The sequence below is a fragment of the Pecten maximus genome, chromosome 1 (genome assembly GCF_902652985.1).
Source record: "Pecten maximus chromosome 1, xPecMax1.1, whole genome shotgun sequence".
Lineage (NCBI taxonomy): Eukaryota > Metazoa > Mollusca > Bivalvia > Pectinida > Pectinidae > Pecten > Pecten maximus.
The window spans coordinates 33,937,633-34,159,439 of NC_047015.1; the positions used below are offsets into that span (position 1 = coordinate 33,937,633).

The 221,807-nt window shown below is 35.8% G+C and overlaps 10 protein-coding genes across 22 annotated transcripts; 5 read left to right on the forward strand and 5 right to left on the reverse strand.

Annotated features, from left to right (window-relative positions):
* Positions 1 to 6,374: 6,374 nt before the first annotated feature.
* LOC117331170 (L-threonine 3-dehydrogenase-like) lies at positions 6,375 to 33,016 on the forward strand. Of its 3 annotated transcripts, none has more exons than XM_033889771.1 (6): positions 6,375 to 6,453; positions 27,929 to 28,420; positions 28,741 to 28,891; positions 29,567 to 29,663; positions 30,381 to 30,549; positions 31,378 to 33,016. In XM_033889771.1, exons 2-6 carry the CDS (start codon positions 27,967 to 27,969, stop codon positions 31,578 to 31,580), a joined length of 1,074 nt encoding a protein of 357 aa, XP_033745662.1. In that variant the 5' UTR covers positions 6,375 to 6,453; positions 27,929 to 27,966; the 3' UTR covers positions 31,581 to 33,016. The 3 variants fall into 3 exon arrangements, with proteins under 3 accessions (XP_033745662.1, XP_033745675.1, XP_033745668.1); XM_033889784.1 differs by lacking the exon at positions 6,375 to 6,453 and adding an exon at positions 20,430 to 20,473; XM_033889777.1 differs by lacking the exon at positions 6,375 to 6,453 and adding an exon at positions 24,543 to 24,632.
* A 2,485-nt stretch (positions 33,017 to 35,501) lies between these two features.
* On the forward strand, positions 35,502 to 63,924 carry LOC117331210 (calpain-B-like). The gene is made up of 21 exons (XM_033889810.1): positions 35,502 to 35,519; positions 37,336 to 37,603; positions 43,496 to 43,565; positions 46,418 to 46,519; positions 46,798 to 46,951; positions 47,514 to 47,691; positions 48,035 to 48,121; positions 48,616 to 48,701; positions 49,085 to 49,162; positions 49,566 to 49,659; positions 49,924 to 50,011; positions 50,644 to 50,792; positions 54,061 to 54,278; positions 54,657 to 54,690; positions 55,001 to 55,118; positions 55,618 to 55,679; positions 56,087 to 56,155; positions 56,672 to 56,750; positions 57,343 to 57,459; positions 58,550 to 58,605; positions 61,527 to 63,924. Exons 2-21 carry the CDS (start codon positions 37,427 to 37,429, stop codon positions 61,551 to 61,553), a joined length of 2,043 nt encoding a protein of 680 aa, XP_033745701.1. The 5' UTR covers positions 35,502 to 35,519; positions 37,336 to 37,426; the 3' UTR covers positions 61,554 to 63,924.
* A 1,031-nt stretch (positions 63,925 to 64,955) lies between these two features.
* Positions 64,956 to 82,498, reverse strand: LOC117331221 (cytochrome P450 4V2-like). 5 transcript variants are annotated; one of them, XR_004533447.1, is made up of 15 exons: positions 81,879 to 82,497; positions 80,207 to 80,420; positions 78,071 to 78,183; positions 75,206 to 75,291; positions 74,823 to 75,013; positions 74,041 to 74,110; positions 73,700 to 73,826; positions 72,127 to 72,339; positions 71,499 to 71,601; positions 70,694 to 70,761; positions 69,764 to 69,830; positions 68,168 to 68,347; positions 67,201 to 67,383; positions 66,389 to 66,419; positions 64,956 to 65,872 (listed from the first exon to the last, which is right to left on the reverse strand). XR_004533447.1 is itself a non-coding variant. In XM_033889830.1 (15 exons), the coding sequence occupies exons 2-14, from the start codon at positions 80,385 to 80,387 to the stop codon at positions 67,223 to 67,225; spliced, it is 1,560 nt and encodes a 519-aa protein (XP_033745721.1). In that variant the 5' UTR covers positions 80,388 to 80,420; positions 81,879 to 82,497; the 3' UTR covers positions 64,956 to 66,419; positions 67,201 to 67,222. The 5 variants fall into 5 exon arrangements, 4 of the variants coding, with proteins under 4 accessions (XP_033745721.1, XP_033745728.1, XP_033745739.1 ...); XM_033889830.1 differs by adding an exon at positions 72,735 to 72,762 and having other exon boundaries at positions 64,956 to 66,419; positions 73,728 to 73,826; XM_033889837.1 differs by lacking the exon at positions 78,071 to 78,183 and adding an exon at positions 77,332 to 77,444 and having other exon boundaries at positions 64,956 to 66,419; positions 81,879 to 82,498.
* Positions 82,499 to 87,643: 5,145 nt separating this feature from the next.
* LOC117340146 (BRCA1-associated ATM activator 1-like) lies at positions 87,644 to 96,017 on the reverse strand. The gene is made up of 10 exons (XM_033901940.1): positions 95,841 to 96,017; positions 94,660 to 94,962; positions 93,737 to 94,115; positions 93,208 to 93,327; positions 92,588 to 92,768; positions 92,208 to 92,343; positions 91,453 to 91,532; positions 90,669 to 90,884; positions 89,986 to 90,159; positions 87,644 to 89,685 (listed from the first exon to the last, which is right to left on the reverse strand). The coding sequence occupies exons 1-10, from the start codon at positions 95,992 to 95,994 to the stop codon at positions 89,044 to 89,046; spliced, it is 2,385 nt and encodes a 794-aa protein (XP_033757831.1). The 5' UTR covers positions 95,995 to 96,017; the 3' UTR covers positions 87,644 to 89,043.
* A 212-nt stretch (positions 96,018 to 96,229) lies between these two features.
* Positions 96,230 to 110,290, forward strand: LOC117331266 (cytochrome b-c1 complex subunit 2, mitochondrial-like). 2 transcript variants are annotated; one of them, XM_033889870.1, is made up of 14 exons: positions 96,230 to 96,348; positions 99,280 to 99,369; positions 100,432 to 100,581; positions 101,369 to 101,433; positions 102,298 to 102,354; positions 102,876 to 102,994; positions 103,504 to 103,601; positions 104,017 to 104,173; positions 106,041 to 106,104; positions 106,874 to 107,015; positions 107,309 to 107,389; positions 107,639 to 107,718; positions 108,130 to 108,283; positions 109,982 to 110,290. In XM_033889870.1, exons 1-14 carry the CDS (start codon positions 96,304 to 96,306, stop codon positions 110,066 to 110,068), a joined length of 1,389 nt encoding a protein of 462 aa, XP_033745761.1. In that variant the 5' UTR covers positions 96,230 to 96,303; the 3' UTR covers positions 110,069 to 110,290. The 2 variants fall into 2 exon arrangements, with proteins under 2 accessions (XP_033745761.1, XP_033745768.1); XM_033889877.1 differs by having other exon boundaries at positions 106,877 to 107,015.
* Positions 110,291 to 111,484: 1,194 nt separating this feature from the next.
* LOC117331254 (N6-adenosine-methyltransferase non-catalytic subunit-like) lies at positions 111,485 to 125,658 on the reverse strand. Its single transcript, XM_033889857.1, has 10 exons — positions 125,444 to 125,658; positions 121,379 to 121,464; positions 120,604 to 120,691; positions 117,861 to 117,920; positions 117,297 to 117,384; positions 116,498 to 116,588; positions 115,702 to 115,840; positions 113,485 to 113,577; positions 113,070 to 113,186; positions 111,485 to 112,182 (listed from the first exon to the last, which is right to left on the reverse strand). Exons 1-10 carry the CDS (start codon positions 125,507 to 125,509, stop codon positions 111,619 to 111,621), a joined length of 1,392 nt encoding a protein of 463 aa, XP_033745748.1. The 5' UTR covers positions 125,510 to 125,658; the 3' UTR covers positions 111,485 to 111,618.
* A 109-nt stretch (positions 125,659 to 125,767) lies between these two features.
* LOC117331278 (ethanolamine-phosphate cytidylyltransferase-like) lies at positions 125,768 to 152,249 on the forward strand. Of its 4 annotated transcripts, XM_033889904.1 has the most exons (17): positions 125,768 to 125,903; positions 129,660 to 129,702; positions 130,618 to 130,663; positions 131,629 to 131,714; positions 137,641 to 137,716; positions 138,227 to 138,293; positions 139,013 to 139,060; positions 139,857 to 139,935; positions 141,624 to 141,635; positions 144,127 to 144,265; positions 144,588 to 144,664; positions 145,514 to 145,591; positions 145,753 to 145,818; positions 146,671 to 146,736; positions 146,956 to 147,044; positions 149,335 to 149,404; positions 150,740 to 152,249. In XM_033889904.1, exons 1-16 carry the CDS (start codon positions 125,812 to 125,814, stop codon positions 149,402 to 149,404), a joined length of 1,134 nt encoding a protein of 377 aa, XP_033745795.1. In that variant the 5' UTR covers positions 125,768 to 125,811; the 3' UTR covers positions 150,740 to 152,249. The 4 variants fall into 4 exon arrangements, with proteins under 4 accessions (XP_033745795.1, XP_033745779.1, XP_033745804.1 ...); XM_033889888.1 differs by lacking the exon at positions 149,335 to 149,404; XM_033889913.1 differs by lacking the exon at positions 141,624 to 141,635.
* Positions 152,250 to 152,881: 632 nt separating this feature from the next.
* LOC117331302 (5-demethoxyubiquinone hydroxylase, mitochondrial-like) lies at positions 152,882 to 159,833 on the reverse strand. 3 transcript variants are annotated; one of them, XM_033889936.1, is made up of 7 exons: positions 159,717 to 159,833; positions 157,495 to 157,706; positions 156,344 to 156,458; positions 154,633 to 154,717; positions 154,355 to 154,409; positions 153,514 to 153,582; positions 152,882 to 153,307 (listed from the first exon to the last, which is right to left on the reverse strand). In XM_033889936.1, exons 2-7 carry the CDS (start codon positions 157,678 to 157,680, stop codon positions 153,230 to 153,232), a joined length of 588 nt encoding a protein of 195 aa, XP_033745827.1. In that variant the 5' UTR covers positions 157,681 to 157,706; positions 159,717 to 159,833; the 3' UTR covers positions 152,882 to 153,229. The 3 variants fall into 3 exon arrangements, with proteins under 3 accessions (XP_033745827.1, XP_033745838.1, XP_033745816.1); XM_033889947.1 differs by having other exon boundaries at positions 157,495 to 157,703; positions 159,717 to 159,818; XM_033889925.1 differs by lacking the exon at positions 159,717 to 159,833 and adding an exon at positions 158,688 to 158,844.
* Positions 159,834 to 159,971: 138 nt separating this feature from the next.
* LOC117331304 lies at positions 159,972 to 199,315 on the forward strand. Its single transcript, XM_033889963.1, has 3 exons — positions 159,972 to 160,185; positions 185,047 to 185,234; positions 197,355 to 199,315. The coding sequence occupies exons 2-3, from the start codon at positions 185,087 to 185,089 to the stop codon at positions 198,449 to 198,451; spliced, it is 1,245 nt and encodes a 414-aa protein (XP_033745854.1). The 5' UTR covers positions 159,972 to 160,185; positions 185,047 to 185,086; the 3' UTR covers positions 198,452 to 199,315.
* A 14,650-nt stretch (positions 199,316 to 213,965) lies between these two features.
* On the reverse strand, positions 213,966 to 215,981 carry LOC117340240. Its single transcript, XM_033902032.1, has 2 exons — positions 215,913 to 215,981; positions 213,966 to 215,678 (listed from the first exon to the last, which is right to left on the reverse strand). Exons 1-2 carry the CDS (start codon positions 215,979 to 215,981, stop codon positions 213,966 to 213,968), a joined length of 1,782 nt encoding a protein of 593 aa, XP_033757923.1.
* Positions 215,982 to 221,807: the final 5,826 nt, after the last annotated feature.

Consider the following 221,807-nt stretch of genomic DNA (forward strand, 5'->3'; position numbering starts at 1 on the left):
TCTCAAAAACCAAGATACCTGATATTTGACCTGTAGCATGTTGGATGAATGGCCTCGACTTATTTTCAAGGTCATATGGGTCAAACGTCTTAAAATCTTCATACATCACTTCTCAATATTGAGCATGTAGTATGCTGGAATGAATAAACCTAGCCTACTCTTAAAGAATTAAGTGGTAATCAACTTAGCATCAGCATAAATGGGATGATTGATATGTTGTGAGCCTCATATTGAAGGAGGTACTCAAGAATGTTCTTTTTATGTCCTACTATTCTCTGACTATATAGGGCCGTGTACCCAAGGACTGGTCTCATTTTGTTTGTTTATATCGAGGAGGTAGCACTCTAAAGTAAACAAGAAAAGTGGCTTTTGCAAAATGGACAAAATCGGTGAAAGAGCAGTGATTCAATGTTTGCACCTAAAGATATCCATAATGATATGATAGCAACACTAGGGAATGTCCTGGAAGGCCTGTCAATGTTGCAACCCCAGAAATGGTCAATACAGTTCATGACATTGTTATGACTGACAGACGAGTCACAGAAAAATATATACATTTGCATAGCCAGTAGAGTTGGCATTTTACAGGAAATAGTACATTCTATTCTGACCGAGGATCTTGCAATGAGAAAGCTTTCGGCCCGATGGGTACCAAGACTTCTGATAGTTGATCAGATACACACCAGGCGCACATTATCGCGTGCTAATCTGAACCTTTTTGAGGAAGATTCTGAACTTTCTTCAGGGATTTGTCACAATGGATGAAACATGGGTCCATCATTTTACCCCAGAGGCCAAACAACAATCGAAACAATGTAAGCACCCTAGCTCTCTCCCACCAAAGAAGGCAAAGACTGTTCCTTCAGCTGGGAAGGTTATGGCTTCGGTTTTCTGGGATGCAGATGGAATTCTGCTGATAGATTATCTCCAAAAGGACAAACAATTAATGGCATATACTATGCTTCACTTCTGCTGCAGTTACGGGAAGATATTAAACTTAAGTGCCACGGAAAGCTCACTAAAGGTGCGTTATTCCATCAGGACAATGCTCCTGTTCACAAGTCTGTCATTGCCATGGCTGCCATTCACGATTGTGGCTTTAAATTGATTGAGGATCCGCCTTATTCACCTGATCTCGCTCAATTAAACTTCCATCTATTTCCAAAACTGAAAACAGCTATTTCAGGCACCTACTTTCAATCCGATGATGACGTCCTTTTTGCAGTGGATGAGTGTATAGATATTGAAGGGTATCATGTTGGAAAATAATACGATATGTCCGGCAAAATTAAAATCCTTCAATATGAGGCTCACAACTTATCAATCAGCTCTCGTGGATCAACTTAAAGTGGCATAATAGTAGGTCATCGACACAGACCAAATTATACCGAAAACCAAGGTGCTTAAAAACGGACATGGTTATTAAGTTCATCTTTCTCACCTTATCTTACGTATTGTAGCTGATCATGACAATGAAATCTAGAAATATCCACAGGAAAACCAATTCCCCGCAGGTACCGACTCTAAACTGGTTAGTCAGATAGAGTAGGGGCCAATATTTTTTCTATAAATACTAACCAGATGCAGACGCCTGAGGTGTAACACTCGAAAAGTCGGAAGTGGGGGTGAGCTTCGATCCATTTTCTCATCTTTAAATCATTGTCACGTGACAGAAGAATAACATGCATTGATACATAAGGATTCTAAACCAAGGTACAACAGTATGTTATTGAAATTTATGTGCATATGATATTCTAATCACATTAAACTTAACTTCAAAATGAATCGACAAGGCGGTTATTTAAGTCATATCCGTCAAATGACACGGAACGGCTTCCGTAGATGAACACCTCCTTGTGCTAAGTAAACTTCGGCTGTCCTATATCTGTATGTGTTGTTATATCTTACTTGAGTCACGTTTGAAGATAAGTCTGCATGTCCAGACTGGCCTCTCCAACTGGACAATGTAGATAGTGCAGGAGAACGATAAACCGCGGAAACGATATTTGTTTAAAAGGCACTTCTTCAATTTGTTTAGTTAATCAAGCGAGAGAAAAAACCCGCTATATACATGTATGTGCCGAAAATAACCGGAGTACTAGCAAATTAGCGAATGGCAATGCTCTGTTTTGCCCTATCACTGAAATAAGTGCCGTTTTTTTAGAAAATTACGTCGTTGTTCCTTGGTTTTTCTTGTAAAAAAAATTAAAAGCTACAATGGTCGTCTTTTTTCATTTATTTATTGATCTATTGTTTCATATAGAAATTAATTGAAAGAATATTTCTTCTTTTAAGCAAACAGATGACGTCACAATTACATTAGGTCTGGGGGCGATGGTAGGACGTCGCATATGCCGGTATTTATATTGTACAAGTTTCCTGTTAATATAGAAATAAACAATTTGTCGTGCAACGAAATAATAACATTCCAGAAATTACTAAAACATTAAAGTTTCTGAATGTTTCTTGCATTCATTTCGCGTTATAAGGGGTTAGGAGAGAAGAGTCAAACTAACGGCAATCCATTAGCATTCATACCCTTATGAAAGTAATATCTTCTGGTATTATTGATATGGACTTATATGCTACGGCAAGTGACCTTTCTTATGGCCATTCCGTTGTACATGTCTTTACCCGGTTCTTATTTTGAGAACGTGACATCACATATATTTACTTGCCGTCGTTAAAGTATAGAAGACGCGTGCACTTTGGAATACCTGGTCGTTTTTCATTTGTACATCCTTTTCTTTGTGAAAATCTTTATCCTGTTCATAGTTTGCTCTCGTTGTAACAGTTATTAGTCAGAGTTTCTTTACGCGTTCACCCGTATTACATTATTTTGACACGGCGTGGTGAAAGTGAGGTGTGAATCAGTAGTAGCTCTTCAGACATTAACAACGTTTAATTAGATAAAGGACCGATAGTGCCCAGAGTTCGACAATACCAGAGTGTGCTCTATATTCATTTATTATATATTTAAAATAATGACATGGATATGACCCAGAGCCCTACATATAACCATAACACCTCTATCTGATCATCTATTGACGAACACACTCATATGCTGACATGCAGGATTGGTCCCGAAGCCGACTTCAACAAAATATCCGAGCCATATCATGGATAGTATTGGGATCAGCACGATACTTAACGCTACATGTATAAATTACTGTGCATGAAGAGATGAGCACGCTCCTACTACAATATCCTCTAGTCTTGTTTCCTGAAAGTCACTATCGATAACGTGATATGGAATGGTCTTTTCAAGATGGCGGGTCAGGATTAGCGAAGAAGATAGGTTAACTTCAAGCTACCAGATCATGAGTTATTTGACCATGACAAGTACCATACTGAACTCAGAAAAATGCCAACTTTAAATTAGTCTATATTATTATTATTTTTTATTTCCTTTTTCTTTTGCGTTCATGTTCAAAATACTTGTCACTCCATCGTGAAGTTGGACGAATTGTTTAAATCGTAATCAAGCGGAATCTGTCGTGATACTATGATTTGCCGATATCGAATTATCAAAGGGTCTAATGTCTCTCTACCTTGTCAGAAATATTTCAAAATGAGATAAGATAACGTTATGTACTTGTTATGTCCACAGGCCTATACTTTTTCGAAAATCAAGAGATAAACAAATTGTTTATATCTAACGTTGTAAAATCCATGTTTTTTAAGAAATGCTATGGATTGGTCCCAAAACTAATAAAGACTGATACATATTTCTTTTCATTATTTCAGATTTAAAGTTATGGATACATCTTTCCATGAACTGGATATGCCGGTGTAACGTTGAAAATGGACCCCCGTGGAAAATGGAACCTTTTCAACGTTGAAATGGAACCGGGATGACTTGGAAAACAGAATCAAATATTAAATTTACATACATGTACCCGTTGAATAGTGAACCACATACAAGTATTGGATCTCAGTACCAGTTTACATGGTCTTAGACGTTGGGATAAGACATGCTTACATGATACAATGTATAAACGATATTGAAGGACATTGGTAAAATAAAATGGCCCGTGACCGTCTGCCAGGTGGGGAGGCCACAGTACCCGGCCCTGGCCCTTCTCTGTGACTATTGCGGTAATGACTTCAAGTCCAGATGTGGTACGAGACGCCATAGGCTAAAACAACATACAAATCAGCGAAACTTCCAGCTGCCTTGTATATTCCTTTGTCGGATTTGTGACTTCCCATATACCGTAGCCATTTTCCATGAAAAGCTTACAGCCTATCCTCCAAAACTGTTTACCGGTGTCTAAATATCGCAATGCTGAGGTGTTGTCCAGAGATAGAAACTTGCAAACATTTTCCAGTGGAAATTATTTTTCTGCTAGCATCTTATAAAGCATGTCCCCGCGTCACGTGTCGTGTTGCCCAATTGCTTTCATCATTTGCAAAACTGTTGGTACCGAATCTTTAAAAATTGCTCATCGCTAGAAAGTTCCGCGTCTTTCACGAAGGCTTTGTTTAGTGGTTCGGATGTTTTAAGTTTCTTACCACATGGACTCTGAAAATTGTCGATAGGCATATCATAGAATGATTCTTCCAAATTCCCCATTTCCTCACCTTCATCCGGTCCTTGGGTATAAAGGTAGGGTGCAGAATTATCAAGCAATAACTTGTCATTAATGCTCCAGATATTTCTTGGAATTACTTCAAAATCCATCGTTTGCTATCCTCGATTTCCAGACTTAATGTTACGCTCCAACGCGTTTAACCTTTTGATTGGAAGCAGCTATGGTCAATATCTATATGCAATTTTTCCTTCTCGAAAATGCAATGATGGCAACGAAGGGCCGCCATCACTAATCGTTAGATCAAATATCTGTAAAAGAAAGGGTTGAATACAATCATTTGGAACGATCATTTTAACCAATCAAAGTTATAGTGCATCAGATATAATTGTTTTGGGACCAATCCATAACCAGATTATTTGATTTTTTTGTAACCAATCCATATCATTTTTTTTTTCAAAACATGGATTTGATAACGTTGGACCAATCCCTAACATAAGCCTTTTTTTGTCTCTTGATTTTCGAAAAAGTATAGGCCTGTGGACATACAGTATATGTAATCTGATCTCACTAGGGAGTATTTCTGACTATGTAGAGAGACATTAGATCATTTAGATCATTCGATATCGGCAAATTATCACGGCAGATTCCGCTTCGATTACGATTTCAACAATTCGTCCAACTTCACGATGGATTGACAAGAATTTTGAACGGGAAAAAACCCAATGATATTATTTGAAATTGGCATTTTTGTGAGATCAGTACAGTACTTGTCATGGTCCCAATAGTAAACAAATAACCCATGATCTGGTAGCTTGAAGTTAAGACCTGTCTACTTCGCTCATCCTGGTCAGTCATCTTAAAAAAAAGAAATTCTGCACCACGCTATCGACAGTGAAAATAATCCTTTTTTCGGCATATCCGTATGATATTCTTTTGGTCCCGGATATGACGCGACAGGTGGCGTTACTGGTCAAGATGCAGTATGTGATTGGTCAATGTAGTGGTAAATACAAAATACAGGTATGCAGTTAAAAACGACACAAAGTCAAGATTGAATGCAAGCTGAATAAGTGGATGTATCTTTTCAAATGATACATTAATTAAATTATATTCCTGATTCAAATGCAGTCTTATCATCGCCAAAAATGATTCAAACTGATATAATTTTGTTATCCGGGCTGAAACGCATTAGTTCGGTAATTTATTTCACCAGCAGTTTTACATTATAACCACCAGAATTAAAATTATGCCGTTTATCTTTTTCGGCATAGCCGTATAATATTCTTTTGGACCCGGATATGACGCGACAGGTGGCGTTACTGGTCAAGATGTAGTATGTGATTGGTCAATGTAGCGGAATATGCAAAATGCAGATATGCTGTTAAAAACGAAACAAAGTTAAGATTGAATGCAAACTGAATAAGTGGGTGTATCTTTTCAAATGACACACTAATAAAATTATATTCCTGATTCAAATGCAGTCTTATTATCACAAAAATGATATACAAACTGATATAATTTTGTTATCAATTTATTGCACCAGCAGTTTTACATTAATTATAACCACCAGCATTTTAGCTATGCCGTTAATCTTTTTTTAAAGATATTTCTTGTTTGTCATACTAAAAACAGTACAGTACAGTAGAAAACGGAAACTCCGACCCGGGGAACAGTTTGTTGCGTCTTTAGTACATTTAAAGCATTTGCAGTCTATTAACATTGCATAGTAGATTTTTGCACAGTACAATTTTTAATTCAATAAGCAATTTGGCAAGGCTGAGATTCATAATAACATTATACGAAATAAATAAACGCGTCCCGACCGGGTGTTAGTAACCTAAGTTTACTTCCGGTATTTGACAAGGGGGTCGTTTACGGAAAGTGCCGACGCTTCCCGATTGGGGGTTCTTCTGATGCGGTATGTATTGTAACCACGTGATTATGGTAAACCAAATCAATTACATGCCGACAGTCATGTTAGATACATTCCTACTGCAGTGTAAGATTTATTTGTAACAGCTTGACACACGTCAAGTGCGATTGTGGCTCACTGTCTTTGACGCAAGTTTGACGGATTCAAGAGTTCACATTGAATTACATAGCAGACAGTTAAAACAATTGTAAAAGCAGATTTTTAGCTCACCTGGACCGAAGGTCCGGTGAGCTTATGTCATGGCGCAGCGTCCGTCGTCCGTCCGTCCGTCCGTCCGTCGTCCGTCAACATTTACTTCAAATCGCTACTAGTCAAGAAGTTCTTATTGGATTTTGACCAAATTTGACCAGAAACATCCTTGGCAAAAGGGGAACAGATTTTGCATAAATGGTGACTCTGACCTCCGAGGGGCCAAAGGGGCGGGGCCCAATAGGGGAAATAGAGGTAATTCTTTTAAATCGTTACTAGTCATAAAGTTATGAATGGATTTGAACCCAACTTTGTCAGAGACATCCTTGGGGGAAGGGGAACAGATTTTGCATAAATGGTGACTCTGACCCCTGAGGGGCCAAAGGGACGGGGCCCCAATAGGGGAAATAGAGGTAATTCCTTTAAATCGCTACTAGTCATAAAGTTATGAATGGATTTGAACCCAACTTGGTCAGAAACATCCTTTGGGGAAGGGAAACAGATTTTGCATAAATGGTGACTCTGACCCCCGAGGGGCCAAAGGGGCGGGGCCCAATAGGGGAAATAGATGTAATTCCTTTAAATCGCTACTTGTCATAAAGTTATGAATGGATTTTAATCCAATTTGGTCAGAAACATCCTTGGGGGAAGGGGAACAGATTTTGCATAAATGGTGGCTCTGACCCCAAAGGGGCCAAAGGGGCGGGGCCCAATAGGGGAAATAGAGGTAATTCCTTTAAATCGCTACTAGTCATAAAGTTATGAATGGATTTGAACCCAATTTGGTCAGAAACATCCTTGGCAGAAGGGGAACAGATTTTGCATAAATGGTGACTCTGACCCCCGAAGGGCCAAAGGGGCGGGGCCCAAAAGGGGAAATAGATGTAATTCTTTTAAATCTCTACTAGTCATTAAGTTATGAATGGATTTTAACCCAATTTGGTCAGAGACATCCTTGGGGGAAAGGGAACAGATTTTGCATAAATGGTGACTCTGACCCCAAAGGGGCCAAAAGGGCGGGGCACAATAGGGGAAATAGAGGTAATTCCTTTTAAATCACTACTTGTCATAAAGTTATGAATGGATTTGAACCCAATTTGGTCAAAAACATCCTTGGGGGAAGGGGAACAGATTTTGCATAAATGGTGGCTCTGACCTCAAAGGGACCAAAGGGGCGGGGCCCAATAGGGGAAATAGAGGTAATTCCTTTAAATCGCTACTAGTCATTAAGTTATGAATGGATTTGAACCCAATTTGGTCAGAAACATCCTTGGGGGAAAGGGGAACACATTTTGCATAAATGGTGACTCTGACCCCCCGAGGGGCCAAAAGGGTGGGGGCCAATAGGGGAAATAGATGTAATTCCTTTAAATCGCTACTAGTCATAAAGTTATGAATGGATTTGAACCCAATTTGGTCAGAAACATCCTTGGGGGGAAAGGGGAACACATTTTGCATAAATGGTGACTCTGACCCCCCGAGGGGCCAAAAGGGTGGGGCCCAATAGGGGAAAGAGATGTAATTCCTTTAAAGTGCTACTAGTTATAAAGTGATGAATGCATGCATGTTCTAAAAACAATTCTTGAGGTCTTTCAGACCTTTAGAGAGTCTGGACTTCATTAATCTTTTAAGCAGTTCGGATTCCCACACTATAACCATATATAGCATTGTTAGAGATTTACAAATAAAACAAATTCAATAGGAACATTATTTTGACATTTTTTTAATGTAAATGTGTGATATTTTTTGGATTCTTTTAAATCCATTATTAATCTTGAGAAAAATATGAGAAGAAATATAATTCCATCCATTGTTTGATAAGCTTAAAGGGACATCACGGTAAAAACGTTGTAATTTTCAATGAATGTACGTGTTTTGTTCCTTTCCAGTTATGTTTCTGTGCTGTCCCAATGTTCACAGTCGATCCTCATGTCCAGCTTGACCACTTGATTTAGTTGGGAATCCCCTTCTAAATTTAGCGCGGAAATTATTTTTAAATCATCACGTAACTGTTTTGAAATCGAGGCAACACAAACACACGATAGTTTACAAGGCGAATTGGATTAGTTGGACAACGATATTATACAGTGGTTTAAATGTTAAATAACACGTTCTGTATATATTCCGGCACATATATTTATGTGTAAATAAGTGTAAACACCGTACATATAGTATAGTGACAGTAGCGATGTACTGGTACAGACTATTTATATATTACCGAGTTTGTGTAAATATTACCGAGATTGTCATGACCTACTATCAAGCAGAATACGAGCAGCGTCCGTATTACTGCTGTTTTCATGTTTGAACTGTATTGTACTGCTTCCCCAGTTTAATTCTAGGATTGTGTTTGACCCATTTTCCAATTATTCTCTTCATTGCGGAAGCTGTTATCGTTTTCAACCGCAGTCGATTCACATTGGAAGCCATTTTTGTTTTCAGGTGTTTTAGTGTGTTGTGCGCATGCGTGTTATCGTATATGTTACAAAATTTGCATATTCAGACTATTGATCAACGAATTGTGATAACCTTTTTAGCTCACCTGGACCGAAGGTCCGGTGAGCTTATGCCATGGTGCAGCGTCCGTCGTCCGTCCGTCAACATTTGCTTCAAATCGCTACTAGTCAAAAAGTTCTTATTGGATTTTAACCAAATTTGGTCAGAAACATCCTTGGCAGAAGGGGATCAGATTTTGCATAAATGGTGACTCTGACCCCTAAGGGGCCTGAGGGACGGGGCCCAATAGGGGAAATTGTGGCAATTTCTTTAAATCGCTACTAGTCATAAAGTTATGAATGGATTTGAACCCAATTTGGTCAGAAACATCCTTTGGGGAAGGGGAACAGATTTTGCATAAATGGTGACACTGACCCCCAAGGGGCCAAAGGGGCGGGGCCTAATGGGGAAATAGAGATAATTCCTTCAAATCGCTACTAGTCATAAAGTTATGAATGGATTTGAACCCAATTTGGTCAGAAACATCCTTTGGGGAAGGGGAACAGATTTTGCATAAATGGTGACTCTGACCCCCAAGGGGCCAAAGGGGCGGGGCCTAATGGGGAAATAGAGGTAATTCCTTCAAATCGCTACTAGTCATTAAGTTATGAATGGATTTGAACCCAATTTGGTCAGAAACATCCTTGGCAGAAGGGGAACAGATTTTGCATAAATGGTGACTCTGACCCCCGAAGGGCCAAAGGGGCGGGGCCCAAAAGGGGAAATAGATGTAATTCTTTTAAATCTCTACTAGTCATTAAGTTATGAATGGATTTTAACCCAATTTGGTCAGAGACATCCTTGGGGGAAAGGGAACAGATTTTGCATAAATGGTGACTCTGACCCCAAAGGGGCCAAAAGGGCGGGGCACAATAGGGGAAATAGAGGTAATTCCTTTTAAATCACTACTTGTCATAAAGTTATGAATGGATTTGAACCCAATTTGGTCAAAAACATCCTTGGGGGAAGGGGAACAGATTTTGCATAAATGGTGGCTCTGACCTCAAAGGGACCAAAGGGGCGGGGCCCAATAGGGGAAATAGAGGTAATTCCTTTAAATCGCTACTAGTCATTAAGTTATGAATGGATTTGAACCCAATTTGGTCAGAAACATCCTTGGGGGAAAGGGGAACACATTTTGCATAAATGGTGACTCTGACCCCCCGAGGGGCCAAAAGGGTGGGGGCCAATAGGGGAAATAGATGTAATTCCTTTAAAGTGCTACTAGTTATAAAGTGATGAATGCATGCATGTTCTAAAAACAATTCTTGAGGTCTTTCAGACCTTTAGAGAGTCTGGACTTCATTAATCTTTTAAGCAGTTCGGATTCCCACACTATAACCATATATAGCATTGTTAGAGATTTACAAATAAAACAAATTCAATAGGAACATTATTTTGACATTTTTTTAATGTAAATGTGTGATATTTTTTGGATTCTTTTAAATCCATTATTAATCTTGAGAAAAATATGAGAAGAAATATAATTCCATCCATTGTTTGATAAGCTTAAAGGGACATCACGGTAAAAACGTTGTAATTTTCAATGAATGTACGTGTTTTGTTCCTTTCCAGTTATGTTTCTGTGCTGTCCCAATGTTCACAGTCGATCCTCATGTCCAGCTTGACCACTTGATTTAGTTGGGAATCCCCTTCTAAATTTAGCGCGGAAATTATTTTTAAATCATCACGTAACTGTTTTGAAATCGAGGCAACACAAACACACGATAGTTTACAAGGCGAATTGGATTAGTTGGACAACGATATTATACAGTGGTTTAAATGTTAAATAACACGTTCTGTATATATTCCGGCACATATATTTATGTGTAAATAAGTGTAAACACCGTACATATAGTATAGTGACAGTAGCGATGTACTGGTACAGACTATTTATATATTACCGAGTTTGTGTAAATATTACCGAGATTGTCATGACCTACTATCAAGCAGAATACGAGCAGCGTCCGTATTACTGCTGTTTTCATGTTTGAACTGTATTGTACTGCTTCCCCAGTTTAATTCTAGGATTGTGTTTGACCCATTTTCCAATTATTCTCTTCATTGCGGAAGCTGTTATCGTTTTCAACCGCAGTCGATTCACATTGGAAGCCATTTTTGTTTTCAGGTGTTTTAGTGTGTTGTGCGCATGCGTGTTATCGTATATGTTACAAAATTTGCATATTCAGACTATTGATCAACGAATTGTGATAACCTTTTTAGCTCACCTGGACCGAAGGTCCGGTGAGCTTATGCCATGGTGCAGCGTCCGTCGTCCGTCCGTCAACATTTGCTTCAAATCGCTACTAGTCAAAAAGTTCTTATTGGATTTTAACCAAATTTGGTCAGAAACATCCTTGGCAGAAGGGGATCAGATTTTGCATAAATGGTGACTCTGACCCCTAAGGGGCCTGAGGGACGGGGCCCAATAGGGGAAATTGTGGCAATTTCTTTAAATCGCTACTAGTCATAAAGTTATGAATGGATTTGAACCCAATTTGGTCAGAAACATCCTTTGGGGAAGGGGAACAGATTTTGCATAAATGGTGACACTGACCCCCAAGGGGCCAAAGGGGCGGGGCCTAATGGGGAAATAGAGATAATTCCTTCAAATCGCTACTAGTCATAAAGTTATGAATGGATTTGAACCCAATTTGGTCAGAAACATCCTTTGGGGAAGGGGAACAGATTTTGCATAAATGGTGACTCTGACCCCCAAGGGGCCAAAGGGGCGGGGCCTAATGGGGAAATAGAGGTAATTCCTTCAAATCGCTACTAGTCATTAAGTTATGAATGGATTTGAACCCAATTTGGTCAGAAACATCCTTGGCAGAAGGGGAACAGATTTTGCATAAATGGTGACTCTGACCCCCGAAGGGCCAAAGGGGCGGGGCCCAAAAGGGGAAATAGATGTAATTCTTTTAAATCTCTACTAGTCATTAAGTTATGAATGGATTTTAACCCAATTTGGTCAGAGACATCCTTGGGGGAAAGGGAACAGATTTTGCATAAATGGTGACTCTGACCCCAAAGGGGCCAAAAGGGCGGGGCACAATAGGGGAAATAGAGGTAATTCCTTTTAAATCACTACTTGTCATAAAGTTATGAATGGATTTGAACCCAATTTGGTCAAAAACATCCTTGGGGGAAGGGGAACAGATTTTGCATAAATGGTGGCTCTGACCTCAAAGGGACCAAAGGGGCGGGGCCCAATAGGGGAAATAGAGGTAATTCCTTTAAATCGCTACTAGTCATTAAGTTATGAATGGATTTGAACCCAATTTGGTCAGAAACATCCTTGGGGGAAAGGGGAACACATTTTGCATAAATGGTGACTCTGACCCCCCGAGGGGCCAAAAGGGTGGGGGCCAATAGGGGAAATAGATGTAATTCCTTTAAAGTGCTACTAGTTATAAAGTGATGAATGCATGCATGTTCTAAAAACAATTCTTGAGGTCTTTCAGACCTTTAGAGAGTCTGGACTTCATTAATCTTTTAAGCAGTTCGGATTCCCACACTATAACCATATATAGCATTGTTAGAGATTTACAAATAAAACAAATTCAATAGGAACATTATTTTGACATTTTTTTAATGTAAATGTGTGATATTTTTTGGATTCTTTTAAATCCATTATTAATCTTGAGAAAAATATGAGAAGAAATATAATTCCATCCATTGTTTGATAAGCTTAAAGGGACATCACGGTAAAAACGTTGTAATTTTCAATGAATGTAAGTGTTTTGTTCCTTTCCAGTTATGTTTCTGTGCTGTCCCAATGTTCACAGTCGATCCTCATGTCCAGCTTGACCACTTGATTTAGTTGGGAATCCCCTTCTAAATTTAGCGCGGAAATTATTTTTAAATCATCACGTAACTGTTTTGAAATCGAGGCAACACAAACACACGATAGTTTACAAGGCGAATTGGATTAGTTGGACAACGATATTATACAGTGGTTTAAATGTTAAATAACACGTTCTGTATATATTCCGGCACATATATTTATGTGTAAATAAGTGTAAACACCGTACATATAGTATAGTGACAGTAGCGATGTACTGGTACAGACTATTTATATATTACCGAGTTTGTGTAAATATTACCGAGATTGTCATGACCTACTATCAAGCAGAATACGAGCAGCGTCCGTATTACTGCTGTTTTCATGTTTGAACTGTATTGTACTGCTTCCCCAGTTTAATTCTAGGATTGTGTTTGACCCATTTTCCAATTATTCTCTTCATTGCGGAAGCTGTTATCGTTTTCAACCGCAGTCGATTCACATTGGAAGCCATTTTTGTTTTCAGGTGTTTTAGTGTGTTGTGCGCATGCGTGTTATCGTATATGTTACAAAATTTGCATATTCAGACTATTGATCAACGAATTGTGATAACCTTTTTAGCTCACCTGGACCGAAGGTCCGGTGAGCTTATGCCATGGTGCAGCGTCCGTCGTCCGTCCGTCAACATTTGCTTCAAATCGCTACTAGTCAAAAAGTTCTTATTGGATTTTAACCAAATTTGGTCAGAAACATCCTTGGCAGAAGGGGATCAGATTTTGCATAAATGGTGACTCTGACCCCTAAGGGGCCTGAGGGACGGGGCCCAATAGGGGAAATTGTGGCAATTTCTTTAAATCGCTACTAGTCATAAAGTTATGAATGGATTTGAACCCAATTTGGTCAGAAACATCCTTTGGGGAAGGGGAACAGATTTTGCATAAATGGTGACACTGACCCCCAAGGGGCCAAAGGGGCGGGGCCTAATGGGGAAATAGAGATAATTCCTTCAAATCGCTACTAGTCATAAAGTTATGAATGGATTTGAACCCAATTTGGTCAGAAACATCCTTTGGGGAAGGGGAACAGATTTTGCATAAATGGTGACTCTGACCCCCAAGGGGCCAAAGGGGCGGGGCCTAATGGGGAAATAGAGGTAATTCCTTCAAATCGCTACTAGTCATAAAGTTATGAATGGATTTGAACCGAATTTGGTCAGAAACATCGTTTGGGGAAGGGGAACAGATTTTGCATAAATGGTTACTCTGACCCCCAAGGGGCCAAAGGGGCGGGGCCCATTAGGGGAAATAGAGGTAATTCCTTAAAATCGCTACTAGTCATAAAGTTATGAATGGATTTGAATCCAATTTGGTCAGAAACATCCTTCAGGGAAGGGGAACAGATTTTGCATAAATGGTTACTATGACCCCCAAGGGGCCAAAGGGGCGGGGCCTAATGGGGAAATAGAGGTAATTCCTTTAAATCGCTACTAGTCATAAAGTTATGAATGGATTTGAACCGAATTTGGTCAGAAACATTCTTTGGGGAAAGGGAACAGATTTTGTATCAATGGTGACTCTGACCCCCAAGGGGCCTGAGGGGCAGGGCCCAAAAGGGGAAATTGAGGCAATTCCTTTAAATCGCTACTCGTCATAAAGTTATGAATGGATTTGAACCCAATTTGTTGAGAAACATCCTTTGGGGATGGGGAATAGATTTTGCATAAATGGTGACTCTGACCCCTAAGGGGCCAAAGGGGCCAAAGGGGCGGGGCCTAATGGGGAAATAGAGGTAATTCCTTAAAATCGCTACTAGTCATAAAGTTATGAATGGATTTGAACCCAATTTGGTCAGAAACATTCTTATGTGAAGGGGAACAGATTTTGCATAAATGGTTACTCTGACCCCCAAAGGACCAAAGGGGCGGGGCCTAATGGGGAAACAGAGGTAATATCTTTAAATCTCTACTAGTCATAAAGTTATGAAAGGATTTGAACCGAATTTGGTCAAAAACATCATTGGGGGAAGGGGAACAGATTTTGCATAAATGGTGACTCTGATCCCTGAGGGGCCAAAGGGGGGCATGGCCCCATATGGGAAATAGAGGTAATTCCTTTAAATCGCTACTAGTCATAAAGTTATGAATGAATTTATACCCAAATTGGTCAGAAACATTCTTATGTGAAGGGGAACAGATTTTGCATAAATGGTGACTCTGACCCCGAGGGGCCAAAGAGGCGGGGCCCCATATGGGAAATAGAGGTAATTCCTTTAAATCGCTACTAGTCATAAAGGTATGAATGGATTTGAACCCAATTTAATAAGAAACATCCTTTGGGGAAGGGGAAAAGATTTTGCATAAATGGTGACTCTGACCCCGAAGAGGCCAAAGGGGCGGGGCCTAATGGGGAAATAGAGGTAATTCCTTAAAATCGCTACTAGTCATAAAGTTATGAATGGATTTGAACCCAATTTGGTCAGAAACATTCTTGGGGGAAGGGGAACAGATTTGGCATAAATGGTGACTCTGACCCCCGAGGGGCAAAAGGGGCGGGGCCCCATATGGGAAATAGAGGTAATTCCTTTAAATCACTACTAGTCATAAAGTTATAAATGCATGTTGTAAACTCAGAGAGTCTGAACTTCATTATTTCTTTAAAGCAGTTGGGATCCCCACACTCTAACCATATATAGCATTGTTTGAGGTTAACAAACAAAAGGAATTTAACATGAACATTATTTTGACATTTGGTCAAATCCAACCAGGTGAGCGATACAGGCCCCATGGGCCTCTTGTTTTTTTTAAGAAAGATCTTTGCGAAAAGGTAAAAAAGAAACAACCTAAAGTATCGAATTTTGAGCAGCAGTTAAATTTTCGTTCTCATTTTTCTTCCAAAACAGAAAACTCACAAGGAAATAAGACATTAATTCTCCAAATGATTCAACATAAGTCAACTCATATACAGTAATCACAATCGAAATACGGCAAATCATACATTTATACCCGAAATACAGCAAATCATACAACCACAGTCGAAATACAGCAAATCATACAATCACAGTCGGAATACAGCAAATAATACAATCACAGTCGGAATACAGCAAATCATACAATTACAGTCGGAATACAGCAAATAATACAATCACAGTCGGAATACAGCAAATCATACAATTACTGCCGGAATACAACAAATCATACAATCATAGCCGGAATACAGCAAATCATACAATCATAGCCGGAATACAGTAAATCATACAATCAAAGTCGGAATACAGCAAATCATACAATCAAAATAGGAATACAGCAAATCATACAATCACAAACGGGATACAGCAAATCATACAATTACAGCCGGAAAACAGCAAATCATACAATCACAAACGGGATACAGCAAATCATACAATCACAGTCAGAATACAGCAAATCATACAATTACTGCCGGAATACAGCAAATCATACAATTACTGCCATAATACAGCAAATCACACAATTACAGCTGGAAAACAGCAAATCATACAATCACAGTCGGAATACAGCAAATCATACAATCACAGTCGGAATACAACAAATCACACAATTACAGCCGGAAAACAGCAAATCATTCAATCATAGCCAGAATACAACAAATCATACAATCACAGCGGAATACAGCAAATCACGCAATTACTGCCGGAATACAGCAAATCATTCAATCACAGTCGGAATACAGCAAATCACACAATTACAGCCGGAAAACAGCAAATCATACAATAACAGTCGGAATACAGCGAATCATACAATTACTGCCGGAATACAGTAAATCATTCAATCATAGCCGGAATACAACAAATCATACTATTACTGCCGGAATACAGGAAATCATACAATCATAGTCGGAATACAGCAAATCATACAATTACTGCGGGGATACAGCAAATCATACAATTACTGCGGGGATATAGCAAATTGTACAATCACAGTCGGAATACAGCAAATCACACAATCACAATCGGGATACAGCAAATCATACAATCACAGTCGGAATACAACAAATCACACAATTACAGCCGGAAAACAGCAAATCATTCAATCATAGCCAGAATACAACAAATTATACAATCACAGCGGAATACAGCAAATCACGCAATTACTGCCGGAATACAGCAAATCATTCAATCACAGTCGGAATACATCAAATCACACAATTACAGCCGGAAAACAGCAAATCATTCAATCATAGCCGGAATACAACAAATCATACTATTACTGCCGGAATACAACAAATCATACAATCACAGTCGGAATACAGCAAATCATACAATAACAGTCGGAATACAGCGAATCATACAATTACTGCCGGAATACAGTAAATCATTCAATCATAGCCGGAATACAACAAATCATACTATTACTGCCGGAAAACAGCAAATCATATATTCAAGCCGGAAAACAGGAAATCACTCAATCACAATCGGAATACAGCAAATCACACAATTACAGTCGGAATACAGCAAATCACACAATCACAGTCGGAATACAGCAAATCATACAATCAAAATAGGAATACAGCAAATCATACAATCACAAACGGGATACAGCAAATCATACAATTACTGCCGGAATACAGCAAATCATACAATTACTGCCGGAATACAGCAAATCATACAATTACTGCCGGAATACAGCAAATCATACAATCATAGCCGGAATACAGCAAATCATACAACAACAGCCCTAATACAGCAAATCATACAATCAAAGTCGGGATACAGCGAATCATACAATCACAGTAAGAATACAGCAAATCATACAATTACTGCCATAATACAGCAAATCATACAATTACTGCCGGAATACAGCAAATCATACAATAACAGTCAGAATACAGCAAATCATACAACAACAGCCCTAATACAGCAAATCATACAATTACTGCCGGAATACAGCAAATCATACAATCATAGCCGGAATACAGCAAATCATTCAATCATAGCCAGAATACAACAAATCATACAATCACAGCGGAATATAGCAAATCACGCAATTACTGCCGGAATACGGCAAATCACACAATCACAATCGGAATACAGCAAATCACACAATCACAGTCGGAAAACAGCAAATCATACAATAACAGTCGGAATACAGCAAATCATACAATCACAGTCGGAATACAACAAATCACACAATTACAGCCGGAAAACAGCAAATCATTCAATCATAGCCAGAATACAACAAATTATACAATCACAGCGGAATACAGCAAATCACGCAATTACTGCCGGAATACAGCAAATCATTCAATCACAGTCGGAATACAGCAAATCATACTATTACTGCCGGAATACAACAAATCATACAATCACAGTCGGAATACAGCAAATCATACAATCACAGTCGGAATACAGAAAATCATACAATTACTGCCGGAATACAACAAATCATACAATCATAGCCGGAATACAGTAAATCATACAATCAAAGTCGGAATACAGCAAATCATACAATCAAAATAGGAATACAGCAAATCATACAATCACAAACGGGATACAGCAAATCATACAATCACAGTCAGAATACAGCAAATCATACAATTACTGCCGGAATACAGCAAATCATACAATAACAGTCAGAATACAGCAAATCATACAATTACTGCCGGAATACAACAAATCATACAATCATAGCCGGAATACAGCAAATCATACAATCACAGTCGGAATACAGTAAATCACAAAATTACAGTCGGAATACAGCAAATCATACAATTACAGTCGGAAAACAGCAAATCATACAATCACAGTCGGAATACAGCAAATCATACAATCACAGTCGGAATACAACAAATCACACAATTACAGCCAGAAAACAGCAAATCATTCAATCATAGCCAGAATACAACAAATTATACAATCACAGCGGAATACAGCAAATCACGCAATTACTGCCGGAATACAGCAAATCATTCAATCACAGTCGGAATACAGCAAATCACACAATTACAGCCGGAAAACAGCAAATCATTCAATCATAGCCGGAATACAACAAATCATACTATTACTGCCGGAATACAACAAATCATACAATCACAGTCGGAATACAGCAAATCATACAATAACAGTCGGAATACAGCAAATCATACAATAACAGTCGGAATACAGCAAATCATACAATCACAGTCGGAATACAGCAAATCATACAATTACAGTAGGAATACAGCAAATCATACAATCACAAACGGGATACAGCAAATCATACAATCACAGTCGGAATACAGCAAATCATACAATCACAATCGGAATACAGCAAATCATACAATCACAGTCGGAATACAGCAAATCATACAATTACTGCGGGGATACAGCAAATTGTACAATCACAGTCGGAATACAGCAAATCACACAATCACAATCGGAATACAGCAAATCATACAATAACAGTCGGAATACAGCAAATCATACAATCACAGTCGGAATACAGCAAATCATACAATTACAGTTGGAATACAGCAAATCATACAATTACAGTCGGAAAACAGCAAATCATACAATAACAGTCGGAATACAGCAAATCATACAATCACAGTCGGAATACAACAAATCACACAATTACAGCCAGAAAACAGCAAATCATTCAATCATAGCCAGAATACAACAAATTATACAATCACAGTGGAATACAGCAAATCATACAATTACTGCGGGGATACAGCAAATTGTACAATCACAGTCGGAATACAGCAAATCACACAATCACAATCGGGATACAGCAAATCACACAATTACAACCGGAAAACAGCAAATCATACAATCACAGTCGGAATACAACAAATCACACAATTACAGCCGGAAAACAGCAAATCATTCAATCATAGCCGGAATACAACAAATCATAATATTACTGCCGGAATACAACAAATCATACAATCACAGCGGAATACAGCAAATCACGCAATTACTGCCGGAATACAGCAAATCATTCAATCACAGCCGGAATACAGCAAATCACACAATTACAGCCGGAAAACAGCAAATCATTCAATCATAGCCGGAATACAGCAAATCACACAATCACAATCGGGATACAGCAAATCACACAATTACAACCGGAAAACATTAAATCATAAAATCACAGTCGGAATACAGCAAATCATACAATTACTGTATTCGTACATACGTACGACACGGTGCCTACGATTTCTTGGTTGTACTGTATATTTTATAACGGGGCCATAGGATTTGAAATGGGACCTGGTGTATATTGGACAAATCCGTTAGATAGGACGTGCTCATTTCACACGCATGTATCCTAATTATATGTGTTTGACGACGAAGTTATTTCACGAAGTGCTGCTTGTTGTTGCCTTTTTTCATCTTCGCTACCCAAGGCTTCTGATCACGTTAGATCTACACTCCACGAACCCTTGGGAGATAGTCATCAGTTCTGGCCCTCTAGCGGAGATTCAAGCACGAAATTTTCGACCAATGAAAACGAGCGTTACCGATGTACTTCATCGGTGATGTTTACAAACACAGATGGAGACTTTGTCATTTTATGAGGTATGTGATCAGTAACTTCTATCAATTGATCGAACATTTCGAGTGTTTTCCCAGATATTGTACGTCCCTGTATTTAGGAAAAATGCTATGACATACTCAGTGGACGACAAGGTTTAGCTCTGTACTGGGTACCGCAATTTTGTTTACTGCCAAACCAAGCCTGAATGTAAAACGCCACATGATTGGATACCCTGGGATTCCAGGGCGCGACGGTTTAAACACTATATCTGCCAAGGGTTCGTTGAGTGTAACGCAATCAGAAGCCTTAGCTAGTGAAGATGGCCTTTTTCTGTGCTCTTCGAAATGGTTCAACCTGCTACAGGATTGAGTAGCCCGGTGCTATTCTCCTGATATCCCGATCCCCGGTGTATTACGCCATCCTCCGCACTACACATTACACTGGTCATTAGGAATAATTAATTGTGCCGCTAACCATAATTTGTTTTAAGTGTTTTAAGTCACCCGAGACGCTATTCTAATCGCTTTTGTCCTTCGTCGTGCGTCCGTAAACAATTTACATTTTCGTCCTCCCAGAAAACTCTCAACAAATATCAGTGAAATTTTGCAAATGTCAACCAAAAGTGTAAATTCATGTTTACATACGGTCCCAACATTCAGGGGCCTGAGGGGCGGGGCCAAAATTGGTCAAATTGACTGAAATTTTATAAATCTTCTTTTTAAGACCCAAAATAAGGTAGAATAAATAAAAAAAAATCATAGATAGGTTTTTAAGGTACTGTACCAATTTGTGGATTTCATGACCGTGGGGGTCTTACGCTTGCCCCTGGAGAGGGGGGTAAAATTTAATATAGTTTATATAGGGAAATGACATGTTTGACTATGATTTGTTGGGTTTCTATTGGAATTCATTCTAACTTGGTTAACACTATCACTATAATTCACGCTTGGTTAGAAGTATTGTATGGGACGACAAGTTGATGGTATGCACATTTGGACCTAGCTGACAGCAGGGCTGATGGGCGGGGTCAAATAGGTCAAATTGACTGAAATATATTAGAACTCGGGTGACCGTTAAGGCCCATTGGATTCTTGTTCTTAGATCTGTGGCAAAAGGCAGACAGAATCGGCGAGAACACGACAGAAGCAGTTCAACAGCGCTCAAAAGCGGAGACGCCGTTATTCTACAAATACTCGATGGTAATTTGATTACCAGAATTAAACAAAATGTTCGCATATAGACATCAAGTGGATGTCTCCAACATAAAGTAAAACAAGTGTAAGCTGACAGAGCTCTATCTAATTTTTTTTAATGACCAGGGTGTTGGTCTCGTAGTTTTTGTTGAACTTTGCTGACCTTTGTTGGGGTCATGTCCATTGTCTTGTGATACGTTTGATTGTAGCAGCCGGTGAAGCCTTTTTTGTCACGTATTATTTATCAATTCTTAAGGCTTGTCGGTCGTGAGGACACACTCGGCAACAACGGCCTTGCTTTCGTTTTGGGAAAAGGTGGACCTCCTTGGTTCTCAATCCCATATAGTGCTGATACGACAAGGCGTTCACAGAGGAACCGCTAGTAAGATATGTTTCAAAATATATGCCTTAATGAATGAAGCCCGATAGTGTTCGTCTAGTCACAGGTACATGTATACAGTGTGAAGTGGCTAACACAGTCTATTTGATACTTGTAGTCGGATGATTGGAGATCTTATATATATTCACTGTTAACCACTGCATAACCTACTACATGTGCGTAAGAGGCGATCGAGCCCTCTGCTTTAGGACACACCTGCGATCAAAATTATTTATTTGTTGAAACAGCAACTGTTTTCCAAGTACGTCATTTGGGAAAGCCTCTGTATTAGCCTTAGTGCCGAATACCCACACAAGCGAGAATGGTTCTGTCCACTGATCGAGACAAGGGAGTCTATAAAATTGGTACATGTACTTTTAAATGAGATAGGGGCGATGTCTGATTAGCCTGTTGTCTGTAGGTATATCCAGGTATGACTTTTCAGTGTAGTTACACTTGATTGGCATCCGTGCACAGCGACTTTATATAGCATGCGCTTTCTCGAAGACAACCATCCTTTTAATCGGGGGATTGTCTGTTGATGATGTGCTAAATGCGTCTTTGAAGATCCATGTCTGTTTCAATGAGGGTAGGTGTTTTCATCTGAACGTAGTTTGATCCGACAATTTAAGATTAGACGGAATATTGAGATGGAATAATGTCAAATGCTCGTCAATTTAAACACTATTTACTAGTACGTCAACATTTTTGGTTGAAAAATAGCAAATGTTATTAATGATATTTCTGTGTGGATTATTGCTTCAATTTTACGTGAGGGTCCTGACAAAAACACCGTCACATTTACGAGTATACGAGGATGGTCTTTTGATGTTTGAGACAACCACATAGTCTGTCAATAATTCGTTGCCAGTCAAAGAATCTTATATGCATCAAATGTACTTTCGACCATATCGATATCTGGGACGTCGCGGGATAAGAGTAAAACGTAAGACAGACTTACCGAGAAGTGAGAGATGCATCCGCCATCTTGTTGTTCTCTTGTTATACTACCAGTTCTACTACTAATAGCTTTATACTACCAATTCTGCTACGTATATTTGTATGCTACCAATTCTGCTACGTATATTTGTATGCTACCAATTCTGCTACGTATATTTGTATGCTACCAATTCTGCTACGTATATTTGTATGCTACCAATTCTAGCTGCTACGTATATTTGTATGCTACCAATTCTGCTACGTATATTTGTATGCTACCAATTCTGCTACGTACATTTGTATGCTACCAATTCTGCTACGTACATTTGTATGCTACCAATTCTGCTACGTACGTTTGTATACTACCAATTCTGCTACGTATATTTGTATGCTACCAATTCTGCTACGTACATTTGTATGCTACCAATTCTGCTACGTATATTTGTATGCTACCAATTCTGCTACGTATATTTGTATGCTACCAATTCTGCTACGTATATTTGTATGCTACCAATTCTGCTACGTATATTTGTATGCTACCAATTCTGCTATTAAAATTGTTGTGCTATCACTACTGCTATTATTGTTATACAACCACTATGGGCATTGTAAGAATCAAGAAAATGCCTTGTTAGGAGTGTCACGACCCCTATAAATATTTCTTTGAAATCATACAATAACAGTCGGAATACAGCAAATCATACTATCACAGTCGGAATACAGCAAATCATACAATCACAGTCGGACTACAGCAAATAATACAATAACAGTCGGAATACAGCGAATCATACAATTACTGCCGGAATACAGCAAATCATTCAATCATAGCCGGAATACAACAAATCATACTATTACTGCCGGAAAACAGCAAATCATATATTCAAGCCGGAATACAGCAAATCACACAATCACAACCGGAAAACAGCAAATCACACAATCACAGTCGGAATACAATAAATCACACAATCACAGTCGGAATACAGCAAATCATACAATCAGAGTCGGAATACAGCAAATCATACAATCACAGTCGGGATACAGCAAAGCACACACTTACAGCCGGAAAACAGCAAATCATACAATTACTGCGGGGATACAGCAAATTATCACACAATCACAGTCGGGATACAGCAAATCACACAATTACAGTCGGAATACAGCAAATCGTACAATCACAGTCGGAATACAGCAAATTATCACACAATCACAATCGGAATACAGAAAATCATACAATCACAGTCGGAATACAGCAAATCATACAATTACTGTATTCGTATACACCAATTATTAGTCTACTAGTCCATACGTACGACACGGTACCTACGATTTCTTGGTTGTACTGTATATTTTATAACGGGGCCATAGGAATTGAAATGGGACCTGGTATATATTGGACAAATCCGTTAGATAGGAAGTGCTCATTTCACACGCATGTATCCTAATTATATGTGTTTGACAACGAAGTTATTTCACGAAGTGCTGCTTGTTGTTGCCTTTTTTCATCTTCGCTACCCAAGGCTTCTGATCACGTTAGATCTACACTCCACGAACCCTTGGGAGATAGTCATCAGTTCTGGCCCTCTAGCGGAGATTCAAGCACGAAATTTTCGACCAATGAAAACGAGCGTTACCGATGTACTTCATCGGTGATGTTTACAAACACACATGGAGACTTTGTCATTTTATGAGGTATGTGATCAATAACTTTTATCAATTGATCGAACATTTCGAGTGTTTTCCCAGATATTGTACGTCCCTGTATTTAGGAAAAATGCTATGGCATACTCAGTAGACGCCAAAGTGTAGCTCTGTACTGGGTACCGCAAATTTGTTTACTGCGAAACCAAGCCTGAATGTAAAACGCGACATGATTGGATACCCTGGGATTCCAGGGCGCGACGGTTTAAACACTATATCTGCCAAGGGTTCGTTGAGTGTAACGCAATCAGAAGCCTTAGCTAGCGAAGATGGCCTTTTTCTGTGCTATTCGAAATGGTTCAACCTGCTACAGGATTGAGTAGCCCAGTGCTATTTTCCTGATATCCCGATCCCCGGTGTATTACGCCATTCAACGCACTACACATTACACTGGCCATTAGGAATAATTAATTGTGCCGCTAACCATAATTTGTTTTAAGTGTTTTAAGTCACCCGAGACGCTATTCTAATCGCCTTTGTCCTTCGTCGTGCGTCCGTAAACAATTACATTTTCGTCCTCTCAGAAAACTCTCAACAAATATCAGTGAAATTTGGCAAATGTCAACCAAAAGTGTAAATTACATGTATACGGCCCCAACACTCAGGGGCCTGAGGGGCGGGGCCAAAATTGGTCAAATTGACTGAAATTTTATAAATCATCTTTTTAAGACCCAAAATAAAGTAGAATACATATACAAATTAGTTAGGTTTTTGCCCCTGGAGAAGGGGGTAAAATTTACTATAGTTTATATAGGGAAATCACATTTTTGACTATAATTTGTTGGATTTCTATTGGAATTCATTCTAACTTTGTTAACATTATCAGCTTGGGATGGGGCAGTATAGGGAACTCACATTTTGAGCATCTTTATAATTCACGCTTGGTTAGAAGTATTGTATGGGAGGACAAGTTGATGGTATGCACATTTGGACCTTGCTAACAGCAGGGCTGATGGGCGGGGTCAAAATAGGTCAAATTGACTGAAATATATTAGAACTCGGGTGACCGTTAAGGCCCATTTGATTCTTGTTCTTAGATCTGTGGCAAAAGGCAGACAGAATCGGCGAGAACACGACAGAAGCAGTTCAACAGCGCTCAAAAGCGAAGACGCCGTTATTCTACAAATACTCGATGGTAATTTGATTACCAGAATTAAACAAAATGTTCGCATATAGACATCAAGTGGATGTCTCCAACATAAAGTAAAACAAGTGTAAGCTGACAGAGCTCTATATAAATTGTTTTAATGACCAGGGTGTTGGTCTCGTAGTTTTTGTTGAACTTTGCTGACCTTTGTTGGGGTCATGTCCATTGTCTTGTGATACGTCTGATTGTAGCAGCCGGTGAAGCCTTTTTTGTCACGTATTATTTATCAATTCTTAAGGCTTGTCGGTCGTGAGGACACACTCGGCAACAACGGCCTTGCTTTCGTTTTGGGAAAAGGTGGACCTCCTTGGTTCTCAATCCCATATAGTGCTGATACGACAAGGCGTTCACAGAGGAACCGCTAGTAAGATATGTTTCAAAATATATGCCTTAATGAATGAAGCCCGATAGTGTTCGTCTAGTCACAGGTACATGTATACAGTGTGAAGTGGCTAACACAGTCTATTTGATACTTGTAGTCGGATGATTGGAGATCTTATATATATTCACTGTTAACCACTGCATAACCTACTACATGTGCGTAAGAGGCGATCGAGCCCTCTGCTTTAGGACACACCTGCAATCAAAATTATTTATTTGTTGAAACAGCAACTGTTTTCCAAGTACGTCATTCGGGAAAGCCTCTGTGTTAGCCTTAGTGCCGAATATCCACACAAACGAGAATGGTTCTGTCCACTGATCGAGACAAGGGGGTCTATAAAATTGGTACATGTACTTTTAAATGAGATAGGGGCGATGTCTGATTAGCCTGTTGTCTGTAGGTATATCCAGGTATGACTTTTCAGTGTAGTTACACTTGATTGGCATCCGTGCACAGCGACTTTATATAGCATGCGCTTTCTCGAAGACAACCATCCTTTTAATCGGGGGATTGTCTGTCGATGATGTGCTAAATGCGTCTTTGAAGATCCATGTCTGTTTCAATGAGGATAGGTGTTTTCATCTGAACGTAGTTTGATCCGACAATTTAAGATTAGACGGAATGTTGAGATGGAATAATGTCAAAAGCTCGTCAATTTAAACACTATTTACTAGTACGTCAACATTTTTGGTTGAAAAATAGCAAATGTTATTAATGATATTTCTGTGTGGATTATTGCTTCAATTTTACGTGAGGGTCCTGACAAAAACACCGTCACATTTACGAGTATACGAGGATGGTCTTTTGATGTTTGAGACAATCACATAGTCTGTCAATAATTCGTTGCCAGTCAAAGAATCTTATATGCATCAAATGTACTTTCGACCATATCGATATCTGGGACGTCGCGGGATAAGAGTAAAACGTAAGACAGACTTACCGAGCAGTGAGAGATGCATCCGCCATCTTGTTCTCTTGTTATACTACCAGTTCTGCTACGTATATTTGTATACTACCAATTCTAGCTGCTACGTATATTTGTATGCTACCAATTCTGCTACGTATATTTGTATGCTACCAATTCTGCTACGTACATTTGTATGCTACCAATTCTGCTACGTACATTTGTATGCTACCAATTCTGCTACGTATATTTGTATGCTACCAATTCTGCTACGTATATTTGTATGCTACCAATTCTGTTACGTATATTTGTATGCTACCAGTTCTGCTACGTATATTTGTATGCTACCAATTCTGCTACGTATATTTGTATGCTACCAATTCTGCTATTAAAATTGTTGTGCTATCACTACTGCTATTATTGTTATACAACCACTATGGGCATTGTAAGAATCAAGAAAATGCCTTGTTAGGAGTGTCACGACCCCTATAAATATTTCTTTGAATTTTTTATTTTTTTTTTGTCTTCAAATGTTAAGTAAAACCGCCAAAAAATGTAATTATCAGAAAAAAGGGCAAGGGTCTACACATTAAAGCTTGTCAATTTCTCGACTTTTTATCTAGATCTACTGTACTCTAGTACAACTCTTTAGTATACATATGTTCGTTGTTGATCATTCATTTAATTTCGTTGTTGATCATTAATTAATTTAGAAATCTCATATGTAGTTTCCTATCCTTTTACAATGACCTACATTTAAAAAGTCAGTAATATTTATGGTTGATCCAGTACAGTAATGTAAACCCAACCACATCAAAAGTTTAACAGCTATGGCGTTCCATACTCTTCCGTAGATAACGCCCGCCATAGGATAACACAGTTAGCGGTCAAGATGGCTACCACCAGCACTGTTCCTGCGACAATGAGAGCTCTAGTGAAGACAAAGGAGGGGATGTCATTCGATTTACAGGAGGTATCGGTGCCCGTGCCGACGGGCGACGAGGTTCTGATCAAAGTGGATGCTGTGTCTGTATGCGGGTCGGATATTAACATGTATACATGGAACGATGTGGCCAAAGTCATAGCAACGATACCGTTTACGCCTGGTCACGAGTGCGCAGGTACGGTAGTCAAGTGTGGCCCAGACGCCAACATACAAGTCGGCAGCAAAGTCGGTGTCGAGAACCATTACTACTGCGGCACGTGCTACCAGTGTACGCATGACACCCGCGAAATATGCCTCAATATGGGACAGTTTGGACATGGAAAGCAGACCCCATATGGAGGATGTTCCGAGTACACAATAGTCCCAGCCAAATTTTTATACCAGCTCAAACGAACTCTGAGTAAGTTTATCTGGTTGTTTTACACATTTTTATTACAATATGGTAATTTCTTATATTTGTATCTTTTATCATATATCTGATATGATATTTGAAAAATGATAAAGTGCTCTCGCATGTAGGGGGGTTTCTCTCCAAACCTATATTTATAAAATGCAACATATATTGCTGTACTCGTCGTCTTGAAATGAATGAACTGTACGTAGTTTGTCACTGTTATAGTGATATGTTTAGCTGAAATAATTAAATATGTAGATTATTTTTAAATAAAGCAAATATTGATACAGAATGTCTGGAATTGATTTAACTATCCTTCCTTAAAGCACCTGACCAGATAGCAATGTTAGAGCCCCTTGGCGTGGCCCACAATGCCGTGGAGCGGTTGGACTGTAAGGGTGAGGATGTACTGATCATTGGTTGTGGTGCTGTGGGGATCCTTGTACAGAAAGTCGCCAGATCTATGGGAGCTACAAGGTACTAGCAAAGTACTCATGAACAAATCAGAACAGTAGCGCCATTCGAAGGTATTTCCTTACCCATATATGGTTTTAAATGATCAATGTGTACAGTTACTATCCTAGAATGGGATGTTTTCTGAATCTTATAATTTATGTCAGTCAGTTTTTGCAAGACTTAGTAAGGACCTGTCCTACCCTGCCCTTATATTACTTATTACCCACTGCAGGGGGATACCATCTCCATACAAAATCACCTTCACTGAATTGTCTCCCCTTTGATTTCCGATCATAGTACGATTTCTGCCGGATGGCAGCTTCACCTTACTTTCCATGAACAAACTCCTACTACATTTGGTACCTGTGACCAAACCTTGTTTCAAGTGAGGTGAATACTTGACAAGGGGATACCCGAACATGGGTTGTGAATTGTGAAGTCTTCGGGGTCGAAGACTTAAAAAAAAGAAGAGAAGAGTGTAGCGGAACTGGACCGGGTCGATCATCGACGACCAGGTAGCTCAATCGGTAGAGCATCCGGCTAGTGTTCGGAGGTCCCGGGTTCGAACTCCGGTCTGGCCGTGCATTTTCCCACTCCTACTACATTTGGCCACGATGAATTATTTTTTCTTTATAGATAAAGATGCAACTTAAGTCTGCCAAATATGAAAACGTCACTTTATTGTTTTTACCACAGAATAATTGCGGCAGATATTGACGAAGAGAAACTTCAATTTGCCAAAAAATTAGGCGCAGATGTTATTGTCAACACTAAAGAAAATGACTTAAAAGAGGTGAGTTTTGATACGGATAGTGGTAATATGACGTCAATATTCCGAGTGATTCGAAGTAAGTAGTACTGAAACATTCCCGTGTGACTCAAAATCAGTTTTACTGATAAACATGAGGGTTGGGGCTTGTCCAATGTGACCTGAATTCCAATGTTATCATGAAGATGTCAGATTATAAAGATAGTATGCCCAATATGTAAAACATATCTATTAGAAACAATTAACATCAGTACCAAAGTATAAGGACGTGAAATGAAAGCCGACATTGAAGAATGACGTCGAAGCATGAAAACAAATCAGCTTTTTTAAAAGGGAACAAAAACAGATCTGTTACAGGTGTTCCGAAAATGTACCTAATTCATGCATCTTATTTGATGATGTGGCACATATATGTATGTCTTCCTTGGAACCCGGCAAGATACAGAGAAGATGTCATTAATCGTAACAGACAATAACGAGATTGAATTTTCTTCTGTAGAATAACATTGTTACATAATTTATTGAGCGAGTCTTCATAATACTGAGGTAATGCTCAGAAGTGGCAAAAAGGGACTTGTCGACAGAAGTTGCATGTGGCACAGTAAATGCTTATCTATTTGGGCTGTGCTATATTTTGTTTTTGATTCCTAATCTAATATGAAGAATAAAAATGATCTACTTCGAATGGTATATATGTTATCATACCCACACTCAGCTACACAAGTTTCTGTTCATCTCCAGTTTATCAAATCGTTCACTGGTGGTGTTGGTATGGGACGTATCTGTGAATGCAGTGGTGCGGCCGTCATGGTTAATGCTACCTTCCCAATGCTGAGAAAAGGGGGGCAACTGGTGCTCGTTGGACTTCCGAAACAGCCTCTTCACGTGGAGAACGTCCTGCAGGACGTGGGTTAGTTGTCTTTCTTTGTCTGGGATGTAGGATTGTATACATGAATCAGCTTTATCATGATACAAGTAAATTAATTACATAAACCAAGGTTGTTATGAATTTGAGGAGTAATGTGTCCTGTCTACTTTACCACCATTGCTAACGGGTATATTGAGCAATTGGGCGTGACCTTGGTCATGGACGGGAATTAGCAGGTGTATAATTTGACAACAGCTTCATTTAAATTAAGATTTAAACACAATGTGATATTGTCAAGGTCAGGGTGTTCGTTATGAATAATGTGATTGTGAGTATTGCAATAATGAATTTTGTAACCATATTAAAAAAATTATGCGCAGAATGTTTTGAAGAAAATGCATTGTTATTTAGAAAATAAAAAAAACTGTATTTTTATTGTGTTAAAACATCCAGTCTCGTTGAAATGTTGAAAAGGGACGAATTTAGAAGAAAACAAGGATATTGAGTAAAGAGCAAACTCACCAAACGGGGGCGTGGAATAAAGCAACAAAAAAAATATTTATTTATAATATTTGTCTTTTTTTGAGAATAAAAGGATTTGGTTCACCTGTAGTTTGAACCATTGTTGGCAGAGGCAGTTCAAAAGTAGGAAAACATTTGAAATACCTGGTATAACTTAAGTTAGTTTATTTTGCCATAATTACAGAAATATCCAGGTGAGCGATTTAGACCCTCTGGACTTCTTGTTCTCTGCAGTTTTTAAGGCAATAAAGAGTAAACTCACCAGTCTAACAATTACTTTATTCTCTGCAGTTTTTAAGGAAATAAAGAATAAACTCACCAATGATACAATAACTTAATCCGTTGCAGTTTTTAAGGCAATGACAATGAGGACGGTGCACGGTCGTCGTATATTCCACACCTGGCGTGAGACCGAGGCTCTGGTGGCAGAGGGTAAAGTTGATGTGGACGAAGTCATAACACATCGGTTCCCTATGACACAGTTTGAGAATGCGTTCAAAGTTCTGATTGCTGGCCAAGCGTGTAAGATAGTGCTCTACCCTTCACAGTAGTCAACGGATGTCCTCAGCGTCACGTCCTGATGGTCCTTCGGGATCTCTGTCACAATCAGGGGAAATGATTACATCGAATTGAATGTGTTAATTTATCAAATGATATGACTATCTTAGTTAAGTAGTAAAATAATGATTATCAAATCATATTAAAAAATCTTTCAAAATAATTTTTCATATAGAAGCTTAATCGACCCTTGAAAAGAAATCTGATCAGGAACAGGATGTAAATCACTATCAACAGAATCTCGTGATTGCTATGGTAATTCTACCTCAAAATTTATGATTTAAGTCCTGATATGGTTATTATACCGGTATGGCCATGTCTCGTGATATTATAATACTGGTATATCAATGTCTCGTGATATTATAATACTGGTATATCCATGTCTCGTGATATTATAATAAAGATATATCAATGTCTCGTGATATTATAATACTGATATATCAATGTCTCGTGATATTATAATACTGGTATACCAATGTCTCGTGATATTATAATACCGGTATGGTCATGTCTCGTGATATTATAATACTGGTATACCAATGTCTCGTGATATTATAATACTGGTATATCAATGTCTCGTGATATTATAATACTGGTATACCAATGTCTCGTGATATTATAATACCGGTATGGCCATGTCTCGTGATATTATAATACTGGTATACCAATGTCTCGTGATATTATAATACTGGTATACCAATGTCTCGTGATATTATAATACCGGTATATCCATGTCTCGTGATATTATAATACTGATATATCAATGTCTCGTGATATTATAATACCGGTATATCAATGTCTCGTGATATCATAATACTGGTATATCAATGTCTCGTGATATTATAATACCGGTATATCAATGTCTCGTGATATTATAATACCGGTATATCAATGTCTCGTGATATCATAATACTGGTATATCAATGTCTCGTGATATTATAATACCGGTATATCAATGTCTTGTGATATTATAATACCGGTATATCAATGTCTCGTGATATGATAATAATGGTATATCAATGTCTCGTGATATTATAATACTGGTATATTAATATCTCGTAATATTATAATAAAGATATATCAATGTCATGACTCCTAGGTATATAATCGATATCGCGATATTACCATTTTAAAGTATTTAGTCAGAAACATTTAGAGCCAAGTCACATTTAATCAAGAGATGTTTGGAATATAATTATTCAACTTTATCTAAATGTAGCCGGCTACCGTTAATTCAACTGATCCAGACACACTTTTGTATGGTAGGTAATACACGGTTTATTTCAGGGTTTTACTCTTGGTGTAAGGATAGTCGATCGCCTTATTGACTGTCGGATATAACATTATCCTATTATATGATTATGTTATAATAAACATGTAGTAATAACTATTTGTAGGTCTTTGATTAAATAAACCCATGCTAATCGTCTGTTGATGTATGTTATTTTTCTGAGTTATTCCTAATACGATTTCGTTGTACCTTATAACAAGCGGAATACTACTTACCATATCTATTAAGGAAATCATTAACTTGTACCAAAGTTAGATGGTCGAAATGCTGGATACGTTATTATTTTTATTTAACTGATTCTTCGTCAAATAATTTCGATTTATTATCTTCGTTGTCATATTTGTATCATAATTGCAGATGTGGAGAATATTTGCATATTCCTGCTATTCAGTATAATATTAAATGTAACATAAACTGATATTTGATATTTAAACACTGTATCAAGACATAAAACTTGAATCAAGCTATTCATATTTCTCTCATCCCTACCGGTATCATACTGGTCTGTCCAGGTAAATACACCCATGCTTGCTGTGTGTGTATTACCTCGCTTCCGGTGTAGGATAGCCACGCGCGCGCAATGATACAAAAGTAGGTCGCCGAACCGAAAGTAGATCTATCTATTAAACATTTCAACAATACATTGAATTAAAATATGTAATCAGATAATAATTTTTTTATTTATGATATAAATTATGTAAAAAAAAACACGTTCTTTTATTGTTTTTTATTAATAAAACATGGAACTATATTTTCACGCGAAAGGACACACTAGCTTGGCCGACATCAAGTGATTTGGCTTCGCTTGCAATGACAGGGCTGCTGAAACAACGTTAGACTGTGGAAATGAATGGTTTCCTTCGTTTTTAGAACAGCAAACGTCGTTTGCATATATGGGGTATGGTAAATCGATTGGCGCTGTTCTTTTTTTATTATATGCAGTAGAAAAAAAAGTTTGGATTGAGAAAAATGGCGTCTATCTGAGAAAGCTATCGACAGATAGTGCCTATTTTTGCATATTTTAGGTTGGGGAATGAGAGAAAAATACTCAATCATATGTGGTTCATGTAGGATAGGGATATTTCACCCTCTGGGTCACAAAATGTGGTAAAACCCGAGGCTCCACGTGTGTTTTTTGTGACCCCGCGGGTGGAATATCCCTATCCTACATGACCACATATGATAGAGTCTTATAGTCAAAACAAGAAAGGATTAAAATATTTGATACTAAAAGATAAGTATGTCACGGCGAGAGAAATTAGTAACACTAGAAGATAAATCGTGTGCTCTGGAGGGGGGGGGGGGGGGGGGGGGGGGGGGGTGATCATCAGTTTTTATTAATGTCTGCCGTCAAATCTAGAATGAAAGTTAGTATTTTGCCAACTCCCTCAGGTCATGATGATTACCGTAAGAATCCTTCGGTTTTGTTTAAAGCCTTCTCGACAAGACAAAGAAACTTGATTGGCTGAATGATATATCACGGAAACAGGACGCGGATTATTCAGAACCTCCAGATAGAGGCTGTTATGGTAGTAGGGCATTTTAAACATCAGCAGGGAAGGTTGTATGTTGGGATCGAGTCAAGGGATATTGGTAGACTAGAATTTAGTGCTTAATAAAAACAGGTAATGGATACATTGTAAAGTACCTATATATTCACGGTGTATTATCTTTGAATAGCAAAACACTTTATTGACCATGTCGATATACAATAGCTGTGTGACTTGAAATCAAGGATACGTCAGATTCTTCAACATCGGCCACTTAAATCGATCTGGACTTACAACGGAACCCATAAGGACAGCTTACAACTGTATTAAAAAGGTGAGGATTTCAATTTCTAGATAGCAGCATTCCGACACCCACGGTGTTTACATGCCTCAGTCGGTTGGATATCCAACGGCTTGTTACCATAATCACGATTTCAGTGAGAGCTGTCGACTACTGACAGAGAAGTAAGCATCACAAGGTTTGGAGAGATGGAGATTGATAAAGACCAGGGCGAAGTTTTATGGTCAGCGTCATAACCTCACGTGGAAAACAGGCGATATGAAGTCAGACGTGCTTGATGTTTGTTGATATACCTAGTGGTTCTATTGTCACCACCCTAACTCTCATTTGAGATTGGGACTTAACATAGACATAGATTGACATGGCGGGTGTTCTCGATGTCGCAGAGGACGCTAACTCCTGCGGAGCATCTAGTCTTATTCTCCTTGTACTTTTGTTTATATTTTCTCCTCGTTTATTTGTTTTTGAGTTTGAATTATGGTTTCGTTATTGTGTCGGTATTCTTTATTGTTCTTGTCATGAATGTCACAGATTTGGAGAGCAAGCCAGCTAGTGTTATAGAGCTGAAGGTTGTTATACATTCGTCTGTAACATATCTAAAGATACAGATGTCAATATTATTTGTACGTCTTTACAACCTAGATTATGTCTTTGGAACATGTGTATTTACTGAAAGTCTTCCGGTGTTAGCGTTTGTAAGCCTGTCTGATAGAGCGTATACGTTTGATAATATAACAAGTCACTTTTTTAACTTGATAGGGAAGTGATTGGGATCCGTTTCCTGGTTTCATCAATACAATGTATTACTGATGGGTTGCCATTGGAGTAACATTGTGAGATATATCTGTAGGTAAGTCACCATTCATAATCATGTTAATATGTCAAAACATTGCAGCTATTGTTTTAAATAAAATCTTAATTTGTATGTTGTACGCGAGTCTAACGCTGATATAAGTGAATGAGCGTGGTAGAGAAGTGACAATACTTTAGTAGTAATTATGAATGTTTAAGAAACGATTAGACATCAAAACATTTTGTTAAGTTTACCTCTCTTCGCTGGTAAAATTACAGATAAAACATTTCATGAAATTATTTGTGATTAATTTAGTATCTTCGTTAAACGGATATAAAGAAGAACGAAATGGTGATAGTATTAGTATTTTAGACAGTGCGTTATGTGTCAGCACCACGAGAATGACTTCCGTGTCATACAGTTCCTATATTGTGAACAATTTTACTTCGGTATACGGACACTGAATGTCCTATAGTGTGAACACTTTACTTCGGTATACGGACACAGTGAATGTCCTATAGTGTGAACAATTTTACTTCGGTATACAGACATAGTTAATGTCCTATAGTGTGAACAATTTTACTTCGGTATACAGACATAGTGAATGTCCTATAGTGTGTACAATTTTACTTCGGTATACGGACACTGAATGTCCTATAGTGTGAACACTTTACTTCGGTATACGGACACAGTGAATGTCCTATAGTGTGAACAATTTTACTTCGGTATATAGACATAGTGAATGTCCTATAGTGTGAACACTTTCCTTCGGTATACAGACACAGTGAATGTCCTATAGTGTGAACAATTTACTTCGGTATACGGACACAGTTAATGTCCTATAGTGTGAACACTTTACTTCGGTATACGGACACAGTGAATGTCCTATAGTGTGATCAATTTTACTTCGGTATACGGACACAGTGAATGTCCTATAGTGTGAACACTTTACTTCGGTATACGGACATAGTGAATGTCCTATATTGTGATAAATTTTACTTCGGTATATAGTGAACGTCCTATATTGTGATAAATTTTACTTCGGTATACAGACATTGAATGTCCTATATTGTGATAAATTTTACTTCGGTATACGGACACAGTGAATGTCCTATAGTGTGAACAATTTTACTTCGGTATACGGACATTGTATGTCCTATATTATCAGATAATTCCATCCTCAAGTATAAGCTAAATACATGCAGGTGTCCAATGACTTTTGTTAAGTACTTCGCTTCCTTGTATAGACATTTTATGATAATCATACGTCATGGCTTAGTCATCAAGTTTTTGTAGTCAACAATTGACGCTCTGGTTTCGTCTGCAATACGTCCTGTCACATATAACGCATTGTGTAAATATAGAAACTGTGCCTACAGTACAACTCGCACATAGCCTTAACAACAAGCATGCCTGCTTCATTATATTTGTTTAAGGAGTGCCTCGTACGAGTATAAAATGATCATGTTGATGGATGTATTCGTCCAATTGACTTAAAGTTAGTTTTTTTATCGAATGTCGTGAGTAATCTATATCTTCACACGTTTTTCAATACATGCTGATAACACAGTATTATAAATATAGTTTCTCAAAACCATTTTAACACTTTTGCATTGACGTTTATGGAAAGGGACTCGTAATGACCGCTGAATTTATTTAAACACTTCTTTAATGATATTTAAAAGGAGACATGACCTTTAAATATATCGCTGTATTACCCCTGCCTGGCCTCAATGACAATAATAGTATATGCCCTAACGCTGTATTTACTTAGTTTAAATCTCGTCCTGGCCGACTGGTGAACGCTTTACAATTGATGTGCATTTCTATGGAAGGTTATTTTGTGCCTCGCTATTGGTTTTTCCTGATGTAGGGTGGATAGAACGACACACTGGATATAACGCCTGTGTTTTTGTCCGCCCGACTCAGAAGCCAAGAGATAGACTCCACTAGCGGATGGTGTTATGTCTGCCCGGGGTAGCACCTCTCGTCGGAACAGGGAGTACCACACACTAAAGACTGAGCTATTAAGGGCTAACTCCTTGTTTGTGGACCCAGAGTTCCCGCCTAATAACACATCCCTAACATTCAATGGCCAGACACCCCAAGCTTTCGCCAAAGTTGTGTGGAAACGGCCCACGGTAAGTTTTAATTAGTGTTCTTAATTGATATAGCCTTTCCTACTTTCGATATACTCCAATAAAGCCGCATGGTTCAGGCGAGGTCATGGAAACAATATGGATGCCATATATTGTAAGGAAGTAAAGATCAGACAAAACCTGACAGGATGACCTACAGACGGACGTGTACATCGTGTTGATGTTGTATAGAGCTGTCAGAATTTGTGTAGGCCAAGCACTGGCCTTGCACCGCAGCCTTTCTACATTGTATACCAATATATTGTTTACGATACCTGGGCTAAACCATGACCCACTACATGACCCTACTCTGAAATACACGACCACCTATATATAGCTAATAGGCCTTCTGACGTGACCAATCAATACTTTTACCTGGGAAACGTCGTACGTACGATACCATTCTCTAACATATATAGTATTCATGCATTGCCTAACTGTCTTTTATATCTGTCCCGAATTACTTTATAAATACATAACACGTGTTACAGGGATGACAGAGTAGACGATACGTATATCACAAATTACGCTTTAATGAGCCATCACACACGTCCTGCTAGTTATCGACATGTTGTACACTTGCTAGTCTATAGAGTGGAGGAACACATGGCCGCCGCCGGGGTCTCGTACATATAGACATGAATTCATTAAAACTGGATTTACCGGTTCACAAAAGAGAACTATTTCCTAAATCGCCTTACTTCTATGCATTTTAATATTTCACCTTAAAAGGTATCGCTTTCCTCGTAGTCGTTCCTAGCATAAAACATTCTTTAATATATGGATAGTGTATACGTAATTATGTTGATATTAATCTCACTCTACGGTTTCTATAGGTATATGTGCTCAAGATTACCTTATACTCGAACTTATGTGAACAAACTGACATCATTTCAGATTTAGCAAATAAATCGTTTGCAGTGAACTATGACTGCGGGAACACGAATGAAACATATGTGTCGGTATATATACATATAGAGTAGATGTTATACATAGTAAGACTTTTCGGTATATAGGGGAAGTTAAGACCTCCTTACGTCTAGATATCAAGATGAGTTTCTTCATTATGTATGATATTATACCGTTGGTACATCGGTACTTGTATGACTAAATATCCTATATTGACAGAACAACAGGATATATCTAACATGCTTGAAAACACGTTAATATTACTAACTTGTTTGTAGATAGCTAGCCCCTGCCTGCATTATATATCATACAATGGACTGTCAACTGTGGTACGACCTTTTTGTATAGGTACAATATTTAAATATATACAAGAATACATAGCAGTGTTGGTTCCATTATGATGGTTATCATGATACCTGGGTATAATCATGTCTTAAGTCCGCGAGAAATCTATGGAAGCGATGGGAGCGTTGAGTCGTGCTTTAATTGACATCCCACCCCGTTATCAAAAATGTTCATGTTCAAACACATAGCGAGAACTAGATTTCGATAAAACTATGCAAATATTGCACTTTGGTCAGGCGTATGGCAGAGTACTTCGGCCATATTTCTACGCACCATTAGAAATGTTCAATGTTAGTGACACACTGAGTGTGGAGCTGTACTAGGTGTTACACTGATACACTGAGTGTGGAGCTGTTTTAGGTGTTACACTGACACACTGGGTGTGGAGCTTCACTAGGTGTTACACTGACACACTGAGTGTGGAGCTGTTCTAGGTGTTACACTGACACTCTGAGTGCGGAGCTTCACTAGGTGTTACACTGACACACTGAGTGTGGAGCTTCACTAGGTGTTACACTGACACTGAGTGTGGAGCTTCACTAGGTGTTACACTGACACACTGAGTGTGGAGCTTCACTAGGTGTTATACTGACACTCTGAGTGTGGAGCCGTATTAGGTGTTACACTGACACACTGAGTGTGGAGCTGTACTAGGTGTTACACTGACACTGAGTGTGGAGCCGTATTAGGTGTTACACTGACACACTGAGTGCGGAGCTTCACTAGGTGTTACACTGACACTCTGAGTGCGGAGCTTCACTAGGTGTTACACTGACACACTGAGTGTGGAGCTTCAATAGGTGTTACACTGACACACTGAGTGTGGAGCTTCACTAGGTGTTACACTGACACACTGAATGTGGAGCCGTATTAGGTGTTACACTGACACACTGAGTGTGGAGCTTCACTAGGTGTTACACTGACATACTGAGTGTGGAGCCGTATTAAGTGTTACACTGACATACTGAGTGTGGAGCCGTATTAGGTGTTACACTGACACACTGAGTGTGGAGCTTCATTAGGTGTTACACTGACACACTGAGTGGAGCTTCACTACGTGTTACACTGACACACTGAGTGCGGAGCTTCACTAGGTGTTACACTGACATACTGAGTGTGGAGCTTCACTATGTGTTACACTGACACACTGAGTATGGAGCTTCACTAGGTGTTACACTGACACACTGAGTGTGGAGCCGTATTAGGTGTTACACTGACATACTGAGTGTGGAGCTTCACTACGTGTTACACTGACACACTGAGTGTGGAGCTTCACTAGGTGTTACACTGACACTGAGTGTGGAGCTTCACTAGGTGTTACACTGACACACTGAGTGTAGAGCTTCACTAGGTGTTACACTGACACACTGAGTATGGAGCTTCACACTACGTGTTACACTGACACACTGAGTGTGGAGCCGTATTAAGTGTTACACTGACACACTGAGTGTGGAGCTTCACTAGGTGTTACACTGACACTGAGTGTGGAGCTTCACTAGGTGTTACACTGACACACTGAGTATGGAGCTTCACTAGGTGTTACACTGACACACTGAGTGTGGAGACGTATTAGGTGTTACACTGACACTGAGTGTGGAGCTTCACTAGGTGTTACACTGACACACTGAGTGTAGAGCTTCACTAGGTGTTACACTGACACACTGAGTATGGAGCTTCACACTACGTGTTACACTGACACACTGAGTGTGGAGCTGTATTAGTTGTTACACTGACACACTGAGTGAGGAGCCGTATTAGGTGTTACACTGACACTGAGTGTAGAGCTTCACTACGTGTTACACTGACACACTGAGTGTGGAGCTTCACTAGGTGTTACACTGACACACTGAGTTTGGAGCTTCACTAGGTGTTACACTGACACACTGAGTGTGGAGCTTCACTACGTGTTACACTGACACACTGAGTGTGGAGACGTATTATGTGTTACACTGACACACTGAGTGTGGAGCCGTATTAGGTGTTACACTGACACACTGAGTGTGGAGCTTTACTGGGTGTTACAATGACACTGAGTGTGGAGCTTCACTAGGTGTTACACTGACACACTGAGTGTGGAGCTTCACTAGGTGTTACACTGACACACTGAGTGTGGAGCTTCACTAGGTGTTACACTGACACACTGAGTGTGGAGCTTCACTACGTGTTACACTGACACCATGAGTGTGGAGCTTCACTAGGTGTTACACTGACACACTGAGTATGGAGCTTCACTAGGTGTTACACTGACACACTGAGTGTGGAGCCGTATTAGGTGTTACACTGACACACTGAGTGTGGAGCCGTATTAGGTGTTACACTGACACTGAGTGCGGATCTTCACTATAGGTGTTACACTGACACACTGAGTGTGGAGCCGTATTAGGTGTTACACTGACACACTGGGTGTGGAGCTTCACTAGGTGTTACACTGACACACTGAGTGTGGAGCCGTATTAGATGTTACACTGACACACTGAGTGTGGAGCCGTATTAGGTGTTACACTGACACACTGAGTGTGGAGCTTCACTACGTATTACACTGACACACTGAGTGTGGAGCCGTACTAGGTGTTACACTACCGTTATGTTATGGGCGGAAACTGACACACTGAGTATTGACGCACCAGTGACTGCTTGTATACAACTGCACTTGGTGGTACTTTGTCTTAATATTTTTGACGGAAACTGACACACTGTGTCAGCTGAACACTCTAATTTTATCAATGTCAAATCTCATACACCGAAGGGTTGATTGTATTGATCACATACTTACAATCGGTCTTACATCTAGTGTAATATTTTACTTATATAATGTAATAGTGTAATGAACCCTGGGACGTTTATCATCTGCTGCGCCAGATCGAAATCGATTGTGACGTCATAATACGAACAATGACGTTGCGTCATGAAATGTGAATCGCGCAACAAAATGATTGTCTCCGTATGATCAAGTCCGCCATATATTTTACTTTAGAACCTGTCAAAATTTAAGTTTTCTGAGTTCTGTCATAAACGTACTTTAAATTTGTTTCTATTTCATATATGTTATCGCCAAGTCTCACAAAAATAAAACCTTCTAAGACTCAAAAGTTTCATAAAATTTAATATGAAATGAAACATATTGAAGATGATATATAATTTTATACACACAATATGACATAGTAGAACAAAGGACGAAGGAAGTCAATTTTTTATGACTCCTGACCTAACTCACGATCTACGGCACCTAATGGCCTAGCCAAAATACCCTCAGCGTATACCACTGCGCCAAATCAACAATCTATATATAACTACACACATAAATACACTACAACGGTTATTACTTTTCGTGGATAGAATAAAAACGATACACTTAAACTAATTATACTCGTCGCGAAAAATACAAATTTTAAATTACTCGTCGCGAAAAATACAATTATTCTTGCTTAAAACACTTGAAAAGTGTTTGTTTTTACACTTGTAAACACCTTAACACAAATATTTAGATGGCTGATATCATGGTATTAAAATGTATCCATATGCAGAAAAGTAATGTCTTTATATTCATGATAATATGCGATAACCGTCTTTAATGACCATAGGATCTTAAAAAATACCAAACTGAACAAAACCATACCCTTACACATGGAACCTAGTGGTCTTTTTATACTGTATACAAGTGATGGTTGATGTCGAGATGGGGATACTTTAAAAGGTTTAAATGTACCCTGGTATATTCTGTATCTTGTGTATCGTTTGGTTACCCCATGTAGGTCGGGGTTACCCACCGATTGTCGTATGAGACGACTATTGTCACCCTCTTTCATGGTTTGGAATTTACTTAGGAACACGAACCTGGTTAGAATAACTTGTGTTTCCCGAACATAACACCGCCAAACATATGAAGATTCTATCCTTACCGAGATAAGGGAATGGTAATGTTACTTATCGGTATATTTCTGACTTTCAGCTTTAGAGGATGCAGTGTTAAGGACATGTTAGCCCGTTGTCAGTAAAGGATATCATGCTGCCGTGCCGAAGAATGGCATTTCAGTGTGAACGCACTAAAAAGGCGCCTTTGACTGGGTCCCCTCCAAAAAGAAAATCTGGAAAATAAACTAATCATATTATTACTTATATTTAAGTCCTACATATGATGGCATACACATTGATTACAGCTTCAGTGGATGAGTGAGTTGTTTTACACTAAAACAGAAAATATGTACTGGGGGGATAACGAGGACAGTGTTATCGGCATCGAGTGTGATAGTTCTTCTAGCTAGATGTTATTGGTGATTTTACTTAATGTTGTTGATGAGAACGATTTTCATCCCGACATACTATTTGTCACACAAAAGAAAGGGAGAACGAACGCTGAAACAGCCAGGAGGCATGTCAGTAACATGTCGTAACAATACAGGGCAGTGTCTCCGACTTCTCACCCACTCTACAACATTAAATGTTGATGGGTGTTTTATGGTTTGTCCCGAGAAAGGTTAGTAACCATCACCCCCGTAGGGTTAGTGTCACACATTTATATTACAGTTAACAAGTGAACTGTTGCCAAGACATTTAACTAACACCTGCGAAACATCCCACAGGTGAGATATTTTATTACCTTAGCTACTATAACACTAATTATACTGGTTTTATTGTTTATAGGACATTGTGCGAAATCCAAAACTATTTGTGAGGGGAGTTAGCAGATTTGACCTTGACCAAGGATCATTGGGTAAGCTTACTAGTACATTTGTTCATCTTAGGGATTTCCCCTTTGATAGATCCTTCTCTGTAGTAGTTAGGGGCCGCGGTGGCCGAGTGGTTAAGGTGTCCCGACACTTTAACACTAGCCCTCCACCTCTGGGTTGCGAGTTCGAAACCTACGTGGGGCAGTTGCCAGGTACTGACCGTAGGCCGGTGGTTTTTCTCCGGGTACTCCGGCTTTCCTCCACCTCCAAAACCTGGCACGTCCTTAAATGACCCTGGCTGTTAATAGGACGTTAAACAAAAACAAACTAAATTCTCTATAGTTAGTTCATGGACGTGCCCTTCTGAACTAAAATTTGACTTTACATAGCTAATTGATTGATAATATTTTTGTACGTAGGGTCACGTAAATAAGAGAAATATAACTTTGCCATTTAAGTATTATAATAACTGATTCAGCATATACATAAATATATGTCTTCGTCAGGCTATGTTAAACTTTTGTCAAGTGTATTCATGACGCTTACCATCTGTGGTACAGATAATGCTTACAAACAAATGTACAAATCACACACAAGTAAAGAGCTTTATGTAAGTAGAAGTTTAACAACAGATGCAGTGTATACCGAGTCATCCTTCTCGTCTTGACAGTAATTCTATCGACATCACACAGCTGTTTTAACCTTCTCGTCTTGTCAGTAATACTAGGGACATCACACAACTGTTTCATCCGTTATACTAGGGACATATCACAGCTGTTTCATCCTTAATACTAGGGACATCACACAGTTGTTTCATCCTTAATACTAGGGACATCACACAGCTGTTTCATCCTTAATACTAGGGACATCACACAGCTGTTTCATCCGTAATACTAGGGATATCACACAGTTGTTTCATCCGTAATACTAGGGATATCACACAGCTGTTTCATCCTTAATACTAGGGATATCACACAGTTGTTTCATCCGTAATACTAGGGATATCACACAGTTGTTTCATCCGTAATACTAGGGATATCACACAGTTGTTTCATCCGTAATACTAGGGATATCACACAGTTGTTTCATACTTAATACTAGGGACATCACACAACTGTTTCAACCTTCTCGTCTTGTCAGTATTACTAGGGACATCACACAACTGTTGCATCCTTAATACTAGGGACATCACACAGCTGTTTCATCCTTAATACTAGGGACATCACACAACTGTTTCATCCTTAATACTACGGACATCACATAACTTTTTCATCCTTAATACTAGGGACATCACACAGCTGTTTCATCCTTAATACTATGGACATCACACAACTGTTTCATCCTTAATACTAGGGAAATCACGCAGCTGTTTCATCCTTAATACTAGGGGCATCACACAGCTGTTTCATCCTTAATACTATGGACATCACACAGCTGTTTCATCCTTTATACTAGGGAAATCACGCAGCTGTTTCATCCTTAATACTAGGGGCATCACACAGCTGTTTCATACTTAATACTAGGGACATCGCACAACTGTTTCATCCTTAATACTTGGGGCATCACACAACTGTTGCATCCTTAATACTAGGGCCATCACACAGCTGTTTCATCCTTAATACTAGGGACATCACACAGCTGTTTCACCCTTAATACTAGGGACATCACACAGCTGTTTCATCCTTAATACTAGGGACATCACACAGTTGTTTCATACTTAATACTAGGGACATCACACAGCTGTTTCATCCTTAATACTATGGACATCACACAGCTGTTTCATCCTTAATACTAGGGAAATCACGCAGCTGTTTCATCCTTAATACTAGGGGCATCACACAGCTGTTTCATACTTAATACTAGGGACATCGCACAACTGTTTCATCCTTAATACTTGGGGCATCACACAACTGTTGCATCCTTAATACTAGGGACATCACGCAGCTGTTTCATCCACAATACTAGGGACATCACGCAGCTGTTTCATCCATAATACTAGGGACATCACACAACTGTTTCATCCTTAATACTAGGGACATCACATAAGCTGTTTCATCCTTAATACTAGGGACATCACACAGCTGTTTCATCCTTAATACTAGAGACATCACACAGCTGTTTCATCCTTTTCGTCTTGACAATAATACTAGAGACATCACACAGCTGTTTCATCCTTCTCGTCTTGACAGTAATACTAGGATTATCACACAACTGTTTCCTTCTTCTCGTCTTGTTTATAAATCAATTAGAAATAGGTAAAATCACGATGCCGGGAATCACAAGTTCATTTGTATTGTGAATGATATATTAGTGTTCAAAGTTACAGTTTTAATTACATACTAGTATGCATTTCATTAAAAAATACAATTGATAGAAGTTTAAAGCGTCCTTCAACTCAGTGGTAGAATCTCCTATTGGGTTTCAATATTACCTAGGGTTACATGCCCCGGAGTGTGTGGATTGGGAGACTCTTATTGAGTATGTGGATGGGGAAACTCTTTATGGAGTGTGTGGATGGGGAAACTCTTATGGAGTGTGTGGATGGGGAAACTATTATGGAGTATGTGGATTGGGAGACTCTTATGGAGTATGTGGATGGGGAAACTCTTATGGAGTATGTGGATTGGGAGACTCTTTTTGAGTGTGTGGATGGGGAAACTCTTATGGAGTATGTGGATGGGAAACTATTATGGAGTGTGTGGATGGGGAAACTCTTATTAAGTATGTAGATAAGGAAACTCTAATGGAGTGTGTGTTGGATGAGGAAACTCTAATCCTTCCAGACATCACCTGTGTCCATTGGTAGGGGTACTCTATTTCCGTATTGTAACTTCGTCAATGGTATCATTTATTTGATTGAGACTCTGAATCGTTGTAATATTTGTGTTTTACATAGGAGACTGCTGGTTCATTGCTGGTGCAGCTGTAGTAGCAACCCACGGTAAACTGATAGAACGGGTCGTTCCTAGCGATCAAGATTTCGACGTCGATTATGCAGGTGCGGGACAACTTTCCTTCATATCGGCTTCATACTTTAGCAGATAGGATCATTACAGAGCCGTGTTTTGGTTTCTTTTATTTTTCAATTCTTATTTGACTGGTTTTATTATGTCTTAGTCGTTTTATTCTTCTTTTGTTGCTGTCTTGTTGTTGCAGTAATCATTTTTTGTTTTATCTATCTATTCAATGATAACTTGTCAGATTTCCCTTTAATTTTTACTATTTAATCAAAAACTTTCTCTCCTTCACATTGCGCCTTTACATTTCTATACCTAGGCATATTCCACTTCAACTTTTGGTGGTATGGTAAATGGACGGAGGTGGTTATCGACGATTACCTACCCACAGATGGATTCCGACTTATATACGGGAGGAATAGGGAGCAGCCAGATGAGTTCTGGCCATCACTCCTCGAAAAGGCATACGCCAAGTAAGGAAGTGGTGAAAAGGCATACGCCAAGTAAGAAAGTGGTGAAAAGGCATACGCCAAGTAAGAAAGTGGTGAAAAGGCATACGCCAAGTAAGAAAGTGGTGAAAAGGCATACGCCAAGTAAGAAAGTGGTGAAAAGGCATACGCTAAGTAAGAAAGTTGTGAAAAGGCATACGCCAAGTAAGAAAGTGGTGAAAAGGCATACGCCAAGTAAGAAAGTGGTGAAAAGGCATACGCCAAGTAAGAAAGTGGTGAAAAGGCATACGCCAAGTAAGAAAGTGGTAAATATTGTTACAGGATGTATAACACTTTCGAGAGTAAAAAACTATACTTCGAGATGACGTTCTACAATAACATATAATGAAAGTCGTCCAGAGTTGATATTTCAAGAACTGTGTTTTTAATTGTTTTCCATGACAATATTGTTAAACTCTGTTATGGTACACTATAGCACCATATATACCCGAAAGGAACCATAAAGATGCAATGTTTATATAATATAACACGCTATAATAAATAGATGTGCATTAGAAATGTATAATATTTATCTTGTTGTATTTAGGCTGCGTGGCTGCTACCAAGGGCTTAGTGGCGGGAAACTGGATGATGCCATTATCGATTTGACTGGGGGTATATCGGAGAGAATAGATATGAAAAATAAATCGGATATACCCAATAACCTCTATAACCTCATGTGGAAATGTTATAAAATGAATTCCATGTTAGGAGCAAGCATCAATGTGAGTATATGTCATGCTTAAAGTCAATGTTGTTTTGGAAGCTTAAATTTAGAGATTCCCCGAGACAAAAAATCCATTTTCGCGGATATTGCGAAATGGACATGCTTTTTACAATTCCATTTTCACAGTTTTATTATATTCCTGGAAATCAACTACGCTGTGGTGTATGAAAAGTACATGTATATTGAATGTTCCCTTACAATACCAGTTTACATAATCTAATAATAATATCAACAATGCTGTACCATTCTTTCAAATAATTATTCAGTAACACATATTAAAATATTTAACACCAATGATATGAATACACATATCTTGGATTTGTCTTTAAATCCCACGATAGTTGAAAGGCTCAGACAGTAGACGAGAAGTTGAACTTACAAATGGACTGTTTATGGGCCACGCCTACAGTATAACTGGACTCGCTACAGTGAGTATGAGTTGTACTAATGTATGATGTGAGACGGGCCCGGTACGGGATTGGTGTACATATATCGGTGCCATCAGTTTAAAGCTGTACTTATTGTTGAACAGGCGATTGATTAAGCTTTCTGTTATTTTACTACAATGTATAATATATTTCAACATTAATAAATAACTGCTGCTATCAGAATAAAAGCTGGAGAATAAAGGCATTGCTATTTTCAATGACTAATAGAATCTTCCCCTACCTCGAGGGTTAGACACAGAAATCTCCAACCCGAGAGGTGATATTCCTTGGTGTCTAACTCATGGAGATTTCTTATCGCGTCCTCAAGGTAGATGATAATTTTCTCCGTCATATTATCTTGGGGGTGACAGAGAAATCTTGAACAGGTAAAGCGAGAGACAAATCTATGGATGATGGCAGAAAAATCATTTTTTCCGAAGACAGTATACAGTAATGGCCAGGTTTGATTTTAATATGCATACATTTATAATCAGGTGCCATATCGAGGGATGAACATACAACTGGTCAGACTTAGGAATCCCTGGGGTCGGGACGAATGGAAAGGCGATTGGTCAGACAGGTAACGAACTTTCAGTCGAATTATTTATTGCTAATTCATGAAAAACTACAGATATTTACCACATACAAGCTTAAGTGTAATTTTAAGTGATAATAAATAAAACGAAGACAAGATATGAACAAATAATTGTACAAGGCGAAGAAAATCATGAGTTCCGGAAGTGGAAACGTCTTCAGCTCTATCAACGATTCCCACTTTATAAATCTAGGTCAGATCGCAAAAGTGGTTTGTAAAAAGGACAGTTTTACCTCTTAAGTCGGTTATTGAATGTTTTCTCTTACTATTGATATTAAATATGACATACAGATGTATATTGACATTTGACACGTTTTATACAGTGAAGTCCTGACCTCATTCATATGATGTCATTCTACTATTGACAGGTCTGACCAGATGAAGAGTATGTCACAGGAAGTCCGCAAACAACTGAACATCGTTGTGAGGAATGATGGGGAATTCTGGTAAGTTTCCCGTGATTCCGTAATAGAGTGTTAGCCTTCATCCTTATACTGTATATATGTTATGATAGGCTACTGTTGGGTATGAATATACCGTTTATGACGAAACTCGAAATATCAACAAACGAAATGGTAAGTGTTAAACAAACCCTGAATATCAAATAAGGCATGAAAAAATGAGCATATGACAGATTTATTAGATGGATAGTGAACCTGCTCTCGCACATGTGTTCATTTATTCATATAAAGGATTTAAAAACAACTTCCCTGGGCTAAATATACAATTTTATTATCTTAAAGGCTTCAGGTTGGTCTAATTACATATCCTAGAAAAATGTTTTGCAAAAACCAGTTTTGTCTTTTGGCGTAAGTGGTTTCTGTTGACGTCACGTTTTACTATAACCAGGATGTCATACCACGATCTGCTGCTAAACTTTGACGAGATACAACTGTGTCATCTTCAACCTGATGCTCTGTTGGAGGAGATATCGATTGATGAGGTAAATACATTTAACTTTTATAACAAGTAAAGTTGTTTTATCAATTTAACTTCACCAAAACTGCTGATTGTAATAATAATATATATACTAATATTATAAGATACATGTACGTTTTCGAAATCTGCATACCATGTCGATACAAATTACCCTCAATTTTCTGCATACTAGTTTTATTATAACTGGCTAAGATTGAACTTAATTTTTTTTCTCGGGGAAAAAGATTTCAGGTTATTCAAAGAACATGTGCTTTCATGTGTATTTCAGAGACAGCAGGCATGGCAGATCATGGTGTACCATGATGCGTGGATAAAAGGTGTCACTGCGGGGGGCTGTGGAAACAAACCGCATCAGGGTAAGTTAATGTCTAACATTGGACATTGTTATTGTTATAGAAACAACAACAACCGTTATTACCAGAGTAAATATCTTTGTTATTGATGATACTATACAGAGCTATCAATTGAAGCAATACTAATTAGATAAATGTAGATTGAAAAGAAGCAAATAACCTAAGAAGGTCAATGTATGATAACATTTCAATCAAATTAAAACAGACTTTAACAACATATATCAAGTATTTTAGGACACTGTCTACATATACTACATATTTGATAAGATTCATCTTATTCCGTTTTCGTCAGTCGTAAAAGTAGTTTGTATACGTTACGGTATAGATTTACATTGATTGACTGATCAACACTGTATACATGTGTACAGTTGTACCTGTGATACGGGATCTTTATGAGTACACAACTTTCAGAACAAGAAAAAGGACGTATCTTTCTCTCCCTATATATATATGTAGAATAATGATTTTTAGTTTCAAGTGTTGGGTATTAATGACTTTTAGATACAAATATCTAAATCCATGCAAGGGAATATGATGAAATATATTTCGTATTTCAAAATATAGTGCTTTTAGCATAAAAAGAAAGCCAATAGGTTTCCATGATAAGGAGTGATTTTACCTTTATCCCTAACCAGATCTGTACTGGCGGAACCCCCAGTTCTTTGTGACCCTGAAGGATGTTGATGACAGTGACAGAAGCGACAAGTGTACACTCATCGTGTCCCTCGTGGAAAAGGAGCAGGACAACAGGGGCAGGGTTGCTATGGCCTTCGACATTTACAGGGTACGTGTATAAATGTGATATATGGGGCTATATTTACAGAGCACTTACTGGATATTATATATCAATATATTTATAAGGTACTTTGAATTCAAACATGAATAGCATTACGGTGATGAATGTTATACCAATTTTACTAAACTGTCGTTTAGTGGACGTTATGTATATTCTGTTATGTATAACGAATTTGCATTAAATTCACTCCTTCAGTGCTCCGATTGCTAACGAAAGTAAAGTCTTTAAATGACAACTCTACTGATACAATAACGAATCTAAGAATCGAACCTTAGTATTCATTCAATGTGAGAAGACTAATAGATAATTGTATATAAAGATATTACACCCAGGTACATTAGGGACGTTCTCATTCTTGATTTTCATGATTTAACATAGATTTATTTGATTTTTAGCTCACCTGGACCGAAGGTCCGGTGAGCTTATGTCATGGCGCAGCGTCCGTCGTCCGTCCGTCGTCCGTCCGTCCGTCCGTCCGTCCGTCCGTCGTCCGTCAACATTTGCTTCAAATCGCTACTAGTCAAAAAGTTCTTATTGGATTTTGACCAAATTCGGCCAGAAACATCCTTGGCAGAAGGGGAACAGATTTTGCATAAATGGTGACTCTGACCCCCGAAGGGCCAAAGGGGCGGGGCCCAATAGGGGAAATAGAGGTAATTCCTTTAAATCGCTACTAGTCATAAAGTTATGAATGGATTTGAACCCAATTTGGTCAGAAACATCCTTGGGGGAAGGGGAACAGATTTTGCATAAATGGTAGCTCTGACCCCGGAGGGGCCAAAGGGACGGGGCCCAATAGGGGAAATAGAGGTAATTCCTTTAAAGCGCTACTAGGCATAAAGTTATGAATGGATTTGAACCCAATTTGGTCAGAAACATCCTTGGCAGAAGGGGAACAGATTTTGCATAAATGGTGACTCTGACCCCAGAGGGGCCAAAAGGGCGGGGCCCATTAGGGGAAATAGAGGTAATTCCTTTAAATCGCTACTAGTTGTTAAGTTATGAAGGGATTTGAACCCAATTTGGTCAGAAACATCCTTGGGAGAAGGGGAACAGATTTTGCATAAATGGTGACTCTGACCCCCGAGGGGCCAAAGGGGCGGGGCCCAATAGGGGAAATAGAGGTAATTCCTTTAAATCGCTACTTGTCATAAAGTTATGAATGGATTTGAACCCAATTTGGTCAGAAACATCCTTGGGGGAAGGGGAACAGATTTTGCATAAATGGTGACTCTGACCCCCGAGGGGCCAAAGGGGCGGGGCCCAATAGGGGAAATAGAGGTAATTCCTTTGAATCACTACTAGTCATAAAGTTATGAATGGATTTGAACCCAATTTGGTCAGAAACATCCTTGGGGGAAGAAGAACAGATTTTGCATAAATGGTGACTCTGACCGCAAAGGGGCCAAAGGGGCGGGGCCCAATAGGGGAAATAGAGGTAATTCCTTTAAATCGCTACTAGTCATAAAGATTTGAATGGATTTGAACCCAAGTTGGTCAGAAGCATCCTTTGGGGAAGGGGAACAGATTTTGCATAAATGGTAGCTCTGACCCCAGAGGGGCCAAAGGGGCGGGGCCCAATAGGGGAAATAGAGGTAATTCCTTTAAATCGCTACTTGTCATAAAATTATGAATGGATTTGAACCCAATTTGGTCAGAAACATCCTTGGCAGAAGGGGAACAGATTTTGCATAAATGGTGACTCTGACCCCAGAGGGGCCAAAAGGGCGGGGCCCATTAGGGGAAATAGAGGTAATTCCTTTAAATCGCTACTAGTTGTTAAGTTATGAAGGGATTTGAACCCAATTTGGTCAGAAACATCCTTGGGAGAAGGGGAACAGATTTTGCATAAATGGTGACTCTGACCCCCGAGGGGCCAAAGGGACGGGGCCCAATAGGTGAAATAGAGGTAATTCCTTTAAATCGCTACTTGTCATAAAGTTATGAATGGATTTGAACCCAATTTGGTCAGAAACATCCTTGGGGGAAGGGAAACAGATTTTGCATAAATGGTGACTCTGACCCCCGAGGGGCCAAAGATGCGGGGCCCAATAGGGGAAATAGAGGTAATTCCTTTGAATCACTACTAGTCATAAAGTTATGAATGGATTTGAACCCAATTTGGTCAGAAACATCCTTCGGGGAAGAAGAACAGATTTTGCATAAATGGTGACTCTGACCGCAAAGGGGCCAAAGGGGCGGGGCCCAATAGGGGAAATAGAGGTAATTCCTTTAAATCGCTACTAGTCATAAAGATTTGAATGGATTTGAACCCAAGTTGGTCAGAAGCATCCTTTGGGGAAGGGGAACAGATTTTGCATAAATGGTAGCTCTGACCCCAGAGGGGCCAAAGGGGCGGGGCCCAATAGGGGAAATAGAGGTAATTCCTTTAAATCGCTACTTGTCATAAAATTATGAATGGATTTGAACCCAATTTGGTCAGAAACATCCTTGGTGGAAGGGGAACAGATTGTGCATAAATGGTGACTCTGACCCCCGAGGGGCCAAAAGGGCGGGGCCCAATAGGTGAAATAGAGGTAATTCCTTTGAATCGCTACTAGTCATAAAGTTATGAATGGATTTGAACCCAATTTGGTCAGAAACATCCTTGGGGGAAGAAGAACAGATTTTGCATAAATGGTGACTCTGACCCCAAAGGGGCCAAAAGGGCGGGGCCCAATAGGGGAAATAGAGGTAATTCCTTTAAATCGCTACTAGTTATTAAGTTATGAATGGATTTGAACCCAATTTGGTCAGAAACATCCTTGGGGAAGGGGAAGAGATATTGCATAAATGGTGACTCTGACTCGAAAGGGGCGGGGCCCAATAGGGGAAATAGGGGTAATTATTTTAAATCGCTACTTATCATAAAGTTATGAATGGATTTGAACCCAATTTAATTAGAAACATCCTTGGGGGAAGAAGAACAGATTTTGCATAAATGGTGACTCTGACCCCCGAGGGGCCAAAGGGGCGGGGCCCAATAGGTGAAATAGAGGTAATTCCTTTGAATCACTACTAGTCATAAAGTGAGGAATGCATGTTCTAAAAGCAATTCTTGAGGTCTTTCAGACCTTAGAGAGTCAGGACTTCATTAATCTTTAAAGCAGTTTGGATTCCCACACTATAACCATATATAGCATTGTTAGAGATTAACAAATAAAACAAATTGAATATGAACATTATTTTGACATTTGGCCTAATCCAACCAGGTGAGCGATGCAGGCCCCATGGGCCTCTTGTTTAATGTTTACAGCTTAAGAAGTCACAGAAAAAACCATTGGATGGTGATTCTGTTTCAAGAAATGCTCTTCACCAGGGAAAGTCTTCTGGTTCATACGAATTTTATAGAGAGAAAACGAAACGGTTTGACCTTTCACCCGGAACTTACGTGGTCATCCCTAGTACGTTTTATCCAAACGTGGAGGCACAGTTCATGTTACGATTTTTCTCGGAGAAACCTGCTGAAAGTGGGTGGGTACTCAACATAACCATTGCATACTTTTCCTAACAATCAGGACACGTCTTAGACCTTCGCGACTAATATGAAAACAACAATAAAAATCCCCATAAGTCAATCCATACGTAGTGCTTATTGTGCTTTTATCACTAATATGATTGCGATTTTCTTTGTTCTAATATTAGAAGTCGTGCGAAGTACTTCCCATAACTTTTTAAGTCTACTTTCGATTATTATAAGCATCAATGACTGATAAAGATATGCATCCCTGGTCATTGCAAGCATGGTGCGCCATTCTCAATGTCTACAGTGAGTAGTACTCTGTCGCTATACCAAGTTATCGTCATTTAACACGGTTAAAATGTGATTAAGGTGGTTTTATCATTCCACAGTGTCTTGGATGAAGAATCTGGGCCCGGACCATCCGTGAGTACTTCGTTATAGCGGTTCATATCAATTATGGACATTCTACAGATGTAGTCATTAAGGCGTTCAATGTTAATGTTTTGTATCAAAAGTACCAGGAACGGTATTTCTGTTTTCGTTTATCGTGATTATAATGAGCAAACGTTTATATAAGCGTATCGATTATATCAAATAAATGATTTTGAATCCAATGGTCTTATTTAACAAAAGTACATGCAATTTCATTATCGCAAATGAAATTATCAATTTCTCATTTACAGTCGCTATATATGTATGTAAATAATCCCCCATGTAATTTGCCACTTTTCAGACGGGCCCTCCTCCAGTAGAAGATCCTACAAAAGCTATTTTCAGAAGATGTACTAAAGAAGACGGAAAGATGTATGCAAGAGAACTAAAGAAGTTTTTATCGGAACTCACCATTCTTGGTAAGGACACATTTCGTTATGCTGTCTTTTGTAATTACCAAGTTCGGTATGTCTTGACACTATTTGTCAAAATATGGCAACGAAGAAACGAAGAATGTTTTATTTGGGATATTAGGATACTTTTAATGCAAAGTTAATATTTGGATTTTTAAAACGTACTTGCAGGCCATTTACAATGTGTCCGCTCAACTCTTTAATTGCTATGCAATTTTTATTTTCATTTCAAATTTTCGCGGTTTACCAAACATTTGAAGCAAATGTATGTATATTTTTGCAGAAATCATTAATAATAATTGTATCTATTATTTTTATTTCAAGTTAACTTTTTTGCTATTTTGTTCTATCCTTGAGAATTGAGTAAAAATGTAACCGTTAGAAACATCCTTTACGGTATAATTCCATATAAAATGCACTTCTCAGAACCAATATAACAACGTTGTACGCGTATATTATAATGCTAACATTTATATTTGTATGAATATAAGTTTATTTGTTGCAGAACACAAGGAACCGATTAAATTTAGCACTGAAACGTGTAGAAGTCTAGTAACTCTGATGGATGTATCCTTTCAACGTTACTTAGCACGCCAATGTGCGCATGGCCGCAAAAGCGTCTTCCGCTGACAACCGCAACGTGTTTTCTGATTAAACTAAGATAAAAAAAATAAGATCATTGAAAAAGTTTTTAAATAATAATAAATTACTGCTTTTTTTTTTGGCTTAATGTCGTCTGTTTTTTTAATGCCATTTAGATAACATTATATATACAGTAATATCACTAAGATTTCAGGAACCTTTCTTTAGGCCGGCTAAAAATACACGCTAAATAAGACAGTCGCTATAAATAATATACAAGTTTTACGCTATATTTGATTGCAAAGTCATCAAGATATCAGGGAAAATGGATTTAACTTGAAATTATGGTGTTATGGCATGACACTTTGATAATAACCTTTAACATTGTCTAGAGGAATCGTTCAGGAGCTCTGGACTACGACGAGGCTATAAAGGCCTGGAAAGAGATCCAAGGATTCAGGGTAAGTCTGAGCTACCCTCGCCATTAGAATTATATTTCAATAAAGCTGGTTTCAATAATACCTTTATTTGACTGAAATAAATGTATGTACAACTTTATTGTTGAATTCATCGTGGTTTTGTACAACTATACTGTTGAATTCACCGTGTTTTTGTACGACTTTGTACGACGACTAGTATACTTTTGAATTCTTCGTGTTTTTGTGCGATTATACTGTTGAATTCACATTGTTTTTTGTTCAATTATACTGTTGAGTTCACCGTGTTTTTGTACGACGATACTGTTGAATTCACCGTGTTTTTGTTCTACTATACTGTTGAATTCATCGTGTTTTTGTACGACTATACTGTTGAATTCACCGTGTTTTTGTTAAACTATACTGTTGAATTCACCGTGTTTTTGTACGACTTTGTACGACGACTTGTGTACATTTGAATTCTTCGTGTTTTTGTTCAAATATACTGTTGAATTCACCGTGTTTTTGTACCACTATACTGTTGTATTCGTTTTATTGCAGGCTGTATTCAACCAGTCTGACGTTGATGCATCTGGCAATGTTAATACGTACGAACTTGGGAAAATGTTTACTAAACTAGGTAAAATGACCAATAGGAGACAATGTTGGTTTTAATCAATTGTGTTGAAAATAAAAGACTTTAAATATTCACGTTAAACAAAACATAGCACAAGGTTTAGAACAAAACTAGTAAATGAAAATGATTTTATCAGACTCCGGAATAGCAGTTCAAACAAGTAAATATGTCTGACTTTGATATTACTTACAACTGCTCCATGTGTGTACCGAAAACATATTTCATTATATTTAAAGGAAAAATATGGCAAAACATCACTCTCTCGCTAAACCTTTTTAAATTGGTAAAGGTACATATGAAAGCTCTTTATCATCCTGATATTAATAGATACAAGTATTACACTTTGTAATATGATACAGTAATAAGCAAGCTAGTTACAATCGAGCTGTACCCACGTTATTTTACTTTGTAATATGATACAGTAACAATCAAGCTAGTTACAATAGAGCTGTACCCACGTTATTACACTTTGTAATATGATACAGTAATAATCAAGCTAGTTACAATAGAGCTGTACCCACGTTATTACACTTTGTAATATGATACAGTAATAATCAAGCTAGTTACAATAGAGCTGTACCCACGTTATTTCCAGGATTCCCTATCAGTAGAATGGTGCTGACAGGGATCGTACGACGATATGGTGGAAGGGACAACACCATATCCCTGCCTGACTTCATTGTTATCTTGTGCAAATTAACAGTAATGTATAGTAAGTAACACAAAATATATATAATATTACCTGATTGTTTCCATCATCCGTAATGTATGTTAATCAGCTGTATGTCACGTGATAAAAGCTTGGATATCATTGACTGTTTTTGTGTTGTTTAGTGTAGAACGTTTTGGTTTCCTTTAAATACGTCTTTCAAAGGAAGCATCTTTATGTATGCCATCAAATTGTTCAAATTCAAATTAATGTTATTCCCTTTTCACATACAGACATACATTCGTATATAAATATATCAAATTCTTAATTGGCATAGTCACATTTTATCACTAGATTGTCGTGTTATTTTCTCCTTCGTTTTAGAGACCTCTGAGTAGCTAAACCAATGTATTCTCAGCTTCCAGTTCGGAGCACGCCACACTGTAGTTTGGGGTGGAGAATAGATATGCTATGCATCATTGTTTTAGATTGTTTGATTTATGAAACCTAAAAGTTTGTGGCAAGTTTAAGTTATGTCTTTCGAATTAGAATTTGATTCAAGATTCTTTTAATCCCCGTTATCCCAATTAGTTTCACAAATATTACAACATGCCTTCTTTCCTGTCTCATTTTGAAATCAGCTCGACTTGCTGTTCATTGTGTCATTGATTCATTATCATTTTACACTGTCGCGATAGACAATATTACACGAGTTGGCTTACACAACAGCCAAGTGACAAAGGATTATTTAGTCACAACAAAATAAAAATCCCTCGGCAACCGAGAAACAAATTGTAATCTCTACCTCCCCCCCCCCCCCCCATAAGCATCTTTCTTTGTGTATTTGGTAAGGCTTTAAACCCCTGAAAATGTTAACGTGTAGCAACAAAATTATTAATGGAATATATAGCATCTTTGTCTGCGGTGCACTGTTACAGCATTTTAATTTTTACAAAGAGTGCCTTGTAGTCTTTTGCTCCCCCTCCTTTGGCCTTATATGTACCTTGATTTTGGTATCTCTTCGACACCTGTCATATATGACTATGGTCGTTGATGTCTCCCTAGACACCCGTCCTACATGGCCTTGGCTGTTAGGATGACATTAAACGCCTAAGACGAAGCAGTTTAAGTTGTATTCTCTTCACAATTTCAGGTATATATCAAGACCAGTCAGATGGAGCTGATACAGCCAAGTTCAGCATGAATGAGGTATGTACACGACTTTACTTTGAGCACAAAATTGTGATCAGTTACAAATGAAACATATCTTAGCTAATACGTTTATTTAACATGTGTTTATTGATGGTTAAATTAGCAATGTTGAGGTGAGGTAATTCGACTGGGTTTTTTGTTACCAACCGACGCCCTTGTTACAATCCGATCCCCATCATTTACCACCCGACTCCCTTGTTACCATCAGACTCCCTTGTTACCACCCGACTCCCTTGTTACCATCCGACTCCCTTGTTACCATCCGATCCCCATCATTTACCATCCGACTCCCTTGTTACCATCCGATCCCCATCATTTACCACCCGACTCCCTTGTTACCACCCGACTCCCTTGTTACCATCCGATCCCCATCATTTACCACCCGACTCCCTTGTTACCATCCGATCCCCTTGTTACCATCCGATCCCCATCATTTACCACCCGACTCCCTTGTTACCACCCGACTCCCTTGTTACCACCCGACTCCCTTGTTACCATCCGATCCCCATCATTTACCACCCGACTCCCTTGTTACCACCCGACTCCCTTGTTACCATCCGATCCCCGTCATTTACCACCCGACTCCCTTGTTACCATCCGATCCCCATCATTTACCACCCGACTCCCTTGTTACCACCCGACTCCCTTGTTACCATCCGATCCCCATCATTTACCACCCGACTCCCTTGTTACCATCCGACTCCCTTGTTACCTTCCGACTCCCTTGTTACCATCCGATCCCCATCATTTACCACCCGACTCCCTTGTTACCACCAGACTCCCTTGTTACCACCCGACTCCCTTGTTACCATCCGATCCCCATCATTTACCACCCGACTCCCTTGTTACCATCCGATCCCCATCATTTACCACCCGACTCCCTTGTTACCATCCGATCTCCATCATTTACCACCCGACTCCCTTGTTACCATCCGACTCCCTTGTTACCATCCGATCCCCATCATTTACCACCCGACTCCCTTGTTACCACCAGACTCCCTTGTTACCACCCGACTCCCTTGTTACCATCCGATCTCCATCATTTACCACCCGACTCCCTTGTTACCTTCCGACTCCCTTGTTACCATCCGATCCCCATCATTTACCACCCGACTCCCTTGTTACCACCAGACTCCCTTGTTACCACCCGACTCCCTTGTTACCATCCGATCTCCATCATTTACCACCCGACTCCCTTGTTACCATCCGATCCCCATCATTTACCACCCGACTCCCTTGTTACCATCCGACTCCCTTGTTACCACCCGACTCCCTTGTTACCTTCCGATCCCCATCATTTACCACCCGACTCCCTTGTTACCGTTCTATCCCCATCATTTACCACCCGATCCCCATCATTTACCACCAGACTCCCTTGTTACCGTTCTATCCCCGTCATTTACCACCCGACTCCCTTGTTACCATCCGATCCCCATCATTTACCACCCGACTCCCTTGTTACCATCCGACTCCCTTGTTACCATCCGATCTCCATCATTTACCACCCGACTCCATTGTTACCATCCGACTCCCTTGTTACCATCCGATCCCTACATTTACCATCCGACTCCCTTGTTACCATCCGATCCCCATCATTTACCACCCGACTCCCTTGTAACCATCCGATCCCCATCATTTACCACCCGACTCCCTTGTTACCGTTCTATCCCCATCATTTACCACCCGATCCCCATCATTTACCACCAGACTCCCTTGTTACCGTTCTATCCCCGTCATTTACCACCCGACTCCCTTGTTACCATCCGATCCCCATCATTTACCACCCGACTCCCTTGTTACCATCCGACTCCCTTGTTACCATCCGATCTCCATCATTTACCACCCGACTCCATTGTTACCATCCGACTCCCTTGTTACCATCCGATCCCTACATTTACCATCCGACTCCCTTGTTACCATCCGATCCCCATCATTTACCACCCGACTCCCTTGTTACCATCCGATCCCCATCATTTACCACCCGACTCCCTTGTTACCACCAGACTCCCTTGTTACCACCCGACTCCCCGTCATTTACCACCAGACTCCCTTGTTACCCACCGACTCCCTTGTTACCCACCGACTCCCTTGTTACCACCCGACTCCCTTGTTACCACCAGACTCTCTTGTTACCATCCGATCCCCATCATTTACCACCCGACTCCATTGTTACCACCCGACTCCCTTGTTACCATCCGATCTCCATCATTTACCACCCGACTCCATTGTTACCACCAGACTCCCTTGTTACCATCCGATCCCCATCATTTACCACCAGACTCCCTTGTTACCATCCGATCCCCATCATTTACCACCCGACTCCCTTGTAACCATCCGATCCCCATCATTTACCACCCGACTCCATTGTTACCACCAGACTCCCTTGTTACCATCCGATCCCCATCATTTACCACCCGACTCCCTTGTTACCACCCGACTCCCTTGTTACCACCCGACTCCCTTGTTACCACCCGACTCCCTTGTTACCATCCGATCCCCATCATTTACCACCCGACTCCCTTGTTACCACCAGACTCCCTTGTTACCGTTCTATCCCCATCATTTTGAGAAACCCCGTCAAATCCTAAAATGTAGGTAACGACACTAAGCCAAAGACCGATTGTGACATATATTATAGATATGTGTCATAATCGCTTTATTAACTTATGAGCGTGCTAAACACCCATGCATAATGCAGTGTAATTAATGTTTGGCTCTACTGTAGACTCTAAACATGTATTGAAAAGTGCCGACATCTTAAGTCTTGTGTACAATCCTGTCTGAATAGACGTTCTCATTATCATTCTACCTGTTCAAGGTGTTCACGAAAATCTTTTGTTCATATTTAACTTTGTTTCATAAATTTTGAATATTATCATTCTTTACACGTGATCATCATCTTGTTGATTTGTTTACAGTTTCTGTATAACTCCATGTTCTGTTGACGGATGACGTCATACACAGTGTGAGCTGTCGGAAGTCTTTACAACAAAGATCACCAATAGATATCCGTGATCACACCCCAGTGTTCACGTGTACATGGCTGGACGAGAAATTTTAAGAGACTTTATTGACTGTTACAGAATGTCGATGACCAGTTACCATCAAAATTGGAAAAGAGACTAATGGTTATCAAATTAATTAGGAAACGTATTGTATTTCTGTCAAAATAGCGGCTTTTAGTTGTGTGCATTAGTCTCATGAGGAGTATAAAACTTCGGGTTTAACCGTTTAAGTGAATCTATAAAATTAACATGACAAATTATAAGATATGATATATTTGTTTTATATAAACTTGTGGTTTAACCAGTAGAATCTAAAAATTAATATGCTAAGTTATTAGATGTGATATATTTGTTTTTATAGCTTTTAGTCTGCTATTTGTCCTCAGGTACTAACTTACGCAATATTTGATACAGGCTGGGTTTTCTAATTATAGATACCATTTGTCATACAGATGGAAAGCTAATGATATCGTATAGTGGATGCTGAAATGGTATAACTGTTCTCTATGTATCTTATATTAAAATGTATGATAAAGAAAAGACGACATAGAAATATATCTACCCCATATACAGTTTATATTTCTCAGTTATTCAGTCATTGATCAGAGGTGCAAGTGTCTAACAATCAGGACGTAATTTCATTGGCTAATTCACTATGACATCACGTCATGTTAGTCTTACTTCATGATGACATCTTCCATTGGGACGTCATGACAAAGAATTTTTCTCGATCGGAAATAGAAATAATGTTTTTGACAAGAGAAACGTGTTTTTCACGTATGGGATAAAATCACCCCTTTACCTGCGATGACTGGCCAGTTGCGTTTATATAAGGCTAATTAGGTCCCATTATTTTCATAACTTACCCAGATAATTAATTATCTTTGACGGCATCATATTTCTGCAGAACATATAGTGTTGTCGTTAACCGTGATCATTAACAGATTGTACTGCAATCAAAAGAACTATCTGGTCATATACCGTGTTTAAGTGTATTATATATTTTTTTTCTAAAACATAAATAGATGAATGATAAATTGTTAACATTTGATTAAATAACGGAGCTTCTCTCTCCAGTCAGCCATTTTAGGAAAATGACGTGCCATCGACATCTGAAATTCCTACATACATTGTAATGGCCAGACTTCAGGGAAATCATCCAATATTAGTGAATTTGCAAAGTAACTCACCGAGATGGTTTTTTTTTGAGTTAATCAGTGAGATATTTTGACTAATTGAATCTGTGGGATATTTTGTTTGATTAAACCAGACATATTTTGACTAATTAAATTAAATATTTTATTTTGCTTGATTTAATTGGCTTAACATTTTATTTGATTAAATTAGTGAGAAAATTAGTTTGATTAAATCGGCGAGATATTTTGCTTGATTAAATGAGAGATATTTGTTTGATTAAATCAGCGAGATATTTTGTTTGATTAAATCAGAGATTTTTTGTTTGATTAAATCGGCGAGATATTTTGCTCGATTAAATCATAGAGATATTTTGTTTAATTAAATCGGGATATATTTTGCTTGATTAAATCAGAGATTTATTTTGTTTGATTAAAACAAAGAGATATTTGTTTGATTTTATCGGTGAGATATTTTGTTTGATTAAATCGGCGAGATATTTTGTTTAATCTAATAGGCGAGATATTTGTTAATTAATCGGCGAGATATTTTGTTTTATTGAATCAGAGATATTTGTTGATTAAATCGGCGAGATATTTTGTTTGATTAAATCAGAAAGATATTTGTTTGATTAAATCAGTGAGAAATTTTGTTTAATCCAATAGGCGAGATATTTGTTAATTAATAGGCGAGATATTTTGTTTGATTAAATCGGCGAGATATTTGTTTGATGAAATCGGCGAGATATTTTGTATGATTAAATCAGAGAGATATTTGTTGATTAAATAGGAGAGATATTTTGTTTAATTAAATCGGGATATATTTTGCTTGATTAAATCATATTTATTTTTGTTTGATTAAATCAGAGATATTTGTTTGATTCCATGTCTCAATCATTGACATTTTTAACAATTATTTACTGTTTTGCATAATAAATAGAAATGCTTTTTATCTTATTATTCTTTACGTTTCTTTCTTTTTCTCTCTCCAAGATTGTGACTTTTTTGGGGCAGCTGAGGTGTTAGATACATACATTTATTTTTATAAGAGGGAAATTATGTGATGTGTTACGTATTTCAGATGCGTATCAGGAATGTTTTGCATATAGCCGAAGATATCCTTTGTAACAATTTATGATTTTAAAAGAATTGTTTTCAATAAAGATTTTTAAATTTTACTTGAAACTGTTTTTGCTTTGATTTAGATATCTTAAGACTTGTATAGCCACTTTCAATATGTGACTAACAGCCATAGTCTATTGATCTGTCTATATGCTTCTCATTAAGAAGTACACCTAAATTGTTTCCAAACTTCTTTATTATAAGAATTCTAACCTCTAGGATCTCTTTCTAATGCAATTTTATATCCATTAGTTGGCAAATATTGAATACATTATTAAATTTATATTGTAAGTTTTTTTTAAACCCTCAGTTATTTAAATTAAAAAAATCCTTTTAATGTTCATTCTACATCTTCACATAAATAAAGTCCTGTCGGACACAATAATGGCTAGTTAAACATATGCCATAATGTTAAGCATTTCATGAAATGTCAAAAGAATCAAGAAATTGTTGTTATCAGCTGAAATGTGATATAGTATAAGATACATATGGATTGTGTGGAAAACTACACCAGATAGGAAATCATTGATGTTCAGTTAACTACCATCATCCCCATTATTGAAAGAAAAACATAAGCACCTGGAAATTCAAAACTGAAACGCTTGTCTCTTGACTCTTTCCTGAAGCACACTTGACTTCCTATCTATCTGTCAGGAGTATGGATACTGGTTCAGAATATTTATAAGTTATAACCAATACCAAAACTGTATAGTCCTGATTAAATTAGCAGGATTGTGTACCTCATAAAAGTTATATACACTGTATATACATTTTTTTGTATATATATATTTGTTTAGGACCAGCATGATTTTCCCTGACTTCTGTTTGGATTCCCACACAACTGGTCCCTCGAACAAAACAGTACATACGGTGCAGTTTTATATTAATTATTCGGTGTATATATGTATGTGTGTGTGTTTCTAGGTATATATTTAAAGGAGTTATTCTGTGGTCTTTTTAACATTCCAACAATCCATTACAAATTAATGTACACCATGCATTATTGTTGTATATTGAATTTTTTCCAATGTAACAAAAAGCAAACTACCACACTTGATGACGAAGAAAACACACCAAAAACCCCCACAAAAGCACATATTATATATTTATTTATTAGATGATTCAATTAATACTTAATCAACAACAATCCTATATGTATATTGTAATATTTAATTTTGATTATCAAGGAATAAATCTTAAATAGCTAACGGATGACTATAATTAAAGGGCAAGCTTGGTGACCACATGATTGATTTTAATAAATGATTAAATGATTGTGATGAATTACAAAAGTTATAATTAAAGGGCAAGCTTGGTGACCACATTATTGATTTTAATAAATGATTTAATGATTGTGATGAATTACAAAAGTCTGATGATAAAATGATGTTCAACAACACATGAGTAACACAGGGACTTGACCTTGATCCTGAACCACAGCTTATTGGGGTTAGGATATTTTGTCTCTTTGATGAAACACCTTTAAAAAGCTAAATAGTACAAAAGAATAAATATGAACCGGTCTCTTGTCATTGGCTAGAACGTTTGGCATGGTTCCAATTAAAAATACAATGTGAACTAGACCATTACCAAGTCCCTGTGATAAGTGATCTCAAATTAAATCATACATGGATTTTAGAAAGCGTAAGTAAAATTAACAACTTTAAAAGATGATATTATAATTTGGTTATACAGTTTGTCATGGTTTCCAATCAAATATAAAATATGAACCAAGTTATTCTCAAGTCCCTGTGATAAACTATCTTAAATCATGTTGTGGATTTTAAAGCCAAAGTGAACATCTCTATATCAATAAGATCAGCTAGCCAATTTTATTTTGGTTATACAGTCTCTTTGTTTCCAATATTATCATTAGTTATACAGGTTATAAATACCAATACAAGACTAAAATGACATTGGCCTCTTTGTTTATGCCGACAAACCTGTTTGTCTGTATACCCGTAGATGTCAATACAGGCCTTGGAATTCTTTGTCAAGGCTCGTCTGAAAACAACACAAAATAACCAGGTCAAACCTTATTTTATAAACGAACAACTCTGGTCCATCCGATAAACAAACACGGCACATATGTGATACTGCACTGATGTCATTGGAGGCTAAAAGTTAACAGCTCGCCCAATTCCTTCAGCTCCACCTAATACTGGCCATATCATGACCTGCTTCTGGGGAAATCCTGGAATCACCTGGTAATCTATATCACCATAATAATGCAATAGGTCCATCATGGAAAACAATACTAACAGAGATGAAATCATAGTAAAATATCTTTCATCTCTTATTAAAGACACATCCTAATTCCAGATATAACTTCATTCTGCTTACAATATTACTACAAGCATAAATTATATACAAAGTTTGGTTCACAAAGATATTGTTGAGGTCAGGTTTGAAGTGTCTATTGGTGGAAGAACACAACAGATCAATCACTTTTGAACATGATTCTGACAAGTCCTGGTCAGTCTTCATGGAAAGTAACACAGAGATATTGAAAGTACATACCCTTAAAATCCTGAAAATAAACTGGCTTCAACTGTAAATGTAAAAAAATTGTTTTGTTATATAATTTGTTGGTATAGATCCTATTTTTTTGAATGAAACAATGAAACAAAGCTGGTTAATTGAATTTTTTTATAGGGATTTCTCGACTTACTTTTGATACACAAGTCTATTATCAAGATTCTAGGGTATGTAAGCAAATTAATAAATATATCAACATTTTTAATGTTTACAGATACAAAAATCATTTGGCACTGAAAAAAAAAAAAAAAAAAAAAAAGGATATTTGTAATTGAAGTCAGACAAAATCTTATATCTGTGATGAGAAAAAAATATACACAGTATATAATTTGTCCTCTCTTTAAGGTTTCACACTTTAAGCTTACGGCAAATATTTCTCACCACAAAATATATCAAGTCCTTCACATCCAAATTCTCCCAGCTTTAATTCTTGGTAAGGTAAACATCATGTGGTATGATAACTATGTAACAGTATTCCATAGTTATAGAATCTAAGTATGAGTGTTTTGAGTAAAACATTTGTGAGAATTAAAACTGCAATTCAGTTCCTTGTAGGCAAAGGTAGGGTAGTGTTTTTAGAATCAGATGGTTTTACCAGAAGTTGATTAGAAGCAAAAAAGGATTTATTTTTCATATAAATTATGAAACAGGCCATAATTGTCTCTAATAAGTTTAATTCCATTATGTTTTTTTTCAAAAGTTTATAGTATTTTTTATTCAAATACAAAAAATATAACACACAAATTACCAACAATTTGAAATTAATTTTGCCAATTTCCAGATAAAACTAAGACCTTATATTTGTTTAGTATGATCCTATTTCCGGCTCTTCAGCTTGATGTCCACACCGAATTCTGGTCGCAGGATGAGTTCTCCAACTGGACTGAGGTCCTCCCTCTTCTGTGCAGCAATGATGTCAAAATTTCTCAGAATAGATGACAACATCACCTTCTCCTCCATCAGGGCAAATCTTTGACCTGGAAAGATGTCCTCATTTAAGTACTCAACAGCGCATGCCAGATACAAATATTGGGGAGAAAATATGTACATTCAAGCTGATTAAGGACTGCAATTTTGTAGATTTTGATTGTGCAGATATTCTGAAAATACATTGGTGATCCTCTCAATGAATGGATAGAGCTTCTAATGAAAGCTGTCTACTGTAAAATCATGATCTTAATAAAGTCACTGGTTCATTAATTGAATTGACCAATCAGAGTTCACTTTGTTAGATTACTGATAAAGGTGATGGCCCTGATCAGTCTTGGTATCAACTCCGCCGTAGCCGGTCCCATGCCCGCGTTGAGAAAGGAGGAGGGGAGCACATACTGACAACACCTAACAGTCACCCCGGACTAATGTTCTAACCTAGAGTCGCGAGTAGAGGTTGTAACCTAAATCGAGACTTTAAACCAGCAACAACAACATCAACATCATCAGTCTTGGTATCAATGAGTACAGTCTAGTGAATAGATAACCCTGCCAATAGTCAGGTAAATATAAATACAGATTCTGACCGATACAGTTGCGGGGCCCAGCAGAGAATGGTAAATAAAACAGGTAGATACTGACCAATACAATTGCAGGGCCCAGCAGAGAATGGTAAATACAGTTGAAGGGAACAGCACAGAATATGGTTAATACAGAAATGGTAAAATATACAAGTACTGATCAAAATACAGTTGTGGGGCCCAGGACACAATGGTAAATGCAGTTGTGGTGCCCTACGGATAATGATGATTAAAACATGTAGATACTGACCAATACAGTTGCGGGGCCCAGCAGAGAATGGGATATAGCTGAAAGGATGGCGACTTGAATGATATGGTAAGAAACGATCAGGATCAAACTTGTGAGGATCAGGGAAGTAGCGTTCATCCAAGTGGAGGGCCACAGGTACTATTACAGCTGTGGTGCCTTTCTTCAGAGTGTACTGATTTCCTGTAAGTGAAACAAGAGCTTTGTACCGTCTTAATCTATTTCATTCATGTTGTATGTCAAAGAAATATATCTGTATTTACAATTTGGCATTATAGCCCCTCTCTTTCTTAAACAGACCTTATAGATCTTATAGAGTGTCATATTGACATTAAAGCCCCTCTCCCACTTATACAGACCTTATAGATCTTATAGAGTGTCATATTGACATTGTAGCCCCTCTCCCTCTTATACAGACCTTATAGATCTTATAGAGTGTCATATTGACATTATAGCCCCTCTCCCTCTTATACAGACAATATAGATCTTATAGAGTGTCATATTGACATTATAGCCCCTCTCCCTCTTATACAGACAATATAGATCTTATAGAGTGTCATATTGACATTATAGCCCCTCTCCCTCTTATACAGACAATATAGATCTTATAGAGTGTCATATTGACATTATAGCCCCTCTCCCTCTTATACAGACCTTATAGATCTTATAGAGTGTCATATTGACATTGTAGCCCCTCTCCCACTTATACAGACCTTATAGATCTTGTAGAGTGTCATATTGACATTAAAGCCCCTCTCCCACTTATACAGACCTTATAGATCTTATAGAGTGTCATATTGACATTGTAGCCCCTCTCCCTCTTATTCAGACCTTATAGAGCTTATAGAGGGTCATATTGACATTATAGCCTCTCTCCCACTTATACAGACCTTATAGATCTTGTATAGTGTCATATTGACATTGTAGCCCCTCTCCCTCTTATACAGACCTTATAGATCTTGTAAAGTGTCATATTGACATTGTAGCCCCTCTCCCACTTATACAGACCTTATAGATCTTATAGAGTGTCATATTGACATTATAGCCCCTCTCCCACTTATACAGACCTTATAGATCTTGTAAAGTGTCATATTGACATTATAGCCCCTCTCCCACTTATACAGACCTTATAGATCTTATAGAGTGTCATATTGACATTGTAGCCCCTCTCCCACTTATACAGACCTTATAGATCTTATAGGGTGTCATATTGACATTGTAGCCCCTCTCCCACTTATACAGACCATATAGATCTTATAGAGTGTCATGTGTCATATTGACATTGTAGCCCCTCTCCCACTTATACAGACCTTATAGATCTTATAGAGTGTCATATTGACATTGTATAGCCCCTCTCCCACTTATACAGACCTTATAGATCTTGTAGAGTACAATAAATCTGACAAACAAGATCCTTTTCAAAGATAAAAAATAAAGTAATAAAGTATAAACCATGGTGTGAATTCATGTTCATATGGATACAAAGCATGTAAAGAAGTAAAATACTATAGTTTGACTTTTACGGCTTTTCGGTATTCTTGTACTGGTATAAGTGTGTGTATATTGGATTTATGTAATTTCATCGATCTGTTTTCTTACCTATGGTGACATCCTCAGTTACACTCCTACCAAAGAAAGGAACGGATGGGTAAAGTCGTAGACCTTCCTATCACAAACAGAAACATAGAAACAGATTAAACAGATAATTTCCTTATTGCTATCACATAGAAATACAACATGTTACAGACTTAAAAGACTACTAGCAATAAGGTTCCTGTTACAGGACATTTAGGTCAGTCACCAAGGGCATAGCTGCCATGTAAGCACATAAGCCAGGGCTTGCACATCATTTTCCTAAGTGTATTAAGATTGAGAAAATTTTAACATTCAATGTTTGTTCTTAATACTTTAATTACATTATTCATCAGATTATTAAGCTTTAGGTAAATGTATGTGTTTTATATACATTGAATTTTGTAAAATTTCTTTTAGAATGATGTTGTGTCACCGTGAAAATTCTTCTGGGTAAAAATTATGGATAACCCTTCATCAAATAGAGCGATAGAGTAGTTCACTACCTATAAAGGGGGGTAATTAGGGATATGGACTATAATCAGAGACCTATATATTAATGCTGTACCACCTTGTAGCTTTTACCTGACCTTAATAGCTGGTAGTTTACCTGTGGTATATTGTCATATTATTAAAACCATGCATTAAAATGTAAATTTTCAAAATTGTAACCAAATAATTCTAATTATTTAATTTATTGATTTTGCTTGATAGCTGCGGATCCCCACCCCCCACCCCCCGGCAACATTGTCATGCCCCTGTGAGATAAAAAAAACCAATCAGAATCCTAGTTTTTGATCACTGCTACATGTAGTCATGGCATGGGGTTCACTGAACACAGATTCATGGTCTTCAACAAGAAAATTTAAAAAGTATATCATAGCATTCTTTTTTAAATAAAATGAATTTAATTACAATATACAGTAAAATTGTAAAATAAAATAACTTGGTGCCTACTTTAATTGTACATTCCAAGTACTTCATTTCCTTGATGTCCTTCATGGTGGCAGGTCTGTCACTGTCTCCTGAAAACATGGTAACCAGGTAAGTACAGTCACACCATTACATGGTTCATACAGAGCTGCACATTCCTTCACATTTAAAACAAACACATACCAATCATTTTGTTAATAAAGCAATACCTGTTCGTTGTGATTTAGGCCATTTGTGTTTCAAAAACCTACTGAATCTACCAACTAAATTTGACATTCTAACAGTCAAGTCGATCACATAAAAAGACCTTTGAATTCGGGCATTCCTTCGATGATGCTATTGTGTAGCATCCCGAGCATCATATCAGCAGGCTTTACAGGAGTTGCCAGTAATTTTAGCCTGATTTAGGGAGATATTCAGGTGGACATAAACTTGTGATGTCAGATAATTGTGTGGTGATATTGTACACACAACAAACATTGATGAGAGAGGCCTTTATACCCACCAAAGACTTGTGATGTTAGATAATTGTGTGTGGTGATATTGTACACACAACAAACATTGATGAGAGAGGCTTTTATACCCACCAAAGACTTGTGATGTCAGATAATTGTGTGGTGATATTGTACACCCAACAACCATTGATGAGAGAGGCCTTTATACCCACCAAAGACTTGTAATGTCAGATAATTGTGTGTGGTGATATTGTACACCCAACAACCATTGATGAGAGAGGCCTTTATACCCACCAAAGACTTGTAATGTCAGATAATTGTGTGGTGATATTGTACACCAAATAGCCATTGATAAGGGTAGCCATTATACCCACCGAAGATCTGCTCCATCTCCTCATGTAAGCGGTCTTGTACCTCTGGACTCTCTCCTATCAGGTGGGTACACCAGGTAATAGCTGCAGCAGTGGTGTCATGACCCTAGGTATAGCCAATACGATAATGATATTTTCTCTAGATAGTCACTATTATACTTATTAGTACATTTTAATCATGCAATTAGTTTAAGCCTACTCTTAGATAACAATATGGCCAGAACTATGTCTACACACACTGCCTTCATTTGTCACCCAATAAACTTAACAAATTACTGTAACTCTATATGCAAAAAATTGGTCTAAAACCAGATTGCTGTGAAGTGTCAGGTGCTGTTTCTCAGGAGAAACCATGCAACATATCCTTTTGTCTAAATTTATTGTGGTATTTAGTGGGTATGTATTTATAAATAGAACATTGAAATATCAGTGTCATATTGATTTCTGAAATTACACATGGCTAATTTCAAGATCTGGTGAGACTTTTTGTTTCATACAACAAACTGATCATTAAAATCAAGCTACAATTGTATTTTAAATACATCATCATCTGCACCCATTTACTCCAACATTTTGTCAATTAAAACAAATTTGACTCCAACATACTTTGATTAGTCAGTGGGAGTCTCACCTCAAACATGAATGTGTCCACTTCCTCACGAATGTCCTCAAAGGAAAGGTGGTGGCCATCAGCCGAGGCACACAGCAGCATGTCTAGGAAGGCTAGGCGCTTACCCTTCTCCAGGTAGACTGTTTCATCATCTCCTCGACCCTTCATCATTTCTTCCATGGTCGTCTGTTCTGATCTTTTCTGCCTGAATTCTTCACTACGTTCTATGATCACCTAAAACAGATTTAACATGCTTTTAACAGTTCTTAACTTTTTTTTTTATCATTTGTGTATTTGTTTAGTGTGGAGGGTTTAGTACGTTTGACATGAAGGAGTGGAAGGTTCTGTACCTTTGATGTGAAGGAGTGGAGGGTTTAGTACCTTTGATGTGAAGGAATGGAGGGTTTTGTACCTTTGATGTGAAGGAGTGGAGGGTTTAGTACCTTTGATGTGAAGGAATGGAGGGTTTAGTACCTTTGATGTGAAGGAGTGGAGGGTTTTGTACCTTTGATGTGAAGTTGTGGAAGGTTCTGTACCTTTGATGTGAAGGAATGGAGGGTTTAGTACGTTTGATGTGAAGGAGTGGAGGGTTTTGTACCTTTGATGTGAAGGAGTGGAGGGTTTTGTACCTTTGATGTGAAGTTGTGGAGGGTTTTGTATGTTTGACATGAAGGAGCGGAGGGTTTCGTACCTTTGACATGAAGGAGTGGAGGGTTTTGTACGTTTGACATGAAGAAGCGGAGGGTTTCGTACCTTTGACAAGAAGGAGCGGAGGGTTTCGTACCTTTGACATGAAGGAGTGGAAGGTTTAGTACCTTTGACATGAAGGAGTGGAGAGTTTTGTACCTTTGACATGAAGGAGCGGAGGGTTTCGTACCTTTGACATGAAGGAGTGGAGGGTTTTGTACGTTTGACAAGAAGGAATAGAGGGTTTTGTACCTTCGACGTGAAGGAGTGGAGGGTTAAGTACCTTTGACATGAAGGAGTGGAAGGTTTAGTACCTTTGATGTGAAGGAGTGGAGGGTTTAGTACCTTTGACATGAAGGAGTGGAAGGTTTAGTACCTTTGACATGAAGGAGTGGAAGGTTTAGTACCTTTGATGTGAAGGAGTGGAGGGTTTAGTACCTTTGACATGAAGGAATGGAGGGTTTAGTACCTTTGACATGAAGGAATGGAGGGTTTAGTACCTTTGACATGAAGGAATGGAGGGTTTAGTACCTTTGACATGAAGGAGTGGAGGGTTTAGTACCTTTGACATGAAGGAGTGGAGAGGTTTAGTACGTTTGACATGAAGGAATGGAGGGTTTAGTACCTTTGACATGAAGGAGTGGAGGGTTTTGTACCTTTGATGTGAAGGAGTGGAGGGTTTAGTACGTTTGATGTGAAGGAATGGAGGGTTTTGTACCTTTGACGTGAAGGAGTGGAGGGTTTAGTACCTTTGATGTGAAGGAGTGGAGGGTTTAGTACGTTTGACTGAAGGAGTGGAGAGTTTTGTACGTTTGATGTGAAGGAGCGGAGGCCTGGGTTTTGTACCTTTGACGTGAAGGAGAGGAGGTTTTGTACCTTTGACGTGAAGGAGTGGAGAGTTGTGTACCTTTGACGTGAAGGAGTGGAGGGTTTTGAGACATTGATCATGCTCTCTGCCAGGCCCAAGTAGATTGAAAAGAAAGTTTGGCCAGTACCATGGACGACGCATTCGAAGTAGTACCAGAACTGTTATCCTGCAAATAAAATCTTAATGAATACAATACACAAAAGTTTTAATAGCAAACGACAAACTTTGTGATTTATTCTTTCTGATATTCTATAAGTTTTTTGCTCTCTGTAAAGGCAGTCTTGGATCATCAAAATGAAAGGTCACAATGATATACATAAAATGTACTCCTCTTACAAAGAGAATTTGTCCAATACAGAAGTTATCTCAAATAAGCTTACTTGTTGATAGCTCGTACGTAATCAGAGTCGCTGTTCCCCTGAGCATTTACATGTCTTCCCATAGCAGTCTCTGCAAAGATATATACAAAGCATTCAGATCACCAGTGCTTCAGACTAATTATTAGAACTAAACACTGTTTACTGTAATAATCCTTTTTAGCAGGTCTTTTTGGCAATGTTTACTCAAAATAAGGAAATTAAATTGACATAAATTGAAATTCAGCAACCTGGGAGTATAAGAATATCTTATTTTCATACTGATATGTCCTGTAAAAAGGAAAACAAATATCATACACTGTTTTCCAGTTAAAAGATACCTAATTTGACCTTGACCTTTGACCCAATGACCTTCAGCTTTAGTTAGATGACTAAAGTTTGACCATGACAAAATTATTTATTATTCACAATGTAAAAAAAAAGAAAAGCAGTTAAAAAATATATAATTGAACATTGACCTTTCACTTAATGACCTTGACCCAATAGGTAAGTTTACCTCTTGTAAAAAGAATCTGACCAACTTGGTTTCATATTGTTATAAAAATTGATTATCAGTAAGAAATACACAAATGATGTCCAAAATGGGGTAAAGTGTAAATACGGGTCAGGTCCACCCAGCTCTGGAACAAACATGCTAAGCATCCCTATACACGACAGGCATGTAAATTTGGTATGTGTAATTACTCATGTTAGGGGTAGAGCATAGACCCCACCTCAACTCTGTTACTTAAGATGAAGATTTGTTTGGTAACTGAGAAGGAGTAGTGGTACCTGAGAAAGCTTACCACAGATGATATCTAGAGCACACAGAGTGATGTAGGGGAAGACATCAAATGGTCCTTTATCAGCCACCTTCTGTAGTTTCCTCACCATTATACTTGACTGATCATTGAACACACCAATGAAATCATGAAGAATCTTGAAATGGAAGGTGGGAGTTAACATCTTCCTTCTGGTTCTCCACTTGTCCCCAGTACTGTGGGTAGGTACCAAACCATGCAGGATAACTCATTACAATGTGGTAAAAACAGGTATCCCAACAATGAGAATTATCATGTATTTGCTACATCATCCTGATTCACTTTGTAACATCAACATCAGAACTGATTCACATGTTATTTACAATACTGTAGATTATATAAATATGAGGAGCTGAAAATCTTACTACCTTGTTAGAAGCCCTGTGCCAAGCCAAGGATGGAGAAATCTGTATTCATCTGCCTTGTCCATGTGTTTGCTGCTGTTCAGGAGCACCTGCACAGGGACAGTAGGTACTATCAATAGTTAATTTTAATTTACCAACTTTTCTGTGTTTCCAAAGAAATAAACCATTCTACATTAATGAAATGATTTTATCATCGTGGAATCCTGAATATTCACCAGCTTTTCTTTGCAATTCACAAAGATTTAAAACAATCCACCTAATCCAACAAGAAGTACTGTATTTTTTTTTTTTTTTTTAATTCACAAATAAGTCCCCCCTCTCCTGTGACAAATATGGTGGTAAATAAGGAGAGGGGGCTAATATGTGTAAGTCTTCAGTTTTTGATGTATTGTCTAAATACTACAGGTGGATTAGTAGTGAGTTTGGGAGAAGGAGGTTATTTGTCTATATAAACAATACATGCACATGTTTCTTGTATAATTTATTGTTCAACAGATAATCAAAAACAAAATAAATACAATCCAAACAAATACAGGCTTTTCAAAAATATAAATAGCATACAATTTTATTCATTAAACCATTTCTTTGACTAATACACAATTTTTCATGCATAAATGGTACATGTTTACACATCAGACTAATTCTAGTGATACTTGATAGTATAGAAGAAATTAATTTTCTCAAATTTTCAAGACAATACATTGTGTAATATTCAAATGCAGTTCAAAATCATGTCATATTTGATGAAATGTACATAATTCTTTTTCCCATAATGATACCATATGATTCATCAGCCAAACCAATATACATTTATGATTATACAGACTTTCCCATGGAGGTCAAACAGAAATATATATCACTTTATCATCTTTAACTTTGTATAATGTTTGGTCTTTTGAGAGAGATATCTGTAATAATCTATCAGGAAGAGAGTTTAAAAGGGGCATCGAAGAAAAAAGTGAATGATGCAAAAACCCCATATAACCCGTTAAACAAAGAATCAGCAATATTATGCAACAGGACAGGACAAATGCAAACGACCAGACCTGGACTTGAACCCAGGACCTCTGAATTTTAGATAGACTCACTAACCATTTGAGCTACCTGGCCATCAGGGCTTAGCCCAGTCCAGTTATGTAGGATTAAAGATAAACCCCACAGCATCCCAAAAGAAAAATGATATGGTGCAGACATGCAGTGTTAGTGGGGTATCATATGTAAGACCTATATTCATTGCAATATCCCAATCTCCCAATCATTAAGTGACATTTCACTAAATCAAATTCTAATAGGTTGTAATTATATAACCTATACATTTATTTACCCACATTTGACTTAACCCTCAATTTAATATAGGTATATGATGTAGAACTGGTATCCAATCAATTCCTGTGTAATAGAGCATTATGATTTAAAAATGAAAAGAAATCCTCCAAAAGTAGAGTATCCAACAAAAGTATAAAAATGTACCTATAGAATTGTCCTGAACAGTATGCCCTTGAGTCGACCTCTGCAAACAAGTTATGACTTAGAATTGACCAGATCCAACCAAATGTATATGACAAAATATTGATTTGGCCCCTCCAACTGAATAGATGTGTATCGGGAAAGGGAAAAATGCAATGATCAGATCGGTGTGGCATGGTATTTTGAAGCATGGTGAAATGAACCGGGGTCAAAATACCATAATGGTAAAGTGAACTGGGGTTTATTTCTGCGGGAAATTCCTGCAAGCCTGAGATAGTAATTAAGGTGACCTTACTCTTCAATTTTAAACAAAATAATCATTCAGTGATACAGATGAGTCTAAAACAGGCCAATTCCCCAAGCAAAATAGTGTTATTTACCCAAAATGAAAAAGGGCATCGTAGGAAACCCGCAAGACTCTGCTCTTGTTGTTTAATAACTCAAATGACGAGAGCAGTGCTTCATATAATTTCCGCAATCTTTGCATGCACAGCTGGCTGCTAGAAAACTATGCATAGAATAACCATGTCATTATGTGCATTCTTCAGATCTAAGTTCTTTAATTACTACATGATAGATTTTGAAAGTATCAAGTATAGTACATATCAAGCTAAGGTATTGTACAAGGTACATTCCTTGTTTCAGATTTGTCAGATTGTTACCTCCACCAAGTCTGCCCTGAAGACACAAACACATGGTTGGCAGCACAGCAAGAGTCTAAATAACCCTGTACCAGCATATTCAACACAAAACCCAACCAGCTGGTTATAGAAATCTACCAATAAAAACATATTGTTACTGTTAGAAATTCACCAACATTTTAAAATTTCAGGCTTCTTGTGCAAGGTAGAGGTTGTTAATTAGTGCTTTAAGCAGCTTAAGTATGCCTGGTTATAAAACTGAGGATATATGCCATTCTCTATGAAATAGTTGTTTATTACAGGGTTGCAAAAATGCCTTTTTCAATTTAAAGCAAAGACTCGAAAATTTCTTCCTAAAAGCATATCATGATCAATTTCTTGAGGCATAGTTAAGTCTTATAGCCTTTACCCAGCTGTTTCAGTGATATCTTGCTATATCTCAGGTCAAGGTAAACAAAATCAGGAACTTGAGATTTCGGTTTTATTTTCATTTTTTATTTTTATATAACATGAAATGATCATCATTTTTTCTGTAGATTTATATTTACTGATTTTGTCTCACAGCAGTAAGAAATCAAAGAAACAGATGGTCCAGCTATAATTAATTAGTAAGCTTTGAAAAGAAGCGAACACATAATTACAGCACACAACAAAAGCATTACAACACAAAACTACAGCAACACAATATAATTACACTGCATTGCAGTTGCAAAGCTTTGCATTCTAGCAACATATACATTGGCAACGGACACATGTTTACCTCAATGAACTCGGCCCTAAACACAGCTATGATTTGTTTATTTCCAAGCAATATCCTGAATATTCCCTCTTTTTCAAAGTCAAGACTAAAGGCAAGCAGTTGGGCATAAAATTCTGTAGGAAAACATATATCATTTTATAACAATATCAACACCTCTTTCTAACAGACATTAAATTTTATACATGTATAAATGTTCCTCAAATGTTTAAAATACACCAAATTAATGCTGCAATAACTTCGAACCATAGTTAAGATAAATTTTCTTTACTGTCAGGTCCTAAAACTAATATGTTGTCTTGATAAAGATTTACAGTTTCAGTGTGACATGTGTACAGTCAACACCAGCTGTGTCATCTGCTGATACCATCAATATTATCTCACCACTGTGATCTAATCATCGTGAAACACTGTGAGGACACGTTTCAAAATAACAATGTAAAATAACAATGTGTCTTAAGTACAGATATGATGTTTAATTCTGATTAAACATAAATAGGAAAGTTTCATTGATTTGCATTAACAGGGATGTATAATTATCTACATGTAGCTATGCTCAGGCAAAGGGGAGGTAACTTTTTTTTGTCACCTTACCTTATACCTAAAGCGTCATTCTCAAGCGCCTTTTTATAGCGTTAAATTAGCACATGAAAGTGTATACCTTTCAAACATTCGATTGACCAATGATGCAGATATGATATTGAGGCTATGTTAATGAGAAAAATCTTGAGAAAATCAATGGCGGTAAGATGAGGTCCAAAATTGAAATCTGTAAATCCATGTATTTTTCTTTAAACGCCGATTACATGTCAAAAAATCTCTTATTTAGTTTAACACATGTTCTATCTATACATACATGTCACAAAAAATGTATGACTATTCCGCTTTGTGTTCGAAATGACCATATGTAAAAAATGAGATGAGGTCTGTTACAACTATGGTAAGCCACGTACAGACCATGTTGACATTATCTACTTTCACTTTCATGCAGGTTTGGTTTTAGCATTTGAAAATGCATAACACTTCAATTTTGTCAATGTACAACTTAATTAAGTTATTAATTTAAAAGATAGTAATGGTACTGCACCAAATGAAACATTTTCATGATAGAATTTATCTATATAGCATATATAATCCACTAACTTAATATAGTTGAATTATCGTAAGCGATCGTTCCGACATGATTGTGACTAATATTGTGCAAGTTTGTTACTGTGAAATTGAAACTAGTGAAAGTAAAATCGGGACTGATATAGACTTGGCATGTTCCTAAGCATCTCAATGATTATTTCCAAGTGTTGTTAAGAATACATTTTCATGTGATTTCAATATATTTGACAGTCGTCTTAATTCTAACAATGTCAAAGATACGATCACAGACACAGGCCCTGGTTATAATTTGGTGCTTTTCATAAAGATATTTAAATGTTACTTCTTATTTTTCTAGTTTGCATGTTTTAGACAGGTGTGTGTATTTTCTTTGGCGAAGAAAGCTAAATTGTAGATAATTGCAAAGGGAGATAATTTGCTTGTTTTTCTTTTAAATTGTGGCATCTTTGCGTAGAGATAAAAAAATTTGTTTATGTTTTAGACGCCAAATTTGCTTTCATATGATAAAATACATATAGTTTTATATTGTGGTTTATGTTAATATTGCCGAAATCACTTTGAAATTATTTTTTTTTCATACTGACGAATTTTTTGAAAAATGGTTGACAAAGCTGACAAGAATTACCAAATTTCCGAAATTAAAAAAAATTGTTAAAAATCCAAAAATCCACACATCTTCATTCTGTTTTTTTTATTGGCATGCCTAAGAGATGCTTTATGCATAAACATACAGCTTGCAAGTATATTGATAAAAAATAAAAATGCCTGAGCATAGCTACTACATGTACATCCCTAGTATAATTCATATATATTTCATAAAATATAACCAAGAAATGTGACGTCATAGCTATTTTAAACCAGTCCTTATAATCATATATATGTCTCTGTTATAATCAAGATTTTTGTTAAAAACGAAATCGATCTTTATGGTTTAATCCCCCCTCACTGCAGTAAAGGAGTGATCGATATTTATTGTGTAGCAACACAGGTATTCTCCGATAAAAACGTCATTCATAATTTGATACTTGCTCTTTGCATCAGGGCTGAGCTGATGGGCATTTCCAAGCACGGGTATAGCCGGTGGTCCGGGGATTGTGTAGAAAGTTGAATGTGTCTTCTTCTTCCGTAGATACCAGAATACACTAACCACCATCACCACCAGTGTGGCTACGACCACTAACACGGCCGCCATCTTGTCCAGTGTCAACATCTAGTCGGATCACGTGATTGTGTCACATGATTTCTTAAAAAAACGCAACAGCATCTCATACCAGTAATAATCTAGTATCATGCCCAATTTTATTCCCAACCATCATAGTTTTCCTCACACATCGATATTATTTTTTTGTCTGATGTGGTGTTTCATTTAAAGAACATATATTTATAGCTGGACATATAAAAAGAGATGACATCTGCAGTAATAATAATTATTAGTATACAATTTATAAGTATGTTACTTCATAAGACACTGTATTGTAGTAAGTGTAGTGTAGTGCAATTAAATGTGGATAAATCCGACTATTTTGTGATATTTTATTGAATTATCAGAATTTTGTATTGCATTTTGTTTTACATTTTTATAAGGAATATCTTTGTAATGCTATACATACCTGTAGATTCTACTTGTACGTCTCTGGTCACATTTAAATTATTATTTAAACTCTTTATCACAAGGGAAAACAACACAAACACAAAGGGACATTTACTATTTGATGATGTTTATTTTTCTATGTCTAGAGTGAATAGTAAACCCTTTATAATATTAGAATTAATTAATTTGTAAACATATCAACAGGGTGGGTTATAAATCCCTGATATAAATAAAAGGCCCAGAGCGCTTATCATTCACATATATATTTTAGCAATAACAGAAGAACTACATGTATTCTAATCAATATCAGTTTTAAGATAACGCTACATGAATTTGTGAATATATTGCTTGAAACTTAAAATATATAAAAAAAATGTATATGAAAAAAATAAACAACATTTAGTACCATGTGAGCTAAAATTACACTTGTATAAGCAGGAACAATTAAGTGCATACATTGTATGTCTATATTAATTGTGTCCCTGGTTTTTATGGATTTCTCTTGTATCAGATTTCATGACCATCAGTGACGTATTTAGCCTGTTCAGAATGATATTTGCAACTATTTTGCTCCAATTTTTTTATGGGAGTTTATAGCTATGGCACTTCTGAAAAAATTTAGTTAAATTCTGTCTACACAAATACTTCTACACCATTTATCCTAATTTCATTAAACTTAATTCATTGATGTGATCATTAAACGTCATTGATGTGATTACAAGACAAAAAAGGTCTGTTATAACGCTTACCTTATTTGTTTGGGTACATTTATTTATAGAAAAGTCTTGGCATATAATTATATTTGATCATTTTTTAAACTTCAAAATCTGAACATGTGCAACTCCCCATGAAATTATAAGAATTTCATTGGCAAGTATGTGAAATGTTACAATTTTCTTTTTAAGCAAACTGAATGTTTTCCAAGCCATTTAAAATGATTTTTAAAAGCAAATTATAAAAAAATAATAAGAAGAATCATGAGAGAAAATTGTTTTTATCATATACTCATTATCATTCTAAATGAATCATTATTTGGAAATCTATCTATATATAAAAATTTTTTCTTAATTCCCAAAGTTATCCATAATTATTCTTATAGTGTATACATACAATTAAACACCATATATAGATGACTGGTCCTCTTGATAGATTGATGAAAATATGTCCTAAGATTAAAAACTGATCAGGTATTTCCCGAATACTGCCGTTGGAGTGTGGCCTTGCATGTTGACCTGCTGCGACACATCGAGGATATTGACACTTGACATCAGCGATCTCTACCAACAGGCATCTTGTCACTTTGTTGGTCAGGAAGGAAGCAATGTAATGTGTATCATAGGATTGACAATTACCAGGTATAAGCTCTGATTGACACCCACAACTATTTGTCATATCAAAGTTAAAACACAAAAATGTTTAAAATCTTACTCGGTTTCTGTAAACAAGAGGCCCATGGGGCCTGTATCGCTCACCTGGTTGGATTTGACCAAATGTCAAAATAGTATTCATGTTCAATTCGTTTTATTTGTCAACCTCAAACATTGCTTTATATGCTTAAAGTATGGGGATCCCAACTGCTTTAAAGAAATAATGAAGTCCAGACTCTCTAAATTCACAACATGCATTCATAACTCTATGACTAGTAGCGATTTAAAGGAATTACCTTTATTTCCCCTATGGAGCCCCACAACTTTGGCAAAAGTCATCATTAAATGCAAAATCTGTTTCGCTTTCCACAAGGCTGTTTCTGACCAAATTGGATTCAAATCCATTCATAACTTAATGACTAGTAGCAATTTTAACTAATTACCTCTATTTCCCCTATTGGAGCCTGCTCCTTTGGCCCCTCAGGGTCAGAGTCGTCATTTATGCAATATCTGTTCCCCTTCCCCCAAGGATGTTTTTGACCAAATTAAGTTCAAATCCAAAAATAACTTAATGACAAGTAGCGATTTAAAGGAATTACCTCTATTTCCCCTATTGGGCCCCGCCCCTTTGGCCCCTTGGGGGTCAGAGTCACCATTTATGCATTATCTGTGCCCCTTCCCCCAAGGATGTTTCCGACTAAATTGGGTTTAAATTAATTCATAACTTTATGACTAGTAGCTATTTAAACGAATTACCTCTATTTCCCCTATTTGGCCCGCCCCTTCGGGTCAAATTCACCATTTATGCAAAATCTGTTCCCCTTCCCCAAAGGATATTTCTTATCAAATTGGGTTCAAATCCATTCATAACTTTATCACTAGTAGCGATTTAAAGGAATTACCTCTATTTCCCCTATTGGGCCCCGCCCCTTTGGCCCCTCTGGGGTCAGAGTCACCATTTATGCATTATCTGTTCCCCTTCCCCCAAGGATGTTCCTGACTAAATTGGGTTCAAATCCATTTATAACTTTATGACTAGTAGGGATTTAAAGGAATTACCTCTATTTCCCCTATTGGGCCCCGCCCCATTGGCCCCTCAGGGGTCAGAGTCACCATTTATGCAAAATCTGTTCCTCTTCCAACATGGATGTTCCTGGCTAAATTGGGTTGAAATCCATTTATAACTTTATGACTAGTAGGGATTTAAAGGAATTACCTCTATTTCCCCTATTGGGCCCCGCCCCTTTGGCCCCTTTGGGGGCAGAGTCACCATTTATGCAAAATCTGATCCCCTTCTGCCAAGGATGTTTCTGGTCAAATTTGGTCAAAATCCAATAAGAACTTTTTGACTAGTAGCGATTTGAAGCAAATGTTGACGGACGACGGACGAACGCTGCGCTATGACATAAGCTCACCGGACCTTCGGTCCAGGTGAGCTAAAAATGAATATAACCAAAAGCATCAAATGTCTAATTTTTTCTTTTTTTTTAAGCTGAGGTATCTTTTCCAAGTAAAATAATCACCTAATATACAGTTCAAACTTCGCTAGAGAAAACATAAGAAAACCTGTCTCCTGCTGTTATAACAGGTTTGCCTACATGACTAAAGTTTTGGTGTTCGCAGTGAAGTCTTACATATTATTAACCACTCCTAAGCACACATCACCTTAAAAAAAAGAATTCCCATATATACCTTCTCTCCACTTGTAGAATATGTCATGACAAAATTCGAAGGTCGTTTATCTTGAGGATGATGACAGGAATCAACTTCTTTGATCATTTTGACATAAACAAGAGGCTCAAAGGGCCTGTATTGCTCACTTGGATACGACAGTAAATATTGGGAAACACTACTTTTAAAGATTCTTTAATTTGTTATAGTTCTCCATATTGCCCCACCCAAACATTTGTACAAAATTGGTTCCCCTTCACACAAGGATGCTTCAGACGAAATATGGACCAAATCCTTTCATTCCAACAGAGGAAGAGGGATTTTAAAAAATGTGCTATATTTTCCTTAACGGGCCACAAACCTAAGGCTCCTGGGGACCAAGACCTACCATTTATACAAAATCAGTTCCCCTTCACCATAGTATAAAGCATAGTCCACTTACTCGTTCATGACTAGTAGAGATTTTTAAGAAAAGTTTAAAGATGGATTGCATTCAATGTACAGACAATGGCCACCATGCCATGCCATAGGCCCAAAAGGGCCAGGTGAGTTAATAAAAGAAGTGGCAAGGCTGCATCACAGTCAAACTGATTGAGTTAGGTTTAAGTGTAGAACATTTGAGAAACAGCATAAAGCCTAGTGATTGGCAAGATTTTTAATCGTTTTTTTGTTTTGTTTGAAATGGCCAACAAGCTTTCGACTTTTCACACCATATTCTAAGAATACTAGAAATTCATAGCATATATACCAATACCAAGGATCCCACATTGTCTTATTTGAAAACACATTTTTTTCCTGTGTATGTGCTTATCCATCCAATTTTCCAGATTTTTTCAGTCATTGTTGCATAAATGAACACAACGGGAGGCCGTCCTTAAATGACCCTAGCTGTTAAAAGGACATTGAACAAGATAAACCAAACTAAACCCCTATATATACAAGAGGCCCATGGGGCCTGTATCGCTCACCTGGTTGTATTTGACCAAATGTCAAAATAATGTTCATGTTCAATTCCTTTTGTTTGTTAACCTCAAACAATGCTATTTATGGTTATAGCGTGGGGATCCCAACTGCTTTAAAGAAATAATGAAGTTCAGACTCTCTGAGTTTACAACATGCATTTATAACTTTATGACTAGTAGTGATTTAAAGGAATTACCTCTATTTCCCATATGGGGCCCAACCCCTTTTGCCCCTCGGGGGTCAAAGTCACCATTTATGCAAAATCTGTTCCCCTTCCCCCAAGAATGTTTCTGACCAAATTGGGTTCAAATCCATTCATAACTTTATGACTAGTAGCGATTTAAAGGAATTACCTCTATTTCCCATATGGGGCCATGCCCCCCTTTGGCCCCTTGGGGGTCAGAGTCACCATTTATGCAAAATCTGTTCCCCTTCCCCAAATGATGTTTTTAACCAAATTGGGTTCAAATCCTTTCATAACTTTATGACTATTAGCGATTTAAAGATATATCCTCTGTTTCCCCATTAGGCCTCGCCTCTTTGGTCCTTTGGGAGTCAGTCATCATTTATGCAAAATCTGTTCCCCTTCACATAAGAATGTTTCTGACCAAATTGGGTTCAAATCCATTCATAACTTTATGACTAGTAGCGATTTGAAGGAATTACCTCTATTTCCCCATTAGGCCCCGCCCCTTTGGCCCTTTAGGGGTCAGAGTCACCATTTATGCAAAATCTGTTCCCCTTCCCCAAAGGATGTTTCTTACTAAATTGTGTTAAAATCCATTCATAACTTTATGACAAGTAGCGATTTGAAGGAATTACCTCAATTTCGACTATTGGGCCCTGCCCCTCAGGCCCCTTGGGGGTCAGAGTCACCATTTATGCAAAATCTGTTCCCCTTCCCCCAAGAATGTTTCTGACCAAATTGGATTCAAATCCATTCATAACTTTATGACTAGTAGTGATTTAAAGGAATTACCTCAATTTCCCCTATTCGGCCCCGCCCCTCAGGCCCTTTGGGGGTCAGAGTCACCATTTATGCAAAATCTGATCCCCTTCCCCCAAGAATGTTTCTGACCAAATTGGATTCAAATCCATTCATAACTTTATGACTAGTAGTGATTTAAAGGAATAACCTCAATTTCCCCTATTCGGCCCCGCCCCTCAGGCCCCTTGGGGGTCAGAGTCACCATTTATGCAAAATCTGTTCCCTTTCCCCCAAGAATGTTTCTGACCAAATTGGGTTCAAATCCATTCATAACTTTATGACTAGTAGCGATTTGAAGAAATTACCTCTATTTCCCCATTAGGCCCCGCCCCTTTGGCCCCTTGGGGGTCAGAGTCACCATTTATGCAAAATCTGTTCCCCTTCACATAAGAATGTTTCTGACCAAATTGGGTTCAAATCCATTCATAACTTTATGACAAGTAGCGATTTTAAGGAATTGCCTCAATTTCCCCTATTGGGCCCCGCCCCTCAGGCCCCTTGGGGGTCAGAGTCACCATTTATGCAAAATCTGTTCCCCTTCCCCCAAGAATGTTTCTGACCAAATTGGGTTCAAATCCATTCATAACTTTATGACAAGTAGCGATTTTAAGGAATTGCCTCAATTTCCCCTATTGGGCCCCGCCCCTCAGGCCCCTTAGGGGTCAGAGTAACCATTTATGCAAAATCTGTTCCCCCTTCCCCCAAGAATGTTTCTGACCAAATTGGGTTCAAATCCATTCATAACTTTATGACTAGTAGCGATTTAAAGGAATTACCTCTATTTCCCATATGGGGCCATGCCCCCCTTTGGCCCCTTGGGGGTCAGAGTCACCATTTATGCAAAATCTGTTCCCCTTCCCCAAATGATGTTTTTAACCAAATTGGGTTCAAATCCTTTCATAACTTTATGACTATTAGCGATTTAAAGATATATCCTCTGTTTCCCCATTAGGCCTCGCCTCTTTGGTCCTTTGGGAGTCAGTCATCATTTATGCAAAATCTGTTCCCCTTCACATAAGAATGTTTCTGACCAATTTGGGTTTAAATCCATTCATAACTTTATGACTAGTAGCGATTTAAAGGAATTACCTCAATTTCCCCTATTCGGCCCCGCCCCTCAGGCCCCTTGGGGGTCAGAGTCACCATTTATGCAAAATCTGTTCCCCTTCCCCCAAGAATGTTTCTGACCAAATTGGGTTCAAATCCATTCATAACTTTATGACAAGTAGCGATTTTAAGGAATTGCCTCAATTTCCCCTATTGGGCCCCGCCCCTCAGGCCCCTTAGGGGTCAGAGTAACCATTTATGCAAAATCTGTTCCCCCTTCCCCCAAGAATGTTTCTGACCAAATTGGGTTCAAATCCATTCATAACTTTATGACTAGTAGCGATTTGAAGAAATTACCTCTATTTCCCCATAAGGCCCCGCCCCTCAGGCCCCTTGGGGGTCAGAGTCACCATTTATGCAAAATCTGTTCCCCTTCCCCAAAGGATGTTTCTGACCAAATTGGGTTCAAATCAATTCATAACTTTATGACTAGTAGCGATTTAAAGGAATTGCCTCAATTTCCCCTATTGGGCCCCGCCCCTCAGGCCCCTTGGGGGTCAGAGTCACCATTTATGCAAAATCTGATCCCCTTCTGCCAAGGATGTTTCTGACCAAATTTGGTCAAAATCCAATAAGAACTTTTTGACTAGTAGCGATTTGAAGCAAATGTTGACGGACGCCGGACGCCGGACGACAGACGACGGACGCCGCACCATGGCATAAGCTCACCGGACCTTCGGTCCAGGTGAGCTAATAATGATGTGCATTCAACTTTATTTACTTGGCCTTAATGACATGTAATAATTTCATTTACATTGATAGAATAATATAACGTTTGCTATGTCTATTACTGACTTTTAATGACATGTAATAATTTCATTTACATTGACAGAATAATATAACATTTGTTATGTCTATTACTGACTTTTAATGACATGTAATAATTTCATTTACATTGATAGAATAATGTAACATTTGTTATGTCTATTACTGACTTTTAATGACATGTAATAATTTCATTTACATTGATAGAATAATAATTATAATGTTTGCTATGTCTATTACTGATTTGTCTTATATTTTTTACATAATTATGTAGTTACCCAGGTGTAATTTTGACACTTTGTCAGTCAACAATCACTCTATATTTTAACCTGTTATGAACAAATCTGTAACAAATTGCTGTTTTCCTGAGCTATGTCTGGTTATGTAGCAATGTTGTGTTCAAACAGATGTGATGGGATACATTGAAACAGGTTATCTCCGCAGTTTTCCGCAGTCCTCGGCAACATGAAATGGTGGCACAGATACTTGCCTCATCTGTCAATACACTTATTATATATAATAAAATGGTTGTATTGACAGACAAGGCTAGTACCTGTGATGGTGATGGGAAGGAAGGACCCACAGGCATTTATGTATTTGTCTTTTCATACTATATATTTCGATAGGGGTCTCAATGATGTCATTTTTATGATCCAGAGGTTTGTCTGTTGCCCCTTGAACAGCCAGGGTCAATCTGAGGTGGAATCTCATTGTAGTAGTTGGTGGCTACCTCACTGTACAACATATGGAAAGCCTGTCATATGCCGTCCAGCCAAACTGATTAGGCTTATGTGTTTTTCAGCTATGTAGGTTGATGATCTAACAGACTGAACTATCAGGAGTTGGATTTACATTTAAGGTGGCCATGGGAATCTCAACAAAATGTGTGTCTCTTTAAGAGAGCAATTACATGTATATCTCTACTTATGGCAAGGGAATCTCATATGTCTCCATGTATTATTAAGGAAGCAAGTAAAACCCTGGGCCTATGTTGTATCTGAATATATTGCTTGCTTATAAATAGTATGCTTATGAAATTCAACACAGGAGAGAGATTTTAACTCTCAAATATGGCTGCTTTCTTTCGCCCGGTAACTCTTCCTCAAATGAGAAAGGTAGAAGAGATATTAAATTCATGACAGTGCAGTTGAATATATTGACGTTTCAGGGCTTTTTCTGAGGGCTTTTAGGGGCTGTTAATGGGTCCCATTACCAATTGAAATTATTTCATATTCCCACAATTTGCAGTTTACTCCTGAAAAAATCGTTCCCAATTCACCAATTTTCTTCCCAAAATGAGACAAATAGGCCGTTTCCCAAACCACTGAGAAAAAGCCCTGAGTTTAGCAGTGCGACTTCGAAAAGTGGACCAAAAATTACACAATATATATACCACAATCAACTCGATTGTACTTTAATAACAGTCTAGAGCATTGCTCTCATTATCTGTTTCTGTCTTCTTTGAATAGGACAACATGTCTTCTAAAAGTGACATGGGATTCTTGTCGTACTCGTCACATGTCGTGGAGACCTCCAACAGTCTAGTTGTCAAATCAAGAGCCTTCAGCTTTTGATAAACAGACTCAATGTTTGTTTCTGAATCATCAGTCTTCCTCTTTTTTGCCGGTATGGCTGAATCAACTTCAAGTACATCTGACAAATGCTTCATCACTCTCATCAGGAGTAGACAGGCTTTTTCACAAACACTTTGATCATAGTCATCAAGAAGCTTGAATAAAGAATCGAAGCATGCTGTTTTGACAAAACATTCAATGTTTTGTAATGTTCCTCTTGTTTGTTCAAGTGTTTGTTGTTTTTCTCTTGGCTGTAAGCTGTTTGCATATGATGGCAATTTCACATCTGACCCTATCAAATCTTTATCTATCAGCATCTCCCAGAAATCTACTAACTTCACTTTGACCTCCCAGTCAAAATCACTGCTTGTTCTTTCAACCAGGATTTTTAGTATGTTTACTTTCAAGTCACAATGTACTGAATTCCACATAGTGGTTATAAAACAAATACTTTCCCTTCTAGCGAAAGCTTCTGTGTCTTCCTGTAGGATTGTCAGAACCTTCCCTGAATATGTCATCCTGACGAAGAAATAAAAATATTTATCAGTAAAGTTTCAGTTAACTTTATATAATAACTCAATTATTGCTGTATTAAAATGTTGATCAATTGAATTTTCTAATTGGACTACATGTACTTAGCATTGATATTAAATTGTAAATGAACTTTCCTGCAAAAATCACCATTAATGAGTATCAGAACGAGAGACTCTGCAAAACTTCTTAATCACTTTATATTTGCGAGAGGGCATCAGACAGTAAGATAATCAGTTAGTAATCAATACCATTGTAATGTCACATTGCTGAAGGAGATCTGTTGTTAGCTGGCTAGACTCGAGTACTCCCTGTAAACAGGTCAAAGCTGTGGCTCTCGTGTAACTGTTGGAGTCATCTAGAGCTTGGTATACATACAGACAGAGACGGCCAGACCTCATCCACTGAGTCACCCCTACTGTGGTCTGTAACATAACAGTACACAATGTTACAGCTAGCCAAATCCATTCACACAGCTAGTGTCTCTCCACTAGTCTACTGTAAAGGGGCATATGTAAGCTATTTTGACATTAATTTTTTGTTTTTTTCCTCTGTATATATAATGAACATTATAGGTTCACATCGATATACACAGTTTCAAGTAATTTTGCAGAATAAAAGATGAAATCCATCCACAATACACCAGAGGTTATGTTCAAATAACTTAGTTACTGCAATCTTGTGGATAAAACAAAAAGACTAATTTGTTGTGTATAAACTATGAATATAAATACTATGTATTATTGTTATATTATTGTTGCATGGGCTAACCACGAAAGTTTGTACCCACAAAAACATTTGAAAGCTCCAAACCATGAACACACAAATATTTCACGTTTTACAGTATAGAATAGAGTGCTAGGGTAGTCTACTATAAATTAATATCTGTAACCAAATCAAAACAGGCATAAATCAGTTTAGTCAATCAACTTGCCAATTTGTAACAGATTATACCTTGACAACTGGGTATGAGTTTCGTCAAGAACTCAAGAGTTGTGTCCCTTCGTTCCCACTCGATGCAGCAAAGATTGAACTGCACAGCGTTAGTGAGACGTTGGTCAAACGTCTCTCCATCTTTCAGTTCTGAATCAGTACACATGAGCACTTCTGGTGCCAACATACACAGTACATCCAAACATTTGCTGAAGGTCTGTAAAGACAAAATATTTACAAGTATAGTTCTGCTGAAGGTCTGTAAAGACAAAATATTTACAAGTATAGTTCTATTACAATGGTGATATGTTATCCGCTAAATCATCTTAATATATGTACATGTATCTACAGATTTATTCATTATACTTCTTCAATGCATGCAAGACAGCTACCCTACATTATTAGTTCACCTGCATATTTATGTAGTAGATTATAACTGTTTCAATAACCTGGAACCTTGTAGGATCTTTTTACCATTTCAACTTTGCACAAAAACGTGAACTTATAATTTGATGAAAAACTGGAAAATTTGTGTAACTTTGTAAAATTTAATTTGATGTAATAATACATTACATTTTATGACACAGCCTAATCTAGAACCTAATTTTAAAGTTTCAAGGAAGTATATACAAAATGTGGAATAGTGAATGTCATATTTAAGGAATTATTAAGGCTGTATACACCCTGAAAACTAGCCAAGAATATATCTGAAGTAATATTGGTCATGAATACAAAATTGATTTTTACACAGGGCAACAGTTCATTTGCAACCTTGTCATACATACCACAGTGTCCAAATTGTCTGTTTTCAACACATCCAGGATGGACCAACAAAGCCTCCTTGGATGGGCCAACCTACTATGGTCTACAATGATAAACATATTGAAATGCTCTCTAGTTGATTGATTTGGAAACACATAACAAATCATGTCATTTGTCAACAATTCTGTGATATAACTGACTTCAGCTTTGTAAAATTGACAAAATAGTTTCATGAAGAATAATAGGCAACTCCTAAGTGTTGATATATTCGAAAAATGAGATACATCAAGGTTATATATGGTACTGCATTGAGAAAAGGACCCCGAGATGTGAGTTAAAAGGACAGAATAATTGAATTGTCACAAATAAACTTTCCATTACTATTCAATATTGGTTAGCAACCAGTTCTTGCCAATGGCAAGCTCTTGTTAATATCGAAAGTATAACTTGTGAAATCTAACAATTTTTCACTTAAAACACTATCTTCCAGTAGAAGATGCTATACGAGGAGACTTGTCTAGAAAGATATGTTCTTGTACACCAACTCGAACGGAAATTACAAGCATGTTAACATGCTTTGGCAAGAACTAATTGTCAGCAAGCAGTCTGCTGGAATCAAGGTCTCACTAGACTGCATTTCTTGAGACGACTCCTGAGGCTTTAGTTATCATGTAAAACCTTGAACAATTCTTGAATCACTTGAGTACGGATTTATAGGCTCAATGATTGGAAGAGGATTTGTAAGGCAGCTGTTGAAATAAACAAGGGAACAACTCACTTTTTATGAACAGTTCTAAGCATCTTTGCTGGATTCTTTTACAGTGGAAGAGATGACAAGAGAATGGGATCTTTGATATATTGCCATCATGTGTCAGGGCAAACAGTTCCTCCGTTGCTTTCAATGCGTCCTGTGGCTAAAGAAGCAATGAAGCATGGTTAAATCCATTTCAGAGAAGATTGACACTAAATGTTTTCATTAAACAAGAGTTATAACAAGAATTGCCTAATTACAAAGTTGACAGAAAAACAGATTGAATCTTATACATGTATGCTAAGCCTTGACAAAACATATCTTATATACACAATGTATCATTGATAACAAACAGGAATTACATGATTGCATAAGAACAGGTAATCTGTACTTGCATATGTACGTACAGCATCAGTAAAGCTGAAAATCTCCAACGAGTTCAGAATGATTTGGATGCAGGTAGATTTGGAATTCATGTGTATACCAATCTGTTTGGCTTGCAGCTCTTCAGTCTGTACAAGGTCTGATCGGCTTGTCATTATATATAGTGGACATAAAAGCAAATCTTTCGCAATTCCTTCATGGGCTCTTGAACAAAAAAAAGATTCAAATGAAGAGTTGGTATAGTTGTGCTATAGTGCAATTTTGATATAGACATGACTTCAAAGTTGGAAGGTAAATTGTATCAAACTTCACCTCATATTAATGTCTATAATGATTAAATTGAAACAGTGTAACTATGCTAATGTAACTTCTGTAGTTTAATTGTATCCAATGAAGTTGCTTTCCTTGCCCTGGTATTTTCTTTTAGGAACATTACTCATAAGCCAGCAGTTTATCTATTTGTTCATTTAAAAATAGTATTTACAAGAATATGATTATATAGTTATAAACTTCATTTAGTTTACAACAATATAAATGCAAAACAAGTTATATCAACCGCTCTTGTTGGACAGGATGGAAGCATGTGAGGGGCCTTACTCAAATATATATAGCTCTGTAGGGTACATAGCTTACAGGTACATACCCATTTTCCAACATCTTGATGCACACCTTCTGACTCCGGAGAATGTCCCTGTCTACTAAATCCTGAGGTAACTGTTTCACTATACTCTCAAGCTTTCCTTGTTCCTGGGCTCTGAGATTACTGAATTTAAATATACATACACAATGATATTTGACATGTCGAAGGAGTTTTGCATTCCCCCAGGTGTGTTTATATATTGCATTCCTGCAGTATGATGCTTTTATACCGTAATGAATAATTAGTCAAGAGGGCAACACATCAACTCTCACTCACAGTAAAAGTGTGGGCTTATCAAAGGGCAATAATCATTAAATAGCATTTGTTTAACATCTTCATAGAACTGCAACAGGCATGACTGGTGCATCAAGATGCAACTTCTTATTGACAGATAAATAGTGTTTACTTTAAATATACTTATTTGTATCTACAATACATTTGAATACATAATAGTAATCATGCATGTACAGTTGTATATAAAATAAGGTATGCAAGTTTTAAATATAAATAAAAAAATCAACCTTCCACTTACATTTGTAATGTTAACAATGATTCAAGTGCAAAGAAGCATATCTCTTTGCCCATGTTGCCAACAATATATGCTAGACACTCAGACAATTTCTGTACAACAGTTCTCTCCAATGTTTCAATCATTTGGCGAGGCATTTCCTGAAACAGCTGTAAAACAGAAGGCAGAATGGAAGGAGGTTTTTGTTGATCAAAGCCATTAGTACTGGTATGAACTTGGCATATATGATTCACAACTCTCTCGATGGTTGTTATATAGCTCTCCTTAACATTTTGAACATCCTCAAAGAGACCAAAGTAATCTTTGAAGAACCTAAGGACAGCCGATGTCAGAAATAGGCTCCTCTCGTCAGCAAGTAACTGCCAACATTTCAGCACCAGCTCTAGAAATATATAGAAAAAAACATCTAAAAATGAAAATAAGCTATATACAATACAGCTTCTCATCAGGTTTATAAACACACACTAAAAGGAAACAAATTGACGCCCATAAGTTTATACTAACAGAGATCCTCATTTCAGACCTGATTTCTTTGACACTATGCCTCCCAACAACAACCTAAAATGTATATGCAGAAATTTTCAAAGCTAAAGGTGATGAAGAATTTGTCAAAACAATAGGTGATTATATAAGAATATATAAGGAATACCCTACACAGTGTTATGCAGGATGACGAAAGGGTCATAATATGTATAGCTGGGGAGGAAGCCTAAATATTTTAGCCCTTGGTTTTTGGTTAAGAGCACATGATCGTCGCGAGATATTCCTCGGACAAAGTGACTTGACACATTGCAGACATATGGATAGATAATCATGAAGAACAAACCTATGGTTATAGTTCCATATCATTCTTACTGTACATGATGGAGGACAAATACATGTACTTCATTAAATTGTATCTATAATTATATCATAACTGCAAATACCTTTTCCATTCTTCCATACATAAAGGCACTTGCCAGTCGGAGACCGAAATGTTATCAATTTCCTAAGTGTATCAAAGTACTCTGTTCCTATGGATGGATCAGTCAATTCTTTTTCCTTTAAAACGAAGTCCAGGAAAGTTTCAATGAGTTCTCCTTGTTGTTTGTTAAGATCGGGAATCTGTCCAAGAACGCCAACAAGGTTGATAGAAAACACCAACACAGGGGTTTCCACATCTGTCTGGTTTAATATGGATTTCAGGAAAGGCACTACACCACACTGCTCAGCTTCCTTGGAAGATTTCACTGCAATATGAAGATCAATGCATATGTTAACAGGAAGTGAGTAGTATGCCTCTACCAGGGATCGAACCCACAAACTTTGGCCTACTGGTCTTCTGCTGTACCGACTTATAATTAGCTAATTAAATGAAAATTGCCCCTATAACTATGTAAACTATTTGTAATTAAAACCTGCCACACTTATTGTGTACATAGTGATATGATTGCCTTCTAGCTTCACGCTTAGGGGGGAATTTCCCTTTTACAAATTTAGCTCAGTCGGTTAAGCGGCAGATCAGTAAGCCGAGGGTAGCACCAGGTTTGTGGCGATGAAGGCAAACTACACACATTCCTGTTACAGAATTGGTGCCGTTGAACACTTCAAGTGCAATTGAAGCTAAAGGTAAATGAAAGGCTTCATTGGAGATAAAACCTGGGTTGACTTGATGTGTGTGAGTGACAAAGTAAATAATGTATAAGCGATATGATTGCCTTCAAACTTCGTGCAATTCCCCTTAGTTCAGTCTGTACAGCAGCATGCAGACCAGTAATAAAGTCGAGGGCCGAAGATTGGATTCAATCCCCTGAGGCACACTACTTGTTTTCCTGTAATGTTGGCAAGTTGTGAGGCAGATTATTGCCTCTATGATCCGATCATGTCAGGCAATATCACCATATTGATCATCTTTTTCGTTAGGAAAAAATAGTATACACAAAACTTACAAAATCTTGTATACACAGGGCACGGGGACATGTCTAATATTATATTTAAAAATGCAAATAATTCCTATCTATAGACTTAGTATGCTTACTAACTCTGTCAGGGGGTGACATGACTTTTAAAGTTTTCATTTGATTATTTCAGAGACCTATATACTAAATTATTTTATAAACAGACTCACGTCTCGAATGCAGAAGGTCAGAGAACTTTTGAAAACAAGTATCGTCTCTATTTGTACTTTGATGATACGTTAATTTGGTTAATACAGTAGATATTCTTTCCATCAAAATGTTGTCTTTAAAATCTCCCTCCATGCTGTTGTTGAGATTTTCCATTTCAGGATTACCTCTAGATCTTTTATCCAGATATAAGGCAGAACGAGGTGCATTCCGAACGTATTCTTTCAATAAAATGCAAATCTTCTGTCCATGGCTGTATATCAGCGGTCCTTATAATTACATATGCATACATGCTATTTTATTAATTATGGACAGTTGTGTTGCAGTAATGTATTAGACCTATACAATGTAACACAACTCTCTTTCTCTATCAATCAAAGTGACAATGCAAGGGAGCTAATTCATTTATATGTCACGTGACTTTCCTTCGGCCATCTTGTGGAGCAGACAAGTGCACCGGCAGCAATGTTGTCAACGAGGGCTGCTAGAAGCCTTGCTAGCTGTCTGAAAGTAAGTGTGTCGCTGCTCAGTCTCGTAGTAAGAATGAGTAAAAGTCTCCCCGTTCAATTCAAAAGTCTATTTCACTGCTTTTGAATTTGTGAACTCAATATTCTCTTTTGACCTTGTAAACACCCAACCAAGTTGGAATGATCGTGTACATTTCAAAATGAGGGTCGCAAAATGATTATCGTTTTGTCATTTTACCATTTGGTGCCAGAAAATCGAAAACATGTAATTAAAAGTCATGATCTGTATGTCGGGAAATTTTGACATGCCTGTCAAATGTGAACAGGAACACGGAGTTTAGATCTAAATCACGATGACCAGGCACACTAGTACTGTGCATACTGGGTAGTACGTGAGTATTCTTAACAATGTACGTACCATAGTTATTTAGCTTAATTTATCATGTACGATCACGCTTAAGTTAAATTCAGCCTGGCGAGGTATGTTTGACAATTATACGTGTCCAGAATCTACTGCATTCCATAATTTACATACTTGCAGTTATTCTTTAGAAAGGGAAGTTGAAGTTCAGAACTGTGATGTTGTCAGCATTTTGGGGTAGCCCGAGTTTTCTCTGGCCCTGCCACCATATCTGGTGTAGGGCCAGCGCGCACTACTATATGAAAACGTGGAATTAGCATACATGCCATATTTTTGGGAGACCAATAAGGGAGATTGATGATTATTTTAAGGGAATTTTGCCTAAAATAAGGGAGATTTGTGCGCGACATAAATATCAACATTTCTACTCAATTTTTTAGCAATTAACTAATTTTGAAAGTGATAAAGGATATTTGTATTTATTTTAGATATTAATCATATTGTATATGCAAACAACAAAAAGTTGTATAAGGTAAAAAATGCAATAAGTATACATTCAGATTCTGATGATATGAATTTTTTTTCCGATTTTTTTTATGCAACACAAAAAGTTTCACAGCTTTATGCATATTGCATAACAGCATTTGAAAAGGGTATATTATAATTACATGTAGCTAAAGATTAAGACAAGCAAGTTATTCATTTATCAGTTTGGATTTTCTTAAAAATAGAAAGCTTGATCCACTCTGAGGGAACACATCAGTTGTAAAAATCACCATGAAATGTCCTGTGGGATACCTTATGTTGGACCATTTAGATATAAAAATATTCCAAGTGTGCAAGTGTATACATGAAATTATGAGAACGGAAGATGTTAATGTTAGGAGACTGCAGTAAATCTTATCACGTTCATTCTAGATTTTGTATATTGTCTCTGTCATGGACTGTACAGTCATTGTAAACACCATGATTGACCACTTTGTAACGACCAACAGATGTGCTAATTTTGATAGTTTTCTAAAAGAAAATATCGGATTTCATCTTGCTATCACTGATCAACGATACACATGGTAAATGAAAAACACGTGTGATTTTGCGTCTGACCAGACTGAGACTCTGTATCAATTATCATCATCAAAGTATGGTCCTAAAAGAAAACAAACCATGATTCAAGTCTGTTAGCTAAGGGGGTTAAAGTTGTTTGTAAACGACTTGCCTTTATTTCATGGTGATAGATATTCTAGCGCAAACATTACACTAGCCAGAGCTTCGTGTGAAAGCCGTGTCAAACAGGCGCCATTTTGATTGAGTGATCACGTGAACAGATGGATCACGTGATCGCTAAATTTAGCCAAATCTCGCGAGAAAAAGACTGAATTGTAAACAAAAATGGCGTCGGCAAAAATACAGGAGGGAATTACAAAATACGGGAATTTTGGCTCTCCTGCCGGGAGGAAATAAATGACTTGAAAATAAGGGAGATTTTGTCTCACGCCGGGAGGTATGGCATGTATGAATTAGGTGTCGCTAAGAATTTGGTAAAATACAATAAAATCGGGTGTGACATAACACCTACCTTACATGTATGGATAAATGAAATATTTATTTACCCCGGAACACCCATTTAGTCCCATCCAGGTGTTTTATTCCGTCCGTATAGACCCTCGCTTTACGCTAGTCCAAATTTCATACTTGCCTCGACGCCATATTGCTAACTATGTAGGTCGCGGGCGGCCTAATTACCCTAATCAGTGCGCGATGGAGCGAAAAGAAAAAAATACAAGGTTTATTTTTATATATTTTACCCCTTATAATTTATAAATAATGATTTTTTGAAGTTATTATAACAGGTTTGGGGAAATAATAAGCTTAGTTTTCTTAATTTAAACTATGCTAGAAGAAAAGCACAATAATTGATATGTGGTCTTTTCGGTCCATGGCGTTCCGATTCGGGTGGTTAGTCGTACTGTCACTTACAAAATGGCGGGTCAACAGTACGAAATTTTGACTAGCGTAAAGCGAGGGTCTATACAGATGGAATGAACCACCTAGATGGGACTAAATGGGTGTTCCAAGGTAAATAAATATCTCATTTATCCATACATGTAAGGTAAGTGTTATGTCACACCCGATTTTATTGTATTTGCACCAAATTCTTAGCGACACCAAATGGTGTCGGATAATTCCACGTTTTCATATAGTAGTGCGCTGTGGCCCTACACCAGACATGGTAACTGAGGTTATAACCTAAAGCATGTCGTGCTGTGTATCAACTGGACAGTATATAAATATAAATGCTAAAAAATATATTGACATTAGATGAACATTTATGGCCAGTTTTAGCCCATCATTTTTCTGATCAAAGATATGTTTAAAGATGACAATGCCCCAATCCATACAGCCCATATGGTATCCGAGGCATGGTTTGGCCAGCTAAATCACCGGACATCAATATTATCATATATAATATATTATCGCTGTATACTAGCTGTATCAAATGAAAATAGCAAAAACTTTTTTTCAAATCTTTGCACTTATATTAATCAGTGATTGATATAAAAATACATTTGTAATTGTGTGCTATGCATTTAAAAATTATTTCTATACCAACAGGGACAGGGACGATATTATAGTGCAGTACAACCTGCTGAATCAGTTATACCACAATTTGAAGTACCCCAATTGGCAAAGGAACCACCAAAGGTAATGTTATGGTAGAAATACTGTAATACAATTTAACAAAAAAAATAAAGACGATTATTTTAGATACTAGATACATTAAGACATTTTACTTTTTTCCACTTTTTAGTATTCTGAATGTTTCTGTGTGTACTATCTATTCGTTTTAATTTTTATCACTTGGTGTGGTGTCATATGTATATTTAAGCCAGTAGATAGACATTTGGGCTAACATTTTTTGCCCAAAGGGCATATTTTGAGGTACTGTACATATTATGGTGCACTTCTCTGTTCAGTGTTGGTCATCTAGTGTCGGCTTTAATTTTCCAATTAAACAATTTTTCAAAAACAAAACGACCAAGGCCTGATTGTATGACTGAATAAAAGACAGCCTACATCAAACCACCAAGTGGATGATCTTGACCTACTCACAGGGTCACAGGAGTCAAAAAGTGTTAACGTCTTTAAATAACTCTCAATAACTATTTGCCCAAGTTCATGATATTTCACTAGTAGCATATCATGCTGATTATGAGATGACAGATAGACTACTAGGATTGTTGAAATAAATGACCTTGACTCAATTTCTTTCTTGGTCACTGAGATCAAAGGTGTTTAATGATTTCTGTTTTTTTTTCTGAATAAGCTAGGACTGTTACCCAATATTGGGCTAGTAGTATTCTGGGATTAAGGGCCATACATAATTTGTTTTAAATAGCTATAAACTGTGTCAATGCTTATGAATTTGAATGAAAACATAATCAGCATTGTCTTAAATAAACTTGGTCAACTCTCAAAGTGGAATAAAGATAGTTATTAATATTATCAGTGTAACATTTGCTGAAATGACCTAGATCTACTTTTAGTTTGCATTAGTAGCATGTTAGTGGTACAAGTCCATAAATTGAGCCTTTTGTTTATAATACTATAGGTGGACAGGAATTGAAATACAAATTATTTCATTTAAAATATAATGAATGCTATCTCTGTTAAGGGAATACATCACAGTGATTTATTATTTTTGAAATATCTATGCATATGATATTGTCATAATTTTTCATCATTTCTTGTTTCATTTTGCTTAAGGTGACAACAAGGGATGATGGTTTAACTATTGCTGCAATTGAGAATGCTTCTCCCATATCAAGAGTTGGGATGGCCGTGCAGGCAGGTGCACGGTTTGAAAATGCAGGCTATAATGGCATCACGCATTTCCTAAGAAATGCCCTTGCTGTGGTAAGTGAAAACTTATCATAGGTCACAAGTAAACTATCTTTGCATGAAAGTATCTTTGCTTCTCGAGATTGTCATTCAAAATGCCATGTAGCTTAACATTATGAAATAAAACACTTTCGACAGTAGAGATATATTGATGGAACATGCTGCTGCCCCACATGCACATTTTTTTTATCACTTTAGCACATGGAGAGGATAATGTACTTAATGAGATTATCATCACAGTAGGAATTTATTAAATACTGTCAAATCTTCTCAAGGTTTATTCTCTACTATTATTCATTGGGGACCGCTTCATTGTTTTCTTTGGGAGAGCAATGATAATGTTAATTTAGGTCTATAGAGATAGTACTGATTCATTTGACATGTCTTATTTTACTTAAAATCATGTTTTTCACTAAACTACAAACAGTATGCGATTAATTCTCCATACAAACATGCATAGCTAAACGACAAGTTTTACCATGAATGCCTTATAAGTAATGATATAATTCAAAGTTCAACTTGAAGATTTTTTTATATTTATATCAGAAATCTGCATCACAAGTTTTAAAAAAATATATGGCCTGAGACTTTACTGGATAGACAAACAGACGGACAGATATGGTATGAGGGCAAAACATTGAAGTATTTAGTAATATTTTGTTCCCAAACATCCAAATACCAATTATATGTTATAATTTACACATTAAATATTTAAGGTTCAGATTTACGGATGATCAATGTTGTGATCATATTATTACAATTATGCATTTGTTGTTTATGATTTTATTTTACTTGGTTGTAGACAACTGCCTCGGCACACAGTGTATCTATTGTCAGAGAGCTCCAGAAATATGGCTGCAACTTTAGGTACTCCATTAATATATACATGTGCTGGTGTGCACTGCTTGTATGAGTAAGGCCAAATAAGAAAAAAATACTTTGTTCTCAGGCCTGCACACATCTCGTCTAATGGTGTCGCATTGCAAATAGGGAATGTATCAGCCACACCTTAAAACAAATCTGGAAAATAGTCCAACATGTTAGTTTTACTGGTTAGTCACATAATCCAAAAAACGTTTGAATGTAGGACAGATAAGGGCAAACATGTTAATGATTATGATTCATATACCTCATGTTAATGGCAGAAGATTGCCCAGAGAACAGCACTCAATTGGACAAATGACATAAAAACAAAAATGAAATACTTTGATGTTTATTAACCAATAACTAGTTGTGGTTTATTAACAAGATATAGATCTATGTTAATTTTACAACAAAATACTGAAAATTGTGTGAAAACCCATTTTCATTAAAAACAAAAAAATTCTCCAGAATCTCATTTTGCCATGTAAAATTGAAAAAAATGCCTCCCTTCTGCATCTCTTGATAAAAATTGACCTGAGAACAAAGTTATTTTCTTTGGCCTTACAGATTTTAAACTAATGAAAACAACTTGATGTAACTTTATCTGCTTTACTCATAGAGGCACCATGTCAGTGACTTACTTAGGCCTTTGTGATCTCTACCTTAGAGGTAAAATAAATGCAATTTTTTTAATGGAATCCCTATATAATATATATATGTATATTTTTTTTTGAACATTTAGTAAAGAATCTTGTATAATGCCAGTACCATTGGTGATTGTACAAACAGTTTCCTGTTATCTGTAATACACATTCTTAAAATATGTTTAAATACTGCAAATTCAATGTCATTTATTTTGATTTCCAGTTGTACTTCAAATAGAGAATACTTATTTTATCAAGTTGAAGGCACAAGAGACAACATGTAAGTACTTGCCAGCTGGGTAATAAATATATATGGTGTGAAAGGGAATACAAGAACTGTCCTTGGCTATCAATATTGCTCCCACACAATTGTTTGCTGACACACTCTAAGCCTATGTAAGGTTAAGTTTTAATCCAGCATTATTTTGTCTTTGCTATTTTTAGATATTGGACAACATATAGATGTAGAAAAAAGCAATAACCTTTAATAGTTCTGTACTTCAGATGTAAACCAGGCATATGCAGATCTTGATCTTTCAGCATTTTGAAACTTAATACAACTGCAATGTATTCTGGTTGTTATCTCCGAGAAAGCATTTGTTAATCCACATGCAAATTTGTGTTGTGTTTTTGAGATGAAATAAAAACAAGTTAGATCACTTTGGGAAGTTGCTATTATTCTAGGTAAATGTTTGAACAATCTTTGGTTCTTGTTCGGTTTGTATTGCAGCTAGATAACCTCTTCTGTTGCATTGGTTATATATCTGAATATCAAGATGTTTTGTGGTGTTTGTTTATCAGAGAAGTGGGCATCGACATCATGACATCTGTTTTAACCGAGCCACTATACTACAAACATGAGATTGCAAAAGTTGCAGAACTTGTGGAATTAGATAATCGAAGCTTACAACCTGAAGCTTGTAAGTAAATTATTCAACATCTTTTATGAATAGAGCAAATTTATGTTCATATGTGATCACATCTTTATTTTGTGTTTTGATAACGGTAAACAGATCCTTTTTAAAAGTACAATTTGTTAATTAGTTCATCAATGAAAACCTTAAAATTGAAAAAGATTCATTGAAACAAATTTACTTATCATATTATATCTCATTTAGTAGTGGAATAATGGTTGTAAAACTATTGAGATCTGTATGTATACCCAGTAAATAACATTAACCTTTGTCTAGGAACCTTGCATTCCAATATTTCTGTTATTTTAATGTAAATATTTTTCTATAATTGCTATAAAAATAAGATAAAACAACACAATTTCTCAATCTGATTTGCTGATATTAACGTGCATATTATGTTTACCATGTTGTAGGCTTCAAAGTTTTGTTAATGTCAAAATAAATCAAAACATTTCTGTATCAATAACAGATCAATTAAAGTTAGATTGATTACTAAATCATTACTTTTGTTTCAGTACTAATGGAAGACTTGCATGCAACAGCATTCAAGGGTGGTATGGCAAACTCCATCTTTTGTCCTTCATACCAGGTTAAAGAGATCACGTCAGATATGGTCAGTTTTGATGAATGTTAATCTGGCATTCATATACGAATATATCGCCAGCAGTATTCTTTTTAATAGGAATTTGTGACATTGTTACTTTGATATTGCTTTGGCTTATATATTTTGTAAAAGCTTGTATGATGCAGGGTTTTTACACCATTTACCTGCAGGTTATGAGATTAGATAAAAAGCCTTACAAGAAAAACATAATGTTTGTCATTGTTTTACTAAAGTTTGTAAATGAAAAAATAAAAAGTTCATTGCGAGGTACATATATAATATTTGAACATTGAGTGTTAACTAATAGTTGAATATGTTAGTTAACTGACAGATTCATGCTGTGCATGTATTAAAAAACTTGACAGACTGGCCTTTTCAATACCCTCTTTTAGCAGCTCTTATGCTTTTTTCTTCATTTTCACAGATGCATGCATACAGACTGTCACTCTTCAGGGAAGCAAGGATGGCATTTGTAGGTGTTGGAGTGAAGTCAGATTTCATGACAGAAAAAGCAAAGGAGTTTCCTGCTAGTCTAGATTTAGTTGGTGTGGCACAAGAAATACCCACAAAATATGTTGGCGGTAAGTTTTGAAATGTTAACTTATTGAACTTTTTTCACATATGAGTAGCGTAGTGGTAGTGGGTCCCAATAGAGAAAATGGTAAATCTCTGATAGCTTTCTGTACAGGCGGAGGGATCGGGTAGAGTGACTCAATATATGTATAGATACAGTGTATATGCATACACACCACCACCCCCAAACTGGGGAAAGAGGGACGAGATAAATGTGCAAAAATCATTTTTGGGTGTGGAGCATTGATGAATGAAAGGGAATCATCATCTTCTTGTAAATGACTGTACTCCATTTTTAGGTCACCTGAGACAAAGTCTCAGTTGACCTATTGCGATCGCCTTTTGTCCAGCGTCAACCATCCTCCGTCTTAAACAATTAACATTTTCAACTTATTCTCAATTACCAACGGGCCCAGAGACCTGATTTTGGATCTGTAGTATGCTGGGATGAAGGGCTACCAAGTTTGTTCAAATAGATGACCTCGACATTCATTCAAGGTCACAGGGCCCAAATATGCTAAAATACATCATAACTCAGGTGACCATTAAGGCCCATAGGCCTCTTGTTAGATCACCTGGTCAGAAGACTTATTTATTGTGTTATGTCTTTGAAACTATTCAGATTCCCACCCCATAACCATATATAGCATTGCTGGGCATCAAGAGATGATAACAATCCTGATGTAAAAATAAGCCTAGGGGTCTTTCCCCACCCCCAAGGGACTTGAGGTTTCTTTAAACACAATCAGGTTGAGTCTTGACTTTGTTTCTAGGCTACATCTTTGAAGCAGTTGAGATCACCACCCTGTAATCATACATATAGAATTGTTAGACATCAACAGATATATACTGAACATTATTTTGATGTTTGCTCAAATAAACCAGGTGAGCGATACAGGCACTCTGGGTCTCCTTTGTCGTCGTCGTCCGTTGAGCATGGTCTGTTTGTAAACAATTTACATTAACGACTTCTTCTTAATAACCAAGAGACCTAGATACCTGATAATGGCCCTATAGCATGCTGGGGTGTAGGGCTATCAAGTTTGTTCAAATGAATGACCTTGAATTTCTTTCAAGGTAAAAGGGGTCAAATATGCTAAAAAAAAAATAAATGATTTCACATGTAGTAAGATGGCCAGAGACCTGAAATTAGGCCTGTGGCCTTCATCCAATGTCACAGGGGTCTAATATGCTAAAATCTTTAATTCAACTTCAGGGGCGTAGCTGGGCACTTGAATAAGTGGATTCATGAATTCGTGAGTCCGTAAATTTTGGAAAGTTTCGAAAATATTAAAATGGAGTTCAAACAAAGTTGATGGTCCGGCTTTTCGCCAGTAAACTTTATTTTTCCATTTCGGCTCCCGTTGTGTCAGTGTCACTATATGATTCTATACAAGGTTCATTTGACTTCATATTGATACAATTTATTTTTTTTTATGAAAAATTAAGTGGATTCACCTGTGTACAGGCAGCTACGTGCCTAAACTTCTTCTCATTAAGTAAGAGGTCCAAAGACTTGAAATAGGGTCTTCAGCATGCTTGTAGAAGAGCTCACAAGATAGTTGAAATGAAGGACCTAGACCTTCATTCAAGGTTTCAGGGGTGAAATATGCTAAAAACTTTCAACAACTTCTCACTAAGCACAAGGCCCAGAGATCTGATATTGGGCATTTAGACCGCTGGGGTTATAGACATTGACCTCAAATTCAAGGTCACAGGAATCAAATCTGCCAAAATATATGAAAACTGTTGAGACAGTTAAGGCCCATGAGCCTCTTGTAAATTTAGTGGCTTAGTGATAATCTGCATTCTACTTTAATCTTTTTGCTGTTGTAATATGTCATTAATGATCTCCACTATTGCTTTTACTTGAAGGTGAAAACAGAGAGCCAACAGGTGGAAATCTGGCATATGCTTATCTTGTGACAGAAGGACCAAGGTACGGATAGGATCTCATCACATGTCTGCCATGGACAAAAACAGTTCTTATTTAAAAAAAAAAAAGATGTTATATTTTCTTGATAAGAAAGAAAGTATAACAAATTTGTTCTATCTTTGGTAAATAAAAGTTTAAAAGTTAACCACAATCTTCAAACATTACACAATTATTAGCAAAAGTTGGCGCAGAGTATTTGTGAGTACTGTTGCAGTGTTTATTCATCCATATTTTTGTCTTTAATGCTTTGCTTTAAATAGCTTATTCATCAGCACCTTTAAGGGAGCTCTTGTATATATGGCCATTGTTTCAGTTTCCTTCCGAATGGCTGATTTCATGAAAATAGACTGATCAAACAGATACTGTGTAATTATGATTTAATTACCACAATGCCTTAGGTTACAATATTTGGGTCTGAAGCTTGTTTAGGTAAATAGATCATTATGTGCTAGTCAAAATGATCACACATCAAAATACAAAAAATGTATCCTCTGCGATAAAGAATTTTACGACCCTCACATGATTAAAAAAAATCTGTAAAAAATGATGACCAGTTAAGGTCATGCAATTAATTGATGATGAAAGCAGCTGGCATGACATCCTGATTAACTAATTATTTGATTATATCATAATTCAATTAAAAAATATGGTCAAACTACTCAGCATCTTCCAAACACTCAGAGCTCATTCTCTCTCGACAAAGCACCTGGTATAGGAATGCTGCCAGAAATATTCATGAAATTATGTTTGAGTTATGAATCTTTAATTTTAGTAGCATGAACAGCAAAGATGCAGCATCTGCAGCAGTGCTACAGTTTGTAATGGGTGCAGGTCCCTCAGTCAAATACAGCCCTGGAATTGTCAGTCGACTGGGCAAAGCTGTGTATTCTGCATTAGGAAGTGAAGACTTTGCAGTGAGTTGATCTTTTATCAATTTTAATACCCAAGATGATTCTGTTTCAGCAGAAAGTATCCATGTCCTATAAAGTTTCTTATTGACATCAACCTTTTTCTCCTATCAAGATTTCACCTGTTTAGTACTGAATAAAATATTTGATTCTTAAATTTACACCTGATGTTCTTATAAACTGACATTAAATTGCATCCTCAGGGTGCAGGTGCTTTAATATGTTGGGAGAAATGTTAGTTATTTTAACAATATGATTTTATTATTGTCATTAAATATTTTATGGTTCATTCGTTACAGGTGTCTGCTATAAATCTACCCTACTCTGACACTGGTTTATTTGGATTCTCTGTAACTGGAAATGCCCAAGATATGGGGACTGTAAGTTTTCAGTATCTTTATGGAATTAGCTATAGATAGCTTGGAAAATATATAAAATAGGAATTGTAAAATTGTTATTAAGGGGTTCTGGTGAAAGTTTTATTATCTTTAAATTGAGATAAAATTAATTTCGTGTCACAGAAATGTTTACCATGTAATCTTAAAGCATATAAGATAGCAATCATGTGTTGTATGATGTTAATATTTGATCTATATGTATAGCAGTTAAAATTTGTAATTTTTGTATAGATTATGAAGGCAGCAGCTGGAGAATTTGCTGCTGTGACAAAGAATGATGCCATATCTGACCAGGCAGTTACCATTGCCAAGTAAGAACTTATGTGCTGAAATATTCTTTAATGTTCAAGGAGTGCTTTTGAGGATAGGGTATAATCCTAAAAAATATATATACTATGGAAGTATATTCTTACATGAAATTAGTGCCTGGTTTCTCCAGGAAAAGTTTTAGGCTTTTTTTTTTTTTATCCCGATCCTGACATATTACTTTTACTTAATGCCAGAAGAAAAAAAAATTAACAAATTAACCTCATGCATTTTAGAATGAACCTAGCTTAATATATGTATATACAATGGTTATCAATATAAAAGAGTAGTGGTTTAAAATATAAAAGCCAAGTGATGATCTGTAACAACATCAGACAAGTAAATCAAATATGTATTAAGTAAAATTGATGTGCTATTTATGCTTGTAATAAAATTCACTTTGGTTTGTTTTTAAGGAATCAACTCAAATCAGCCATTATGATTAACTGTGATGACTCGTCCAGTGTATTTAACAACATGGCAGTAGAATGCCTCGTGACAAAAAAAGTATCTGATGCGGCCGCATTATTGCAGATTGTGGACAGTGTATCGACAGCAGATGTTGCTAATGTAAGTATATAAAATAATAGATCATTTTTTTGAACTTTTAAGGCATTGAGGACAATTTTTCAACTACACTGCTATCCAAAACAAAAAGCTCATTGGCCTTATCAGTCACCTGAGTTCTGATATTTATAATGATAGATGATTTTACATTTAAATTAAAATATAACATTTTTGACCCTTGTGACCTTTATATAAGACCAAGGCAATCTATTTGACTGCATACTAAACTTCATGAAAACCCTTTAATATTTACTCAAGTTATCATGTCCACAAGGTCCATTGAAAATAAACTACAAAGTGCCAGAACTCTGTAAGTTACAATTGAATTGGCCCTATTGTCAAACAGATCGTCAGTCTTGGCTGGGATCTTATTGATATAAGGCTGCAAACAAAGTTTCAGGACAAGAATACCCGTCATTGGTAAAAAACTTGCCTCACTCGCATTGTATATCACTATACCTTAAAATAGAATGAAGGTTGAGTTGGCTGAAATCTATATTGCTATATATGTATACTGATATTTAAAAAAAAATATGGCAATATTTAAAGGTAAAATAGACATAATTTAAATAAGGTAATGCATTGTAAAAAGTTTAAATAAGGTAATTCATTGGTAATGCATTGTAAAAAGTATTGAAATTATCATTATGAAACATATTTGGCTTCAGGAAATAGTGCTGTAAATATGCACATATATAGTGCACCCTTTTTTTTCAAAAATCGACAAGTGAAAAAATCCACTATGCACTATACGCAGGAACAAGTCCTTGCTGGTCAGATGTATGGATGTCATGAATGTGATTTGAGATTTGTATAACTATCGTTTTCTTTGACAACATATGATTTAATACTTAAATATAAAAAGCATTTAGTTTAAAGTAAATATTGAACAAATAATCAAGGGAACAAATAGTTATATTGATTATTTATTCCTTGAAATTGTATATCTTTTCAGATTTTTTATTTCTTGAAATTGTATATCTATTCATCAGCAATTACGTGGATTTATCTTTGATGATGGCGAACCACTTTCACACACATACAATCTCACTTAAGCAAGTTGTCGTAGTCAGGTTCAATACAATGTACAATGGCTCAATTAACTTACGATAGTTAACCCCCTTGAGACCAAATAATAGAACCCAAGTACAATTATAAAGGAGTTTACTGATTAGAAACAAACACTGACCCCAACTCCTGGGCGACATCAGCTGACTCTCGAGCTAAAAATCTGTTCATATTTACTCAAGTTAATTTGTTCACCAGAAAAAGCACAATGCACAAGGTACACAAAAGGCCATTGCAATAGGTCACAAAGAGCTGTCAGCTCAGGTGACCTAAAAACTAAATTCTAAGTCCATGAGAAAAATTAACTGTTTCAGTTTTTATAGGTGATTAATTTGTTAGTGACAATGGAACATTCTTCTAGAAAACAACCCACTTCATGTAGTTCCAGGGAGGGACCCATTCGCATTTCTCCAAGATATTCAAAAATGCATAATTTGTTTTTTTAGACACATGATATAAAATTACATGTATAATATTCACAGTATCTAAAAGACTACAGAGGGTAACTAAGATATTTCGGAGATTGTCGATATCAGATATACCAACCACATGTTGCTGATGTTTAAGCAAAGTGTATTTGTTACAAGAGGAACATATTTTAACTCCTATTACTGTACATTTCTCATTATCTAGGCTGCAAAGAAGATTATCAATGGGAAGCCAACCCTGGTCAGCAGAGGAAACCTCACCTGGATGCCGCGTTTGGTAGATCTGATGTAGAGTCATAGGATGTATTCTCCAAATTCCTTGGCGTGCATTGTTTTAGTTCAATGAGAACAAAGACCTATTGTTGGGACAAGGTTATGTTGCAGAAAACAATTCATGTAACATATCCATAAACGAAGTGCATTGAAAATAGTGTTTGAATGGACATTTATAAAAATTGTTGTCAAAAAAAAAATTGAAAAAAATCTTAATAAAGGATGTATTTATTACATGTCAGGAGGTGGTCTTATTGAAATGCATTTGGTGGTATCTGAAATCGCAAAACAGATTATTTCTAAATCATTAGAAACATTTGTATACGATTAAACAAGAACAAGAACAAGAAAAACAGATAGAAAAATATACCATATATACCATACCAAAAAGAAATGCATTATATAAAGTGGCTACAAATACTAGTATTGAAGTGCAAGACAATTGATTTATCAAAATGGCACTAAGAAAGTACAATTTCATTTCATAGCCATGTCTGCAATGTTTGAAAGAAATTTGTTGAAACCTGAGGATGAGGATCTTGAGATGAACATGTAAGTGCAATACTAACAATAGTTGACTCAAAATGTCTCTCAGGAAAACACTTGCATATATTATGGTTATTCCACAAGGTCCTAAAATTCCACATGATTACCAGTACATAGAAGCAAAGAAAAAGCAACAACTGGAATGTTAAACTTCTACTGTCAAAATCCAACGTAGCAGTCTGTCAGCGAATTTGTTTTCATCAGTATAAAAATAGAACATGCACAACTAATCACAAAGGGGAACCTTCATATCAAATTCAACTTTATTTTTTCAACAATTGCTAGACAAGTTCGTCTAACTTATATTTATTACTTTTGTTGTCCTCTATGGAAGCGTGCAAGGGCCTTACTGTTCGTGGAAACAAGAACATGTGGAGAAAACCTACATGTATGAGGATGAGCAGGTGACCTCATACTTATTCACGTCAGATCAGAGGAATCAAACCCAAGCTGCTTAAGTGAAAGACAAATGTTTTACTAATGTGCCATCCAACCACCTATACATACACAGGGAATGTACTTCCTGAGAAATATCAATAAACAACTGCAAATTTCAAATCACAAGACCGCCAGCTGTCAGTGATTTTGTTTCTTTAGTCTGTATGTAAATTGAACACACGAAGTTTAGAACAATGAGAAACCTACATATTGAATTTGAGAATGATCTATGAAATGCTTGCTGTGGAATAGTGATAATTTCATTTGTCAAAGTCCAATATTACCACTTAGCCATTTTTTTGAGCAAAAGAATTCTGTTAGTTTCAATGTCTTAATTAAAAATAAGGGGGGATATTCAGAGACATGAGACAACTCAAAGTGGTCATGACTTTGTGAATACATCTATATCTGTATGGTAGTAAATAAATGAAAAAATAACAAATATTTCATATTAATTATATAATAGTGATTTATTCAAATGATGAGAAGTTTGATTTGTATACGATTAAGAATTTCAACATTTACACCAAACATTATTAACATACAATCATATGACAAATGGTTTGCTCTTGTGGGTATCTTTTTCTATCTGGGACCTCTTGGTTTAAAACCCCTTGAGCGTCCACGACCCCCAAACCCAGACCGAGAAAACTGCCTTCCTGCACTTGAACCACGTCCCATGGGTCCTCCTTTTGCCCCAAGATTAGAGCCCCTGCCACCCTGCCCACCACGACCTTGTGCCCCCCTTTGGTAGCCTCCACGGCCACCTCTGTCTGAGAATTGTTGCTTATTCTTTGGTGTTGGGGATTTTGGTCGAAGTCTTTCAATTTCCTCTGTACACTTCATAACGTGTCCATTTGGCTCCTGTTCGAAAAAATTTGAGTAGACCTCGGGATCAAAGTTACTGCTTGTAATTTCTGACCCTAAGGAGAGCCATCCTGGTCTGATGGTACTATCACGACCAAATAAATGCAGTCTACGTCGTCCGAGACAGAAATGTTCAATGATGTGGAATATTTCTACAGATTTCTCCTTGCTGCCATACTCTTGTTCTTCATCAATGATCAAGTCAATGTCCACATTTGCATGTATGAAATCACCGTCAGTGCTGCGTTTGACAGTTCCCTTGATTCCCATTAGACAGTGTTCCTGACAATACAGCAAAAGCAACATTTTAATAAATTGACCAGCAACCTACTGTAAATTCTGATATGATTAGGTTGAAATAGGATTTTCTATAAGTGACTTTGACCTTAGAATCAAAAGAATACATTCTTATTTACATACTGGTATGTACATTTTGATAATTTTTGTATTATTAACCATTCTTTTGTAAGACTACTTTTTCTGACCTTTAAATACTGACCAATAACGTCTGCAGACTTTGTAGAAAAAATATAAGTATTTATTGTTTACAATCACTTTCATGACAAGGCTTTAAAAGGCTGAACAATTTAAAAACACCACATGTATCGTTATGTAATGAACATTGGGCCTAGCTGAGATAACGTAGCTCTGGACGATGGACAGACAATTTCTGACAGATGGTCTGCCGGAGAGCAGTGTAGGCAGGGTATGAATATTCGTTCTACATTGAGCCATGCATCCTTAAACATTTTCGTAAGGTTTGCTATGCTCGATGCAGAAACAACGTGTTTTGGAGAAGGCTCTCCTCTGGATTACAGATCCATGGTGTGAGTTTATAAACTATATTCAAAGAAGGACATATATTTTCAGAAACTCTGTGTAATATTATATTTGTTTATTAAAGTTGTATAAATCAAAATAATTTCTGCAGTAGATTACCACAGTACAGTACGCTTCCAAGCGAAAGTAGCAATCTTCAGAGACTTGAGAATCGTATTATTCAGTAATTGTTTAACTTGTAACAGTAAGTTTGGTTTAATATTGTTGTAGGATTTTACCCTCTCCGGAGGTCTGTCTGAATGAAAAAGCTCTAACAGCACAATCGTCAAATCAAATCAAAATGATTTTACATTTCATATCAAACTGTGATGGTGCAAATATAAAAATACCTTTGTTCTCTGAAGAATAGAATTTGGTTCCAGGCTTTTACTCTTTGATGGGTTCTTGAGGTTTGTTTTTATCCAACAAATATCCTCACAGCGACGATATCCCCACCTCTTCAGACACTGGAATTTGAAGTATATCCAAAAATTATTCTGTCATACTTGAGTAAACTATGAGTCTCAAGAATGTTTTGTATTTCAATCAAAAGATAACAATGTAGCATACTTTCCATGACTTAATTTTTAAGAACAATCGACCATTGTATAAACATGTACCAATTTATTTACATAGGGGTCAACTTTTACATGCATTTCAAAGTAATAATTTTGGACTAAGAATATATCTGAACAAGATAAAAAGCTTGAAACTGTAACATTCGAGCTGCTTATAATTTACTACAGGCAATTACAAGTAACATACAAGTCTGCCTCGTTCTAGTCCATCAGCATTCCCACACCAAATCCAAACAAAAGACCTCTGTGATGCAACAGCTGGGACGTCTAGTCTCTCAATCTGTAATGATCAACCAATAGGTGATTGTATAGAGTTCAAATATGATTAATGATGATTGTAAAATATCTATACCCTCATATAGTGTTTGATTTATTCAGGGTCATTGTCATTGTCTTCCCAACATACACGATCACAAAAATGCATAAAGAGACCAACAAAAAGAACAAGAGATCCCAGAGGGATCTTGGCGCCCACCATTGAATGTTCTTCATAGGTTCCATGTCAGATTGATCTTTTCTCTACTTTTCTCTTCTTCTAAGTCTTACTAATCTGTGTAAATTCAGAAGAAGCCTCTAGTACTTTTCAAACAAGGAAAATTTAAGATTTAGGCACCAAGGGGAACCTATATATGGAATTTGAGAAAGATTCCTTCAGTACTTTCTGAGAAATAGCGATAACAAACTTCAAAATCCAAGATGGCTGCCTGTCGGCCATGTTGTTTTCCGATTGGTCTCAAAATGCAATATGCATAACTAGGCACCTGGGGGAACCTACATATGAAATTTCAGGAAGATTCCTTCTTTAGTTTCTTAGAAATAGCGATAACAAGTTTCAATTTTCGAAATCCAAGATGGCTGCCTGTCGGCCATGTTGTTTTCCGATTGGTTTCAAAATACAATATGCATAACTAGGCACCAAGGGGAACCTACATATGAAATTCCAGGAAGATCCCTTCAATACTTTCTTAGAAATAGCGATAACAAACTTCAATTGTCGAAATCCAAGATGGCTGCCTGTCGGCCATGTTGTTTTCTGATTGGTCTCAAAATGCAATATGCATAACTAGGCACCAAGGGGAACCTACATATGAAGTTTGAGAAAGATCCCTTAAGTACTTTCTGAGAAATGGCGATAACAAAAATTGTTTATGGATGGACGGAGGGACGGACGGACCAGAAGCAGGGCGATTTGAATAGCCCACCATCTGATGATGGTGGGCTAAAAACTAGGAAAGAGTATATTTCCAAGGATTATTGACCTGTTAACAGCCATTTATTTGTAGAAGCTGGTGGCTACCTCCCTGGACATCATACAGGAGACTACTAACACGATACCAAGAGAAATTTTCCCCAACGAGTCTTGTGTTCTCTGCTTTCTGAGAAACACTGTTTTTAGTAGGGATCAAACCATACACCACAGCTCTTCACTTTATTAGGCATTTGTCTGATAATCAGATCCTATTCAAGAATGTGTTCCATGACCTTTGAACCTTTAACCGTGATCAATGACCACCAGAATGTGATGTTATGATAGAAGTTATGATACTATGGTGTAAATATGAACCAAAAAGATGTTCTTCAAAATATGATGTTGATTTGGAACAGCACTGGTCAGGGATTGGGATGCAATGGGATGGACAGACATGAGTGACGCTATGTGAAACCCACCATAAAATGGCACATGCATAAAATGAAAGATCCAAAAGTGTTTCAATGGGTGTGACATAATTTTTTTTATCACTTTGAGGTTCTGTAGCAGAAGGCAAAAAAAAAGAAAAAAAGAATCCTGATCTGCAGGAGTTTCTACATTATTGTACTCTTGAGGTAGCAGAAGGAACCCGAAGGAAATAGGGCTAGTCAAAACAATTTCAAACTATATGCACCATCCTTTTATCAAACACATACTGTAGTCACTTTCTTTTATATGCCACAAAATGTGGACAAGAGAGCGAATGGAGAATGAAGCTTGAGATACATTTCTGATTTCTTATGTTACTACAGATTATATTGACACATCCTAGCTCCACAGTCCTTATGTACTACACCATTGGGTGTCTGGACTACATTTTTATAAGCAGTTACATGATGTAAACATCACATTTCTTACCTTGTTCCAGCTCCAAACCTGTGGTACACTTCACTTTGGGATATCTGGACTGATATTTCTATAAATAGTTACATAATGTTGAAGTTATATTTCTTACCTCGTCCCAGCTCCAGAACCTGTCGTACACTTCACTTTGGGATATCTGGACTGTGATATTTCTATAAATAGTTACATAATGTTGAAGTTATATTTCTTACCTCGTCCCAGCTCCAGAACCTGTCGTACACTTCACTTTGGGATATCTGGACTGTGATATTTCTATAAATAGTTACATAATGTTGACGTTACACTTCTTACCTCGTCCCAGCTCCAGAACCTGTCGTACACAGCCCCGTTGGATCTCTGGTACTCTTCAAGGGGTGGCTCCACTAGTATCACATCAAACTTACAGCCAAGACTGCTAAGGTCAAAATGATCAAGGTCACACTGCAGGTACCTATACAGCAAAAGATATGTGATGAATATAATTCAGGAACTGAGCCAGCATAAACACAGGTAAGGAATATAATTCAGGTACACGTACCTAGCCAGCATAAAACAAGTGAAATGTATAATTCAGATACCTAGCCAGCATAAGACAGTTGAGAAATATAATTCAGGTATACCTAGCCAGCATAAAAATCACAATATATTTCGGGTACCAAGCCAGCTTAAAACAGGTAAGATAGATAATTCTGGTACCTAGCCAGCATAAAACAGGTAAGATAGATAATTCTGGTACCTAGCCAGCATAAAACAGGCAAGATACATAATTCAGGATATATCTTAACTTTACTCAGTTCTTCAACTGCTCAAAAATCAATTCCAACTGTATATTTTCCCATAGTAATTGCAATGTGTTCAATGATGAAGTTAATCTATTGAACAGTAGCTTATTTTTAAATATAATCACCATGAAACCAACCGTGAGTCTGGAAATCAAGCTGTTCTATGTGTTTATGGGGAAGTTACATACTTATCAGCTGTTGCCTATAATCCAGCTATTTTTAGCAGTCTGTAAACCATCATCTTAAGAGAAAGCTCTTTCTTTTTGGGAATGGTACAATTTTTTTTTTTGAAGTTTGGAATTGCCAGTATTGACCAATTGACTTACATGGGAGGTGTATTTGTTGTAGAGATCAATTCATCCTTCAAGCGAATTAGCTCTCTCAGTTTTGGATATTCCTCGAATCTGTTTGCAAGTCCTGAAAGAGTTAAAATATTGTTCAACTATCATTCTTAGTGTCATATTATGTAGAGAAAAGTTTCATGCTGAAGGAGTATACTAGTTGAATTTTTAAGTCTTCATATCATACTCAAAAGGATCAACATACAATGTAGACTGTTGCATGAACTCTCGACTTTCACAGAAATTTTTTTTCTCTGAAATGAGGTAATTTCTGAAACAGACATACATAAACTGTTCTTAAAGATATCTTTAAATAGTCAAGTTGCTTTATTGACAGGCTAACTATCGACATTCATGCTCTAAATCATACTATTATTTCATTTACTGTAATGCAAAATTTGAAAGTCCTCTAAAATTGTGTATTGAAAAACGTCAGATGAATTCCAAAGGTATTAGCAAAGAGTATTATAATAAGTTTTTGATGATCTAATGAAAAAACACTGAGCACTATGTTTAAAAAAAATAAGGAATCACACATAAATGAACAATATGGTAATACTACCTTTGACTATTTAAAAGAAAATGTGACTATTTACAGATAATTTTTAAGGACAGTTTATGCATGATCCCTCATTTCAGAGAATTTTGTCTCTGTAATGGGGGACTGTCAATGGTTTCTGAGCCTGTCTCGAAAAGCCCAGAGTTCCCAACTTGATTAAAGTAAAATTATTAGCTTGCTACATTTCAAAGAAATATATTGAAATAAAACCAGTTTCCAACTTACCAACATCTCTTATCTTATTCTGTGGTCTTTCCCCAGTGTCCACAAAGTGCTGACAATAGTCATTGTGGGGATTTGCACTTTGTGTGCCCTATAAACCATACACAAGTATTAGCCATACAACATTTTCTAAAAGAAGCATGTAGTTTTTGGCTTGATTGTAAATACTGCCAGCCAGACTCAATGACCTCAACATCTATAATTTTTTGTTAACATTGGTTTTAACTTCATAGAAAACATACCGTTATCAATAATGAAATGTTGTGCTGTCATAAGATCAACATTACAGATAAAAAAAGATCACTGCAACATAATTTTCATTGTTCAGTGACTAATGAAAGTAGATCCAATGCTAGATCCTTTTTATTGTTCAGTAAAAATAGAATTATCTGGCTCACTGCTGCCTGATCATTTGTATTATTATCATAATTTTTTATACCATTCAATCAGGCCATACTGCCTTTGACAGCTGCTTGCTATATATGCTACAAATGCTTAAAATCATATAAAGTTATACTAGAAAATCTGAAGAATAAATTATAATGATTTGCTACATGATGTAATTACCTTCAGGAATGTACTGGAGTCTGTATAAAACTCATCTTCCTCGTCTGGTTCCGCATCATTCTAAAGAACGAAATATTCATATCATTGTTTTAATATCGGAACTTAATTTCATATTTTTAAGACATAATTTCAACCCAATGTGCTAGTTTGCTGGTCTACTAATCAAACTAACAGGAAATTCTTCCCAGCAGTTACCTAGGTGATTGATCAATACACCCACTACACTGTCTATACACAATTAAATCCAATTTGATACAAATACTGATCATCATTTTACAATATGTTAACCGAGATCTGACAGTGGCCGATAAGGGGTCATGTTCAGTTAACCTCAATGCTTACCATAAAACAGGATTTTTTTCAGCCAATAAAAACCTGTCTCTTTAATGCCTGCTTGGCACTTTATGCAAAAGGACAGGGCATTAAACTGTGAAGAAATAATGTTACATTGATTCTTCAATCTGCTCGTGTTTACCTCACCTGGCCAGAAGGGCTGGTGAGCCAAGGCAATGGCACAGCATCCATTGCTTGTCAACATTCCTTTATAATGAATGATAAGTTTGGTCCACATTTGGATTGAACAATTGTTGGGAGAGGCAGCTCAAAAAGTAGCAACTAATTGTAATATAACTTCAATATGAGAGTATTCTGCCATGATTACTAAAATATCCAGGTGACCAATGCAGACCCTTTGGGCCTCTTGTTTGCTACTTTATCTCTTTTCAGGGAAGTTTCTATCATAACAAAGGGAAATCTATAAACTAAACATGCTTTGTCTAATAAATACATTTTTAGGGGCATGAAGGGCTTATGATGAACGTGGCCATCTTAGTTTGGTTGACAATCAGGACACTCAGATATTATTAATACAATAACTACCGACCATGTGTGCCGAGGGGAAACACATTTTGATTGATTGAAAGATCATCCAATTATGACATGCCAATGTCAAATCTTCAAAACACATTGTAAAATGATGATCTGTATTTTAATAGATTGATATTAAAACCTTGCAGGCAAAATATCCTAATGGTGTGGCTAGAGAATGTTAAAATCGTGTTTGGTTGGCAACTGGTTACATGATTCACTGTGTACACAGTGGTGACCGTAATATATACTACGGTCATCAAAGATGGATGCAGGCGAAATCGGCGAGTTTAGTTTTTTTTACCGAATTTGCTAGTTTATGGTAACATTGAAAGTTTCTGAGGAAGATTTTAACATGCTCACATGTCACTTTTTCATGCATTTCAAACCTTATGAAATAGAAACAACGTACATGATAATGATGAGATATTAACGTTCTGTTATTGTTTCAGTTTACAATGGGTAACAATTTGCTAATTTACTATTATTTAAGTGCTAATAGAATATTTTACATGTAGGCGAACGACAGCGACATGAACGCAGGTAAACATTGAAGCTTTTTTATTCATTCATGTTGTTTATATTTCTTTGAATCATTGATCAAATTTCAGTTTCGTGTTTTTTGAATTTTGTATTTTGTGTGTTGTTTATTCATACTTGAAAATTACCATTTGGTTTTGTTGCGTTCATTTGCAGTTAACAAATGATACCTACATCTATTGTATGTGTGACATTTAGTATATATATATGCCCTCTCATTTATGCACATTAGTGAAATTATACTATACATTATAAATATATAGGCTATTAGGCATGTATAATAAAGAAAAGATCACAATGACAACGTTTTACCAGACATTTTAGTTGTAATTTGATTCTATGTGTATAGTGCATATAAATTTAGTCCTGAGTTCCTCTGGCCCTGACACCAGACTAAGACATTCTTACATATCAATGTTTTGCTGTTATCCGAGTTTCCTCTGACCCGAACACCGAACCTCAACAACTGTTAGACATAAGGATATATTTGTGGTGTTAGTCCCAGTCCTGGAGCCTGAACAGGCATCGTTCGTTAGGATACCCAATTCTTTTGTCAGGGTCTTTCTGATACATGTAGCTTACTCATTATGCTTAATAAAACTCATGATGACGTCACTCATACCAATTGGTTACTATTTAATATTGTTTCTTATTATTGTTTTGGAATGTTTATGTTCGATTGTGCAACAGTGAACCAATAACAAATATGTATTATGAAATTACTTACCTTGAACAAATGAGTAAATTATTGATTTTGTTTTCTGTTGTAATTTTAGAGTGTAAACTGTTAACTGAATGAATATACCGCAAGTGTGCATTTCCAGATTTTTTTCAATTATATTAATATGTACTTGTATCGTATCTAATTTGGCATATTATGGTCATCCCTTTCAATTACTACTGTCATCATAGTTCGATATTACAGTCATCTCAGAGATATTTTTTTCAACGCTCCTTACGTTAAAATGGGTTATTGTCAGGAATATATTATATGATATTTCAAAACAGCATATTAAAATCTTTCTACGGCTCACCTCAGAAAATTCAGTAAAAAACCGAAACTCACCGATTTCGCCTGCATCCGTCTTTGATGACCGTAGTATATATTACGGCACCACTGTGTACACAGTGATGATTGATTTAAGAACAAAAATTTATTCCTATGCAAATCATTAAATACAAAATTCAAATGAAGCTTGAGGAAGAAAACTTAGTCATGGTAACAAAATGAAATTAGCGGCTAGCAAGATGCACTAGTAATAAGGAACAAGAATTTTATTGATTCATACAAAATCTGTTGATATTTAATTCAGTGATCTCTGTATCAACTACCTACCTTGGATTTGTCTGTTTGTTCATCTGGCTGTGGTTGTTCTTCTGATAGCTTCATCACTTTCTGGTTCTCTGCACTTTTTTCAGTTTCACTTTTGAAAATTAAAAGGAAGTCACATTGAAGGAAGTTTCGTCTTTAATCTCTATAGTTAGAGGCTTGCACCAGCACCAACTTTATTTATTCTAAAGTAATTTCAAGTGTCACAAACAGGAAAAGGCTCCAGTATACGCGTATGTATATATACTCAATAATTTTTTTGACAAGTTTGTACAATGTAGTTATATACTATTTATCCTGCAATAAGCTCTGGAGGTCAACACCTACCAGGTAATATAAACTATGGCTGAAAGTAGAGTGTCGGCTTATTGCAGGACAAAAAAATGTCATATTAATACCATTTCAACTGAACTCAAACAAGGGTGGACTTTTCGAGAGTGTTATTGTCAGATGAATATGGCAAACAATTTACTTAATAAAACCTTAATAAGCTCATCACTTTACCACACCTGATAATACCTGATAATACCTAAGTTGATGCTACAGATAGTGCTTCATCTCAGCAAGATATATAATAATGCCATGTTTTAATAGAATGGATATAATTAAGTCAATGTCTTCAGATTACCATGGTTATAATTCTGTAAGACAACATCACTCATGATCATTATACCATCCAGGTATAACATCTACCATCATTCTTATTACAATGGATGTCAGTCATTTTCTTATGATGATCATTGATTACTAGGTAATTCATGCTAACAAAAGCATATCAAACCTAGGGATTGTAGCTTTCTTCTCATCTTCAATGTCTTCTTTACTTCTCAAAGCTGTTTTCAGACCATCTGGACTTCCAACTCCAAACTGAAAACAAGAATCATGCAAATGTATATTTTTTACATTGACATGTTTCAGTAAATAGACAATGGACAGTAGCTAAGATGACAAGGCTTTGTATGCACTGAGAGTCATAACTATCAGTCAATAGGTGGCGTCTGAGCTATATGAAGATGCACTCATGCATGCATGCATGTGCTACAGGTATTTAATTCATACCCAGAGAGCCTTGTCACCTAAGCTACTGTTGGATATTGTGGACATGGAAATGAATGTGGTTTTGTGATGATTCTCGCCTGATTTTTTCCAAAAAATTTGATAGTTTGACAAAATACATAAGTACAGGATAACACACATGAAAGTAACAAAATAATTTATCTTTCATGAAACGAGAATACTGCAGCCCTGTGAACACCGACAAAATATGTGATAACTTACAATGAAAATGACATATCTCACTTTTGCCTCATTTCCCCATTATCTTATCCTCTATGAACATCAGTTAATGACTATTTCCGTGTGAAAATGTTTTTATGTATTTGTTTTCACATAAAATTGTTGGCCATTGCATTCAGCAAACCCACTTAAGGTGCTTCAGTACACTTGTGCTGCATGAGATTTGAGGAATATTAAACCAAATGGTTTGTAATCAATGATGAACCCCTTCACAAATAAGTTCAAGAGAGCTTATCTAAACCTTTTTTTTTGTGAAACAATTTAGATATATATATAAATATTATCGTACTACAAATGCATATTAGTGTTCATTTATGTCATGCCAGGCTCATTTTTCTTTCAAATGATCAAAATAGTGTTGTATTGATAATTTTCATGATATAAACGTCTATTTACATGTATATTTCATGTAAAACCATATCAATTATCAACTTTGAGATTTTTCAGTTTTTTTACTAAAAAAAAAAAAGACGACATAGGTAAACACTAATACAATGATATTATTATAGTGTAACAAGACATTTTAGATAAGCTGTCTGAATTCTACATTACACACAAAAAAAGCCGTATAAGTTAACCAGACATGGGCCACACTAAAATACGCCATAGGGAAATATACGCCATAGGTACGCCATAGGAGTTTTTCGCACGCCATAGCAAAATGTAACCGATATATACACAAAATAACTTGTTTTTTTCATTGATATACCTATTTTACAGGTTCTGATAAAGTTTCATTTCAAACAAATGTGTATTTTGTAAGAAAATCGGTCTTATTTGCGTAGTCAGTTTCAAGCACTATACGCCATACGTGTTTATGCACGCCATAGCAAAGTTCAAGGGTTGTTTCTGCAAAATCAAAGAATTTTTCACATTGTATGCGTATTATACATGATTTAGTAAAGATTCATGAAATAAAAATGTGTACTTTGTAAGAAAATCGGTCTTATTTGCGTAGTCAGTTTCAAGCACTTTACACTATACTAGATCCTCTACAGTACGCCATACGTGTTTATGCACGCCATAGCAAAGTTCAAGGGTTGTTTCTGCAAAATCAATGAATGTTTCACATTGTATGTGTATTATACATGATTTAGTAAATATTCGTGAAATAAAAATGTGTATTTTGTAAGAAAATTGATGTTTTTGTCTATCGCAATTTCAGGTCGATTTCAAGGGAAGTAACTCTTGCAAAATGATTAGAAGGACACTATTAATTGGTATATATATATGAAACCAAAGATATATGTTGACATCTCTGAAATGATATATATATTATATATATATATATAAATTATGTAATTTAATACAGAAAATATTCTGAAATTTTCAGAAGATGAAAGATGGAAGCATGGAAGATATTAATCTATATATCTTAAATCATGTTTACTTATATATAATGAGCACTAAAAGATTTCAACTATTATGATTATGTTGCTCATCATTATTTTTCATGTCTTCCCTTTATGAAATTGTGTGTAAGTGAGTGTGAAAGGTGTGCTGTTTAGACTATGTATAATTATTATACCTATCTGCAACCGGTCTATGGAAAAGACTTATATAGGGTAATCCTGTTGTCTGATCCTATTATTTCATATATATAAATATTTAAAATAAAACTTAACAAATGATAATAATATACATAAATAACATTTAAATTTCTAATATAATTATGTTTATTGATTGTATGTATATTGAACATGTATTTGTATATATTTGGAATAATAAAATAATTTTTGAATTGAAATGGAAGCATGTATTGTACAGACATTATTACACTACACCAGAGACATATATATATACATCTGTATATATGTCTCTGACTACACATAATATCATACATGTATTAAAACAACTTCAATTTCAAAAGGAATCACACAATAAAAGTTTTATTTTCAACATTTTATTTTGTGTGTTTTTTTTCTTTTTTTTTTTTTCGTTGAGAGATATTGTCATGGTGATCTTAAGGTAAATAATGATAGCAAATGTGTTTGAGAATAGAATAAATATCAAAAACTCTATTTGTTGGGTAATTCCCAAAATGCAAGTAATATTAAAAAAAACAAACAATAATAATAACTGTCAAAGTTGGTATTTGAATTTAATTTTTCAATCTTGTTCACTTATATGAAATATCATGCTTATTCATACTATTGTTTCTTATGCAGGTTCCTGGCACCGTCAGATTCTTCGGGAAGGGTGGCATGCGTTCTGATTCGATTCCAAGACAACTACTTAGAGACCTGATAGAGTACAACCCTGATGTTGTACTCATCCAACTAGGAGGAAATGACATCTCAGCGACATCATCCACCAACGACATTTTCCAGAGACTTCTGACACTGCAGGTGGACCTACATCATGCTGGAATTCAGGAGGTGTACTTTACAGAGATTGTGCGACGTGGTAACTTTGACAAGTCCCCAGGCCTGACAGCGACGTCTTTTGAGAAACAACGGAAGAAGATAAATCGACTACTGCTGACTAGACTGAGATACATCAAGATTAGAGTTGTTTTACAAATGTTGTATATATTACATTATGATTTGTGTTTTCATAAATAAATAGGCCAGTGTTTCATAGTGAGTCAAATATTGTGTTGTTCATTTTGTAAGTGTAAGAGTTACTTCCCTTGGGATTGACTCGGAAATCGTGATGGACAAAATCATCGTTTTTCATACAAAATACACATTTTTATTTAATGACACTTTTACATATCATGTATAAAACATATACAACGATGAAAAAACATTGATTTTGCAGAAATAACACTTTGATTGTTCTATGGCGTGAATATACACGTATGGCGTATTTTAGTGTAAAGTGCTCTCACCTGGCTGCGCAAACAAGATCGATTTTCTTACAAAGTACACATTTTTTTTAAATGAAACGTCATCAGAACCTGTAAAAGGGACATACCAACGCAAAAAACAATTCATATTGTGAATCTATCGTTTCTATTTTGCTATGGCGTGCGGAAAACCCCTATGGCGTACCTATGGCGTATAATTCCCTATGGCGTATTTTAGTGTGGCCGCCAGACATAGGTAATTAGGGTGTAGCTAACCCGTGTAAACTTATTCCAGGTGTGTACAGACGACCTGCTTACCTGTGCACGTTCGTTATCATTCAGACCAAACGTTCGTCGGCTAGTCAACTTTTCTCCAATTTTCATATAAAACTTTTTGCCAATCTGATTAACACCAGTCATTTTTTCAGATATCAACTAGTTCGCATAAATGTAATACTGTAACATGTTATACTGTACAGTACATTACTCTTTAAGGATTCCGTTATTATATATTTGATGATACTGAATATATTTATTGCTGGCGTAATATGGGGAGTACAAGTGTCATGATGATGATCCACCTTAACAAAACTGCAGTATCTGTCTAGCTTTTGCCAGTCTATTCAAAGACTATTGTTTTTGAAAGTGTGATCTTGTTCAGAATCACAAAATACAGTACAGTACTAGTACAGTATAAGCTATCATGGTTTTGTTATTAGTATGCATCAGGCCTCGTGACAAAACAATTGTATTTCCTACCGCTTGCGCCAAAACCTGCTTTCTTTTCAGAGATCGCTCCTTCAACTGTTTCAGCCGGTCCCCCATGTTGAGATTTTCTGTTAACGCAAAAGATGCCACCCTTTTCAGTCACGATCAAGGCTCTGTGGGATGAATTATTCAGGTTAGGATATTGATACAAAATATCGACGAGCTTGTGCGCAGATTATAAATCCTTATTAGATTTTATTTAACAGACTTAATCAAATTATTCCATTAACCCTAACCATGATCACCTATTAAAACAGAGAAATATTTATTCACAATCACTGAACACGTTTAGATCGCGTGTTCTAGGATCGCGTGTTGACAGAAGGGAGACTACTCTAACTGGGGGTCAACATCGAACCATGGCGTTTAAAAGGTCAGGTGATACGGATGTATCAGTAGAAATGGCTTCAGACAAGAAGAAGAAGCAGGTGCGAGTGTGGGTTGATGGCTGGTAAGTGTGATATAAATGCCCAACTATCATTTTCGTGTAGACTATCGCGTGCAGTTATTTTATTTTGGTAATTTGAAGTCGTCACCGTGACAACATTCCACAGAAAAAGACGCTTAGAACTGACAACCAGTGACAGTTCACGTTTTTGCTGTAGGCCTAATCAATGTTGATGACGGTGACACGTTATCGACACGTTTATTTGAAACGAGATCGAACGCAGTTTGATGTGTTAAATGCTATATGATGGATATTCTTTACTGCATTTTTGTCATTTTACTGCTAATTTGACTGCCTGGCCTACTATAGGTTACGTTAGATTCTAACTCAGTAACTGACAGCTGAATATGTAAGCGGTCCTAGCGATCCCTACAGTGTATATCAATGCTTAGACTGGCTGGTCAGCATGCTACTAATATGTTACAATTGGTTTCCCACATATTTACTGTAGTGATAATTTATAGATTGTTTTGAAATGTACAAATTTATACACGCATGAATTCACGCCATTTATAATTAGGGCCCTAGTCCTAATACGTTAAAACATGTCCTCTCCCTGCATGGCATATATAATGGGCGTGGCCAGCAGATTACCGAACAGTACATGTACAGCTGTCAATTTCTTAACTGCTTTATTGTAAACATTCGTTATCATTTTTTTCAGAATTTTATTTTGAAATCTTATTTATATCAAAATGGAAAGAAATTACCTGAGTTTAATATAGAAATAAGGCAGCAGTGAATGATGGGGCTAAAGTTTGGCCTCAAATTAGTTTGAATGTATGGGGTGCTCTTCTTTAGTGATATCGCAAAAACAATCAAATATTACCTATCTCATTATATTGATATCACTATATAGTGATTCCACAAATTCATTATGGTGATTTCACCTATATTGTTTTAGCGATATCACCATAATGAATTGGTGATATATTATACTGTACAGCAATCTATCTAAATCATTAATGAGATAAATTCACTTCAATGAATATGTGATATAACTACAATGAATAAATGACATCACTACGATGAACAGATGATATCACTACAATGAACAAGTGATATCACTACAATGAACAGGTGATATCACTATATATACAATTAATAGAAGATATCACTACAGTTAATAGATGATATCACTACAATGAACAGGTGATATCACTATACAATTAATAGATGATATCACTACAGTTAATAGATGATATCACTACAATGAGCAGGTGTTATCACTACAATGAACAGGTGTTATCACTACAATGAACAGAAACTGATATCACTACCATAAACAGGTGATATCACTACCATAAACAGGTGATATCACTACAATGAACGGGTGATCATGACATCACTACAATTAACAGGTGATATCACTACAATGAACAGGTGATATCACTACAATTAATGAACAGGTGATATCACTACAATTAATGAACAGGTGATATCACTACAATGAACAGGTGATATCACTACAATTAACAGGTGATATCACTACAATTAACAGGTGATATCACTACAATGAACAGGTGATATCATTACAATGAACAGGTGATATCACTACAATTAACAGGTGATATCACTACAATGAACAGGTGATATCACTACAATTAATGAACAGATGATATCACTACAATGAACAGGTGATATCACTACAATTAACAGGTGATATCACTACAATGAACAGGTGATATCACTACAATTAACAGGTGATATCGCTACAATTAACAGGTGATATCACTACAATGAACAGGTGATATCACTACAATTAACAGGTGATATCACTACAATTAACAGGTGATATCACTACAATTAGCAGGTGATATTTATAGCCCACAAACATCAGATGTTGCACTATTTAATTTGCCTTTGGCCATGGTCGGCAGTGTATGAATTATATATGAAAATTCCTTAGACAATATGTCTACAGAAAATTGAAATCCCATAGCCCAAGTCATTTTTCCATAGACCAATTTTTTAAAACATTGTTGAAAGTAGCATAACTGTCACGCAAATGCTTGCATCATCCAGTAATAACACGCTGTTATGGGTAAAATAAACTCTATTGTAAGCTCTGATTTCATATGATCATTTGTCAGAAAATATTGGAATGTTGTTTTCATGAATTGTAATGTATGTCAGGGCTCAAACTTTTCATAGCCAATGGGGCCAACACTTTGAAATTTTACATAGACTGACCAGGTTTTCTATAGCCTCGGGTCATCGGACTACCTTTACTTTCGAACACTGGGTCTGTTATCTGTCATTATTAGACAGTGTGGTGTATCAATGCATCGTCTATCCTTGATTTGTATTGTGATTCCAGCGGCTGTTGGAGTTCTTTCAAATCCAAATTATGTAAATTCAGGAAGGCTTTGTGGGAAACAGACAAAACATGTTTTTAAGTAACAAATGTAGAAAAAGACTCTAATATTCCGGAAATACCACAAACAAATCAGGACTACTGTATGATGGAATACCAGATATCTGATAAGTCATCAGGTTCTCATATACTGTATTGTGATACGACTATCGTATCGTGACCCCTGTATCGCGGTTCGAATCGTATTGCTACCCACCTTGTGTGTACTCAGCTCTAGTCATTATCATTTACCGTTTTTGTTATCACTTTCAAGTATTGAAATAAGCTTTCTGGATTTTTACATGTATGATTGGTCCATTTCTAGTGCAAATTTAAGACAAATCAGAAATCAAAATGGCCAACAAGCAGCCATCTTGGATTTTGACATCACCTTTCAAGTTTTATCATCATTTCTTGAGGAGCTACTTGATGTATAATTCTCTGAATGTTCAATGTGCATGTTCAATTTTGAGACTGATTGAAACAAAAATTGCCAACAGGTGGCAATGTTGGATAACATAGTTAAAGGTTACTATTGCTATTTCATAGATCATTTTCATGTTTCATATTTAGGTTCCCTTTGGTCTGTGAATATACAATTTGCAGACTGATCTAGAAAACATGCAATAACCAACAAGTGACTATCTTTGATTTTAATTACCTATTGCGATCATCTTTTGTCTGGTGTCATACATTGTGCATCGAAAGCAATTTCTTTTCAATAACCAAGAGGTCCAGGGTCATGATTTTGGGCCTGAAGCATGCAGGGATGAAGGGGCAACAAAGTTTGTTCAAATTAATAACCTTGACCTACTTTCAAGGTCACAGGGTTCAAATGTGTTAAAAATTTTTATCAACTATTATTTTGTACCAAGATACTCTTGAGACCTGATATGCTGGAATGAAGAACTATAACGTTTATTTACATGCATGAATAAAGCGTTGCTCTAATATTTGAATAAAACTCAGCTTTGTATCTTTATAAATGACCTGGATCGACTGCAAAGTTGCTCTTCAAGCAGGTGAAGATCTAATATTTTCATGCTCAGAATGAACTAGAATGCAGGAAACTGCATCTAGAATATTCAATTATCAGTGTTGGGGTAAGGGGCTGGAGGGACAATGCCCCCAAATCCCCCAAGATGCATGGCATCACCTTTGACAGCCAAGACTGCCTCATTCCAAAACCTGGCAGCGCAGCCCAGCAGTCTGTCAAGGTGAATAAGTTAGTGTCAACCCCTGTTTACATCCTGATTTGAATGTTTTATGCTATAGGCGTGGCAATGGAAATCTTTTGCTGGGAATTATGTGCATAGTTATATCACTTTGCTGTCCTTGTTGAGAATTGTATGAAGAACACTCAATAGTGAGGTTGTTTGATAATTTCTTGTTTTCCTTTCCAGTTTTGACATGGTACATTTTGGCCATGCCAATGCCATCAGGCAGGTAAGTTCATCATTTTGTTTTTCCTAATTTTATCATGATTTAAATTGGATTTGCAGTTTACATTTTCTCTGAAGTAGTTTCGGAAATCTGACTGTAGGAATAATCTTAGAGACTGGAAAATGTATACAGTTAACACTGCATTTTATCCAATAAAGTTCTCTGCTTGAATGAAGAAAGTTGTTTTCGTGAGGTACCTATTAGTTTTGTCATCAAATAGTGCTGTTATGATCAATTATCAATTAAACAAGAAAACATCCTGAAATTGGCATCTGTAGATCAGCCACCAGTACAAGATTCCAGAATGAGATGATGCTAACCACTAATTGATACTAATCACTAATTGTTATAATCACTAATTGTTACTAATCACTTATTGATACTAATCACTAATTGTTACTAATCACTTATTGATACTAATCACTAATTGATACTAATCATTAATTGATACTAATCACTAATTGTTACAAATCACTTATTGATACAAATCACTAACTGATACTAATCACTAATTGTTACTAATCACTAATTGATACTAATCACTAATTGATACTAATCATTTATTGATACTAATTACTTATTGATACAAATCACTAATTGATAGTAATCACTAATTGTTACAAATCACTAATTGATACTAATCACTAATTGTTACTAATCACTAATTGTTACTAATCACTAATTGTTACTAATAACTAATTGTTACTAATCACTAATTTATATTAATCACTAATTGATTATAATCACTAATTGATACTAATAACTTAATGATACTAAACACTAATTGAGAATTCTACTTGTGATTGAATTTTTATGAGATTTGTATGCCTCTGTTGTAATGGGAAAAAGTTAATATACGGTTTTAGTACATTGTAAGTTGTTCACATGTTCTATATTCTGTTTATCAAATATTTACAGGCAAAGAAGATGGGTGATTATCTGGTAGTGGGAGTACATTCAGATGGTATGTTCTGTTCTGTATGGTGATATTTATGTTTTATGTTCAGTATGTATATTTTCTGTATGTACACACAAATGATGTGTAAATATATAGAATCTGATCAGTTGTATACAGCAATCGGGCTTGTACTCCAGTTTTCAAATCATATTGATCTTATGACCAATATTTTTAGAACCAAGTGTGTATTATCTGGAATTGATCACATGACCTATATTTTTAGTACCGGGTATGTATTATCTGGAGATTACAAAAGCAAAATGACTGATAAAAGTACATGATACGTATGATTAACTGTAAATATAAAATTGAACTGCAGCCTTTGATCTGTGTACTATACAAATTTTCTTTATCAAAATGTTATCTTATAAATAGCCAACACGTCAGCCTATCTGTATTTAAACAAAAAAGAAAAACACATCAGCCTATCTGTATTTAAACACAAAAAGTGACCATGTGTACTTTATATTAAATACCATATTTATGCACAAATAAGTCCCCTTATAATTCATTTTTATGCCCCAACCATGAAATGGGGGAGGGGCATATAGTGTCATCCCTGTCACGGCATCCAGTACCCATCCCGTCCCATCCCGTCCAAATGTAACTACCTTATCTCGGGAACTGCTGATGCGATCCTCACCAAACAGTATTTCGGGGTGGCAGACATTGTCTAGTTGCAGAATAATCAGTCACAAACAAGGCCTCCTCAAACTTTAATAACAAAATATCTATACTAGACAAGGGAGCTTATTTGAGAAAAAATAAATACGGTAATTATATCTTTTGTACTGAAGATTTGTCATCTTAGTTGAAATAGCAATGTAGAGCTACTATATCTTACTGAAGTTTTTTCGTCTTTGGGAGATAATTAAACACAGATATCTGTCTCCAGTATTTAAACAGAAAAAGTGGATGTATGCACTTAATCATATATCATACTGATATAAAACTTTTTTTTTTAATTTCAGAGGAGATAGCTAAGCACAAAGGGCCACCAGTATATAAACAGGAGGAGCGGTACAAGATGGTCAGGGCCATTAAATGGGTTGATGAGGTAACTTATATATATATTTGTACTAAATAAATTATCAAAGAATGGTAGGTTTTCAAATTTCTTGCCCCGTCTTAAGAACATCCTTCAACTTAAATGAATTCTTTTCCTGAACTTCCTAATGCGAAAAGTCTAGATTAAGTTGAAATTCTAAATTACATTCTCAGTTGATAATTATTTGATGAAGCTCTTGACGATTTCAGTAGCACCATAAACAGTTGAGAATGGGGTTTAAAATCAGACCCAAATATATAGGGAGGAAAGAATGTCTGAAAATAGCAGTTTTGTTCTTACATTAGTATCTGCACTGATTTACAGTATTCCTGAATGGTAATTAGCGGAGCAAATACTGTACATTATTATTGATAACAAACTTAAAAAAAACTGATATAGATAATGTACCTTTTATCATATCTCTACCTGATATCAGGGTATTTGGATGGTTAAAGGAGTGGTATTAAAATACTGACCTTAAACTATTGAAATGATAGTACATTTCACCTTTAATCACACAGATGAAAAGTAAAATGAAAGTAGAAGTACATTCATTTTGATAGTCAGTTTTATCTCCTGATAGATTTTTTACACTGTCTCCTCTCGATTCAATTGATGTCCTTCTATAGATACCCATCCTCATGTCATTATGACCCGGAATGTTGTGGGGATATTAAACCCCAATAAATCAAACAAAACCTGTGTTTTATGTATAATGCCTACTTTTGTAGTACATGTACAATAATACCACAACTATCAAGAGATTAACAGGTGTTAAATTTTAATAGCCCGATATCTGATTTATCAACTGGATACAGTAACCTTCGGTCAGTTTGAACAAAATTAAATAAATATGGATGAACCTGTTTTAATTATATGATGAATAATATGAATTTTGCTTCAGAAAAAAAGTGTGACTTTGAATTATCAGAGTTTTAAAACATTATTTCATTTCTTTGACTTCTGAAAAACCTAATGTTGAATCTGTTGTTTCTGTTTAGATTTAAAATTTTAAATAAAAATTATGTATTGTACTGAATTATAAAGCATACATTTTATACATATTATGATGACAGTAAGATATGGTACACATGACTTCAGAACAGCTGACCAGGATATGTCCAAACATACATGTATAGTAATGAAACAAGCTGTCAGATTTAATTTAGTTGTTACAGTGTACATGTACATAGCTATCTACAAGTATAACTTCAGCCTTTCACAATTAAAACTATCATGATATCAATATGAGATGTGCCAGCTGTTAGGGCCTATATTGGTCTTACATACTACTTATTTATGGAAAAGCAAAGGAGTGTATAATTTCTATGGGAAATATTGAAACCCTGTGCAAAATCAATGCAGAAAGTATGACTGATCAATGAACAGAACAAATACTGATATGCATGTTCTATCAAGTTTTATAAAGAACCAGATGTTGACACAGAATTCAATTTATGAATTTAGTTACAGAGATAAAAAACATTGAATAAGCTCCTAGTAACTAACTGATAAACAATGCATACTTTAATCAATATATTGAATTCTTTTGAGATCGGAAAGTTAGATATCTTTCTCTATTTTTGTGTTTATGGCTCGATCTCTTCAAATGTCTTAAAGGTATCTTGACTATTTGATTATCTTTGTGTGTTTTAATTTGGGTTAATGTATGTCTATATTTTGTGTACTTAAAGACATTAGAAACAAAAATGGACACATACTATTTTAACTAATACAATAAAAAATGTATGAATGTTCCGAACTCACTAGATAACTACAAATGGTATGTAATGGATTCCAACATCCTAACACCAGGTGTATATACATATGTATGTCACTGTCAGAGTACTGGGACTTTATTTTGTAATATAAGATTATACATGTCCCTATGGCCAGTGTTCATTGCAGTATTCTCAATGATAGTGAAACCATATATTAATGTAATAAAATGGGAAATTGCACAGGTGCTTGTCCTTTTGACAGTAAATAGAAATTCTTGTTGTATAAAAATTAAAGGTAATGCTATTTTTATAGCAAACTCTTATTTTTAATCAGGGGTCCCAAATCACGAACACTTGTGAAAATTGCAATCGCCGCCTTCACAGATCTTTTTCAGTCTGCAATAAACTACAATTATTAACATGCCAAATGTTACAATTGGCTCTATAACTTGCAGCTGGCCTACTGTATCATAACACTGACGGCACTCCAATTCAACCAACCCTTTGTATGTATATATGGATGCAGAAAATTTCTAGCAAAACTACAAGCGATACAATCATCCCATAGATTGGTGTGAATACATTATATATTTCTGATGACAAAGAATTGAAAAGTGACAAACCTATCCTTATGTGTTGACAAAACATGTCAAGATTTCCTTTTATGAAGATCAGTATGCTACTGATACAGATTCAAGAATTTCCCCTTTGTTCAATGTGCTTCTGGTTTGTAGATGACGTTGCTTGCTTTAGAGGTGTTTCTCGAGAAGAGCAATATAAAAGGCCTCAAAATAGCCAGTCAGTGACATTGCAGCTAGAGCTATAGTATTAATCGTGCGACCATCTGTCATATTTTTTTCCATACCTTGAAAATGACATGGTTTTTGGATGAAATAGAGTTGTTTTCAACGTAATGAAATACATTTATATATGATCATAAGCATATTTTTAGGTCACCTGAGACAAAGTCTCAAGTGACCTATTCTAATTGCCTTTTGTCCGTCGTCTTGCGTCATGCGTCCGTAAACAATTTACATTTTCGACTTCTTCTCCAAAATCCCTAAACCAAATTCTATGAAATTTGGCAGGAAGCTTCTATGGCTAAAGGTCAACCAAAATTGTGAATTATATGGTCCCCACCCCCCAGGGGCCTAAGGGGCGGGGCTAAAAAGGGTCAAATTAACTAAAACTTCAAAAATCTTCTTCTCTCCTCTCAGATATGCTGGATTCAAACACTCTTCATAGATGGAAGGGTCTTATGGTGCTTTACCAAAATTGTGAATTTCATGACCCAGGGGGTCTCGTGTTTGCCCCTGGGGAGGGGGTAAACTTTACTATATTTTATATAGGGAAATCACATTTTTAACGTCAGGATGCCTTTGGCACCTGCTGTTATAGTCGTGGTGGGTAAATGTTGTTAATCACACTTTTGTTTCCGGCTAACAACTTCTCTTTTCTGTAATACAAATGATATTCATCTGCAGCCACATATAGTTCCTATTTTAACACAACAATTGTTGACACGATTTAACCGATGGTTCCCGTGTTTACTGCAATTACTTAAAATGAAATATGAATGTTCGGTGTTCTGAACTATTTTAGACTATAAATATAAACATTTTCCTCATCAGTATATGCAATTTTGTTGGCGTAGGATTACGTAGTTCGGTCTCAATCCTGCTTTGAAAAGGAAAGTAAAAAATTCAGTTTGATCATCGTGGAAATTTACATGCGTCCACAGAGAAGCTGTCCACATGTCTTAGACTCATATGTTCATCCAGAGATCATATGCAGGAACATTTCATATAAGCCTAAAACCAACCGTGTTTACGTAGTCAAATGTTTACAAATCTATAAATAGTTCTGCAGCAAAACAGGGATAACTTCAGCTGTCGCGTGACTAATCACGTGATCATCAGCCAAAATGGCGGTTATGTCTAATGTAACTAAGCCAGCGACCGTTCGCAGTTTCTTATTTATTTGTATGTCGCTAGAATACGCAAGAAATGTCAACAGGAATTGAAGGCAAGTTGTAACAAACTACAATGTCGTTTTTCATGAGGATTTTGTTAAATAATATTATTATTTGTTTATTTGAAAAGAATCTAACGATTATGATCCGTGACTGATGTACCACAGTACTGGCATCTTGTTTGTCAAAACTGTAGGCCTATATATGTCTCGCCGGACAGCGTGACCGACAGTGCGACCGTAGTTTTATATCGGAGGTGAAATATTTGCATTTTCGATGTTACTAGGGGTAATAAAATAGGTGTTTGCTAGGCCTAATTAACATCTTATGGTATAGATAAAAACAACTTAAGGTGTGTACATCTTAGATTATATCTCTGGTTGTACAGTACATGTAACTGGTAATAAACCGATTTGTCCTTCAGTTGATTCTTTTTTCAAAGTTTACAAGCAGCTTTACTGATTCAGAAGTATATCAATAATCTTCCACAAACATTAAAGAAATAGGGAAAGAATTATACTCAGCTATTGGAAAGTTGTCAGCAGATAAATATGTTATACATGTTTTCTTGAATATATATATAATAGGAATAACCAGATTAAGACATTTCATCTGATACAAATGTAGCTGTCTGACTATAAATTCAATTTTAAATTTCTTATTTTATGACCTCAGACCCTGATGTTTCTCAGGGCCTTTGGCCCTTTGATTGACCTTTATTTGTTGGATTTCTAATGGAATTCAATCTAATTTGGTTAACATTATCAGCATGGGATGACAGTTTGATGGTATGGACATGTTGGCCCTGACTGAACCCCAGGGGCTGATGGGCGAGGCTAAAAAGGGTCAAATTGACTGAAATTTCAAAAATCTTCTTCTCAAGACCCAAATAATGTAGAATCAAATACTCTTCATAGATGGAAGGGTCTTATGGTGCTTTACTATAATGATGAATTTCATAACAGGAAATTACTATGATTTGTTTGATTTCTATTGGAATTCATTCTAACTTGGTTAATATTAGCAGCTTGGGATGGCAGTTTGATGGTATGCACATGTTGGCCCTGACTGAACCCCAGGGGCTGATGGCGAGGCTAAAAAGGGTCAAATTGACTGAAATTTCAAAAATCTTCTTCTCAAGACCCAAATAATGTAAAATCAAATACTCTTCATAGATGGAAGGGTCTTATGGTGCTTTACTATAATGATGAATTTCATAACAGGAAATTACTATGATTTGTTTGATTTCTATTGGAATTCATTCTATCTTGGTTAACATTAGCAGCTTGGGATGGCAGTTTGATGGTATGCACATGTTGGCCCTGACTGACCCCTAGGGGCCGATAGGCGGGGCCAAAAAGGGTCAATTAAATCAACTGAAATATTTCAAATCTCAGATGACCGTTAAGGCCCATGGGCCTCTGGTTCTATACCCAACAGAAACATGTTTTTTTTTTCATGGAGAAACATAGGGGGGTTGATCTTTTGTCACAGAGTTCTTGCCACCCTTTATGTAATTATCACTGGGGGTGAAGTCATTTTAACCAAATTTTAATCTAGCCCCCGAGAATGTCTGAAAATGTGCTATATTCACTAGGGAAGGTCCAAATACAATGTACACGTAGACTGTAAAGTAATTTTAAAATGTTAAAAACTGAATCAACACAAAAATCTGTGGCATATATCCATATATATATGATTTGTCTGTCACAGCTGTATTACATTGATTACACATACAACCCATTACCTTAAAATGTGTCTGTTGATCAAAGTCTAAGCATTTTTCTGGTGCTGATTTCAGCGAGCTTTCAATGGAGATTGCCAAGATAAATCTTGCTTTCCATTCTTCATTTGACATGTTCAAACTATCTGAAATAGGGATAATTATAAACAATCAGAGTTTGAACTATCACTAGCTAGAAAATTATTGTTTGTATTGAAAAAAATATGTGTTCAAAGTATCTGCCGATTCGAACTGACTCGAGGTTTATTGTACTTCTGATAAAACATGAAATCTGCATTCTGAAAATATACATAGATACCCCTTTCAGAGATGATTTCTTTGTAATAAAGATGTGTGTGAAAGAGGAATTGTTCCAGTTTTAAAGTATTTTATTTGACAATGTTCAGAAGTTGATGTTTTTGTAACTTTTGATGTCACTGACATTGAAAATTTGATGAGATATTGTATATAGATGGCACTAGATTGAACTGTAGTGGATGTTTTGGTTGTATGTTGTAGGTGGTAGAGGCAGCACCCTATGTTACCACATTGGAGACATTAGACAAATACAATTGTGATTTCTGTGTACATGGAGGTTTGTGTAGATTTCAAATAGATTCACTCTTCTGTCGTATAACTTTAATAATTCAGATTTAATACCATAACTTTGCAGAAGATTTCATATTAGAACGTTTTCAAATATCTTTAACTGGACATTTTAAAAGATCCATCTATCCATCAAAATGTTCAATATCTGCTTTAATGGCCAGAGGAAATTAGCACTGTCTGAAATCTTGAGAACTACCGGTAGTTGAATACAAGATTTAGCTCATTATAATATCCCCAGCACCTTGCTTGTGCAGGGACATCAAAACCTCCTGATTTAGAGTAAAATCATGGAAAGTTCTCACAATAAGCTGTGATCAGTTTTGGTGGTAAATGCTCAATATAATTAATCAATTGGTCAAATGATATTCTGATAATGTTTGGTGATTCTTTTTTTTCTAAAACCACTACAGTGTATGTAGAAAAAAAATATAGCCCAAGTTACAATACACTTTTGTATATTTACTTTGTAATATATTTGTACAATATGTTAAAACAGATGACATAACGACGACTGCTGATGGTACAGATTCCTACCATATAGTGAAAGCTGCAGAGCGCTACAAGTAGGTTCTCCTCTGTAAAAAGCATTTTCCTTGATTGATGTGGATTTTGTTTGTGTCTTATTATGAAGAAAACATTTTGATAAGCATGACAGTGTGTATTGGAGCTTTTTCAAGACTTTAATAATCTTAAGAGCAAGGCTGCACAAAGAGGTCAACATTCAAGTCACTTTTTTATGCTTGTTCCAACAACTTTCTCTTTAAGTCGTAAGGTCTATGATATTTTTTCAGTTTTTAGGGAAACAGCTCTGAAGTTAATTAAATTAATTAAAAGTACCTTACACTGTGTTGTTTTCACCATCATATCATAATTAAAGAGATATTGATGTCTGTTTTTCACCAACTCATTATGCCAATGATAATTTCCTACTAATTTTCACCATACAAATATCACATCTCTTGCATAATATTCAAGGTTTAAGAAAGTCTCATTTTTTTTTTCTAGTCATCTATAATCAAATGAAACTGCAGAGATCTATATTGCCAATTGCCATCAACTACACAGATTTAAAAATGCTGAAAGTTGTTGACCATTATCTTCACAATTGAACAGTACAACTGCGATATGGGAGCAATTTAGCTTTTCCATTTACCGTACACTCAAAAATCTTTGCTGAATATGGAAATATTTTTTCATGATGCCTGATAATTTTTAATGTCATAAAACTGTTACTAATAATGATAAAAATGTTTTACTTTAATTTTTGTTGTGGTTATTTTAGGGAGTGTAAAAGAACAGCTGGTGTTTCCACAACAGACCTTGTAGGGAGGTATGTTATATTTTGTTGTTAGCTCACCTGTTCCAAAGGACCAAGGTGAGCTTTGTCATATCTTGACCTTGACCCATATTCAAGATTGTAGGGGTCAACACATGCTAAAATTTTTAACAACTTCTTCTCAATAACCAAGAGGCCCAGTGTCTTGATTTGAAGCCTGTAGCAAGCTTAGGTGAAGGGCTACCAAGTTTTTTTCAAATGAATGACTTTCGACCTACTTTCAAGATCACAGGGGTCAAATAAGCTAAAATCTTTAAACAATGATTTCTTGTTAGCCAAGCGACTGCTCAGACCTGATATTGGGCCAATAGTATGCTGGAATGAAGTCTAATAAAATTAACTCACATGAATAAACCTAGCTAGCCTTCTCTGATAATTTGATAAAGTGGTAATCAGCATTGAGTAGTATCTGCATATGAATGACCTAGATCAACTTCAAGGTTGCTCTGGAAGCAGGCGAGCGATTCAAGGATATTAAATTGGCCTCTTGTTGTGATCATATTAGAATCACTTAAATTTTCTTACCAAACATGAAGAAAAAAAAAATCATTTCTTTAAATATAAAATTTGGATCATTGGTATATATATGGCAATTTATACTGCTTGTAAAGATGTTTTGATTAATTCTCAATTTCTGTATGATGTATATACCGGTACATGTAGAGATGTCATCTTTGAAGAAAATGGATTGATATTAAAATTAAGTGCTGATGAAGAGACATTTTATAGGATGAAGTATCAAAGAAAAAACAACAATTGTGATGATTGACATGTGTTGTGTTGTTTACAGGATGTTACTGGTCACCAAGAATCATCACAAACCTGAAGAGGAAAGCGTAGAAAAATCTGATGTCTCAGATATAGGAGAGGTAAGGTCACACGAATGGTGTCAGATGTCAGAATGAGGTTATTAGAGGTCAATGCAATTGCGTCAAAGGTCACTAGAATAAGATCACTGCAATAGCATCAACAGTCACCAGAATAACTGGAACAGTTTTAAAAGACTTAAAGTAAGTACAGTGTTAATGAAGGGAACTGACACTGAAATCGACAGTATTTATTAAGTATGTTCATTTTTTTCATGGGATGCATTTTGTAGCAAAAACCAAACAACCTTATTTCAAAAAGATCAATAAAGAATATGACTCAAATGAGAACTACACACTCTGTATTACTCCAATTATTTTTTGAAAACAGAGAATAATTTGATTTTTTTTTGATAATGCATGGTTGGCTGGGAGATTTTGATTTCACTGTTTTGCATAGGTTTCAATCTATTTTATTTTATGTACTGTTAACCGAGAACAAATTTAACGTGATTTAATGCTGTCATCCTATTCGAATATGTCATAATTAAATTTGAAACAAAACAATTTTCCTGTTTTCTGTATTATCTGGAATGGTTATCCGGATCTACCGTAAACAGTTAGAGCTAGTTGAAACAACTCTGATTTTCTAAGGTATACTAAGGGAACCAAAGTTGTGCACAGGATTGAATACCTCACCAGTTACCTATTTACATCACACACATCACCTTTTCAGCATATATATAAGTTTCAACTACATGTATTAGAGGTCTAGGAGTGATGCTACTGCAATTTAATATAGAAATTATTTTGCAGTTTTCCAACATTCATCCTGTTTCAAATTAAAAACTGTTTGACATGCTGGGATTGCTTTTTCACTTTGTTCCAACTCCGCAAGATTTTAAACAACATATTTTAAACTTATTTCAAAAATGGATTTGGCTTACTATATATAGCTACATGTCTAAAATTGCAACTAACTCACCTGTTGCTTCTTTATATATGACCTATATTGCTTTACATGTTTATTCTGAAGTGTTTGAAACTGGAATTTAAGCATTTTGATATGGCTTCCACTGGTAAGATTGTCAATCATTGACTACACTTGTTTCACATGATACTGTATACATAGTGTACAGAGTAATTTCTACTGCAGTGTTATTTTGGTGATTTTCATGCTATGGTGTATATTGAAATCAGTACTAGCACAGGCAATCTTAAAGTTTATTTTCAACATCACACAATTTTCTATCTTTCACTCCAAGAAATCAAATTAGCTATTACATAAATGTATAGGAGAACTAAAAGCTTACAGAGCACTTGAATAGGGTAAATAATGTTTGATAAATTTTCAAACTCGTTAGTATCACCTACACTGTTAAAATAGGAGTCGGCATATACACAAGTGTACATTGTCTAACCTACTCTGCCATATTGGTTATTCTGGCTAGACAGCTACAGTAACTGTGTAGTATCCATACTTACCATCTTCTTGGAATTTCCATCGAAGAGATTGTGGGAGTGCGTTGAAAATTTCAAGCCTCAGATAAGAACAATTAAAAATATCTTTCGGACAAATCAATACTTAACAATAACATATTTTAAGTTGTTTGGTTGGACTGATTAATATTATGAACAAAAAAGTTTTACTGATAATTCATGGATCAAAATTGAGAGTCTCCCTCTCCAATAGGGAGTGTTGGCAGTCTATGTGAGGGTGAAGTCACAGCAGCAATATTTGTTTATTTCAGAAATTGTCCATGGTAAAGTATTTACACACCTGTATATACAAGAATAAGTGTATGATATTTCTAATTATGTATACTTTGTCCTATTCCTGACACAATATATTTAGCAGGAGTCTGCAGTTTTACATCTTAGCGACAGTCGATTGGAATTTGTGAATCACAATTTAGATTGTTTAACTTGTTCATCTTGTCAGAGATGCTATTGAGCTGTGTGTACCCTAACTATACTTGTTCTAAGAAATGACTCGTAAAAGTGTGTTTAATCTGGTAAAAAGTTTTAATTATTTTTCTTTTCTTTTTTTTTTCTTTCTTTTTTTTTGAAATTTTGATTACCACCTAGATATAAGTTAGGAAAACAAACAAAATTTGATCTAAATTCCAATTAATCTAAATTTTAATTGAATGTGAAAATGATATCTCTCTTTATAGTTTCTTCATGGTGATGACTTAAGATATGTTACACATTACTATGAATTACATTGTTACTGCCTGTAGATAATGAATATAGAATAGGTATTTAAGGATTGAAATACAACTGCTTGGACTTCAGAGCTCCTTTAAGGTCATCCTACAGGAAAATATCATGTTTTTATTTTTGTTTAAAGATACAACTATAGTCTCTAGTTTCTCATTGTTTTTCTTTGTTTTGAATGAACGTGGAATATAATATATAAGGTGTATTTTACATTTTTCTCTTTGTTGAGAATACTCACAGCAACTATTGGTGTATTAGTTATCATGACAGGTGCACTCATCTCACAGAATCACATTTCTAGCACAATACACATTGTATTGCACAGTTTTCAGGCTGTATTCCCAATAGGTAAAGCTCTCTGTTGAGCTCTCATTCAACTGTGTTGTGACATAATGTCTCAGATATTCAATGATTTTTTTTCAAATCTGCAGATAAATTTATATTTGGGGGAAAAAATCACCGATTTGTTAATATTGATAGAGTATATAAAGGTTATCTTTGAATAAACATTTATTTTGCACATTTTGCTCTCAGAACACTGACAGAAAACTGACCTAGCAACGGATGTAGGATGTAGTCATGTAGGCAGTAAACTTGTAACTAACATACATGTATATTTTTCACTTAAGAGTGTTTGTCTAGTACTATGATGAACAAAATCTAAATAACTGAGAAAGTTTCAATTGTCATTCATTGAAAAGACTAAATTTTATCACAAGTGAATGGGAATACATTTGATGTTTTTTGGTTGTTTGAACACTGACTTGAGAAATATTAAGAGGCCTTTTCCCCTTACACATACCGGTAGGTATTACAATAATAGATGTCAGGCACAGCCGATATTGTGTATTGAGGTCCAATCAGTTTTGACTGATTTGATCAATTTAGAATAGACAAAGGGATGTTCGGTTGTTTTATTTGACCCCTTGACTTGATTAAATCCTGCTTCTGTTTTTTTCCACATAAATACATCTCCATTTGAATTTATAGCCTTCTTTTTTTAATCACAATTGAAAATGATAAAATATTATTGCTAGCACCACAAATAAACAAACTAGCACCACAGATAGATATTTTTAAAGTTCACCTCCTTCTTTATCTCAAACACATCTGCTTGAAGCTTGGAGATATATCTTTTGGCATTGCAATTTACATAGTTTTGTTTTTAAATCAGTACAAGAAAGAATTCAATGTAAGATATGTATATCAATTCTCCATGTTTCGTTGTTTATTTTGGTATGTTTATTAGTCCCCTACTGGTGAAACCGGGGAGTCTATACTGGCTAGTGTCCTCTCTGTCCATCTTGTATGTACGTAACGCCAAAGATTGTTAGCGATCTAGCAGCTTCACTCCATGAGGGGTTTTATCAAAATTCACACAATGATATAGGACCATAATATCTGAGACAAGTTCTAGTTTCAGGGTTTTCGGGTCACTGTTACTATTTTTAGCGGGAGTTGGTTACAAATATTGCTTTAGCAACTCCCATGCAGTGTGCTTGTTTGATTCAATGTACACAAACCTTACCAAGTTTGACATAGTCTTACCTTAGTTATTTTAACAATGGTATAGACTTCAATTCCCTATTGTATATGAAAGGGCTTTACCATAATGTATCCATTTGGAATAAAGTTTTTGGTCAAATATTCGGCTCTCTTAAAATTTAACAAAAAATTTGAAAACTGGATCCCTGATAAGTGGCTAGATATTATCATCATAGTTGTTAGCTCCATTAACAGAATCAGATATTCTGTTGTGCTTTTGAGAACACTACGAACAGAATATTTATGTTATAAACAGTCAGTACTCAGATTGCCTTCAGTAGGCTAGAAATCTTTGATATGTTTTGTCATTTGCACCCTCACATTTCCAATGAAATTCTAAAAATTATGCTAACACCAAAATAAACCACATTTGGAAATTTATCTTGAGCATTAATTACATATTTTGATTGCCTGGTCTTGTAAAAAAAATGCATTTATACCAGAAAGCTGTTATTTAGTTTTAAACTTGATTGTTTGTGTTTCCAGTCCAGCTGTGGCCACAGTCCTTACACTGGTGTTTCCCAGTTCTTGCAGACCTCCAACAAAATCATCCAGTTCTCTGAGGGAAAGGAGCCCAAGCCAACAGACCGAATTGTCTATGTGGCCGGAGCATTTGATCTCTTCAGTATCCTTAATCATTATGTTTTTCTACTTGAAATTTACAATAGCCTGTAGCTACTTGAATGAGGACAATGTAGTATATGTTTTTTTAGGGGGGGGGGGGGGGGGGATAACATACATAACACACACACATTTTAGCATTGGGAAAAGTCTGATTTTGAATGTAAAAGGGGCAAAACAATTTTCTGCCTTATGAAATAGTTGCCATTGATTTTGAGCACTCTTAAAGCAGGCACTGAAAGAATACTGTCTCTTTCAATAACCAGGTATTTATATATTATGTAATATAATAGAGCCATGCTGTATTTATTCCTCAACCTCTCCAGATGTTGGACACCTTGACTTCCTTGAGAAAGCTTCTAAGGAAGGTGACTTTGTCATTGTAGGACTCCATACTGACCCGGTTAGTGTTACCAACTTATTGTCTTCATGACAGCATTCAGTTGTTTGCCGTGTTTATCCAGCAATGTACCCATGCCTGTGAATAAGTCCTCCATTGTCTATTCTGTGGAAATGCTTACATAATCTATACTGTTGTCCTAAAACCTCACCTCCACCCCTTTTACTGTTGTCCTAAAACCTCACCTCAACCCCTTTTACTCTTGTCCTAAAACCTCACCTCCACCCCTTTTACTGTTGTCCTAAAACCTCACCTCCACCCCTTTTACTGTTGTCCTAAAACCTCACCTCCACCCCTTTTACTGTTGTCCTAAAACCTAACCTCCACCCCTTTTACTGTTGTCCTAAACCTCACCGCCACCCCTTTTACTGGTGTCCTAAAACCTCACCTCCACCCCTTACTTTGAGTAAATATTGTATGTGGTGGCTCCTTTCAGGCTGATTAAAGGGTATAATGTATAAATATAGGAATAAATATATTGATGTGGTGGAATTTGTTTGGTATTCCTGTTGCTGAAGATTACTGATGTTATAGTCTCTAAAATTATCATAGATATTCAATCTGACAAAACAACTGTTACATATGGTTATGTTTTCTATGTACAACACCTGTTCAGACATAGTGTATTAAATGAAGCCATGTAACAGCTGATTTAGCGAAATAATATTAAAAATTTGTCAGAAATGTTGCAAATGTCACAAAAAATTGAAATAGTTCAACAGTCCTACCAGTATTTGTAGAGTAAATTCCCACATTAAAAGGGCAGTGAATGTTACATTTTAAAGGTGTTTAATAGATAAATAACACTTTACATGGCTGACAGAACTTTTCATTAGACTTATCATGTTTTAGGTTGTGAACCGATACAAGGGAGCTAACTACCCAATAATGAACCTCAATGAGAGAGTTCTAAGTGTTCTGGCATGTAAGGTAGGTGTCACCTCTTTATATATATATCATAATATCGTGTAAAAGTGTCATTATACATGTATATTGATTCACACTTCTGTTAAAAATATATTCACACATTTGCATTTCACTACTGTATTGCTTTGTATCAGTAGCTGGGATTGGTTGATTCTGTGTTTCAGTATGTGTCGGAGGTTGTGATTGGAGCTCCCTATGATGTCACTCAGGATCTAATGGATCATTTTAAAGTAAGTCACATTGATAAGGGACTTGTGTCACATGGGATTTTTTTCGGTGATTATAATCACTCATAGAAAATTAAAGATTTTCTTGTTTTTTTCTTTTTCTTACCTCATTTTTAGCTCGTCTCTTCGAAGAAGAGTGAGAGCTTATGTTGTCACTCCGGTGTCGGCGTTGGTTTTTCAAATGTTAAATTTTTGGTGCAAGTGTTGAAAGGCATAGTAATTTATGGTAATATGGTCCCTGCGGGTGTCAAACTATCCCCTGCCGGAGTTAAACTAAAAGATTTTTTGGAAAAAAACAGATTTGGAAAATTTTTGGACTTAGAAAATGTTTGCGTTAAGTTTTTGGTGCAAGTGTGGAAAGGTATTAATACATCACTTTATATGCATTTTTATTGATGTCAGTTAGGAGGCCTCCATGGTACTATCTTGACTGATCTTCTGGTTTCTGTTTTCTTTCTTTTTACAAGTCAATCCTAAACCCGAGCTATTCTCCCTTAGCTATAGTTTGAATCAATTTTCTTGAATCTTGGTAGACATGTATATGGACATTCCTATTTCGCAACTTTTATTCAAAGTTTTTTGACAATCATGACCAGTTTGTGTCCTTGGTGTATTGTAAGACATAGTATGCTTCCATGACTTTATGAACATTGCTCTTAATTCAACCCAGATACTATTGGGTGTATGGAAATAATTTCTGTGTGTTTTCAATATGCTGAATAATTCCAATACACTCTACTAAATTTCACTTCTGAGTATAAACACATGTCCATTTTGACCTTTATGTCACATGATGCATTGCTGAACATTATTCCACTGTAAATTTATTTTAGTAAACAATCACTTGTGCTGTAGGTTGACATTGTTTGCCATGGAATGACACCAGTGATGCCAGCAGAGGATGGTTCTGATGCCTATGGTGTAAGTACACCCTTCCTAGAAACCACACTTGTGATCTGAAAAACCTTGAGAAAAAAAATTTAGTTAGGGAACTTACCTATAATTCTGTTATATTTTCCTATGGAAATTTTCTGTTAAGGAATTTCCTAAAGAAAGGGGTATATTGATGAAACTGGGAACAGAACAATCAAGGTCATTAAAGATGTTTTTATGATGAAGAATATTTGTTTCTTTAACTAGATTCCTAAGAAGCTTGGTAAATTTAAGACCCTGGAGAGTGGAAATGAGCTGACTACCAGAATGATTATAGAGCGGATCATTGCCCACAGGTAAGTCCCAGATGCTACAGCTCTGTGTGTACATTTGTCCCTGGACTGGGCTGGTACCGTCTGTCACCATAGCATCAGATCTTTTCTTCTAAACATAATACATATGACTTGTACTGGGTTGGATAGAATTAGCATTTCAAGTTGTATTTATCATCATAGTCGAGTGTTGTTAAATTAGAGGGATATACAGTATTATTAAACAACTGGTCGATAACAGTAATACTGAACTGTAATTATCCCAATCGCAGTGGGTATTGAATAAAGAATCTTCATTTCATTATGGATTTTAATTAAATTTCCACCAATGGTCAGCATAATAAATCCTTGGTGTGTGTGCGCAAGAGTAAGGACAAGTACCAGTATGTTTAGAAATTCTTTTATCATTCTACTGACTTCCTGCAATACCCTCTCTTGAAGATCATTTTAAGACACATGTATTAGTCATTTTTATGACTTGATAAAAAAAAAGTTTATCTAAGGATAATGATGATTTTAGTGTAGAAGCTGGAAGGATTAATAATCAATTACTTTTGACCAGATCAAGAGGAATTGTTCCATAACCGACCATTCAAGGGGAATTATCCTTTTCAGTGTCTTGTTTTAGTTGATGAATGAGTTTGTGTATGTGAATCAGAATTCAATTGTGTTACACATCGCTTAATAAGTGTGCTTCTGTCACCATTTGATAAGTGTTTAGCTATCTTGATTCAAACATCCATTTGCATGCTTGCTTTCATCAACAGGGATTATACTGTGTGTGTTGTAACTAATGAAATTATGTGGTTGTCACCACAAAATGATTCATTAGATGCTTTAACATACTGAATGGTACTGTGGTTGTCACAATTACAGATATTGATGATTGTATCATAAATGAATTTGATGATTGTAAAAATTTAAAAGCTCAGCTTTGAAAATAAATAAACCCCTAGACATTTGTGTGCTTGTATACTTTTCTGATAAGATTTGTCAGTATGGAACACGGAAGCACTCTTGAATGTATTTGTATGAATGTATTTGGAAAATCAGTGTTTGTGATTTTCACCTCTGGACTATGATTGTCAACATGGACAAAAATCTATTTGCCTGTTTTCCTTTGCCCAAATATATATTTATCACCTTCAAGCAAGACTGTGGTTGTCACCATGCAACTAAAATATATTTTTGTCATCACAGAAAAGAATCTGCATGCTGTCCTTGACTGTAATAATGAAGTTGTCGCCATTGACCAAATCTATAATTTTCACTTTCAAGCAAGATTATGGCTGTCACCATTGAACTAAAATATTTGGTTGTCACCTTCAAACAAGAGTATGGTTGTCACTGTTGAACTAAAATCTATGTTTGTCATGCATGCTTTCTTTTACTGCAATGGTCATCACCTTCTAACAAGACTATGGTTGTCACCATTGAACAAATTTGTGTTTGTCACCTTCATACAAAACTACAGCTGTCACCATTGGACTAAATATATTGTTGTCATCGTAGAAAAAAATTGCATGCCTGCCTTTGCTAATGATAATGAAGTCATGCAAACAATATTGTAGTGGTCAACATTGTACTACAATTTTGGTTGTCACCTTCAAACAAGACTATACTTGTCATCACTTTACTACTGTTTATGGTTGTCACCATTGAACAAATTTATGATTGTCTACATTGAACAAATCTATGGTTGACCTTTAAACAAGACTGGTTGTCACCATTGAACAACAATGTGGTTGTCACCATTGAACAAATCTATGGTTGTCACCATTGAACAAATCTGTTTGCCACCATTGAACAAATCTATGATTGTCATCGTTGAACAAATTTATGGTTGTCATTTAACAAATCTATGGTTGTGACCTTTAATCAAGACTTGTTGTCACCATTGAACAAATCTATGGTTTTCACCATTGAACAAATCTATGGTTGTTACCATTGAACAAGACTATGGTTGTCACCATTGAACAAATCTACGATTGTCTTCATTGAACGAATCTATGGTTGTCACCATTGAACAAATCTATGGTTGTCACCTTCAAACAAGACTACTTTTGTCACTGTCTTAAAGGACTTTTCATTCAAGCTTCTTTTCAATATGGAAAAAATACTGTGATCATTATCATCAAACAGGTCTTGTCTGGAATGCTCTGCATGTTTGGCTTGTCATCAAAGTGGTATTGGTGGTGGTATTCATTGTAGTATATGCATGGCTCTGCATGTCTTCCCATTGTTCACTTCTGCACAATGCTGTGCATTCTACTTTGACATAGACTCCTAGTTCCTTCCTGTTTTCTCATTACAGGCTAGAATACCAAATAAGGAACAAGAAAAAGTCAGAAAAAGAATTGAAGATTTTGGAAGCTCTGTTCTAGGTGTGGAACTGTATCTTTCATGTGATTTATTGAATGGATTTCTTCTTATGAAAATGTATTGCATTGACAATGAGTTTTCTTTCTTTCTTTCTTTTAATCTGGCATTTCTTCGTTGTTTTCTGATTTTAAATTTAAATCAATCTTGAATCTTATGGACATCTCTCCTGATGAAGGGGAAACCATATTCTTCATTAAATTTGAAACATTTTTCAGAGTTTTTCCCCATAATGAATTCACAAGTTTTGTCTAATAACAGTTCATCATCTCATAACATCAGCAAAAATGTATCACTCATCTGCCTTCTATCAGAACGAAGCATGTTCTGTAGTATTTGCCATATCAATATTATTTCATTTCCTAATTTGAATTCTGCCTTTAATTACAAACTCTCACATGAACAAGGACAATAAAGGAAATGGTCTACAGCATGTAAAGATAATAGCTGATTTGTTGGTAGACACCACAATTACACACATAAAAAACAGGTTCATCACTCATCTGTTAGCAACCTTGTGTGAAAGTACTGGGTAGGTACATAGAATTGTTAGATTAATATCTAGACCCTCAACCTTTTGGTTATTCAGAAAAATAAGTTGGAATTTTTTAAAGATATTTGAACCAGCCGTGACCATGAAAGTTATTTAGTCATAATCATTAGAAACAAACTTAAAATAATCAAAAATAATCATATAATATAGCTTGCTACCGACTATATATACTCCTCCTGGACTCTTTGCTAATCAGAAAGTTGGTCAAGGTACATTGTAACTCATTAAATAAAATTCAAAGCACTTCATGTGAACATGTTTCTAGCTAAACATTCAGAAATTTTGAAAATAATTTACATATTAGACCACTCTGACTGTAATTGAGAGTGGGTCAAGATAACTCATTTGAACAGTATTCCTTGCCCATTAGCCCAGCATGCTTTGTGCCTAATATCATGACTTTAGGCATTTTGGTTATTAAGAAAAAGTTGGTTAATGAGAAAAGTTGATGTCTCTGGTAGACAATAAAATCAGACAGACACAGTGCCATAATGTCTCTCAGTTGAATCAGCTAGAAAGATTTCATTTGAACATTTTGTAAAATGTAGAATAGTTACAGTCATGTGTTTATTGTTGGCATGAAAAGCGTCATCATATACATTGTACCTATCGATAGCCAATACAGGCTCTTTGACTTTCTCTTTCTTCCGACCATCTTATCTGTCAATGATAGTAAAATGGGCATCAGGCTTAAGTCTTATTTTCAATGTTCATGTAGTTTTTTCAGACATTATTTATCACTTAGGGATCTGGTGAAGGTAACGAGATAAATTGTTTCTATTTTCAGGCTCCAGTACCAATTACGGAACAAGAAAAAGTCTGAGAAAGAACTCCTGATAATGGAGGCTTTGACGAAAAATAATGCCGGAAAATAACTGTATTAACATAGAGTCCTGACCTTTATCCCATGACATCAACAAAATCATGGACACGCCCTTATAGATGTGCAGCAAGTCACATAGATGGATGCATTGTGGTATTCTCTCTCTCTCAAAGACCTTCAGAAAGGGCTTTTATTGTGTCGGCTTTCTCAGACATCAGGCCAAGAAAGTTTGTTGGCTCTTATGAAAACCAGTCTGCATTGGGCAGCTACATCAAGTGATCATATATGTTTTTCATTTCAAAACCCTATATTTAATGTATTTTACTTGTTATACAAACTCCATTTTAACTTTCATTTTATGTCTTGGTTCATCAATCATTCAAACGCCACAAAAAATACTTTGAAGAATGGCCATAATATTCAGTAAACACTTTTCCTATGAAATCCTTCACTTCATAGTTATTTCAACTGTTCATGATAATTAAGCTGCCTGCCATTCTAGTTTCATGTAAACTTATAAAACTTGCTTTCCCTGGGAATAAACATTTCTTTTTTATTAAGGAGCCATTTTTTAACTACATGTATTGAACATCTAGTGTATTCAGTCCTTGTTCATAATCAACCTGCAACAAGTTGGCAAGTCTTAGTAATTTGATTTCAAAGAAGATGACATATATAATTATATATGGAACACATTTTTGTTAATTGAAGAACAACAGGACTTTTTATTCAGAACAATTATTGTTGTGTCCTCTTCGGAAATGTATTTAATATTGTAATATGTCTAAATATTATTTTTTTCATTTACATTTTAGTGTAACCTTAGTATTTCTTTCTGCTGATTTTTTTGTGATTTTCTGTTCTTGTTAATGTGTGTCTTTAAAATACTATTAATATTCTAGGAAAAAGGTACACATCCAAGTTTATAATATAGTATATTGAAGCTCATAATATATTTTATAGTTCAAACATGTCTCAAGGTCACAATTATTTTTTTTTATTATTATTTTTGAATTGAACATTAAAAAGGAGAAAAGTTCAACAAATTGATATAAAACTAAAATATCATGCATTGAAAATAATGTAACTATATCCTTAAGGGTTAATTAAGTGGAATGTTTGTTGGCCTGTGTCCTTGCAGGTCTGCTCTCTAATTTAACTAAGTGTCAAGAACAAAACAAGATTGTGTGTAATCACATTTAAGACATGAAATTAATATTTGTATACCATGTATACTTCAAAATTGTTTTATATAGCATAGATTGTGATAAATGTGGTTATTAAAGTAATGTTATGAGAGAAAAAAACACTTCTCTTTGAGGGATTGCCTTTTCACATTTGCTTTTCCTGTATTTAGGTGTTGTGTAGTGTTTAAACTACTTACATAATTATTTCCGATATTGCTGATTCAGATTTTTATCAAGGGGTACATGTAAGTTATTTAGAAGAGCACAAATAAAGAAATTATTATTTGCTTCTTGTTTTTGTCATCTGTAACATTTGCTGCTTTTTTTGTCTTGAAAACTACATTCATATAAGAGGCCTATGGGGTTGTATCGCTCACCTGGATATTTCATTAGTTATGGCAAAGCATTCATCCAAAACAAACTAGAATACTGACAAGTCAACAAGGGTCCTGCCAGGTGGCTATATATCCTCTACAATCATCAAGTAGTCATCTGCCTATATGGCTGAGGTTGTTTGATAATTTGACCTTTTGACTTCTTGACCTTTGACCCAGTGACTGACCTTTGCTCAGTTGACTAAACATTGTTTAAGTCTACCCTTGTTTCATAATGCCATAAAATGTTACTAAATGAAAAGGTTCAAAATTTGATCTTGACCTTTACCACAGTTACCTGAGTCTGTGGACAGTTTAGTCTTTCTTTAATTTCGACCAACTTCGCTTCAAAATGTTCAACATTAATCAATTTCTGTATAATCATTTACTCTGCTGATCTGAGGTAAGTTTCATCCAAAAGATGAATCACCTATAATGCACCAACTTGCTGTTGAGTGCTCTAGATGAAGTCATCAGAAACATATATATTTCATTGAAGTAAAAAAAAAAAAACTCTTAACCATATACATATAATGAACACAGCCTTTAGTTAATTTTTGTTTTAATTTAGCAATGCATGATAAGCCACAATAGAAAATTGTCAACAAATGAATGTTCTCACAGCTCCTATATAGGACATGGATAAAACAATGTTCCAGTCTGGACATGAAATACAGTACATATACATCGTAACAAAATACCAGATCTACAAAAACTGTAATATATATTCTGATGGTGTTATATTTATACACCAGCAAGTAATTTCTTTCAGTTCAACCAAAAACTGTGATCTCCAGACAGTCTGATAAACGTATACACTAAACATACAAAATGTATGTCCAAAAGTGCCTTGAATATTGATACACTTTGAATCGTTCTCAGTTTACAGTCCATTACACTCGCTCCGACAGCCAAATTGCACCTTTACACCCAATCTTTATCACTGCTGACATGGCATCATAAAAGGGGGCCTGAAAACATAGATCTAATCATATGATATCTATAACTGATAAAGGCCAGCGATGAGGTCTTCAAACATCTCAATCTCAATTATAGATTACTTGCATGTTTAAATCAAACAATTGCTAGAATATAGTTAAACTTTAAAACTCTGGCATAATGACAACATTTTCAATTCAATAATTACAGGGCAAATATATATACAATATCTTTATACCTTTTCGGCATCATGTGCCAGTCCAGTGTCATGATGGTGGAGTTCATCATCTCGAAATTTTTTGATGATCTGTAAAATGATAAGGATAAAACTTTGGAACCTGTATATTTGGCTCAGATACTAGTGATTACCACAGGTATGTGTTGACAATCATATTATTAAATCAGGTTTGTAATGGACAAAAGAAAATTACCCTGGTAAATGTTATAAATGTGTGTCAACAAAGAGAATTGGAACTAAAATACTGGACACTGATAATAATCAAAAAGCAATCTCCAATATCATTGTGGTTGACCTTAGACATTTGGACAATCGCAAGGAAGGAAAATATACATCATACATGTACTATGATGTGACTGGTTTTCTTACACCTCCATATTTCATGTACAGCATTTGTTTACTTGGATTAGTTTTATCTAAACCTTAAATATCTCTCCCAATGACAGCCAAGGTCATTGTCAGAGATCCACTTTACTCTTGACGTTTGAACCTCAATGACCATGACCTTTCACTAAGTGACCTTTACCTTAGGTAAGTTGACTACTTATTTTATTCCAACCAACTGTGCTTTATGATATAACAAAATACAAAATATGACCTTTAACCTTTGAACCAAGTGACCTTGAACTTTGACCATGACCTTTGATCAGTTGACGCCTTGTTTAATTCTGACCACATTTGCTTCATCATATCAACGAAATTTTCATTAGTGATCTTGGGGCCTAATGACCTTGGCCTTTCAGCATAACTCGAATGTTCCTATCTAGAGGACCTTATATACAGGAACCCCATATAAGTTGCCCTTTACCTTATGACAGATCCTGGTAAAAATTGTTCATACCTGTATCAGTTCCTTATGTTGTTCTGGGTCATCTTCAATCAGGTCACGAAGCTGGCTAAAAGCGACAAACATCTTGTTAAACAGTCATAAGGATATTTGAGGTTAATTTTCCATCATATTTAGCAATACATGATGATAATGTTTGCACTATAATAAAATGTTACAAATGCATACCACGTAACTGTTTGCACTATAATAAAATGTTACAAATGCATACCACGTAAAACACATATGGAAATGCATTTTACAAAACTTAAAATTTCATTGTCTGTACCCACCTATTGTAATGCTCTCCTATCACTGTTTCCACAGCTACAGTACAAGCCATGGCACCTTCCTTCCCAAGCATTGCTGTCCCTGCCCCTGTAATGACAATGTCATCAGATGTATCGATTGGAAATTCTATATAACTTTGTCTGAAAATGTCAACAATGGCAGCTATTTCAAGACCATTCAACTGATTTACTTTAAATTTTAACACCACATTAATGAAGCACAGTATTAAATACAAGTATATTTTTGGTTGTTGGTTTAATAATGCACAGTATTGGACAATGATTTATATATAGGTTTTATATATATACATGTATTTCAAGCATAAAATTCATATATTATGGACAATTTGAGGAACTTCCAGAAAAAATCAATTTAATATCTTTCTGAAAGAACGTATCATATGGCATAAAGAAGAAGTAGTTATCATGGCCACACAAATTCTGAGGTATTGGTCATGCAGCTAAAGTACATCCGTCCATTAACTTCAATCAGCAAAGAGATTTACATTCAAGCCATTTTTTAATGCGAAGAGTTCAAAATACAAAGTCCGCTAGAACTGTGAGTGGTTTGTTAAATTCATTAACAATTTTGTTGATTAAGAATATCTAATCTAAATTGTGAACAAGAGGCCCACAGGACCAGTATTGCTCACCTGGATATTGCAGTGAAACAAAACAAATCTATAAAGGAAGAAGGATTTCAAGGAATTTGCTATATTTCCCCTATTGGGACTTCGCTCCTCAAGCCAATGGGGCATAGACTGAACTTATATACAAAATTGGTTTCTCTTTATCCAAGGTTGCTTCAGACCAAATCCTTTCACTCCTACAGAGGAGGAATTCTAAAGAACTTACTATATTTCCCCTATTTGGCCCAACCTTTCAGCCCCAGGGGGCTCAGAGTCACCATTTATGCAAGTTTGTCCCCCATTCCCAAAGAAAATTTCTGACAAAATTTTGTCCAAATCCATTCAGTACATTCTGACTAGAAGCGATTATCAATAACTGTATTGGGGAATATAGCTTATCTAAAAGAAGAGGCCCATAGGCCTAGATGGTCATCTGACCCTTAAGACCCTTTAACTATATTGTAGTATACATACTCAGTAGCAAGTATAGTGGTACTGTTGGCCATGGAAGCCATCCAGGATTTTGGACCGACCAAAAAAATAACAACACTTCATCAGGACCATCTCAAGATCATTGTAGCCAAGTTTGAGTTGAACGTTACTGGTGGAATTTGAGAAGAAGCTTAACATGTGTTTTTCAAGATGGCGGCAATGACGTCCATCTTGGATTTCAGACAGACCCGAAAAATAACATGGGGTCAGGACCATCTCAGGATAATTTCTGGTAAGTCAGAGCTGTGTCCCACTGGTGGAACTTGAGAAGAAGTGTGAAAATGGTGTTGTCAGGAAATCATGATTACGCAATCATGTTACAAAATGGTCGCCATAGCTGCCATGTCAAAGTTTTTTCTAGGCTGAAAAATACAACACTTTGTTGGTTCCCCTTCCTTAACATCCTCTCCAATTTATAGCTCAAAAGCACTAGTTGAACTGGAAAAGAAGTTTAAAATGTGTTTTTCAAGATGGCGGCCAAGGTAGCAGGTCAGATGACCTAAAAATTCAATATGGACATTAAAAATAATAGGTGCTATAACCTACCATAGAAAAGCTTGTCTACTTCAAACTAACCATAGTATCATACCTACCAAGTGCAAAAGCTGCTACATCCCAGATCGGTAGCATCACTGTTGGTCGGGCTCTATGTTGTACAATCAACTTTTCAAAGGTCTCCAGGTGTTCCTTTTCTTCATCCCACATTTTCTACAATGGACAAAAGTCCTCTATATAATAATAGGTTTTTTTACTGACTTTCAGGATTTTCAAACATTTTTATACTTTTCTTAATTGTTATTTTGAAATCAAGTAAAGTGTGTCAAGGTAGAGTGTTTTTATAAATGAAGTAAATTCATCCCACAAAGTCAAAAGTCACACACAATAATATTCTATGCGTCATGCATGATTATATCAAAAAAATATTTAAATGTTTTAACGAATCTGATTACTAAACTTATAGGATTCAAAAGTAATTTATTCTGGTGAAATAAAGTTGTTGTTCTTTTTTCTTTTTCCCAACCAGGTTTTAAAACATATATAAACATATTATAAACATTAAAAGGAACATGGAATTAGTTTTGTATTGAAGGAAAGAGAAGTTTGTAAGTCAGCAATGGAATACTGCATAAAGCGTAAGCACAACTTTACCTAAACTTGAATTGGTACATCATTGTATTACATTGTGGAAACAACACATAATTCATTAATGGAATATCAATTTATGATCCTGTGATTCTGGAAGGATGTTGGGGATCTGGACTTTAAAGTCTTTTGTTTTGCTCAGCTACTTATAGATCAACTTCCCATGTCAATTTTGCATTTTTTTCTAGAGTTATGGCCCTTTGCATTTAGGATTTTTTTCTTAATTAACTGTTTTCTGTTCCTACCACTTGCTACATCAATTCATAGCCTGATATGTGATTTTGAAATTATTGAATACAGTTAAATTTCAAACCTGTGTAAACATTCCACTTTGTTCTAGAATTATGACTTTGCAAATAGATGTTTTTTAAACCTCACTTCACTACCACTTGCCACATCAATTTGAAACTTCGTATGAGGGTTTTAATTATCATAATGGATTAAAAATCAAGTTTGAACCTTCTATCACTATTAGGTAATATTCCATTTTTTGCTGGAGTTACAGCCCTTTGCACCTAGAAATTCTCATAAAATCAAATCAACTCGCACCCATTTCTGTGGAAATCTAATTATGAGTAATTATTGTGGTTTGGAAAGTTACCTTGATGACAGGCCCAGTGGCAGTGTTACCTAGAACAGCATGCTGACCAGCATAAATTCGGTCTGCTCCAAGCTCTCCAGCATGATCAATTCTTATAATCCTGTCCACCAATGCTCTTGTCCGTGCAGATTTGGCCTGGGTACTGATTCCACGGACACTTACACGACATATCAGTGGTAGTGACATGATTGTATGAAATGATGACACAACTTCTGTAACAAAATCAAGTCACAATATTTACAGACCATTAAATGGAAAGTATGTCATGTTATGGAATTCAAAAAATTACAAATTTTGATAAGCGATGCAATTGGTGCTGTGTGGAGCCCAATACAATGATCCCTATATTCACGAACATAACTCTTATTAGAAGCCAATTGTATTTGTACAATGAAGACCAAATTCTGCATCTTAACCATTTGCAACAGCATACCTGATTGAATCCCTGTATATATACTGACAGTATTGCCCAGATACAGATAATACAACATGTCTTTATCTGTTTGATGCACACTCTATCACAGTCCTAAGTCATTGTAGTATGATATAGTCAGTGTGAAATACCTCAAAGTCAGAATTTGTAAGGATGTACTCAGTAGACCAACACTAGCTGCATCATAGATATTATTTATGTAATTTTATTCCTTGCATTTTATGAAGCAGTAAGAGTTATATCAATACATGGATGGTGGGTATACTATAAATTATTACAGTAAAAACCTGCTAACTCAAACCCCTAGGGATCATGTCAATTAATAAGTCCAATAAATGCAACTGATATTTATGTCAACAAACATTACAGACTTATTAGAAATGTATACCGGTAACTATAATATAGCAGACAGTAGTGTGTGCAATCATCTTTTAATCATGCCATATGTTAAAATCATCACGTTAGTTTAGATGATACCACTATTAAATACAAAACTGACTGCTACAAAAACTATTTCATGTCAATCATGTAATAAATATGAGTTACTTCCCTTCAACTGTGGATTGTACGTGTGTACAGCTTCAGAATACGGCAAAGGCAAACTCTGCGATATGCAATCATCCAATGAAAGTAGGGCTTTCAAAGAATATGTAAGGGCACAATCAAGACCAAGTGAACAGTCAGACAAATAGGGGGTATTTGCAAGTTGGAGTAAGTGGGAATTTACTCTAATATGGAGGAGTTATGCAAAATGCCCTACCTGTTTCATGCAGGTGTTTCATTACGGGAGATGGAGGGTCTTGATATATAGGGAGAAGGGTGACACTCAAACATACATGGTTAACAACATGCTTCATAACACAGCAATGACGATTAATTAACCGATGAGGAGCATATAAACCTAAATTATTGATATATATATAGATATCCGGTGAAGATAAGGAACTATATATTACACTGCCAATACTGAGCTGCAGGCCTCAAACTAGCGTCCTCTTGTTCTCTGTGCTGTGTACATCTTACAACTGACCAAAATGCCTGCTAGCTTGAGATAGTAAGGGGTAATATACTCTCCACTATTGCACTTTTCCCTCCTTTACTAATTCGTCGCTCCTGAAGACAACCACAACCTAGTCTCTTTAGCTCCAAGGAAGCCTCTCAATATCCTGTACTATATAGATTATATTTGGAGTTGTCAACAGCACCAAATCTATTATATGAAGGATTAATTAAAAGTAACCATCCTGTACACGTGCTGGGCATCGAACTAGCGATGTCTTTCTCTCTTAGGGGACGTCATAGTGAGCTAGTAAGAAGGTGATCATCAAATACAAATGTATTAGCATCTTAACCTGATGTGGACAAAGCGAGATATGAAAAATCAACTTCATTGTGTGAAGGGTTAACTAGGGTTAGCTTTCAAAAAGTCACTGCATGATAACGGTCACGTATACCATCTGAATTGTTACACTACAGTGGTACTGGTAGCCAAATATTTCTTACGCAATGATGTATTTTTTATGCTGAAATGTTATTCTGTTTGATTTTGTTAGACATAAATGCTTGTTAAAATGTTTTAATTTGTTACTTAGTACCGACTTGAAACTTTCCTTTAGTTACATGACACAACTGTTTTTAGATACAGTACTGAACTGCACACGTGAGGTCATGTATTTTGAGGTCAACATTGCAACTGCATTACATAAAGTAATAAAGTCGGCAAAAATACAATGACATTTCCTGTAAGACTATTGTTAGACATACAACAAGCACACAACATGACTCATACATTACATATCAGTCAACAAATGCCCCATCACTTGTTCTAAAGATGCAATAATCCGTTTTGTTGCTCTTTACGCGAAGTTTCGTCTGCTTGAAGACCGGAAGTTTAAAATTACGGAGTAAATAAAAATGTAAACTTCCGTCAAATGACAATTAACAGAAAACAAAAAGTTCAATCTTGATAGTTACTAATCTGATTCTAAAATAATACTATGTAAAAGACACTAGAATTTTAAAATTGTTTGTACCCATTAAAAATATAAATAATAATTTTCATCCAATGAAAACTCTCCAAACCAAAGAGTGATCCAGTCAAAACAGGTGATTGTGTATTCCCCACACCAATGTATGTAGATTTAGTTCAGTGTGAACACTTAGACTGTTAACCGATCTCAGCTGTTCAGGCAATTCTGGGACGGATCATCGACACTGAAAACATTTATTTGTCAAGGGAAAGAAGACACAGATATGTGGTAAGTGGAGAATTAATGGAATTGTTAAGTTGTGTTCTGCCCAGAATTTATTCGTAGAAGATCTGACTAGCTATGAGAAACTAAAGCGCTCAATATGATAATAAGGTGCAGAATTATTCACTTTATGAATGGTGAATACCTCATCGTACGTAAATTGTTCAGAAATAGTTACTGTCATCAATGTTGGAATGGCTGTTAATGAGTATATAAATAATTCAAAACGTACGCTAATGAATGATAGTTTGTTTTTATTTAAAATTCATTTTATTTGCTTTGATGTAAACCCTGTGTTGCAATACACAACCGCTATTACAATATCATTGTAAGTTTATATTATGGCATTGCTATTTCACGTAGGCCTAGATTCTGGAAAAATTACTTGAAAATAACTTTATAAATAATAATACTATACTAAGTCATAATTTTTTTTAATTCAATCATAATGTTAAATATATTTTATAAGGAGAAACTGCATGAAATAACTGCAGATTAAATAGAACCGTCAACGATCATTACTCATAATTCATAAATTGTCTAAATGATTAATTTTGTTTCAGTGACATTCACTGGACTTTTAAAATGGCTTTTGGGGGCAAACAATGAGCACAGTTTACAATTGAAAATAAAAAAGTTTAAAAAATTCCCTTTCCACCAGTTTTCTGAATTTTCAAAATGAGACCAAAATGCTGCACCCACATGAACCCTTCCAAATGTTTAAACGAATGAAAAAGCCTCGATTCATGTAGAGTGACCCAAGAAAACTATAAAAATAATTATGATAAAGCAAAAGATGACAAGTTAAAAGATTCAATTAATGTGACAATAAGCAAATGTTTACAACATTTGTAAATTATTCAATGTGAAAATACTCCTTTACTTTGTTTTCTAAACAAGCAATGGTAAAAATGGTACTAACTTGTACTATCTTTAAAACACATGACTTATACCGTAATTCATTAATTTGTAGTGTTTGATGACAAATCATTTACAATAAATAATTTGATACTAAGTTGAATACTTATTGTAATAAAAGTCATAAATGTATCTCAACTTATACATCAGCTTATAAGTAAGTGTTATATAGTATGGCAAGCCGTTTGGGTTTTTACCTATTGAAATGAAGATATCTCTATTTAATTAAAGATATCTCTATTTAATTATAGATATCTGTAATTTAAATAAAGATATCTCTATTTGAATAAAGATATGTCTAATTTAAATACAGATATCTCTATTTCTACTGAAAATAGAGATATCTTCTTTTAAATAACAGATATCTATTTCAAATTCAGATATCTCTTTGAATTACAGATATCTTTAATTGTAATTGAGATATCTTTATTTTAAATCGAGATATCTTTAATTCTTGTCCAATTAAAGATATCTTTATTCAAAATAGAGATATCTCTATTTGAATTAAAGATATCTCTATTTGAATTAAAGATAATTGTTTAAATAGAGATGTCTTCATTTTAAATACGTTATCTCTAATTCTAATACAGATATCTCTAATTCAATTAAAGATATCTCTATTTTAAATAGAGATATCTTTAATTGAATTAGAGATATCTGCAATTACTTTGCAATACAGATATCTCTATTTCAAATACAGATATCTCTATTTGAATTAAAGATATCTGTATTTACACGTGTTTGCTCATGATCAGTGCGAAGATTAATATTGAAACACAAAGAAAATTGGACTATCCGGATCCCATATGCATGCATGAGAGATGTAGGTCTAAACCGATAAACGCAGTACCATTGAAGCAGCACACGTTCTGCATTCCCGCCATTTTGCGTCACTACTGCTTTACTTCCGTCATGCGCAAAAGGGAGAATCAAGGGAGCAGTCGTTTTTCCTATTTGATTGTTAAATACAGATATCTCTATTTCATGTCAAATAAAGATATATTTAATTCAAATAGAGATATCTGTATTTAAAATAAAGATATCTGTATTTCTACAACAATTAGAGATATCTGTATTTGAAATAGAGATATCTTTAATTGAATTAGAGATATCTGTATTTGAATTAGAGATATCTGTATTTGAATTAAAGATATCTTTATTTTAAATACAGATATCTTTATTTACAATGAAATGCAGATATCTCTAATTGAAATAAAGCCACACGAGTGAAATATATTTGGTATTACTGAAGACACTGTTAGATATTCTGTTTATTACATTTTTTATCAACGAAAAACCTACCCCTGTATGCTAACTAGGCCTACAGCGATAATTTGTAAACAAAAAAAGTAGTTCCCCCTGTCCAGGTGCTGACATATATGTCGGGCTTTCTGATTGGTCAATTATTTTGGTATTTTCTAATCATTAATTTGATTGGTCAAATCAGCAAAAGTGATATTTTTCACTAGTGAAAAATACCACTTTTATAGAATGAATAATTTTTTATATTTCACTGGTAAAAATGTAATAAATAACCTTTCTTTTATTTTTATTTATATTTTTTTCACTGAGTATACAGTAAAAGTGTAAAATACTCTACTTATGAATCTGATTTTGATGAATTTGTAAATGTCTGTAAAATGTCATTACGCTAAGTGTATATCAAATTAGTTATCTTTATGGTTACCCTGAGATATATGTCATTTATTCATATATATACAGATTAAGCCTTGTCATAATTTTAAGGAAAAAAAATCTATAATAATTACAGTTTAGTGATCATGAAGACACACAAACTTTTCTGTGTTAATGTTCTAATAATAAGAGTTAATGATATTGGTATAAATGTGTCAAAATGTACCAGTAAATTACTCTAATTAATGCATTCATAACAAAATACTACTTATTAGACCAATAGACATTTCTATTCATTTCTTTTATATAGATTAAGTTTCCAGTTATATAATCATTAATAGTTTTCCCCATTCTTATATATATGTTATACTAGCAACATCAAAGATGTTTTTGTTATATTACGCAGGTGAAAAAACATAGAAAAAATAGTTGTGTTTCAATTTTAGATTTTAGAAAAGAATATGAGTACAGATAAGTTAGGTAGGCGGACGTTTTCAATTTTCATAAACCATGTTTTCATGGTTTAATGGAATTATACCTAGATTTGATCATTTTACCATTATTTAAAAATGCCAATTGTAAAAACCTTAATTATATAAGTTTGCATGCATGTATACTGTTTTTGGAAATGCAGCTATTTTCAAGGTCTTATATGAATTTACAGTTTTTTGCTGCTTTATACAGAAGTAAGTGTAGTGACTGTAGTCCTGTTTTATATTCATCCCCGCCATTTGTCAGCTGATTTGTCAGCTGATTCGTGTTTCAATATGAAATTGAATCATTTATGCTTGACTTCCTCATGTATGTCCTGAAGTACAATGTTACCATATCATGTGTATGGTAAATGTGTGAAGTTTTTTGAAGGCCATTATTCAGAATGGTGTTTTGTATTAATTACAGCAGTAGCAACAGAAGCACTTGGACTGTGTTTACAATTAATCATTGTCTTAATTGTGTAATTGTTTAACACAAAAAAAAATCAGTAGCCTGTCATATTGAAATTCATTCTGCTTAAGAGTAGGAATTAAGCCCAAGAGATGTTTAGACATGGTAACATCCATATTGAAAAATTTGTAGTGGTGGATACGTCTGCCATCCCTTACAAATGTGTAAAGAAAATATTTCAATAGCCTAGAGGCAAAGCATTCCTTTGTCAAACTATTGTTTGAGAATATGTATATATACTGTATACAAACTGAAAAGTGAAAATTAAATTATTTAACAGCAAAATCCAAAATACCATATGATGGTCTATATTTTATCAATGACACAATGATTTGCCATTGAAAAAAAAAAGACTTTGGTTGCAGTTATTTGACCAAACACATGTCTCTATATTTCTGAAGGAAATTGACCTTTGTGTATATCCCTGTACTGCCGTTGATCCCTATCTGGACGATGAAGTATAACACTATTGCGAACAGTATCAATAGTACATTGGTTAATCTTTCAAAGGTTGCAGTCAATGCTGAAATGATGTTCACAATCGAAAAAGTTACTAAGGTTTTTTTTTCCAAATTAAAGACAACTATATAGGCCAGATGACTAACTTTTCCAATTGGTGCCTAGATTTTATGACTTGGTTGCCAAATAGACCACCTGGTAAAAATATCTATTTTGAGCCCTGAAATAAGCCGCGGCTTCAGAGAGTAAAACGTTTCTTCATTGGACAGTTCGCTTAAAGTAGGTGGCCCGGGGCTTCAAGGACACCATCTTGTTGTGCACGTCTAGTGTCCGGCTGTGTGCAGGAGCTCCTCACGTAAGGCAAATTTGAACTTGCAGTATTTGCTTTAATTTACGATATCCGTGTGATTGTGTATACCGATGGTTGACTGGTAACTAGGAAGCTTTCAGGTTAGAAAAAAAACCAAATTCATTCAAAAACAAATTAGACCAAGATGAAGAATATTCCTGACTACAACCTCGCTTCGTCTTTAATAATTCAAATATGCATGCATGACAAACTTTTTATAACAACACAGTACCTAGGCCTAGCAGGCCCCTGCTAGATGTGATCATAGGGATTGTGCCAATGGATGTGATTATTAATTGAAACTACACATAAACGCATATCAGCCCTGGCCGCGAGGTAAACCGCAAGTTTAGTTCAAGACAACACCAATGCCAATAAAGATCGTAGATTTAGTTGCGACAGTACTAGTACTAACCGTGGGCCTGATCATGATGGTACACAAACACACCGGGGGTAGCAGCAGTTCTACCTGCAATCTGAACTTGATCGCCCAAACGACAACAAGATATGCTGTCAATATTATTGTTACTCTGGATATTTCAAATCCCTATTTCTGTCGTTATTTTGATTAATGTGGACATGCGTGAATACAAAACCATGTGCCAAATTTTTGTTTCATTTCCCAGAGTGGTCAATATTTTAATTTGAACTCCGCCTACTTCAGGTATGGCCAGTCACTGCCCTCGAAACACGAGTAGGATGAGGATTACTGGTTGTGTCAGTACATTTAATATGATCAACACTTGTTCAGGTAGTGAAGTACTTTTGTCGTCCATAGATATAGGGTTCAATGGCGGTAAGTCTAGTGGTTTTGGGAAAGAATGTGCCTGCAGCTATATGTCATGACTGCATGTAAGGGAATCGAAGAGGCCACTGATTAATGTTATAGAGGACATTGAAGAGACTAGAATTGATCACATGTAACTGCTATCATTTTGCAACCCTTGGAAGATTTACCTTCTTAGCTATGTGCTCTTCATTGCTACCCTTGTGTTTTCTTCCATTTGGTGCTCACTACTAACATTCATCCTCATATGCCTCACTACCCATGGCCAGAACAAAAAAGGTCTGATTTACTTTTTACATCTATAATTTCAACTTATTACATGATGTATAAATACATATTGATGAAAATGCAAGACAGATGCTTTTGACACTTAAGCTTGTAGCATAATTGATCCATATATGTTCCAGATCAATTGGTATATATATAGCATTCAAAACTGCCTTGAAATCCAAGGTTTCATACCTAGGAATGACAATTGATTCATCAAAGTGCTGACAACATTCAAACTATAAAAAATGATATATGGTACTCTGTTTTCCTCCTACAGTAAGATCCCTTTCAAGCTTCCATCCAGGCCAACAACAGTGAAACAGTTTTGTAAAACAATTTATATACTAGCAGAAAAAAAGAACTTTATTTTTGATAGTTATTAATTTACATGATACTTTGATGATGTATTCATGGTGTGGGTTTCTCGAACTACTGAACACATTTTGATGATTTTTGTTGTCCTATCACAAACGTTGTTTCGAGTGAATACCGTTAAAACAAGGGTACCCTACGCCATTTCCTGATCCAAATCAGTAGCATGTGAATTTGAATTTACTGTCCTTGAGGGATATTATTTAAGTTGATGGATAAGTGAAAGAACGTGTGGTCTCAAGACCTGATCCTGATATCTTACTGCTATAAGATTACCATTGATAACCACGAGAGGTGTTTTAACGCATTGAGATATCCCTGCCCATACCATAACAGACCCTCCCTGATACACACAAGTATCAGAATATTTCCATCTGACCTGTAAAGCATAGAGCAAGACTCGTCAGTGAACAACACGCATCTCCAATGGCCAAAATCAAAACGATTACGTGCATGTGCAGGCAGCCAGTACATTCGACATTGATGTCGCCTCTGCGTAAGTGGTGGACCAACATAGGGACGTGGTCTTAAATGAAACTCCTGCAACCGTTTTCTATCTGTTCTTAGACACATATTTTTACCTGGTAATAGTATATTTACAAAGATTGTCTAGGCCTAGCAGTTTGAACCAAACTTGAGGTGAATATTGTTTTGTTTGGCAATTTGGTCATTCTTTCTTTAAATTCTGCCAGTATGATTTTAAGCTCACCTGGCCCAAAGGGCTGATGAGCTTATGCCATGGTGCAGCGTCCGTCGCCTGTTGTCCATTGTCCATTGTCCATCTGTCTGTCAACTTTCCTTTAAATTCCTACTAGACCTGAATGCTTGAATGGATTTTGACGAAATTTGGTCTGGAGTGTTATTTGGTGAAGATGATCAATCATTATATAAACTGAGGATGTAGCTCCCCTGGAGTAGGAGGGAAGGGGCGCAATAGGGGAAATTGAGGTAAATCCTTTAAATGGTTTCTTGTCCAGGACATTTTGGTCTGGAGCATTTTTAGGCAAATGTGATCAAACATTGTAGAAACAGAGGGTGTGGCTCTCCTGGGGCTGTAGGGGCAGGGCCCAATAGGGGAAATTGAGGTTAATTATTTAAATCCCTACTTGTCCTGAATGCCTGAATGGATCATGATGAAATTTGGTCTGGAACATATTATAACATTATTGGGCAAAGGAAATCAAAAGTTGTAGAATTGTGGAAATTGAGGTAAATCCTCTAAATCCCAACTAGTCTAAACACCTGATTCAATTTTGGTGAAATTCGGTCTGGAGCATGATTGGGCAAAGGAAATCCAACAATGTATAATTAACGTAGAATGTGGCTTCCTTGGGGCCAAAGGAACACTTGAATGGATTTTGGTGAAATTTGGTCAAGAGCATTATTAGGCAAATGTGATCTAAAGTTGTATAAATGGAAGTGTGCACGTGGCTACCCTAGGGCCAGAGGGGTTGGGCCAACTAGGGAAAATAGAAGTAAATCCTTTAAATCCCTTCTAGTCCTGAACACTTAAATAGATTTTGGTGAAATTTGGTCTGGAGCATCATTAGGCAAAGGAGACCTAAAATTTTATAAATGGAGGTGTGGCTCCCCTAGGGCCAGATCTAGGGGTTGGGCCAAATAGGGAAAATAGACTTTAAATCCCTTCCAGTTCTGAACACTTACCTGGTAAATGGATTTTGATGAAATTTGGTCTGGAGCATTATTAGGTAATTATAAAAGTGACCTAAAGTTTTATAAATGGAGGTGTGGCTCCCCTAGGGCCAGAGGGATTTGGCCAAATAGGAGGAATATTTTTTAACTCCCTACTAGTCTTGAACAACTGAATGCATTTTGATGAAATTTGGTTTAGAACATTATTGGCTGAAGGAGATCTAATGTTTTAGTAACAAAGGATGTTGCACTCTTGGGATGGGAGAAAGAGGGCTGCCCAATAGGGAAATACAGCAAAAAAAACAACTTTTTTAAGAATGACAGGATTTGGTCCACCTGTAGTTTGAACTATTGTTGGAGAGGCAGTTAAAAAGTAGGAAAATATTTGAAATACCTGGTATAACTTAAATTAGAGTATTTTGGCATTATTACTGGAATATCCAGGTAAGCATTGCAGGTCCTACTCCAACCCTAACCCATGAGCCTCTTGTATTTAACTTAAAGCCCTGACTTATTAGAAATAGTGGTAAATTTTGGCGTTTTAAAATCTAAAATGGCCATGACTGCCCTGGAGGAGACAATGACAATTTTACAAGTTTCACAAGACAGATCCACGCTTGACCATGTTTTTCTGATTGACTGGTTGACAAATTTAATGGACATGATTTTATCATCAAAGCTGGCTATTCAGAACTTTTAGACATTGAATTGAACTGATGGCTGCTTTTAATACCTTTTCAATGCCCTTGAAGTCTTTTCAAGATGGCTGTAAAATACGTATACTTGACCCCTGGATTAGTTTATCCTCCAGTCTTAAGTTATTTTATTATTGTATACACTGTTTCTATGGATGAATATTATTACAATGATTTGATATATGAAATGCTCAAAGAAAATTTCTTATTTTTTTTGTTTTGAAGTTTTGTTTGGAGGTAATTTACAGAAGTTGAATCGGATATGAATGTAAATTGTAAAAAAATCTCCAAAGAAATTCAGGAAATATATTAATACAAAAAATGCTAATGCATTTTGTATGTGTTAAGATTACAGGACATGTTCATAAAATCATTCAGCATGTGCTAAAGATCTAAAAGATCAGGAACTAGCTTAGATTGCACTTCATCTGCGGAGTGTTATCTTTTATATCATGACATATGGTATGTGTATGTAAAGACAGGAATAGTAGAACATTCAAAGGTTTACCCTGAAGTTTAAAGGTAGATAAATCAATTTGTTGGGAGACTACATGTCTGAATAATATTCCAAATGGCTGTGGGAATCAGGTACAGGAGGGGATACATAAATGTGTAGATTTTTAAAAATAACATCTCACATCCGATTGAGACCTCTGACAGAATCGTGTTGCTGGTGAGTGAACTGTTTATTATAGATATTCTGTGGAATCATTGTAAGTTTAGTAGTAAGCTGTAGTTTATTATAGATATTCTGTGTAATCATTGTAAGTTTAGTAGTAAACTGTAGTTTATTATAGATATTCTGTGGAAACATTATAAGTTTAGTAGTAAGCTGTAGTTTATTATAGATATTCTGTGAAATCATTGTAAGTTTAGTAGTAAGCTGTAGTTTATTATAGATATTCTGTGAAATCATTGTAAGTTTAGTAGTAAGCTGTAGTTTATTATAGATATTCTGTGTAATCATTGTAAGTTTAGTAGTAAGCTGTAGTTTATTATAGATATTCTGTGTAATCATTGTAAGTTTAGTAGTAAGCTGTAGTTTATTATAGATATTCTGTGTAATCATTGTAAGTTTAGTAGTAAGCTGTAGTTTATTATAGATATTCTGTGTAATCATTGTAAGTTTAGTAGTAAGCTGTAGTTTATTATAGATATTCTGTGAAATCATTGTAAGCTTAGCAGTAAGCTGTAGTTTATTATAGATATTCTGTGTAATCATTGTAAGTTTAGTAGTAAGCTGTAGTTTATTATAGATATTCTGTGAAATCATTGTAAGCTTAGCAGTAAGCTGTAGTTTATTATAGATATTCTGTGGAATCATTGTAAGTTTAGTAGTAATTATATATAAGCTTTAGCTGAGGTTTGGTCAGGTATTGTGTGCAATAAGGTCATCTAATTATAAGGATGGTGCTGATGCGTATAGGGCCAATTTATATAGTATCGTTTCACCAGAATGTCACAGGCACATTGGTATGACATCTTTCCCTGTCCTTTATTCTGACATTGGAATGTCATGTCACAGCTACATTGGCTTATCATCCCCAGTCGATTAGACTGACACTGGAATGTCATGTCACAGCTACATTGGCTTAGCATCCCCAGTCGATTAGACTGACATTGGAATGTCATGTCACAGCTACATTGGCTTATCACCCCCAGTCGATTAGACTGACACTGGAATGTCATGTCACAGCTACATTGGCTTATCATCCCTAGTCGATTAGACTGACACTGGAATGTCATGTCACAGCTACATTGGCTTATCACCCCCAGTCGATTAGACTGACACTGGAATGTCATGTCACAGCTACATTGGCTTATCATCCCTAGTCGATTAGACTGACACTGGAATGTCATGTCACAGCTACATTGGCTTAGCATCCCCAGTCGATTATACTGACATTGGAATGTCATGTCACAGCTACTTTGGCTTAGCATACCCAGTCGATTATACTGACATTGGAATGTCATGTCACAGCTACATTGGCTTAGCATCCCCAGTCGATTATACTGACATTGGAATGTCATGTCACAGCTACATTGGCTTAGCATCCCCAGTCGATTAGACTGACACTGGAATGTCATGTCACAGCTTCATTGGCTTTGCATTCCCAGTCAATTAGACTGACACTGGAATGTCATGTCACAGCTACTTTGGCTTTGCATTCCCAGTCAATTAGACTGACATTGGAATGTCATGTCACAGCTACATTGGCTTAGCATCCCCAGTCGATTAGACTGACATTGGAATGTCATGTCACAGCTACATTGGCTTAGCATCCCCAGTCGATTATACTGACATTGGAATGTCATGTCACAGCTACATTGGCTTAGCATCCCCAGTCGATTAGACTGACACTGGAATGTCATGTCACAGCTACTTTGGCTTTGCATTCCCAGTCAATTAGACTGACATTGGAATGTCATGTCACAGCTACATTGGCTTAGCATCCCCAGTCGATTATACTGACACTGGAATGTCATGTCATAGGCACATTGGCTTGGCATCCCCAGTCGATTAGACTGACACTGGAATGTCATGTCATAGGCACATTGGAACGACATCTGTCTCTGTCCATTATGCTTGTACCAGAATTGGGGAGTTACATTTGCTTGTGTATCAGTCAGGGAAAAGTTAGGAAAAAATTTAACAAATTCAAACTCTTCTTCACAATAAAATAAAACCACCTTTGATTTGTTTAAGCGATGAAATGAAATGTAGTATCATTTAAAAAAAATTCAATTCAATTTATTTCTGTAAATTTTACAACTTATTAGATCATTTGAAATAAAACCGCTGTTGTTTGTGTGAGGATACCATTTTATCACAATTTACATTCAGTCTGCCTTAAGCTTCAATAAACAAAAGATCGCATACAGAGATTTCTACAAACAGAATTTGCAATCTTCTCTCAACACTGCAGGAGAAACTTGATAATGATTTACATAGAAGCTTTTGTTTGTTGCGGCCACCAGACAAAATTAGTTTTATGATCAAAAAGTGTATTATATGATGGACTGAAGTTTTTTAGACATTTTGTGAACGAACAAACATAACATTTTAAGTGTGCAGTTTCATAACAGTGCTCCCTCTATAAGAAAATAAAATGTACGGAGATATTATGATAGCTTTCTCTTGTCACACACGCTTTGTTTAGATATTGATTTTGATATTTGCGGGGTCCTATATATAAGCTGCCTGATATGACATAACCGGATATGACCAGATATTATGTGTCCTAAACAGCAATAAATTCATAGCTGACACAGGTATATGATGAGATCCAGCGGGAATGTGATTTTGTTTTAATCAAGACTGTCTATCAGTCAGATGGGGATAGAATTTACTGCTTATACATACAGTGTTGATAACCAAGGTAAATTTATGTCCTATGCTCCATCATTGATAGTAATCATAGAAAAGTGAGAGTGATGTTATATACTCCACAGTGAATTACTGCCATATTTGCATATGGTGCTAAAGTAAATTTACAACCTTAGATGCATAGAATTTTTGTTTACCTATAATTGAAAATCTAAAACTGAAAATGTTTGTCAAATCAATAAAATTGTTAATGAGTGTACCGCATTGATGTGCATGTGACCTTAAAAAAATGTTCATGCATAATATTAGCATTCTGTCATAAGTGAATGACAAAATTTTTAAGAAATCAAAATTTGTAACTGAAAGAAAGATAGACAGACCGGTGGAGGAAAGCGATGAGCAAAAGGCAACATTGTTTGTGACCACTATGTGGGAGGGGCATAGAAAAGATAGTTTTATTCTAGATATTTAAATGATTCACCAATATGTTAACAAGTTGAAGGCAAATTTACTAATAAAAAAAGGTAATTATGATAGATTGTGTGAGTCATCTTTCATCAAATGTACTTTCTGATGGAAATGCCCTCTATTGTGAATTATCACCTTTTACCTGTACTAACAGTATACACCTGGTGGGTTGGTCTCAGTATCTGCTAGATCATATGGAAGTTGACATTTCTTGTCCGTCCTTCATGTTTTATGTGGAGATGAAAGACATTTCACAACCTAATTATCATTTCTATGTATTTGAAATGATTGTAATGTTTTTATCAATCCTTATTGTCCCGTTGCTTGTGTCTAATTCCATGCTGACACTGTAGATTTTTTGTTCTAGATACAATACACTTATAGTTATATACTGTATCTATTATTGGTCTTTTTGTACCTGGAGAGTTTTTATTATCCAAAAATTATGAAGAGACTTTTTTCGAAAAATTCAGATTGCCAAAAAATTATCAGTTATTGGAAAATATGGTAAGTGTCATAAGGATTGGAATCTACATAACTTAACAACTGAGTGTGTTTTCGTAGAGAAAGCTTTTCCCAGACAACCTATTTGAACTTCAAGGTGGATGGAATTTTTAGGTCATCTGACCCGTAGGGTCAGGAGGACCTATAGCAATCATGCTTTGTCCGTCGTCATCCGCCATACACAGTATGATGTGTGCCGTGGACCATACAACATCCTTAAACTTTTCACATATCAAACCTTTTCTCCAATTCCACCTGTGGCGTTCAGTTCAAACTTGCCTGATATGATGATCCTTATAGATGGTCCTGACTAAGTGTTATTATTTTTCGGGTAGGTCCGAAATCCGAGATGGCTGTCATGTTGAAAAAGAACACTTGACACTGCAGCCATGGAGATAATTTTTCAATTGTGGTTTTCTTATTTTAAACATCTTCTCATGTTCTATCAGTGGGATTTAGCTTAAACTTGACTGAAATGGTCCTAAAATGGTCCTGACCAAGAGTCGGGTTGGTCTAAAATCCAAGATGGCTGCCATGGTCACCATATTGAAAAACACATTTAGACTTCTCAAGTTCCACCAGTGGGATTCAGTTCAAACTTGCTTGAAGTGATTCTGAGATGGTCTTGGCCAATGCAAGTTATTTTTCAGGTTGGTAATTATAATATATAAGAAGTCCAAGACAGCTGCCATTGCCAACATATACAGCATTGCACAATTGTTCTCAGTAATTTACTGCTGTGGAGTATGTATGTATACTACAATAGTACTTGAGTCTTTAAAGTCAGATGACTGTTAAGTCTAAATAAAATACATTGCAGATAATTATTACTTATTTACTGTATGATGGCACTGAACAGAGACATCTAACAGGTACATCTGGTAACAGATACATTTATATGTAAATCTTCATAATAAATATGATCATATGGATTGTTACTTTCACTTTCAACAAACCATGTTACTTTCAGTATTATTTACACTACAGTATAGTGCTATTAGATATGTGGTATATTAATTTTAAGTAGCTATATAGGACTAATTAATAATAAATGTACACTCCTCACTCACACACACCTTCCTTTTATCTGACCTTTAGTGAGAGACAAGGAGGATTGATGAGGAGAATTCGTTGTTACAAATACACTTTAATATTTAGGTCATCTGACCCAAAGGGTAAAATGAGGCTGTTTGACCCGATCGCGATAGGACAGAGGAATGGGGCCGCAAAACCAAAAGGGGAACTTATATAATTAGCTGAAATTTTGCTTTAAAATACTATTCTTCCTTAATACCAGAGTGGATTACAACAAAAGTTGTTCAGAAATATTATTTGGGGAGAGTAGTTCTAATTTTTATAAATGAGGCAGATTTGACCCCAAGGGACAGGGGGAGTGCACCTAAAGGGGAACTTAAATTACTACAGTGGAACTTCGTTAACTCGAAGTCGACGGGACCACGAAAAAACTTCGAGTTGTCCGAGTGTTCGAATTAAGCGAGTTATCGTTTTTGGTGAAAAGTTTGGTCAATATTTGTCAACATTATGTAATCATTATAACTTCGCTCTGTCGCTCATCAGTTTAGTGTGAAGACTGGTCAATACATGTAAATATATATGTAATGTTTCGTTATGTCACTTGTAATTTGGTGTAGTTTTGCCGATATACAGTCACGATAAAGTTTCTTTCACTTAGTCACTTCAATAACGATCTGATGTGCAAGTCATGTTTGCAAAAGGTAAACGATAAAACGGAATTCGACAAAATAACAAGTTATTAATGTCAAAACAAATAACCGTTTAAGTTTAACACAGATTGCATACAAAACGTAACAGAACCATTACCTTTTATTGGACATATATAAAATACTGTTTGATCGGCCTACTTACTTTTTATTGATAACAACGCCATTTCCATGTGTATTAACACCGGAAGTTGGGCTGCGCATGTGCGTATAAAATGTTCTGTAACTGAGTTGGCGTTTTATCCGATTTAATAGACAGCACTGACCGTTACAGTTGTACTCTGAACACCTCGGCAGTAATTACGCTATTGTTTCAGCAGTTTAAAGATTTAATGACTGTGTCATTTCTACATCTGTAAAAACATCAGCCGGGTAGCTCTACCGGTGTGTCAGAGATTAGTTCCGCTTCAGCGAACGGGTAGATGAGTTGTTGACTATCGTGTGTACTGATATCGGCGACCGCCTTGGGAAATTACCTGATGTAAGTAAAGCAGTACTTTTTATCACCAAGACTTGTTGTTATAAGATTCAACCGACAATTTCTTTTATGAATTTATGAAACACTTATAATAGCATGTAGGTTTGTAGTGCCGATATGTTCAGTATTACAAACGGAATTTAGCTCTTAAAAAATGTCGGCGTTTGCCACCGATCGACGAAAATTATACTTCGAGTTATTCGAACATTTCAAGTAGGATTTTCATTGTTGGGACCAAATTTTTACTTCGTATTATCCGAGTTTTTCGAGTTATCCGAATTCGAATTATCCGAGTTTTTTTTACTAAGATAAAGAGAGAATTCGGCCGGGACCGGCGAGGTACTTCGAGTTAAGCGGGGTATTCGAGTTATCCGAGTTCGAGTTAACGAAGTTCCACTGTAATTGGATTATACAAACAAAAATTTATCCTGAAACATGATTGAAGGGCAATCATATTTTATATAACTCAAGCTAGTTTGAACCCTAGGGACAGAGAGATTTCAAAGGGAAATTACTTAATTAGCTGTTTCATCTAAATTTGGAATGAAATTGAAATAGGGGCACTGCGGCCAGTCATGATCACTTTTGAAATAATTAACGTTAGTTTGACCTAGGGTCAAAGACGTGGATCCCACAATGGAATGATTTTTATACGACAAGTAGTTAACCACTGATGACCAACTATATATATATACTGTATTCAAAAACAGATTCTTTACTGAAAGTGGTATGTGTATGAAAGTTACTCCCTGCAGTACAGGTAAGTCAAAGTATGTAGTAAGTTGACCTTTAAGCTTCTTCACAATAAAATAAAAGGCCTGTGGGCTTGTTTTGAGTCTTACCCTTGAGAGCTGGATGGATATGGAAAAGAGTGCGATTTTACATGTGATTAAACTAATGAAAATCATGTGCTTTAACAGGTCCTTTGATTTTCCTTGTTATTCCATGTTTGACAAACATTTTAATCAACACTGGTGACTGATTATCCTGCTGACGTTCCATTACCTAATTAATTTGTAACGGTTGACGTCCTGTAGCTGCTATGATTGTCTAATCCTAAAGGACACCAGGTTAACTGATATTGATGTAATACATTGTGAATGCTCCTATAATCATTAGCCTGTTTGAAATGAACTAATCAATAATTTTGTGATCCAGTGGGTAGGCTTGATTTATACATATTTCAGATATATTTATGTGTTGTTCACTAGAAAGTATGAAAATGTAGGCTATTGTTTTGAATCTCATGCATATATCATCATGTGAAGACAATATTGTGTGTTATCTTCAAAGCGGTGATCTTCCCAAGCAAGGGAGATTTTGGGTATTTCCCCAGAGCAAGATATACCAATTGGCACTTTCTGTTGGATAAAAAATTTAGTTTGCCCATTGTCAATATATTGTGTGTAGTGTCATGTTATTGTGTCCGGGGAAGGCATTTCAGTGCGGCAGCACTATGAATTGGTCTTTGATCTGTAATTGTGACCCTATCACATGTGGACACCATCTGCATATGACCTTAGCTGCTGCAATGGCAAAAACAAGGAAAATGTAATGTTAAACCAGTTTAATGAATCATGTATATTGTTTTCCATGCTAATTGACCAACCAGATATCAGAATTCATTGTGAAGAATTAGACAATAGTACAATACTCATAATGTCCCATTACTGTAATGCAAAATACAGTCTAAAACAGGAGTCATCCTGTAGAAAAATGACCTTAGATTATACAATAGGTGTGTATATTATAGAGATACAATCAGCACAGACATTACATTGATATGAATGCCATGATGTTATCAGCTGTCTGCTATTTATAATTAGGTGCAGAATTCCTCACAGAAGATACAATATATGCTATGAGAATACATGCTGTATTCAGAAATATACAAAATTTTGGCAGTTTTTTTTTCAATGTGATCTTCATTTTTTTTCAAAACATGAATAAGACTTTATTGACCAAAGGTACACAAACATAAAAAGTATTAGATTGCAAACTTTACTAAAGGTTATTACCATGAAGGAACTAAGACACATATACATTTATTATATACATTTATTTGTTACAGATAAACCCCCTGATTTATGTCTGACACATCTTAACCTCTGACCCCAGAAGTAGGACCTGTTCCTACCAGGGTATCGTGTTTTTAATGCAATCATCTGATATTCTATATATAAACCTCACATAATTTAGTTAGCTGGTGTTGTATCCATACATTAATTTGTTATAGCTATATAGGTGGTAGTTGTATCTTATTGATAGTACCACCTAAATGATATGGTACCAGGAGTTTTGCTGGCATCAACCTTTGACCTATGCAGAGAGGATTTGAATGCTGTGCATATGATAGGTATGTCTGAAGGTCATTCAAATACCACAAATTTGTTTCAAGGTAAAAAAAAAAGTCAGAATAGTTCCACCTTAATCATGAACTAAATAGCACTATTGTCTACATTAATAAGTTACTTCAAATACACCGTATTTATCCAGCAGTAAGCCCAGCCATCATATCATTGATGGTCATTAAGATTAACAGCAAATCTTTTTACCTAATCAGAGGTAATTATGTGTGGGCTCTTACTGGATATTGCAGGATAGGGAAAGATATCTGAATAGATTTTTCTGTATTAATATTGAGAAGTTGATTTTGATATCCCAGTATGGAGACCAGTATTACATATAGATCGGAATGTTATAGAATAGTACATCCATGTGTTTGGTTATGATGATGAGATGTGTTGAACATAAGCAGTATCCTTATAAATTTCCCTAAGCCATCACAACATGATATATAGTCACTAGCTTGAACATTCACTTTGTAAATATATATTGTATGTATGATATATACATCATCAGGCAAACTGAAGTTTTTTTTTATTTTTTAATCAACCTGTTATGCAGTGAAATCGCCCATGTAATATTTTTGCATATATCTCTAGTGTAATATAACCTGGAGTGTTTTTCTTTGGCTGTGCTAGTCAGAAATCCATTGTGACATCATAATATGGACCCTGAAATAAAAAATCTGATATCCATCGGTAATATCTACAGCATATCTAATATAGGAGCCAGAAATCCATTGTGACATCATAATATGGACCCTGAAATAAAATATCTGATATCCATCGGTAATATCTACAGCATATCTAATTTAAAATGATTTTGATTGCAATTTTCATTCATATGTTTTTCAATGAATTTTGAAATATTACTCAAATAGTTAACCCTTTCATAATCATTCAATTACCGGTAACTCTTAATTCTGATTAGAAATTACTTGAATTGCTTTTGAGATTGAACTCTACTGAATGCAATTTCAGCATCGATTTCATGAAGGAGCTGATTGTGTAAATGATATGCAGTGCAAACAGTTTCAAAGTCACCAATCTGCAGCTGGCTTTTGGCTTAAAAAAGATTTTTTTCTCTAGCTCAGGGTTAGACTTTAAGTGTAGGGTCACATAGGTTCAGTCCCCAGTGAAACCTAGCGTCTTTCTATACCATTACATACATCGCCACTTGTTAAATGGGTCTGGACAAATTATCTGATATTTGACTTTACTATTGACTACCCTTTTAAGCATAAGAAAACACACACCAATTATATTCATAATCATGGACTAGATATAGCTTACACTAATGACGGTGACTTTGTACACCCTAATGAACTAAGAAAATACAGCTCAAAGATCGTTAGCATGATGCATGTGTACTTGTGTGAGCATTCATCATTGTAAACAGTAAAAAGCATTATTGACATAGTCTAAGATAGCTATTTTTGTTCTGTACTGAGACAGCCAGGTATTTATGGATAGCATTTGGTTGGCGATAACTAAATAATGCAAGCTCCATTAAATGATTAGTTAGCTGTACTCAAAAGGTGGCATATTCATGGTAGTGCTGGGTGGCTGTACTCAAAAGGTGGCAAATTCATGGTAGTGCTGGGTGGCTGTACCCAAAAGGTGGCATATTCATGGTAGTGCTGGGTGGCTGTACCCAAAAGGTGGCATATTCATGGTAGTGCTGGGTGGCTGTACCAAGAAGGTGGCATATTCATGGTAGTGTTGGGTGGCTGTACCGAAAAGGTGGCATATTCATGGTAGTGCTGGGTGGCTGTACCCAAAAGGTGGCATATTCATGGTAGTGCTGGGTGGCTGTACCCAAAAGGTGGCATATTCATGGTAGTGCTGGGTGACTGTACCCAAAAGGTGGCATATTCATGGTAGTGCTGGGTGACTGTACCCAAAAGGTGGCATATTCATGGTAGTGCTGGTGGCTGTACTCAAAAGGTGGCATATTCATGGTAGTGCTGGGTGGCTGTACCCAAAAGGTGGCATATTCATGGTAGTGCTGGGTGACTGTACCCAAAAGGTGGCATATTCATGGTAGTGCTGGGTGGCTGTACCCAAAAGGTGGCATATTCATGGTAGTGCTGGGTGGCTGTACCCAGAAGGTGGTATATTCATGGTAGTGCTGGGTGGCTGTACCCAAAAGGTGGCATATTCATGGTAGTGCTGGGTGGCTGTACCCAAAAGGTGGCATATTCATGGTAGTGCTGGGTGACTGTACCCAAAAGGTGGCATATTCATGGTAGTGCTGGGTGGCTGTACCCGAATGGTGCAAGATTCATGATATCGTGGGTCATGATACACCAATGGTGCATGATTCATTAAAGTCTTTGGTGGCTGTACTCAAATGGTGCAAGATTCATGATAGTTTTTGGTAGCTGTAACCAAATGGTGCAAGATTCATGATAGTCTTGGGTGACTGTACCCAAATGGTGCAAGATTCATGATAGTTTTTGGTAGCTGTAACCAAATGGTGCAAGATTCATGATAGTCTTGGGTGACTGTACCCAAATGGTGCAAGATTCATGATAGTTTTTGGTCGCTCTAACCAACTGGTGCAAGATTCATGATAGTCTTGGGTGACTGTACCCAAATGGTGCAAGATTCATGATAGTTTTTGGTCGCTCTAACCAACTGGTGCAAGATTCATGATAGTGTTGGGTGACTGTACCCAAATGGTGTCAGTTTCATGATAGTTTTTGGTGGCTGTACCCAAATGATGCCAGATTCATGATATCGTGGGTCGCGATACACCAATGGTGTCAGATTCATGAAAGTCTTTGGTGGCTCTACCCAAATGGTGCCAGATTCATGATAGTCATGTGTGACTGTACCCAAATGGTGTCAGTTTCATGACGGTCTTTGGTGACTGTACCCAAAGAGTGCCAGGTTCATGATAAATTTGGGTGACTCTACCCAGTGTCAGTAACTGGAAGGTGTCAGCTTCCAGAATACCTACTTGGTCAGCAGGTAGCACCAATGTAACCACTGAATCAGTGGGTCATACCAGCACATCTACCCATTAAGCCAAGAGATTACTGTAGGTGTCTACCCACTAGGCCAAATAGCGAATAGTTCACCACTGTTCGGTGAGTCCTATGTGTGAGACAGTGACACTGATCGTCTGTCGGCACACTGCCACTATATTTCTGTCATAGTACACAGTGGAGGATTGGAGTAAAGGATCTAGATTACACTGAGCTGCCAGCTTTAAATGTTTCAAGTGCTGTAAGCTTACCATTTACTTAATTAATATTTCACACTGTAATTTCACTTAGTATTTAAAATTTGATTTTAAAAGGTAAATTTTTCTTAATGACTGAAAAATTTGTTTTCTTCGGGACGAATTCTCTAACATTTATTTCACAAAATGATATTTCAAATTTTCAAAATTGGATTTTTTATTTGATGTTGATTATTTTCAATATCTTGGGTATTTTTTCACAATGAAATAACCTTTCTAGATGTTGATCAGCTTTGGTTAATGAACTTTAATACACTATTTACTTTTAAAAAAGAATACATATATATATATTTAATTTTTATACACTCTGTACTTTTTAAAGAAAAAAAAAAATTTATTGATGAAAACCCTAAGCTAACAATGCATTGACAAGTTGATTTTGGTAGGTATCTATAGGTATACAGTGTTTAGTGATACAAAGTGTATTACCTCACACAAGACCTTGGGTTTAGGTAATCCTGTGGCCTTTTATCAAAAAGGTCACCTAATAACAGTATATTGGATCAAGTGTATGCAGGTTACAAAAGAGAATTTAAATTTTGAGAATTATTGTATAAAATCGGTGAAGAATGATAATTGTGTAACATTGGAAGTTACGTCTTCAGTTCCTGTATAAACACAGGTGTGTGGAGATACTGTTATTACCTGGTCTGTCGTTAACAGGTATATACTGTACATATACAGTCACTATCAGCTGTTTCTTGACTTCGGCCCAGATGTTTGATCAAGTGTAAGTATGTCATGTATATCTGTCTCTGTTTAAGTGTTGTGGGGTTTTCCTACATGATACTTCTATAAATATAACTTGCAGGTATATACATACAAGTTAAGTAAGGCATGCAGGTAAGCTATGATCTTTTGGATTATATATAGTGATTGTTATAGTTTTGTCATTGACTTTTAATCAGAACAACTTCCATAATAGAAAATGTTCAAATTGTTTATACATTTCCAGAAAGCTCATTTGAATGCATTTGTAATTAAATTGCAAGCAAAACTGCACGCATGTATGAATTAGCAATAATTACAATGCCATTTGGGAATAATTTCAAGGATTCACTGTCCCGATTACTTTCGAAAAAGTGAATGCCATTCACCAGATTCAACAACATTTATATTGAGCTGTATACATCTTTATAATATCTAATCACATTTACTGATGAACGTGTGAATGATATATTTATATGAGCCCCCATCTACGCCTTTGTTGACAAGGAAGGCTAGCTTCAATAACAACAAATGTCTTCATGAGATCTGGCCATGGCAGCAGCCAGTGCAACCCTCTAAGCATAGAAGCTTTGTTCAGACACACCTTTGGCATTTGAGTTAAAACAGTTAAAAGTGAAGACATTTGGAAATGGGCCTCCAGTGGTGCCTCTCTGACAGACAGTGCTGGTTTTTAGTTCCATGGATGTTGTAATCTAGTTATTGCCCAAATCCTGATTGTGCTTTGTCACCAGGTCACAAGTGCTATTATTTTGTAGGTGACATTTGGTTATTGTGTTTGCTGACTTATCAAAGCATGCAATATGTGTAGGGTATGCCTTAATTCTGGGCTGGCAGACTAGATTCATTAAAACAGGTCTGAAACCTCCTTCATTTCCTGCAGCTAATGCATTCTTTATGAATAGCATACATTAAACCATGCCTAAGGTACAGTTTATATAATGATTACAATCCATTACGTAAAATTAATTTCACCAAAATAAGTTCTGCAGCAAATTTTCTTCCGGTAAAGAATGGCTGAATCAACACGTCTCAAGCATGCAGTGTTAATTTGATATGGATTTTGTTCTAATTCAATTCCAACCAATACACATGCGCACAGATGCATACATGCATATTACACCTAGCAGGAGCATGTATTGAATTCTCCATAAAGGTACATACATCTTCACCAGCCTTAAAATATAGGGTAACAAAATAGAATCATTATCAAGTTAACAAAAACCTATTTATAGCAGTATTTGACATAATTTACAGGAGAACTATATATACTTTGATCATTGCCAACTTTTTTTTTTTTACAAGTTGACTTTCATCCCTGGATACATTATGTACGTCTCCAAACTCTGTTATAATTGGAGAGGTTTAGATGTAGGAGTTATGTCCGTATGTAGTAACTAGGGTTTATTGTACAGGAAATGTTCACAGGATGTATTCATACAGGAGTACTTATATTTTATCAAATAACTGGCTTGTTCTACCATGTAATATGGCTTTGTTATAAATATCATAAGACACATGTATAATATATTGTGATGTCTGTAAATAATTCAAATGTCACAATCATGATCAATATATGATGCTACATGATTGTCTCTGTAGAGAAAAAACATACTGTCAGAGTCGAAATTCATCTGTTATATAGAAGCTAAGTTAAAAGCTTTTCACATATGTTCTCATAAATATGATACAGAATCTTACACTCATGGATTTAATTGTCATGGAATCATGTAAGCAAGCAGTTGCTATCATGTTTGGTTATAAAATAAGTGTAACTACGGTTATTACTAGTCATAATATTGTTTGTACTATGAATTAATCCTATTACATACAAGAGTGTTATGTATTCTGTAATACTGCATCTCCATGTGAACTTAAGGAGTCTTAGGACATAGAGATCAATTCAATGATGACTTTTTATGAGTGTCTGTCCATGTACATGTCTATGTCACTGATGTAAGTGTGAGATTATGAATGTTAATGTATAGCTCCATTGTCTATATTTCTGTAACTCTTCTTTCTTTCAATTGGAGGAAATAAAGATAATGGACGGTTGTCATTGGTCAGCGTGGACTGGCCAGTGTCATCTTATAGCTTTACACATGAATGATCATCAATTAATGTTGAGGAAGTTTACTGCTAAGGTTTAGTACAGTTAAGGTGTGGTAAATTTCCCACTGGTTTATGTGTGACAGGTACACTATGAACAGGCTGGTGACAATATTGTCCCAATAAAGTGTAGATTTTCATAAAAGAGGGTAGCTAATTATGGTTGGCAGTACAATCAACAGTCAAGATTCTGATGAATTTTTATATTCTATATATCCTGTAATACACCCAGGACAACAAATTATGTTGACATTTTAACTTTGCTACAATCCCATAATAGAGATGAGTGGGCTTAAGCTTATTACCAGGCAGGTGCTTATTGCTGGATTTATTTATTTACTTAACAGATTTTATGTCCACTATTACGACCTTACAGCATTTCAAGAGAGAGTGAGATGGAAGAGAGGGAAGCTGTCTGATCTATCTAACTTATGGTGTTTGGAAAACTCTCCTGGATCCAAATTAATCTGAACTTAGCACTGTTTAGTAGTAGCTAAGCTTACCCTACCAAAGACAGAGGGAGAAGTGAAGATGCTACCCTGGCAATTTTAGTTAATCTAGCTATATATATATAGGTTTTATATGTTCTGGTGGTTTGTTTATATCCATGATTAGTATTTGTATATTTTTGCCAATTTTGTTCTATCCCCAAAAGAGCAAAAGTGAAGAATAAATAAACAGTGTTTGTGAAAAAATAAAACCCCTTGAAAATGACCACCTTTACAGTGAATGCTATTCCATGAATCCTAAGTAACAATTTCCTACAGTTTTCTGATCGATGTAAAGTCCTATATAAATGACATATGTAGAGTCATAGTCATCCATTAAACTTTCCTTCTTACTGTGGCATTCCATGAGTGTGGGAGAAACCTACAGCATCGCTAATCAGATAGCATTGAAGACTACCACAAACAGATGGCCTTCATGGCTGGCTTATAGATTAGATAAATATTGGTCTGACAATTACCTGACCTAGAGCATTATTATAGGCCAATCTGAGTGTGTATATATACAAGGTGATTAGTACTGTGACCCCAGTACTGGGGAATCAACTATACACTGACAGAGATATATAACCAAATACTAGTATGTTGTTAAATTCTGAGTTGAATAAATTAAATTGTAGATACAACGGGCATGGTTTATCCTATTGTTAAATTCTGAGTGAAATAAATTGCTTTAGGTATATATAGTACATATAAATTTGAACTCCTCACAATACACATGGAATACACATTTAAAGCTCCGATTTCTAGAAATTTCACATTCCAAATGGACTCTGGTAGGAAACAGTATCATATCCAATTTTGACTGAACTCTGGTTGCTAAGATGAAATGTGAGCGTGATATATCCACTCTGCTTGTCATGCATTACAGATTTTATCGCATACAAATTGTGATACACCTTGACTGAAAACCATTCAGATTTTGTGAGAATGCAGCCAGAACTTGAGAGGTGAGGGGTATATAGAACCAAACTACTCCTCTCGATCTGTCATTAGAACTTGTGATAGTATAATGTAGTATAATGGTGGACTTAAGTCACATTCTTTGAATTTTTCCAAAATGAACAGAATTTATTCTTTTTATTTCCCTTGAAATAACTTCTACAACTTGATGTTTTGTTTGTTTGCCATTTTTATTGCCCCGTAAACTTCCAGGGTCATTTTAAGGTTGGGTCTCCTTGTAGTAGTTGGTGACTACTTCACTGAACAACATACTGGAGGCCCGTCGCAAGTGGTGTAAAGTGTCTTGTAAATGAATTCAGTGCTGTCATTAATGTGTTGGTTTTTCATTTTCACTTACACATCCGTATTATCTTTTTGTCTTACAGGTTGTGAAGATCTTGTGATGTGAGCATTGCATCTGTTGCCATGGGAGCAGAGGAGAGCAAGGGAGGTAACTATGGTCTGATGGGGCCGAGTGCGGTAGTGGCTAACATGAACCGCCAGGCACAGGCTGCCCGGCCATGGTCACTGCTCCACATGTGCTCACTTGACCAGTGGAAATCTGGACATGCAGGTATTTAATAATTCAGGGTCCAAACTAGTACTTCTAAGTATCATGCCATTAATGTCCGCAATTGTTCTTCCTACCTATGAGTGTCAAATCACAGGATTTTAAGCCAGTCGAATACTTGAATTTCTAGAAACAATATACCATTTTCACTAAAGTCAAATAGTTATTTGTTGAAAGCTGTTTCCTACAAAAGTTTTCCAAATCCATTGTATCTTGCATAAATGTGTTTTACAGATACATGGAATGCCTTGTGAAAAAAAGTAACTTAAAGCTGACAGCGCATGTTAAAAAGCTTCTGCTTATATTAAATCGAACCAGGAAAAGGGATAGGATATCCTTTAAGTTGAATGAAATTGCTTCTCAAAGAAAAAACACTTTAAAATTGATTTGTTCTCGGAGACAATTTTTCTAGCCTCCAATTTCTGTCAGAGTTTGGAGGGTTGGAAAGCCTAATTTGTTTTACAAACAGCTAACATTTTTCATCATTATGTTAGTTTTTATACAATATTATAGGGGGCCAATACCAACTCATGGCAAGTTGTTTAAATCATGCTTAAATTGTAGAACCTAACTTTATTCTACGATATACAGGTAATGAATCATACATATAAAAAATTGATGGTTACCGGTACATGTTTCTCAAATTTGATATTATTAACTCCCCAAAATAAAGTTGGGAGGATACTATCTGCAGTTATCCATTCATCTGTCCGTCTTTTTCTGTTCATAACAAGGTTGGAGAGAATTTGTTGTCATTCATTCTATAATATTGATAGGATGCTGACATTTTGCAGGGAAGTTCTTTTAGGGTTAATGCTGTTAATGTTTTTACATTTACAGCATTCATATCACATCGATATTTGTGTCAGCAGATATGATCTATTCACATGACATTATAAAAGATTCCTTAGTATTTCTACTGCAGACTTACATATCATGCAAACATAATGAGACAGTTCTCAATAATGGTAAAATCTGGAGCTTTAAGATAACTAATTATAAGTCTTAAGCATTTAAGTTTTGAAATCTGGTTTTCTCATTAAAAGTAAAAATACATTTCCTGAAATATTCATTGTAATAAGCCACTTCATTCTGGTTGCAATTCCAGCATAACCAAGAAATAAAGATAAACAAAATACAATTATGATAAAATATTTGAATTCAAAATTATTTGCCAATTTATGTTGGGGATATTTTGGTCTTTTCTGTGTGTATAGCCTGTCCACTAGCCTATATATGTTTGTTCCTATTGTCAACATATAATCCTTTAATGTTATGTGTCTTTGATGTTTCAGTCTACTAATGTCTTCTTCATGATCACATCTCCCAACAGATTTTGTTCCATCAGTATCTCAATGTCCCAATCATTTTCGAGCCATAATGAAATGTCTCATTGTGAGATAAATCTCTTTGTCTCCAATGATTTTTCCTGGTAGATGTTTTTCCTGTCTCTTCTTCCCTACATAGCTGTGGGTAGTGATGCATGATATCTGATTGTTTTAGTTTCAAATTCAGTAGGTTAATCAAGACCATTAGACAAATGCATCTTGATGCAGGTCCCGATGTATTGTCCTGGAGCGGTTTGCATTTCTTAGGGAGCTGAGGTTGCGTACTGGGGCTATTATGATCGAGTACAGGGGCATGACAATTGTGTCTCTATTTTTTCTGGAAAACATGCCGTGGGGCACGGTGGATGCATAACCAAGGCAAACACCAGGAATCTTCATCATTGTTCTGATCAAAGATCAAAGCTAAGGATAATTTTGCCTGGTCGTTTGTAATGTATATATATGATTGTACCATTGTTGCTCACTCTTTTGCTGCTTAGAAACAATTTACTCAGAACATCCGACTAGTGTTTAGGATACCTACATGTAGACTCAAATGTACAATGTTGGTCAATGATCATAAGGTCACAATGAATGTGCATGAAAATCTATTTGAATTTGTTCTATAATATTTCAATTGTCTGCTTACCTACACCCTACACCATTTTAAAAATATTTATCTGCATAAGAGCCAATTGTCAGAATCTTGTCCATTCCAGAATTCTAATGGTCAAAGGTCATGCCAGAGTGTACCAGAATTTTGAATTATCATATTTTGCTAAGCAAAAGGACCAAAAAAGTGAAGTAAACTTTAAAAATGCCATTATTCTGCTAAATCAAATATCTTTCTTTGTGTTCAAAGCTGTATACATTTTTTACTGAGCTACCTCATGATTTTGATTCCCCACAGTCTCTCAAATACCCCTTCCCTTTCCCCATGTCTGGTTCCTTCATATTGCACCCACAGAGCTCATCCATGATCACAATCAATCCACTTCAGCTCTTACGAAAACTGCATGGATTTAGGAGATCTTACAATCAAATCTCCAGCAAATAATTGTGTGCTTTAGCTAGCAGTAATGTCCAATTATGAGTGTGTGGAGAGGTAAAAGTAGCTGTCTGTGTAGAATCAATAGACTGAGTCACTGTACCAGGTACGGGGACGTCATAGGACAAACGACAGAGGATGGATCAAGGAAGCACTTACCCAGCATACACACTACAGAACTAACCCAACTTAGCTTAAACATCTAGAGATCTGGGGCATTTAGAAAATCTCTATCTGTATGAAATGATAAAAGATGGGGATTTCTGTAAAGTGATGTCTCCAATATTTTCTATCATTTCTGTGAAGTAAATGGTTTCCTGCTTCCTTCAAGCAAATTTCCTTGCATCTTGCTCTGATGAAGAAATAACTATGAAGGTTAATTTTGTTTGATGGGTGAAAATGTCATGGCTTTACCAAAAAAGATGTATTTTTCATGAAAATGATTAAACAGTCAATGATTTTCTCTATCAATTTAATTGTTAATGTATCTATTTCTGATGTGTTGTTTTTTTCCCTCGAAAATGGCTAAAAGTGAAAATAACAAACTTCATAGTATGTCCTTTTGGATGTGTAGAAGATATAAAAGGAATTTCATAGACAGGTCTTAAGAATTTTTCATTTTTAGCTCATCTGGCCCGAGATATTTGGTTGGTAGGGTCCTGGGATGATGCCTGAAAAAAACATGCAAAAAAGATGGATCTTGAACCATTCAAAGTCACAGGGGTCATCTTCGTTAAAACACTGAAACAACTTCTTCCGATTAACCAAAAGGTCTAGAACCAAGATATTTGCCTGCTAGTTTCCTAGAATGATACCCAAAAAGAAATGACATTGAATCATATTCAAGGTGACAGCTAGGGGTCAAATTTGTTAAAGCACAGAAACAAGGTCTCTTTTGTAATAACTGAAAAGCAGAAAATCATCAAGGCAATCAATACCATGTAAGGGATGCAGGTCTATTGGGCTTCTTGTTGGGTTGTTCTTTGGAAAATGAAAATGTCACATATAACCATGATTTGTATAAACACATTCATGACAGTATTTCTCAGATATAAAATCTAAAATAACCCTATGTTTTAACTCTATACCTCTTCCTTTTGTCACATCACACAATGCATCTGTTGCTTGAAGTTGTAAAACAGTGGGAGCCTGTGCAAAAAAGTGTCCCCATGATACAAAGTAATTTTGATTGGTCACTGACAATCTCCTGCTGTATTTTGATTGGTCACGGATGTTGACTGACAATCTCTTGGTGTATTTGGATTGGTCACTGTCAATCTCCAGCTGTAATTTAATTGGTCACGGATGGTGACTGACAATCTCTTGCTGTATTTGGATTGGTCACAGATAGAGACTGACAATCTCTTGCTGTATTTGGATTGGTCACTGTCAATCTCCAGCTGTATTTTGATTGGTCACGGATAGAGACTGTCAATCTCTTGCTGTATTTTGTTTGGTCACAGATAGAGACTGACAATCTCTTGCTGTATTTTGATTGGTCACAGATAGAGACTGACAATCTCTTGCTGTATTTGGATTGGTCACTGTCAATCTCCAGCTGTATTTTGATTGGTCACAGATAGAGACTGACAATCTCTTGCTGTATTTGGATTGGTCACTGTCAATCTGTAGCTGTATTTGGATTGGTCACAGATAGAGACTGACAATCTCTAGCTGTATTTGGATTGGTCACAGATAGAGACTGACAATCTCTTGCTGTATTTGGATTGGTCACTGTCAATCTCCAGCTGTATTGAGACATTAAAGATAACTATTCATTAAATATCATTTATAAAATATAGATGATATTCAGCATTAACATTCATTCACTCCAAAAACTCCATTAAGATGAAATTATAACATCACTTGCTACCATACTTAGAGAAAAATGGAAGATCTTGTCATAATTAGCTATTAAAAGTCATGTTATGGTTATCAGATGGAGCGACAACCAACCAAAACATCTGCAGTATTTAGATTGAAAATATCATTCATCTTAAAAGTAGGAAAACATGATTGTTTATTTTGTATTAGATCTATGTCCATCCATCAGAGAAATGTATTCCTATCTAAAGCATATTAGTTGTCAGGGACACCAGCTTCCCAAACCTAACTTAGTTCCCAATTATGTATAACAAAATCTAACATTATTATTGCACCCAATTTTTGCCCGTATAATCATTGGGCCTCAATCCTCTGTGTTCGAACAACAACACTCAAACAGACACTTGAAAACCAATTACCTCCACCAGGAAAACTCATCTGTCTTACGACTTACACAAACATTCTCTGGCATAAAAGAAATCTGCTGACAATTTTTCAAAATTTGTTGAAGATTTTCCATAAAATTAAGAGGTTCTTGTTTGAAAAAAAGTCAGCAAGGATTTATAGCCAACCTCAAAATGTTTAAAAGTTATGTTCGAACAAACAGACACTGCAAGTGAGGTATTGATTTTTGAAATCTTAGCAGCTGTTGAGACACGGTAGCTGAGGCTTTGTGTTGAGGACAAGTTGAATGAGTGCAGATATACATATCATAGCTGTCACTGGTTTATACTGACAACTTTAGGACACATGTCCCACATGGAACACACATGCATCGTGTCATTTGTCAATAGACTTGTTCCTTCTGGTGAGGATTAGTTATTGTTACTGGTACTTTCATGACATTTTTTGTAACTTGGTACATTGACATTGTGATCTTATTTTCTGCCAATGTTGCAACTTCATACTTTGACATATAGTTTAATTTCCTGACAATTTTTGTTACTTGGTATTTAGACATTGTTCTTTTCATTCTTTGCTTTTGTCTTCATTCTTGGGTCAGTTTTATCATGTTGTTCCTCCCTGGGTTATGGCCTTACTAATAGAATGTTTATTAAGTGACCTTGTTAAGACCAATATCTTGTAATGACACATGTTCACAGAATGTGGATTTGTGTGGCATCATTGTTGCTGGCTTTGTTGTTATGTTTGTTATTTGACAATGATCAGGGTCCTGGTCCGAGATAATTTAACTTCTTGCTTTGTATGTAATTATAGTGAAGATCTTATAAGGGCTTTTCTAATTATTGTCGTCGTTATCATCTGCCATCTGTAAAATTTTAACATTTAAAACTTCTTCTCAAGTTCCATCAGTGGGATTAAGCTAAAACCTACCTGGAGATGGTCCTGACTAAGTGTTGTTATTAGTTGGGTCAGTCTAAAATCCAAGACGGCCATCATCTTGAAAAACATATCTTAAATTCACCTCCAGTTCCACAGATGTCATTGAGGGAGGGTGTTAAAGAAAGGAAGCTGACAAAGTGTTGTTATTTTTGGGCTTGGTAATAACTTTGACAGGGCAGCCATAGTGGACATTTTGTAACATGATTACACAATCATGGTTTTCATGAACAACACATATTCTAAACTTTTTAAGTTCCACAAATATGATTAAGCTCTAACATACCTGAAATGATCCTGGGATGGTCATAACCAATTAAGTGTTCTTACTTTTTGTGTAGATCTGAAATCCAAATATGGCCGTCATTGCTACCATCTTTCAGATGTAGATCAGGTTTAGAAGAGTTGATGAAAAATGTGTTTAATGGTCTTGTTCTGCTAACAGTAATAAACTTACATTACATTACTGATCTCTGTATGTAGGTTTATTTATGATTTACATCATTGTTGCATAATTTCTATACAGTCATGCTACATTGAACTGGTATACTGGTTCTATACAGAAGATGTTTGTCTGTCAGCAAAAATATTTTTCTCCTCAGGTGGCCAAGAATGTGAAAACTTTGTTTTTGTTAGTGGAACAAAGAAATTTCATAATTCAAGAAAATATTTAGGTACTGAGTTTGTGGCAGCAGAGTTTGTCTGAGGGGATGTTTTATAATTGACTTAATATTCTGTATCTGTCTATTTCAATAGTAAAGATCATGGGTCTTTAGTGTTAATTTCTCATATACAGTCTACCCTCGTTATATCGCCACATTTCGTCCGTGTCAATTATGGCGGTATAACGAGGGTGGCGTTAGTATACGTATCGAATCATGAAAATTACAACAGTAAAAGATAATGTTGTACCAACGTTTTAATAAATACACAATGAGTTAACATATAAGACACTGTGGTATTGACCGTACATTTCGTAGCTTACAAATACACATTTAATTATCAAACCCTTCTGACCATGATCAAGAAGAACAACGCTTTCGTCTCGGAGTTGCCATCTCGACTGACGAAGCCAAATCGTTCATACCATTAATAAGAACACTTATTGAGCAGAAATCAGTCATGCTTTATTACAAATCAAACCATACCTGTGTGTAGATGTCACATATATAAACATTGATACATATATCTACCTGAGTGATAGAAACTCATTCAGGCATATAACTAAGTTACCTGTGAAAAAGGAAATACCCTCATTCTATAAATAGAACACTAAAGAGCTCCTCGATCACAGAAAAAACGGACCAAGATGGCGATATTGTCGAGGGTAATATATAGGGATTCGGGACGTTTGTATTGTTATGAACGTGGCGGATGGCGGTATGCGAGGGTGGCGAACTTAACGAGCGAATTATATAGAAGGGAAATCCATTCTAGGGGTGTAGGTGGCGTATGCGAGGGTGGCGGTAGATTCGGGTGGCAATAGGTCGAGGGTCACATTGTATTTAACATCACAAACCATTCAACTTCCAGTTGTAACATGGGTTCTTTTCCCCTATTTTTAGTCCCCTGCCGTTTGAAAAACGGGGGGACTATAAGTTTACCCTCCGTCCGTCCGTCTGTCTGTCTGTCACGCAATAGTTGTCCGGACAACTCCTTCTAAAGTACTACTCCGATTTTAACGAAACTTGGTATACATTATCAGTATAACATGTAGTTGTGCATCCCACATTTTTTTTTTCAAAAATTCATTTTTTCAAAATTGCCGCCGACTTCTCATTGGTTGAGACTTGTCCGGACAACTCCTCCTAAAGTACTACTCCGATTTTAACGAAACTTGGTATACATGATCAGTATAACATGTAGTTGTGCATCCCAATTTTTCTTTTCGAAAAATTTTTTTTTTCTAAATGGCCGCCGGCTTCTCATTGGTTGAGGCGTGTCCGGACAACTCCTAAAGTACTACTCCGATTTTAAAGAAACTTAGGTATACGTGATCAGTATAACACGTAGTTTAAAAAATGGGAAATAAATAGGTGCACTCCTGGGTCAGGCAGGGGACTTTGTATTGCTGTTGCAATACTATCCATCCTTGTTCAGATGTAGAACAAAATTGAAAAAAGATGAAATATCAAAAAATGAAAAAAATAAATAAATAAATAAACAAATGAATGAATGTGAATTGAAAAATTCAGCCTTGACACTATATTAAGAGGCCAAACCCTGATATATGCAGTAAAGCAGTAAAATAATCCCTCATCAATCCTGTTTGTGCAATTTTTGAAAAAGGGTAAGGAAGAAATTATTTGAAGTGATCTTAGAAGAAGTCATAGAAAATAATTGTCGATATCTGGAAAGGCTGTTGTTGGCAATTTCTACTTTTTGCTATCTTTGAGGAAAAAACTGCAAGAATTAGATAGTTCAACTATAAAATTATTTTAGACATTTTTATTCTGTTTCATAACTTCTTTGAAAAATATATCCTCTTTGCAAGAACTTTTAGTAAATCTGTGAAAACTTTATAATCATTCATCACAAAGAAAATTTCGGGCTGCCAATTATAAATTATCAGCCAAAGTTGGTGTTACTTGTTTATAGGCAAAGAAAGCATAAAAACAAATAAAGGAAAGCTACCATGCACTGTTCAGCAGAATTGCCGACAAATAAGTACATGCTGCCATGCATTATTCAGTTTGTTTTGCGTTGCTGTAGAGAATTATAAGACTGACTACCATCACAATGAACGTGCTATTAGATGATTGTTCAGAAAATATAGGGTTATTGAAACATAGTGGTGTTAAATTAGATTAGAGCTATGTCTGTTGGAAATTGTTCTGATTTGCTGATTATGCTTCCTTGACACACACAGTAGTACATGTACGTCATTAAAGTTTGACAGTATAACTTACACAGTGTACTCCAGGGACTTCAGTATCCTGGAAGGCCGACCAAAGTGTTAAAACATGCAATCATAAGGACAACTATAATTCGAGGAATACGGCATCGGAGATGGAATTAGAATTCGCAACCTTTCAGTCTGTGCTGTGTTTGTGTCTCAGCTGTAATGTATGTGATGCATGGTATTGACACATAAAAACTGAACCCAGACTAAGTTATGTCCAGAACCATTCTAGAATGATTCTAAAACACAATCTGCATCAATCACTCTCTGAGCTCGCTCGACAGATATTTGGTCTCTGATTTTATGGCCAGTTGTTTTCGCAACTTTTTTTCAGCAATGAATAAAGGAAGCATATTGAATCTACACAAAAAAAGACTATCATGATTGTCTGTATGTTGGATGCTTGTGAATAACAACAGGGATTTAGTATCATAATCACAACAAAAACAACAATAGAATAATGACATGTACCCAGTAAATATTTAGCACAGTAATTCTAACTTAAATGGATCAAATGAGGTCACAATGTTAACAAAAGATTTACACAGTTATCATTGAAGAAGTACGAGACCATTTGTGTTCTGGAAGGGTGAGCATCTTCTGCTTTATCAATGACAACCATGTGTATAAATCCATGTCAATTCAGGCCACGTTTCTTCAATGTTCGTAATTAAGTTAAGGAATATTAATGAAACTGGGGCCTAATTTTAAGAGGGTGCAAGGTTCATTGATATACTTGATATTTACTACATGATTTAGTTCTCTGTCAAACAACACATTGTTACTTTTCCATAAGCAGATATTTACATTAATATGTCCTTGGACCATAAAGATACCTTAAGCCCCAAAAACAGACAATACATTAACAAAGTGCCTTTATCTGACAGACCACAAATTATTGGGAATACATATACACTTTCATCATTTATATAAAGAGCTTTTTGAAGATAGTTACCAAATACTGTGTGAAGTAAAGCTATTTCCAGACACATTTAAGGGTCCTTTGGTCAGACAATAACATTTTAAGAACTATTTTGGGTGATTCTGATGTCCATGATGTAAGGGAACCATATTTGGTTGTCAGTGATTGTCTGGACCGGTATGCCTTGTGACACACTGATTGTACCAAGAAACTAGCTAGGTCCCATTGATCCATACCGATTTAGATATGCCGTGCAGATAATTGCTGTACTGAGTTCAAAAATAGCTCAGCAATTAGACGCCTCTACAGTTACCGCACCTCAACAGAGACAGATGGTGCAGTACACCAGAGTTCACAATGGCTTTTGGTTAAGACTCACTTGGAAACTCTAGTACAAACTAATTGATTCGGAAAGTTATATCATTTTGTAAGAAGCTAAAAGGCACAAGTAAATTTATCTGTAGATAAGCTAAATAAGGCAATGATCAGCAGAATAAATAAGGCAATGGTCAACTATATAAATGTGGCAATAATCAGCTGTATTAATGTGGCAATGATCAGCAGTATAAATAAGGCAATGATCAGCAGCATAAATAAGGCAATGATCAGCAGTATAAATAAGGCAATGATCAGCAGTAAAAATAAGGCAATGATCAGCTATATAAATAAGGCAATGATCAGCAGTATAAATAAGGCAATGATCAGCTATATAAATAAGGCACTGATAAGCTAGATAAATAAGGCACTGATAAGCTAGATAAATAAGGCAATGATCAGCTAGATAAATAAGGCAATGATCAGCTAGATAAATAAGCCACTAATCAGCTGCATAAATAAGGTAATGCTCTGTTGTATAAATAAGGTAATGATAAGCTACATAAAAAGGCAATGATCAGCTATATAAATAAGGCCATGATCAGCTATACAAACAAGGCAATGGTCAGCAGTATAAACAAGGCAATGGTCAGCTGTATAGATAAGGCAATTATCAGCTATATAGATAAGGCAATGAGCAGCTATAAAAATAGGCAATGGTCAGCAGTATAAATAAGACAGTGATCAGCTATACAAACAAGGCAATGGTCAGCAGTATAAACAAGGCAATGGTCAGCTGTATAGATAAGGCAATTATCAGCTATATAGATAAGGCAATGAGCAGCTATAAAAATAGGCAATGGTCAGCAGTATAAATAAGACAGTGATCAGCTATATAAATAAGACAATGGTCAGCTATATAAATAAGGCAATGATCAGCTATATAAATAAGGCAATGGTCAGCTATATAAATAAGGCAATGATCAGCTATATAAATAAGACAGTGATCAGCTATATAAATAAGACAGTGATCAGCTATATAAATAAGACAGTGATCAGCTATATAAATAAGACAATGGTCAGCTATATAATTCTATATATCAAATATATCAAACAATATCTTGTGCCTGTGTAGAACGTGGTCAGACAAAATAAGTGTGCACTACATGATGTATATGCATTCAACCTTCACTATTTGCAATACAAGTACATGTAGATAGAAATATTAGATATTAAAGTGGCCTTATTCTAGAATCACTTTATTTGAGATCTGTAATGTGAGAAGCTATATGACAACTCTGTGTACCCTATATATATGGTCATTATAGAGCTAGGTGTGATCATGATGTTGTGATGAGTGAAATGTTTAATGCCACAGTAGAACGGTATTAGACTGTTAACTTCAGTATTAACTATAGTTAGATACTTATCATGTTTCAGAAGTTTGTAGCAGAAAGAATGATGATCAATGGAATCATTTAGTGCTATTAATCTTGAAAGCAGTAAAATGGTTAAAATCATTCTGTGTTTTTAAAACTTAATGAGAATGAGTTATAAATTACCCAACGTATATCTTCAGCACCACTTGTACACCAGGGTAGGTGTGTCTGTATTAGACCTATTACTAAGTCATAACTCATTGACCCCAGCATGACTCAATGAATGAATGTATAGACATTTTAGATATTATTTGATAATATATTAGATATTCTATAATTTACTTCCACTTTTAAGATACACTAATAGAGTTGCTTCTAAAGAATCAGTATAGACACTGCTAGATCTTGTATGTAGTATACATATCCTATGATATATTATGTTCTGGCCATGTTGGACTGACATATTTCTTGTTTTCACCATTCAGACAAAATAAATCTCTACCGCTATTTCCAGTCTTACTTGAAAGCTTTTATCGAAGGCGATTTTTAAATGACCTTCTGACAAAAAACTCTGTAAGGTAGTACATCATGGATCTAGACTTGTGAATGAAAGCTTATTCACCAAAGTATATATAGTTACAATCTAATGAGAGGAAATAGAATATTGAACAGTTTGAAACTCTTCATCTTCATAGGGTCATTTGGTTCCGATATTTATGTGCATGGATTCTATTGCTCATATTATTTAATTTTTTTCCTTATTGACATGATAATTTTTAATTATTTATTATATGCACATTTTTAGTAGTGAATTTTAGATTTCAAATAAAAGAATTAGAAGTTAAAGTCAAGTAAATAGAAGAAGTCTGCATGAGATCTAAATAAAGTAACCCATTATTAGTAACAGCAAATGGAATCAAATTATTTTGTGGGGTAGTTTTCTTTTCGGTTTAAAAAATATTGCTAAAATTAACCAATCATAAAATATTTTACACATTAAGCTATATCTATATACATGTATTCATTTATGTATTTGTCAGATTCTGTTATCATTATCTTTGCAGAGGCAGCTGGGTTCACAGAAACAACGATGACGTGCAATGGTGTGATGTTCAAAGACTGTAGCCCTACATTCTGTATAGGGCGACAAGGCATCATTAACATCAACAAAACGAGTTCTGTCTTCAGCTTCAGACGGAAAAACAAGTTCACCAAGATGGCAGAGCACTTTGAATACAATCATATCCCAGCTCATCTGTCGTCAATTCAGAACTTTCATGTGAAGAGTGTGGTCTGTTACCATGACACCACAGTCGTACTTCACCTGGTGCGGAATATGATGACCCAGTTCGGTGTTATAGACCTAGGTATCAACAAATTTCTGGGTATATTCGGTAAAAAGACTGCTGAGTTTGTAAACGAGGCTGTACGAGGCCAGATCAGCCCTGACGGCTCCCTTTGCCTCATCAAGATACCCAAGCTAAGTGACAATAACAGTGCCTTTGTCTTCCAGCTTTACTGCCTCAAGACAAGAGAGCTAGTACGTGAGCTTGCCCTCCCCTTTCATCACAGTCTATTCGCCTTTGATCCCCGTTTCACCTCTAGTCGCATCGCAGCTACCAGCTTCGTTGCTGGGGAGGACAACAGCTTGAGTCTGATTCAAACAGACTCTTGGGAGGTGATCAGCACCAACACACGTGTTGATGACATGCGACCAAGTCTACATCCTACGCTTAAAGACCTCTTTTACTCAAAAGATGGCTATCTCATCTTTGCTGTCATGGTAACTGCTGGCTGTCACTGCAGGGAGAAGAAACTACGTCGACATCTACCCATCGAAATTAGTATCTATATCTTCAACGCAGATACAGCGCAAACTCTACACTGTGTACAGTACAACCGGTATACATGTGGCCAACATTCATGCCCAACTAACTTCATGCCACTATTCTCCAACTGTGGCAGTCGCATGGCCATTGTCCTCAATGATATGGAAACTCCTGTTGACCACCTGCAAATCTACAAATTGCCAACTGCTGGGAGTTTGCAGAACCGCAGTCGAATCCGTATCCTGCAGACATTTGCCCCAGAGTTCCTCCCTAAACTGCCCCTCCCTGCACGGCTGGTCCAGTACCTACAGTTTCAACCAGAATTTGCCTAATCCCCAATGCTGTAACTGTTTAGACACAGAGCTGTCTTTCATGTCAGTTCTTATGTAGATCTGATCCTCACCCTGATCACTTTTGGAAATAGCTATTATTTGTGTGGTGGTAGTTGATACCTCAGGAAAAACCCCAGTGTTATCCTAGTCTGCTTGAATACCTGTAAACACTATTCAGATTTTCTTGTTGTTTTTGGTCTGCAATATTTTGGAGATAGAGAAGAATTGTGCTTGCTACAATAATTATTAACACTGGAAAGCATCTCTAATTGTAGTCCTCATACAAAAAAAACTCAAAAATGTAAGTGTTTGATCCATACGGAGCCTGCTGCATCTGGAACCCCAGGAACACCTGATAAGAAAATACTTCAGATTCCTACACTTCTAATTAAGTGCTTGTAGGTTAACAGGTACTGTGCAGCTCCTTCATTCTACAAACTTTTCACAGCTGCTGCAATATGTTACATACTGTGTCAATATACCTAGAGGGTGTGTATGTTACTAGGCATGCCAATATGCCAGGTAGTACGTCAGTATACTACATAGTGTATCAATTTGATATTTTGTCTGTAAATCACAAAATATGTCAATATATTGTGCTATATTACAGTGTGGATCAATATATTACATATAGTGAGTTAATATATTAAATGATGTGATGATGCATTACTTGGTGTGTTGATATATTACATGGTGTGTTGATATATTACATGATGTGTTGATACACTAAATGGTGATATATAACATTATGTGTTAATATATAACATGGTGTGTCAATATATTAAATGATGTGTTGATACACTAAATGGTGATATACATGTATTACAAAGTTTCTTGATATATATTACATGGTAATATATATAAATGGTGTGTTGATATATTACATGTTGATATATTACATGGTGTGCTCATATATATTACATGTTAATATATTACATGGTGTGTTGATATATTACATGTTAATATATTAATGGTGTGCTCATATATATTACATGTTAATATATTACATGGTGTGTTGATGTATTACATGTTAATATATTACATGGTGTGTTGATATATTACATGGTGTGTTGATATATTACATTTTTTATTACATTAAATCAGATGGCAAATGTTGCTGCAATGTATGTTCATATATATTTGACAATATGTTGATATCTTACATGTATGTCCATCAAGTTGAAACAATTAAAACATACATTTAATTATTTGAAAGTTTCCATGTAACATATGTATGAATCCTCTACAAGATTCAGTATAAGCTCGAGTACTATTTTTGAATCACCCGAACAAATACTACAGAAGCAAGGTATGCACTAGTTATTTTTCTCTTTATAGAGCACTGCATATCAAACCTACTATTATGGAAGGTAACTTGTTGACAAGGATTGTGTTTTGTTAGTGATTAATAATGATTAATTGGAGTAATTTTCTCCACTTCACCATGTGTAAGAAGTGGTAGGAAAATATGTTGTTGTTTTTGTTGGACATACAACCAAATAATGAAAAGTATTTTGAAAGCAATTTTTAAATCTTCACAAATCAGATGTCTTCTTCCTAATGTAGATTTGTATCTCTATATATGTAAATGATATATAGATTGATATGATTGGCTAATGGCCAGTTTTATGATATGTGTATATATATATATATGTATATGTATACAGGTGTGTGGGTTATGTACAATCACCTAATATATTCTAGTCAGTCATTGTACAGTAATATGCTCACCCTAGATAGAAAAGCTCACTCTCATACAAGTGAACATGGTGCTTGTAGTAATAGTATACCCAAAAGTGTACTCAGTATTGAGAGATTGTAAGGGTAGAAATTAAATGGACATCCACCTACTTTTGTAGTTGAGAATTTATAGGCAGGTGTAAGCTTGTGATAATTGCCAAGTATTTGCCAGTATTTTAGACAATTATGATAAAAGTTTTATCGTGTATTGATAGATTTGTGGCGGCAATTTACCAATTAACGCTCAAATATTTGGCTTTCAGCTGATAACAAAATCAAAATGTCACAGGTCATATTATACTTTACAAAGGACCCCTAATTGTCTTGAATCTTGTGGACAAAACATCTGTGATGGTTATTTTAATGCAAACACATACATTTGCATGTCAAACTATTGAATATTTTTTGCCAAAATTATTGAAATATTATGTTTGAAAATTGTGATAGAACTAGGGACCCCATGGAAATTGTGATTGAACTAGGGACCCCATAACTGAAATTATTTGTGATAGAACTAGGGACCCCATAACTGAAATTATTTGTGATAGAACTAGGGACCCCATAACTGAAATTATTTGCAGGTGCTGCAGCTGTAACATGCAATAAACTTGAATTGGTCTTGGCCTGCATTAGAGGCTAGAGAGTGTACAGGTAAGTTATATTGTTTGTTTGACAGTACCTCTATGCATGGTCATCAAGCTTTTTTCATCTTGCAATACCGTATAAATACCAACAAATGCTATTTCTTTATATAATATGCCTGCCCTCTTACTATGGTAGGAGTTTATGTTTTGAATACATGGGCTTATTACAGGAAGGGTAACTTAATTAAACAATGTTTTGAATTGAGAAAGGGTGTGTTATAGGGAAGAGATGCTTTACTTGAATTTGACTACAGCTGATTGGGAGACAGAGATTTAGGCCAGTTCCACATTAGTTGATAGGATAAAAAGAAATTTTAGGTGGATGTTCATCTAATTTAGGTCTGATGGAAGAGAATATATTTTTGATGATTATTGATCTTAATGTTACTTAGCTTACCAGTTAGTTACAAAATTTAAAAATATATATATCTACAATGTTAACATAATCTGAAACTTATTTAAAAAATATTGTCATCATTATTCAGTTGATCATAGTTTGGTTTCAATTATGTTTTACTAGAAATTCAACAATAATGCAGAGATGAAATATTCCTCCAAGAGAAGTTGTTTCAATTTTGATATTGAATGCAAGAATTGAACACTGGAAAGTGAAAGTTTTGAAGTAAGGGTTATTAAGCTAATCATTTGTAAATAGGATTTATAGTGTAATTCTTTTAATGGCTCTAAACTGAACAATAATATATACATGTACAAAACTTCAAATGTTTAAAACAGAATTTATCTAAGGGAAATGAGTATTTTGAGGTAAATTACTTTTAAAGATATGAACTTTATCATATGAAACTGAACAATCACTTATGAAGACAGCAATATTATGTGATCCACCATGAAAGAACTCGGTGAAAATAGAAATACATGTACAGTATGTTCCTCAGATAGCAAAATTATTTATGTACGCATACATGTAAGATAATGATACTTTTAGATAGAAATTGCAGCTGTTAATCTTGTGCTTGGGAACTTGAAAAAATAAATAAATAAATAAAAGATAATATGCAAATATACCTGGTTATGCCAATTATGTTAGATTTGCATCCTGATTAATTTCAAATTTTTGAAATTTTCATATTTAAATTAAGATTGTGAGATATTAGTCATTATTATTGAATGTTAGATATTACCATGGAATATTGATGAGCGTAAGATACATTATGTACAACATTATGTGGGAGGTGTAAACTTTAAGATCTATTGCTCAAAAAGTATAAGTAAAACTAAAACCAACCATGGTATTTACTGTAGTTAGATTGTATAGTCGACTCCTCAAAACACCCTTCATTTATGGACTATCATCCAGAATTTATGGCCCAGTGACTGTAAATTAGGGATTCTTGGAATGTGGACTTTAAAGTTTTGTGTTTACCCAAACCTGGAATATATAAAGTTACATTACAGTATGGACATCTCAGCTCACCAAATAGATTACACAAATTTTGATTTTTTTGCAGTATTTTTGGGTTAAAACCAGAGATTTTGAGAAATTGATATTTTTTCATTATGAACCCTTTTTTGCTTCTCAAATTACAAACTACAAATTTGTTTAAAGCAAAATCGGAATCAATTCTATAGCATATCATATGTACGATTTTTGGGGTATATATCATACTTAGGTGAATTTTGAGAAATATAGATTTTTTTTGCAATGCATCAGTATTTATATGTTTTTAATGTATACAGAGACTTCCATACTATCTTTTTTTTTCTTTTTTTTGTAAGTTGTTGTTTTTGGAAAAAATACTGAAATTTTGGTAAATTTTGGAGTTTGCTTGAAAATAATTACTATACTGACCAAGAGGGACAGACAAGACATACAATTTGTTATCAGGTAATTTCTTTCGTGGGTTCTATTTAGACTGATTCATGGTACTGTAGACTTGTGTGGACAAACAGTGATAATGTGTATAAACTTTTTTTGTTTTTTTTTGTTCTTCCATTACATAAAAATCACAAAAGTTTTATGATAAACTTCATCAAAATTACTGCAGCCTGGACATAGTCTTAAAATGATTTGATATATCGTACGGTCCTGACAGTAGTCTTAAAATGATATGATATATCTGACAGTCCTGACAGCTAAACATTTAAAACTGGTCACCTGGTCCTTTCTTGTTGTCATGGTGGGTCTCAGAATGTTGGGTACTGGTTACAAATGCTGTATAGCATGTGATAAAATTATATGTTACTGTTGTGAAATTTGTTGTATGCTTTATAATCAAAGGTGTAAAATATCATACCACAGTGAAATGTTGTATTTCCAGTGAAGATAAAGGCTTTGTGATATTGATATGAGATGTGATACAGCTTCTCTTGTCCAGTCATTTGATATTTTATTTGTTCTTGTAAAAATCTATTTCTCAACGAAAATGGTTCAGAGAGTAATCTAATATATGTTATACAATTAATCAGTTGGTATAGCTGATCTGATTTGTCTAAAAAGATTCAATTACACAGATTTATTTAGACAGGTTTAGGAGGAATGAAGGATTATGAAGGAGTTAATTTGATAATTATGTACAAGTGTATTACGCTGGTCACCTGGTGCCAAATTTCATGTACATTGTGGTGTCAAACACTGTTATTTATTTTAATTGTTAGTCTGTAGATATATAATTAACTGCCTTCTCTAATATCACTTTTTACTACATAATTCACATTCCTAAAACAAACCTGGTAGATTCTTCACAGAAAGTTATAACCACAAATAATCCACTAAAAATATAAAAACCACCACTTACAATCTATTATTAGATATTCCTAGAAATTAGGCAACATTGTATCAATTAATTAATACTGATAGCAGAATTTGTTTATGTGAGATATATTGCGGGAGATGGTGAAATATTAGGGCCCTGTATAAGTATGAAGTGCCATACAGTAATCGCCCTCAAGATAGTCATAAAAGTTTTAAAATTATCACTTGATTTCTTTCAACTTAGGTATGTCAATAACCAGTAACCTGCATTAATTCACTCAGTTCTTTTTCTGGTACATTCTGTTCAAAATTACAAAGTTTGGACTCACTACTCTTATATTTCTATATACAATGTAGTTATTTTCTGGCAAATTCTGTTCAAAATTACAAAATTTATGGGTCTTCTCAAATTTATTTCTATATAAAGACAAATGATACTCCTCATCACTATGGCTTGGTGATTATTTGGGATATAGTGTCTCTCAATGTACTAACTAACATGTATTTTTTGATATCAAAATAATATTGAGATAAAAATTTTACTGCAGAAAAAGGTAGGCATCTTTACATGATTCCAAGAGGGAAATGGCATTGAGAAACTGATGGTAAGATTAGGCAAACTTTAACAATGACGATTTTGAGTGATTTTATTAATTATACGTGTATACCATGTGAAGGTACGTATTATATAATACGTAAAGGTGGGTAAGGGAATAAGTGTTTCCACTGGTGCCTAGAACTGGGAGTTAAATAAAATTAGATTGATTCTGGAGAGCATTGGTGTTTACAGAGACAGACTGTCATTAGCAGTACTAATATTGTAACATGTAGCCAAATTAAGAGTGCGAAAAAGTAGTGCTGAAAATATACTAAGATAGTGCTGATAATGTACTGAAATAGTGCTGAGAATGTACTGATGTAGATCTAGGACAAACTGAAAGACTAGTGGATTAGGCTGAACATGTAATGATATAGTATAGAATGGATATATTACTAAAGTATTATCATTATTAAAGTTCCTGTGGAAGTTTATAGTGAACTAGTACTGATAATATACTGAAGTAGTGCTAGAAATGTACACAGTATCTAGTTAGTGTTACAGTACAATGTAGATACTGTACTGAAGTAGTGCTGGAAATGTACACAGTATCTAGTTAGTGTTACTGTACTGAAGTAGTGCTGGAAATGTACACAGTATCTAGTTAGTGTAACAGTACAATGTAGATACTGTACTGAAGTAGTGCTGGAAATGTACACAGTATCTAGTTAGTGTAACAGTACAATGTAGATACTGTACTGAAGTAGTGCTGGAAATGTACACAGTATCTAGTTAGTGTAACAGTACAATGTAGATACTGTACTGAAGTAGTGCTGGAAATGTACACAGTATCTAGTTAGTGTAAAAGTACAATGTAGATACTGCACTGAAGTAGTGCTGGAAATGTACTTTATAGATCTAGTATATAACAGTATTAAGTGAAGCAATCATATTCATCCTCAAATAAGGCTGGCTTCCCTAGTGTAAACATTTAATAGGAAATTTTGAGAACCTGAATATTTCATGATTCTGCAAGAAGGGGGCTTATTTGTGGCCAGGTTCTTATTTGCAGATAAATACGATACTGATGCTGAACTGAAATATTGTTGAAAATGTATTATGTATAGAACTAGTATATATTAATATATAGTGAAACAGTACTGAAATGAACAAAAGTGTAAAACCTTTAGCTAGAGTTAGTAATGATACGTTAGAAATATTTATATATTATTTACTAATCAAATTTGTGAGGTGCTGATTGTTTACTGTTGTTGTCATGGAGATCACAACTCCCCCATATCCTTTATATCATCATATACAACTATCGCACTGACCACTTGCAGGTCACTAAATTCAGCAATGACCAGTCCAGTGATTGATAAAGGCTGACTACACATATTTAGTTATCACTTTGTTACAGTTCTGTCATGAATTGTTCAGTCTTTTATAGAAAATTGTTAGATTATCATACGGTTGTTTAGTGATAACACAAGTCATAGTGTATACAAACTAACTCTGCATTCCAGTACAGTTGTAAGGCACAGTCTAAAGGAACTAATTCAAACATCATCACGAATCAGATGTGTGTGGTTGTATTGTTACAGAATTAGAAATATATCACCTAGTCATTTAACGCTAGTCATTTAATACCTTTTCCAAGTTCATGAAATATTGTTGTGTTATCATTGAGCACCATGTGTCGTCACTTTGCTCTCACCTGACTGGTAACAAATTGATATTTTAACCAGATTTCTGTTGATATTAAATTAGAAATGAAATCTACATCACCATCAAAAGACTGTCAATATGTCCACTATGAAAACTCTAGTGTATAAGCATACAAAGCTTGCAGTACATTGTTACATTATATTCATTAGAGTCGCTGACTGACCTGATTTGTCAGGTTGACTGTTTTTGACTTGCTAAGATCATGAAAAATACTGGAATACCATGATATTTTATTCCTTTTTGAACAGAAATGGTTACACTTAATTGCCAGGTGACCCTAATGCATTTTCACATTTGATTGGTGAATCAAAACCCAGTCACCTAGATAAAAGCCATTAAAAGGTAAAATTAGACTTGTAATTCCACTCATCTACGATACTCTATGATACAAATCATATTGCAGTGTATCATAGAGGAACAGAAATTTCCAATTCTAATTTGGATAGATAATACTGTATATTCAATTTTACTTGGGACCCCCTGTAAACTTATGCAGCCTTGGTTTTGAAGGGTTACGATATTTTAACTCTAGAGGTTGGTGACACTTCTATTGGTGATTATATTGCAATATATAATGCCCTATAATGGCTATCAGTGATGAAAACTGATATCCTTGTTTGATTTTTTTCCCCAGTTTTCTGATGATGTTTCTATCGGTCCCGTTTTGATATAACTTTTAAAAGACAAAATAAATCAGAATTATCTTCTGTGTTATAAAATAAACTATTCCACTAATTAATCTATCACATTCATGATGCTGTAATATGTAGATACAATTAATGTGTATGTTGTGGCAGACTATTTACCTTAGTTTTGTATCCAAATTACGAGGTGAGAGGCTCCCAATAGCAGAAGATGCATGTGAGGTTGCGTTTTCATTGATAACCAATTAAGGCGGTGTTGCTAGATTATAAAACTAATCACTATTTCTATAAATTTTCAACATTAATCCTCCATGATAACTTATTAAAGCCACCGTGCTAGATTATAGACAAATCAATTTCGACAGTTAATCCCTAGGTATACATGTATAATTCAAGTACATGTTATATTAATTAAGCAAACAAGTGTTGCCTAAATCTGCAGTCGTAAGCTTCGGTCATTACAACACCAACTCTACGCAATGTGTCATTAACTGTCATCACATATGTCTCTTTCATACAGGGTGCTTTGTTATTACATCTCATCATCACGTGGCTCTTCTAACTTATATTACATTGTACTCGAGATGTTCTGATTCACAATATTTCATTGTACTCGAAATGTTCTGATTTGCAATATTATATTGTACTCGGGATGTTCTGATGGTCTAAACAGGATAGGTTTCCAATTGCGATGTCATTATTGTATGAAATGTCATAATGTCTTACGCATACAAAAACCTCATTTGATTAGCACAAAAAGTCGATCTGGTAATATTAATTTTGTTAATGTTTCTGTATTTTGAAATTGATTTAAATATTAACTCTGCGATGGCAATTTTTAAGGGGAAATTGGTAAATACATACTGATATTTGTATTTTTTTTAATAATGGTTTGATATTAAAAAAATCATACATTTATGAATTAGGTGATTCACTGACTAAATCTAATTTTGTCATCACTCTCAATATAGAGATAGTGACCAGTTCAAATATTTGTCTTCAAATTATATGTCATTGTCTTTATGTTTTTTAATTATTATCATACATGTAAATTGTATTCATCATAATAGCCACATTTAAGTTAGTTTTTAAACATACTACATTTGGCAAACCTGGTACTGAAATCTTTCTTCACACTTGCACTCAATGTACTTCCTACTTTAAGGTACTTTTGGATTTGGTTTCTAAAATGTGTTGATAGGGATATCACTGTAGTCACTAAGCATTATTATAACTTTCCTTTTGGTTAAAATCTGATAGATGAATCAAATGGTATCTTTATATAAATATATAAATATTTATCTAGAAAGATCTTGTTTTAGCTTTTGCATGTTTTGTTTTACATATATGTATTTCTAAATGAAAGCTTGTTGCAACTTAATTTGTTCAGCATTGGGACCTATATCACTCAGTATTAATGTTTTGTTGATTCATTCGAAATTAATAGATTAAAAGTTAAATTTTGTATGTTTTTCACATATTCTTTCCTTCATTATAGAACTATTTTTTTTTATTCAGCTTCCATACAATGGTATATTGTCAAATGAAATATATTGTGGGCAAAATGACAAGTATTAAACGAAGGAAACAGAAAATGTTTCAAAGGAATTCAGTATATATTGATTTAGTTTTAAGATAATTCAATGAAAAAAACTATAAAATCAACATAATTTAAGCTCGGATTGCCTTTGAAATTTGACTGTTATACAATTTATGTACTGTTCAATGATCTTTACAGAAAAGGTATTTGCCAGCTCACTGTTTACATTTTCTTGGCAACCTGCCACTGGAGAAGTGTGTGGGGTCTATTTTAGTCTGGATTTATCTTAATGACTTTTATGTATCTTTTTAGATATTTCTTGTGATGATAAACAGCTACATGCCAGACTTGTTACATGTGTATTTGGTGTTTTACTCCACAACACTGTTACAAAATATTTTGGTGGGCACCAATACCTGTAAACCTTGTGTTTTAGCCTCATCAACATAAGAAAGTTTGTGGTGTGTTATTGTTTCACAATGGACCCATTAATGTATGATGGTAGTGGTTCCAATTGGAGGAGTTTTTATAGAGTTATCAAAGCTTGTATTATCAGTAGATAAAATCTCATCCTACCCTGTGATTAGTATTGCCAATTATTGCCATGGCATTTCTATTTTTCTGATGGTAATGAGACTGTTCTGTTTACTGATTTCAAACAGACATATGAAGAAACACTCATTTTCTCTTTGTAAACTTCAATAAAAAAATCACTTCTCTGGCTATAAAACCTTTCACAGCTTTACTGCTGCCTAACCTAGCTTGCCTAACTCTTTGTAAGCTGTAATATGTAACCTTATTACCATCAGACATCCCAATTTTACATGAAATAAGTCTTTTACAGGCGTGCATTATGTAAAGTAAGATTCACAGCTTACAGCCAAACTTTTCTTTTTTTAACTTTAATTTTTAACAGTGATATTATCCTTTTCCATTTCTTCCAGCCATGTCTTCGTTAAAAGAATATATTCCATAAAAACCCTATTGGCAAACTTTTCCAAAATACATCTTCTCATATTACAAAATCAAAGCCCTGGAAGTTTTAAGCTGAAGATACCATGTTGAACAATTGTTTTCACCATTTACCTGTTCAGTTTTGAAAATGTAACTCAAGAGGAACTTATAGTTTTGGTTTTTTTTTAATTCTGAACTTTCAATCATTTGAAATATCCTTGCAATTAAGAAATATTTATAAAGAACTTCCCTGATGTTTGGCAGTGATGGTGTACTACCCTGTTATATATTTGATGGCTATATGAGAATGTCAGGATAAGTTTTAACAGTGAAATGTTGAGTCAATACAACACATGTGGAAGAGATTAGCACACCAAACAGCCTCCTACTCTCTTCAATCTCTGTGCTTTATTTTCCTGATGATTGATATCATTGAAAACTTTTCAGTGCCTGTATGTCATGGGCTTGCATAGGGATTTTCACATTAAATTTGACCTAAAATAGCTTAGAAAACTGTTCTCAAGGTCATTCATTATGACCTTTAGTGTCAATCTGTGTACAGGAAACAAAAATTACACCTAGCTGGCATATTTAAGATAAATCTATTATGCTAGTTTTGAAATTTTCTTGAAATGGTATGAATATATCGGTATACATAAAGGTATACAAATAGAGATGTTCATTCTCATGTTTTAGTTTAATTTAAAAGTTTAATTATGTTTCAATATTAGACTATAGTCATGACTACATGACTAAAGTTATAAATACTTAGAAAAAATAAATCAAGATATGATAAATATAGTATTTCCACATGATTCTTCAAATTGAATCAGTATTTATTGTAAAAATGGGCCTGTTAAAGGTGATGTTATCATTAATGGGAGAAATGGGAGTTTTGTGATTCTTTGGGAAAAAGAAATGGAATCAACACTTTATAATCTTTCTAGTGATAATTTATTTTTTAACGCAAAACTAATTTCATAACATTGTAATTCCCCAAGGTATGACTACATAGATATAGCTATAGAAAGTGTGATAACCAAGCCCTGTGTAAGGAGACTACAAATGTATTTGTACAGGTGAAGTTTCACAAACTCCTGCATACACACTTTCCTAAAATTTTACTTACAAAATCTTTATGCAGTTGCACTAGATCTCTATGCAGTTGCACTATTAACTATTTTCTCCCAGCTCTCCTGTAATACTCACAGTACTGATCTACCTCCTGTGTTAGATAGATCAAACCATCCCTAATACAAAGTAGCTCCCCAGGTATCCTTTATCATTGATGTTTTAGTCAATAATAACTGATCTAGGGATCCGAACACGGGGTTTATCTTTGATTCTGGGTCGTTTTTTAACTTTTACCTACAATGTACCCTGTGTGCTTTATGTAGCTCAGTTTGGTATAATGCTGATCGTATGAATACAATCTACAATTGCATTGATATTGATGAAATGATTCTAATAATTGAAATGTTAAAATCGTATAACAATGATCATGGCTAATGTCGTATGTATGATATATATTAACATCGTGTTTGATATTGTGTCATTTTCACCTCACAGATTTCAGACAGACAATAAGACATAAACATCCAATACTAAAAGCTGTACACCTCCTTATCTCCTCAACTGTTATTTTCAAAGAATCAATGCCTTCAAAAGATATTTTTTAAAAGTGATGTTTTATAAGGATTTTTTCTTATAAAATATAGAGCACTCTCCTACCAATTTATCAATATATATTAGTATTACCTCCTTCCCCCTCCAGTCTCAATAGAGCCTTCATCCCCAACCAATTCTCAATAGAACCTCTCTTACCACCATATTTTTTAAAGAGCCTCCAATCCTATCTGGTTCTAGACAAATTTCCCTTCCTTTCCCCTTTTTTTAACCTACCTCCATACAACCCCACTTTCCCCCAATATGAGCCCGTCCCCTACCCCTTTCTCTTACATACTCCCTTCCCACCTCATTTTAATATTCTTGCTCACTCAGCAGACATTGTAAGAACAATATTGGTACTAACATACTGGGCCTCTTGTTATATCAGTACCTGTGTATATATACCTGGTCACTCTATTGTCTCATTGTAACGTAAACGAAAACGTATATTATGCTTCATGTATAGTAGGTCTGTATGCCTTCTTTCAATCAGCACTTCCAACTTCTCTCTCTCTCTCTCTCTTGGGCGAGGAGTAAATGCCAAATTACAGTATGTACTGTATGTAAATAATTATTCATATATAGCTTGATAATCATATGTCGAAATATAATCATATTTATTTGCAATATTTAAGCCAGTCATTTTTAATTTGTATAATAATCGACCATTGTTGCTCATTGTTTTACATTTAATCTTGATTTTAATTGTTATGGTGATTATGCTGTTAAGTTATGTACTCTGCGCATCGAGTTTACGACGATATTTTCCTCGGGTCAGTCAGTGCTACGTGTATATACCGTTATATCGTGCTCCAAGTCGTAATCCCGAGTCAACTAGTTTACTCAAAAATAAAAGGTTATGCTTACGCGGTAACTTGTCTTGTCTTGTTTATCCCAAAGTTTTCCTTGAAATGGAAAACCCTATTGTATGAGTACAATATGAATTATTGTACGTTTAAGGTGTCCCATCACTTTTCTACAGCAGCAGGTCTTAGTAGAGACTTATATACTAGAATATAGGTCTCTGATCTTAGTATGTTATTTTACTCTTAATTTTATGTTTTCTCCTTTTTTATTCATGCAGAGATAAATATTGATCGTGGGGACATTCTGGAACGTTCGAAAATTCTTTCTATTTATGCTGTAGTCAATTATTGGCACAGCAAGTATATCTGACAAGTGACTAAGAAGATCAGGCGATATGAATCTCGCAAAGTGGAATGTATTTTTATTCTTAAATGATAAATGAAGAAGAAACTGGAAATTATAAAACAAAAATGGTCAGTGACTGTGCCTTGTTTACTGGACACCCAATGGCAATCTGACGCTTATTCTTCAGTCAGCTGGCTGCTAAACTGGGGCAAATAAACTAACTGACATAACAGTATATTGATTTTTCAATTAAGTAAATTCAAATCCTATTGCAGTAATGTTTGTCCATATTAATGGAACATCGTGTTATCATTTTGCAGATGTTCTGTGCACATATTGACTTTTCAGTGTAATTTGTCAAAGTTCAGTTAACACACACATGCACACTTTAAACTATGAATCTAGCCGACCGTACGATTTTCATCCTAAAATTCGTCAGTAATGTTAGGGAACAAACGCCTGGAAATTAAGTTTAGAGGCTAGGTAAACAAAAAATAGCTTTAAAAATGTTCAAAGACTAACCCCATAACTACAACCATGTACATACCTTTTCATTCAAATCCATTGTGATGACATGGGTATGGGGGTTATATCTAGCAAGACTACGAAGATCACTGATATTTACATGGAATGATTTTGTCAGTAATATAGTTTTATGCATTTTACTCTCAGAATATAATCCCTGCATCTCAAAATAAAATTGTATTCAAAACACAAATCATTTCATCACGCCGGCATAATCTACAAGTCTCCTTTAGACTACAATGTTTTAGGTAAGCCGATTACAGCAACCTGTTATATAATAACGTGCATGCAATACAGTACGTTATGGACATATGAAGGACAGTTTAGGTGACCTTAACATGTTATCAGAGAACTACAATAATGGCTTGATATTATTGCGTTATCGAATAATTTGATATAGTGTTTACAGATATATGTCAAAACACATTATATGAAAAAGATACACTATAACAGAGACGTATATACCTGTTATACCTGGGGAACACGTTATTACGGAAATTTAGCCGTTTATTAGCGTTATAACGGAGAAAAAGGCGTAATAACGCAAATCAGAACACGTTATAACGCAAAAAAACAACAAAAAAACCCGCAATAATGCAAATCAGAACACGTAATAACGCAAAAAAAAACACAATAACGCAAATCAAAACTCGTAATAATGCGAGGAAAACACGTAATAACGAAAATCGAAACACGTAATAACGCGAAAAAACACGTAATAATGCAAATCGTAACACGAAATAACGCTAAAAACACAAAACGCGAAAAAACACGTAATAATGTAAATCAAAACACGTAATAATGTAAATCAAAACACGTTATATCGCGAAAAAACACGTTATTACGTTATCATGTATACATTCTTCTCCGAAAGCCTATTTGTGTCAATCAGATAAAACAGATAGATTTAGCCACATGCCGATGAACAGAAAATTAAATGATAAACACATGCATGGTCATTTGTAGACTTGGTTATGTATACGGAAGCTATAAATATCAAACAGTCTAACTTAAGGGCTATTCGCACATATAAAGAGTTCATTTTATCTACATATGATCTTCTGAATGAGCTAGTATTGAATAAGCTGTGTTAGGATCTTAAAAATTAATGAATTAGTTAATACTTTTGAAGATTGTAGGAAATGACAAGAGCCAAGATTCACATACCACGTATATATTTTAAGAGATAATGATGATAATGAAATCTATTGAAAAATAGAGAACTACTCTGTCGTCTGTAAAAAAAAAGTCATCCATGTACGTTTAGTACCCTCGGCAAATTTCAGGTTGATCCAAGGGTACCCCTCTCAAACTGAATAGCGTTCTGGACCTATCGATATCGTGTATATGCGCCAATGATATGCAGTGGTTGCACAGACGTTTTTGTGCATTGAAATGATCAGGTTATTGACCCTTCTCATTGGTATATGGTCCCTATTCCACATCTAGCACCAAAGTCAACCTATATCAACCTGAAGAGGGTACTACGCATACATGTATGAACTTTTCACAGACGACAGAATTGTTCCCTGTCTTTCAATTACACTACTATTACATTTTATAACATCTTTTTATTTCCCATAAAGCGGAAAATTTATTATTGCGGATTTCTGTGTTTTTTTATATATATATTCACATGTACCATGATATCAGTATATTTCTACTGACTTAGAACAGAGCATAGGTATACTCGTTTTGTCCGGTCTGCAGAAGATCCATGCTCATTATTTGAGATGTGAGAGTTTGTTGGACCAAACACAGCTGATTGCGAGGTCCAATCGTCATCCCCGACGGGTAGAACTGGTGCAGAGCCGTCTCTTTGAGAGTCACACCCTGTCGCCCAACTAATACAAGTTTATTGGCTGCCATGTCCAGCACCAGAAGTTGACCATTTGGAGTAAAACATATATGATCCGGAATAAAATCATCTTGTGCATGTTTGTGACCAGGGAACTGGAATATCAACTTTAGATCTCGGTCAAAAAGTGTAACCTTCGAAGAGTTTTCCTTCTGATAGCCGTAACTTAATGCTACCTCTCCAGTGATTTGGTTCTCTCGAATAACCCAGGGATACACTACAGAGGCAAATCCATCGAGACAGCTTGTACGGTGCAGTATATTCCCGTCAACGTTATACTGCATTATCTCGTTTTTGACACCAATAAGAAATGCACCTTTCTTCTGTGCACATATACATAGGGGTAATGATTCAGTCGCGAATCGTACCGTATTCGTCTTCGAACCAATCTCAGTTATCGTTTGGTCTTCACAGCAAATCCAGGCGTTCCCAGTAAGTGGTGAAATGCAAGCATCCATTATATTAGACATTACTTTGATCTTTCTGTTTTTTTCTCCTGTCTCGTTTACAAAAACAAGTCGTCGATCAGCTTTGTAAGAGATAAGAAATTTTCTATTGTTGTACCAAAATGCTCGTACCCCTAACGAGGACTCCTCTTGAATATGTCCCAGTTTTTTCAAGTCCAGCTGAAAGTCATCGCCTGCTTGAGAACTACGTCGTTCAGATTTTATTGGCTTTGGCGCTTGTTGTTCAGATTTGTTCTTCTTTGAAGAATTTCTTAAAACGCGTCGTTCTGGTATAGTTTCTCGTGCAGAAATTAATTCTGCTGGTGGAGTCACCGGCAGAAGTTGTGAATTCGTTTCTGGTTGGGTAGTCCTTGGTGGCCTGGGTGGAGGGTCTAGTGAACTTTCCTTTCTCTTAATTTCATTCACTGCAAATTTCCCAAACATTTGTCCAATATCTTTCTCAACAAGCTCAGCAGATGTGAAGTTTCCCCTTCTAAATGAAGGACACCTCGGGAAAAGTGGTGGGATAGACAAGTCCCTGAAGTGACTGATGATTTCAGTGGAACTACCACCGTTGACAACTGATTCGGTTCTATCTCTTGTTATGGAATATAACTGGTTCCCAAGTTCGTGTAGCTTTGATTTATAGTCGGCTATGATAGCCTCATTATCCTGTATAAGATCCTGTATAGCAAGTAGTGCATTGTCAGCAATATCATCAACCACGGCTTTGAGCTTTGTTCTCCTTAGTTTCACCTCTACTAATAAGTTTTTCAAATTGTCTGTCGTCTGATCGTAATCAACTTTGATGTCTTCTAATCTCCTAGCAACTGTCTCCGCATCCGTTATTCGAGTGCGAACAAGCGCGGAGATTGGCCCACTTAAAGATTTTGCTGTTTCATGGACGCAATTAAGAACGTGCCCGCGGTGGACACTAGTTACACACTTACTACACGCAAACACGTCACCACAACCGGAACACACGAAAATGATTTCTTCTCCTGGATGGGATGGACACGAAACCATTTCCGGCGCTGAAGGTGTAGCCATCCCTAGAGCTACTGACGTCGTTGAATACTACAATAAAAAATAGATAAATGTAAATGAGCAAATAAAAGTAACTTTGAACGAAAAAGACGAGAATATTGACGTGTAAACCGTAATTCAAACTCAAAATCGAGAAAACGACAGCAAAATACACCCGAAATCTAGATACAGACTCTTTGAACGGTTTCTTCATATAACGATATTCTTATGTTGTCAACTTGTTTGCTGTCCTACAAAATTGTCTCCATATTGCCATGTATGTACCTGTAACGGATTGTTCTGCTTTGCTCGGTATCCGATAAGTGTCTCGGCAGGCCGAACTCTGATCCCCATATCTATATATGACATCACTTACCTACAGAGATTGTTTTGATTAAGCTGCTATCATATTTGTATCACATGTAGATGTGTTCGCCGGCTGATAATACGATATTAGTCCACAAATCATCCCGTTCGCATTATTTACCTTGTGCATTATCAAGTCCCTCAAACTTTATTATTTTTCTTATTGTTGTTCTTCTTTCCATTACAATTAAGTTTTTTTCATAAAATATAAAATGTCTTGAATGCCTTTGATACAAGAAATTCCCGCAGATGAACTTCTACTTATCCGAAAGTTGTTTGTTCTATTGGGTAAAGAGAACCATTAAGTTCCAATAATTATTTTTACCATACCTCTTTACTGTATCTGTACTGAGTAAATTTTCCATTGAATTGTTCGTAAAAAAACACATTTTGTAATGTATATTTCGAAATTATCATTGTTCGAATTTGAGTATTAGCACGCCATAACCAAAACGGTAAGGGTCGAATTTGGATCTTTCCTTTGCCTATCATAAAACCTAACGATGTTACTCTCCAGGGAATTATATTGTAATTCATATTTTAAAAATCCATTCTCGTTACTATGACCTGTTGTTTTACTCAAAAGCAACTGGTTCAGTTGATAAGTAGCTCTAAATATAATTCTTACAGTGGTACTTTTATCTTGAAGGTTTGCTTACCCAGGTAGGCTTACTAACCTTACTTATGTAAGCAGTTGACATAAATTACTTTCTTGCGTGTACTGTGAACATTTTATCAAATCATGGAATTTGAATTCGTGGATCAAGAACACCCTCGAAATAACGAATGTTAACACAACATCCCCCAACCCCCATTGGCCTTTATTCTAGGTCACAATGGTCAAATATGATAAAATATTTAAACGACTTCTTTTCATTAAGCAAGAGGCCCAAAGACCTGAAATTTGGGCATTTAGCATGCTGAGATTAAGAGCTGAAGACTGTTCAAATAAATGACCTTGACCTTCATTCAAGGTCACAATGGTCAAATATACTAAAATCTTTAAATGACTTCTTTTCATTAAGCAAGAGGTCCCGAGACCTGATATTGGGCGTTTATCATGCTGGAGATAAGAGCTATCAGTTTTGGTTCGCGATGAGCAATGCAATATATATCTATATCGCATCCGTGCGTAGCCTGTTTGACCATTCAGTTTCGTACGACTCAAACCCCAGATTAATCGATTTTTTTTTTCATTATGACACCCCTCTCACCCAGTTATGCCAATATTGACTCCTGGCAAATCCACAAAACGTGTCCATGTTGATGTTTTGAATGACAGACGACAAAGGGAATAAGTGAGAGTAGTAAAAGTAATCCGTGGTCAAAAGGCCAGGGGTTAGCCAATCAGAATTCTTGGAGGTCACAAATGACCAATCGATGGATTTGAAAGTGGTTACACTCCGCGGTGTAGAAACACGTGCCATATCAGTTATGAAACAAGCGTAGTTACAAACATGGTTAAGCGCCTAAACGGGTAAAGATAAGTATGTGTCTCTGTCCCGTGACATCAATACGGATACAACGATATTTTACAATTGTCAAATCGAAGCGAAAAAAAAAGCTAATAATTTTAAAATATAAAAGTTTACGTTACCTGAATAACGATGTAGGATAGATAGGTCTTCTGAAATTGGTGAAATCGGCATTATGTATATGCAAGAAAGTAAATTTGATAAGGAAAATTTTACCTTAACAGATTTTTGTTTAAATCAAAACATTTATGGTATTATCCTACAAGTATCTCCATGCAGGCTGTCTTTATTTGGGTGTCTCCTCAGTTCCTGTTGTATTTACGAATTATAAACGTATCCTCAATTCCTGCTGTTTATAGTTACTTTTCCCGGCGTCTCCTGTCCCCGTTGTCTAGTAGTTACTTTTTCCCTTGTGTCTCCTCAGTTCCCGTTGTATAGTTACTTTTTCCCTGTGTCTCCTCAGTTCCCTTTGTTTAGTTACTTTTTTCCCTGTGTCTCCTCAGTTCCCTTTGTTTAGTTACTTTTTTCCCTGTGTCTCTTAATTCAATCCCCTTTGTTTAGTTACTTTTTCCTTGTGCCTCCTCAGTTCCCGTTTTATTACTTTCTTCCTCGTGTCTCCTCAGTTCCCATTGTTTAGTAACTTTTTCCCTGTGTCTCCTCATTTTCCGTTGTTTAGTTACATTTTTCCATGTGTCTCCTCAGTTCCCATTGTTTAGATACTTTTTTCCTTGTGTCTTCTCAGTTTCCTTTGTTTAGTCACCTTTTCCATGTGTCTCCTCATTTCCCGTTGTTTATAGTTACTTTTTTCCATGTGTCTCTTCAGTTCCTTGTGCTATCTAACTTTCTCTTCAAAAAAATAATTAACCAATGCATGATTCCTTGTATTTAAACCTGCTAAAATCGGCGATATTTTAATGACCTATTTTCAAAACATATGATAACCTTAATGAAATGTCTTCAACGATGATATTATCAAGTCCCTCAAACTTTATTATTTTTCTTATTGTTGTTCTTCTTTCCATTACAATTAAGTTTTTTTCATAAAATATAAAATGTCTTGAATGCCTTTGATACAAGAAATTCCCGCAGATGAACTTCTACTTATCCGAAAGTTGTTTGTTCTATTGGGTAAAGAGAACCATTAAGTTCCAATAATTATTTTTACCATACCTCTTTACTGTATCTGTACTGAGTAAATTTTCCATTGAATTGTTCGTAAAAAAACACATTTTGTAATGTATATTTCGAAATTATCATTGTTCGAATTTGAGTATTAGCACGCCATAACCAAAACGGTAAGGGTCGAATTTGGATCTTTCCTTTGCCTATCATAGAACCTAACGATGTTACCCTCCAGGGAATTATATTGTAATTCATATTTTAAAAATCCATTCTCGTTACTATGACCTGTTGTTTTACTCAAAAGCAATTGGTTCAGTTGATAAGTAGCTCTAAATATAATTCTTACAGTGGTACTTTTATCTTGAAGGTTTGCTTGCCCAGGTCAGCTTACTAACCTTACTTATGTAAGCAGTTGACATAAATTACTTTCTTGCGTGTACTGTGAACATTTTATCAAATCATGGAATTTGAATTCGTGGATCAAGAACGCGTACCCTCGAAATAACGAAAGTTGATACAACATCCCCAACCCCCACACGAAAATTAATGATTTTACACTAATTGATTAACAATAGCCTCTAAGTAATTGTGTAATGAACGGATATTTATCATTTAAAAAAACTACCCTAGTGTTTAGAAGCAGAGTATAGCAGCTAACAATCGGCGATTTCATATAGTGGTTAGACAGCGTAAGGGGAACAACTCTCTGTGTCTACAACTGACTTGACTGTCACAGCCTGAAAAACATAATCATGGTTATGTCGATATGTAATATAATATAGTCTTAATTAGAGGCTCGGTATATCTAGCATATATCAGTATCAAAACAGAAATGTTTTCGATATCATATTGTAGTATTTTTCTATATTAGTGTAGTATTTTTCTATGTTTCTATTTACTCTTATACCATCTTTGCTTTAGGAATTTTAATAGCCCGTCAATCTGTTGACCGTTGGTAATTAGATGGGGAGGGACACGTCGGGATGATATCCCGTGAAGTAATCAATTCACCACGCCCGTGGCAGTAACCGTCTGCCCGGCTCCTGTTCATGTTTATTGCCCCTGTCAGAGAGGTATTAACCGCCTCTCATCCCTATTACCCACTACAAATGGCTGGACCTGTCTGGGAGCTCCAGCGATGCCCCATCTATATTACACATGGTCAACATTTACTCGCGGCTAATTGTTTTTCTAAGTGTTATGTACATTGTTATTTACACATTTAAGTCACAGGAGCGGAAGGCTCCGGTACAGGTGTGCACCGCTCCGGCAGGGCTCCGGCGCTCCGTTAGCGCTCCGTTAGGTTTTGGTATAAAGGGGTGAAAGCGAGAGCGGAGGCGGAGTTCAAGCCGGAGAGTTCAGTTCAGAGAGGGAGATCGTGGAGTTGAGTTCAAGCCAGAGAGTGTTAGGTGTTACTTTGCTGGATGTTGCTACGTATGCTGATGAAAGCGAGAGCGGTGTTGCCTTTTATATATGCTCTGTACACTGCTGATGTTGCTGAATACATAGACTGAAACTTTACGACGGTGTTGAATTGTGTTTCTCGACGACCCACACTACTTAATTCTAAACTCGGTGGCGGGTGTCTGACGCTACCTCGAGGACACCTACCGAGGGCTGCGGGACTTTGAGTATATAGTTCCCCGGCTATTTTCGCTACAATATGTTATACTATGTTTATATAAAGGTTTTTCAGCAAAAGACGGTTGTTTATCATGTTTATCTAGCTATAACGAGCGAAGGGCTTAAAGATTATTCAAATGAATGACATTGGCCTTCATTCTAGGTCACAATGGTCAAATATGATAAAATATTTAAACGACTTCTTTTCATTAAGCAAGAGGCCCAAAGACCTGACATTTGGGCATTTAGCATGCTGGGATTAAGAGCTGCAAGACTGTTCAAATAAATGACATTGACCTTCATTCAAGGTCACAATGGTCAAATATACTAAAATCTTTAAATGACTTCTTTTCATTAAGCAAGAGGTCCCGAGAGCTATCAGTTTTGGTTCGCGGTGAGCAATGCAATATATATCTATATATCGCATCCGTGCGTAGCCTGTTTTACCATCCTCAAATTCAGTTTCGTACGACTCAAACCCCAGATTAATCGATTTTTTTCATTATGACACCCCTCTCACCCAGTTATGCCAATATTGACTCCTGCCAAATCCACAAAACGTGTCCATGTTGATGTTTTGAATGACAGACGACAAAGGGAATAAGTGAGAGAGGTAAAAGTAATCCGTGGTCAAAAAGACCAGGGGTTAGCCAATCAGAATTATTGGAGGTCACAAATGACCAATCGATGGATCTGAAAGTGGTTACACACCACGGTGTAGAAACACGTGCCATATCGGTTATGAAACAAGCGTAGTTATGGGATAAACATGGTTAAGCGCCTAAACGGGTAAAGATGATTATGTGTCTCTGTCCCGTGACATCAATACGGATACAATGATAGTTTTTACCATTCAAACAGGGAATGTTTTCATTTAAAAATGTCATTTTACAATTGTCAAATCAAAGCGGAAAAAAAGCTTATTATAATTTGAAAATATAAAAGTTTACGTTACCTGAATAAAGATGTAGGAGATATAGGTCTTCTGAAATTGGTGAAATCGGCATTATGTATATGCAAGAGAGTAAATTTGATAAGGAAACGTTTACCTTAACAGATTTTTGTTTAAATCAAAACTTTTCCGTCCAAGAATCGGTCTTTGCATTCTCTTTGTAAAAGAAAGTGTATAAACCCTTCAAATAATTGCAAAATATTGTAATCAGAGCAAATGATGTCATGTGATAGGGATTTAATGGTCTATTTCAAATTAAGTCTGTTCTTGTCAAAGCAAAATCAGATGAAGCAGAAGACGCTTATCTTTTGGAACACATGGTCTTATTATCCTTGAACTGTTACAAGTATCTCCATGCAGGCTATCTTTATTTGGGTGTCTTCTCAGTTCCTATTGTATTTACGAATTATTAATGTATCCTCAATTCCTGTTGTTGATAGTTACCTTTTCCCCTGTGTCTCCTCAGTTCCCGTTGTTTAGTTACTTTTCCCTTTGTATCTCCTCAGTTTTCGTTGTTTAGTTACTTTTCCCTTTGTATCTCCTCAGTTTTCGTTGTTTAGTTACTTTTTCCCTGTGTCCCCTCAGTTCCCGTTGTTTATAGTTACTTTCCCCTGTGTCTCTTCAGTTCCAGTTGTTTAGTTA

Bases quoted from the DNA above. Each gene is read 5' to 3' on its own strand.
- LOC117331170 (XM_033889771.1), top strand. From the start codon at position 27,967: ATGGCTACCACCAGCACTGTTCCTGCGACAATGAGAGCTCTAGTGAAG. The intron at 28,421-28,740 runs GTAAGTTTATCT...CCTTCCTTAAAG, and splicing joins CCAGCTCAAACGAACTCTGA to CACCTGACCAGATAGCAATG. The intron at 30,550-31,377 runs GTTAGTTGTCTT...AATCCGTTGCAG, and splicing joins GAACGTCCTGCAGGACGTGG to TTTTTAAGGCAATGACAATG.
- LOC117331210 (XM_033889810.1), top strand. From the start codon at position 37,427: ATGTCTGCCCGGGGTAGCACCTCTCGTCGGAACAGGGAGTACCACACA. The intron at 43,566-46,417 runs GTAAGCTTACTA...TGTTTTACATAG, and splicing joins CCTTGACCAAGGATCATTGG to GAGACTGCTGGTTCATTGCT. The intron at 49,660-49,923 runs GTAAATACATTT...TGTGTATTTCAG, and splicing joins AGGAGATATCGATTGATGAG to AGACAGCAGGCATGGCAGAT.
- LOC117331221 (XM_033889837.1), bottom strand. From the start codon at position 80,387: ATGTTGACACTGGACAAGATGGCGGCCGTGTTAGTGGTCGTAGCCACA. The intron at 77,445-80,206 runs GCAAGTATCAAA...TTTTATTGGTAG, and splicing joins GCTCAGCCCTGATGCAAAGA to ATTTCTATAACCAGCTGGTT. The intron at 73,827-74,040 runs GTAAGCTTATTT...TTTTATTTGCAG, and splicing joins TACGTACGAGCTATCAACAA to GATAACAGTTCTGGTACTAC.
- LOC117340146 (XM_033901940.1), bottom strand. From the start codon at position 95,994: ATGGAAAATCTCAACAACAGCATGGAGGGAGATTTTAAAGACAACATT. The intron at 93,328-93,736 runs GTAAGTGGAAGG...ATTTAAATTCAG, and splicing joins TCATTGTTAACATTACAAAT to TAATCTCAGAGCCCAGGAAC. The intron at 92,769-93,207 runs GTATGTACCTGT...TTTTTGTTCAAG, and splicing joins ATCAAGATGTTGGAAAATGG to AGCCCATGAAGGAATTGCGA.
- LOC117331266 (XM_033889870.1), top strand. From the start codon at position 96,304: ATGTTGTCAACGAGGGCTGCTAGAAGCCTTGCTAGCTGTCTGAAA. The intron at 107,016-107,308 runs GTGAGTTGATCT...CATTCGTTACAG, and splicing joins TAGGAAGTGAAGACTTTGCA to GTGTCTGCTATAAATCTACC. The intron at 107,390-107,638 runs GTAAGTTTTCAG...ATTTTTGTATAG, and splicing joins ATGCCCAAGATATGGGGACT to ATTATGAAGGCAGCAGCTGG.
- LOC117331254 (XM_033889857.1), bottom strand. From the start codon at position 125,509: ATGGGGGACCGGCTGAAACAGTTGAAGGAGCGATCTCTGAAAAGAAAG. The intron at 120,692-121,378 runs GTTTGATATGCT...AATTTTCAAAAG, and splicing joins AAGAAAGCTACAATCCCTAG to TGAAACTGAAAAAAGTGCAG. The intron at 113,187-113,484 runs GTATGTTACTTG...TTCAAATTCCAG, and splicing joins GACTAGAACGAGGCAGACTT to TGTCTGAAGAGGTGGGGATA.
- LOC117331278 (XM_033889888.1), top strand. From the start codon at position 125,812: ATGGCGTTTAAAAGGTCAGGTGATACGGATGTATCAGTAGAAATGGCT. The intron at 125,904-129,659 runs GTAAGTGTGATA...TTTCCTTTCCAG, and splicing joins CGAGTGTGGGTTGATGGCTG to TTTTGACATGGTACATTTTG. The intron at 131,715-137,640 runs GTAACTTATATA...TGTATGTTGTAG, and splicing joins CCATTAAATGGGTTGATGAG to GTGGTAGAGGCAGCACCCTA.
- LOC117331302 (XM_033889925.1), bottom strand. From the start codon at position 158,784: ATGAAGCATGTTGTTAACCATGTATGTTTGAGTGTCACCCTTCTCCCT. The intron at 156,459-157,494 runs GTAACTTTCCAA...TGTCCATTGTAG, and splicing joins CCACTGGGCCTGTCATCAAG to AAAATGTGGGATGAAGAAAA. The intron at 153,308-153,513 runs GTATAAAGATAT...CTATGTTTTCAG, and splicing joins TGGCACATGATGCCGAAAAG to GCCCCCTTTTATGATGCCAT.
- LOC117331304 (XM_033889963.1), top strand. From the start codon at position 185,087: ATGGGAGCAGAGGAGAGCAAGGGAGGTAACTATGGTCTGATGGGGCCG. The intron at 185,235-197,354 runs GTATTTAATAAT...TTATCTTTGCAG, and splicing joins GTGGAAATCTGGACATGCAG to AGGCAGCTGGGTTCACAGAA.
- LOC117340240 (XM_033902032.1), bottom strand. From the start codon at position 215,981: ATGGGGATCAGAGTTCGGCCTGCCGAGACACTTATCGGATACCGAGCA. The intron at 215,679-215,912 runs GTACATACATGG...TTTTTATTGTAG, and splicing joins AGCAGAACAATCCGTTACAG to TATTCAACGACGTCAGTAGC.